General features: G+C 38.7%; 4 protein-coding genes and 2 long non-coding RNA genes across 8 annotated transcripts; 1 reads left to right on the top strand and 5 right to left on the bottom strand.

Annotated features, from left to right (window-relative positions):
• Positions 1 to 298: 298 nt before the first annotated feature.
• On the bottom strand, positions 299 to 57,542 carry RECK (reversion inducing cysteine rich protein with kazal motifs). 2 transcript variants are annotated; one of them, XM_038173681.2, is made up of 22 exons: positions 57,377 to 57,542; positions 54,489 to 54,547; positions 48,475 to 48,549; positions 45,542 to 45,578; positions 39,298 to 39,383; positions 34,686 to 34,733; positions 33,626 to 33,667; positions 26,352 to 26,385; positions 25,236 to 25,433; positions 22,701 to 22,968; positions 21,975 to 22,154; positions 20,773 to 20,985; positions 19,881 to 20,017; positions 18,123 to 18,263; positions 17,055 to 17,243; positions 14,295 to 14,417; positions 13,611 to 13,782; positions 11,379 to 11,571; positions 9,044 to 9,254; positions 7,610 to 7,683; positions 3,790 to 3,945; positions 299 to 1,556 (listed from the first exon to the last, which is right to left on the bottom strand). In XM_038173681.2, exons 1-22 carry the CDS (start codon positions 57,462 to 57,464, stop codon positions 1,341 to 1,343), a joined length of 2,940 nt encoding a protein of 979 aa, XP_038029609.1. In that variant the 5' UTR covers positions 57,465 to 57,542; the 3' UTR covers positions 299 to 1,340. The 2 variants fall into 2 exon arrangements, with proteins under 2 accessions (XP_038029609.1, XP_071889456.1); XM_072033355.1 differs by lacking the exon at positions 33,626 to 33,667.
• A 17,808-nt stretch (positions 57,543 to 75,350) lies between these two features.
• On the bottom strand, positions 75,351 to 107,602 carry TGFBR1 (transforming growth factor beta receptor 1). Of its 2 annotated transcripts, none has more exons than XM_038174427.2 (9): positions 107,436 to 107,602; positions 101,569 to 101,820; positions 100,932 to 101,174; positions 95,497 to 95,727; positions 89,150 to 89,317; positions 88,004 to 88,160; positions 82,300 to 82,424; positions 81,577 to 81,707; positions 75,351 to 79,488 (listed from the first exon to the last, which is right to left on the bottom strand). In XM_038174427.2, exons 1-9 carry the CDS (start codon positions 107,512 to 107,514, stop codon positions 79,363 to 79,365), a joined length of 1,512 nt encoding a protein of 503 aa, XP_038030355.1. In that variant the 5' UTR covers positions 107,515 to 107,602; the 3' UTR covers positions 75,351 to 79,362. The 2 variants fall into 2 exon arrangements, with proteins under 2 accessions (XP_038030355.1, XP_071889457.1); XM_072033356.1 differs by lacking the exon at positions 107,436 to 107,602 and adding an exon at positions 106,887 to 107,157.
• A 9,011-nt stretch (positions 107,603 to 116,613) lies between these two features.
• COL15A1 (collagen type XV alpha 1 chain) lies at positions 116,614 to 227,059 on the bottom strand. The gene is made up of 37 exons (XM_072033357.1): positions 226,871 to 227,059; positions 226,640 to 226,722; positions 193,184 to 193,731; positions 191,394 to 191,468; positions 190,792 to 190,887; positions 188,513 to 188,639; positions 187,021 to 187,139; positions 185,867 to 185,980; positions 183,869 to 183,922; positions 180,945 to 180,980; positions 180,600 to 180,752; positions 175,490 to 175,558; positions 169,586 to 169,621; positions 165,749 to 165,811; positions 164,839 to 164,874; positions 164,664 to 164,747; positions 157,997 to 158,062; positions 156,354 to 156,389; positions 154,666 to 154,728; positions 152,581 to 152,658; positions 152,428 to 152,463; positions 148,508 to 148,561; positions 148,351 to 148,410; positions 146,382 to 146,450; positions 143,012 to 143,053; positions 138,775 to 138,820; positions 137,223 to 137,321; positions 131,259 to 131,308; positions 129,126 to 129,236; positions 128,465 to 128,609; positions 124,750 to 124,814; positions 122,437 to 122,565; positions 122,201 to 122,260; positions 120,799 to 120,858; positions 119,595 to 119,780; positions 118,554 to 118,669; positions 116,614 to 118,210 (listed from the first exon to the last, which is right to left on the bottom strand). The coding sequence occupies exons 1-37, from the start codon at positions 226,879 to 226,881 to the stop codon at positions 117,994 to 117,996; spliced, it is 3,492 nt and encodes a 1,163-aa protein (XP_071889458.1). The 5' UTR covers positions 226,882 to 227,059; the 3' UTR covers positions 116,614 to 117,993.
• LOC110352284 (uncharacterized) lies at positions 200,964 to 203,097 on the top strand. The gene is made up of 3 exons (XR_002401000.4): positions 200,964 to 201,012; positions 202,445 to 202,575; positions 202,804 to 203,097. It is a non-coding gene; the product is annotated as an uncharacterized lncRNA (long non-coding RNA).
• Positions 224,863 to 226,461, bottom strand: LOC140001562 (uncharacterized). The gene is made up of 2 exons (XR_011806897.1): positions 226,326 to 226,461; positions 224,863 to 225,080 (listed from the first exon to the last, which is right to left on the bottom strand). It is a non-coding gene; the product is annotated as an uncharacterized lncRNA (long non-coding RNA).
• Positions 227,060 to 245,875: 18,816 nt separating the features above from the next.
• On the bottom strand, positions 245,876 to 252,606 carry LRRC14B (leucine rich repeat containing 14B). Its single transcript, XM_005017360.6, has 2 exons — positions 251,635 to 252,606; positions 245,876 to 247,231 (listed from the first exon to the last, which is right to left on the bottom strand). The coding sequence occupies exons 1-2, from the start codon at positions 252,537 to 252,539 to the stop codon at positions 246,586 to 246,588; spliced, it is 1,551 nt and encodes a 516-aa protein (XP_005017417.2). The 5' UTR covers positions 252,540 to 252,606; the 3' UTR covers positions 245,876 to 246,585.
• Positions 252,607 to 263,761: the final 11,155 nt, after the last annotated feature.

Raw genomic sequence — 263,761 nt, forward strand, 5'->3', positions numbered from 1 at the left:
CATATTGATAAATCTTCTGTCAAACAAGTCTGACACTCATTGCATTGGTTTGCATGTATGTGACATTACAAAGAAATTTGGTAAGAAAAAACACAAGAAACAAAGACTTGAAACTTACTTTCTTTGGAAAGATTAAGCTATATAAGACTACATAATATTATATAAGTATGTACATAACTACAGACTATATAGGTATGTAATTGCAGTTCTAAGTGTTGATTTGAGAAAGAAAAAAAGAAGCACTGTAATGCAGACTTCTATAAAATTACATATGTTCATATATAAGGACACACAACAGTTTTATTAAAATAAAAAAGCTTTAATACTTCTGTGTTTAAAAGATTTAGCAGAAAATAATTGCTACAGACATGCTACAGTAACATACATGTTTGAAAAGTTTTCAGTGCTTTCTTTCAACGTTCAGCATTTTGGCAAAAATAAGTTTTTCTGTATATACTTCAAAAGTTGGTTATCATAATACTGATATAAAATACTTCATGTAGACTAAGGTCATGTGCATAAAATAAAATAAGTAATAAAACATACTGTTTGTATAATCATTTAAACATATTTAAAGTATAAATTTCATTAGATAACATGCAAATACTGCAATATTTTAAATGGCACTTAAATATAGATACTGAGATTCTTTATAATTTTGCATCCAATATGAGATTCTGAAATGTACAAAATTATAAAAAGAACATACTTCTTCATTGAAGTCAGGTACTAGTATAGAGCTTGATTGTCATTTCACAAGCATTGAGCCCAATGTCCTGCAAATCTTCACAAGTCCAAGTAAAGATGTCTGCTGAAATAGGCCCAGGGCTAGTTTTCTTCATAATAAAATATGAAAGTGTATTTACATGAGAATAAACTCTCATATTTTTGGTAAGGTAATTAAGTAGCAGCATTTTTTTTCTTCCAAAAATGATGTTTAGAATAGGTGCATACTTTTTGTTGTCACTGATATTCATCTCAATAATATAAAATTAAATTTTTTCAATAAACTCAAAACACTATTTGTTCATTTCTGAAAAAAACAACAACTGTGAGATCCCTTCTTTCAAAAATCATAAATCTATAATGTCAGAACCTTCCAGAGTACTTTTATGATTGCAAGATCAGTGGAAAATGATCTAATTGTGCTGAAAAAAACATCTGACTAGTAATGAATAAAAGAATCACATTTCACATTATTCCAAATATTCTTCATTCTTCAGTGAAAAATAGTACACCAAGTGTTCTGGAATTTTTGTTTTCTGGTTCAGTGATCAACAATTCTCAATGTCCTTCACAATACAAAACACCCTCAATACTCATGCATATTTTCTAAGCAGCTATATATAACACATTAATGTTAACAAAGTAAATAAAAGGCTTATGAACAGGGAGTGCAGAACAGACAACACTTTAACAGAAGTAGAAGAAATGCTAAATGAAACTTGTACTTGGGATGCAATTAGAGCTGACAGCGGCACATGTGATGCTAATGTTGGACTGTCTGAATTTATCAGTGACTCTATCTTTTCTGCTTCTTTATTGCAGGCTTCAATCTAGGAAGAAAAGTATTATTATTTCTCTTCTTGTCACATAAAATGCCAATGCAAAACTATTTCTAGATTGCAAAATTTAGAAAGGAAAATCTGAATTATTCCAATCGACATGTAAAATTTACATAGATGATTTGGAGTAGTCATTAAACAACATACTGGAGCTCATAGACTTTGGCACTAGAAAAACTTCTGCAGAAGCCCTGAGTAGCAGCAACAGAGAAATAAAGGAAGCTTGATAGAATGGATGATGTTTCTGAATGTGGACTCCAAAAAGCTCACCATAAATTATTAGTTAATACCTCTAAATTGAGGAGTTCCTTTCTGATTGACCAAGATACAGTGCCTTGAAGTCTGCAACAGTGGAAAATTGGGATTTTCTAGTTACAGGGCTTTTTCTTCATAATCAGGGAAATCTGATTACTTTTATGGGAAAGGAATAGAAGAATGGAAATAATAGGAAAACCTGAGAAAATCAAGATAACGTCGTTCACTTTTCATTTTCCCACTGACATAATGATAAACATAAATTTATTTATAAAACCCATTTTTTCCACCTTTGCTTCTAATATACCCCAGGAATAAATTTAGTATTAAGCTTCTTTATCAGCTTCGGAAGCTGTTGCTGATAAAGTTTTAACTTGACAAACTAAACATCTGAGGTCCCAAAGCTTTGAAAGTTGAGTAACTTCTAGCTCAGTAACAGGTGTCAGCAGTGAGCTGAGCAGCTCTTCTCTGGTTTCAGACCGTCCTCCTCTCCCCCAGGGTCTCACAGCATCTGCTGCAGACTGGGTGAGAGCTGATCAGATTGGTTAAGGCTCAAGACCTTGTTTCCTAAGTTCTGGTAAAATTCTGAGCTATTCCTGTTCAAGGAATAATATTTCTGTTAAAAGTTGAGCAGACTTGGACATAACAGGTTTGCTCCAGTAGCAAAGTCACAACTGCCCTATTTGATACTGCAGCTTGCAAAATTTTTGGCAGCAAATCTGCCCACTCACACTATACCTGAACTTAGCCCATCCCAGAAGCAATACTGAAAATGCAAAATGAGACTGTAGAAATAAAAAGGAAAGGGAAGCAGTCATTGATATAAAACAAACAGCAAAGAAGTGAACTGTAAAAGATGAGATTGTTTTCTCCTCTTTTTTTGTTCTCAAAACTAAATCTTCCATTTTAAAGTAGTGCACATCAATATGTAAGATGAATGAACCAGTCAGAGCACCCCAAAAGGACTTCATTATAATGTGCTGTCAACAGGGCCAAGCAAGACTATGGGAAACAACTGTAAAATGGCAAGGCATTAAAATTGGTATTAAAACGTTGCTTTTAATAGGAAGAAGATATCCTCGCTGGTCTTGCACAGTTTAATGATCAGAAAGTAAAAATGAAACGAGAGCTCCAAAATAATCCAAATGCAATACACAGCCAAAGTCCTACTTCTACTGTTCTAAAGCGTTCCTAAGAAAATACTTTAAGAACATTGGCCTGCATTGTTGGTTTACATTTAGAGTTTAGTACTGTGAGCTTTTGGTGCTTATTTGCTAGCAGGAATTAGCTATGACATGGCGTGCTGGAGAACTTACTGGACTTGCATTTCCCTTTTAAGATCGTAACAGGATTTTGGGATCTCCCTGCGCTTTTCACCTTGAGTTGGAAAGGATCATCAAAACAAGGTTGATCTTAGAATATAGTATCAGCAGATTCCCTTTGGCATGAACTGCTGCTTAACATCAAGACAAGCACAATGCAGCAATATGTATGTGCTTCAGTCTAATATCTCATGTACTTCAACCTACTTTTAAGCCTAATACTAGAGACAGAAGAGCACCATTTCATACACAAGTATCCATTTATTTTCCAATTAATATAATTTAAGGTATTCAGTAATAAATATATTTTCATCAGTTTATATTTTCCGTTATTTTAGCCATAAAATGTTGGAGGTTCTGCACATATTCATTTTAAAACAAAAAAAATATGTAACTCCATCATTCACCTTGCCCCTTTAACTACCCATACTCAAAAACCTCTTACCAAGACAGCAGGATTCTCAAGACACATTTTACCATTAATAATACTATTCGGATTAAAGTAATTAGAAAAATCCCCATGCATTCAGCACACAAGAAAATGAACAACTTTAAAACTGCTATATTGAAAGTAATAAAGTGTATACATTAAAAAAAAAAAAAAAATAAAATCCATACTGGGTAAACAAAATAAGAATATAGCCTACCTGCAATGGTTTGGGGTTCTGATCCACAGGAATGATGAGAATCACAATTTCAGATTCTATGCTTAAATATCCAAACACATCACACTGTGGCACAGAGACATGCAAGCGGATTTTTTCAAGTATGTCAAGTACAGTTATAGGCTTTTTATTTGTTACCTGGGAGAAAACAAAGAACATCCTGGATGATGTGATATTATACAAAATTACATTTCTACTCCAGTTTTAAAAAACTTAGTATCATGCTAGAAAATCTTTTAGCCATTAAACTACTCAGCTAATCTATAACAAAAAGAAAAGGGTAAGATAAGGGGTTAGGAATAAATGACTTCTTAAATTAACCATGTTTTTTTGATATATGTTGTCTTCCACCTTCATAGCTGGTATGCCTGTGTATCACATCCCTCAAAATAACATAAACAGTCATCTGTCACAGTTGCTTGTACTCAAAACATCAGGCAGAGAAGACCTACCAACTGGCACTCCTTTACCCATCACAGAATCTAGGTGTTCCAAGAGCCACCAGGAATGAGGAGAATGATGATGGGAATTTCTCTGCAAGATGGAATAGATTGCTTTGGGAGATCTAAACAGACCAATACCAAGGTGTCGCAAGAGGGATGTGAACTGTTTGTCCAAGCTGCATTTGCAATCATCTGGAAATAAAAACTGACTTTGCTTCAGAAAGGTTGAGTGGGACTGGCAAGGATGAATAGAATCAGAATATCCCGAGTTGGAAGGGACCCATAAGGATCATCAAGTCCAACTCCTGGCACCACACAGGTCTACCCAAAAGTTTAGACCATGTGAGTAAGTGCACAGTCCAATGGCTTCTTAAACTCTGACAGGCTTGGTGCAGTGACTACATCCTGGGGAGCCTGTTCCAGTGTGCGACCACCCTCTCGGTGAAGAACCTCTTCCTGATAGCCTAAATCTCCTCTGCTGCAGCTTGACCCCATTCCTGTGGCTCCTATCACTGGTCACTAAAGAGAACAGATCGGCGCCTGCCCCTCCACTCCCCATGGTGAGGAAGCTGTAGGCTGTGATGAGGTCTCCCCTCAGCCTCCTCTTCTCCAGACTGAACAGGCCCAGTGCCCTCAGCCGCTCCTCATACGTCTTCCCCTCTAGGCCCTTCACCATCTTTGTAACCCTTCTCTGGACACTCTCCAACACTTTGATGTCCTTCTTGTACTGTGGTGCCCAGAACTGCACACAGTACTCGAGGTGAGGCCACACCAGTGCAGAGTAGAGCTGGACAATCACCTCATCTAGCGATGCCGTGTTTGATGCACCCCAGGGTACGGTTGGCCCTCCTGGCTGCCAGGGCACACTGCTGGCTCATATTCAACTTGCTGTCTACCACAACCCCCAGATCCCTCTGTGGGGCTGCTCTCCAGCATCTCATTGCCCAATGTACATATAGCCAGGGTTGCCCCATCCCAGGTGCAGGACCCAGCACTTGCCTTTGTTAAACTTCACGCAGTTGGTAATCACCCAGCTCTCCAATCTGTCCAGGTCTCTCTGCAAGGCCTTTCCACCCTCAGAGTCAACAACTCCTCCCAGTTTGGTGTCATCAGCAAATTTGTCAAAACACCTTCCAGTCCTACATCCACGTCATTTATAAAAACATTGAAGAGCACTGGCCCTAAAATGGAACCCTGGGGGACCCCACTGGTGATTGACTGTCAGCCTGAAGTAACCACATTTACCACAAGCCTTTGAGCCCTGCCCGTCAGCCCATTGCTCACCCACCGCATGATGTTTTTGTTTAGCTGTATGCTGGACATTTTGTCCAGTAGGATTTTATGGGAAACTGTGTCAAAAGCTTTACTGAAATCCAAAAAGATCACATCAGCTAGTTTCCCTTGATCCACTAGATGGGTGATCTTATGAAAGGAAATCAAATTTGTTAAACAGGACCTAAACCTCATGAACCCATTTTGTCTGGGACCAATGACTGCATTGTCCCCCGGGTGCACTTCAATAACTTTGAGGATAATCTTCTCCATAATTTTACCAGGCACTGATGTGAGACTGAAAGGCCTATAGTCAGAGTTTTCTTTCCTGCCCTTCTTGAAAACTGGCACAACATTTGCCAGCTTCCAGTCAATGGACCTCTCCAGATTCCCAAGACCGTTGAAAAATAATTGAGAGGTGCCCTGTGATGACATCAGCCAGCTCTCTGAGCGCCCTGGGATGAATCCCATCTGGACCCATGGACATATATGGATCCAGGTGGAGCAGCAAATCCCGCATGTGTTCAGGGTCATTTGGGAGTTTATCATTCCCACCATCACGGTCCTCCTGCACAGGGCACAGGGGGGTCCCAAAGCCCATCGTCAGCATTGAAGACAGAGGCAAAATAAGCATTAAACATCTCTGCTTTGCCTATGTCCTTGCTTGTGAGGTGACCATCCCCATACAGAAGCAGACCTATGTTTTCTCTGGTCCTCTATTCTCTATTCACATATTTAAAAAAGCCCTTTTTATTGTCTCCCACAGACCTGGCCAGCTTCAACTCTAATTGGGCTTTGGCCGCACGAATTCTCACCCTACAAAAGCAAACGGCATACCTGTACTCCTTCCATATTGCCTGACTCTGCTTCCAGCAGCCATACACTTCATTTTTATGCCTAAGCTGCATAAGAAGATCCCTGGTCAGCCCTACTCTGCCTGCCTGACTTCCAGTGTTTTGGAATTGCCTGTGCTTTTAGGAGGCAGTGCTTAAAGACTGACCAGCACTGATGGATGCCAATGCCTTCAAAAGCAGCTTCCCAGGGGACCTTGCTAACTAGTTCCCTGAGCAGCCTGAAGTCTGCTCTCCCCATATCCAGGGCTGAAGTTTTGGTGGCAGTTTTCCTCCTCTCACCAAAAATTTTATACTCAACCGCTTCATGGTCACTATGACCGAGACAGCCACCAATTGCCACGTCCCCCACAAGACCCTCTCTGTTCTCCAGCAACAGATCTAGGCGGGCATCTTTCCTTGTTGGCTCCCTTAGCACCTCCACCAAGAAGTTATCATCGAGGTGCTTTAGGAAACTCCTAAAAAAGAAAAAAGCAACTAATATATACCTTCAAGATGCACAGTTGTCATAAACTCTATTTTGTTGCAATGTAGTGCTGAAAATCAAGTGTTGTGCTCTGTTCCATTTACTGAAGCATGAAAGCAAGGACCAACAGAGAAGTGTAATCCTTTTATACACCCAACAGTGGGGTTGGTCCTAGAATGTTTTGTTTAGTGATGGACAATCAACATCATAAGATTCAGACTAAACTGGAGGTTTTCAAATAGCAGCAATGAAGAATGTGAGTATCTAACTTGCAGAGATGTTAAATTAAAAAACAACACTGTAGCTGAAGAACAGCAAAATCAGTGATAACTATCTAGATGATCCTGAAAAGTGTAAAAACAATCCAACATAAACATCAGACAATGTCAGAACTAAGTTACTTATATTAGTAAATAGTGAGCCAGCAGAATAATCTTAACGAAAAGGCCATAAATAACAAATATACACTGTATTGCTACCATGAAATAGATGCAGTTCCCTTAGCATGTCTTTACTGTAACAAGTCACTTATACTGCAAGGTTAAAAGACTTGTTTGTGTCTACACTGATTTTATTTCACTTTGCATTGTCATTCAATTTCTATATCTGACTGTTAAGAAATAAAAGGAAGTATAAACAGTGTGAAGAAAACAACAAATCATATACTATCTACTGAAAGGTAATTGCTTGTATAATGCATTATACAGAAAAGTATAAAGTAACTTGACTTTTCCATGTACCATTTAATATAAGGAATGATTGAACTTTACCCTTGCAAAATTGTCCAGCTTGTCTTTGTCATATAATATCCTCAGCATTCCAGCACACAGTGGACAGCAGGCTCCTATGTGACAAAAAACCAAATAAACCACAAAACAAAACAAAATCCCCACACCATAAAATCCCAGAAATAAAAGCAAACTGTCTTTTCACTTTACAGTGGGTAGAGCTCAAAAATTGAATACTGACAAAAATATCAAAACTACCAAAGTCTTTCAGCTTGATAGCAAAATTGCACACTTTTTTTTTTTAATGTTGAAAACATTTGCAATGCAAAACCAGCCACTTTTCAACACAGACACTTACTACTACTAAAGTGAAGCAGCAAGATTAACTTTTATTTGTTTAAATATGATATGTTATTGTAAGCTAAAAACACAGGTACATTAAATATTGCAAGGCAAGGTTCTGTATGGATACATGCATGCATATGCAACCATAGTAGCGATGAATTTCAAAAGCTGAAATAGCTAGGATATAACAGAAGCAAAACTGCACATTGCAAACATCAATTTATGTGGCTGTACCATATTAGAACTTGGAATCTTTATATAGGAAGGGGGGAAGAAAACCCAGCCTTTCTATCAGATCTGTGTTTAACATGCAAGCATGTCGTATTTCCCTTACTACTTTCCCTCACAATCTTGGAAACAAAAGGGCTAATATTTCAGCTTTCTGCCTACCCATAGTTTTATGTTTAATTCATACCCTCGACTACATAATTCACATTCCTAGAATGACTTTCACAATATTAGACATAATACTAAAAGCACATGGGCCCTTTTTCAAACAAGTGATTGAGAAAAAAACACATGGAACTTTTTGAAAACTGACCTTTCCTTGCTGTGTGATTAGTTACTGACCATTTTGTTGAGAAGTATTCGTAAAGACAATGAAAAAACATTTCAAAATACCAAAACTGCAAAAACTATTTCCACTGTCTTCCTTTTTCACATTACTGTAAATATATCTTACTCTGTCTTCTAATTAAATAAAAGTTTTGTTATTCTGGGAACTTGACTTTGAAGACAATTTGGCATTCCAATGTGGTATTTGCACTGCCAATTCCGAAAAATTACTCATCCAATTCCCACTGACACTCTACCCTAGACACCGCAGACCTCATTCATTTCTCCAAAACAGGTCCTATGAGGAAAGCTGCACACGTTTCTAAGGACTGAAGGAGAGTGATTCATAAAACCAAAAGCCTTTCCACTTTAGAATTACTCTGCTGTGTCCTGACACTGTCTTGTTCTAGCCTTAACTAAAGACCTCCACTTCATCCTTTCTCTTAGAGGTCTCAGAGACATAATGAAATACAGTATTTTACAGCGTAAGTTTAGTTCCAAATATACACATATTAATACATGTAGCCTGGAGACTCTCTCCTATCTGCAGTGAACTTCAACAATGAATCAACATACCTGGTGCAATGACTGGTTTGCAGGCAGTAGCAGAAAGCTGGGGACACTTAACAAAGGCACACTCTGTATGAAAGCTATAGTCTGAGAGCACACCTACAGCCTGACAATGTCCATGGTAGTCAACAGCCACACGGTCAGAATAGGCAGCGCAGACACTGCTGTAGGTTTCCCCATTATGCCCGCATACAGGTTCTACCGATTTGCAAAATGGCTGAAATACATAGAAATGTTTTAAAGATCAGTTTGTTTGTGCTACAAACAAAAATAAAGAGCATTTTATAACATCAAGAAGAACAACGTTCATGGCAAAGTTCACTTGCTGATAATACTGTTAGTAAATCTAGAGTAAATAAACAGCCAGTTTATGTACAGGTATTAAATGCAGAGAATAAATACTTAAAGAATAATCTAAGCTGTATCTGAGAAATGTATAGTAAGACATGTTTTGGGGAAGATAAATTGTAGGACCTGTTCTAATGCTTAAATAATACAACTAGTTTCATTTAACCTATTAAATTATTTATTCATCTCAATGTGTTCTTGGAATTTAGTGTGTGCGTGTGCTTTTCTTACACATTATTTGAGAAGCTACGTGTCTACATTTATTTCAGAAAAACAGGATCTATTACCAGATACCTCTGGCAAAAGTATTTATTGTTGAGACCTTTCTAACTATAAAAAACACATTTATTTATTATATCCACTTTCTTTCCCAAAACCGTATCTAATGTGTCATTTGATTCAAATACACATAAAAATCATAGAAAAATGTAATTTTCTTCCTATCTTGCCTATGCAGATATATTTGTCCAATACATTCAAGAAGTCAAATGCCAACAAACTTATGCTTCTGAACATAAGAAGCAAATGGAATTGATGATTCTTCACAGACAAGGTATGAATATATTTTTGTTCAATTCTTGTGAAATTACACAGTTCATTCCATAATTTGCTAATCTCTAAATATTTTATTAAACTAATATTTCAAGCAAGTCACCATACCTCTATCATCACTGTGCATCCTCTCAAGTAGCAAGACAATTAGTTTCTTTTACATGCTGAAGTTAATAACAGAAATAATAGAAGACAAGTAAATGTGAGCACCACATGCAGTTTCATGTCTTGCAGTCTTCTTCCCCATGAAAGGAAAATTGTAAAAGCAAAAACTTAAAGCTACCACTGTTAAAGGCTTTCTGAACATTGATGCAGCTAGATATATAAGTGCTGTAGGAAAAAACAGCTGTGCAATATCCTTTAACTCTTAATGTTCAAGAGCAGTATCTCGTGAGGTATCTGATATGCTATGAGAAGAATTATCTGTACTTAATGAGGTTGCTGAAAAAGGAAAAAAAATAGATGACAGAAAGACAAAGGCAGAAACTTGAAGTGGATGAAAAGTGTATTTATTACACAGAAAAACCCCGAACAAGGGTTCTGTACTTCTATGAACATTCATCAGTTGAGACCAAGAGAATGTCTCAAATTCGTCCTCATTATTTGAGAAAAAATCTGGAAAGGACCAGCCCATCAATGGTAAAGCCAGTGACTTTGAAAACAGTAGCTCCTAGCTTGTCTGTAGAGTGATAGAAACAGCCTGTCTACCAATACTGTAGGGAATGGTGGGATGGAAGAACTAACCTAATCCTAATCCTTCTGAGGGATTAGTATGAAGACCAATACAATCCAGACTATCTAAAGAAAATACTATAGTCTGCTTAGTCTCAAAAAATCTTAAGAGTATTGTGAACAATGAAATTGCTAAAGGAAGAATGCAATCAAACAAAATGCTAAAGACTTGCTAGAGAAAGCCTACTGCTGACAAGATAGCAGCGACTCCGAGCCTTTAACTCCACTATTTAAGCAGATAAAAGGGGAATTTAACATGCAAGTCAAATTGTCCTGACATTTTCTGAATAAATTCGATTTACTGTAATGGAGAAATAAACAAGCATTAATTTTCATTTACAGAAAGTTCAAATTGGTGAAAATTGGTGTTACTAGCCAAGGAACTGCTTTAATTAAAGCTTGCATTGAGGTATGCTTGCAGTAGTAGTGAAAAATATAGGAAGACTTAATACAAATATCAGAGTATTTCCTCCAAGAAGGCAGAAGCAAAGGTTTTGCTTGGTTTTGAGACATTTGCTAACTAAAGCAAAGAAACAGTTGACAAAATCCTGAATACCATTTTGTGCAGAGTATTTTTTATTCTAGTTGAAATTACAGTTCTAAAGGACTACAATCTACGAATATGTTTGGTAAACTATAAAAACAGAATATTGCAAAGTGGAACATTAAAAAACAAAGCAGATTTAATATTGCTAGAACCACTTCCTACCTGGCACGGTCCTCTATATGCTAAAGTTTTTCCTTTTTGGTACAAAGTACACAAGTTATTGTATTCCACATTGTCTGTGTCGCAAACAGGATCCCGTGTCTGGTCACAATTTAATTGCCTTGGCACACATTCATGCTGGCTACATTTGAACTTTCCAAAACTTGTCAAGCAAACTTGTTTCTTTGGTATGCACCTGCATAAAGTCATAATAATTTCATGTCATTGTAAAAAAAAACAACCAACCAACCAAAAAACCCTCTCAAAATAGTCAGAAAAAAACAACAGTGAAATCTTTTCCAGTGCTTTATAGAGCACTGGTTCAGCAGAACTGAAGGAAATGCATGTGACAAAACATTCTGATTAGACAATTTAGACAATTACAAGTTCATTACAAACCTGGAACTTGTTCACACCACATTTAGTCAAGGTATGTGCACACAGCTATATGTTCCATAAAAATTAATCTTTTACCAATTATTTTACTGAGTATGGATTTCTGAAAAAGTCTTGAATAAACTTCTTACCTACTCTCAAGCTTCACTTTTAAAACATGTATTTAAGGAAAACTAGATAAAACACCAAAACTTGCAATGAATTGCAAATGAAAATGATTACATTATAGAGGTATAGCCCAACCCTCTCTTGAGAGAGTAATAAAAACACAACTTAAAAGATTATTAGGATTCAATTACAAATATCTCATTGTATTTTAGCTTTATAGGTTCAGTGCATTATATCACATCTGATCTTGGGGATGACTTAAAAGAAACAGAAAAATCCAGTACTAATATAGTTTCCTTTTTGGCCTGTCACCCCTCTCAAGCATTCATAGAACTGAAGATCAAAAACCACCAGAAGTACTTTCCTTTTTATATTAAATGTGTACCTCCCATGGTCTTATCTCCAAAGCATTTGCCGTATGTCCTGCAAGACATCCCTCTACTAAAGAGATGACAGCCAACAGAATTTGAAGAATAGACTGATGAAAGGTCAAATGACTTTCTGACTATCTCCTTTTTCCTACAAATTACAATAATCATGTAAAATATGTCCTTAATCTGAGTGTTGCTGTATTATGCATTACACATTTTCATTTTACATGTATATGAGGAAAGACTCAAATTCTGAGATTTAAATGCTTTAAAAATAGAAGTGGAATGTAAGATTTTAAACATATTCTAAGCATTTCAGTTTTAAAATGAGCTTTTACACATTTAGTTTATGCTACAATGCCAAACTGACCCAGAATAATCTATCATGTACAGTCTTTAATGAAACAACAAGTTGAGGTTCTAAGCATAACGATTATTCTGTGAATCTGGAAAGTCTTTCAATACTTGCAAAATTAAAAATATAGAAGTCAAAGAATATATACCAACAATGCAGCTTAAAGATTGATAGTTTTCAATGCTTCAGCTACAATTACAGCTGCAAAACTATTTTGTTTTCTCTGAAGTTTTCTGCATCAAGGCATTTAAATGGGCAGGAAAAAAAAACTGTAATTAGTTTTCATGAAAGCACAGTATTACACAACTTCTTATGGTGGCTTTCTTTCCAAACAGAACATGTACAAATTCAAAGAGACTGAAGTATTACACAACACTAAGAAAACTGAAAACAAAGACCAACATTAAAAGCCGCAGACATTGATTTCCGTAAGAAAGGTCTGACTTTCTTGTGTTAGTAGTATAGACCAAAGTTTTGTTTTAATGTTTCACTGCACAGACGTGGCTTTAACAAGATATCAATATGACTACGTAAGAGAAACTTAAGTCTTCCAGAGTGCTAAATATTTTCCCGGTTCAGAATTAAAAAGCACAGATTACTGACGGAATAAGTAAGCTTGAATCCAAACATTCAGTTCAAGTGATTTTGTTTTTTGGTAAATTCTGGAAGAAAAGTATGAAACAAAGTAGTAAAATGCCCAATTATTTATTGCTTTTTCAACAAAATTTTATTCTCCCATTTTTGAAACTATACATCAGTTCTGTTTTTGTGCTAGAACTGAGATCTGCTAAATGAACTTAAATGATACAGTGCTACATAAACAGAACAAAAAATCAGCAGTTATTACAGTCCATTACTATGATAAATAAAAAGTAGCTACTTCAAATAGTTCTTATTGGAGTATTCTAAAGTACAATGGACTATACAATTCATTCACCAAGGAAAAAAGTATATTTGCTTTATGAGTAGATGTCAACGAAAAGCTTAAAAACATTCTGCTTTTACCTTTGATTTTTATTACAAGGATTAGGGTTACAAGGATCCTTGGAAATACATGATCCAAATTCAAACTGATTGTCTTGGAGACCAACGCATCGAGCTATACATGCACTTGGATAGGTGCGCCCATTTTGACCGCATACTGGTACAAACTGATCTACACAGTTACATGGTAAACCTGAAAAAGTAACACATAAAAGAGGAGTTTGGTGCACACTTATTTTCTTTGACAGAAGATAAACAAGAGGTCACTAAGCCACCTTAGTCATGCAGCAAATGTGAAGATACACCATATCTTGAAACTGGTACCTCCCTCCTGTAAATAAGCAATACTGTAGATACTGCAGCACATACACATTTATAGGTAGTAGGAAGGGAAGTCTGTGCCCTGCCTCCTTGCTGATTCTACTCAGTTTTCTGTGTTTCCTCCCCTCCCCCCCAAACTCCTTGTCTCTCATTCCCAGTGGCATTACCTTGTCTCTACTTATTTCCACAGACTACCTGAGGTTTAATTTTCCAGTACTGTTTTTTTTTTTTCAAAGGCATGCATTTTTTCTTACGTGCAGGATGAACATTGGAAAAGAACATCTTCATAACAAATTATCTCCATGAATACTGTAGAAAGAATTTAGAAGCTAAACTTCATTCTAAGAATAATAACCTTACAGTTTCTGTAGTTTGGAAAGCTACCTGTAAACTTGCGACGTTCGTCTTCTGAACTATGTTCAGTTAGGCACTGACGAGTAGAACATATCAAGTTTCCAGCAAAACATGAACAGACATTACAATCTATATTAAAGGATGTTCCATGACCTTAAAATAAATAAGTAAATGTGTACAATTAATACAAATATACCAGAAGAGTACATGGTCTTCTGCATAATACATACTCAGATGTATTATACAAATACTACCATTTTCATTATTTTTCCCTTAATTTCCCTTATTCAGTTTCTTTTACAACTGCAACTTCTATCTTTTGTGTATACCCCTATCCTTGGTGTGTGCTTTCTGTCAAGAAGTAGAAAGTGCTAATGCTTCATTATTTTTGTCATTCATTATGTCTTTGTTGTTTTGCAAAATTCCATTACAGCTGTAATTTCAGTCTCGGCAAACAGTTTAAGTTTTAGTTTAGTTTAAATTTAAGCTTTGTCCAGAGCAGGGAACAAGAAAGGTTCTAGCAAAGCCAAACAGAAACCCAGTAGAAGCATTAAGTACAGGAATACACAAATACAGTGGTGCGTGCTGACCCACTGGCTTTCAGAAAGGAGCCTTTAACAATGCAACTACTAACACCATCACAGCTGCTTTTTAAGGATAGCACTCTGCCTGATTTCTGCAGCTTTTAAATCACTAACTTTCTAATGTCTTAATCTGAGAATCAAACACTAAACTTAGGGATTTTTTCTTCAGTTTAGAGATTCCAGTTTGGTTTTGTAAACTGTTCGTATGACTGCCCTTCACTGTGTTGTATGCTGATATAAAATCTACTTATATTAATGACTGCCAGTTTATTCATAACTAGGTCAGTTATTAAAGACTACTAGCTGTAGTGGGTTTATGTGGCAAGGCTTTGGTAGCAGGGGGCCATAGGGGTGGTTTCTGTGAGAAAGATCTAGAAGCCGCCCCATGTTTGGGAAGGGCCCCACTGTTTTCCAGATCTGAGCCAATAAGCGATGTTGTTTTGCGCCTCTGTGAGAGCATATTTAAGACAGGGAAAAAAACGCTGCGGCACACAGCAGCCGGGAGAGTCAAGGGAGTGAGAAACAGCCTTGCAGGTGCCAAGGTCAGTGTAGAAGGAGGGGGAGAGGTGCTCCAGGCGCCGGAGCAGAAGTCCCCTGCGGCCTGTGGTGAGGACCATGGTGAAGCAGGATGTCCCCCTGCAGCCCATGGAGTACCACGGTGGAGCAGGGTTTCACGCTGCAGCCCGTGGAGGAGACCACGGTGGAGCAGGTGGCCCTGCACCGACGGAGGCTGCCGCCTGTGGAAGACCCCTGCCGGAGCAGATTCCGGGCCGGACCTGTAGCCCGTGGAGAGGAGCCCACGCAGGAGCAGGTGACCTGGCAGGAGCTGCTGCCCGTAGGGGAGCCAGGTTGGAGCAGTTTGCTCCTGAGGGATGGACCCCGTGGTACGGACCCATATCTGGAGCAGTTCTGGAAGAGCTGCTGCCTGTGGGAAGCCCACGCCGGATCAGTTCATCAAGGACTGCATCCCGTGGGTGGGACCCCACAGCACAGGGGACGAGAGTGACCGAGAAGGAGCGGCAGAGAAGAAGTGCTGTAGACTGACCATAACGCCCATTCCCCCGTTCCCCTGTGCCGCTCGGGGGGAGGAGGTGGAAGAGGGTGGATGGGGGGGGGAGGTGCTTTTGGTTTCTTTCCTTTGTTTCTCACTTCTCTAGCTTGTTAGTAATGAGCAATAAATCTTACTATCTGTCTTCTTATGCTGAGTCTGGTTTGCCCGTTACACTAATTATTGCGTGATTTTCTCGTCCTTATCTCAATCCTTGAGCCCCTTTCACATATTTTCTCCCCATTCCTCTTTGAGGAGGGGGAGTGAGAGAGCGGCTGTGGTGGAGCTCGGCTGCCCACTCAAGCGGAACCACGACACTAGCAGATACACAGCTCTTCAGGAAAGCATAAAAGTAACTGTGCCCTACAAAATAAGACATTTTGCTATAATCTCTACTCTGAAGGTTCAGTTGAATGATTAGAATTTTTGTAAAATACTAAAGGGGCACAAGTAAAATCCTCAGCATTGAGCAATCTGGAAGAGGTACTCCTAGACAAATGGCAGCTGACCAAACGAGGATGGAAGAGCAAAGCCTCTGTAGCACAAAAAGCTGTTTAAACCACAGAAACACCCAAGAAAGAAGGAATTTGTCAGCAGTTCGCAAAAAGTTTCCAAGATATTTTTCAGTTGATTTACACATAAAATATCACTGATTTTGCAACTGAGTGACTTACACGATGCTTAAATCTCAGAAATACAGCACATTTAGAACAAATACTGTTGTTTCACTGTTCTTGCTTCATCCCTGCTGCCTACTGCCTCCCCTCGAGCCTTCCTCAGTCCCTGTCTTCCTCAGTCCCCAGAGCTCTCCAAAGTTAACTTCTGCTCTCAGAAAAGAAGCTAGGTATTATCAAATACCATAAAACCAGAGCATGTGAGCCAAGTCAGCGACCTTTTCACTGAAAAATGGCATACTAAGAACAAGCTTTACACAGGACTTTCATTGGTTTAGACAGATGTTGTTAGGTATTGATTTAAATAATCCATCCGTCCAGCATATAAAAGAATTAAGCAAGTATTATAGGGATGCAGACATTAACTTTTGTATTTTCTGACAAACTCTGCATTCATGTTCTCTGGATCATCATATGCACCCCAGATTTCATTGCTTAAAGAACAGGAGCTGTATAAAGATACAATAATTGTTCTGAAACTTACTTTTTCTTTGTCCTCCAACAATGCATGATTTTTGGAGGTCAACACAATGCATTTCCATGCAGTTTTCTAGCAATCCACTGTGTCCACAGGTACAAATCTTGTAACAACCAGCATCACCAGCTGACGATGGAACCTGAATAAGTGTACCCTGACGGACAATAAAATCTGAGGCTTCTCCCAGCTTGCAGCCTAGGTACAAAGAGAACTTTAAGTTCATATTTAGTAAATACTTTGTCAAGTGCCACTTGAAAAAAGGAGAGGCAGATAAAAATTATATGCCATGTCACTTGCTTCTCAAGCCCTGAGACTCGGCATTCCGAATCCAGTGAAGTAAAAGGTTGTAGTAACAGTGAAGAGCTCATAATAGAAAGTTTGGGTGTTAATTTACTTAGTTACTGAACTGGTTACTTGTGAGCTACCAGACAGAGTTTGAGAAGTTGTTCTGGCCTATGAAAAGGGATTTGGAACAACTACACCTAAGAAGCTGTATCTTGAGCATTAATACAATACCAGAAGTGCTGTCAATGCAAACGTGCATCCTTGATCTCCTTGCATTTGATCACACTCTCAGAGCTCTCAGAATGTCCTCCCAAGACTGACATCCTAATTTTCATTAATTTCAAGGCAGGCAATTCAAGAACATTGTGTCCATTCATTTCACCAATAAGGAAAATTACGCAGATATGGCTAATAAGATGTGGAAATACAGGGCAACACATGCCATTGTGCCCTCAGGTGCAGCAAGCTGCACTGTGTTTTCAGTACTTCATGGTTGTAATTTTAAATAGCAGGCAGGATGCTTAGAGACCACGTCTGGACATTTATTTCTTCTGAAGTAAAATAAGTAATATACCTTCTAATAATACAGCACGTTTCAGTTAACAACAAAAATCAGAACATATGAATAAACGAAAAGAGCTACAAGGCAGGCTACAGGTTTTGAAAAGACAAGATAATGTTGATAATAGTTTTGGGGGAATATTAGCAATTTATTCTAAAGCTTTCATCAAAATTTCAGTAACATTTTTATTACCAAAATTCAGCCAAACAGAAATTCAAATCCCTTACCTGGTACACACAGATACGGAAGACACAATTCTCCAGACTGACATCCTTTTCTATTTACTTCACATAACTGATTAGCCGCACATGGATTTGGGTTACATGGATGTGTAACATCTTCTACAACGTTTCCTAAGGAACTTGGGCCTGAAAACAGAATATACAATATATATAATGATTTAAATGAGGTTTATTTCTCAGGAAAGCATGGCATTTCTTATGTTAAGTAAAATCCTATTTTTGAAAACTCAGTGAAATATTTTATATTTTTAATTATACTTTTAAAAACTTGACATGACAAGTTAGTTTGTAAACTTACTTAAAAAGTTTAGTACTCAGTCCTGGAAACACTGACCAAAGAGTTTTTTCATAAACAAAATTTATTTCCCCATCTTGTTTTCCCAAGAGTTTCTTATACATGACAAAAATACAATCTGACAATGATCAGTAGTCAAATCAAGAAAAGTGTTACAGTCAATAATCAAGAAACTGTAGGTCTGGAGTAGACTTGACGTTTAACCAACTTTGGTATCATTGATGGAGTTTGGTTCTGTTTTCCCTTTAACTCAGTAGCAATATTCTCCTGTTACAAGATTAAAGAAAGGAAAGACAACATGGAAATGAAGCAGCTAGATGGAAAGAACCACCCAAAGCTTTAATATGTTGTCTTTCTGGGAACAATATGCATATGCTGAGGCACACTTTCAGTTGAAGCTTTAAACAAAATTTTATTATTTTCAAAGTTCATGGGATTCTAAGAAGGAAATAACAAAATTCAATTTGGAAGGTCTAAAACTTAAAAATCCTGTAACAATAAAAAAGTTTAAGTCCTACAGATATAAGTATGTAATATGAACCAGTAAAAGGGAAGAGCAGATTTGGAAAAGAATGTAAAAGATGCATTTAATAAAATCTAGAACTAAGATAAAATTTTACTAATACATTTGTATGCCATGTTGAGGGCTAACATGCCTACTAAGCTCATGTTCTATTACCCCAGTAGCTAATGTATTTTTTGGTTATTCTAATTGCACAGTTAAAGAACATTAACACAGTTTATATATCAGAAAAAAAAGCATAACATTGTACATCTACAATTTATGTTCAAGATTATGCTATGGTTTAAGTGATATTTATTTGATATCAATCCTCCCAAGCATTGCCCACCTTTTCTTCTGTAAATAAATGGTGCTGGTGGTTTTATTATTGCTCAGTACCTTTTTGTCAGGTGAGATCATAGAATGGTTTGGGTTGGACAGGAACTTAAAGATCATCCAGTTCCAACTCCTTTGCCATAGGCAAAGTTGCCACCCACTAGACCAGGTTGCCCATGGCCCCATCCAACCTGGTCTTGAACACCTCCAGGGAAGGAGCAACTACAGCTTCTCTGGGCAACCTGTGCCTCACCACCCTCTGAGTGAAAAATTTCCTCCTAACATCTAACCTAAATTTCCCCTCTTTTAGTTTAAGGTTTGTTTTGTGCCAGCTGTGGCTGGCACAGAGCCGTCGGTAAGTTCCTCCCATGTAGCCCCTGCAGCCTCCACTGCTACTAAAAGCCTCGCCACATGAAGTATGAAGTACAAGAAGGAATAAATGCAATAAGCTACGGCAATTTGAATAACACAATTTTCTCTAATATACTAAATAATGTTTCATATTTAATACAATTTTATTTGAAAATAGTAACAAAAATATTAAAACTAACAATAAGTGTTCAACGTAACTTGGTTTCTAGTTTTGTTGCCTACATATGTTGATACTTACTCAGGTATGTATCCAAAGGGATACAGTTCTCCAAGTCATCTGTTGGAGATAAGAGCTCACAAATACTTTCAGCTGAGTGGCCTTCAGGGAACTTATTATGATCTCCACATTTCTTCAGTATTTCCACGCAATCTGATCTTCAGATAAATAAACAAACAAAACTTCATGAACATCACTTGAAAAAAAAAAAGGTCTTATATTAATATTCTTCCCTTTCTCAAATCCGCACCTTTCCTCTGGATATACATATATATATATATGCATGCACGTATATGTATGTATATAAAAATCATACACATATCCCTGCATGTAAAGAGTAGCAGAGGTAGGAAAAAAATTGCAATACAAAGACAGGAACTATTTATTACACTAAACTTTACTTACTTTGAGTTTGGTGATTTTTGTTTCTATGGCTTCTTATGCATGTATCTTTCAAGCATTTCCTTGATTTAACATTTTATACAGATTAAACGTTTACCTCTCTACCCGTACCTAATTAATTGGTCTCTTTTCTACCCAATCATTTATTTCAAAATTTATTTTTTCTTTAAAGAAAACTTTATAATTTTCAGAGCCTTCTGTCAGTTAAAAGCACCAATGGGTCCAAAAGCCGAAAAAGAAGAGAGAGTTTTATAGCCAACACAGAGTCAAAAAAAAAAATAAAAATCAACTTCACAATGGAAGCGCATATATCCATGTCATTAGCAGGCAAGCATCTTCCTTTTACAGTGATGGAAATTCAAGCAACAGCAATTATGCAAGCTCACGTTCTTCCCCAGCTTGCTTTGCCATGTCTGCCTAATGTAAGTCATACACAGTCCTACAGCAGCTTTTCAGTTCTCATTAAAATCCTTAGCAGAACCTCTCAACTGCTTTTTTCCATGGTACTTACTTGCAGATAATACTTCCTCTAGATTTGCTGTGGCAAGGTTTAATCTGAAGTGAGCAGGCAATTGCCTTCCACATTTCTGGTTGGCATTTTTTAATATCAAGAACAGGAATATTTATAAATGGCATCTTAATACTCCCTTTTTCCCAAAGCTTCATGTCATTCATGGCTCCCTGGTCTGACTGTGTATTGCAGCTCCTAAAAAGTTCTGTTGGTCTTAAAAGAAGAAGTTAAAATATAGCATGTATTTAAGAGGAAAACAAACAAACTCCACATATTTTAGCTTTCACCATATGAATTCTACAACCTTGATATGGCTTCCCTTTTCTGTCAAAAAAGACATGAATCCCTTCCACAGTTAAGCATGACCAAAATCAGTTTCAATTTTACCTTTAAGGAAAGTAAGTTCTTTAAGGCTCAAGGCTGAAATACCATTTTCAACTCTCTCTTAGATCAAATATCATTTAAGCTTTTCATACCTGAAGAAAGTTGACTTAAAAGCAAATATTTTGAACATTCTGAAAATTGGTATGAATGTTTCTTGGTGAATCAGTAATGCAAGTTGATTTATCATTTATTTTTGTCCAGGCAGCATCTATCACATATATACTTTACTATTGAGAATACAGTGGCATGTCTGTTAGGTATTTCAAAGAAATCCAGAGATCCCTAAAAGCTAGCTGATAAAATATTAAATGTACTTTTGAAACTCAAACACTGTTTAGCTCGTAACCTTGCAATTACAAATTCAGACAACACTTCTAAATTACGCATTTTCCTCCACAGAGTATAAGAAAAACAGAAACATCTCTAAAAGAAAAAAAAAAAAAAGGAAGACATATGAACCCTCTTAGGAAAATGTTAGCAAGTAACATGTAAATTCAACAAGCATTTTTACCTTATTTATAATATATAATATTGCAGCAACTATGACTTATTAATATGTGAAGACAGAGGAATATACTAGCAATATATGATGACATTTTACATGTTCATGAGTTAGCTTTTATTTTAATAAGTTCTGTAATGTTGGTTGTTAACTATAATTCCAGAAGTTTATTCTATAGGAAAATTATTTCTTTTTTAAATTGTCTGAAAAAAATATCAGAAAGACAGCTATATAAAATCTCAAAACAAGACTGAATTTTTTTTTTAAACAAAGCACAGAAATTCCTTTTATAAAATATTCAGTGTCTCTCTCTTACCTGTTATTAAAATTGGTGCAGTAGGTAAGGTTTCTACATCCCAGCTGGCAAGGTTCACGTACATCTGCTAAACAGGTGAGCATGGAAACTTCAACTGCATTATACTCACAAAAGCGATCAAATTCTTGCCAACTCTGTGAATTGCCCCAACTTGTGCTATAAAGTTTAGTGCAGAGCTCTCTGAAAAAAATATGTAAGAAAAAAAAATCAAACGAAAAAAGCAGCTGTTGCTCAGCTATAGCAGAGTCTCTTTCAGATCTCAACAGTCTACACTCACTGTAGAAATGTATTAGTGCCCACAAAGTCTGCAGGAGTTTCCAAATGCTGTGCTCAAAGTAAATAGCTACTCTCCACTGTTTTCTAAATTTTCCAGTTTTGCTTAAGAATGCTAGCAAATCTTTAAACTAGTAAGACTGAAAAACGTCTGAATATAAAACTGTAATATCCAACATAAATATGCTGCCAGAATTTAAAGAAATCCTGAACTAATGACATGTAATAAATCATGTTGACACAACAATGAACAACTAATCCCACCCTTCAACTTAGATCACATCTACTCCCACTACAGATACACCCATCGAATTACCTAAACCTGTTTCCTTTCTAAGAACTCACAGAACCCATTTCACACATACTCACACAGTAGGATTCGGGCAAAGGACTGACATGAAACAACTTCAGAAGCATTTTCACAATTGGAAAGAAAGGTAGAGAGATACTGACCTACATGTGGAAGAGTTTGCTTTAGAACAGCAATGGAGCTTAGCTCCATCAAGACCTGTTGAAGGTGGAGGGTGCACAGTGACTCCTGGGTGAACAGATCTTGAACTCTCAAGAAAACATTGCCAAAGTGGATCCTGAGGAAGAGGCATTGTTTTGCAGCCTTCTATAAGTCCATCAACAATTTCAAGCTCTGTTTTCATTGACATTAGAATTCTTTTACAAGCAGTCTGACAAGCATAGTCTTCTGCTCTATCACAGCAATACAAACCTGTTGAAGAATTAAAAACTGTTATTTCTCAAGCATATAACAACCACCAGGATACACTACATAATAAACTTCAGAGAAAAAACGTTACATTTACAGAGAAAAAAAGTTTTTTTTTTTAATAATAAAGTTTTTGGTGAAATGAGAAAAAATGGACAGCAGAGTTGTTAGCCCGGATTTTAAGAGAGCAAACTTCAAGCCACTCACAGAGTCAGTTAGCAGGGTCCCCTTGGAACCTGCTTTTGAAGGCTTAGGGGTCTATGAGAGCTGGTCGCTTTTTAAGAACCACCTTCTAAAAAGGCAGGAGCAGGCAATTCCAGCGCATTGCAAGTGAAGCAAGCGGGGCATTAGACAAGCTGAACAGGGAACTCACAGAACTTGAGCAGAAAAAGACTATGATCTTTCTAAGCAAGGCCAGGCAACACAGGAAGGTTACAAAGCTGCAGTTCACACTTGCAGGAAGAAAACACGAACAACCAAAGCTCAACTAGAGTTAAAATTGGCCAGTGTTATTTCAGATAACAAAAAAGGCTGTTTAAGTATGCTAATAGCAAGAAGAGGTTTACGGAAAACATTGGACCATTACTCAATGAAGATACTCACTTGACAAATACGGATGATGAAAAAGCAAAGGCATTTAATGCCTTCTTTGCTTCAGTCCTTAATATCAATGATAGGCCCTTGGGTTGCCCAGTCCTCTGAGTTGGAGGACTGTAACTGAAGGAGCATAAATTTTCCATTTGTGGACACCAAAATTGTAAGGAACCAGTTGTACCAGTTGAATATTTTTTAAGTCCACTGGGCCTAATGGGTTTCATCCTGTAGTACTAAGGAAGTTAGGAGATGTTATGGCTGGACCCCTGTCAACAATTTACCAAAGATCTTGGGATTCTGAGGAAGTCTCCGCTGTCTGGAAACTAGCCAACATCACCCCAGTTTACAAGAAGGGCTTGAGAAAAGATCCTGGAAATTATAGACCTGTTAGTTTAACTTCAGTACCTGGAAAAGTTATGGAGAAGATTATGCTGTGTGTCACTGAAAAGTACTTAAAGGATAATGGAATCAGCAGGCCCAGTCAACACGGTTCATGAACAGAAAGTTCTGCCTCACTAACTTGATATTCTTCCAGGATAAAATCATTCACACAGTAGACACAGGTAAGATAATATTTTTAGTAGGGCTTTTGGTACTGTCCCTCACAGTATCCTTCTGGAAGAATTGTCCAACTGTGAGAACAGGCTCATGCTACATGGGGTGATGAACTGGTAGAGCTCAGACTGAATGGGGCATTATCTGATTGGCAGCCAGTCACCAGTGGTGTTCCTCAAGGCTCAGTCTTGGGTCCAGTTCTGTTCAGTGCTTTCTATCAATCATATAGATGCAGGAGTTGAATTTTTGTTGGTGATGCTAAAATGGGAGGTGCTGTTGAAAACTTGCCAACAGCCAGCTGGTCAAAACAGGTGATCTGTATTTAGCATTGGTATAGCTTCACCCTGTATACTGTGTGCAGTTCTGAGCTCCACAATATCGAAGGATATCAAGATACTTTAAAGTGGCCAGAGAAGGGCAAAAAGCTGGTAAAAGAGCTGGAAGACATGTCCTATGAAGAGCGTCTGAGGACACCGGGTTTAAGCTTGGAGAAAAGTAGGTTGAAGGATGACCTGATTGCTCTCTACACCTTCCTGAGGAGGGGAAATAGAAAGGGAAGTGTTCATCTTTTCTCCCTGGGATCAAGTGACAAGATCTGTGGTAATGGCTCAAATCTGCAGCTTGAGAGGTTCAGACTACACAATAGGAAAAACTTATTTACAGTAGCCAGACACTGACACTGGAACAGGCTTCCTACAGAAATGTTTGATGTCCTGTGCCTGTCTGTGTTGAAGAAGCATTTAGAGAATGCTCATAATGATAGTCTTCAATTTTGGGTCAGCCCCACAGTAGTCTGATGATCTTTGTAGGTGCCTTTGAACTGAAACTATTTTATATTCTATTCTATTTCAAATAACATCACTTCTTTGAAATGCAAACAGAATCAACTCTGAATGAAACCGACATGTAGAATTAAAAAAAAAAACAAAAATGAAATTGAAAAACTAGTAATGTACCTACAAACAAAAGTTATTGCATAAATTCATATATTTACATTACATAGAATGTATCAATACAGTTTATATAATAAACATATAATATATAACGATTTATATAAAAAGATATACAATCCTCAAACTTTTAAAGAAAATTTTCAGAAAATAAAACATTTTTATACTTACTATCTGTAGGATTTCTCATTGGGTATGACTGGGTATAGTTGTTCACACAGTGTATTAGCTGAGGGCTAATAGTTGCACAATAATTTTCAACTGCTTTTATTTGTGAAGGACCAGGAGATGAGTCTGTCCGAAAAATTGCTTGACAATACTCCCGACAGTTTGTATGATGACCTGCATAACTGCAACAGACTGACCCCACTGGGGAAACAAACAAACAAACAAAAATCTATGGTTTCCTACACAGATGAATAAATTAGTGAGCATGTCTGTAACCCACACAATGAAGCTCAAGATATTACTGGAGGAGAAAACAACAAAACAAAACAAAACAAAAACATAGAACACCAATTTCTCCTAAACTCCATTAAAATAATCTGTTTACAGAATGAGTGGAAATATCTGTAACTAGCCAAAGCATCTTTTTCTGGTTTAGCTGGAGAAAAAAGTCCCTAAATACATCTCAGATTCAAGTTCAAGTCACAAACAAGCCAGCTGAATTTTATCTTCAGATGTTTTCTTCTTATTTAAAGTAACTAGTTTTGTCTTATAATTGAATTAGTAGACAAATACCAATGGTAAACAAATAAATATGAAAGCAGTATCCCAAAATCCGTTTCAAGAAAAAAAAAAAAAAGATTAAATCACTGTGATTCATACATTTTTGCCCTGTTATTAAATACAGTGTTCTTGAGAAATACTACTACTGAAATTAATTCTGAGGCACTGAATTCTTTATGCCCTGATATTTCATTTTCTATATACAGGCAACAGGACACTTGTATGGTGCAAGATTTCACCTATATCTAACTTGATTTTGTTACTTAACAATCATCAAGTGAATAAAGCAGAATAAAACAGTCATCAAGTGAATAAAGCAGAAGGAGAAATGATCTTCTAAGCAATCTTCAAAATGCAACAGAAAAAACAAATACAGATACATAAATTAAAAATTTACAGCAATTATATAAACAGTCCAATCCTCTTATCACTTGAGCAAAAATAATTATGTATGTGGCTAGCCGTTCTATGGAACTGAATCCACGTGATAGCTATATGTACACCTCCAGAACTTTTAAATATTTTAAAGAAAAAAGAAACTATTCATTACATACTTACTTTCATTTCTGTTAATACAACTAAAGAGAGCATTCTGAAATCAAAACAAAAATAGCATTACAAGCCTGAAAATTTCAAATAAACATTTAGGTGCCCAGTCATTTCTTATCAAGAACTAACATTTATTTTTTGTTCATCTAATACAATTTAATTGAAACAAATAACACTATATAGAAACACTAAATGAATGAAAAGATCAGGTGTCACCTAAGTTCTGTGTACACTCTTACTGAAATATATTCAAGTAATAGGAAGATTCTGCTAGATCACCTTAGAAAAACATGCTAGAAGTACCAAAATGTTTTTGTATGATAATTCTAAAGGATCTATGTGGAAAAAAAGAACTCTGCACATGCACACATTCAAACAGAAAATCTCAAAAAACTACACAGCAATTAAAATCTAATGCATGCTATCAACACGCAAACTACACCCAAACACAAACTACAGCACCCAAATGGTACAGTTGGGAGTTATACAAAATGTTAAAATACAGAAGGGGGAAGACATATACCCAGTCGCTTGGTTTCAGAGGACTGTGATGCACAGGACAATAAACCGAAAAACTACATATCGAACTCCTGCCCAGAACAACCATCATCTTCCCCATATTGAAAACAGATCTCTTCTTGAGAAAACAGGTAGCATTTAAACACTTTCTGGAACTCAGTGGAAAGATGAAGCCATGAGGCTGAAATTCTAAAATTTCAACTACCAGTTACGAAGTATTTTAAAATTACATGATTATAAAAAGAAATTTGAAGCACTCTCCACACTTGTACAAACATGAAATAAGATTATCAAATGATCAAACCCATTAACACAGTGGCAAAAAGCAATCCATATCTTCATAAAGTTCCCGATCACCTTCGTATCACCAATATTATATACATTTGTATTTTACACATCATCTAGACAATAAAACAAACACTGTAATATTGATCCTCACACCATGTGGGATTAAAATCTGATGTTTTGCTGTACTAAACCAAGATGTGCTACAACCTTTAAAGAAAAGACCTAAAATGCAGACCTAACATCAGCTTGGTAGCTCATCAGCTAGCAAAAACACACAACCTCGCTCAAGTCTGAAAACAAAATGGTTGTCTCAAGCTGAACAGCTTGTAGAACTTCATCTTACAGAAGTAGCAAATATTTTGCTTCACTTTGAAACAAGTTAGACACTTGAGTATAACATAATATTCAAAGAGTTCATCAGATTAATACTGAAAAAAGTCTAGGTCTAAAATAAGAAAGGAAAAGTGAACAGTATTTTTATTATGAGAAATCGGCATGAAAATTCTCAAGAATTTTAATCTCTGTTAGTTACTAATATTTACTACATTGCTGTGAAGTGGGTTATCCCCAATAATCTTTGTGATATTTTTGTGAAAATCTGTATTGCTCCAAACAGATGGAAACGTTAAAATTTTTAAAGTGAAGATGTATTGAGAATCATATTTTCTATTTTTTTTTTTTGTCTTGGATAGTTTAGAGTGCAGGACTTTATATTTGCCCCCCCCTCCCCCCCCCCAATTCAAATTCTTTATTTGCGTTGTTTTTGCAGATCATTTGGGTCAATCTGATTTGGCAGCATCCTTATTTTGTCCCCTGAAATTTAATCTAGGCAGGATTACTACGTAGGATTACAGAGCAAAGCAAAGTCAATATCAAAGTAACTAAATCTCCCCATGGCTAACTCATTTTTGTGAGTTAACCATAACCAGTAATTGCAACATCTGAATGCTGAGTTATTCCTTTGAAGCAGCTTGCTCGTATTTGGTTACACTGAGCTGGGAACTCATGTAAACACAACACGTTTCCTTTCACGGGGGGTTAGAACTAGGTTATCTTTATGGTTGCATTCCAATTCAAACCATTCTATGGTTATTTGTACACAAAATCATCACCCTACTTCTGTAAAGAACTGATTTATAATATTGCCTGCAGGGTCACGTCATTTTTATAGCACTGTTCTTTCTTCTTTGGGACCTTTGGTGTATTAAAGAAGAAAAAAAACTGTCAAGATAGGAACTGCTGCCACACACCACATCAGTCTGATCCACGACTGACTGTCCTCAGAAGCTTCTGAAATTAGATTCTGCACCCATCCTGTACCAAGCACTGGAACATGGTTAACAAAACAGTCTGGCAGAAAACAACACTAACTGTGTACGAATTAATGCACAGAGACGGTAGAGGCTGCTGAAGGGTATAACCATGACAGACGGACTTCAGCCTAAGTACTGAATATACTATCATTTAGCACTAACAATGTGTAGAATGATGATGTAAAGTTGCTATAAACTCAGGTAAAAATTGTCACATTATTAAAAGTAGAATATTATAAAATAAGTCATTAAAAAGCTGTTTGGAATAACAGGATCACTGACCCTTTTTTGCTCAGCTTATAACCACAGACAAAAATAGAGAAAAATGTTGAGATGATGGAGTACCAACATTTCTCTTATGAAAAAGGGCTCAAGTTGAGACAAAATTATCCTCTTCTACCTATTTTAAAAACCTTTCTGTTTCTGTAAGACAGACATGATCCCCATACCAGGTAATCAATCCTCCTTCTGTACTTGGAAACTGCCATTCCACTGACTGCTGAATCACTGTAATAATAATAATACTGCAATTAGAAGGAGGTTGTCTTACTTCCCTTTTCCATTTTGTTTTCAACTCCTCTCTCCATGCTTCTGGTTATATAATTTGTGCATGCCTTCACACCAGCTCTGACTCTACTCTTCGTTTCATGGCCTCATTTTTCTCAGTAACCCTATAGAAAGCATTTTTCTCTTGTGCTAGCAATTTAAATAATCTTTTAGAAGGACCTGCAAGATGCCAGATCCAGAATAAGGTACACAAAACTGTATTTGTGTGACTAGAAGAACTTCAGCTTGTTGAAGCAACTCACTGTATCACGAAACTGTAACCTGTAGCCACCACAAGTTACAGTGATAATTAAGATGCTGAATTTGCTCTTCTTGTAGCTCTGGACAACTGTTCAGTTTCCCAGAAAATACAGGTACATGTGCGAGAAGCATAGCTATACAGACATGAGAAAATCTTAGAAAAATTAATGTATAGTCCTCTGTTTGTAAATAAAGCTAATAACAGCTTTAGACCATCACAGTCTGTCTTGAGTTACTAACCATAACTTCATTACAGGATACAGGGTTAGTCCCCATCTCTTTTATAGATAAGCAATCATATTTAAGATATCAGCAACTTTTCTGCCCATTCAAGCTTCCTTTTGAATTGCCTACCAAAATCTCTTGAAACAGTGAACTGTGAGAAAAGACAGACACAGAAAATCAAGAGCAAAAGATAAAACAAATACATCTGTAAAGTCAAACAAACAAACAAAAAAGAAACAAAAAGAGCAGAAAAGGATATTTGTATTAAAGGGAAAACTACGTCACCAAGATCTGTGAAAATGAGGATAAAAAGCCAACAGTATAGTCCCCCTACACCCAAAACTCCATTTTCAATTCATGAATAAAACATCAAGCAAACAAAGATGGTAATATTGAAATTTAAAGAACGAATGCAGAATTATTTATTCTACTTTTAAAATGATTTCACCTGAGAAGTCTTAAAGATACTTCAGTTGGTTGTTAAAAAAACAAAAACAAAAACAAAACACACCACACAACTGCTGAAATTGGTCATCAAAGCAAATGAGACTACAAGCAGAAGGAATGAAAAGTTAACAGGCAGACTCAGCCAACACAAGTGTGTATGCCTTAAGAAAACAGTCACATTATGGAAATTGAAAAAGGCAATTTTAGTTTATCTAGCAGAGAACTCTTTCCAGTCTTCCTCACCATAGCCAGTACTGCAGGACCTAACTGGTTTCGCTCTTTTTGGAGCTCATCAGCTGCAGGTAACGGCTCAAAAACCAAAACACACAAATACAAATAGAGCAAAACATTTTGCTAAAAAGAGAGAAGTCTTTTGCATCATAAGGCTTCATAAGATCATAAGATAAGGCTTTGCATATCACATGTACATTTTTTCCAAATGGCTGCCTCTCGAATGAAAAATAACAGTGATGCTGTTCTTTTGCACAAGAAAATACAGAGAATTCCCCCGACAGTCCGCCCCCCAACAAATACTATTTTTCTTCCTGAAAATTATAATGGTATCTGTATTCTATTAACTCCGGTGGAAATATACATTTAGTACTGTTGTTTTGGGCAAACTAACCACATTAAGTATCTGAATACAGATTGTATTCAAATAAGGACATCTTAATTTAGAAATATTACTTTCAGTTACAAATATAGCAGGAAACTCATTGCTACTCTCACAGAGCAAAGCACTTTAAATTCTGTTAATCTTTTCTCAACTTCATTTAAACTTGGAATTTATCAAAACAAGTTAAAGTCAGAAGCTAACACACTAAGGTTTAGTGGACGCAGCTAAAGTTTCAGATGATGGTGGACATCTGTTTAGGTTTTTTTTTAAAACGTACAAAAATTAACAATTAAGGCTAAGATTTTCCTCAGTTATGTTAAACGGTAAAAAAAATGAAAACACTAGCACGGTAAGGTAGAACTTAATCACTGGAACTTCATTTTTGGCAAGATCATTTCTTTTTAATCAACTTCCTTTGAACTGTACTGAACAGAAACAAAATGCAATAGAAGATCACAATATTATTATACATAATGTGTGATATACAGAGTCAAAGTCTGCCCAGAATTCCTAGGCAGTACTTCCAGAAGCCACAAACAAGCTGTGTGCTTTAGGGGTTCATTAAAACCTTTTTGGAACCTTTCACCAAACTATGTTCTAAACAGAACCTTAGGTTATAATCTATTGTCTGTGAGTAATCCCTATAATTATATAAGGGTTAAAAACCTTGCAGCATATTTTCAGAAGGGCTAATCAGTAGCCAAAACTCACTAAAACCTCAGCATAAAGCAGGATCATATGATCCTGGAGAATTAAACCTGCAGTAGTGTAGCACAATTAATACATTTCTGAATACTTCCTGCAGCAACTGAAGCTGCAGGCTGTGCATTTGAAGTTTCTGTATTTAGAAATTGTTGGAAAACCACAAGCCAAATTAAACTAAACACTGCTCAAATCTGTGAGAGCAAAAATACCTTTTTACAGTCCAGGGACATCAAAACTGTTCACCACTGTGTCCAAAAAAAAAAAAAAAAAAAAAAAAAGGCTTGAAGAACAGAAGTGAAATAACATAGAACATTTGAATAATGCCTTATTTAAGACAAAAAGTAAGAACTGAAGTGCTTAATGCAGAGAGGGGAACTCAGTATGCAGTGTAAAGACCCCATATTTGTAACCTAATAAAAATTTTAGCTCTCCTGTTTCCATGCACAATAGAAATAAATGTGATTTTAAATTCAGTAATAAACTTATCACAGTTTATTTCAAGCATTATGAATTATTTTCAGTTACTCCTCCAAGTGTGTACTGTTTGTTATATTCAAAAATGAACCTTAACTTTACACAAAACTTTTAAAAAGTGAAAAAACAGAAAATCCTACATACAATCCATACAGCCTCCACTTCTTTCTTCTTCTCTCTTTGACTATTACCTACCTTCTTTTTAGAGCAAGATAGTAGAAAGCTGGAAGAAGTAGTGAAAGATAAAGGTGATGAGATGCACAGAACTAGAGAGAAAAGGAACATGACAAAAATGAGTATCCAAGAAGCAGAAGATGGGAAAAAGAATAACAGGATAACATCTTTCAAAGGAAGCTAAATAATGTCTAATAACATCTAAAAAATATTCAAGGACGTTGTGCTATTTAAAAAAAAAATCTGTATGCAGTGCTACTTGAAATTAAAAGACACTTAATAGGGCTTGCTTAAAATCCTCAATGCACTGATGAAAAATGAACATATCATTACACCATGATCCATTTCTAAAATGTGTAAAATTTCCAAATGACAAGAATCACAGGCTACATTAACATTTACAGTAAAATTAATCCAGAAAAATATGATCAGCAGAAAAAGCGTATTTAATTAATCTTGTGAAAAGCTGGCACATCGGTGTTCAAGTGATTCTGTTATTGCACAGACTGAGACACTGTTTAGCAACTTCTAACTTTGTGACAACAACTATCTGGAGGTTTGTGTTTTTTTCCCTCCACTGCTCTGAACATTGTGCCTTACCCTTGAAGACTTACCGCATTCTTTGTTCTCACTAACTTAGTGGGAAGCTGAAGCGTAACTCATAAAGTTGCTTCCCTAATCTCTAAAGACCGTGGAGAAGTACTATGGACAGTTCAGTCAACTACTGCAAGATTTTGTAAATTCTCTGTGAAATGCTTAAGTGAGTGTATAAGTTAGCAAGCTATGACAGTGTTTGCAAAAAGGGATTTACACCTTTATATTTCTTAATTCAGCTAGCTTTTACTTACAAGTTATATCTTTATTATATTCAATAACTCAATAATTAATTATTAATAAACTAATTCTCAAACTGGATGCTCATGTTAAGTGAGTCAAACATGGATTCTTAAGCAAAAGGCAACACAACATGTATAACACTGCATTTATATGATTCAGAAGCTGTTTCTGATCTTATTTGTCATGTAGTGTTTTAACTCGGCAATCCCTTCCCAGTTCTTAATTTTTTTTCCCCAACCAACCCAACTGAATACAAAGTATGGTACTAGTCACAGATATAGAAGCTAAGAAGCTACTCCTAAGACTACACAAGGAGCAGGCCACACTCACCAAGACATCAACTAAAAAAAAAAAGAAAAAAGGAGGAAAAATGAAAAATAGCTAGGATGAAAAAAAAAAAAAGAAAAAAAAAAGTGCAGGTTCCTTCCAGAAGCAGCTTTTCAGATCCCATACCTTTGGCAAAACTTCCCTGAATTTTATACTTGCAATAGGTATCTTCAGAGCATATCAAGTACTATTTTTCATGTGTACCTATAAGCCTAGATACATAGGAAGTTCTATTTTTGTACAAAATATGTAATAACTGAAGATCTACCACTGCACATACTTCATTTCTCTCCTTAACACAGTATTGGTACCTACTGCTCCTAGTGCTCATTTAAAAAGTTCTCTTCACCAATCATAAAACTTATATATACTTCCATAATTTTTCCTGCCTTTCCTTCTTTTAGTGTTGCACAGGTAGAAAGAACTAAGGTCTTCCGTGCAATAACAGCAAGATCCCACTTTCCAAAATTCCAGATAAAAAACTGGAAAAAGGCCTAGGAAAGTAAATAAGATGACTATCACCATTTTGTAGGTGTTCTTTAATCTCTTACCTTTCCTTTCCCGTTCTCCTTCAACACATATTGGCCAACCTCCTACAGCAATGCAGAAATCCAGAAAAAAAAGAAGGAAACAGACCAGCATAATAGAGGAGAAGTTTACAGATGTTGACAGTATAGCATATCACAGCATGAGAGAAGACAGAACTACTTTAAATCCATTTTAAAGAGAACAAACTATGCTAACTTCAACAGTGAAGAATCTAGGAAAATACTCTGTAGATTTAGATGAAATATGAGAGGGAAAAAAAAAACAACAGGGAATTTATTGTTTCTTGGAAAACAGGAAACCTGCTATATTTCTGCCCAAATCAAGAAAACAGAGAATTGTTTGATAACCTGGACTGTTTATTAAGAGCTGAATTTACATAGGACTAACTAATTCAGGGCAGTAGGCAGGAAGAAAGGAGATGGATGAATGTGCAGGAGGAGGAGGAATCTGGCTTTTAATAACAAGAAACAACTGGAAGTGAAAAAGTCCTAGCAAAATAACTTTTCTACAAAATGTGTTAAAAAGAATACAGATGAAGGCAGAATTCTGAAAATATCCTATTGTTTTACTCTTAAAATTAATTGTTAGAAATAACTGCTAGTATTCGTAGTTTCACTGATGTTAACAAAAATTATTCATTTTGAATTATATATATTGGGATAGACTACTTAAAGGATCCTGAGTTTAGTTCTTCAAGGTCATTTTAAAGCCAAATCTCCCATTATAGAACTCAAAATGTCCCTGACAATGAATGCCTACTTTCATCAGAACTCTTCTTTAACAAACTATTTTAGAATCCAGGTCTCCCTTTTGAAAGCTGCATCTTTATCAATCAAATTAAGATATATGAAAGTCTAAAAAAAAGGCAAGCCCCTTTTCACAGAAAGTGATTGTACTTTTACAAAAAATGCAGAGAGGCAATTTACATTTGAATGAAAGTGAGTATATACAGATATGTTACTACATGAGAAGACTAGAAATTCCCTCTTCTCAGGATACTTGTCACAGAAATTTATAAAACGGATGACTTATTAAGATATATGCACACACACACATACGTACCTCATATTCCTTTCTGCAGACTTTTAAAACATCATTCTTTGAAGAAGCCTGAAAAACAGAAAATTTCCCCATTTCAGGCAGAAAATAATAAAAACATGTTGTAAAATAAGAATTGTTCTACCCTTATGTTAACTGTGGTAATCATGGATCCGTGATCTATTTAAATGTTCCTTTCTAAGAACCCAAAGAATCCATATAAAGTTTTAAGAAAGCACAACTTTGCCAATACTACATATAAATAAAGACCCAAATTTCTTATTTCTGCACCAAGTTTGTTGGTACTGGATGCACACACAAAGCAAGTTAGTTTTCATCAAATGTTTACAGGATAAGGTGGAATACTGGAAACATTTGGGAAATGGAAGAGCTTGAGCACAAAGTTTCACCATTTTCCATGCTCAATAACATTTATCTGTCTTGTTCCCTTCTCCCTCTAGAACATGCAGTCCTACAGTTCCTGTTGTAAAACCAATATCCAGAAATTCTCCTTTCAAAGTGCACATCAATTTCTTCTGTAGAGTAACTCCTGCTCCTTTTTTTTTTTTTTTTTTGAGGTATTTCCCCCTCCAAAATACCAGGGTAAAAGCTGACCTCGGACCTATAATAGCACCATCTTCAAAATGCCTGTAAAACTCCCTCAAGTTTCAAGAATCAAAATTAGCATCCAAGCATTTCACCATTATCTTTACTGTTTTGCCAAAGTATGTATTTTTTTTTTTTAGTTTTAATCAAAACCATGTGAAACATATCAACCAGAGTCCACTCAAGTACAAAATACAGCCAATATTCCAACACAGCATAGTCTACAATCAACAATACAGCATTTATTTTTAAGAATAAAGAGAAATGATACACCAATCATAAGATTAAATTAACAGAATTTCACAGGACATGATAAATGGAAGTGTTTTTTTTTTTTTAAATCAGATCTGGAAAATACTTAAATGTTAGAATAAATTTAAAAAATTTACTAACAAACACATTTGAAGTGATATATGCATATTCTTTCCAGAAGAAAGAAAATATTTTTTGAACTACATTTATATTTCTGTCCCTATTTTTCCATTTATTTACTCCTCACCTTCTTTTCACACTACTGTTTGTGTACGCACTCTTGTCAAATAGGTTAAACTAACTAGATGCTCTTTGGTGGAGGTAGCCTTTTTTTTTTTTTGTATTTTGACAACAACTTGCAGTAGGCTGCTGGTTCAAGACTAAGATTACACAGGTAATGTGCAAGATACTATAGTGAATGCATCTTAGTACATCTGTGCTCCAGAACTGAGTTATAAGAATGACAACAAATAGCTGCACACTTTTTGTTTCTGAAAATGTATTTATAGTCATATATAGTCATATATGCATATGCATAAGCATATGCTAAAAAATATAAAATCAGAAAATGCTTCCCAGATTTTTGTTTAAAAGGTAATTGCTAATTTATGTGTTATGCTTAAAAGTGTCACCTGACCAAAACAGTGATATGGTAACACCAAAGACTGAAAAAACATACTTTATTCCACTTGATAAATGAAAATCTCTTTGAAGAAGCACAAAAATCTATTTGGGGCTGTGACTCCAATGTTGCATCACTAAACATAGCATTGCAAAAAAAAAAAAAGTGAACTTAGAAAAAGTTGCTTGTTGCCTTCCACTAGCATCATTCATCATTTTAGAATAAGAACTTTCATCCAGGTTGTAAATATAAATATATATATATATATAAAGAAATTACTTTTATCGTAACCAAAGCAAAGGTAGCTTAACTACTGTAGATGTAGTTAATAAATTACTACTACAAAGCAACAAAATAGAGCATAGCAGCAGCAATCACACACCAAATGTTTGCAAACCAAAACTAGAGTGGATTGGCTCCATTTGCCAGGTAACATGTTAGGACATGGCTGGAACAGTGTTACACCCAAAGTTCAGAACACATTTGAAGAAATGGCAGCCTCCATGGAGGGCCCTGGCAGCCAGGAGGGCCAACCATACCCTGAGGTGCATCAAACACAGTATCGCTAGTCGGTCGAGGGAAGGGATTGTCCCGCTCTACTCTGCGCTGGTCCGGCCTCACCTCAAGTACTGTGTGCAGCTCTGGGCACCACAGTACAGAAAGGACGTGAAACTGTTGGAGAGTGTCCAGAGGAGGGCAACAAAGATGGTGAAGGGCCTAGAGGGGAAGACGTATGAGGAGAGGCTGAGGTGACTTGGCCGGTTCAGCCTGGAAAAGAGGAGGCTAAGGGAAGACCTCATCGCATCCTACAACTTCCTCACAAGAGGGAGTAGAGGGGCAGGCACCAATCTATTCACTTTAGTGACCAGTGATAGGACCCGAGGGAATGGGGTCAAGCTGCAGCAGGGGAGATTTAGGCTAGGCATCAGGAAGAGGTTCTTCACTGAGAGGGTTGTTGCACACTGGAACAGGCTCCCCAGGGAAGAACTCATGGCACCAAGCCTGTCAGAGTTTAAGAAGCCATTGGACTGTGCACTTACTCACATGGTCTAAACTTTTGGGTATACCTATGTGGTGCCAGGAGTTGGACTTGATGATCCTTATGGGTCCCTTCCAATTTGGGATATTCTATGATTCTATGACTCAAGTACATAATTGGCACTGAGTCAGAAGGACATAGGGGTCTCTCCCTGGTAGAATAATAGAACCAAATCCGAAATGTTTTATGAACAGATGGGCCAAGCCTTCATTATGTTTAGTTACATAGACAGAAGTTTAGAAACTTTGTATCTCTGGTGCTACCTTACTCACTAATTAGTTAGCCTTATCTGTAAGACCAGAATTGTATCCCTGTACAGGGAAGAGGGGCAAGATAACCCAGGCTTGGAGGATGTTTCTGAAAAGAACAGGTGAGGAACTCATGGTATGCCCATGTCCTTGGACACGTAAGTGACTTTTCTATGTCTAAGTTGAAATAATAAGATAAGAAAGAACCAGATGGCCTGAGCATGTGCAAGAACTGAGTTCAACCAGCAAACAGCGAGGAAGGCGACCAACAATCACCAGAAACCCCCGACAGACCAGTGGAAACAAATGCACACACATCAGGGACCTTTATATACTTTAATGAGTTCCAGGAAATAGTATGAATATATTGATTATTTTGTTGGGTATCTAATAAATATGTATAATAAATATGTATGTTTTGATTGTATGTAACCCCTGTAGCTTGAATAATTCAGTGCACACACTACGTGAAGTGTGCGTCCACTGCCACAATTAAAGAAGCCCGCTTTCTGAAACTCCAAATTGAGTCTTAGAGAGTTTCTTTGACTGACTTTTATAGTAAAATACTAACACAGGGCAGGTCAGACAGAAGCTTCATTAAGTATCCTAATAGTGAGAGAGTGTTTGGGCAGCATCTTCCCCTCTGCTCCCTTGCTCTCTGCCAAGCGATTGCAGAGCACTGACTAAGAGGTAAGGAAAAAACACTCTAATGTTAACAAAGTCAGATGTCTACCCAAACAATCATTTATGTTTTCATAGAATATCTGAGCTGGAAGGGTCCCACAAGGATTGTCAAGTCCCCTGGGTCCACCAAAAAAAAAAATTAAAATCTGCCAGATCAGGTGTCTGAGAGCATCATCCAAATGCATCTTGAACTCAGGCAAGCTTGGTGCTGAGACCCCTGCCCTGGGGTGCTTGTCCCTGTGCCTGACCATCTTCTCAGTGAAGAACCTTTTCCTGATACCCAGCCTGAATCTTAGGTTTATAAGGTCAAGCACCCTTGGATGGTTGGACTCCAGACAACCATTTGAATGTCAACAAAGTCAAGTAACCATGCTGGCAAGAGACAGACTGACTCCTTCATTAGCTTGTTAACTGACACGTTTGGCACTAGAGAGATGGCTAGTGGTGGAGTCTAGGAACAGCACATACAGTATTATTTAAGCTCAGAAGCGGTGGTTCAAAACAATCACAGACTGTGCTTTTAGTCAAAAGGAATGTTCCTTTAGTTAGGATAAACTTCCTAGCCATACCTCCCAAATCTTAGATGTTAATTTTACCACCACACAGCACCATCACAGTTGGTAACGTTTACAAGGTTCTAATGTTTAGTATTTTATAGTAGTAGAGAGCCAGTCAGATCTGCTAATCCTGATGAAATCCCACTGGAGTAGAAAGACACCCAAGAATCTCACGTGCTTCTCACGCATCTGTAAAAACCAGGCAGACCCTATTTGACTTCAGTTCTCTTATGGAACAGGAATCACATTTAATTACATTAAGCTTTTCACCCTACTTTTATTGCTTTGTTCAGGCTTTTCTTTGTACCCTGGTTTGCCCATCCAGTAAAAGTTTTTCAGTATTTTCAGGATGGCCAAAGCCTCCTTTGTGGAGCTACAGTAGACTTCAGTTTTTACTTTTTTATTGCAAACTGACTCTAACCATGTAAATTCTCTTTTGGTTCTTGAAACTCTGTGGCTGACATTTATCATCAGTAGTGCTTCGTGGGAAGTTTCTTGTATTTTGCAGTTTTAAAAAATGTTTGTGTGATAATCTAATTTTGATGTTAAAAATGCCTGAAGATCACAATCAGGGTGAATTCAGAGTTATTTGACATTAACTATGGAAAAAACAATTAGAAAGCCTTACCTGTTTACATGCTTGCCGACATTCCACAGCAATAGCTAGCTCACAGCAACCTAAACCAACCCAACCATCAGACTTCTTCAGAACTCCTTTAAAAATAAAATTACAGTACATATTACAGTAGTAAAAGATCCTGTGCCATTATTTTGCCTTCCCTACCCATTAGTATGTTACTTTTCAAATATGATACTCAAGTTCTTCTTTAAAAAGCCAAGTTATATATTACATTTTATTCGAATTTATTGTCATTACAAACCAACTTCAAGCAAGAAAAGAAAAATAAGTCCATGCCTTAATAAATGTAGAACTTGACAATTAAGTACTTTCTATACAATGAATTTAAAAGGTGTTTTATCCAAATCATTTTATATGCTCACTGAAAATATCACAGTTTGGTAATTTTACTTAGTAATATGTAATTCTGTTGGCTTACACTAGCCAACAGAAACCAATAGGAAAAAAAAGTTAAAAAAAAACATTGTCTCAGACATATCCTTTTACTGGCTTCAACAGGACTTTAGTTTCCTATCAAGCTCCTTAACATAGAATATCTTTCTTGATTTTTCTTCCAGCTTCCTCTGTAGTTTCTCTACCCCAATAATACACTTTCATATCCAGAATTATCTTAAATAAATGTTTCTCATCTTCCTTTCTCTCTTTTTCTATTTTATTTTGCTACTTCCATTTTCCCCATTTCTTATCTTAAAGTTACACGGGAAAGTGATCTTCTGCAGTTGTTTCATCCCCCTAATCTATATTCACAAATGTGTTAAAGACATCACAAAAAAATAATAATAATAATAAAGAAAGTATTTCTGTACCAATTTTCCTCACATAACATTTATGACAGAAATAATTACATTGAAGGTTTAAGCTATGCAGCAACCTGAAACCTGTGGCAAATGTCACACTTCTTTAATAACTAAAAAAATCATTTAGCTCAAACAAATCACTCATTATTTTAATAATAAACATAACATGACACACATACATTGTATCCTTTAGATAGAAATAGGAAGTAGGAGGTAAGAAGTAGGAGGTAAAAGAATCAGTTGCTTAATTAAAAAAGAGTTCTTAAGCCCAGTAGAAATGCCTTCTTAGAAAAGTAAAATGGGATGCCCAGCTTTGAAAGAAGAGAAAGAGCTGGGTGGAATAAACCATTGAGCTTAAATTTAAATGCTAAGAAAGTATTGGGAAAAAGAGTCATCAAAAATCATTGCAAGCAATGGAAAACAATCACCAGTAGGTAAGTATTGTGAACAAAAAACACTTGGCTGGCTCTGCAAACACAGCTGGCGTAGAAATGGATTTGTCTTTTGCCTTACCAGTATCAGTCTCATGACATTCCAATAAATAAAGAAAATACATTATTATTAAATTTATAAAGAAGCAGAAAAATCTTTGGCTAAATGAATATATTTTCCAGCAAATTGAAATATTAGTTTTTTTTTAAATGCAAATTAACACATTAATGCTTGACATAGTAGGTGGAAGGTACAGAGAGGCAGAGGTGAAGAACAACTTTTGGATGAAGCCTGCTTGAAGTGCAGCGTGACTGCAGTCAGCCTGAAGTAGTGCTGTACCATCTGAATAGGCCAGACCTCCTGGAAGCACTGTAGACCAGTGACACAATGATCTTTTCGAAGATTGTCCAAATCCTCTTTACCTCTGCTCAGAGTCTTGGCTCACCTTTCCAATTCAACCTAGTTGAAAGCAGCAGCGAAGGCCATCAACAACCGCAAATTCAGCTCACCTTCCACTTCCACAAGCAGGGTAAGGAATTTGTTTTTCAGAGATCGAGCATCTTTCTGAAAGTGTTTAAAAACTGTTGTAGATACATCAACAGCTTGTAAACAAAGCTAAAAAATTCTGAGTTGATGAACTGTTTTAAACTAATTCCAAGTCACACAAATATATTTAACTACACATCTACAGGTAATTGCCAAAACAGGTACTTAACTATGTTCTATTTTAGGCCTAAAAGTTGCACTTGTTTTTGCACAACTTTTGTAAGTGGAGCTACACATAAACTCCTTTTGGTGAAAACTGTAATAGTCAGTAGCATATTTATTAGTAATATTGACTTTTTAAGTTTATTTTTTAAGTTTCTTTTAAGGTAAAAGAAAACTAAGAAACGTTAAATATGTGCAATCAAAATGAGAACAAGATTTCCAGAAACCTGTTCCAATAACTATCTATATCCAGGTGAAACACGATAAATCCATCTGTACAGTTTTATTGTAGCCTCCACAAGGGTATATTGAAGTCAGAAACAGTGGAAGAAAGCTGCACAAAAGTGACAAATTGGAATGCAATCTCTGATACACATTTTGTGATGAAATAATCAAGCTACACTCCAAAAATATGAGAAACAGGATCACAGTGGTCCCCAAGAAACAGAAAAGAACAAAAGAGCTGGAAAAAGAAGAAACTGAGGAACAAGCATGCTTATTTGCATGTGTCAAGAGGTGTACAAGAAAGCCCAAGTCAGAATTTTGATTTCTCTGATGAAGTCTTCTACAGTCTGCTTACAGAAAGTGATAAAACCAGAACATTGTTACCATCTAGAATTATAGTTGCTGGTCTCCCCCCAGCTTCTCAACTGGAGCCTCTCAATCACCCTTTGTAAGTAGCTTCTTCAATAATATAATGCGTGCATGGTGCCAAAGAACCTTACATTACCTAGACAAGTTCCCCAAAATAATTCACATATTGTAGGCCTACTAGTTTTAATAAACAAACATCAACAGACTTGTAGTTTTTAAAAAGAAATTCTCCATTAAATCACTGATTAGTATTTAGAGGACAATAAAACATGACTTAACAGTATTGTTTTGTGAGGATGAGCCATACAAGAAAGTTTATAAACCACTATTGCAATCAGTTTAAGGATGCAGAAAAAAATTGTGAAGAGGAATGGTAGCTGAAGTGGTAGCTGTAAGAATATTAACATTTTAAGGTAACTATCATGATGAAGTTTCTGATAAATAAAACTATTTCAAAGTGTTAACAGTAATATCAAGCAGGGAAGAAAGGGAAGAGGAGAAAAGACAATCTATGAGAATACACTACGGATATCTCAAGCAGCAAATTATAAGGCAGAATCCCAAATTATCTATAAACCATGGTATGACACAATGCCATTTAAACCCACATGTAAAACAGGTTTTCATCTACATTGTTAGCTAAACAGCTAAGCACTTCATATGGAAAGAAAATAACTATTGAAGTCATCTGTTTATCTGGTCAATTTTTCACAACTATGTGTGATAACAGCAACATTGAGATAGCTGTATCATCAGTGTGTGTGTGCATGCATCTGTGTGTAAAAACATATTGTGGATGCGGTATTATGAAATAATCAGAGATGATGATCCAGTCAAAACTCAGTTTGTGGCTGTGCTGGAAGCTCTATCATGAAATATTTTCTGCATTGAGAGTAGTCAAACAGGAGAACAAGCAGAGAGAAAGCCACAGAATTATTGAGGTTGGAAGGGATCTCTGAAGATTGCTTAGTCCAACTACCCTGCTAATAGCAAGCTGAGTAAGAGCAGACTGGCCATGACCATGTCCAATAAGGTTTTGAATACCTCCACAGCTGGAGACTCCACAATCCCTCTGGGCATCCTCTTCCACTGTTCCATCTTCCTTACAAGGTTTTTTCTTATGTTTAGATGGAAGTTACCATTGTTCAATCTATGCTCACTGACTTTTGTCCTGTCACTGGGAATCCTGATAACAGCGAGATGAGTAGATTTCCATCTTCTTTACATCCTAGATCAAGTAATTTTACATATTGATAAGACCTGCCCTCAACTTAGTCTTCTCAACAAGGATAAACAATCCCAGCTCTCAGCCTGTCCTCATATCACGTTCTAATCCCAGTAATGTTCCAGTCCTTTAATCATCTTATACGGACATCTTGAAGGAGCTTTTTAGTGGATTTATTCCCATCTTCCCAGTATATTCCCATCTTTCTTGTATGAAGATGCCCAGAAATGGACACAGAGTTCCCAGTGTGGTCTCATCAATACTGAAAAGGGGACAAGAAATCACCTTCTTTGATCTGCTTGCAATGCTCTTCCTAATGCAACCCAGGTGCTGTTGGTCTTCTTTGCCACAAGAGCAGATCACTGGTGTATGTTCTACTTGTTGTCCACCACGATCCCCAGGCACTTTTCTACAAAGCTGCTTTCTAGCTGGTCAGCTCCCAGTGTGCTGTGGAGCATGGGGTCTTCCCCAGCTGCAGGACTTCACATTTTTTTTCCCCATGATGTTCCTGTTTGCCAGCTTTCTCTAGTTTGTCAACATCTCCCTGAATGGCAGCACAAATATCTGGCTTATCAACTACTCCTCCCAGTTTTGTATCATCTGTAAACACATGGAGGGTGCATTCTGTCCCACCATTAGTGAAAACATTAATAACAGGACTAGCACCAGCACTGACCTCAAGGGTACTGGCCTCCAACTGGACTTTGTGCCACTGATCACAAATCTTTCAGCTCAGCAGTTCAGCCAGTTTTCAATCTACCTCCACTGTCTACTTATCTAGTATATGCCTCAATAGTTTGCCTATGAAGATGTTATAAAAAGATTTACATCACCACTGAAGTAGCTTTCTTTCATAAATCAGAAGATAATAAAATCCCACCACAAAGACAGTGAGAGGCCTCACACTAACTCAGAAAGCCCAGAAAGTCAATTTGGGAGTGGATCATTAACAAAGACTCCCAATGTTTTTTTTTGCTTGCTTACACAAACCTAAATTTCAAACCAAAATGTGCATTGCTCAGTTACAGTAAATCCATTACTACTCATTTGTATGTGGCTATTAAGCCTCAGGGAAGAATAGGTTTTATAGAAGCACAGAATCAGAGAATATTCTGAGCTGGAAGGACCCACGAGGATCACTGAGCCCAATTCCTGGCTCCACACAGGACCACCCAAAAATCAGACCATATGTCTGAAAGCATTGACCAAACACTTCTTGAACTGTGTCAGACTTGGTGCTGTGACCACTTCCCTGGGGAGCCTGTCCCAGTGCTTGACCATCCTCTCTCTCAGTGAAGAACCTTTTCTCAATAACCAGTCTGAGCTTCCCCGTCACAGCTTCACACTATTCTCTTGGGTCCTATTGCTGGTCACCAGAAAGCAGAGATCAGTGCCTGCCCCTCTACTCCCCTCATGAGGAGGATGTAGGCCGCAATGAGGTCTCCCCTCATGCTTCTCTAAGCTGAACAAACCAATTGATTTCAGCCACTCCTCATATATCTTTCCCTCTAGATCCTTTACCATTTTTGTTGCCCTTCTTTGGACACTCTGTAATAGTTTTATATCCTTCTTATATCGTGGTGTCCAAAACTGCACACACAGTACTCAAGGTGAGGCCACAGCAGCAGCAACTCAAAAATTATCTGATTTTAGGTGAGATAAAATTACTGCAACTCCAAATGATATTACAGATTTTACTAGTTTTACTTATACCTAAGAAAGCAAATGTCTGCATGGAGTAGAATCAAGTTTACCTCTGAAACAGCGGCAGAAAGCTGAGTAGATGTAAAATTGCTACATTTTCCTCTTTACTCACTGCCACTTCTTCAACCCATAGCATGCTAATTTCACTCAGTCTTCTAGAGATGACACATGATACAAGTATACTAGTTAAGACCAAGTTCAGCTGGTTTTGGTCTCTCCTTTTAACATAACAGTCCTGCCTCAAAACTTATGCTTTAACCTCATGAATCTGCCTACACCAAGCATTCTGGTTCTTGTTCTTTGCCTCCACATTTCTTAAATTATGTTTGTCTAGTTCTCACTTTTTCTCCATATTACTCGTTTTTTTTTCTTTTTCTTTTTTCTTTTTCTACATGATACTACAGCTAGAACAAAGTTGCAACAATCCGTGATTTTATAAATCAGGTTAAGGTACATTGAAACTAAAAATAATAAAAAGTCTTTAAAGGAAAGGAATTCTGATATTTCTTGGATGCATCACAGAAACACACACATTTAATCATACAAAACATATGCAATGCTTTCTAACTAGGAAAAGAAAAGACGTGTTAGAAGAAAAAGCTGCAGAGGTAACCCAGTGTAGATTAAAAGAAACTAGAATCAAAATACAGTTTATAATGGAAGCATAATGAAGGTTAGATTATCATGACATCTATGGGTGCAGGTGGTAGACACTGAAACACACATTTGGTGAAAAAACAACACAATCCAGTGGTAAACTCATATTTCTTACCTGGCAATGAAGAATTTATACAACCCCACACTTCTCCCTGAAAAGTGAAATGCAAATAAGCAAAAGTAAGTCTACAAAATAAAAGAGTTTCTAACAGACAAAAAAAGTAATGGTATTTTCAGTTTTAAGAGTTCGTCCAACCTATGTACCATTTACTTTGACAATAAGATTGCCATGTCTAGAACTTCAAATCAATAGGAGCATATTTGTAGGTGTAGACCATACTGTGCTTACCTCACCTATGCTAGGTAGTCAGCTTTTTCCACCAGTATTCTAGTATTTACAGAACCAAGAAGCAACAGTTTAGACAAAGAGAAAGATTTATCTTGGACCAAGACATGTTGAGAAGCTTGTTACCCTACCACTCCTTTCCACCATTTATTTTAAACAACAAAATCAAGCCGTATGCAAAATAAAACAAAGAAGTCCTAAGGTTCCCCAGAGACAGGCAGCTTCAGGGAAAGTTGGATCTGCTGGGTTTCCCCTCACTCCAAAACATTTCTGGTCCTGCTAAATGACCTAAGTGGCTGATGGTATCAAGCATAAGAATTATGTAAATATATATATATATATTTTTTTTTGGTGGGGTGGGGAAAGGGCAGAAAAAAAACAGATGGTGAAGAGCTTACCAAAGAGTTCTTGTGCCATCTCCCTCATTACTGGTATTACCAAGACTACTCAGCCAAAACAATGACTATGGGGAATTATTTTTATTTTTTATTTTTATTTTTTACAGTGGGGTTAGTATAAAGAACTCTCAGGTCAGATGCTGGTCTGCCACAGGTATTTCTGTTATCTCTCCAATAAATTTACAGATGTCCTGGAAGATGGAGGTTTAGGCAGCAGAGGAAGGATTCAATCTAAGGTAAGAATTTTAGTTCCGATGTCAGAAACAACTACATTTTACAGTGGGTGTGCTGTGTTAGAAAGCTGAAAGAACTAAAAGCTATGTTAGATGGTCAGTGTCCTATAACTGGAGTCTTACAACATGATTGTTAATATCGCAGTTAAAAAAGACATGAGTACAAACAACTCTTCAAGGATTACATGTATTTCAGTACAATCTAACTGAATTCAACTTTTTTGAGCAAGCACTTGGAGAACCTTAATTAGATGGAATTAGAGGAAAATTATTCGGTCTAAGAAGGCAAGTGACAGGTTTTAAGGGGCTTTAAATGAAATAACATTAAACATGTCCTTCAAGAGAAAAGGAAAAATTCAACTCAACCACACAAACAGCAAGTTGTCTCTGTTGTCATGTAATGACTGTAACCACAGGAATTACTGACTTTCTAAAGTTAAAATTAATCTGTACCTAATCATCTAGAACTGTCCTCTTCTGTATTTGTGGGAGTTTCCCACCTAAGAGTAGAGTCAAAGTCACCTCAAAAGAAAAAGGTAAAGATCTGCCACTTCTACTAGTTACACTCTGTTGGTTCAACTGATTTCCTTTATTTCATGAGAAGATGGTCTTCTCTTGTTGTGACAATCAGTGCACTACTTCATACCAGGCAAAACCCCTTCTATCGTATTAACTGAACGAACAACGTCAATGCTCTATAAAATAGGCCGATTAAATTCATAACATATCCACTCTTCCGTGGATTGTCACTGCAACACCCTTTCAAAAGAGTGGGGTGGAATCTGAAAACAGCAAACTGTTAACTTCATGCAATAGTTAACTATTTTACATCTGGATGTTTTTTAAAATGTTAAAAAATATCAGCGCAGCAATATTAAGATACACACTAAACAGCAAACTTGCCATTTATAGAGATGGTTATTGTGAGTTGAAAAAAATTGTATCAATTATTTTCCCCCTTTCAGATACTCTCCAGTGCTGTCTCCAAAAAATCAGTTGAACAGATAAATCCTACTCTTCCTATCAGGGGATAAACTATAAAGAGAAACAGTACCAAAACAAATTCTATACACTACTTTGATATGCTTTTCTGACACAGATTTTACTCATACCATCAGCTGCCTATAACTTACCAAGACCTTACAGCTGATGATCCACAGAAAGCAAATCTTTAAAAAAAATACTTTTGACACACAGGAGGAAAGGATCTATAAGCAAACGTTCTTGCAAAGTAGCCTGCAAAATGCTACATGCAGATTTACTACTACTACACATTGCCCATTTGGGATGGGTATATGCTAGATGGATTTTTCTCACAGTCAATAATCTATCCATCTATTCTTTTTTAGAAAGGTCTGATTTCTTTCTTGTCATTTTTGTTACTTCCAAACAAAAACAAACATGTTGAAATATTTTAAGTTACCAAGTGGGAAGAATTAAGAACAAACAATTCCAGTATTAAGAATATAAATGACAGTGTTTGTCTAATCCTCAAATCACCAATATAGGAAACAAATTACTTTCTTTTTTATTCCTTTTTTCGGAATATATTAGAGAACTTCTAGGAAACTGTAATCTTCCTTATTCAACAAAAGCATTACTTCAACTTGTCAGAAACACACATAAAACATTCAGAGCAGCTATAAGGGTATTCCATGAGTTAGTCCACCTGCCAGCTTTGTCTCCTACACAAGCTGGAACACATGATCCAATTTAAGCCACTGTTATCAATTTCCAAGTGACAGTCACCCAGCTCAAATTTTCACACTATAAATCAGATTTTCACTGGATTTCACAGCTTCCATGACCACCGAGTAGTGTAATATATGAGAGATTTATAAAGAAATACTACTTTGAGGATCTATCTGCAGTTTAAGAAAAATTCTAGCCCTTAAAACAAGGAAGAAAACATCTGAAGACACACATAGAGGCTATACCAGCTCAAAACTCGGAAAGTAATGAAAATTACTCTACAAGTTAATTTGAAATTTAGCTTTTGTAATCAAAACTTTGTTAATATAAAATTAACCTTTTGTTTGTTAGTTTTTAATTTAAAACTACCAAGCCTTACCATTGATTCTGGACAATACTCAGGTGCTCGCTGCAGTAAATGCTTCAAACGGGAATCACTCTTAGAAGATAATATCTGTTAGAAACAAGACATAGAAAGATGTAACCACATATTGAACACTTTTTTCAACTGACTTCTTCCTTTTTAGTTTCACTACTGTCTACTTGTTGACAACTTCTGCTAACAGTTAACATGTAAACAATGAAGTTAAGATTTTTTTTATATATTTGTAGTCTTCCAAATGTGTTGCACTTTTTATGAATGTTTTTTTTTTTTTTTTTAAGAATGACTTATATTTTTTGGGAGTAAATGAGAATTTTGTCCTCAAACTCTTCAATCCAGAAGTTTCTATTGAATAGACAGTGTGAAAAACAGAATTTCTGTCCCACGCATCAAAACATGATATATTTACTTAATCTTCTGCTAAATATTACATGACCTCAGGCAATTAAACTCCTTCCAGGAAAAAAAAAAAAGTTACAGAATACAAAAAGTAAAATTAACAGAAGGAATGAATAATTAAGCAAGATCAAGTTAAGCATCACTTAAGCAAATAGATCATCTAGAAGTTCATGGAACTGGATGGCGTGCAACTGAAGATGCTGAAAAGCTGGCCACTATAGTTGCAAAGCAGCCTGCTATCATTTTCGAACAATCGTGGTGATTGAACAAGGCTCACAATAATTTTTTCAATTATTGAAAAAAGGCAAACGATGTATCCATTAGAAAAGCAAGGACAATCCACGGAATTACAGACTGCTCAGCCTATCCCCACCTCTCAAGACGACTATGGAACAAATTCTCCTGAAAGCCATGCCAGAGCACCTGAAGAACAAGAGGGTGTCTGAGAATAGTCAGCACAGGCACACCAAGTGCAAATTTAGCCTGAGAGCTTCCTATAACAAAAAGATTGATTCAGTAGGAAAAAAAAAAAGTGGAGAACAATGTATGTTGTTTACCCTGACATTAACAAGGCTTTGGCGTAGTCTCCCATAGTATTTTTAGAGACAAATTAGTGAAACATGGATGAGATTGGTGAGCTATAAGGTGGGTGGCAAAATGCATGATAGGTCTCAAAGATTGGCAGTCTGCTGTCCAACACCTAAGTGAACTCTTTATACCACTTTCAAGTGGTAATAAAACAGGATTCACACCAATACTGTTTAATAGCTTTCCCAGTGTCAGAAAGAATCCTCAGCAAGTACACAGATAGTCCTAAACTGGGAATTGTCCACTGGCGGGTGGAGCTGCTACTGAGATGGGTTGATAAGAAACACAAGCATTTTTCCTTGCTGAGTTTCATGTAGTTCCTGCTGGTCAATTCCTTCCATCTGTCCAGGTCGCTCTGGATAGTAGGTAGTACTGCCTTTGAGATTATCAGTTCTTCTTCCCAGTTTGGTATCACCTGAAAACTCAACAAGAGTGAATCTGTTGCTTCCTCCAGGTCATTAATAAAGATGTTAAATAGGACAAGTCCTAGCATAGACCCCCTTTGGTCTTACTGGCCTTCTTATTGGCCTGCAGGTAAAATATGACCCATTTTAACTTCTATCATCCGAGCCCAATCATCTAAACAATTTTTTTACTCAACTACCTTCTCATAATCAAAGCCATCATATCCTAAAATGGATGGAAATATACTGAGGGAGAAAGTGTTGAAAGCCTGAAAGTCATTGTAAATGACATCCACTTCTTTCCTCTCATCCAGAAATCCAGCTATTTTATTATTAATAGCAAGCAAGTTTTACAGGCATGACTTACCCTTCACATGCCCAAAAATGTGTTTCAGGAGGACTGTCTATGATCTTATGATTATGATCTCATGATTACTAGTTTCCTGGATTGCAAACAGTCCTTTGGCTTTTTCTTTTTCCTTTTTTTCCTTCCATATATATATATATATTTTTTTTCCTTCTGAAGTGAGGGCAGTGGAGAAGATGGGCACATTGTTTGCCTTTCTCCAGTCACCAGGGTCATCTCCTGTTCTGCAACCTTTCAGATATGATATAGCGTATACAACCTCGCTGTGACACCAGCCAACTCTCATGACACTCTCAGATGTAATCCAGCTTGTCCCACGGACTTGTATGGGCCAAATTTTCCCTCAAGCAATTCCTGACTCAACCCTTACTCAATCCTGGCAGTTCTCCACCTTGAATCCCCTCTGTATGCATAGGGGACTCAGATCTTATTGACAAACTAAGAAAAGACGACATTCAGTACTTCTGCCTTACCTGTGTTTGCTGACACTAAATTGCCCTAAATAAACTGCATTCAATAAGTCACATTTTACTTTGTTCAGCCTTTAACTACTGCCATAGCAGGTAGGACTTTTTCTATCACTTGGTATCTTTTGCAAATCTCAATTCCAACTGAGCTTTATCTTTCCTAATATAGCCCTTACGTGCCTGGACAAAGTTTCTCAGTTCTTCCTTTATAACCTTTCCCTGCTTCCACATTACTTCTACATTTTGTATACTACCTTTCTGTATATTGCACCTCTGTCTTGACTTTACTGTTTAGCCAAGCCAGCCTCCAGAAACATTTATTTGTTTTCCTGAGGACTGAGATGGACTGCTCTTATGCCTGAAGGAAGATAAAACCTCTGGACTGGTACATAGATGAATGCTGCCAGGGACTGTATCATCACGAAACTTCCCAGAAATAAGCTTAGGAAAAAAAAAAGTTAATTAAATAAAGACAGGCCCACTCATTCCTTGACACAGCATCCAACAGACTGAATCAAATAATCACCAAACAAAGGGATACTAAAACTAAGTTTTTAATTATATTTTTAAAGAATTTTTAATAAAAAAATTGCTGCAGACACCTGGCTGACTCCAAACTCAGTGACACAGATCATTTCCAAACCAAAACGTGTCCGTTTTCAATTGACTCCACTTTTGGGATTGATCTGACAGATGCTTGGTACAGGTAACAGAATACAAAATAGTATACATAACAGCATATACCATATATATACATACTTACATGCGTATTTGCTACTTTACTAGCGATAAGTTTGCAGCAGCTTGTAATATTAAGATGTATTTGCTGCTATTAACAATTACTGCTACTACTGAATATAAAACACACATGCTTTCTGGTAACAAGTTTGTAATAACTTGATATATACTTGCTTTATTAATCATAAGGATACTTCCTATTGGTGATTTGTAGTAATCTGTAATGAAGTAATGAAATTTAGGAAATAAAGTAGTCTCCATGTCCTTGTGTATTACGGAATCCTGTGACCCCACTATTACCTCTAAAATGCCCACAGGCAAGGTAACCTTTCAGGCTGTGACACTCAGAGCAGTTGAGCTAGTAGTACTTAGCAGGATTCCTTAGTCCTACTCAAGTCTTTTTCTCTTAGCAGGCAGGAAAGTGTCTGTAGTTGCCCTTTATCCACGTGAGGCCTCTCTCAATAATATCACTGGTGTCCATGCAAACAAACATCCAATGACCAAACAAATCTGGAAGTTTTTTCCCTTAAAACAAACCTCCTGTGACTTCTTCCTGTCAGTAGTCACGAACTTTCAGTATCCAATAAGCATCCTTCTGGCCATCTTTCTTTCCATGCAATGCATGATTCAGGCTATTGCTCTTGCAGGGTCTCTATGAAGAGCTTGTTTCATTCACATTTGTACACTTCGAGGCAATGCTTTTATCCTCAGCTCCTTCACCTGACAGTTCAGGAAGCAGACCAGAGCATAACTTTGACAGTTTTACGTGCTGTAGACTCAAAGCAAGCCACTGGACTTTCCCTGTAGTCCAAGGCTTGCACGGCCACATTCCTCCTCAAGAGTTCCACCTGTGTCAAGGCCTCCAACATATCCTGAGTATTTGGTCCATGCAGTACCAGAGATTGCACTGCTGGATGTAACCAATACGCAGTCTCAAGCATTACAACCGAACCTCCAGCTGGACCTCTCTGCAAGAAATGTATTAACTCCCAGACTCCTGTCACTGCACCTATAGTTGCTGGCATTTCCTAAGCATTAGTTAAAAATAAAAATACTGAATATAGGCCTGCCCTACCCTGTCTGGCAGCAACTGAAATACTGAAGCAACTTCAGTATTTTATGGCTCAAACTAGCATGTCCAAGAGGAAAGCTTTTTTTTTTTTTATATACATTATCATGTCATGGTGGTACAATGCAGTGGCGCACAAAATGCAACAACTCCATAAAAATATTTTAGAAAAGGGGTTTGGATGGATGGAAGTAAGGCAAATCACTCAGCCAACTCTTTACCTTTAGAGTCACCACCCCATGTACATAAACCTTCATCCCACAAATTTTATGTTTAAGACAAGGAAGTAAGTATCAAACCGCAGAATGGTTTGGGTTGGAAGGGACCTTAAAGATCATCTAGTTCCAACGCCCCAGACGTGGGCAGGGACACTTCCCACTAGAACAGGTTGCTCAAAGTCCCATCCAACCTGTCCCTGAACACTTCCAGGGATGGGGCATCCGCAAATTCTCTGGGCAACCTGTTCAAATAACACATTCCAAGATCGATTCAACAAAGACAAAATAGTTAAAAGAACACGAAAAACATTAGAAAAATAGTAGACTGCCCCTTCAGCTAGTTTGTTAGCCTATATCAAAAGGTCGTTCACAGCAAGTATACCACCAACATGATCTAAGACACCTCTTTATGGAACGAGGGGATGACCCTGCCTTAGACTTGTTATAAGCATCTAACTACAAAGGCTCTGAACATGGTGATCATCTGCATAGACAGATATCATCTGGATAAGCCAAGATCAGAATAACTCAACAATAAAACAAAAAAAACAATACAAAAAAACCCAAAAACAATAAAACAAAACAAACAACCACAAAGAAAACCCTACATACTAATTAGAACTGTTATAGCATAATTAGGATGAAATTTGTCAGTGAAAAGCTCAAGGCTTTGAAGAGCTAACAGGAATTCATGTGATAAACAGGGAACTTCAAGTCAGTGGAACAAAAGAAAGAATTGGACAGATTATTCCAAATGCTTTCTCAATGCAGCTGCTAAATCTGCCAAATGGAAACAGCTGTAAGAAGAGTGTTAAACATGTGATAGGCTTTTGCTTATGATACCATCTACAGTTTTGTTTACCAGTATTCAAGGAAAGAAATTTATTCCGGAAGGGCTGCAAGAATAATTACAGGACTTGAGAGTAAATTTTATGCAAAGAGACACAAGACCCCCTTGTTTGGCCTAGATGGTTTTACTCTATAAATATATCAGGAAGGAAGAAGAGCAATGTAACCTAGAAGTTTTGTTAATATAATCACAAATAAATAGCATCTTAACCATAATTAGGTTCAGGGCTTGAATAGCCTCAAAACATGCAATCGAGAAAGAGGGGCAGCTATAATGCAAGGGCACAATTTTAATATAAAACCTGTGTATATGTATGCTTTATTTATATAAAATGTCTGTGTATGTAAATATATACACATATGCACACAAAGCTGTACAACATATATTTATACTTTTGGATATTAAGTTGAGGAAAAATATTTCCCAAGTTTGGATTTAACATAAATGGCTCTTTGTTATTACCATATGAACTGAGTACAAATAGATTTCTGTGGATTCACAAAGCCATATATCATAATGAATATCTTAGTTAGCTAAAAAACAAGGTAAAAGAAAGAACAGTGACAACATTTTGTTCTTCGTTTTCAGTTCTCCAAAACTTGATCCAGAAATTTAGTACCTACACCCCCCTCATTTCATAACATGCTTATCCATTCTCGACAAAAACCTGACTTTGTTCTTTGTTTGAATTTGTATCTGTCTCCTCAACTTCAACAGAACCTGCTGAAGAACACACGACAAAAAGGAAGAGGACTTAAACTTATTAAACATTAATGTTCTCATTTAAATAACAATAATGTTACATTTCATGATTCACACATAGATGATCATTTACTTAAAATACTGATCTTGCTACGTAATTGTCTAAAGGCATGACTTTAATTCTGAGATAAATTTTAAAACAAGCTTACCTGTTCACAAACATCACGGCACATTAGGTTGTCCTTTGCATGGTAACAGCAAGACAAGCCTATGGAAAAGTAGGGAAGGGAATAAGACATTTAAAAGATTTGAAACACTTAACTATCACTTCTGAACAGAATTACCCAGCTGATGGCCTATCGGGTCACTGTATCTGATCCACAGATAATATGAGGAATTCTCCTTCAAAAAACAAACAAACCAACAAAAACAAACCAAGCAAACAAACAAACAAAAATACAACCATGAGAAATTTTTGTTACCAAGTTAACATTGATGAGCAGGTTCCACCATGTTTAAACTTCACTTACTGTTTCACTGAAGTGAAAAGCTTTGGTTTACACTTTCATGTTCCTGTTACAAAGTCTCGGTGTTAGAAACATACAACAACTGGATTGCAAGCACATTAAGAAAGTGATGGAGAAAACATGTTAGGCTCATAATTAAAAAAATATCCAGCAAATGGATAAAAAACAACCACAAAACAGACCACCTAACCAGATGTACCTTATTGAAAGCTGTACTTAAAAACAGAAATAATGGTTACTCAATCCAGTTTGTGTTGCCTTGTTTCACTATACATCTCAAAAAAATTTCATCACGTAAATTCACCTTGAAAGTAAATGCTACATTAAAGAACTAAGAATTCAGTTTCCAATCTATGAAGAAAATTCACATTGGCTTAGGTGCCAATGAATATATTCAACTGTACGTGCCACTGTAATTTGAGTTCATGAGTATCCTGGACAACATTCGATTATTTAGTATTTTCTGACCTTTTGTCTATTAGCTTGTAGTGGCTGGTAACCCTCCCATTATGAATTAACAGACATTAAGGCTAGTCCTTCTGAATCACTTCCACTGCTGAGTTTCAAGTCTTATCAATTATACCACAGAGCATCACAATGAAATATTAGTATACTAAACCTTATGATCATTTAATTCCTTTTATACAAATCCTAATCATGTATACACAGAATCATAGAATGGCTTGGGTTAGAAGGGACCTTAAAGATCATCCAGTTCCAACCCCCCTGCCATGGGCAGGGACACCTCCCACCATACCAGGCTGCCTGGGGCCTCATCCAACCTGGCCTTGAACACTTCCAGGGATGGGGCACCCACAATTTCTCTAGGCAACCTGTGCCAGTGCCTCACTACTGTCTGAGTGAAGAATTTCCTCCTAACCTCTAACCTAAATCTCCCCCCTTAGTTTAAAGCCACTCCCCCTTTTCCTGTCATTATCTGACTGAGCAAAAAGATGCTCTCCACCTCTTTTATAACCCCCCTTTAAGTATGCAAAAGCTGCAATGTCCACAGTCTTGTCTTCCTTAGGCTGAACATCCCCAGCTTTCTCAGCCTTTCTTCATGGAGGAGGTACACCAGCCCTCTGGTCATCTTTGTGGCCCTCGTCTGGACCCTCTCTAACAGATCCACATCCTTCTTGTGCTGGGGCACCCAGACCTGGACGCAGCACTCCAGGTGGGGCTTCACAAGGGCAGAGCAGAGAGGGACAATCACCTCCCTCCCTTGCTGGCCACCCCTGTGTTGATGCAGCCCAGGATGCAGTTGGCCTTCAGGGCTGCAAGCATGCACGGCTGGCTCGTGTCGAGTTTTTGATCCTCCAGAACCCCCAAGTCCTTTTCTGCAGGGCTGCTCTCAGTGAGCTCTTCACCCAGTTTGTACTCCTGTTTGGCATTGCTCCAACCCAGATGCAGCACCTTGTGCTTAGACCTGATCAACCTCATTAGGCTCACAAGGCCCCACTTTTCTAGCTTGTCCAGGTCCCTTTGGATGCCATCCCTTCCTTCTGTTGTATCAACCGCATCACTCAGCTTGGCGTCATCTGCAAATCTGAAGGGAGTGCCCTCCATCTCACTGTCTATGTTGTTGATAAAGATACTAAGCCGTATAGATCCCAGGACAGACCCTTGAGGGATGCCATTCATCACAGGCCTTCATCTGGATGTAGAGCCATTGAGCACCACTCTCTGCAACCTTCAAGCCCATTTCTTATCCACTGAACGGTCTACCCATCAAATCCATATCCCTCCAATCTGGAGACCAGGACGTCATGTTGGACTGTGTCAAAGGCCTTACAGAAGTCCAGACAGGTGACATTGGTCGGTCTTCCCTTGTCAACTGATGCAGTCACTCCATCACAGAAGGCCACCAGAGTGGCCTGGCATGATTTGCCCTTGGTGAAGCCATGCTGGCTGTCTTGGATCACCTAATCAAACTATAGTATCTTAAATAAGTAGCAAATTTAACTGGCTAGAAGCGATGTCCTTAAGCCAGAAATTCAAGGTACGAGCCATATTCATTCCAAACACAATTCCTGAGCTCTGCCTTTCTGCCTCTAGTTAATCTCTTCTGAAGTATCTTAAAACTTCTCTCTCTCAGTCAGTCTTTTTCTGTCTCATTCCAAGTTTTCCCAATTTTACTAAAAAATCTCCAGGTTTAAATTCAAAATGTTATTCACATCCAGCTACCGTGCACATGAATACCCTTCCTTCTCCGATAAGCTCTGCTACCTCCGCCATGTGAGCAGGTCCACCAAGGAAGAGCTTTCCTTTCCCCTACAAGCGGAGATCAAACCTATGGCGCAGCGATAGGGTGCACCCACAAACACCTCCACAATTGCGGTTTTCAGCATTCCGCTATTACATTTTTCACACTTTCCACTCGCGTGACAGCCCTGCCAGCGCGACCTATTTACTAAAATAGATTTATACACCACTATACATGCGTGTGCTCCCAACCCCGGGGGCGACCCCGCCGCGCCCGCCCCGCCGCCAGCCTCGCCCCTGCGCCATGTTGTGGAGCGGGGTCCCCGCGGAGCCGCCTCCCCGCCCGCCCCCCGCGCCTCGCCACTCACCGGCCGCCCCGGGGGCGAGCAGCGGCGCCGCCGCCAGGCACAGCAAGGCCCAGGGCCACGGGGCAGCAGCAGCGGCCGCCGCCTCCATGGCCCGGCCGCCAACGCGCCCCGCAGCGCCGCAGCCCCGCCGAGCCCCCGCCCGGCTCTGACGCCGCCGGCTCCCCCTTCCCCCCGCAGCCGCTGCCGGCCGCCATTGGCTGCGGCTCCCCCGGCCCGCCCCGCTCCGCCCGGCCGCCGCGGACATTCCAGCGGGCGGCGCCTCAGGGCGCCTCACGCCACGGCTGCCTGGTGCCCCGTGGAGTTATCAATGCGTTTATTGATATTCGAGTTATCAATGCGTGTATTAATATTCGAGTTATTAATTGCGTTTCTACACGTTATTTTAAAATCGGTGGTTGTAAGCCGGCCGTGTAGCGCCACACGCCTGTGCCATGTAGCCAGATGGACTTGAAGTTACCACAGGTATCCAGTGACCTGGTGGGAGACGTGAAATGAACAGCGCAAAACAGAGATCACCCAACACGGGAAGAAATAAACTTGAGAGGACATCCCGCTCACAGCCCACCACAAACTGGCAGCTTAGTCGTTGCTTGAACTAGTTGACCCAAAAGCACTCAGGCCGGTGTTTGCACAGCTATAGGTTTCACAAAACAACCTGAAACGCTCGGTTGGACTGCATTTTTTCCCTCCTCTTCTTTTTATCCTTTCCTTCAGGCTGTGTCGTTCATCAGTAAGTGCTGCAGCCTGAAGTCCGGTGTACCTCAGCTGTGAGAAGCTCCCATTCCTGGCAGCAGGAAGGCAGCGTAACCCACTGAGATTCAGTCCGAAGTGGAGACAAGTTGGAGGCATAACTTTTTTTTTTTTTTTTTTAGAATTCAAGAGAAATTAAATCTCTTACGCAACGAATTGAAAGCAGATTTAAACTACTGCTCATTTCATAGCTGGAAACTATTTTTGCCTCAGAGAAAACTGACCATTTCAAAGCAAATGGGCCGACTTCTGACAGTTCAGGCTTTTTGGCTAAGTACCTTATCCATCCCATTATCAGATTCTCTGCCAGTAGTAGTACAGGAAAAAATTAAAAACACAGAAAAATACAGCATCTCACAAACTGCTTTTATCCTTTTTCTTGCCTATCATCCCAATTAACTCCTTCTTCTGAAGACAGTCTGAACAGTCACCAACCTATTAATGGCTCCCTGTTTTTTACAGCCTGGAGAATCTGTAGTAACTGAGTGCTCTTTAGTTCCAGTATCAAATTCATAAAAGGTTCAGAAAAAGAAAAAAAAAGAAAGAAAGAAAAAAAAAGAAGAAAAAAGACAAAAAAAAAAAAGAAAAAATGTAATAGGGGAGAACACTACAATGAAGTGAAAAAGTTTCGTATCTTATCCATCTGCTTATACACTAGTATAGAATAATTAAATCATACTACATTATGGAACAAAGCCATAAGAAATAAAACCACACTTAATTGTATTTTAATTTGAAGTTAAATTAAAGTTGTTGCTGTAGATGTTAATTCAAGAAACTGAAAAGCGGCCAATATAATCTGACTATAAAAAAATAATACTCTTTTTCTAACGTTTATGTGTAAGTGGGCCTACATGTATGTTAAACAGGTAGGTTTTTCCCCGTAAATCCGTATGCCAAACCTAAGGCATATTTTGCTAGTTTTTAGCTGCGTATTTCAGCATTTGTAATTCACTATGGGGCCACTAGATGGCAGCAGATCCAAAACCAGAAAAAAAGAAAAAAACAAAAACAAACACAAAAACAAAAACAAACAAACAAACAAACAAAAAAAAACCAACACCAAACAACCAAACCAACCAAAAAATCTGACCATTGCACGCTGGTTTAGTTTCACTGAATTACAAGAGGGTCTGAGTTAGATGATTTTTTCCCAGTTATGCTAAATGGTTTTATTGGGTTCAGTTTCAGATGTGGCTGAATATGGATTGCTGTGCATTCTGTTTCCTCTGAATGCTATTTAAGTGCAAAATTATCATCAACAATAATAATTAACTATTCCACAATCAAACAGGCAGAGGAGAGACAATTTAAAGTAAACTGGTAATGTAAAGGCTCTGGATTTTCACATCAAGACACATCTGCAGGTCCAGAAGACTGAGTAACTGAGACCACTGAAAGTATTACTTCACTTTAAAGAAGCATACTGAACTTTGAAATAATACAAGATTAAAAAATTTGGATTTCAGTTATGGCAGCACAACTTCGTAAAACGGGCTATTGTTTAACCCAGTTATTCCAGAAGGCAAGGACTTTTGTTCCTTGGAGCTTGGATATTAATCTGCAGAATACTGTTTTTCAGTTAAACGATGCATATGGACCTTATTAAAACAGAACGCATTTCAGAATAATTCCTACCGAATGCCTAACAGTGAGAAGTGGAATCTTGGGGCTTGAAATAAACGCCTTGGTGTAAAACAGCTTGTTAGAATTATACTGACAGCATACTTGCATACTTTCTAAGTCTAGTGATAAGACAAACCCTACTCATTCAGCTATTTTTTTCTGTAGTATCTTGGTTAGATCATTATATTTTGTTCTGTGCAGTGTTTAATCATGCTTTGTTATCTTAAAAAAATTGCTGAAAAATTTAAAACTTTGAATGTCACAATTTTATGTTGAAGCCTCCATCAGCACTAAGTGAAGATTCTGATGTGGTCATGATCTTAATTACTGGCGAAAACATACATTTTTATTGTAAAATATTTGACCTGAGATCAAGATCATCCCAAAAAGTAAAACGATGCCACATTTTTCTTATATCCCGAGAGAGATAATATTGTTAATAAGGCATATCATATATCAATACGTTTCAGCAAAGCACTCTCTGTACTGGAAATATACTGTTCTATATTTTAATTTAACATATCTACTTTGGGAAGATACATAAATTGGCTTCACAACCTTTTAAGAACTTCAGAGCCATCCCTCTCAAGACAGTACTTTACCAGTTGAAGGGTCATTTTCACCTTGAATTCCTTCTGTTTCTCTTTTTAATCTCATTACTAGAAGATAGTAGCATTTTTACTCTTGATAATTTTTAGAACCATTGTATTTTAGCTATGAATATATATATATATATATATATATATATTATATATATATATATATATATATATATAAAGCTTTGCTGTAACTCTTAGGATACATGCACCTTAAAATTGGAATTGGTGTTTATTTTTGTAGACTTATCCTAATTAGCATTAATTTGCCTAATCTCTGTATCCACAACTAGATACCTGCACAATAGTGCAGAGCCAGAGTTTTAGCACTTGTTAAATGCCTTTCCTATACTAAAGCTTGTTCTGTGCCATCTCTCTGTTGGAACTAGGTAGGACTTTAGAGCTACCTCAGATGTATCCATGCACAAATTGCCATTGTTACCAGTTGTGGGACCAGCATAACCAAAACAATCCATAACAATGCACTAGCTGGTAAAGGAGGATGTTGTCTGTTCTTTTTTTTTTTTTTTTCAGGCTAGGGACAAACTGCAATAACAAAGACTCTTTCAGAGAGATTTTGTTCTCCTAAACCTTTTTGTTCAGGCAAACCTTAGCTACTTTTTTTTTTCTTTTTTTTTTTCTTTTTTTTTTCCAATTCTCAGTCAACATTTAATAGTTTGCTTTTCCAAATAATGGATAAGAATGTTAAATTTATTTTCAAGTTACTTTTTTTTTTTTTTAATTCCCTTTCATAGTAATTATATTAAAATGTAAAACACAAATACAAATCAAAGTTTGGTGACTGTTATCAGCACATGAAGTGCTGTTACACTGAGAAAGTTGCGTATTTGAAATTAAACCCCAAAAAGATGTACATTAATGCTAAATAAAATGTCTGCAATTATTCTTAAGCAAGTTAAGCATGTGGTGCATGTCAGAGTTCACAAAGTCTTGCTATAGACAAATAATGTTGAATAATACATCAAGCATATCCTTGAAAGGACAGACAATTTAAAGTTATAAAATACGTGTGGAGTATATAATTAATTACAATTTACTCTGATGGTAATAAAGAAGTAAATAAGATTATCTCAATCAGTGTGTATAAGGAAATAAACTACTCTAAAATTTTGAAAAGGAAATAGATCTCATGTTTATTAAAGAAGGCGGTTTTGATGTTCATAGAAGGTTCCATCAAAAATCTGTCTGCTTTATATTGTGAAGTTTTCTCAACAGAGAAAGTGATCTGAAACTAAAGTCATCTGACAGTTTGTATTTTAAAACCTTGAAATCAGTTATAGAGTTAGAGACATATCTGTTTTTCTACAAATAAGAATGCTGAGGGAAGAAAAATGCACTTCTTGATAACAGAGTTTATGAAATGGATAATTTAAAAAACAGATTGTGGACTGATGAAGGCATCAAAAGTATTCATTCTCTTTGACACAGAAAAACTGCATCATTAAAGCCTGATTACCATGTTAAAGAAGGTGATACAAAAAATAATACCTAAAAAATGTCACCAAGATACATTTACATTCATGTTATGTGGTCAGATGTTTTTTATTCTCTGTACCACTTTGTACACTCCATAAAGGGTATAATGGAGTAATGTATTAATGTAACTATATCAATTTGGTACCTTCAGGACTACTGCATGTAGGTCAGGGTTGCTAGCAATGGTTTATATGTAGGTACCTACACATAAATGACTTCTCGAATGGGATGGAATGTTAATTTGATTTTTTTCAAATAACATTATGGCATTGATTAAAAAAATAAAATCGAGAGACTGGAAATTAGGGAAACTATACTGGACGACTAAAGTTTAGGGAGTAGAAAATTGACCCCTTCAAAATGTCAAAAAAATATTTTAAATGGAATTCTTTTCAGTCCAACCTAATCCTTCAACCACTCTAATTGTCTAAATCTGAATCTAAACTCAAGTCTCTAAATATAAAGTCTGGTACAGTAGTGAGGCCCATACTCATGTCAACAGAAATCTATCTTTATGGTCATGACTTACTGTGCAAGAGGACAAATGACCGATGTGTTACCACTTGCTAAATGATATGTCCTTGAATATAAATAAAATGAATATTCATTTTTCTTTTGGACTCAGTCTTCAGGATCAGCAGTGCATATGCCAGCATATTATAATCATGGGTTGGAGACAGAAAAGGATGTTGAAGAACATTTTGGATGCCATATGGAAATTCTTCTGTGGATCATACTACTGAGTCATCTATTCATATACAGGATTAGTTACTTCTCCATATGGTGTTTGAGGACCAAATTGTTGCTGGAATATTTTCCAAGAGCTATTTTTATGTTTTGTTGTACTATGCAACTGTGGTATAATCACATCAGAACCTGCATCTACACTGTGTTATTTTAATGCACCCATAGAGCATTATACAATTTCCTCCATATTTTAGCAACTGCAGTACTCTCATTTAGTCATCTCTGAAGAACCATATGTAATCCATTCACTGCTATACAATTCAGTGCTATACATACATTTCTGTATTAACACAGTCTGTAAGGCTGTAAAAATGGGTATAGGTGGTATGAAATCACTTATGCTGCTAGTTGACAATTATCCAGTTGCAAGCAGAAAAATTCAGCGCAGAGTGGCAGATTAAAATAAAATAAAGGGGAAGGCATAAACTTATAATTTTTTTCAGCCTGTTTGCATAATGCTATTTTAAATCAGTTTTAGTTGAACTAGTTAAAATATTAGGTTACAAGAAGATTATTTTATTCTTTCTGTTCCATACATTAGCTAGCAAACTCTGTCAAGATGGCATAATTGTAAGAATTACAGACCAATGCCTATTCCCATTTGTAACAACACTTGAGTAAGCTAGGGTAGAAATTTTCTGTATGCATTAATCTCCAATATTTCTCAAAATACCTTTATAAAATAACAAAACAAAACAAAGCTTTATTCTGATTCTGTAACTTTTGTAATAAAATTACAGATGCATAGTTTACATAATAAGCTTAGGAGTGAATGAGATTACTAGAGAACTCTGATTTCTATACTAGGAAAGGAAAATATACGTCTGAGAAATGGAGAGGGAGTCTCAGATCACATCCGCTATGGGAATGAGTTCAGATATGACAACACCAACACGTATTAAGTTATCAATACTCCCATTTCACAGCTGTACTCTTAGTGTACTCTTACTTTCCACAGTAGCATAGTAATTATAAAGCAGTGATGCAGAAAATACGTATCTTGGTTCAAGTACTTCCTCAGCCCTGCAGCTCTCAAGCTTTCAGGGTAAAAGTGAATTAACCAACATGTTGTAGGCTACCGAAGAGGCACAAAGCCAGGGGGTACTTTTCCACCCATGCTGCAAAACCGAGTTAATGCATTCTGTGGATGACAGGAATGGACAGAGGGAAGATGGAAAACCAGTGCTGAAGTATAGGGGTTTAGTCCCTTTCCAGGGGGAAAGGGAGTCCTATTTTGAGTCATTCTTCTCAAAGTTTCTTATATCTTTCACTGTCCTAGGCTTCACTGTCCTCAGCACCCAAGGGTGCTGAGGGAGTTAGTGGATGTGATTGATGGGCCAGTTTCCATCATCTATCAGCAGTCATGGTCAATTGGAGAGGTCCTAGATGACTGGAGACTTGTTAATGTGATGCCCATCTATAAGAAGGGTCATAAAGAGGATGTGGAGAACTACAGGCCTGTCAGCCTGACCTCGGTGCCAGGAAAGGTGATGGAACAAGTCTAAACTGAAAACAAAAACCCTACACAACAAATGGAAAAAATACCAGGTGAAAAGAGACTGTGTTTAGAGCTACTACAGTATTGCAGAAATTTTACATTCCTTGCCCTTCCTCTTACATTCCCTGAATTTTTCCTGGAGGATCATATTATCATCAGTCACGTATCCAAGTAAGTCATGCTGCAGCTTCTGAATACCTTACACATTGGCAAAGTATGTCATTTGAAACAACTTGCAATTCTAAAAGTACCTTTTCTACAAAATACCTAATGGCTCCATCTTGCTCCTAAAAAGATGGTATGCAGCTAAGAGCAAACTCATTTTTTTTCTCTGTAGAAAACGTTGAGGGCATGTTTCCAAATGCAATGCAGGCAACTGAAAAGAGCATTCTGGCATATTGATTTTCTAGCTGGCTAAGTTAATTTGTGTGTGTGCATGTTTATTGTTGCTACAGAACAGATTTTATGCTAGTAATACAGTTCTAATATTAACTAGCCCCTAAAAAAACAAAAACAAATTAATTGACACGAGATACCTAATTCTATTTACAGAACTAGAAAAAATCCATGTAAAAGTTTTCTTTTTCTTTTGTTTCTTTTAGGATTTAACATTTTGAATGTTCTTTTTGTTATCATCCATAAAACAAGATCAAATGCCCACATGCCGATATGCTTATAGACAAAGTCAACAACAAAAATTGAGTCATCAAGAAGTTCTAGTGGCAGGTACTGTTTTGTGCCAACTCCAGAACTGTTTCCAATATCTGATGAGTTGTTTGTCAGGGAATGTGTTACTGCAAGGCCTAAATTTAGCATAAAATGTACTTCAAAATGGAAGTTTAATTCATACAGATTTGAAGTTAACATTATCACATGTAATTAATATTATCTTTTTAATATCAAATCAACTATGTAGAAAGGCTGAAGTGCTACAGCAAATCAAAAATGCTCTAACAAGAAGCATCATATTATTTCATCTATGCTAATTAAACACTGAGATTATCGAAAGCTAGCTGATTCTACCCTTCAGTGATAGAAAGTGAGAACAGGTCAGATTACTGTTAGATTGCCTTCAGATTAGTTCAAGGTGATTTGCTCATTACAGGATTTTTAACAGCTGAAGCAATGTCAGGACTTGCTATTACTTTGACAGGTTGTAAAGGTTTGGGAATGTACCAAAAGGTTGGGGTAGGAAAAATTCAATGATTCATTTTTAAGGACAAAGGAAAGAGACAAGAAATTATGTATTGGTCAACTTTGTTTTGATTCTTTAAAAAAGAACTAGAATGAGTCATTCGACATATTATTTTTGACTACCACCAAGGCACCAGGCAAGAGTCAACATGCATTTTCTCACAAGCTTTGGCAAAATATCTTTTACTTTTCACAACAACTGAAACAAGGAAAACTCAGCTTGGACATCAAAAAATCTTTCTAAAGATAAGGGTGGTGAAATAATGAAATGTATTGCGTAGGAAAGTTGTGGCATACCCACCAATGGAGACTTTCAGAAGCAGTCTAGGCAAATATTTGCCAAGAACATGGTTGATGTTACTTTGGATGAGTGTGAGAGGTTTGATGATTTATGGAATCTTGCAGATCAGGTCAAATTCTTAATAAGCAGCACACAATACAATAGTCAAACCTAGACTCAGACTAAATGGACATGGAATCACTCAACCTCATGTGAAGCTGTCATGGTTGTAATAGAGTTAATTTTCTTTGTAGAGCTCATATGAGGCCGTGTTTTGGATTTTTAATGCAAATAGTGGTGATAACACTCCAGTGTTTTTAATTGTTGCAGACCAGTGCTTACACAAGAGCCAAGGACTTTTCTACTTCTCATGCTGCCCTGCCAGTGCGGAGACTGGGGGTGCACAAGAAGCTTTGAGGGGACACAGCCAGGACAGAGGATAGCAGTCACAAACTGACCAGTTATATAAGACCCATACTTATTAGAATTTTGTGGTAAAAATGGCAGTGTTGAGTCACTTCCTGAGATGCAAGAATAATCAAGAAAATCCTGAATATGCAAGAGATTGTTTAGTTTTGTTTAAAAAAAAAAAAAAAAAAAGAATAAGTGAAATAAGCATTATCAAGCAAGTATATTCAGGATTTCCCCAAAATTCAGGAATTAGAAGCAGTAGAAAATTGAAAGAATCCAGACACTCTCCTCTTATAGTGAAACACCATAGTTAAGTATTGAAGATAGCTTCAGTCACAAACCTGAATACATTAAGAAGGCAAGGGCAAAAATGTGCAAGAAGTATGAGGCATGCCTGCAGCTGAACCTAGGTGACTGAGTAGAACAAAACAGTTTCTGAAAAATAAACAAACTTCCATATTTCTCAATGTGTCATCATTCCTGGACTCTTTGAAAAATATGAGAGTACTGTGCTGTAAACCTAGTGCAAATAGTAGTAGCCATGGAACTTTTGGTGGTAAAAGGTCCTGTTCCCAAGAGATCCAAGGGTAGCTTTGTGGATGGCTGCAGTGTGACATGAACGCACATGCACAGAGACACGCGCAACTGGAAAACCTACATTTTCCAATGAGAAATGTACAACCACTGGAGATTAGAAGCTCCTCGCCCCAGACAGTATCTACGAAAAGCAAACTGCTTTGAGGTAAGACGGTCAACAGTGGGCTCTAGCATGGTAAAGATGGCATTAGGAAATGTTATTATACATTATAAGGCTGTTGATCAGACACCTACACCTTCTCAGTCAATAAAGACTGTAACTCCATTGTTTTGCAAACATGGGATTAGTTTAGACTATTATGAAACTGAGATTCCTTTTTTTGTACCTTCTAAGCCAAACTTGCAAGCTGATAGACCAGAGGAAGACTTGGTGACAAGCTTGTCTCTGACATTTGTGACAAGCATGCCACTGTTACTGTGGTGCAGTCTGGAAACATTATCAGTGCTGGAATTTTCCTGACTGTAATCTCTGTCCTGCTTTCGGATATGGTCTTCACATTTGCTGATGTGTTACTTGTCAATGGCTATGCAACACATGTATTAAAAATGGTCCTTCTCTGAGTAACTGCATGGTGAATCAGAGCATGCAGTGGGAAACTAAAACATGGATTGCAACCGTTAAGAGAAAGGTTAGGACTGCCATGTAGTACTTACTACAAGATAAAGCTATCAGTTACTTTTCTGTGAAAGTGAGGAAGCACCATCATCACAGCCTTGGAGGCCAAAGCTCACTGCTTCTTCTGGCTTCCTTAAGCCATCAACAACATGTCCTTTGCAGAATGGAATAATCCAGGAAAACTTGTCCCCTGCATTCACAATAGAAACATAATTTATTACATCAGTATTTTCCAGTTTGTCTTATGTTCTTTTACTATACTGGAGATGGCTGATATATAAAAAGACTCACGGTTTTTCTCCTACCTAGAAAGTGTGTTTTCTTTAGGTGGTTATAATTTCATGCCTCTTCTCTGTTCTGAGGAGCTGTGTTTTCTTACTGTCTTGGTGTTCTAGCTGCCTAGATTGCACAGTCCATGCCTTGGGGTCACTTTTTTTTTTACCCCAAAGTCCATTTGAAAACAAACTATTCCTGTATTGAACTTCTGTATAGAAGAACAAAAATAACAGTGCAGACAACGCTTGCATTATCTTGCATTATCTTCACCACCACCTTCAAAACAGGATGCATCAGCAAAATTCTGTCTAGCGCCTCATCGTATGCACAGATGGCACGAGAACTGCTAGCAAAACAGCTTGGTTTCTTTCTTTTTCACTTTCTTATCCTTGATTTAATTTATCATTTTCAAATCTTTTGAATTTTTATTGAATAAGATCATTTTTGTAGTCTTGCACAGACGTATCTTTACTGAGAGCTTAAAATATAGCTGCATTATGTTCCTTGCAATAATGCTTTTATAATTTTTATAATTATTTCTAGCTTGACAGATGATTCTGAAGCCTTGCTCAAGGAAGATGACTTCATTTCTCAGTGTGTGTGTCACTGCTGCAGTGCTGTTTTGAATACAGTACTGGAGATACTTGTCTGGGTAAAAAGCCAGCAATCTATACTAAGGTGTGCCTAAACAGCACCCAGCCCCCTCCTTTCTCACAACTGAGTGAAACACTTCTTCAAACAAAGCTTTGGTCAGCTGTTTTCAAGCTCATTCGTACGGATGAGCACATCCTTACACCCCATGTTGGTCCCTCCCAGCCCCAACGGGCTCCCAGTGAGCTCCACCAGGACCCTGCAAAGGGATTCTGCAGAGTGTACCCCTGCAAAATCTGCTTACACCTGTGAGATTTCAAACCATTAATACCAATTAAAACATCACAGCTCAATAGGTAAAAAAACTAGTAAGAATGTTGAATAAAACCTTTGTTTTTTTCATTTCCTGGTATCCATTTGTATGTTCTACCAGAACCACAGTTACTTTGTTATAATTTCCTGTTACATTACTGTATATCAGTTAATTATTAAATAAAACTTCATAAAAAGAAAATCACAATATGTATTTGGAACTACATGGTTCATTTATAAACTCTTTATTCATGCTGCACCTACATAAAATATTAATTACTTCAAGGCAGTGGTTATTAGAAATAAGCTATTTCAACTGCGCCATACTGTTAAAAAACAAACAAACAAACAACAACAAAAAAGCAGGAATGTATGTAAAGCACAAAACCAAAACCCAACCTGAAAATTCGCCACTTTTTAAGCTGACTTGTAACTTTTAAAGTATTTATCCATCTGGAATCTCATATGAAGTCACTCATAAATAGATAAGTGTGTTTTTATCTTCCAGATTTCTAATTTTAACATTTGCCAGTCAAAATGCATAAATGAACGCAGGCCTTTAGAGATGCATGACGTAGCACATGCTCCCCCTTCCTGGTGTTCCTTAATATCACATAGGGAAAGAATTTATACAAGCAGATCATCAAGCCTGTAGTTGGATGAGACTGTTGAATAAAAGTTTCCTTGCTATTGTAAATAGAGCTGCAAAATAGTGCCTGTCAAGTGCCTCTACTGCGGTTTTTATACCTGGCTGAGTTAAAGACATTCAGTAGCATTATTTTCTTACTCAGGAGTAGGGCACTGGCTCCCAGTGAGGCCTGTGTACAGCAATATGTAATGTACTGTGTGTGAAAGAAGACTCCACCCTGTTTTCCTCTTCCAAGCCTTTTCATTCTGGTTTAACCCAGTGACCACTCTTCACTGCTCGCATATGAACAGGAATACTGTGCAAGCGGCTTGTGTTGGCCAACATCATACTTTCACTCCCTGCCTCAATATTAACTTTTTAATTGCTCTAGCAACAATTAAGACCAACAGCATCAACAATCAATGCCATAGCAGCTTGCTTTTTGTAAGACCTATGTGAGAGGAGCCTTTACAAAAGGCGTTTAGAGCGGAGCAGAATGATGGTCAAGATCTCATATTTGCCTTTGTGGGTGGGAAAGTAAGCTCGTATTTATTTAGACTATTGCATTTGTTTAGATTAAAATACTGAATCATAACTGTAAGGATAAAACCTAAGTGTAAGGTTCCTCTGCTTTCAGAAGGGAGATTTTTTTATTTTATTTTTTATTTTCCAAGAGAAGATCTTAACTGGCAACAAACACAAAGGAGATGATTCCCTGAGACATAAATTGTTAAAACAAGTACTTACTGATATATAACAAAAGCTCTTGCACCAGTCCTTGGCTGGTGTTTGGAAAGGTTAGTCACAAAAGCTACATCTAGCAGTGACCTTGCATCTGGTATCCATTATGGTCCATTTAAAGCCATGGTAAACCCCACGTAAATGGGGGTTTATATGGCAAGGTTTTGGTAGTGGGGGGCTGCAGGGGTGGCCTCTGTGAGTAGAGTCCATAAGCTGTCCATGTCAGATAAGGGCCAATTTCAGCTGGCTCTAAAGGGACCGACTGCTGGCCAGAACCAAGACAATGAGCAGTATTGTTTGTGTCTCTGTAGGAGCAGATTTAAGAAAGGGAAACAAACTGCTATGTTCTCCCAGCAGCAGCTAGGAGAGTGAGGAGTGAGCACCAGCCCTGCAGCCCCCCAGGTGAGTGCAGCAGGAGGGCAGGAGGTGCTCCAGGCAGGCAGCAGCAGTTCCCCTGCAGCCTGTGCAGGGAGAGGCCCCTGGTGGAGCAGGCTGTCCCCCTGCAGCCCATGGGTCCCACATGGAGCAGATCTCCACGCTGCAGCCCCCCCACGGGTGGAGGAGCCCCCGGTGGAGCAGGTGGATGTGGCCTGGAGGAGGCTGTGGCCCATGGAGAGCCCCTGCAGGAGCAGGCCCTGGGCCGGAGCTGCAGCCCGTGGAGAGGAGCCCACTCAGCAGCAGGGGTCTGGGGGGAGCTGCCACCCACCCATGGGCGACCCGTGCTGGAGCAGTTTGCTCCTGGGGGATGGATGGGCCCCGTGGGACAAAGCCGTTTGGGAGCAGTGTTTGAAGAGCTGCTGCCTGTGGGCAGCCCCTGCAGGCTCAGTTTGGGAAGGACGGCATCCCGTGGGAGGGACCCAACGGGGAGTAGAGGCAGAGTGACCATGAGGGAACAGCAGAGACAAAGCATCAGGGACTAATGGCAGCCCCCATTCCCTGTTCCTCTGAGCTGCTTGGAGGAGGAGGAAGGAGAGGGTGGATGGGGGGAGAAGGAGTTTTTAGTTTCTCACTGCTCTAACTTATTGGTAATAGGCAATAAATTACATTAATTTCCCTGTGCTGAGTCTGTTTTGCCCATGGTGATGATTATTAAGTGATGTCCCTGTCTTATCTCAACCCTTGCACCATTTTCATTATTTTTTCCTTTGAGGAGGGGGTGGGGAGTGAGACCAGTTGTAGAGGAACTCAGCTGCCCAGCTGAGTAAAACTACAACCCTGTGCAGGCATTACTATGTTACACATACCATGGTGTATATAGCCTGCTGTGGGCAGACATGTTATGGTGGCTGCCTTCTATTCCTAGCTGATGTCTGGTAACGCACTCAAACATCTCCTTCATGAAGTCATACATCAAGCAGATGTTCCTGATGAGATATTCCTTAATGTGATAAAAAGCTAGTTTTTAGATAACCGTATTACGTAGTTCTTGCAGCTAGCAATTTAGCAATTCAAGAATGAAATTCTGGACTGAGTTCAAGAAAGTAATGTGCTTAGAACAACTCAAAGAGTCTGTTATGCCTGCACCATTTTCTTTTCATGCTTTTTATACATAAGAGGACTGGTAGACATCCAAGCTCTTCTCTTTCCTAACATAACATTGTTTATTATGAGATTCACAACACTTGTTTGGTTTTTAAGTTACATTTCCTCTGCCTTCGACTCTTGCACTTTTTCATTAATGTAGATTGTCCATGTAACATGACAGCATTTTGAGAGATTTATGGTATTTGGCTTCTTTAGGCAAATATCTTAGAGATTTCTCCTAAAGAAATTTAAATCCATGACATCCCTTTCTGATTTCATCAATTTTTTAGTTTTCAAAATAGCTGTTCAAGCTCTGCAGCTAGTGCCCAAGTAACGTGAATAGAAACACAGAGTAACAAGAAGCTTTCACCATATCTGTGCCTTCAAATCTTTCACTATCCTAAATTGAACAAATTTCTGGAAGGATTGACAATTTTTTTTTTTTTTTTTTTTTTTTAACTGTTTTTTGACTAAGCTAGTCCTTTGAGGGGGAACTGTCTACACATCTTAAACAGCCACAAACCACCAAAGTCATTAAAAGCTAACAGTATCCTGAGAAATATGTTAATACTTCAACTGAAGAAGCTGAGGTCTGCTGGGCAAGCTAGAATAAAAATGAAAAGGTTTGAAATCTCTGCCCTCACCCAGCATATTTTTTGAAGCTTTCTGAGCTGTGCTGGGTCTGGCTGGGTTGGAGTTAACTTTCCCTGCAGCAGCCCATACAGAGCTGTGCTCTGCACATGTACCTAGAACAGCAGTGGTATCACACCAGTGTTGTGTCTACTGCAGAGCCCTGCTGGCACAGCAGCATCAGGACTCCCTCCAGACCCAGCAGGCTGGGGGTGGGCAAGAAGTGAGGAAGGAACATCACCGTGCCAGCTGACCTAAACCAACCAAAGGGATATTCCATACCATGCGGTGCCACACTCAGCAATAAAAGTGGAAAAAGGAAGGAGAGGGGAGGGGTGGGCTCTTGTTATGAAAACGCCTGTCCTCCTAAACAACGGGGCTAAGTGTATTGAGGCCCTGCTTCAAGGATGTGGTCAAGCATAGCTAGTTGGTGGGAGGTAACTTTCCTCTCTCTCTGTGCTTTAACACAGCCGTTGCTCTTTACCCCCCCACCCCCTTTCCTCTTCCCCTTTAAATTATTCAATTTTCCCTTAACATTTTTTCCCTTAATAATTATTTTTCCTTTAATTAAATTATCCTTATCTCAACCTGTGAGGTGTTTTTTTCTTCTCTTCCTTTTCTGGGGAGGGGGAGCGATAGAGCACTTGTGATGTTCAGCTGCCTAGCAAGGTAAAACCACTGCATGAACTTGTAACAAACTCCATACAAGTCCTTTTTTTTTTTTTTCTTCCTATCACCTCTGCCTCCCTCCAGCAGGCTCCCCTATTTTGCAGGCCCTGACAATGTTTGCCCTTTTCTGCCTACTCCCCTTCGCGCTCCAGAACCTTCCCAGACAAGCATCAGTGCCAGCTTACTTCTTTTTTGGTGGTTTGGACCTGGCAGGACTGGATTGACAGCCACAACTCCTTTAAACAAAATGCAACGTACATTAGCAAGCAATGATCCACAATTACCACCTGTCAACATTTTATCTGGCCACATAATGCATCCCACAGCATAGAAAATAATAATAATAATAATAATAATAATAATAATAAAATTTTTTTTTTTTTCAGTTAAGAAAAAGTTGTCTGTAACTTGGCTTGGTCTTTATGGATTTTCAAAGCCTTCACTTTTCTTAGCTATTAGTTGGCATTTATCTTAGGTTCTACACGTTTTGCTACTTACGGAAGTTTCTTTGCAGTAAGTATTCTAAGACCATACATAAGATTTTTGAGGGAGGTAAGTTTATTGACTCTTCCAAAGAAGTCTGAAAAATGACAGTAAAAATCTTTAAAACAAAGGATGAGGTTTTTTTTTTTTTTTTTTTTTTCTTTTTAACTTTCAGGATCTTTACCATAGTGATTAAAATGACACCCTGCACCTAGCCTGCATTAACTCTCTCTGCTGGGCTCATCAGTTTGATTCATTTTGAAATGTTGGGAACTTCATTTGTTTAGGATAAAATGACCATAAAGAGGTAGAAATGTCTGATTTGCAGCATTCCTAATAGTGTAATTTCACATTTTTTGGGCCTCTCAGTGAATAAATCTTGTAACAAAACAGTAAAGGAACTAAAGTTCAAAAGTTCATTATACTACCTTGCTGCAGAAGGGTGCATTTTGATTGGTTTTGATTTTTAAAGCAGAAAATACACCTCAGTTTCCCTGAGACATTTTCTCCTTGAACACTTTGAATTTTGATAGCAAACACCAACTATGCTGAACGAGCAGCGTAAAGTAGCATGCAAACCTTGAATTCAGCAGTTCTTCTAAAATGATCTATGATTCTAAAACTGCAAAAGAGCCTCACTTAGAAGTAACTTGGTTAAGTGTTTGATATTTACAGATTTTCATTTTTTTTTTTTTAATTAGGCACACCTCAGAGCAAGTCCCATGAAAGATGACCACATACACTTTGTCAACTCCTTGTAGCAATGTAAAAATATCATGCAAGACTATATTGCACCCAGATCAAAAACCACCTGACAAGAACATCTAATTGCCATCAGATGTATTTTAGTAACCTAACTTCAACCTAAATCTTATCCTGAAAGCATCAAACATAGAAATCCACATTCAATGAAAATTAAGCTTGATAGATGTCAACACTATTATGCTATTTTGAGGCCATACATTTTCTCTGACAGATTTACGAGAGGAACATAGGATTTTATTTTACTGATTTTTTTTTGTTGTTTTTAGTGTTGGGGAAGGCTTTCCTCTAGTCATTCATTGGAGAAGCACAAGCATGTTTTCAACCAAATAATCATACCTTCTGTGAAAGATGAACACATTTTGATACTGCTTTTGTTTTTCTCTGGATACCTTAAGGATTCCCAATACAGTTCAGAGAGAGTTTACTAGAAGCTATGCTGGTGATTTCGGAATGCCCTAACAGCTAAGAGGGCAAACCGTATTCTGGGGTACATTAAACACAAAACAGCCATCTGGTCAAAAGAGGTGATTAGAGGTGCCATTGTAATTAGTGCATGGGAATAGCATAAAGCTGAGGCAGGGGAGGTTTACATTAGATATCTGGAAAGATTCCTTCATTGCAACAGGCATCCTCGCAAGGTGGTTGATGCCCCATGCCTGTCAGTGTTCGAGAAGCATCCTGGACAATGCCCTTAGTAACATGCTCTAACTTTTGCTTAGCCCTGAAGTGGTCAGGCAGTTGGACTTGATGATCTTTGTAGGTGCATCCCAACTAGCTATTCTAATTTCAATTAAAATGGCTGCACATAAGGCCAAGACATCTTACTTTTGTTGCTGTGTCTGCATCTTAATTCCTTCAGAAATATAACATCAGTTTATAACTGAGTTTTGAACAGGAGCAATCCAATTCAACACAAGCAGACTTGCTGTTCTGCAACACACTGAAGTCAGCTGCTGAAGTCTTTTGAAATTCTCACCAGCTCTTATATGTAAATGGTAGCTCTTACTTCTATATAAATGCATATAAATGTAAAACAGAAAGAAGCAGGACTGTCTAGCCTGTCATTAATTATCTTCAGCACACTATCTACACCAGCAATGTACCTATCCTATTCAAACATTTTAGGACACAAGGAAGATCAGGCACATTATCATTATTTGTATTGGATACATGAGATGGATTGCCTCAGCATCAGCAAACCCCTTTATCATTTTTATGGCAGCAGAAATTCCTTCAGAGGAAAGAAATTCACACGTACCTCACTGTAAATCCACGTTTTGCCAGTTAAGAACATCACGTCCAGAACGTACCTGTAACTTCTTCCTCTGAAGGATAACTCATGGATTTTGGAGAGAAAAAAAAAGTAATTTATTTTCACTGCTTTAATCTCTCTACTGTAGTGTTACCACTTATGCATAAGCATTCACTCTTCTATTGTCCTATTTACAATCCACTGAAGTGTATACTCTACAAATACAATACATTTTCAGAAATGTTGGGAAATGCACAATTTTGTGAGGTTTAAAAAAGTGACACTCATCTGTACAGGATCCTCATATTTATCATCTAAAAAGTAAAATTTACAAGGCAATATACACACAGCTATATAAAGGGCAGGTGTTACATTGACAAAGCAGCAAACTTGCTAACACAATACAGAAAATGAAAGTGTTTGGGGGAATGAGACAACACATTTAGTACCGCTGAATTTACTGTTGTAAATTTAGTAATACCCATATTTCTAGAAATATGTAACTGCAAATCTGGAGAATATTTTGAAAAATATTAAGCATTATATACACGAGGTAAATGTACCTTGATCGTTTAAGAGGTATTTTGAGTTTAAAGCAACTGATATAGTGATATATATATTTTTTTAATGTAAAATGATTAACACCTTGCAATCATTTCAATGGAACGATACAAACAAGGAACCAACTAAACAGTGAATTTCATGGCAGTCACACTCAGAACCATTACTGAAAACTATAATATAGCCTCTTAATCATTTGACACCTTCATGTCCCGATACAGTCAAACCCAATGTCTTTACCCTATATACAGAAGTCTTTCTTAGGATTACAAGTGAAACCATAGGAGGGTGACATGTTTGGAAAGTCAGCTTGAGAAACAACCCAGAAATCCAGCTTTTAAAGTTGGAAGGTCCCTGAAGAATTCCAGCATTCCAAAAGCAACTTTTCAGGCTTTTCAGCATCAGACCATTTCCAATGCTCCTTATTCTCCATGTCCTTATGCGTCCACTTAGCCATTGAGGCTTCAATGCTACTAATATATTGACTGAAATTGACTGAAGTGATTAAACTTAAGTGAATGTTTAATGTACAATAAACATTTGTATCAATATTCATCAAAATGTTTTGGCATATACTTGAAATTATACAAAATTAGTATTTTGAATGCTAAAATATTTTGGTCCCCCTGGATTTCCAAGAGCAGATCTAGTGATATTACAATCTTAATTTAAAAAATACTTATGTGTACCTGTGTCCATATATATAAGATATGACCTTACACAGGTAACATTTAAAGTTACATAATATATACAGACACAGCCTTTGTAAAAGGTGTTCAGTTTATATAACGTAAAAAAAAACCAACAAAACAAAACAAAAACACAGCTTGAAGTTGTGGTATCAGAACTGAGCACACACAACTCTTATTCAGAGTTTTCCTGTTCTGCATTCCAATGTGAATAACATGGTTGGTTGTTCAAAATGATGTTCATAAGGTCACATACTGCATCAAGTGTCCTTCCTGTGCTTTGTTTTTGCAAGCTTCTATTACAAAGTTAAAAATTAGAACACAGGAATTGCTAAGCAATTCAGGAGAATGAAGAATAGTAGGTGGTTAGATGAGTACAACTGACTGAATAATCTGCATGCCATTATGCTCTTTAGGTGCCACATATTCTAAGTGCTATAGAACTGCTCCTTACATTTTTGGAAAGTAAACGTTATGGTGACAAGATTTTGTATGTGGTAATTACCACCTCTCTCCTCCCCAAATTAAGTTATCTGATGAATTAGACTGGAAACTCTCACACAATACCATTAAGATTATTACACAGATCAGAAGCATGGTGGTAGCTTGATGCTTCCGAAGTATGAACTATACCATTTGTATCTAAATGTATTTAGTAAAGAACCAGGTAAAGAAAGGTATTGCAAACTCAAATTTTAAGAAAATTAGTGTTTAAATAGGAAGCCTTTGAAATTAGTACAGAGCTAATAGTAAGTCCTCCTTCAATGCTGACCTGCTTTCTTTAAATATTTGTTTAGATATATAAAACTTGTTAGGGAAGCATACCAAGTAGGTAGAATGGGGAGTTTAGTTATTATAAAGTCATAATTGGAAAACTCTGTGGTGTACAGCTGACTATTTGCATAGAAGCAGAGTTTATTTAAAATCCTCAGGTGAAGTCACTTTTGATTCAACTTTGCTTGATATAGGCCAGAAAGCATGACTGGGAGGTTAATGCCAAAAGACCTAAGTGTAGCAGTTGTACATACATTTAAACAATTTTTTTCTGCTAAGAACTTCCCTTTTATTTTTCTCCTGTTCTCCCAGATGAGTAAACTCATCCATAATGGTGGCTGAAGAAAGTATTTCACTGTTTGCAGTTCAACCTCTGTCGATTTGTAATTCCCACATCAATTCAGCTAGCTCCTCTCCATGCAAGAATTTGGAAATGCAAGAGTTAGTGAAATGCTAACGCTAAGCCTTGGCAAAATCTTTTGCTACCTACATAGCCTCTTTTTACTGCTGTAACTACTACGTGTAACAGACAAAGGAATACAATCTCAACTGTGCTCCTTTTCGCAACCACCTTGCCGAATAAAAAGGGAGCAGAATTAAGGTTTCCCTGTATGTGCTGCATACTGAGAAGGGTATTGATGTACTCTAGAGAGTAAGAACTTAACTGTTAGGTTGCATATTAATTACCAGGCACATTTACATACAGAAATCCTACCAGACATTAATGATACCAAAGGTCAGCCAGATTCTTCCTAATATTGCTATTAAAATGATATCCTGGAGACAATAGTTTTAAAGGTTTCCACATGGATTCCCCCATTCCCCTTCAGAAGTTATAAATTCAGAGAAAACAATTCAATTTTTAAAAATTGAATTTTGTAAAAATCTTGTGATATCCTTACAATTTCAGGCAAAACTTGACTAAAGCCATGCATACTATTCTGTCTTCTTATGACGACACAAGCCATCATAAGCATTATTTCTGTAACTATGAAGATGACAGATGGAGCCCCCTGGTATTTGTATCCAGAGACCTTCAGCTCATCCCTTTCTGTGTATGTGGCACACACAAAAAATATGTAAATAGGATGTGTAAGCAACTTCTAACTTTCTTGTTCAAAAGCCCAAATAAGTTCTCCCCAGTTAAAGGTGCACTTAATCCTCATTTAATTGAATTAAAAGTTTGTTTTTTTTTTCAGCCTAAAGACTGTAGAACTGCACAGCAAGCAGACTGTTCTTATTTAAAGGAGGAAAATCTCCCTTAAAAACATCTTAGTCCTCTTCCTACTTTTCTTAAGTAGATGGGTACTTCAAGCATTTTAAAAGTACCACTTGATAGAAAAAAAAATCTTACATGTAATTATGACTTATGACTTGATAATTACAAAATATGACAAGTGAATTATTAGCTTAAACAGTGACTAGCTTACATGGTTTGAAACTCCTACAGTGGTTTAAAGAGTCAGGTTTTGGTAAAATTAAAGATATTCCACAAAACATATACTCACTGTAACAGGTGTGAATTAAGTCTTAGGGAAAGGAACAGTTGAGTTTTTAACTTGTATTTTTGAAACCAAAAGTACCATAGGCTTTGTACACTCCTACTGTTTTGCATTAAAAGACTCAAAAGTAGCACTTACTGGTATAATACAATCTATTTTGAAGGCAATGTAGTGTTCTGAAAAAATGGAAAAAGTAACAGCAATCATGTATACAGTTGCATAAATTATGTTCCTCACAACCAAATGAGGTCAATTTGCAAGTCTAAGTAAAAGTCCAAAAGACATACAACCTTAATAGCTAGCAAAGTATACTCCAACGGTACATTCAAAATCTGAATCTAAGAACCATCATGGTGGTTCAGAATAGTCAATGTACCAGCCAGGAATAATGTTGCTTAAAAAGCCATCAATGCACTCTAGAACAATATAGTGAACCAGTTCCATTTTAAAAGTGATCTCATATTTTTAGCACAGTTAACTAGAAGTTAAGACCAGCTATGAACTTTCCAAATAAAAAAAATAGAGGTTAATAAAAATAAAACTAGACTACATGATGTTTTGTAAGTAACCTTGAGAAGAGGTTCATAGTGCACAGACAGGACCCAAAACAACTGTTTAGCATGTCCACAAAAATCCTAGTAAGTGACGTTCCTATGAAGTATTAAAAGGCAGCAATATCCTTCTGTTCCCCCAATGAGGTAGAACAATTAATGTTCTTAACATGCCACTCCGGTGCAGATATGGATTTTTACAGTATTTTCGGTAGCAAATCCAGGATTACATCTTTATCCCCTCCTGTTGACTAAGCTGTGATAATGTTTTCTTAATTCGCAAAGCTGTTAGCCTAGCAGCTCCGTTGGCATACCAGCATTCCCGCATGATTTTCGCCATTACTCGTAATGCCTGCAAAGGAAAGACAAGTAATTACATGCAGTTCTGTTCCTATGTAATCTCTATTCTGCCTTAGTCTTTTACTGTACATACTTCTGAAGTCTATTGTATTACTAATACTAAAGCTGCATATTGTACGTGTAGAAGAAAACTCAAATTCTTAAAGTTTTTTTTCTGTAAATAAATCAATATAAGGAGAACGCTAGTATGCTCCAGTGCAATTTTGGCTCACACAAAAATATTTTAATGAAGAATTGGTAGCTTTTCTGTGACAATTTTCTAAATCTTTGCATTAGACAAAATATACTCATTCTTAAATTCAGTTGAAAAGCAGTAGCAAAATAATATAAAGCACTCGTTATTAGCACAGAAGTGGCATGTAGCTGGGAATATACTCAATGATTAAGTGTTTTTCAAAGAGTTAATTGAATGTATAGCTATTCAGCACTTGTTATCACATATTCCTTAAATTGAAGCTCTAAAATACTCTGAAAACTTCTGGAGCCTTTTTATCCTTCTGATAGCCATTCTTTGAAATCCTTGAATGCTACTATCAAGTAATAATGCAAATAACAAAAAATAATGATGAAATAAATTAATAGGTACACATTCCAGATTACATACTGTATGACAAGGAACTGCTAAGTAAACTTATAGGGTTGGAACAACAGCATTTGAAGTGATTCTGTAAGTCTGTGGGTGTACATTGGTTCTCTCTCTCACTGTGACAAAAGTTGGCTGGAAAGGCAAGAGCTCACAGTTGTGCATACTACTGCCTGCGCCCTGGTAAGCAGTGACTACCAGTGCAATAAACTCACTCTAGAATCAGGCACAAGCACATCTAGAGAGGCATGATCAGGAGCAGTTGCTATATGCATACCTCAGTTCTATGTCTCTGGTTTATGTTAGACTCAGCTTCCTAATAACTGTGCTTGTATTTCAGTAAGTACATAAGTACAAATTCTGAGACAGATGAACTGTTAAGGCCACTACAGTCTTGGATGAAAATTCTTAAGGGCACTTACTATTTTGGTCAGTCTAAATTCTGCAGGATATACCTCTACCACAACATGATAGGGAAAAGGTCCCTGAGTTAATTCTAAAGGGACTTGAGCATTCACGTGAGAATGGACAACACTGTTGAAGATACCATTTGTATTCCAACAAGCAGTACTACTACTGGGCTGGCAGAGCCAACCTGAAACCAGCAAGCTTTTAAAAAAGTTAACTAGCCAGCCTAGTTATAAATGAATGGGCACAGACCTATTAAGAAGCTACACATTTTTTCCTGATTCATGTCTTCCTTACTCTGGCTGTGAGTTTACCCTTATAGGCAGCTAACTCCCATATAGCTGCTTGTTCACTCCCCCCACAGTGGGATGAGGAAAGAAAATGAGAAGGGCAAAATCAAGAAAACTTGTCAGTTGAGATAAACACAGTTCAATACAGGGAAAAAAAAGTGATACAAAAGCAACTGCTCACCACCAGCTGACCAATCCCTAACTAGTCCCTGAGCAATAGCAGCCCCTGAAAAACTGTCCCCCTGCTCAGAGTTTCATTGTTGAGAATGACATAAAGTGTCATGGATGTATTCCCTCCTGATCTCGTGTCCACCCCCAACCTATGTGCTGCAGGGACAGGGTGAGAAATGGAGAAGGCTTTGATGCTGTGTAAGCACTATTCAGCAACAGCTGAAGCATCAGTGTGCTATCAACAGTTTTGGTCAAAAAAACACAGCACTATACAGGCTGCTATGAATAAAATTAACTCTGTCCCAGCCAGATACAGTACGACCCACTGTTACACGATTTATTTACAATGACGCTTCCTGGATAATATAACTCATACTGGCTTTAATTTATATTAGCTTCAGAAGAAGGGATCCTAGAACATAAACTATATTTGTAATTGTGGGACTTTATTAAATATTTATATATAACCAAAGTTCAACAACATTTGATAAAGCCACAACCGTTAGAAAGAAATTATGTTTACAGAGGCAACCCTTCTCCCTTTAACAACAAGCACAATTTTTAAGCCACTAAAATCAATAAAAGCTCCAGCGACCACTAAAACAGCTTTAGAAAGGTTAGCCAATACCTCGCAGCTCTGCCATCTGTTTGGAATATTGGGCCTTAACTTCTGCTCACAAACAACTTTCCTCATTTCTTCAACAGAAGGATCTGAAGGAACTAGGTCATAGTATGGCAACTGGTAATCTTCATGGATTCCTGTAAAAGGTTGAAAAAAAAGTTATTTTAGTTAACGCTAAATTACATATTTTTTACTTCTAACTTAGGTGCTCCTTATCAGTACCCACCATTTTCTTTTTCTGCTTTTATTTTTAAAAGTTAATTACAATGACTGACAAAATTAAAAAAAGAATCCATAAACATTTCTCTTTAATTTGTAAGCTTATATATTTGGAAAAGATGAAAGCTATGTCACATGATATGCTTTCAAGAAGTGTCTTTAGTATACGATTAATAACGGTGTTTTATTTAAAATAAGCTATGTACATTATCTGAACGCATTACGTCTTATGTGTTTGTCCCTTGCTCTCAAGGGCATTTAACTTAACCCCTTTCTCCTCCTTATGTGAAAGTTTTCAGAGAAAAAAATAATACAGACAGGAATATTTCCTGTTTTCTTTGGTATTTTTCATTATTTTACACAAGGGTGGAATAACCAGTCATCATTTACAAGATTAATGATCATAAAATCTGAGAGGCACTGCACTGTTTTTAGAGAAAATTTTCTCAAACTTATGCAGGTTCTGTAAGTTACTTATAATTCTGTCCAATTTTATAGATTGCAACATACCACCGATTGAACATCGCCGAGCTATTTCCCAAAACACTAATCCCATTGCATAGATGTCTGCTCGTTTGAATGATTCAAAATGTTTCATATTTATGGAATCATCTAAAACTTCAGGTGCCATGTACCTGTTTGCAATAAAAGAATAGAAAACATTTAATTTCATGAATACTTACTACAGAAGTTCAGTATTACTGTTCAACTCATAAACATTTATGTGGAAAAGGAGACAAACTCAGAGAAATAATGCACTTTACAAAGACTAGGATATTCAAAGCTTTTCTGCTCTTGGCCTACACATTTCCAAAAATCAATGAAGTGTTCAGATAAACATCCGTAAGATGTAATGTAGTCTTCAACAGGACTTGGAGAATAGTTATGTCTGATTATTAACAATACATGCTTCACTATTTAGAACACAGTATGTAAAGAAAAATGAGTGTCAATTTAAGAGCAAGGGAATGGAGCATAGAGGACTTGGAAAATTCTGAGCTTTCAAAAAAGATGGACAAAAAAAAAGAAAGTAGCAATAGAATTCCCACATAAAAAATACATGGGCTGCAGTTCACAGGAAAGATAGATGTTCTTTGTATAGAAGAGAGCAGATCAGCATGAAAATGGATTTTTGGATATAAACACTTCTGAGGCACAGGGGAAAGGACCTGCAGGAGATAATACTAACTTGTAGTTGTAAGGGTATGTGGAATATGAGAACATCTGCCTCATTAAGGTTATCCAACCAGAGACCTTTCAGAACAAAGGACATAAATAAACAGAAGGCAATATGCAAAGAAATAATGGAGAATAAGTAAAAGGTGAAATGATAAACAAAAAGAAACAAATTTGGTAGACATAGGGTAACAAAGACAAAAGCAAGACCAAAAGTCTCCAGTCACTAATTGATGGGCTATTAAGAAAGTCCAGGCATAGCTCTGGAGAAGGCCAGTCTAGACTCTGTAGCTGGGAAACAAGAGGAACATGAGGATTGTGGATATTCAAGGTGTAACGTGGGATTATGCAAAATTTATCAAGGAATGTTTAAGAGAATGGAATCCAGGAGGAACAAAACTGGGTGAAAAAAAGCCTAACAAAGGGGGCAGGCGCATATAAACAGTTGTTAGTCTGCTTTTCTGTAACTGCTCATTAGTGTATTCTATCTTCTTATTAACGCCCCCTTTTTTTAAAAACTATTATTCTATGTAATATCTCACTCACCATGCCACCTGCATATGTGCTCTAAAGACTACATGCCACCAGTTAGAGATGGGCATGATTCAGGGCCAGCAACTGGAACCAGACCAGGAATGAAGCTGCCACTGGGCCTAGGGAACCATCAACAGTACTGTCTCAGCAGCAGCAGCAGCTGGAGGAGGAACTAACGATCCTAGGAGTGCATATCCAAAGGTCTTAGGAGCAGATCTAGAGTGTCATCTACTATGGGAGGACCACTGTGAATGAATTATGAGCCAGAAACTCAACTGCATTTAGACAGTGGGTGAAGGCATCTTTGGGACTGTGTTGCCAGCAGCATAGCAAGTGGTAGTTGTCTTACTGCCAGTGCCAGTCACTGGAACAAATGAAGATCTCTGCTTCAGCCACTGGAGTAGGACCACAGGTCACAGGGCCCACAGTCACATGCTCACAGGAACCAGCTACTGGGGGACTGGAGTGAGAGCCACTTAAAACATCCCCCTAACAAGTCAAAGCCCTGAACACATACGGCATCTAGTTAAAAAAGGCAGCACTGTTAAGTGTTCCTTGGAAACAAAGGCTTCCCTACCTTGCGGTAACTGATTCTTCATAATACAATCAGTATGTCCTGTCATCAACCAACACACATTTCTTGAACATGTCAGGCTTTTTTTTTTTTTTCTCCTTGAATAGTAAATCCAATTCAGGTTACATGCTCTAACAACTGTGCTGAGTTGACCTTCAACATTCCCTACAACAGAAAATCTATTGTAGCCTTTCGATTGAGAGAGACTGAAAACTAGTCATGATATCCAAACAAATTAAGTACTATGTCACTGCAGAACTCACTGAGTTAGTGACAGCAGCACGTCCACAGGCTGCTAGAAAGAATGTGAATAGTATTTATCAGTCAGAAGTTGCAATATCGCTTTCTCAATCTTGTATAACTCTTGCAGCTAAATCCAATATGTAACATCTAGCAGACTCTAGTGTGTTTTTCCACATCATTGCCTTGTCAATCTCAACCTGGTGTATTACTGAAGAAGGTAAGCAAATGACACCAGGGCTCTGGAAAACACCACCATTAATTGGCAAAAAAGCAACAAGCATAGATTACTGTAGTGGAATACAGTATCAGCCAACAGATCAATCTCTGAGACTATCATAGAAGCTTGTGCACAATTTTATCCAATCAATGTAGTACAACAAAGTCCTAAATACTACTGAAAAGTCTTACTAGATCTGTTTTTAACTCCTTCTAGCTCCAGGCAGCAGACAAGACTGACTGCTTAGAATAAACATCATGATATCTTCAGGAATAAAGAGTCAGCTTATTGTCTCAGCATTACTGTACCCTATGAAAGTGACATACAAAGAAGCAAGGGCTATCAACTAGAGAGCAAATACTTGTTAGAGTAGTCCAGAATTTCAGTAAGGATTGCTGATGAGAGAATTCTCCTAAGCACTGTATAGGCATATGAATTGCTCACATGTGATAACACAAGCTGAGGAGGACAATTGCCTGAAGAAGTACATATGGTTTACCTTGACAGTATTTACTGAAAGAAAGGCAGTCTTAATGTGTCAGTCCTTGACATGGACAAGACTGAAACTATTCTAGGCCACCTGTATCAAAAACTTTTTAATCAAGAAGCACGCAAGACAGTTGTGTGTGCTTTCCTTATCTCTGCAAGGACTTTGCACACATATATTGGAATTTGTTCTTATGCTACTTCATGTACTTGACAATATAGTGATCAGCTTTAGGTCTAGAAGAAAAAAATCTCTCATCCATCTCAAGATCACACAGGGACAAGAAGAGTGATGGAGCCAGAAGCAGAAGGGAAAAAGCATAAGCCAAAAACCCCAACCATGCTGCAAGTCTGTAAGTCGTAATTGCTTATATAAACAGTAAAAGGAGACTGTCTACATTTCTGTAAGTCATCTTAAGCACAACGGTTTTATCAGAAAAAAATAAAAGAGGTCTGACTGTAGTAATGAAGCTGAATTCAAACCCTCAAAGGAGAGGGAGAAAAAAAAACACAAATGAACAAACAAAACAACAGCAACCAACCATCCAAAAAAAACGCCAACCACCTCCCTCCCCAAAATGTGCCTTCCACTGAATTTATAGGCAAACTGACTTTGTATGACCTTCCACCAATGCAATTAAGATTGGTTTTGGCTTCACTAGCAACTCAAAATGGTGACTGACTAAGATTATTGCTGGAGGCAAAACACAAGTAGATCACCTATTTCTATTGTTTCATGGGTATTAGACAAAACAGAAAAATGCATTTCCTTGTCAACTTTCATATTGTAAACACACTTTTCACTGACACAGTATTTCAGGTTCTGAAGAGAACTATTCTACACGGACTAATTTTGACCTTCTGAACAAGGTCTGCAGGTCAATATCCTCCAAGAATGGAATGATCGGTCTACAAAGGAGTTTACAAACAATGCTGAGCATAGCCTCGTCAAGCTTTGGGAGCCTGCTGGTTTTCCTCTTGTCACACTCAGTCCGACAGCTCTCTATTCATTTCCACAAATTCTGTGAAAGCTTACAGGGAGTGGAATAGGACCCCAAAACATGTTAAACGTGACATTTCTCTTCACCACACCTGTTCTCAAGCACAGCTAGAATTCCACTCATGCTGAGGTTAGGTAAACTGCAGAAGATCGCCCATGCTAAGGTATAATTTACAACTGAACTGCTTCTCCAGATTAAACACAGCCAGTTTCAACTACCAGAAGTAACAGCTGGGTTACACTTGTTTAAAAGGGAGGGTGGGATTTTATTTCCTCCTCAGTTTAAAGCTCACATTCCCTGCTTTATGCTATACTGCAAAAAGCACGCATTTCACATCCCCTGATGAAGCTAAGTCTCTGAGCAGAAATAAAGATTCGTTCAGCCAGAGAGAAGAATCAGTCCAATCAGTAGCTAGAGCACTCACCTGAAAATGAGTCTTGCTTGCTCCCTAGACCATGTTTTACTGTAGACAATCACTGGAAAAACATGAGCTTAGTCAAGCCTCTCTGAACTTGCATACAGAGCTTCCACGCGCAGAAGAGATACCAACAGTGGTACCCATCAATGGGAACAAAATTGTCATTGAACAGATAAAAGCTGAGCTTCATTATGGAAAAATAAGCAAAGATGCAGAGTTACTTACCTAAGAATACACAAGAGGGAGGAAGAAGGGACCAGCCTTTTATGAGAATGAACAATTTTCAGAGAAGTAAAAGTGACTAATGTCTGAAGTGGGCAGTGGACTTAGTCCTGCTGCTGCCCACTGCAGTAAGAGAGTTGGTACACCTTCACCCTTGTGAAGAAGCATGAGGCAATGATTAGTGGAGACTTGAGAAGGAATAATGCCCAGTATTTTCTCATCTAGTAAAAATTCGTAAGTCTCATCTGTTTGTGTAGTTTTTAAAAAAGTGGGTAACAGAAGAAGAATAGCAGAACTTTAGAACAAAGTAATCTCAGCAATATAATTGTCAGTGAAAACAATTTTCAATACAAATGCAAAAAGCCTTGTTCACTAAACCCCATTTTTCTCCCCCAAAAGCCACAACTAAAGCTATACCCTAGTTCACTGTAACATCCCATTCACACATACACATGTGCAGTATCACTCACTAAAGAGATGTCAAAAGAAAGAAAAACATTTTTGAATGTGAGGATTGGGAAACAGGCAACATCAACACAGGATTTTCTCCACTGCAGTTAGGGCATATGCAAAAGTTAATCTTGCACAACCCTGGACCACGGGACTTCCACACATTTCTCAGCAACAGAAATTTTAGTACAAGTAGGATCACTGACTAAACACAGAAGCTATAAAGAAGTGCTATGAACCAGCTCTCAGGAGTTCTTCTGAGAATGAGAAAAATTCTTATTTCCAAATTCAAAGGTAGGCCTTTAAAATAAAAGGGAGCATCCTCACTCACCCATTGATAACTATTTATGCAGTAGATGACAGACAACTACCTTTTTAAGCTCTTGTACTTCTCTAAAGAATATATTTCCACAAAAGCCCACATTTGCAACTCTGCACTTTGTTCTATCACATAGGCTTCAAACTAAACAAACAAAAAACCCAGCTTTTTACTTTCACTGTCAATATCCTGTCTTATGTCACGAGACTGTGCTGCAGGCAATAATTCCATGCAACAAAGCAGAAAGAATAAGATATAGCAAACGAAGTCTCTACAATCACTATTCATGAAGTCTCCTAGTTGTTTTTAACATACACTTCTGCCCTACTACAATTTGCACATTTTTGACATTTTTCAAATTCCACTATAATAAAACCCAATGTTCAGCATGCGCTTTCAGTACAGTCTAACCAAATCACTAGCTGGAAGAAAGGGCCACAGAACTGTACCTGCCATTATTGACATTTTTTGCTAATTATATTTGTAGCTAGAAAAATCCTCTAAATGAAAAAAAAAAGAAAGCAAAGCATTTCATTCTAAAAATCACCTAATACATCATACTAATGATTTTTACCTTTTTGTTCCTACTCTGTGGTTGGGGGCAATATCAATTGTGTCTGTAGCTGAATCATGCCTAACTGCCAATCCTAGGTCTGCAATGCAGCACGTTCCATTCTTTTTTACCAATATGTTTTTTGATTTCAAATCTCTGTGGGCAATTGCTGGTTTGCCTGTGAAGGAAAAAAAAATAGTAATGACACATCTGTAAAAAGACAATAGCTGGTATTGCGAATCTGATGCAGACTGAGATTAAGGAATCCCTTCCCATTCCACCACTTTGGGCTCATCAAGGTAACTCTTGAAATCATTCATTGTGGAATAGCTGGTTACCCAGAAAAGTGTCTTGTTCCGTGTATGTACACAAATACTACTTGCTGGCAAAATGCTTTTACTATCTCTGGAAATAGACCCACAATGTTGTCACAAATCAAAGTTAGGGAGATATGACAGGCACTATAGATGTTTTGTATGAATGATTATTACATCATTGTGACCTGGATACACCACAGAAAGGAAGATAAAAAACCCAAACCCCCAGAATCCCTCAGCAGATCATCAGTTAAGCAGATACAAAATGTGTCAAGACTACTAGAAACTTCACATAATTTTTAACTGTAGGGGACTTTATGACTGTTTTGTTTTCAAGCTTTGGAAGAAAAGCAAAAAGTGTTCTGCTTTAATAACAGAAGAGCAACTATTTTAGCATGTAAAAGAATGGGGCTGGGGGTGAGGGTTGAGGGAAAGGGCATGGCAATTGAGAAGAAAGGGAAAAGCCTAATAGTATAAATCATATATTTTTGGAAGTTTACCATGTATTTGTTTAGTAGTGGGAGAAAACTTATTTTCATATTGTCCTCAGTAGAAACTGATACTGAAACAGTATCAGTCTATATTATATTAAGAACTTATATTAGTTCAGAAATTATCACAGACTGACATTTTTCAATTCACTCAGCTCCTCAAAAGATTAACCTCACTATCAGTGCTGTGTTCAGATGCCTTCTCATCACAAAAACAAGCAGCTGTGTGCAAAGCAGCTACACCCTAAAAGAGTTTGATGTTCTAATTAAGAAGAGAATTACAATAGAAAAACATGTATGTGCTATTTAAAAAAAATCTAGTATTATCCACTGGACAAACTGAAGAACTGTAAGATTACCTTGTGTGCCCACAATTTCCATGTGAAGATGAGCAAGGCCACTGGCAGTGGATAAAGCTAGTTTTATCATTCCTTCCACAGTTACTGTATACCTGTTCAGGTAATCAAAGAGCGACCCATGTTCATGATAGTCTGACACCAACCACAGCTGAGTCCACGTACCGTTGTCTGCAAAATAACATTGGCATGAATACCGCATACCCCATACATACCAGTTTTATACAATGCTTACAAGTTACAAACTCTCTTGCAACCTCAGCCAATTGGACTTGAAGTCTTTACTTCTGTCTCTTTAACACTTAAATGCCACCTTAAGGGCTGGGCCTACCAATGTGCAATCTGAACAGCTTAGGGAATATTCTTTTCTTTAAACTAAAAGACAAACCGCGGAAAGCTAACGCCACTATTGTTCATAGGTGACATTATTGGTGAATAGTTATTCAGGTTATTTAGTCAGGCCCTGCCTTCCCCTAACTCTTCTGCTTGGGGAACAATGCTGAATACATGATGCAAAACTAACACCACCAGTATCTGAACTGTGAGCCAGACAGGTTGTAATACATTTACAAATATCTGAAGACATACAAGCGAGATGCAACAGCTAAATTGTTCAAATTATTAAAACAATGGACACAAAATATCTTGAAGTTGAGGCTACTGAAAGATACAACATAAAAATACAAACAAACAAAACAATCAGAAAACCTAATAAAAGCAACTCCAATGGTAGATCCAACAAGTGTTTTTACAGCTACTTTGTAGAAAAGCCTTTAATCTCTTTCTATGGGATAACTACTCTTTAACAATTTCTGTTGGACTTTCTATCCTGGTTTATACAGCCATTCTCTAATAACAAGTGAGAAAACAGCATAAGCTAAATATATGAAGAACTAAATCAGAAGAATAGGAAGAAGTGAATTCAGAAATTAGTTCCTATCATAAACATACTGATGAACAAACTGGAAAGTCTAGTTTCCAAATTGGAGGGTCTTATATTTCTTTTCCTTTTCCTTCAATCCCCTCACAAGTACATGTAGCTCAGAAACATCACATAGGCACACAACGATCTACAGATCAAGAAATGCTGTATTTACTCAAGCACCTGTGGCTGGCAGGGAAGACTTTAAAGAATCTCTTCTACTTGGACATCTGTATGGAGGCTAGAGTTACCATTAAAGAAAAAGGTAGTAAGTAGTAATAAGAATCAATAGAACACTTCAGAGTAGGAAAACAGAAGTCTAATCTACATTCAACCAATTCTTACAATAGAAAGAATACTGACTCTGTACATTCACAACTCAGTCTCAACTAGGTTTTGTTTAAACAGATGAAAGAAAGCAGACAAATGCCCTGACTGTAAAACACTGTTGGAAAGCTGCTACTGCAGTGGGAAGACCCTTAAAACATATCCGCAGAAGCAATTCTTCAATGCTTCATCAGTTATATCCCCACACTGCTAACTTCTCTATTTATTGTTGTCTAGTTTTAACACACAATGAGAAGTCCCATTCATATGAAACATGAGAAGTCAAATACAGGATCAAACAACAGGTATGTGTATAGTGTTAAAGCCCAGGCACTGTTTCAGGCAGAGATACCTAAACAATTTATTTTAAGCTGTGTACTGACCTATGGCATTTAAATAGATCTTTCAAAGACATTAGACAGTTTCTGAAGCATTATCATGGCTTTGAAACAAGATTATATTGTCTATGCATAAAATTTTTTACTTCTGAACTCTAAGTTTCTAAGAAGAGAACACACTACTAATTATAGATCACTCTATTTCCTTATGTACAACTTTATTATTTACCTTCAAATTTTAATATTTAGTTTGTTTTTATCTTTTTTCCAAAGAAGAAAAAATAAAGCTTGTATCACTATCCTTTCCGAAAAATGATGATTTTTTGTATTATGTATTGTTTGTGGATACCAAACAAGAATTTAAACAAGCCATGGTCTTACATCCAAGCTTACACAAATATTATTTACAGACAATCTGAAATGCAGCAATAATTACATCACTGTTCAGCTATTAGATGGAACCTACTACAATATCTCCACCTTATTAAATTTGACCAACTATACACGTATTTATTCAGTGGTATAAGCAGAACCCAAGCTATGAACTTAAAGTCTTCTTATACTGTTGATAATGTGGTTAATTACTAGTGACTTGAATATTTTGGTTTTGCAGTAAACAGCATCTGCTGTGAAGTTTTCAACCACTGCATTTGCATCATCAGGTATGAAAAAGTAATTATACACAGTTATAATTATATGCAGTAGAACAACTTTCCAAGACAAGGTAATCTAATTTAGCAAACACAGTTTAATCAAGAGTCTCATGCAATTTCAAAATGTTCAAAAATATTACAAGAAACTAGGTATCTTCAAAAAAACCCAACCAATTTAAAAGTGCTTAATTATAGTTATTTAATCCATCTATGATAAACAATATTTTCAGACCATCAAAATAACTCTAAAGCAATAAGTTTATTTCTCTCTTCAGAATTTTCTTATTTTGTTAGACTTGTGAAACATTCAGATTTATCGTTAGAGCACTGGTTACAGGATGTGAAAAAACATTAGTGAATTCCAAGCAACGTTCATTTTAGACAAGCTCCCTCTGGAGAGCAGAATTCATTACAATTACCTTAGCAAATCTATGTAATGAAGTTTCAACTAAAATTGAATTCACTGATTGAATTCACTAAAGCATTTTTCACATCATTACTAAATTATTTTTCAAGTTGTTACTCTTACAACAAAAATTTGGACACATGTATGCTTGTCTTAAAGCTAAACCCTAACTAGGTTTTGAAGTCCGACAGTATTGTCTGGTAACTTTGAACCCAAGATTTATGCTCCAAGTTGAATATTTAAATGAAGCTTAAAGTTTAAGAACTGCCTAATTGCATATTTCTCTAGTATCACATAGTAAAATGTATCCTACTCTGTACTTTGAAACTAACCTTTCTTGGCATGCAGATAATTTAAGGAAAAAAAATGAGGAAAATGAATAGTGGTAAGATCAGTTACAGTGGAATCCTTAACTGTAAGACTCCTAGAAATGAGATATTCAGGCAGTTGCTGGGATAAGACCATTGGAGCTGGAAGAGAACTTCAGCTTTTTCTTTTTTTAAAACGTGTAAAAGCTTGATTATCATATAGATAATCATCTGATTAAATTAATGTAAAACACTTGAGTTGTGTAGATTAGCAAGACCTTCCTGTCGAATGCCTTCTTCTCAGGCTAGTATCACAGCTCAAACAGAATAAACACAAACATTACTTCTCTCAAGAGGAAGCAATTTCTCTGCAATATATTGCCTAACATTCTTAGGGATCTACTTAACATATAAGGTAGTCTGACTGAACAAAGGGGAAGGAACAGAAAAGTCATATTATTTTAACGCATAATTTTACATAAAAGTATACAGTATAAGATTTCACCTTACTCAAAATGTGACTATAGAGTTATGGTTACAGACAGTTGAACCCAGGGAAGTAATTAGTACTGTGAACAGAGGTTGCTGCCGTTGCTTGTAAAATACTGTAGGTACTTAACACACTTTAGCATTGGGTATCAAGCAAAAAATACCCAAGCCCCAAACTACCTGCTTAGGTAGTTCAAAAGAAGACAACACATGGCCCAGAAAGCAATTTCTCTGACCTGGCAGTGTTTGAAAGTTAGCACGTAACTCCTGGCTAGGTAAAGAGCTAACCAGAACATAAATGTTCTAGCCAGGCAGAACGAGACTGCAGACAAAAACATTTATTGCTTTTCAGCCTTCAAGTTGGCTTAACAGCAGCACATATTTCCCAGTAAATCTTCAGACGGGAAAGCAGATAATAGGACCAGGTCCTGCAGCCTTCTGAACAAATGTAGGCAAACAGGGAGAGGAACATTATGGCACATGGAATGCCTAAATAGTGTAAAATGAGGAGTGATGGTTGATGAGTTGATGGTCAAACTGACTCAACTGTCTGAGCTGAATTTCACTGATTTAGCTGATCTGTGCTTGTATAGATTACAGTTTTACAGATACAATTGTCAGCCAAAGAGTTCCCCAAAGTTGTGAAAAATACATTTGGTGTTAAGAAGAGAGACCTTATTAATGCTTTTAAAAGCAGAGAAAATTGCAGCATCAAACTGGCCAACTTTTACACCACTACATGCAACGAAAGAGAAACAAGTCTTCAGCACTCAATGGACACAGGAAAACCTACTCCTGAGAAATTAATCTCTATGCATTACTGAAACTTTTAGCAAGCTATGAACTGGTATTGCACAAGGAATTCCCTGTACTGCTGTATCTTTTTAGTTACCTTTGCAAGGTAACTAACACATCATCAGGTTCCTGGTGAATGACTTCATGTGTTCCAGCTAGGCTGTAGCAACTCCCAAATGCATTCAACATTTCTCCTGCCCTATGGGGAAACGGATGCAAATCCTTCACAGCTATTACCACTGCAAAGTAGTATTTCATCTTGCTTCTGGCACCTAGTAAGCACTTAGCAGGAAACACTAGCATCTATAACGAAAGACCATTAATGGGCATTTTTAAGCCTACTGTCTCTCTAAAGCTGTAACGTGATACACTCGTTCCTTCTAAAGTATGATGATAGCATACCTGGGAAAGTGAAAGAACTACCTCCTTAATGGTCCCTATGTGCTACCCCATTTAATGGTACACAGGGGGCTCCAACTATTCTAAAGTACAGTTGACATATTAACCTCCTTTTGATATTCAGGACTTCTGAATCCTTAATCTAGGGGGATAATGGTGTGTACGGGTTTCCTTGCTATGAGGATGCAGAAGGCTATCCTGAGAATTCTGCATTGGTAGGTGAAATAAACCAGCAGTAAGCTCCTGTGAAAAAAGCTTTTCCCACCTGATTAGATAGTAACACCATTGGAGAAATAGACAGAATAAAAAGTTACAGCATTTTCAAAACATGTCTTCATCCTTTTCTTGTAAACTGATTACAAACTAGTTCTCAAGAGAACAAGAGAGCCTCAAATAACAACATGAACTTTTAACAAAGGATTTCTTCCCCAATTTAAGTCCAGCATATTAACAACAGAAACAAACAAAAAACCACTGTTTTTTACATCACATTATAGTGTACTGCAGGGAACCAAGAGATGTTCAAGTTAAATGCAAATCCACTGTACTGCATCTCGAACCTGAGCCAGCAATTATAGAATTATTTTAGGAGCCCACTAGTTTAGGGTAACTTCCTCATACCCCCTGTGCACAGCAGTCAAGTGTAGTTTTGGGACAAACTATGGGTTTGAGGCAAAATGGGAGACTGCTATGCTTAACCACAGGCTGATTTTCTTGAAAGTTACAGCTAAGATAGTGTGATATATCCATGGCACTTCTAACTGAAATAGTGCTTGTAACTTCTGCAGAGGGGCGTTTTCATTAGCATCTTTAATACAATGAATGTATTCATTTAAGGTGCAGATTCCAGATATTCCAGTAGGTCCATCACAACAAACTCATGCTTTCACACCTGTTCTTACTGTCACATCTAAAGTTGTATTGGATATTAAGACTAAGTTTCTCATGGTAAGCATACTACATGGCTGGAACAAGTTGCTTAGTATGCTGTGGATATCCAAGCTCTTGGAGACAAACATGTTAAACATGTTAGGAACAATTTAACTGTAGCTAACTGTTCCTTAGAGAAGGGGAGTGTTTCACACAAACTTTTGGGTTCTGTTCCAATTCAACATGTTCATAGAGAAATAGACACTTGAAATTGGTCTACTGATAATTAAAGAGAATTCTACTTGTATACTCCAACAACAGGAGATAGGTACAGGTTTTTAATACTAGGAACAAACTATTAATAGCTTTTTTACAGCTTCTTTTCTAATTGAACTGCTAAATGTAAAACTTCTCATATCTCAGACTGAAAAATGAATTCTCTACCTCCTTCATTATATTAGGATTACCAGATTAGACGTTATTTCTCTTGGTCCCACACGTCTATCTTGTTAGGCTATTAGGAAAGTAAAGGTATTCAGCAAACTTGCAGGCTGATTGGATAATGCAGCTACTTTTTGATATCGAGTTCAGTTAACATTTTAACTTGTTTGTGGAAATTACACCTCATTAAATACATAATCTTTTTGAATTATAGCTATTTAAAAGATTTAAACATGTTTTCCAGAAAAAAAGTACTTTTTTAATTAAACTTGACGAAACACCAGATGTTCAAATATTATTTTCTTCCTGTTCTTAACTGGATGTTTGCAAAACAGATTTTAAAATTACCATCTTTTCTGATGCAGAATACAAAAAGCAAAATTAATTCACAGTATTACCAACCTTTATTGTCTGCAGCTATAAATCCGAGAATGTTTTCATGTCGTAGCATAACTGTTTGATAAATTTCTGCCTCTCGAAACCATGAACGTTCTTCTCTTGAAGAGAAGATCTTCACTGCAACTTCTTCTCCTCTCCATTTCCCTCGCCATACTTCTCCAAAGCGACCCTTACCAATGCTTTCTTGAAGTACTATAGTTCTTGCAATTGTTCTTTGCACAAGTAAAGGTAAACCTGAAAAGAAGATTTAATATTAACCTTAAACAAAGTAAGTACTTCGGATCTATTTTCCATTAAGATGTTTCTCTTAGAATGCAGACTCATAAGAGTTTGACAACTTGTTGGAGACTGGTAATGAGTATATTGATAAGATGCCGTCTGCAGTTTTAAATGCCAACAATACAAATATTGAAATATATTATGCTGCAAACTGCCTCTACAGCTTTTAAAAGTAACATACGAATTTCCTTTCTATTTAAACTTGCGGGGGGGGGAGGGAGGGGGGGAGGGGAGGAGGGAGGGGACAACACCACGAATATTAACCAAACATAAGAAACAAACCATGGAACAATCAGATTAATTTTTTTTGTTGTTGTTGTTAAAGATCATAACTCTCTTGACAAAGCAGCTCAAGAGCACCTTTTCTACTAATCCATTTACTTGACTTCTTGCTAGGTGAGACTTGGTCCATTTCTAAGACAAAGTTAAACCATGCTTATCAGCAACACTGTCATTCATGCTGATACCAAGTACATGAGCAGCCTGTTAGTACTCCCAAGCCCCTGTAACATAGAAAAACATTCTTTTAACACTATCTTCCTGTTTCACAGGCCACACTTGTGCACTTCACTAGCATTATACATGAGAAAACTGCTCACATTCATGCAGGTTTTACAGCTCCAGAATATCTACAAGCATTCAAATCACAGCACCTCATAACATGCTTCCATAAACTTACACAACAAACAAGAAGCACTGGTATCCCCCAAGGGTAGGTTTTTGTTGTAACTAAAAGGCTTGTTGAATTCTGCAGTGATACTGCATTACAGGGTGAATGTATCAGCCAAGTCATCTGCTCACAATGAGGTCTTTTGATATTGTATTATTTCACTTAAACACTTGAAAATCTATTGCTCTGTAACTGCTGTTCCAACAGCTGATAGAACATCTGCATTTCCTTAAGCTGCAGAAAATGTATCACAACTAAAAGCTTAAATAACTATTTCCTGTCCATCTCTGGACATTCTTTGCAAATAACAGCACTAGAAAGACATCTGATCTGCTCAACAGCATTGAGTCTTTGAGCAATGTAAATTAAAACACTGCTGTGTTCAGAGGAGCTCATTGGGAGTTTCAGATTTAGAGGAATTTTCTGCATGTTCTGCGCTGAAAATATGCGTAATTCTACATGAAGAAATGATGGGGAAAATTGATATACTAAAGATTTAAATATTTTCAGGACTTGCAATGATTATTTGCTAAGAAAAAAAACCACAAAACTTCTGTTGCAATAGCTGACCTCAGGTCAACTGTGTTGTCTGCTCAAACTGTACATGCTTATCTGTGAAGCCTAATTTGCATTCTTTATGGACAAATTTTTGAAATGCAGAAAAACCAACCTAGAATAACCACAGGACCAAACTAATTTCTAAAAATGTGAAATTTGACTCTGTCAACCAGAAGAGGTTTCTTTCTTAGCACTTCAGTGCTACTGCAAAATCCTTACACAAACTTCTATTTGAAGTTGATCTTCTATACTTGAAAGTTGTGATGTACCTACTATTTTTTCTATAGCTGCTTCCAAAAATTGTTTATCTACAGTTTGAGGTGCGCTGCTTTCAACATGGTGAGCCATTTATGGATGACACTTCTTGTATAAAAAAGATGTCCAAGGATATCAGCTAACCTCAAAACAGATACAAAGCTTAATCCACCTTGCTTCTATACTTGTTTTTACAATTTTTACATAATTCATTTGTCTCTCTCTTTTTTTTTTTTTTTTTTTTTTCCAATTGTGCTTTCTTTTACTACTGCTGCTGTCAGAAACAATATTGGAAGGCTGGAATCCATAATTATCTTAAGTCAGTAAGAATTATTTACCTCACAGACACTGTTTCAACTGAGCACTCTCCACTTTTTGCTACAGATGAAATGCAGCCATGTATCACCAGGAATTTGGGCAACTCTATTACTGTAAACCAGAATGCCTGAAAAGTAACTTGCTACAGATGGCTATAATGTTAGCCTTTGTGACATACACCCTGGACACAAGTGTACTTCAAGATCTTTTTTTTTTTTTTTTTTTTAAGCTCAAGTACAGCTCCTTTTCAACTGTGCATGAAGATCAGAATCAGTTAGCTAATCAGCAGTATGAGAAAAATTCAAGCTCACGTTGAATTCAACAACAGGTCATCTTATATTCAAGCATGGTCATCCAATTTATCCATGAAGCATCCATCATCTTCATACTTCATATCCAAGTATCCTCAAGCCTTCTTAGAGTTCAAGAGAAGAGCTTTTTTCCTTTCCACATCTTAACTGTGCTCTGATTAATTAGGACCAATGACTTTATAATGTATAAGAAGTTTTTGCCTGATTTGGATTAGAAAATTCTGCATTCAGGAATTAAGTTTTAAGGCACTAAAGGCAGCCAACAAAATCAGCTGCTGTAACTTTGGTTCTGAATCACAGAACAGTTTGAGCTGAAAGGAATCTTAAAGATCACCCAGTCCCAACACCCTAGCCATGGGCAGGGACACCTCCCACCAGCCCAGGTTGCTCAAAGCCCCATCCAACTTGGCCTTGAACACCTCCAGGGATGGGACATCCACAGCTTCTCTAGGCAACCTCTTCTAGTGCCTGACCACATGCACAGCAAAGAACTTTTTCCTTGTATCTAGTCTAAATCCACCCTCAGTTTTAAGAAATTATCTACTGCTGTACTCCCTGATAAAGTCTCTCCCCATCTCTCCTGTAGGCCCACATTACGTACTGGAAGGCTGCTATAAAATCTTGCTAGAACCGTCACGCCCCTAGGCTAAACAATCCCAACTCTCTCAGCCTGTCTTTGTAGGAGAGCTTTGTTAGAGCAACTCCTCTGGACTTGCTCTATCAGTTTTTTGTTCATATTCTCAAACATTTGGTCTACAGTGCAGAATGTACCTGGATAAGTCTCTCCCCAAAAGACCTTCCCTGAAAGGCAACCCAAAAACCTACGAACTGGGAGAACTTAATTCTCTTCAAACCTCTATGAATTGCGGATAAGTTTTAGTAGTTTTACATCTAGTTGAACTGACTCAGATCAACATTGATTTTATGATCCTCTGGTTTTCAAACTCATTTAAGTACGTGCTTGAACTCATCTATCAATGACAGAAATTTCTCTCCCATTTCATATGACCCCTTCCTGTTTCTTGCAGGAAAGTTGCTTTGTCACTTGCAAGTTATAGCATTACAGTGGGGCATCCCAATCCATCTATACAATCTGTAGTTATTTCCAAGATTTGCATGATGATCTGAAAATTGTTCTCAGCTCCAAAAGACTCTGAAATCTTTCTCTTAGAGCCCTCTGCTAAAGTTTCAGCTTCTACTTTGAAAGTTTTATGAATTCCTTTCATCAAGCCTGTAATTGTTTCAGGTCTTGCTTTATTTTCTTTTGCTCCTCGTGGAACAATAAGGAAATACTAACAGAAGTCAAATAATTAACAGCAATTTAGTATTTATCACCACAGAAAATGAATCCTAATTCCCTTCTGATCTCAGCAGTAAGCTCATTTTTAGAATTCTGTACACTTCATTTGATACGCTGCTCTTCAAACAATACCATACCATAGAAACAGGTGAATCCATTTTTTACTTGACAAGCTCAAGTTTTTTGGTCCCTCTGCATGAACATTCACTCTAGGTCAACAGCCCAAACATTTTCTTAGCTGTGACTCTTACGTAAGTGCTTTGTGCTGAGTAACTATGGCTCTTACAACTAAATTTGGATTGTTGTCTATTCTGTACATTTCCTGTTTCTTGCATCCTCTTTCCCCAGCAGCATACCATTCATACAGCTCAGTGCTTAACCATGTCAGAAACTTTTGTCACCAGCAGCTCTGTTCCTATCACTGTTCCTACTCTCAGTTTATTCCATAACTGAGGAGTCCTCTCATTTTTAAATGTGCCGTACCAAAATCAGGATGCTGAAATTATCATTCAAGTACTAAGGCACGGAAGAATTAGAACTTTTAGTAAGCAATTGACTAATTTTGAGACAAAATGACACAAGTCACAGCAAATATAAACACTACCAACAGCACTGACAGTAAGTACTTGAAACACTTCCTGTTCCACTCCCATGATAATCACATCACCCCCACAACAACAACAAAAAGCAACAAAACTACCCATCCAACCTCCAAACACCCCACTTCACCCCCCAACCCTAAAATACCCCATCCAACAACAAACACCACCACCACCAAAAGAACAACCAACCAAAACCACCCAACATTTGCAAATAGAGAAGGATGTAAATGGTTCAATAACTTTGAACCACTCTGGAATAAGTTTCTTCTGTGATTCCCAGCTTATCAAGAACTTATTTTGAAGGCATACTTCCAGAGAGTATCTTCAAACATGAAAGTTCTCAGAAGTACCAGACGGAGGAAGGCCAGAATGCAAATGAAGGGATATTCCCAGTAACAACTGGAAAGGTCAATCAACAACTAATCCTAAATTTACATATTCATAGACCTGACTTCTGATCTAAAGTAGTGGGGGAAAGGAGCCACGTAAAGGTTTGTAAAAGCGCTGTGATTATCTACAGAAGTTAGAAGGGAACTACTTCTGTACACAACCTGGTGCCTCACTCCCGTAGAACATATGTAACTTAACATGGACCATAGATTGATTAATTTCTGCAATGTTTTGTGTGATGCATCATCCCCTATCAATGCCTGTTAAACTGTATCTCTATGATAGACCACCACAATCCTATAAGCAACTCTGTTAGGATTACAATAGCAAAGACTATAAGCAGTAAACAGACTATAACCTCTTCATCCCAGAGGAATACCTGTTGAAGCCGGAATTAATAAATACAAATTATGAAATCAAGGGATAGAAATTCTTCAGACATGGTCTGCAGCAATTTACAATTGACACACCATCTTCTCTAAGGAGAGAATTGGCTAAAATATTAACTTATACTTAAAATATTCTTTATACACCAATAGCTACGGGTGTGCATGAATTTAGAGCTAAAAATCACTTATTTTCATATACTACAATCTTTCTCAATATCAAATAAATCCACACAAAAGCAGCATCTTCTCTACTTCCTATTCTAATCATTTACAAGTTTAAGTAGATCTGACAATATTAAAAAAAAAACAAACAATGTTTTACAAAGCTCTTTAACAGTTTAACCGCTACTACAAGTATGACGTTACCTGACCCAGAGCCTGAAGTTGTCATATCATAAATTAAATCCTTTAAAGTAGTTCCTTCTGATATAAAGGGACGATCTAGCGAGGGATCTTCTTCACTGGGCACACGATGATGAATCACAGTACGGTTATGACAAAGGTATAGAATCAACATTAGTGAAATGCAGACAAAGCAGACGGGTCCGGCAATAACAGCTGCCAGTTCCACAGGTCCTAGATTAGAAGCTGGTTTTCCTGGAGTAGGACCTGAAGGTAAAAAGAAACGGAAATGGTAAAACTTCTTCTCTTTTTGTAACTCTATGAAATACATTACATGTAGTTATTCTGTGATGTGCAATTTACTTTAACACGTTCATTAATAACTTTTGCACCGTAAATTTTTGAAGACTAAGTATTACAGTGAACAAAAGCAACTATATGCTTACTCAGTTTTTATTTGACTTGCACAGAAGTCTTCAAAACTGACTCTACCGTTCCTACACAGGATATTAATGTCTTATGCCAAGGCTCTTGAAATTTTATTTGCAAAATCTAAGGTGTACTTTAGGCCTTCAAGTTCACCTGCAACTTCAAAATTGGAATGCTTGCAGAATTTGTGAAGTTTAAAAAAAAAATAATCCAACATGCCAAAAACTCTTACCTGGTGTTGGAATTGGAAGTTCTATTTTATTGCAGTGGTCTTTGTCACAGCAATGAGGCACAGTAATAACTCCATCTCTGGAGGACGGTGCACAAACAAATGGCCTGTCTCGGGGAATCAGATCAATTTCTGCTATACACATGCTATTGTGTATGACTTTGTCTGCAGTCCGTGTTACTGAGGTAAAACAAAGCCCATCTGTCACACATGTAAAGTTGTCTTTTGTACATAGATGGCAATAACATTGTAATGCTGTATGGAGAAAAAAAATAATGTTAGTCTTGGCACACATTCTGAATTGTAAAACAACGTAAACTACTGAAAAAATGAAAGTTTAAGAAACTGAGCCCTATATAATCTTTCTGGCTACATAAACACAGGACTGTAACACTAAAGAACACCACTACAATGTTTTTTATTGTGACAACAGAATTAGGAGATCTGCATATTTAAGACAGTAAAGTAGAGTTGAAGTCATCTTCCTTATACAGTTACATATTAAAAGAGAAGGGCTACTATCTTAGATATTTCTCCAGGTAGAGAAGTTCTGTTACTGTCTTCCACCCTAAAAAATTACATACTTTATAACACTATCCTCTAGAGCACTTATCATGCAGTTATCTTATTTTCAAAAAAAATACAAGTAATGTCATTTTAAAGCCATTACTTGATGGTTTTACAATTATATATATATTTATTTATTTTTGCTGAGGAAGGGGCATATAAAGGCTTAATCCTCATTTAAAACAAACAGAATCCAAACCCTGAACAGAGCCCAAATAACCAGAGAACATACCTCCTTCCACACAAGCAGAATAGCGTTTGGACTTATTTTGAAGATACAGGAAAACATCTCTTTAAAACACTCAGGTTCCTGATTTACTAAAGCTATCAACTGAACTAGTAATTTGAGGGCGGGGAATATAGCAGACTAATCACATGTAAGATCACGTTTCATTCTTTAAATTGCAGAATTTTCTGGAGAAGGAAATCTGTTATTACAAACATTTATTCTTCAAGTTAACTCTTGCAGGCCTTTATCTGACTTGCTTCATCTAAGACTTTTTTTTTCCTATTTAAGTCATCTCCTTGGCTCACCGTAACTGCACATGCATCTGAATGCCTACAGTAAGAGACATAATATTTTTTTAATGTACATTAAGTCGTGGTACAGAGAATAAGTTACCTGAACTGAAAAAATGACATTCAAGTAGATCTTGTTAAGCTTATTCATCACCCTGGTCATACAGAATTGCAAAGATACACAAATGTCACTCATACTAAATAAGGCATTTGGTGTCTTCCTTGTTTTGTTCCCCCCATTCCTTTGCTACAGAGTTCTCAATGAGTGCAATTTTATAGAACAATTTATACTTTTGTCCCAGTTTGATGCAATTATCTTCTAGCCTCCTATCAAGACAGTATGCTGTCCACACTCGACTGAATGTTTTTCTCCACAAATACACCCCTACTTCCTTCTGAAGCTACACTCCCCCATCCCTTTATTTGAAAGTGGAAAATAATGCCTAATCAGCCAAACAGACAAGCTTCTAGGAATATAGTTTTTTGCTGCTCTCTAGTGGACACACTCTCATAAAAAAAAAAAAAAAGACTTCAAAAAATGTCAGCCGCCTTTCTACTTTTGCCATTTACAATTTTTCATACCTTACAACTACAGTGTGTAATGGTAAAATGCCTGTACTTTACTAACAGGAAAACTGAATCAGGCATCATTAACAACTGCTAGCAGGAGGACAAGAAAGAGACTTGGAATATTCTTGCCTATATCTCACTTCCCAGTTACCTATGCATAAAAGAACAAAGACTATGAATATATGAATATGTTACAGATGAGATTTAACACTAGTGGGATGAGGAGGAGAAGCCAATTACTAACATGCAATTAAATCATTTTGATAAGCAAGTGTTTTCACTTACAACTTCAACCTCAAGGAAAAAAACAATCACACTGCTATTGTCTCGGAGGAAGTTTTTGCTTCATCTCCATTTTTTCTTCAGGGAAGCATTGTATTTAAGAACAGACACAGAACCCAGTCAGTTCTCCAAGCCCACTTAAATATTCATGTATTTTCAACTACTGTTGGTTGATAAGATCATGCTGTAAAATACAGCAGTCATTCTCTAATCTTCCAGAGCTAGTAATATCTTTCAGGTATAATACATTCCCATACATTTTGAACCCTCATCTCCCTGCTACCTCTCTCTCCCCAGTAAAGTTTGTAACACAAAAAGCTCCTTCAAAACTACTAAACCTCAGGAGGAGCAAAAAGAAAAAAAAAAGTTTAAATTCAAGTTTTAGTCCATATTTTAACTAGCACAGAACACTTTCTTTTTCTTTTAAAAAAATTACAACAGTGTGTGGATGCAACCACTGGCATTAAACGAGGGTGTAACAAGCTGGCAATGTAAATGAGATGCAGCTTGACAAGAAGTTGGTTCTCCAGAGCTCAGTTATAAATACTATATACAAAAAGTGAACAGAACAGAATTAAGTACAGCCTATTCACTTAGCTTTTAACAGTCTATACTCTTAGGTTATCTACAGAAACAATATTTTAAATATATTTCTTGTGTTCCCAAATTAACAAAAGTACAGAAAGACTTTTTTTTTAAATAACATAAAAACCTATGAATTACTATATACTATTTGTTCACATCCTGCAACACTATTTCATCCAGACAGTTTTAGTATAGAACACTACCTTTGATGAAAGAATTTTTGGCTGTAAATCATATGCTGAAAAAGATCTTTCAAGGGATGCTAACAAAGGGTATTGAAGCAGTTAAAACATCCTGGGGGTGTTTCTCAAAAGCAAAACCACATCTCAATATGAATATAATTTTATATTTTTAATTCTTCTATCAAAACCTTTGTTGTAAACATTTTAAAGTAAATCCAATCAAAAGTCAAACGATTCCAGGCCTCAAAAGCAGTATTATGCTGAACAAGAAGCTCCAGGTCTTTCTCTTGTGATATACATTAAAACTCTTCTTCCATGGGAAATACTTGTGACAGCTGGGGGAAAAGCACCACCACAGGAACAGTCAGGACTTTGGTTCCACAAGACATAATGCTTGAGGTGAGAAAGAAGCAAGGCTGTGATATATAGAAGAGACACTGAGAGATCCTGGGGAGATGACCAACAGGGCTCTAGTGTTTATTGTCTGTTTCTTCCTTGTCCAATTTTTTTTTTCACAAGCAAAAATGTAATACATAGAGGTGCTGTCAGCTTCCTGCGTTATTTGTACATTCCCCTCAAACAACACACCTGACTCACCACTGAACTCTTCTGGCTCAAGATGCAGAAGTGTTTAAGTACGGTATTCCAGATACTCTATGACATTTTTAACCATGATATTTCAGGACATTCACTAAGTGATTCTTTGCACAAAGGCACTAATTAAGTACTGTAAGGTAACAGTGTCCAGGGCAGCATTCACATACATTTAATACTTTTTTGTTTTGCACAACTTTAAAGGAAAACAGCAATTTTGGAAGCCAAAATGATGCACCCAAGACAGCGGACAAAATACTTTGAGGCCCTATCTACATCTTGCAGGTAACGATAAAGCCTTGTGAAAAATCTCAGCTTCCAAGAAGCAATGCTATGTCCTCTGTAGTGCAGGTGGCAAATGGTGCTACATACATGTATTTTTTTGCAACTCATCCATAAAGCTACTCACAGGTGTGTTCTTGTCTCTTATAAGAAAAAAAATAAAAATTGGTTTGGGTAACTTTCACAGAAAAGTATACTTAAAAAAAAATAATTAAAAGCCTTGGTCTTTATCTTTGTTTTAGCCTTGCTACCTTCATGAAAAAAAGAAGTCTTTAATTTATATGTTTAAATACACTTCAGCATACAAAACAGATTTCTATCCTTATTTGTGATAAGGACTAGTTGTGTGAATGCAATTGTTTCCACGAGGTAATGCCCCTGAATTCTTAAAATATTAAAGACTATTTGTGGCTTACACAGTTACAAAATAAAAAATAAATAAATCACGACTGCTTTCAAATTAGGGCTAGTAGTAGGCTTAAAAAGTAGAGCTTGACAGGAAGTCAGCTAGCCACTGTGATTCATGACATGTCTGATTTTCATACAAAACATATCACAAGAGGATTCATTCACACATTAAACTAGCATGCTGCTTCTGATGTTGTTTTGCAATCAGAAAATGTCTAACTTTTGCAAAGAATGCTAAGTAACTGTATACAAATCATATGTCACGCGTCTTTGTCAACTTACAGCACAGTATTCAGACAATTTAATCCCTTTACCAGTAAGAGAGGACTTGTCTACGAGCTATGGATCATGAGCCCTAGATCCCCACCCATTACTCTGGACAAGGCGGACTTCTTTCCCCTCCTGCCCCACTTAAAACAAACAAACAGAAAGAGATACACACACAAAAGAACACTTCTACTTCCAACCTTAAGCTTTTGCATAGAAATCTATTACCTTGTTTTCACATAAAGCTTTCAGACCTTTCTTTCCTGAAAGAGATTGAATGGGAATTCTTGACAGACTAGAAGCATTAAAAGGGAAAAGAAAGCTTCAAAGCTGAAATCAAGTTAAAGTTTCCCTCAACATCTAGATTGGATACGGTATGTAAGAAAGCTTCAAATTATTAAAGCCTGCTACACCTTTTCACGAACACAAGAAAAATCAATGGTTAACTTAGGCTTACTTCACTGTTTCCACAACAAAAGATTCTCCACCTCCTTTAGTAAGAAGACTGACAAGCAATAGAGTATTTTAGTTTAGCAAGTTGGTTTGCTTTAAGCAGTATTTTCTTTACAGTGTAAGTACCACCTTAAAGTGAACTGCGAACAGCACGGTGAAACCCCAGATGTCTTATAGCTGGAATAAGTTGTGGTGCTTCTCCGTTTCCTCTTTAAAACCCAAAGCAGTATACAACCCACCTGCAGAATAATTTAGGAACTGGAATTCATTATAAATCAGATTTTGTGCATCTGTCATTAACCTCTCACTAGAGATGCAGCTGGAACCTACAGCAATTAGAACCAGGCATCTGTAAGACTTGTATAACAAACATCTCTCTCTCACAAGACGCCACAGGTACAGAGAAGCCAGCAGAACAAAGCCACTTCACTGTGCGACGCTCACTGCAGCCTTCACTTCCTCGTGGTGCGGTCCTGGCAAGGCAAACACGGCTGTCTGGCTGCGAGGGAAAGCTCGCCCACCTCCCTCGTCACAGCTTCCCCGCAGACACTGTAAACACGCTACAACGTGGCGTGTTAAAGCGCCCGACATGGCAGCCGGGGGATCTCTTACCCTCACTCCGGGGAGGCTCCGAGCACCGCCTCACGCCTCCTCTCTCCGCTGCGCTGCCTGCAAGCGCCCTTTGACACGCTGCGAGGAGACATAGCGGGATTTCCCCGGGACGACGCCAGCGCTCCCAGGGAGCAGCCACAAGTTTCCCCAAGAAGAAAGGAGGCTCAGCCCCACCGCCTGCGTACCTACAGCCGCGTACCCACCTGGCGGGGCTGGAGAGGGTTCAGGCAGCACACACCAGCGGGGCGGCAGGGGGCTGCTGAGGCACCCCGGGCACCTCGCCCGCCCCTCACCGCACCCGCCCGGCCAACAAAGGGACGAGCCGGCCGCGGGCCCTGCCGGGCTCGGACACCAGGGGGGTGGCGCCTCCGCCCCAGCCAGCCCCTCCGCCATGTTGTTGAAAGGAACCGCCGCGGACCCGCAGCCGCCCGCCGCCGCTCCCCTACCCCCCGCCTCCAGCACCGCGCACTGACCCCGCTCGCTCTCAACCCCCTCACCCCAATTCCTTTCCACCCTTATCTCCCCCTATCTTGCCCCTCAGACGCTCACCGGCCGCCGCGGGGAAGAGCAGCGCGGCCGCCGCCAGGCGCAGCGGGGCCCAGCCCGGCCGAGTGGCCGGTAGCGCCATGCTCCGGTCTCGAACCCGCAACGCCAGCCCCAGCGAGCGCGCGCGCGCGCGGCCCCGCAGCGCCTCAGCCCGCCCCGCCCCGCTCCTCGCCTCCCTCCTGCCGCTGCTGCCGCGGCCGCGGAGGCGCCGCCTGATTGGCCGCTCCCCCCCCCCTCCGTCCCCGTCCCCGTCCCACCCCCGCGGCGGGGCTGAGGGGCGGGCTGGGGGCTGGCGGCAGCCTCGCCGCTGAGCATCCGCTTTCGTCTGTCCGCCCGAGAGGGCTTCCGGCAGGAGGCTCGTTGAGAGAGGGGAAGCAGCCCCAGGAGCTGAGGAATTCGTCTGTAGAAGCTGCCTGGGTGTGGGTGTGGGTTAGGGGAGGCAGGCAGAGCCCGTCCCGGTGCTGCCTCTGATGCGTTTCTCTCACACACGGGTGTAGGTGTAACGCACGGGCGCTGTGACAGCTTGCTCACAGACCCGCTGGCAGCCGTATAGAGGAAGCTCAGCCTTCGTGATGCTAGCCCCGCAGCCCGCCTGCAGCTCAGGAGCAAAGGATTTGTCTTCCTGTAGCCTAAAAGGTCATAGGGTAGAGCCTACCTGCATCAGGATGAGATAGGGTAGAGCCTACCTGCATTAGTATAAGGCTAGAACCTTTCTAGACCCCGTTTGCAGCTCCCACGTTATTTCACACATTCATTAAAGCAGGTTATTACACCAGGATTATCCGCGGTTTAAACATGGGTTTGTTCCATACCTCTACTAGAACACGGTGGCCTTTAGATACATTGCATAAAATATGCAGGACCCAGAGAGTGGAACATTTGATCTATACTTAGTCTTATTTCTTGCAAGAATTTATTATTTCTTGCAAGAATTATGGACAGGTTTTGAATAGTCTTTTACTTTCCACCTTCCAGAAAGAAAGCAAATACTTGAGCATGTATGGGAGGTTCAAACAGCACTCTGTAATGCAAGAAAAACACGTGCTGAGGAGCTACATAAAGCATTAAAATGTAACCAGTTTTGAAAAGGGACAAGTGATGACAGGAAATTACACAGAACAAATTGTTCTATGGATTAGCTTTTGACTAAGATCAAATATACGAATACTCATAAGTAGATTTACTTAAACAAATGGGCACTAATAAAAATCGTTCAGTTTTTGAAGCAAAAGTGTATGGAAATGTGGTACTAACAGCGACCGCAATGTGGTCGAACAGCCGTGGTTATACTGCTATATGGTCTAACAGAAACGTGGTACTAACAGCTCTGTCAGTCTTTTAGGATAAGAAGTACTGTATCAGGCTAACAAAAATTTCTAGTTAATCTGTGTTTCAACAAGAAAATATGTATGGTTAGTGGTAGTGCAAGAGGAAATAAGATGTTGCAAAACTTCATTTGCAGTTTTTATAGTTTTCTCTTCATTTAATTAGCTGAATTTTATGTTTTTTAAACTGTTTGGTGCATTGTGACATTTACAAGTTACGGTCAGTAAGAGGAAAAATACTGAACGTGTAATATTTTCCAAGTCAACAGAATAAGCTGTTTTCCATCAAAAAAGCCAAAAAAAGCCCCCAACACAACAAAGAAAACCAGATCCTTTATTTTCTCAAGCAATTTTACTCAAATTAGCACAGAAAGAATGAAAGTACTTATTTGCTTCCCTTTTCTGTAAGCTCACAAATCAGAAACTTTAGCAGAAGACTGTGATGCTGCTAAATCAGAGGCAAGCAGCAGATTATCATTATTATTATTATTTTGTCACTGCTTTATAGAATACCCAGAGTTTTTACACATCTAACTTTTATAGATATTGCCAGGTTTACCTCATCTGTCCCTCCAAAACTAAATACAGTGAGATCTTAAGTAAGCAAACCCAGTTCATTATCCCCATTATCAGGAGGTCAGTTAAAAGGTGTCATATGTCTTAAAATTTTCCTTTTAATTCACTGTCTGTGAAACATGACAGATCCGTATCTCAGAATTATGAATCAGGTAGCACTGCTTCATACTGCTTCAGTATACAGTTGCTTGGGCCTTACAGCTTACACTAGTTATCCTACAGCTAGTAGGTTTGCAAGTATATTGCAGCGTTGTAAGTTCTTAGTTTGCACTTAAGCAGATTGCAGTGATGGCAGTTTTAATGGTGCTGCTATTAAACCCCTCAAACTTTGTTTCCTACAGTTACAATGTCCAGCTTAATTTGAAATCAGGTATGGTATATTCACAAAGGGCAGTGTTGACTGTAAGTCTCATAGAATCATTAAGGCTGGAAAAGACCTCAAAGATCATCTGGCCCAACCATCACCCTATTACCAATATCACCCGCTAAACCATGTACCTATGCACCAGGTTGAGCCTTTCCTTGAACATCCCCAGGGACGGGGACTACACCACCCCCCTGGACAACATATTCCAATGCCTGACTACTCTTTCTGAGAAGAAATGTCTCCTCATTTCCAACCTAAACCTCCCCTGGCACAACTTGAGGCCATTCCCTCTAGTCCTATCACTAGTCACCTGCAAGAAGAGGCCAACATGCAGCTCCCCACACCTTCCTTTCAGGTAGTTGCAGAGAGCAATGAGGTCTTCCCTGAGCCTCCTCTTCTCCAGACTAAACAACCCCAGTTCCCTCAGCTGCTCCTCACAGGACTTGTGTTACAGGAAGATGCCTTGGAGCCCTTGGGCCATGATCCCGGCGAGGGCCTCTCTGTGAGGGCAGCTTCTTGGAGACAGGACACCATGGGGCCGCCTGCTGTGTCCAGGCCCAGCATCATGAGGACCAGGTCCATCACTGTGGGGGCCAGCACCGCCACCAGGCCCACTGCGGCCACTGTGGCTAAGCCACAGCCCGCAGTACCTGCCCTGGGGCTGCACTCACAAAAGAGCGGTCTAATTTATGCTAAAAGCAGTGAGGAAATATGTAGTCTGAGGCATGTTACTAAACACAGAAGTGACTAAGAAGACTGGTTAGGCTGGGGGTGGGTAGCCAGAAGTAAAGAGGCTGACATGAGGTCTGGAAATGGCTTTGGACTGTATGTCATGATCTATCCAAAGGCTTTATGTTGCTGTAGCAACCCTGAAATTATATGATTATCTCACCAGTGACTCTACAGTGAAGGATAGATACATTATAGTAGCTTGCCTTTAATTAAGAAAGGATACTTTTTTTTTTTTTTGTTCTGTTTTTTTTTGTTTTGTAAAAGCACAGCTTTTACCTGCTTGAGCTCTACTTCTTGTATGGAGTTGATAGTAATATTAAGGGAATAATGTATGTCATTTTTGCTACAGCACATCGCGTCTTGCTATTTACTCCCCATCCACTCTCATTCTTCAGAGCTCGTAACTGCTTGTGACCTGGAGTGATGGTGTCCTTCATATCTTTTCTCTGGCAGTGACAACCTCAATTGGTTGTCCTCAGGTAATGTTCTGAGGTAAAGATCCTCAGGTAATGCTCACAACAAATATCCTTGAAAGTAGGTGGCTTTTACACCTAACAATTAAATAAATAAGCTCAAGCCAGGGAGAAAAAGGTCTTTTTGATGAGAAGTCCTCATAGAGTACTGCTGGTATTCATTTCTTGTCATTTTTTTATTTCTGCTGGTATTTAACCTCAGAGGAATATTGTCTAAAAACTTTACAGAATTTCTTAGTGCGTAAGGATAACAGTTGACTCACACCTCTAATTTTGTCTCCTAATAAAGCTCCAATTTTTTCTTGTAGTCATGATCCATTTCTGTTTTCACTTTAAAAATTCAGCACTGCAACAGCACAGCACAGTCACAGAGTAGTAAGCATCATAAAGGTCACCTGGCACTCAGCTATTTGTTTGCTTACATCTGGTAAAACATTTCTGATACATTTGAAGGGAAAGGGCTTTTTCATATATCTTTTAAAGCAGGAACCAAGAGATATGAGATTCCAGTCTTACCCTCTGGTGCTTGTTTCTGTTGATATTTCTGTACAGTTCACAGATCCCTTTTGGTATTCCACGGGATTGTGAAATTGTGTTATGCCACTTTAAGCATGGCTGTGAGTAGAACCCTGAGCCTGGGTGCTTACTACTGAACTAGTGATGACAAATCAATGTACTCAGCAGTCTTTGCTGTAAAGAACTCTTTTTGCTACTAGTGTAGATGCCAGAATCTGGACATCAAACATTCTCCATTCACAAATAACTCTGCATTCCTCCAGCAAAGTTAACAATGTGCTATTTTGGTGGCACAGTATACAAATCACCAGCCTTTTTCATGCCAGTTACTTCCACTCAATCTCTGAATAGGTTAGGTTCAAATGTTTGTGATTACAAGAAGGAAGATGTAAAAAAACAATCAATCCCATTCCATTAAGCACAATTTCTCAGTACAGTTGTGAGGAACCTATTTCTGCCAAATTGGAGTTCTGTATAAGACTGGTGTCTTGGCTTATTAATACTGAAAGGAAAGGCAAATAATGTGAGCAGAAAATAACAAAGAGTATAAAAAACAAATGTATATCCTGAAGCAGAAAATAGATTTCTTGTGAACGTTAATGGGCAAATGTGTATTCTATTACCACAAATGTGAGACCATCCTTTCTCTTTGGACACACCATGCCTTAGCCACTGCAGCATTTGTAACAGAGGAAGCTAGGGTTCTCCAGGCAGTCTTAGCCTTAATAAATAATCTTAGTTTGTGCTCTGGACATTGCTTTCCTGTTTACAAAATAAGGAAGATGAAGAGTTGTGAAAATAAAACAACCATAAACTACTTTGGTCTTAAGTGCAGTGTACATTTGAACATTGCAACCAAAACCTTTAGAGGCATATTTTAATTTCTGCAGATTTCTGTCCTGGTCTGTGCTATTACAGCTTTGTCCTATGCGTACAAAGTCTGCATAAGTATGTCTGCTCTTGTATTTTTCTTGTATTCTGTGTTTTACTTGGGGCTAAAACAGATTTAGTCTTCTCTTGCATATGAGCTAGGACTAACTGTTCCAGAGGGTTGTGATTTTTGATATCAGTAAGTTGCTGCTCTACTTCTTATCTTTACCTCCCTTTGATTAAAATAGGCTTCACTAGTTCAGAAGTAACTTTTTTTTTTTTTTTTTTTTTTTTTTTTTTTTTTTACTGTTGGGTGCTTACAGCTGCACACTGTACAGAGACATCAACCTAAAAATAAACTGAACAGAAAGTTGTGGTCAGGGCACCAAGGGTTGCCTAAACTTTTTCACTTTCTTCACATAGTTTAGTTCCTATGTAGAACCAAAGCTTTTATGCAAAAGTATACCTTAAAGCTGGTACCTTTTGGACTCATTTTACTAGTGGTTAATATTGGAAATGTACTTTCAATGCCCAAGGGATTTGTGCTTACAGATCTTACTTGCAAGACTATGGATGTTTTGCTTGATACTTTCAGTCCTTCCTATTGCAGTTATTTCCATGTCTGTGGATTCTTCCTACCACAGAAAAAGATTTTTGCTCTTTAAATGCCCAAAGTGTCAGTGGAAGTATAGTTGCCTATGGATATTTACCATTGGCTGAGGGGGCAATAGAGGATCATTACGTTTGGATGTGGCTACATTAAATCCTTTTCATCACTGTGTTTAACCTCTGTTAGATTTAAATGGGTTGCTTTTCACTAACATCTCATCTGAGTTCAGTGTCCATTCTGTAGCTCCAACCTGTAGACTAGCCCGTTTACTACCTACAGAGTTTCTGTAATGGATCCTACACAGGATTTTCTTCTAAATTCTCATTTACAGAGTTCACCACAACTTCAGTGCTTTGTTCTTCCTCTTCTCCAATATTTTTGACTCGCCTTACCCTTCTTCCTTCCCACCATATGTCCTAGTGATTGTACCTGTAAAAGAAGATACAGCTAGCTCTAAGTGACTATTTTGATCTGTTCTCTAGGCTGCTCATCAGTATTCCCTACCCTTTCTTCTGGTGGTGAGCAATCAGTTTTTTGTAAGAGAGATCCCGTGACTCAGTGCCTTTGACAGAATGAATAGCATATCTGTTGTTATTTTGCACTCAATTGAGAGCAGGAGTTTGAAATGCTGATATGTACCTAAGCTTTGAAGTGTCTTCTGTTATATCATCAATAGTTAGGTTGACTTCACTTCCTACCCTCCCTCTCACCCCAGGAAAAAACGTGGATATTAGAAAGTAACTGAGTTTGGTGCAACTAATTTCTCTAGCTTCTCTCCCCCAACCTTTTGTTTGTAAGAGCAGAGGCCTTTCTGCAGGAGACACATTTTGAGAGGCCTCATCTACAAATCCGTTCAATTGTCACTTTGGTGACAATTACCTCTGTACATTATCCAGGTACTTTCCTGCCCAAATGGAAAAGTATCATGGCACATGCAGAGATACCTGCTTCTTGCCTTCTGAAAATGGAGGCATAGACATCTAAACACACTGCTGCATGTTCTATTCATTCATGTGCAACTTGAGCAGATCTAAGTTGCTGTGAGTGAACCAGGTTCTTACTATCTAGGCAGAACTAATGGCAATGAAAGACAAATGAAAATGTGCTGAAGGCCGTGTTTCCAAAGCAGCCTGTTGGCAGATGAACCACAGAGACTTCACAAGCCCTAGGAACTCATGAAGGATCTGAGCCCACAGGGCAATACCTTCTTGGATGGAAATAATTTTAAAATAATATGATCAACAAATTGGAAATTATTGCTGAGTTTTGATGGAGTTGATGAACAATTACCAATTCATCTGTAACAAAAAATCTAATACAGCTTTTGGTAATTGCAAAAGGGGCTTGGCTGTCGTCAGCATCACAATAAGAACTTGAAACAATGAAAACTCATGAGTTCACACACACCGCTCATCCCACCCTAATATGGTATAGGATCCAGGGATGCATTCTCATATCTCAAGGTATCAGGAAGGTTGAAAGGGTGGTGGGATGATTCTGGGAACTAGACTCATAAAATGTCACGCAGAAGATCTGCTGACTAGAATCTGAAGCTGTTCCACTACACTGAGGTGGTTTTACCCTGCTGCGCAGCTGAACTCCAACACAAATGCTGTCCCACTCCATCTCCTCAAAGAAAAAAGGGGAGAAAATCCAATGGAAATGGCTCAAGGGTTGCCATGGGCAAAATAGACTCAGCATTGGGAATACATAATACATAAGAATATAATTTATTACCTGTTGCTAATAAGCTAGAGCAGTGAGAAACTAAAAACAAACTAAAACCACCTTTCTCCTCCCCCCCTCCTCCCCCCTCATTTACGTCCTATCCATGAGTGGCACAGGGGAATGGGGAATGGGGGCTGCAGTCAGTCTGTAATACCGCCTCTGCCACTCCCTCACGGTCACTCTGCCCCTACTCCCCGTGGCATCCCTCCCACAGGATGCTGTCCTTCCTGAACTGAGCCTGCGGGGGCTGCCCACAGGCAGCAGCTCTTCAAGCACTGCTCCCACAAGGCTCCGTCCCACGGCGCCCATCCCCCAGGAGCAAACTGCTCCAGCACGGGTCCCCCACGGGTGGGCGGCAGCTCCCCTCAGACCCCCTGCTCCTGCGGGGGCTCTCCATGGGCCGCAGCCTCCTCCAGGCCACATCCACCTGCTCCACCGGGGGCTCCTCCACCCATGGGGGGGCTGCAGCGTGGAGATCTGCTCCATGTGGGACCCATGGGCTGCAGGGGGACAGCCTGCTACACCAGGGGCCTCTCGCTGCACAGGCTGCAGGGGAATTGCTGCTGCCTGCCTGGAGCACCTCCTGCCCTCCTGCTGCTCTGACCTTGGGGGCTGCAGAGCTGCTTCTCACTCCTCACTCTCCCAGCAACAGCAGTTGCACAGCAGTTTTTTTTTTCCTTTCTTAAATCCCAGAGGCACGACCGATGTCGCTTATTGGCTCAGCTCTGGCCAGTGGTGGGTCCCTTTGGAGCAGGCTGAAATAGGCTTTGATCTGCCATGGGGCAGCTTCTGGACTCTTCTCACAGAGTATAGTTACTCTTTTCAATTGTGCTGCAGTGTTACTCTTTGTGATTGATTCATTTGTTTTAAATACAGTTACTTACTGGAATTAACAAATCTTCTTCCTGAAGTGCACCTGATTTTTGTGTTGAACTTCAAAAGTATTCAGCTTTGATAGGGAGAGCTAATTTATTTTTAAGTACTGGGCCAAACTTGTCTCTGTCATATCCTTGATAAACATTACTGTTTCTCTGCAGTTATACCTGGGAATATAAAGAGCGTCTTTGGCTCTGGTTATAATGACGGTGTTTTCTGTTTTTGTTTTTGTTTTCTCCAAGGGAAACCTCGGTTTTCTAACAGGTCTCTCCTGTTGGTCTCAGCTCAGCTAGTTCCCTGGCAGGTGTACGAGCACAGTGAGTGTACTCAGCAGTGGAACAGCCAAGATGATGCATTGTTTATGCTCTGTATTAAGATGAAGGGTGTACAATAAATTCCTGTAGCATGCAAATTAATGTTAAAGTTGGGAAGCAAATGTTAAGATTTCTCTAATGTATCATTGATAATGTTTAACTATTTCAGTTTCCTTCTAAGCTCTAACAGCTATCCAGAATACAAAGAGAAGTTAGTCCTGTGAAATGATTGGCACAAATGGAATTCTGCACACATTACTGCTGGGCCTGACCTAATATTTGTGCACTATCTCCTGAAAACTATGTTTTTCTGACTTCTTCCCTCCCCCTTTGAGCACTTGGTTTTGATCCCATCTCTTATCCCCAACTTGTCATTGCAGTTCTAGGCAAGGAAATACCCAACTCCCTGTGACTGATGGCTCTAGCTCAGGAGTGGAAGAGTAAGAATTGACTGTAATTACTGGCTGCAAGCATAAACATAGGTTTAAAGCTAGGTGGCTCCTGCTGGAAGTACATAAAAAAAATAAAAAATAAAAAATTTCCCCCTTGAAGCTTCAGTGTCTCAGAGTGAAACCCCAGCATACATATACAACTCTTCCAGCTGTGCAAATTAAAGGAATACAGCATTTCACAAGTGCTCAACATTTTAGGGAAATGGATGTACTAAAAATGAGTGCAGTGAATTGTTATACATACATTTAAAATGCAATACAGAGGCTGTTTTTGCCTCATTAACATGTTGTAATGATGGAGTTGTGGCTTTTCCGAGAAAAAAAAAGAAGATACGATTCAGCTGACCCTAGGAAATATGCTTTTATAATAATTGAAAAAATAAAGTTGGATTTCACATTATTATGTAATAATTAAATCGGTTTAGTATAATAAATGTGATTTGGCTTGCTTTTGTCTTTTGAAAGTAGTTATCTAGTAATTTATTAATTTGCTGACAAATAAGAGTATTATGTACTTAAAACACAGACTTTAGATTAGATTTTTTTAAAATGATAACATGGCTCTTGAATTCCATAGTTACCACCAGAAAAAATACAACAAAATATCTTTTTTAAAGTATGCAGTAGACAAATATGTAGGCAAAAGACTTAAGATATTGTGGTGATACTGTTTGTCAAGAACATTAGCATTTACAGGTCATTTCCATCATTGCTGCTGTGATTATATATTAACGATTCCTTCATTACGTGAATGCCAGAAGGGAAAATTCACAAAAAGGAAAATCACTTTTACATGTAACTTAGTGAGATAACAATATCTAGAACCTATTGTAAAGAAACGATGACAGACATTTTTCATTCAGCAATGCTTGCCACAACAGGAAATGACTTCCTCTAACATGCAATAAAATAAATAACGGTCAGATGGCTTGTTTATCTGCATATACTTTGCAAAGTTCTGCCAGTTAAAACAGGATGTTTTCTATTAATATTGTTCCAGATTTCCTGATAATGATAGCACCAAAATAAGGACCAGATTTTGTCTAGGTGAGATTCAGTTCTCCTGCATAAAGCCCTATGCCTAGAATCTGCAAATAGTGGAAGTAAGCAGTCAGGCTGCTAAATTCATGTATAAGAACCAGGGTGAAATCTATAAAAGCTTATGGGAGGTAGGTACTTAGCTTCCACGGAGACTGAAAGGTGAGCACCTTTGTTCTTAAAAATTTTTGTCAATTCCATCCCTGTAAGTTTTAACAGCATCCCCTTATTTACTCAGGGACAGCATGTATATAGACATATATTTAAATAGTGCCTTGAGTGTTCAAAAACCTATGCAAGTAAAAAGAACATGCAGCTTCTCAACTATGAAGAAGCATCAGCCTTGCTGAGCCTTATTGCTTCTAAGATAAGCTACTGAATCTTTCCTGTAGACCACACTAGACTTTCACTGATCTTCAGACAGAAAGAAAAGGGGTGGTGAGTTAAGTGTTGGCAGACCTTGAACCATGCGGGGTTCAAGTGGAAAGAAGCGTTTAAGTCAGCCTCATGTGACATGGGATATTTCACCCAACTGGAATATGGCTTATGTTGAGGTACATTTTCTTTGGCTATTTTTTCCTGAAAGGTGCAATTGCAAAAAATAAAATATTTACATCAGTACAAATAAAATTTCAGTGTCAGCTTTTTCTGTCATAAGATGGAATACTATGTGCAACAGGTGAATTATTTTCCTTGGGGATCAGATACAAAACTGTTTTCAATACAGAGAACAATAAACTGATTGCTACAGCTATATGCTTTCTGATCGAGAAGTTTTCCCTTCTTCAGTGGTGATGCTTGTCCCATAGCTGCCAAATCACTTGTGTGCCAGGCTTCACAGTAGTTGCTAACCATTCGGATCCCATTCGCAGTTGAACCATGCCATATTACTTTTTGAGGCCTGAAAAGCAATGCTAACAGGTTATTTGCTGAAAAAGTCTATTTTTCATTCAGCTGCATGCCTATATGATGACTTTGCTCTGTTCATACCATATGACCATTTTTTGTTGCTTTCTTTCCTTGAAGCAAACAGCATGTGGGAAAAGATGAAGATAGAAAGCAAAGGAAGAAAAGGAAAACAGAGCCTGATATCTCAGTTGTAGGCTATCTGAAATGGAAAAGAAGACAGCATAAGAAAATAGAGAAATTTTTATCATATTTCTAATAGCCCAAGATATTGCCACTTGTACTATCTGGCAAAAATAAATGCCATGTAAAACTAAAAAATGATAATGTAAACTCACCAGGATGGGTCTGTCATGACATTTCTCCCGTCAAAGGAGTATATCGGAACATTAATGTTGAATTCTCCACCATTTCCTTTAAATATAGATTCCCAGTTGTGGAAAAGCATTTCTCCCTGTTAAAATTTCAAAGCCATTTTTACAAACAAAATAATATGTCATAACTGACTTTTATAAACTTCTCAGTAAATCTAAAATCTTATCTTGATTTAAGAAAACTTGTGATTCCAGCTTTCACATCTTAGATTCTGCATGATGCTCCTGAATGAATCCAGCTATCATCTCTCTGCAAATAGCTCTCTCACCTTTGCCTCATAGTTGCATCTCTGCTCTATTGTCACTCCAAATATTCAACTTGATCATAGAACTATATTGTCATAGTATGGTTTGGGTTCGAAGAGACTGATAAAGATGATCTAGTTCCAACAGTTCTGAGATGGGCAGAGACACCTTCCACTAGATCAGGTTTTTCAAGGGCCCACTGAACCTGGCCTTGAATGCTTCAAGGGATAGAGCATTCATAATTGCTCTCAGCACCCTGTTCCTTTGCCTCACCACCCTCATAACAAAGAATTTCTTCCTTATATCAAATCTAAACCTCTTTTACAGAATCACAGAATCACAGAATTGTCTAGGTTGGAAGAGACCTCAAGATCATCGAGTCCAACCTCTGACCTAACACTAACAAGTCCTCCACTAAACCATATCGCTAAGTTAAACATCTAAACGTCTTTTAAAGACCTCCAGGGATGGTGACTCCACCACTTCCCTGGGCAGCCTATTCCAATGCCTAATTGGAATACTGAATGCCCAATTGGATACTGAAAGAAGTAACACTTTAAAAAGGAAAGGAAATGTGAGTCTTTAACTTTCTGCTTTATCACTACCTTTTTCCTCCTGTAACCTGATTCCAAAATATGAAGGAAAACTTCTTTATAAAATGTACTTTGTGTTGAAACTTTTAAGCTTTTGGTATTCTCTAAGGTTTTGGGGCACCTACAGCTTATCCTAATATAACAAATTCTAAGCACTCACTCTTACCTTAAGATTGACTATTGGTAAGTTGTATCGGTCTGTTTTTCTGACAACTGTGGCCAGATCTTGCAAATGTGATGAGAGAAAGGCTCTATAAGTAGCTGTCAAACCTGCTAGCTGGGCCTGTTGAAAACACTGAAAATCTGCTCTCATGTCACCAGAAAATGGCAAGTTTAAAGCCACCAGATGCAGCTGGAGAAAAGAAAGAAGAAAAGCCATTTTTTTAAAAGTATATAACACGAGGAAGACATATTTGAAAACAACTACCACCTATCCCCTGCCAGCACAAGACCTAGTACCTTCCATTCTTGGTATTAAGTTTATTTGCCATAATAATATTACATTCCTTAAATCTATGCAACCCTGTAATATATTTCTTCAACAGTCAGGAAAACATGAATTATATACTCTTTAAAAACTTTTTAAAGTAGCTAGTATCTTAAAACAACAGTCTCAAAAAGTTAACAAACATAATCTGAAATCTTACAGACATGGAAACAAGTAGTAAGAGGTGACATATACCATTTGAAAATTCAATGTTACCAAATACAAGAACAAGCATACTTGAGTCAAACAGTACGCAAGAACTATTCCACTTCTTTATTTTTTCATGTAACTCCATGATTTTGCTTTCTTTGTCTAAACATTAATTTTAATATATCTTAACAAATACTTTAATTTTATTTTAATGTATTTTAATATATTTAATAATAATTACAATAAATGTGATAATAAATAAATAAATAAATAAAATTAAATAAATATTTTAATAAATATTTTAAAGTACTTCAAATGAAGGCTTATATTCTAAAGTGTCTGTTTAAAAACAAGCAGCATCATGAAGATAGAAAAGGTTCTAACTAATATTTTAGTGATTTAATTGTAACACAATTATTAGCTTAAAAATTACTGTGTTGCACATTTTTGGGCACAATCCCTAAGTTAAGAGGTATTCCTAACACAGAATCAGTTTTTGTTTGTTTGTTTATTTCTTTTCTGAGATATTAAAGGGGCTAGGGAGACTAAAATAGTCCTGGAGGAAACCATTATATATTTTCTCTGTGATGTCTAAACTAGTTAAAAAAATATTTGTAAATTTCTATAGCAAAAACTGTTAATTTGAAGAGAAAATAATACACATCTCCCTCAACACGCAAATTGGAGTATTTCAAAATGCAGCTATGAATTGCAATACAGATCTCATACTTACTACTGGCTTTCCATTGTTCATATTTGATATTGGACTTGGTGCCGGAAGAGACTGAAATCCCTGTTATTTATAAACATGCAGATATGTATGTTAAATATGTTAGTTAGACCAGAATTTTAGACGTTCCATAATATTGTACATAAAGTAGACATTGAATGTTGGAGAATCTGAAACTATATTGTATCAGAAAAATAAACCCAAACCATGTAGCCACAATACTTTACCTACATGTATGTACCTTCAATTTAGTTTGTCACATAAATATGTGTTTGAATACTGTCCTGGCCAAGTTGCTTTGCTAGACCCAAGTGTTACCATTCTGCAGTACCCTACCTGGTGTCAGCACCAGTATGCACCTGGAGTCCCATATGGAAGTGGCCTGCTCTTGGTAGGAGCAGAAGACCACTTCAGGAAAAACAACATTGAAAGGACAGGAAGAATGTGGAAACAGAAAGTTTAGTGGTTGGGGAGATTTCTTAAGGTCTTAGTAATTCCCTCTCCTAAACAAGTGAAATGTAGAGACCAAAAGGTTGATGAGCTTCAATAGCTCTCTCATGAACAGCTAAATTTTCTTCTATGGTCATGGAAAATATGAGTAATGAGCCAGTGAATGTAGCAATTGGGAAAATGATGTGGTGTCAGCTGGAGGTTGCAGAAAATTTCTTATAAAACGAGATCTAGAGATCTTCCTAGTGTGCTAAGTGCATTTCTGTCTGGCCTATTCCAACTACTTTTATTTTCCCAGCCACCTTCCTTCTCATGAGCCTTCATAGCACTCCCTTGCCCTTTCATTATCAGTAAGATCAATTGACCAGTCATCAACAAGACTTCTCTATCCCCTTTGCCATTTCCTGGGTTTCATCCTCATATGATTTTTTGGGACAGGCAGCATGTTCACATGCAAATTTAGACAATAATCTGCAAAATGAAGTCAGGTATAAATTAACATGTGATATTTTAGAAGAGACCTCAGTAACCCACTTATCCCAATGTGGGATAAGCTATATGCAGGTGATGATGATATAGCATAAATAAAGCGCTATAAACTTTTAAAGAAAACCCGCTTTTCAGAGACACTTTTACAAGTTTTCTTGACAGAAGTGTTATGAAACAGAATACTGATTTCTTTTTAGTGGGCAGTCTGCTTTGTCCTGCATTTTGTGGAGATTGTTTCGTCTTTGTCATGTTTGAAATCTCAGAATATAATGGAAAAAGACTAATGGCTGGCCAGCATGAACAACTTTGCAAGGTTATGCAGTGGCAGGGCAAGGTTCTGCTGAGACTGACAAGTCTCAGCAGAAAATCATGTTGTGCAGGGACCTGCCTGTAACTTCTGCCAAGTGTATCTTCTCTTTTTGCACATTTAGACTCATTTTTTCACAGTCTAGTATTTTTTACTTACATGGCTTGATATGGCTGGAGGAGGAAGGCTGTCATCAGGGATGGGAATTAGCTCACCAAGCTGAAAGAACACAAAAAGAGAAGCAAACAAAGTCATATCAGTAGGAGTTTATGAGCTAAAAAAAGAAAAGAAAAAAAAAAAGTATTTTTGCACCCATACTTCTCAATGATTCTCATCACAATGATTCCATTTTGAGTAAGAGAGCTCGAAGGTATTAGGATGTAGTGCAATCATACCTGCAATTTTCTCCATCCATTCCGAACACGGATAAAAACCTCACTGGTTTCACTCAGGTAGATTAGCGTACCTTCTGCTACGAAATGAACCTTTTCCAACATACCCGCAATGTTTTGGAATGTTGTAATCTGTCAAGTAGCAAAACAAATCATGCTTCATCAAACACACAAAACACTTTGCAAGTTAAATTTAAGTTTAATTTAAACACATAAATGTCAAGACTTCTTGCTTGGGAAATGCTCATAAAATCAGTTTTATGTCATTCCATACAAAAAAAAATCAATAAAAAAGATATATTTCGGCATTACAGAATCATTACTCTGTTGGTTTTAATAGAACTACACCAATTGTTAATTTTTCACAGAGTGAGATGATTGTGTCTCTAACGTTTACAATACAGGATTGAAATGGCAGAATACAGAAGAGACTTGATAAGGTTGGCTATGCCTTAGAAATACCACACACAATTCTAGATACATTTGTGTCTCTATTTTATTTTATTTTATTTTATTTTATTTTATTTTATTTTATTTTATTTTATTTTATTTTATTTTATTTTATTTTATTTTATTTTATTTTATTTTATTTTATTTTATTTCATTTCATTTTATTTCATTTATTTTATTTTTTGTGGTCTTGTTAATGTGATGTATTCAGATACTTATTCTATGGGTTTCATGGATTTTCACTTCAAATCAGGCATCTGAGTGAGAAACGGCACTAACTATATATTGAATTCAGATGTGGTAATAATACATTTTAGCTGAGCTGAAACCTTGTAACAGGATTAGTAGACAGTATCTTAGAATGGAACTATTTTCATAACCTTTTAAAAATTAAGAGATAAAAATCAAAATACTTAATTTTCAAAAATGTCAGCTGTTGAAGAAAGACTGAATAAATCTTATGGAATCATTTGGGCTTGGTGAACTGCACATCATGCTTGTGCAGTGCTCAATAAAATGTAAAAGTTGTTTTTACAAGATATTTTTTTTGGAAGACTCTGAAATGTGAGCCTCTAGATTTGGTAATCAATTGAGAGACAAATCCGTATAAGACTGAAGATATGTTCGCTGCTGGAAGAAGTGACATTGATGGAAAGGATAATTTTTGCTTTTTTCTTTGAGGGTGTTTTCTTCTAACTAATGTGTTTTGTTTGCAGACCCTCTAGTTTACACAGCATATAATTTTCAATTTCTCTTTTATAGATCATCAGGAACCTGAGACTGACATCTATCAGATAAGGACATTACCTCTGTCTTTGCCACCTGATGATAATAACACAGTTATCTCTAAAGACACAATTTGCTTGATAATTGCAGTTGGTGCAAGAGTGTCAGAAGGCATCCAAAAGTTTTATGGATCATGCAGACCCTACTATAAATTTGTATATTGATTTTTTTTAAATGTTGGTTTTGACCTAACCAGGCTTAGGTCAAATAAAGTAGCTCCTAGACTGTAACCATGGTTCTCTACCTTGAGGGACCAGTCTTTGAACACCTGTTTCTCCCCTCATCTGTAATCATTGACAGGTCCTGAATTTCTAAATTTCTATGAAAAAATGCAGTTAGCAGAGATATGATACTGTGCTGGGAAGGCATTTACGTTCTTGTTAGTTCATTTGATAAGGAAAAGGTTAAAAAATGGTAAAAACACCTCTGCTATCTTGATTTTTTTTTTTTTTTTTTTCATAAATTAAGAATATTTAATTTAGAAGTTAACAAGACTGAAGTTTTAGGTGCCATTTTTCCTGGATGGATACCTGGGATACAATTCTCATTTGATTTATCCAGTAAGAAAAGGAAACAATTCAGTTTAAATGTATTATTTAGCAGAATAAATTTTAGATTTGTTACAGTTTTCATCTTAGAATCAAGTGACCTGAATGAGTATGTTTTAGTCTAGTGTTTTTTTTTTTTGTTTTTTTTTTGTTTTTTTTTTGTTTTTTTTTTTAATGGAAACTGGTCATTCAGAGGTTATTCCAGTATCTTTGCAAGTTAAGTTGCAGTTCTTTCAAAACTGTTGCTTTGGGTATGGAATATGTACACCTTTCCTTGTCTTTAACATCCCATCAATACTTGCATTTGCTTGAATGGACTGTTACTAACAAGGAAATGGACAGACTTCTCTCATCACTTTTCCCAGCTGCATGGATTCTGTTCTAAAACATGATGAGGTTTAGTAAACAAGAAAAGATTCTGATAATTAAAAAGGCAGGACTAAGCCTTCTGTCTTCTGTTACTACTACCTGTGACCATGAAAAGATTTGAAACAAGGTTGCTATGGCAAAATTCCATCTTTTGTTGTCTTACCAGATTCCTGCTTACAGGTGGCCCTGGCTCTCCAGGAGGACCTGGTGGCCCAGGCATTGCGGCTGCTAAAACAAAACAAGCATACAACACATGTTGAAGGTCATCTTTTTTGAGAGAGAAAGTGAGTGACATAAATAAAGGACTTGATGGTGGTGTCTAGGAATAGTGAGAGCTTTAAATGGCCATGGTCCTTATGTAGCCAGCTCTGAATAACTGTGTTCAAGCCAACTATAGCAAATGTATTCTGAGGATTTATTTATTTATTAAGCAATGGTGAAACAATCTTTTCTCTGTTATTTGGAAATTTAAAAGCAACAGCTTAGAATTTGTTGTGGGTATTCTGCAAATGAAGAATCAGATTGACTTAAATTGACCGGAATATTTCTTCTGCTAGCTGCTGTTGATCTGTACTTGGAAGAATTTTTAGCTCCCACCCATATAGGCTTTGAGGGAGTAAATTTATCCTTTGTTCTTAAAGTAAACTAGAATTAACTTTTACTTAGATAAAAATTCACAAGTGTAAGGTCAGCTATTGTTTCAAAGCAACAACGAATTCTCTGGTGGTATGAATCTGAACCTCTAAGACTGTAGTCCACAACATATATTACCTATCTAGTACCTCTCTCTACTCTGGAACTGAATTTTTTCACCTTGGGCTGAAAATCATTGTTTTTTGGAGTAAAAACTACAGGAAAGAAAAAAATATTTGGAAGACTGAAAGCAAAAATATTGTGTGAATTCATATGATAATGGCACATTAAAGCTTCTTAGAAGAAAGACCGTGCAGACCCTAGTGAGCATCATGATGCATCCCAGAGAGGCTCTGTAGCTAAAATCTGGGCAGACCTTTTATAAATCACAAGTAGAGATATTTCTGTGTATAAAAACAGAGACACAAAGTAGGGGCAACAAAATAGGTCCAGAGGTATCAACCAGAGTACACTAGTATACTGCTGGGAGTGTATATAAAAGGCTCAGCAAGAAATACAATTATGAACAGAAAGGCATGATGTGAGCTGGTATGACATGGAAGAAAGAGAAAAAATAGTTGGTGGATACCTGTCAAACTATCTGAAGCATGGGGGAGTCTAACATGTTCCAGCACACTGATGAGTCTGTGGCATAAAATATGCACAAGTACCTGCAAGGTTCACCTCCTTGCCAATTCCCAATTCCTATGTTGCTGGGCACTTGAGAATAGTATCCAGTTGATCCTAGCCATGCAAATAGTCCCATGATCCTAAATGTGGACCAAATTGCTCTTCAAAGTTGAAGGAGAATTATAATAATGTAGGAATATTCCCTGAAACCACCCTTTGGAGAAATTTAGTTGAGTACTTCTGGATAACCTCCCCACAATAATCTAAACTCTACTTATTCAGAGCTTACTGGAGAGTTTGGAATGAGATGGACTGAAGGAGAGTAAAAGAAGATAAGCTATAGGACTGTTTCCTCTGCCTTCATAATTTTAAAGTGAATAAGGATCAATGACCTTCAGTGAAAATAGAGCTATAGATTCCCCCCCACTTTCAAATACTATCAGTGGAGCAAAAGTATTGAATATCTTCTGTTTCACTGTATCTCTCCACTTTGAAGTAGTCTGATAATCTGAATAAAGCATTGTAAGATAAAACTTTAAAATATAGAATGGACCATTGAAGAGTCAGTAAAGCCTAATCCTGAAAGCAGTGCTGCATTCCAGAACTTGATTTTTACCAATTTATAACTTCTGAATTGAGAGGCTGCAATTACATACCAATAAAGCAAAATCTACTATTCAAAACTATTTATTTTTGTGAAGCCATGAGAACCCTCAAAATGGCCTTTTACAAATTAAAGAATTTATGCTCTGAGGATTCTCCAGAGAGAATCTCTTTCATACCAATAGCAGGGAAAACGGGCTTATTTCTCACAAGAATTCAAAGCTATTTATCTGCAGATAAGCCATTCTTCTTTCCTCATATTACAGTATGTGAACTCCATATTGCAGTAAGAGCTTTAACAGAGATAACTAGGTGAAGATACTAAATAAAGAAACAAACACCTGTCACCATAATATTTAGTAAAATGGACATCCATCAGTGTGCTGCCTAAAGAAGCTACTTACAAATCAAAGAGGAAAATGTGTGGAAGGATAAGGGCAGAGTAGATAAGTGAAAGTATAGGGATGGAGTATTAATATATATATGTGTGTGTATATATATATATATATATTCATCTGACTAGGTCTCTTAGCTAATATTCAGAAGTACTTGATGTGAATTACATGGGAAAAGACCTGACAGCCTTTATGGATGCCATGGATCTGTCAATTTTATTGTGATCAGGGGCTAATCCATGTCCAGGCCTATGTTCCAATGTTGAATATAGTAAGGATTACTCATTTGTTCAAATATTCATCAGGGCATGAACACTTCTGGTAAACACTCCATTAATAATATTTGCCGGATGACAGCTTGGAAGTATCACCTTGTCTCTGGGCAGCTGTTTAAACCAGTCTGACTAGGTTCAAGAAATACCTGCAGACTACAAACTGGAGGTGGAGGGGTCTTTTCCCCGATGCAGCATGCTGAAAGCACAAGGGTTACAGGAAGAAGTCAGATCAATAGGTCTCAGAAACTGAGCTCTGTATTAGCTAGGCCAACCTAAAGTTTAGGCAGAACAGTCGTGCATTATAACCTCTCTGTATGGTTAACAATGCCCTTGCTGTTAGCATGTTGCTTTCCTTCAGATGAGATTAGGGAATGCTTCGTGTTGGAGGGCTGGTTTTACCTTACCAGATTCTTATTCTGGGCACAGTTTCCTGATGGAGGAATCAGTCTCTCAGTCAGGTATCACTGACAAGTTATCCTCTGACATCACACTCAGCAGTGATGTCAAGTGGAGCCCAGGACCATTTCCATCAGAACCTAGTCTAAGGGCTGGACATTAACAATAAGAGTCTTGCCACTAACAGACCTGCAAGCCAGAAGGAGTCAAAACTGCAACTGACTTGAACTCTGACATTTGGTTTAAAGCAATGCAATGTTGCAATAAGTCATCTGAACCTCTAGCACCACCTCGTTAACAAAGCGTCTCCCTTGGATGTTACTACCTGTGACAATTTTTACACCTTTTTCTAATCCAGTAAATTGAAAATGATTAAAGTAACCAAAAGATACAGTAACCAATCCCAAAACAGATTTGCTCATATTCAGAGCGTGCAATAACAACTAGTTTTTAGAAGCAGTTCTCCACCAGTTTCATTTTAGACCTAAAATCTACTGTGAGTACTGCCCTTATATCACAGAAGAGCTTCCTGGCCCACATTAACAGCTTCCCAAATTTAGCCAGTCTGATAAACTTCACAAATATTTCAAGGCAACCTTCCTGTGTTATTCCTCCCCTCCTCTGTTACTTTCTCCTAATCACAGTTAAAATAAAATTTTCACGCATTAGTGCTCCCATGGCACTAGTCAATGAAAACTGACTGCAGAGAAATTGTCCCTTTTGTGCTCTCATTTCCAATACACACCCCTCAGGGAAATAACATCAGTGTGCAGGAAAGAAGGGAGAAACCTGATTCAAGCAGTAAGAATGGATGGGTGGCTAGAAGAGCAGATCCGTAAAGGAAATGGTGAGGAGAGAGTGGCATGTAAGTATGTATATATACATACTTATTAGTATACTTAGTATGCTCATATACATAGTGAAAAGCAGAATGACACCCTCTCACCTGAGCCATATATTGCAGGGGGTCCTGGTGGTCCTGGTGGGCCAGGCGGGCCAGGAGGTCCAGTTTTTCCATAACCTGGTAATCCAGGTAAACCAGGTAGCCCTGGAGGTCCTCTGGGTCCAACAACTGAGTCCCCTTTTGGTCCCTATGAATGATAAAAAATACTACTTTGAATGTATCAATTTCACGGCTGCAGGTCCTTCATCTCTGGTAACAACATTTTCTGAAGGCAGGCCACTACACCACTGTTCAGACATGAGTCATAACCATTTTTGAAAACCATGGGAAATGAAAAAAAAACAACTATATATTAAACTAAATTAAAGAATTGGAGTTTCAGAAAGCTTTCTGATAGGTCTTACATAGTTAATATATATTGCCTTGACTTGTAATGCTGTTGACAGCATGAATCTACATACTGATTTACTTGTATTAGCCAGCTGAGCACAACACTATACCAGTTCTTCAGAGAAAATTAATTCCAATAGTGAAGTGTCTGTGTTTATGCCTAATGCAAGTCTGTCTCATTAACCTAATGGTTAGCATAGGAGTGTATATATTGTTCTTAACACCATCATGATGATTATTTCTTTTTACAGCCTTCTAAGTTAGAACAATGGGTACCCACAAGTATTCCTGTTATACCATTTATATGACTTACAATTAATCCTGGTCTTCCAGGTGGTCCAGGAGGTCCTGTCAGGTAAAATCCTCTGTTTGGTTCTCCTTTTTCTCCTTTTACACCAGTGTTTCCATTGTCTCCTTTTTCACCCTTTAAACATAACATATTTGAAAGCATTCAGTTGAAGCAAGATCTGAACCTCAGTTGAAGCAAGATCAGAACCCCATGCACTGGTCTTTTAAAGTTGCCTGAAATTTCTGAGATTAATAAAGAAAAGGATCCACTTAAAATCTTTTTGGCATCACTTCCTTCTACAGTGATATGGAATAAAAAAGAATGCCTCCTCTATTGAAGTTGCAAGGACTTCACAGGGAGGAGAGGATTTTCACAAGGATTTTCACAGAAGGATTTCACAGGCTGGGAGAGACAGAGACTGAGTGGAGACAGAGGGAAGTGCCTCTGTTGCTGTTTCCTAGTTCACCCAGAAAAAAACACCTGATCTGTGTTGTAGCTGGAGGCAAAGAGAAAGTTGGAGGAAGCATAAAAGCTTGTTGCTTTTCTCCCACATCAAGGAAAAAGCAAAGCAAGATTGACATGAAATGGACAGATATTTAAAGATATGTTACAAAGTGATGATTACCGCACATAGGTAATTACCACACAAAAGGATGGGTATGTGTACCAGGATAACAGAAGAGACACCACACAAAATTGCAGGCACTTTGAACTGTATCTCTTCTGATTAGCAGCTAGCTGGGGAACAGTGGCAGGTAAGAAGAAGCATTTAAATGCTAGGTCATTATCTTTTGTACGAAGTAAGTCACCTCCATTGTAGGTTCTGACCTCACATTATTTTCTCTTTGTCTGCTGGTTTCTCCTTCCTTCCTTCCTTCCTTCCTTCCTTCCTTCCTTCCTTCCTTCCTTCCTTCCTTCCTTCCTTCCTTCCTTCCTTCCTTCCTTCCTTCCTTCCTTCCTTCCTTCCTTCCTTCCTTCCTTCCAACCTTAATTTTTTTGGTCTATTTTGGTTCCCATTTTGAGAAATAAAGCTATGTATAGAGGCAGCAAAGGACAATGCAAGAGTGGCAGGTAGCTGGGGAAAGAAAATAAAAATGGCTATGTATAGCTCCTCCTCTGAGTCTTCTTCTTTTCTTTTCTCTTTTTTTTTTTTTTCTTTCCCTGTAAACAAAAGTATGAAGCTTTATATATGATATGCCATTTTGTAGAGCTGAAGGACTAGATGAAATTGTAGCTAAAGTTGTAAAGCTGCAAACACTGCTTTATTGCATCAGGGAAGCCACAATGGCCCTGCCATGCATGCACTGGACACTTCATGTTATAGAAATAACTTCAGTGCTCTCAGCCAAGCAGGAATAAAATCTGAAAAAAAGACAGCAGTAGGAGTCCTTCAAGGAAACTGACAGTACCCCCACAAGCCCAGTTTTCTATGGCATCATTAAATGATAACTTGATTCTACTTTTTTCAGATCTTGTTTTGATAAAGAGCAATAACAGCCTTGTTTACATAAAAGCATTTAAAATAGTATTGTGTAGGTATTCATTTTTTCACTTAAAGCAGTCAGGAGAATAGTGGAACAGAGAGAGACCAAGCACATCATGGTATGGATATGCTTTCTTTTATGAGATCTCAGTAAACGAGCATGGGGAAGCAGAAACATGCTTTCCATCACTTTAATTTATTTTATTGATTGTGTTTAAAAGATAAATAGTATTCAACAGAAGTGAATTTCTTGTCATGCATTGATTGTTGGTAATATTTTTTCTAGTCACCCTTTAGGAAATGGATGTCTCTTATCTGAGCTGGCATGGAACAAAAGGCATTAATTTACAGCAAATAGTTTATACCAACCTATGTTAGGTAACAGTGAATAATGACTCACTTTAATACCACTGGGAAGGCAAAAAGCCTCACTAACGTTTTTTTTTTTTCTTTTTTTTTCTTTTTTCTATAGTCTTTCTGTAGTACTAACAGCTATCTCTGTATTTGTAACAAACTTTTATATTCATCTGGAGTTTAAGGAATTAATATAATTTGTAATTGCTGATCCAATTATCTGTTTCATATATTTCACTATTCTGTACTGTAGTATGCTTAATATATAGTATGCTTTAAAAAAAGCTTAAAGAACTCAAACACAAATGAGATATAATTACCTTTATGCTATTAATAAAGTGGCTGAAATATGATGGAGGTAGAGGTGGACCTGAAAAATGAAGAAAATACAGTAAAGTACAGTAATTATCTGTAATTTCCTTTTTAAAAGCACTGCTTTAGGTATTTTTGGCTTAGAAGTTTAAAGGAAAATGATTTACAATGGTAATATTAACCTTTAAATCTAACATTTTTAGTTCAGTTTCCTAATGAAACCATGCTTACATGCTCTGTCTCACTTCTTCACCTTAATAATTTCTGAACCTTACTGTGGATTTCAGTGACATTTGAAAGCAAAGAAGTCTCAAAGATGGTAAGTACTCAGTTTTCTGAAAAATGCTCACTATAATCTCATTATAATGCCAAAATACACCTCCATCCCAAAGGCTACCCATCTCAAAGGTGTGACCACTCCTCATTGAGCATGCACTCTGAATTTCTCTGAGCCTATAACCTTTAAACAAAAGCAAGAAAAATTTGTACCAATCACAAGGAAGGCATGTATGACTAGAGTCACTATACTTTTAGTGACTAGAGTCACTTACTTTTAGGTGGAGCTTGTATGACAAGCTCCACCTAAAAGTAAGAAAATAGTTAAAAAAAATAGCTCAAGAGAGGAAAATGTCAGGGGAAGACACCATCATAGACAAGTTGGAAGGACATTGATGACTTCTGGGATCAGTTGATGGGCTGAACGTCTCTTACCCTCCTGCAGGAACGCCTATTGGGTGAGATTCGAACTCTTGGTTGTACTGAGTGCTTCCCCAGGCAACCTAGCATTCTCTACAGAGTTGTTTCATAAGTTAGCATGTGTAGTTGATTGTGTTTCTTATATTCTTGGTATTTGCACGTTTTGCAGACAGTGTATTTATCACCAGCAATCCAAAATAACCTATACTCTTGTTGCTTCAAAAAACTACACCTGTCATTTACTAGACTGAAGATGTATTGTACTATTTGTGAAGCCGTGATTGTAATTAATGTGGCCAAACCTTATAGTGCTGATTGTGCTATTTGTGCAACTGTGATCATGGTATATTGAATGCAACTGGACTTATAGTGCCACTTGGGCATCACTCAGAATCTAAGACCAGCCCCTCAGATATCTGAGGACAAGCTGGAACACAAGGGGGTTTAGGTCCTGCCAAACTTCCTTACCCTTTAACAAAAGAGCATTCCATATGTTTTGCAAGCAATGGGGTAGCAGTCAGTACCAGCCCACTTCTGAATGAATTACAGTTGTACTATCTTTTGTGCAAGGACACTTTCACAGAATCACAGAACCATCTAGGTTGGAAAAGACCTCCATGATCACCGAGTCCAACCTCTGACCTAACACTAACAAGTCCTCCACTAAACCACATCACTGAGCTCTACATCTAAACGTCTTTTAAAGACCTCCAGGGATGGTGACTCAACCACTTCCCTGGGCAGCCTGTTCCAATGCCTAACAACCATTTGGTGAAGAAGTTCTTCCTAATATCCAACCTGAACCTCCCCTGGAGCAACTTTAGCCCATTCCCCCTCATCCTATCACCAGGCATGTGGGAGAACAGACCAACGCCCACCTTGCTACAGCCTCCTTTAAGGTACCTGTAGAGTGTGATAAGGTCACCCCTGAGCCTCCTCTTCTTCAGGCTAAACAAGCCCAGCCCCCTGAGCCGCTCCTTGTAAGACTTGTTCTCCAGACCCTTCAACAGCTTCATTGCTCTTCTCTGGACTCGCTCGAGTACTTCAATGTCCTTCTTGTAGTGAGGGGCCCAAAACTGAACACAGTACTCGAGGTGTGGCCTCACTAGAGCTGAGTACAGAGGGACAATCACTTCCCTAGTCCTGCTGGCCACACATAACCAACAAGAAAAAGAACCAAGTTTACTGCCATTTTGCTGATCACAGAACAACTGTTCTTTGACATTTTTCTGCAAGAAAAACCAGTACCAGTACCAATGGTTGTAACAGCTGTGCTGTGTTGTCTGCCAATGGTGGTCAGCCAAAGCAGTCAAGCCAGCACAAGTCTAAGAAGTCTTCAAATATTCTTTGTTTGGGATACACTTGGAAAATGAATGTTTTACAGCTGCCAGTAACAGCTGGGGACATTTTCATAGAATCATAAAATATCCCGAGTTGGAAGGGACCCATAAGGATCATTGAGCCCAACTCCTGGCAGCACATGGGTCTATCCAAAAATTCAGACCACATGACTAAGAGCACAGTCCAAATGCTTCTTAAACTCCAACAGGCTTGGTGCAGTGACTACTTCCCTGGGGAGTCTGCTCCAGTGTGTTACAACCCTCTCATTGAAGAACCTCTTCCTGATATCCAGCCTGAAGCTCTTCTGTCACAGTTTGATGCCATTTCCTATCACTGGTCAGTAAAGAGAACAGGTCAGCACCTGCCCCTCCACTCCCCCTCGTGAGGAAGCTGTAGACCATGATGAGATTCCCCCTCAGCCTCCTCTTTTCCAGGCTGAACAGGCCTAGTCACCTCAGCTGCTCCTCGTATGTCTTCCCCTCTAGGCCCTTCACCATCTTAGTACTTTGTCCGTCTGGACACTCTCCAACAGTTTAATGTCCTTTCTGTACTGTGGTGCCCAGAGCTGCACACAGTACTCGAGGTGAGGCTGCACCAGCACAGAGTAGAGCGAGACAATCACTTCCCTCAACTGACTAGCAATGCCGTGCTTGATGAACCCCAGGATACGGTTGGCCCTCCTGGTTGCCATGGCCCTCCTGGCAGCCATGGAGGCTGCCATTTCTTCAAATGTGTTCTGAACTTTGGGTGCAACACTGTTCCAGCCATAGGTCTCAGATCTCAGTATATTATCTCAGATAACGTAGATATGTAGATAGTGTATACATCTGTACTCTGGGACAGAAATGTATTGCCAGTGTGGTAGCTATTTTGATTTTATTTGAATCCTGACAGCTATTGCTCAATCTATGAGAGGGGATGGAGAATAGACAGGTATATTGGTAGGTGTCCTTCTCAGATGTTGCTTAGTATTAATTTCTGTGTTGGGTAATATTTTAGGATTTTTCCTAGGAGATCTTTCAAGCAGACTAGGTCTATGCAAAGTATGTGAGGAATAGGGAGGGCATCACTCTAAAATAGAACCCAAAAACTCGTGGTAGGGAACCAGTGGAAAAACAGGAGTGGCTTCAGAAAGGATAGAGGAACTGTGATCCGGGAGCTTAAGGCTAGCTCTACCTATACTGGTACTCCTACCTCTTTAGCCCCATGATCAAATAGCATAGCTTTTATCCATACAGCTAAACTGTCTTCCACACTCCCAAAACAGGAGAAAGTTATCCATACAGCCTATTGTACCAATCCTTCAGTTAAGCTGTCTCCCATGGTCTTGGAAAGTGTTATTTATTTTAGGCCAAATGTTGGCCAGGAAACATGCTAACATTTAAACTGCAGGACAACGATCTCATGTCCTGGCCCTGTTTGGTTTACACAGCCAGAGAAGTTTGCCTGACATGACTTCTCAAGGGTTCACCTAGTCCAGTCCTCTTCTCTAGATATTCAGTGGAGGGCTGATAGGCAATTTTTTGTAGGACCTTTGGGGATCTTAACACCAACCAGAGGGAAACATGCTAATTGCATAGCCTGTGCTGGCAGACCAGACATTTTCATTTTGCTTTGTTTTCTGATGTTGCTGAAACGGACTAATAGCACTTTGCATGGGCATTATCAATAGCAAAATCACACCTCACAATGATCATAAAGTTACAGAACTTTGGTGCCCTTTCTTTTAGAGAAAGCCGTGATGCTTTCTGATCTGGGATCTGATTTATAAATGAACTCAGTCCCTGGAGCAACAAAATTCATTACAGGAATTAGTGCTTGCCCAGTGAGATGCTGTCTTGTTCCCCATCTGCTTTTCCTTTAATTCCATTCCTTTCAGTATTCATGAGAAGGAGGGTGAAACTTCTTCATAAAGAAAAGAAAGTCTCAGGACAAACAAGAAAAAGGGTGGATTTGGATGAGTATTGAAACTTGTCCAGAATGCCAGGTATGAATGTGGCCTGGCAGGAAGGAAGGATCAAATGCCAGTGTACTGCAATAAACACTGCATTTTAGATGAGCAGATCTTCAACTTTAGGCAACTGGGTCTGAGATTATGATACCATGAATTCTTCTCCTCTGTCTCTAAATGGGTTTCCTTACATGGCCTCAGACAGTATTCCTTCAGCCAGAAATAATGATGTTGTGTTGGAATGTTGCATATATGATTGGAACACTGTGCCTATGTTCTGGATACTCACTATACCTGCCTTTATACAGAGTAGTTATATAAATTGCGGCCTGCCAAATATCCATGCTTTCTATGCTGGCTTCATGTTTTTGCAAGCTATCAATTAATGGAGTCTGTCTGTAAGGTTAGAGGGATGACATTTGGGGTAGAGGAAAAATAAATCCACTGGATGAATAAATGGCAGAGTTCAGAAAGCTTTTCAGATTGCTGTGACTCAACAGATAGTGAACTGGAAGGACCTTCAATTGTCTGTCCCCAAAGAAGGTTTTGAAAATTTCCTATACTATCATGTTCTACTATCCTGCAATTTCTGAATTGCGAATTTCCATTGTCAAAGGTTGTGTAGGTATCTATAAGACCTACAGAATGGATTTGTATAAAAGAACATTTTAGCAGTTACATCAGCTGACATTCTTTTAGGAGGAAGATTTAAACAAGAGAGTTTAACCAGAATTATTGTATAATTTTCTCCATCCTCTCTAGTTGCAGTTTTATAACAAAATCATAAGCATAATCCTCTGCTTCAGAAGTACCCCTGAAATCATCAGGTACAGACAAAAGTAACTGTAGGACATTGAACTACATTAAATACAAAGTCTGGGAATTAACAGACATTGACAGTGGATAAACCAGCACAGAAGAACAGAATCTTAACCTCTGTATAGAAATCTTTCTTGCTCCTTTTTTTTTTTTTTTTTTATAAGTCTATTGATGATGAGGAAGCACTAACTGCTACGTCAGAGCACTGGACATTGATCAGAATGAAGATTAATAAGGACAAGACAAGAAAGCAGATTTGATTACAACAAACAGATGTCCTCATAAAAATAACCAAATATCTTAAGTCAACAGAACTGTGGCTTTGGAACAAAGACAAAATATCCATGTATATACAATTTTGTATTAATTATGAACACATTAGAGGACAAATATTATAAATATGGTATAGGAACATTAATTTGATGTACAGCTTCTTCTATTTTGAATGATTGCTGGCACTGACCAAAGCCTTATCTCAGTATATGAGATTTCAAAAAATATAGTAAAAAGGAAGAATTTGTAATAGCAATCTTTTCAAATAGATGCTTGTTTCTATAACTATTTTTGAATGTGTAAGAATTAGCAATATGTATCAACTTTTGATATAGAAAAGTAAATCTTTGGTAAGCAACATCTGTTGTGATGCTCCTAGCACAAGTGAATTGATAATTTAGCTCTCATACTTTTCATGATTATGGCAAATAAAGCATAGAATATTAAAAAGTTGGTTGAAATGGAGGTGGTCGAGTTCTGGAATTGGGACTATCACCAACAAATGGCTGCCTTGAAATCAGAATGCAGAGGTATGTTGTCCTGGAAGGGATAACACTGCATTTTAGTCCAGTTGGCTCAAAACAAAACTCTGACAACAAAATAATGTCTCAGGAAGTGGGTGTGATGTTCTTCTAAGATGTCAGAAAATCTCTAACCAGCAAGATACATTTCAATATCTGTTCATGTACTGAACACACTCATAATAGGTTCACAAATGTGCAGTACAGATAGTTCTTTTCAGAGGATACATTACAGGCTTTGTTGTTCTGCACCTCAGTTCAGCAAGAAAATAAGTGTGTCTTTAGGCAGGTAAAGGTACTTTGCTGTACTGCTTTTAAGTTAAACACATGATCCTTTAGAGGGTATCAGTGACATATCTGATTTAGTATACCTGGTGGTCCTGGATCACCTCTGTCTCCCTTTTCTCCTTTTAAGTCTGGTGAACCCCCAGTGGACTGCAGTCCCCAGCAATCTCTGTTTCCTTTAGCACCTGTCATAAAAGCATCACAATGAAACAAAATTCACGAGAACTTTCAAGCAACAGAGACTGCAGAAGTAACAACCAAACCACTGATAGTAAGAGCAGATTTTTCATACGTGCAGGGCTTTTAATTCCACTCCCTATATGCTTGTCTCACTGTTCTCATTAATATTGAATGGCTGGCTGGCTCATTGTCCTCTCTTGTTTATCAATCCCAACATGTACAAAATAATCTTTCTTTTACAGATCAGTCTTTCACTCTCCTTTCCTTAATCACCTAGCCTTTGACCCTCTGAACCAACCTGTTCTCATTGCATTTGTGAATTTCATGGGGCAAGAGCAGAAATGGTTCTTACATTATGATTTTGATACCAAAACTGCTATCTCTAGATTTTGAAAAAAAATAGTATCTGTAATGTTCAGCTGCTCCTCATAAGACTTGTGTTCCAGACACTTCACCCTTCATTGCCCTTCTCTGGACACTCTCCAGGGCCTCAATGTCCTTGTAGTGAGAGGCCCAAAATTAAACACAGTACTCGAGGTGCAGCCTCACTAGAGCAGAGTACAGGGGGACGATCACCTCCCTAATCCTTCTGGCCACACTTTTTCTGATAGCAAGCCAGGGTATCTTTGGCCTTCTTGGCCACCTGAGCACACTGCCAGCTCATATTCAGGCAAGCACCAACCAACAGCCCCAGTTCCTTTTCCTCTGCATAGCTTTCCAACCACTCTTCTCCCAGCCTGTAGCATTGCTTGGGGTTGTTGTGCCCCAAATGCAGGACCCAGCACTTAGCCTTGTAGAACCTCATACAGTTGGCCTCGACCCATCAGTCAAGCCTATCCAAATCCCTCTGTGTAGCCTTCCTACCCTCGAGCAGATCAGCACTTGTGCCCAACTTGGTGTTGTCTGCAAACTAACTGAGGGTGCACTCGATCTTCTCATCCAGATCACTGATAAAGATATTAAAGAGAATGGGCCCCAGTATTGATCCCTGGGGGATTCCACTTGTGACTGGCCTCTGGATGGATATTTCTCCAATCACCATGACTCTTTGGACCCAGCCACCAGAACAGTTTTTAATGCAATGAAGCGTACACCTGTCCAGGCCTTGAGCAGCCAGTTTTTACAGGAGAATGCTGTGGGAAATGGTGTCATAAGTCATACTGAAGTCTATGTAGACCTAATCCACAACCTTTCCCTCATCCACTGCTCAATTTATAAGCTAGCCTTTGAAGTGTATCCCTATACTCATTTATTCTTTGGCCTGCATGTTGAGAATGGACCAAGATATCAAGATATGATATTATGGATTCAGCAGAACAAGTGAGACTATCATTCTTTTTTTTTTTTTCTCATGAAACCAGTTACGCAACACCCCCCCCCCCCCCAAAAAAAAAAAAAAGGTGTTTTTTGTTCATAATAAGAACAGTTTATTTAAACCATGCTGCAAGAATTACTCACCTTGGACATTAAGAGCTTCTTCATTCCCAGGGTAAGTAGCGCTCACCTACATACAAAAAGAAATCTATTAGAACTTATCTATACACATTAATTGATGGAAGTGCATCACTTAGTGTGACTGGAAAGGCTGGAATATTTGCATGCTATCACAGTAAGTGTTATAACAGCACTCTGTGCTCATCTCCAGTTTGGCAGGTTTCGAGTATTAACTAATCAAGCCTTTTTCAGGATTGTGCTATCTTAAGCATGCAACATGCTTTCAGTAAGAGCATAACAGCATGCACTTTGGAGGCACTAGCAAATCCCAGTCTCAGTCATGCTAGAGAAACATCAGAAGACTTAATCTCCAAGAACAATTCTAAATTTACATCACTGCATTTGAAAGCAGGATTTGATATTTGATTGTATGATAACAGAATATAGTTGTAATTTTTTCATCAGACCATGGCTAGGCCTACTCTCTGATGTTGACCTATACTCCAGATGCATTGAAATCACAATGGGGAGAAACTTATTTTAGTGTATCCTATTCTGAGTCAATTCCCCTGTAACAATACTTCTACCACCTGTCTTCAAAACAAGGACAGTGCAGGAATTAAAATGTGGCACACTGCTTGGAAATAGACAGACCTTAGTACTAACTAGTACTATTTATATGAATTTAAACAAGCATACAAAGAAAATCAAACATATGTGTGCTGCATATGGCTAATACTGCAGTATTAGCTCTTAGGAGTCTTCAGTCACATGGATAGCTCCTTTAAATTCAGAAATTCACTTCACATGAAGAACACTTATGAGATTTAGTCTGTAGTTCTTTATGGATATACATTTATATAGGCATGTGCAGCAGACTTATCTATATACTTGGAAAGGTTTAGATTATCCACAAATGTATGTCAAAGCTATCTAGTGTATTCAGATGCATGAAGAGGTATTTATAACTACTGGCTTTATTACTTTTACATGTAAAATTCACTTTTATTATTCAGTGATTATAACCTTATTGAAAAGTGACTTTTTATTATTATCTGAAACTCAGCTAAAATAGGTTTGCATTGTTTGAATCATTCCATAGAGAGGCATCCAAAACTTGAGTTTGGACGGGATTTCTGGAAGTTATCTAGCCCAGAGCAGGATCAACTACAGCAGGTTGCTCGGTGCAGTCCAGTCAGGTTTCAGAGATGAGGCTGACTAACCCAGAACTTTTGTGTGAATGTGAGAAAAACATACCAGAATGTTATACAGTAGGAATAGGAAGATTTAAGGGAGGAATTCAATGAGGTAAAATGATGTCTACAATAGTGGGCCAAACCCATAGGAATGTGAAATTACCATGGAGTAATGACTATTTATCATTAATTAACAGAAAGATCAGAAAGATACATTACCTGGGATAAATCTTTCTTGAACAGTAAATGGTGTGATGAGTGTCAATGCATCTAGTATAGTCTAAGTCAAGAGCTGCTTTTCTAATATGAGTAAAAAAGGACTATAATGGAAACTGGAAGAGAAGAGCACAGTACTATTTTGAACTATACTGTCTAACAGAAAACTAGAGCAGCCATACCATGCATCAGACTATTCAGGGGAAGACCGTGGTGTTCAAAGACAGAATCCTTTCCAAGTATGTAGCCCACAGGTTAGCAGTATAATATTGTCCTAGGAAGAGTAATCCCAGGATTAAACTGTGTCCACAGTTCATTGTAGGATGTGATTTCCATGACATGTTAAGCAAAAATTGCATCAAAGTGTTCTGAAAACATGAAAACTCTTTCCTTTCTTTTGGCACTGAGTATGAAATAACAGTTCCTTTGAAGACAATGAAGGGTGTTGTCATTTACTTTGGAAAAGTGTGGCAGAGCTTCACCTGGTGGCTTTCTTGTGATAATTTTTTATCATAGAATGATTTGGGTTGTAAGAGACCCTAAAGATTATCTAGTTGAAACCCCCTCCCATAGGCAGGGATATCCTCCACTAGATTGGGTCGTATCAAATATGATCTTTAACACTTCTTTTAGTTTAAAACCATTACCCCTTCTCCTTTCAGTATAGTCCCTGAAAGAGAGTCCCTCTCCAGCTTTCTAAGACACACAGACTTGCTGAGGGGCACTCTATCCCTTTGTCCATGTCACCAACAAGTGACATGGACAAATCCATATCTGTAAATAATACTGGTCCCAATACAGACCCCAAGGGCATCAGTCACTATTGTTCTCCACCTGGGTATTGAGCCATTGACTGCAACTCTTTTAGTATGACCATTGAGCTAATTCCTTACCCACCACGTGGTCCATCCATTAAATCCATGTCTCAACATTTTAGAGACAAGACTGTTGTGTGGGACGGTACCAAATGCTTTGCACAAGTCCAGGTAGTTGCCATCAGTTGCTCTTCCCTTATCCACTAGTGCTGTAACCCTGTCTTAGAAGGCCACCAAATTTTTCAGGAATGATTTGCTATTAGTGAAGCCATGTTGGCTGTCATCAATCACCTCTTTGTTTTCCAAGTGCCTTAGAACATTTTCCAGGAGAATCTGCTTTGTGATTTTATTGGAGACAGAGGTGAGACTGAGTGGCTTGTATTTTTCTGTGTCTTTCTTTTTCCCTTTTTAAAAATGAGGGTTGTCTTTCCTCTTTTCCAGTCACTGGGAACTTCATCAGACTGCTATGACTTTTCAAATACGATAGATAGTGGATTAGCAACTTAATCTTGCTAGTTCCCTCAGGACCCTCAGACGCATCTCATCAACTCATGCACATTCAGGTACCTTAGAAGGTCTTAAACCTAATCTTCTCCTACAGTGGGAAACATTTAATTCTCCCAGCCCCTGCCTTTGGATTCTGTGAATTTGGTGATGTGGCTAGAGCACTTGCTGGTGAAGACTGAAGCAAAAATGTCATTGAGTACCTCAGCCTTCTCCATATCCTGGGTAACCAGGTCTCCATTTCCTTCAGCAGAAGGCTCATATCTTTCCTATTCTTCTTGTTATCACCGATGTACTTGTAGAAGCCCTTCATGTTGCACTTATTGTCCCTGGCCAGATTCAATTCTGTCTGGGCTTTGGCTTTCCTAACTTGACCCCTGGCTACTTGGACAATGTCTCTGTATTCCTTCCAAGCTACTTGTCCTTGCTTCTATCCTTTGTAGGCTTCCTTTTTGTGTTTACCTTTTCCAGGAGCTCCTTGTTTATCCATGCAGGCCTCCTGGCATTTTTGCCTGACTTCCTCCTTGTTGGGATGCATTGCTCCTGAGCTTGGAGGAGGTGATCCTTGAGTATTAACTAGCTTTCTTGGGCCTCTCTTCTCTCTAGGGCTTCATCCCACAGTACTCTACAAAGCAGATCCCTGAAGAGTTCCAAGTCTGCTCTCCCAAAGTCCAGGGTTGTGAGTTTGCTGTGCACTGACCTAAGAATCTTGAACTCCACCATTTCATGGTCACTGCAGCTATGGCTTTCTTTTACCTTCATATTTCCCCAAAGCCTCTCCCTATGGGTGAGAACGAGGTCCAGCATATCACTTCTGTTCATTGGCTCCTCTATGACTCGGAGAAGGAAATTATCATCAATACCTTCTGGGAACCTTTTGGATTGCTTATGGCTTGCTGTGTTGTCTATCCAACAGATATCAAGGTGGTTGGTATCTGTTGATATCCCCTCCTCATCTCCCCTGTCTGTCCTTCCTAAATAGCCTGTATGCTTCCATTACAACACTCCAGTCATGAATTATATGTGAATAGTCTGCAATTGAGGGTCAAATAAGGACTGTGATTTTTCTTTTCTGACACACTTTTTATGCCAGACTGAAATATATAAGGTGTCTTATTTTGGACGGAGAAATTGAAAACAGCAAAAGACATAACAATGTGGAGACATTATTTATATGTACGTCTGAAAGATGCATGTACATGTATGTATAAATATTCACTCCCCAAAGCAACTCTCAATCTATGGAAACATGGAGCTCTGAAAGCCATTAAAAGAGTTCAGACAACCAAGTAATCAAAGTGCTTTAAGCAAAAGGTTCCAGTTAGTTCTGTTATACATGTGGCTAACTTTGAATATTTAAACATTTGAAAATCTGTTATCTTGAAGACTAGGTAAAACATCTCCCTGGTGTACAGCAGAAGGCAGGGGGAGTAAAGCTGCAGAGATACTGTAGTTATGCATGTAGCTGTTTTGGTTATGTATTGTCATGGGCATGCATCTTGCTACGAGCAAATTCTGTGTGTGACTTACTGTCATCTTGCAATGAGGTCTGCGAGATACTGGGAAAACTGTCTATTGAAAATAAGAAGGGAAATAAGTTTAATGAATGTAGGCAATAATATTCCAGAAAACACACCAAACAGTTAGATCTAATAGACATGACAAGACAAAACTTGAAAGTAAAAAACAGCACCTCACAGAGTCCTGTTTTCTTCCTGGGAGCTCTCATGGTTCTGTCAGCATAGAATCATAGAAACATTAAGGTTGGAAAAGACCTCCAAGATCATCTGGTCCAACTGTCCCCCTACCACCAATGTCACTCACTAAACCATGTCCCTATGCACCAGGTTGAGCCTTTCCTTGAACATCCCCAGGGATGGTGACACCACCACCCCTCTGGGCAACATATTTCAATGACTGACTACTCTTTCTGAGAAGAAATGTCTCCTAATTTCTAACCTAAACCTCCCCTGGCACAACTTGAGGTGATTCCCTCCTGTCCTATGACTAGCTATCTGTGAGAAGAGGCTGACTCCCAGCTCCCCACAAATTCCTTTCAGATAGTTGTAGGGAGCAATAAGGTCACCCCTAAGCTTCCTTTTCTCCAGGCTAAACAACCCCAGCTATGTCAGCCTCTCCTCATAAGACTCATGTTCTAGACCCCTCAACAGTTTCATTGCCCTTTTCTGGACACGCTTGAACACCTTGATGTCCTTCCTATAGAGAGGGGCCCAAAACTAAACACTCAACGTGCACTCAACGTGCTGCCTCACCAGATCAGAGTACAAGGGGACAATCACTTCCCTAGTCCTGCTGGCTATGCTGTTTCTGATACAAGCCAGGATGCTGTTGGCCTTCTTGGCCACCTGAGCACACTGCTGGCTCATGTTCAGCCAACTATCAACCAATACTCCTAGGACCTTCTCTGCCTGGCAGTTTTCCGGCTACTCATCTCCCAGCCTGTAGCACTGCTTGGGGTTGTTGTGCCCCAGGTGCAGGACCCGGCACTTGGCCTTGTTGAACCTCATACAGTTGGCCTCAGCCTATCGGTTCAGCCTATCCAGATCCTTTTGCAGAGCCTTCCTACCCTTGAGCAGATCAACACATGCACCTAACTTGGCATCGTCTCCAAACGTACTGAGGGTGTACTCAATCCCCTCATCTAGATCATTTATAAAGATACTGAAGAGAAAATATTGAAGAGAGGATAGCTAAGAAAAACAGGACAAGCAGTGTGAAATCAGTAAAAACAAAAATCACGGGCCCTCTGGTCACAACAGAAGAAAGAAAAAAAAAAAAAAGGAAAAGGAGAAATTAACATTTGGTCAAATAAAATTGTACATGTGTGGTATAGAAAGGCATTGAGTAGTTTGTGAACCTGTAGTACTCAGCCGATGAAGAAACAGGGGAGGAATCAAGTGTCGGGTAATAGGGAATATAATGTTATGGTGTATATAGACCTTTACTAGGTGCTCCTGCTTGCAGGATGCCCACCATTGCACTTGAAAATAAAATAGCTTCACAGAAGACCCTGTCTGAAAAAATTATTGAGATTTTTCTCAGACCACTAAGATATTAAAGAGGATAGGCCCCAACACTGACCGCTGAGGAACATGACTTGTGACTGTTCGGTCACCAACTGGATTTCATTCCATTTACCACTACTCTCTAGGCCCAGCCATCCAGCCAGTTTTTAACCCAGCAGAGTGTACCTGTCCAAGTCATGGGCTGCCAGCATCTCCAGGAGAATACTGTGGGAGACTGTGTCAAAGGATTTGCTGAAGTCTAGGCAGAATACATCCTTTCCCTCATCCACCAGGTGGGTCACCTGGTCATAGAAGGAGATGAGGTTGGTCAGGCAGGACTTGCCTTTCATGAACCCATGCTGGCTGGGCCTGGTTGTCCTGTGTATGCTGTGTGATTGCATTCAAGATGACCTGCTCCATCACCTTTCCTGGCACCGAGGTCAGGCTGACAGGCCTGTAGTTCCCTGGGTCCTCCTTATGGCCCTTATAGATGGACATCACGTTTTCAAATCTCCAGTCATCCGAGATCTCTCAGTACTTATTATTGTGTCTATCTTCATGTCTGTCATGAGACCAGTTGAATGAATTCTGTTCATAAGAACAGAGTTGCAGCATGTCCCAGTCTATATGTGTGGGGCAAAGTTCTTACATCACAGTGGCTCTTTGTAGCGTTAAAGCCTAAAGTAGTTCACAGTGATGCCCAATTAGTCATTATGTCTGTCACATTCAGGGTACTGAACTATCACTATTATGGATGCACAAATAACGTAATACACCCTCGGTCTTGTTGCGTTCCATGAACTACAACAGCCACACTTAAAGAGTTTGGTCATGTTCAATCAGAACTACCACAGCTAGATTAATGAGTTGTACAATTTATTGAAGGAACAGGTACACATCTTTGGATTGCTGGTGATAAATTCACCATCTGCAAAGTATGTGCAAATACCAAAAATATGAGTAACACAGTCTGGCTACAAACACATTAAAAAATATAAAGCAACTCTATAAAGATTTCTAAGTTTCCTAGGGAGGCACTTGACATAACCAAGTGTTCAGATCTTACCCAGTCAGTTGACTGATCCCAGAAGTCAGAAGGTATCTTTCCTTACATGATGGTATCATCCCTAACATCCTGTCTTCCTTAAGCTAATTTATATTATTTTCTACATTTTAGGTGGGGTTTGAGTGACTCTAGCCATGCGTACCTTTGTTATGAATGGTTCAAAATTTTCTCTCTTTGCTTTTAAAGGTATAGACTAGAAAAAAATTTTAGCACAAGCTCAGTGAGGCATGGTTACACCTTGGAGGTGGGTAGCCTTTGGAATGGAGGTGTGTTTTGGTATTATAATGATATTATAATTAGTAAAGTTCATGAAAAGGACAGCATTTTGTCAAAAATATGACAGACTATTGGCCCAGGATACCAAATGTGCAGCTTATCGGTTTCAGTGTGCTCAAGAACAATCAAGTTCGCATCTTATCACAGATCCTGGCTATGGTGTCTCCACTCTGCCCCACCCACCACACAGTTCCTCTTAGAGTCAGCACACAAAGTTCCCCTGGTGTGATCAACATCTAAGGTTGGAAGCTTAAGGAACTTCTGTGTGGTGCAGCTACATTCCACCCTGGAAGCTTCTTCGATGCCGTACCTTTTCTTTAAAACGGGAATATAAGTTTTAATTTCTGAGTCACCTCAGGCAATTACTCCATACTCTTGTTATGAAATTTCTTCCTACGCATGCAAGCAAGGTGGCCCACAGTAAATGCTGTTGCCTGAAACAAGTTTTGAGGTTTCACTTTGCAAACCATTTTAAGAACAGTACATTGCTGCTACAGAGACAGAACAGAAACTGTTTGTTCAGTGTACTTACTCCTTTGATGTAAACTATACGTCCTGGACGTCCAGGGGGCCCTGGGGGTCCAGGCAAGCCAGGCATGCCCTGGTAAAAGAAAGTGAAGTACGGAAGACATTATACAGATCTTTTCATATGCAGTACAACTGGGCCTAGGGAAGGAAGGACAAGGGGCTTAGAAGGCTCTGTTTAACCAAGAAGTTATATGTGAAATGGCTTGAAGGAAGGCTGAGCATTCAGTTAGAGCGACCAACCTAAGCTGGAAGGTGAATTTTAATATTTAGCCTAAAGTACTCTATGGAGAACAAAGCAGCCTAAAATTGCTATTTCCAGGGAAAAATAAGCAAGCAAACAAACATCCAACTCCCAAGCCCAAAAGCACTATAAGTTGAAACTAAATTAAAGTCAGTGGTTCTACCATCTAAGGATAATTAGGTCTTCAAGACTGGCCTGGAACTCTCAGGACTGATGAGATTCATATATTTCAAAGTGTCTGTCAGATAAGTATACACTAATTAGCATCTTCAAGGAATCCTGCTACACTGGAGGCATGACTGCCCTTTACAAAAACTATGCCAAGTCTTTACTGTGTCATTTAAAAATTTGGCACCATGACATGTCCATGTTTCACTCTACATTGATGCACACTTCAGTAAGGTGTCATATGTCACCACATAAATAACTATTCTATTGGATCTATTGGATTTTATCTTCCCCAAGCACTGAAGGAAAAACTATTAGAACGTGCAACCTGTTTTGCTTGCCTGTTTGCTTTAATGGCCCATCCTGATAAACTTCATCTGATAACAATTGCTTTAATGGATTTTGTTTGGCTAGGGGAGACATTCCAGAAAATTAACCTTGACACTGTTTAAAGATATGGAGAAATTGAAAATCTATTTTTTGTTTTCTGCCAGAGGCTAGTCATCTTTTCTGTCTTTTTTGTCTAGTTAGAATTTGTCTAATCTGCCAGGCTTCATCTTCCAGCAACTAAATTTCTATTGACTAGATCATCTCTTCTAATACCTTGCTGATCCCAACCTTCCTATGATTTCTATGGTAATGCAGTAAGGTTCCCTTGTCTATTTTTTTTTCCTGCATATCTTAGATATAGATGAAATATTATTATTACCTGCTGTTGTGGTTAGAGTACATTTTTCTTTTTCAGCACTGATCAGCCCATGATGTCAGAACAACTACAAGAAGTACTCTGCCAAGTAAATAAATACTCTAGTCTGAAACGTGCTGCTTATGCTCAGCAGTACTTATTGATATGTGTTTTACAATTCTTCATGTCTGTCATGAGACCAGTTGATTTAATTCTATTCATAAGAACAGAGTTGCTGTTCATAAGAAGAGAGTTGCAGCATTCATTACTTGTCATTCCATAATTACAGGATACAGGTGGGCATGTTTGTGCAATCATCTTGCAAACACTGTATGGTGGTCATTATCCTGGATACATGTACATGAATATCAAAGCAGGTAATAGGTATCAGCAACCATCTCCTTGTTAGTCGGATAGATCATAGAATCATAGAATCATAGAATATCCTGAGTTGGAAGGGACCCTTAAGGATCATCTTAAGATGACACTTAATTATGATATGCTTGAATGCTGTTTGCACATATTCAAGACATCTAAAAGCCTATGGAAGTATCTTCACACCATGAAGATCCTATGTATTTGTAGAAAGAATTTGGCAATCCCAGATCATTTTCTATTTGAACAACCTATGCTAACAGTGAATTGCATGCAACTTTTACACCTGGGATCTGATACAAAGATCTATATCTGTAAGAACTGTCCAGGTGGCCTCAGAAGTTGACTTTGTGATGACTCTTATCACATAGGAATAATAGCAGAAGCATATAATCATTTCAAGCTAATTTCAGCTTTTTCATCCCATCATCATTTCAAAGAAATTCATAGAAACCAGACTTCAACAAGATTTATTTCAATTAATTGTAATACATAAAAACTTACATTTAATGCTTCACCTCGTTCACCTTTCACACCTCTTAGTCCATTGAGTCCTGGGCGGCCCTGAAATAAGTACACATAACAATAGAGTAGAAATAGTGCAGTAGGTGCCTGAACCAAGCTGCCCTACTTTTATTCCATTTGAGAGCTTAATACATACTGGTCGTCCTGGGAAGCCAAGTTCTCCTTTAGGTCCAGCAGGTCCTATTGGTCCCTGGACAGAAAAGAAAATATGATTGTGGAGAAAAAGAATAAAATTGAACAAATAATGTATGGAAGAAATCTTTGGCACAGATTTGGTTATTTAGAAATAGAGGCATAGTGTTACATTTGTGTTAAGTCAGTCTGTGATTATTTGCCCACAATGCACAGAATGTCCTGTCTATTTCCTCAGAATGTCCTCTCTATTTGCTCTTCTAAGTGAAGAAGCTGGAGAGGTCTACATATAACAGAGAAGTCTGTTTTGGAAAAGACTGGCTATCTGAAATGAAGCCTGAGTTTTCTGCCATTTGTAATGTGTGTAGTTCAACACGAAGTTGCCATGTATCAAAGCAAAATTAAGCATATCAGTCAATAGAAAAAAGGCAGTTAAAGGTGTATACTTTGTGCACCTGCTTTTTTTTTTATTTTTAATTTTTTTGAATCAGACACTATGGGGAAATCTCTGTGGATTAGACTGAGGCTTCCTATAGTGCCAGACTTCTTGCCAGCCTGGATACATGGACTTAAGTGGATGGTAATTGAAACAGATCCTTCTTAACACAAGAGTTACCCGTCAGACCACAAAGACTGATAAAAGAGACTTCAGAACTAAAAGGCAAGCAGGTCACTCAGGAAAAGTAGTCCAGGACCATGGATTATCTGTGATTTGGTATTTGCAAGCACATGACTTCTAGGCAGCCAGGGGTAACAGATTAACAAAAAACAGTAAACTGGTGAACACCACAAGCTTTAACCTGCAGTCAACTTCCTAAAACTCAACAAAACCACAAGAGTCTAGACAGTCTCTTTACTTATGAGTCAGCTTTTCTAGTTACATTTCCTTTTTTTTTCAGCCTGGTGAAATACTAAAGAATTTGCCTTCTTGAATTATTGCACTTGTATTTTAACTACACTCATTGTTCCACATGTACATGGAGAAGATGAAGGCTACATATGAATTGGATGCATAAAATCTGAAAGTAAATCTTCTAATACCTTGTACTGGGTCTGGCAGAGTCCCCATTCCTGGGGGTGTTTAAGGAAAGGCTGGACATCGTGCTTAGGGACATGGTTTAGTGGGTGATGATGCTGATGGTAGGGGGACGGTTGGATCAGATGATCTTGGAGGTCTTTTCCAACCTTAATGTTTCAATGATTCTATGACCTCATTGCAATCACGGAGACATAGTGGGATACTTCACATGACTGGAATGCTGTCATGGAAGGCCACGTGCTTTTTAGAAAAGACTGGCCAGGAAGGCAAGGTGGTGGGATTGCTCTTTATGTGAGAGAGCAACTGGAATGCATGGAGCTCTGCCTAGAGGTGGATGAAGCAACTACAAGCCAGTCAGACACCTCCATCTCTGGAAAGAAGATGAAGCAGCTCTTTCTTGAGGTGCATCTCCAGGCATGTGGAAGATAAGAAGGTGATCAGGAATAGTCATCAAGGGGAAATCATGCTTAACCTATGTGATAGCCTTCTATGATGAGATAACTAGCTGGGTAGATGAGGGGAGAGCGGTGGATGTGGTCTATCTTGACTGCAGCAAGACTTTTGACATTGTCTCCCATAACATCCTCATAGAGAAGCTCAGGAAGTGTGGCCTAGATGAGTAGACAGTGAGGAGGATTGGTAACTGGATGGATAGCAGAGCTCAGAGGGTTCTGAGAGATTCTGTGAGAGCTTCTGACAGAACTTAAGTGCATACCAAGTGGAACAGAGCTATTGACACCAATGCTTTGATAAATTATGCCACAGAAGGTGTGGCTAAGCACTCTGAAATTTCTATATTAATGCTGCACAGGACTCCCACTGACTACAAAAGATTTTTTTTTAATCTATTGGACCACACTAAAAGGAATCATGCCTATTAGCAGTGATGATCAAACCAGAGTTCTGCACTAAGAATCTCTAGGCACTAAGAATACACTAAGAAGAGGAAATGGCTGGGAAAAATCTTGAAACAGGCTCTGTGTGTCAAATTATCCTGCTGAGTTCACACCAGTGCTAGCAAGAACATTTTCTGAATGCTCTTGCCTTCATGATAAACTGTATGAAACATCTCATGGCAGTACAAAAGAGAATATAAATTCAGAGTTTGGGGCTGATAGTAAAAGGGCATGTCCTGAAGAGTGCCTGGCAAAAAGATGAAAGGCAAGAGACACAAGCCAGAACATGAGAATTTTCAAATAAATATATGGAAAAAAGTATTAAAACTAAAGATTATCATATACTGGAACATGTTGGCCATAGGGGCTGTGGAATCTCCACTGTAAGAGGTGTTGAAGACTTGACTGGGCAAACCCCTGAGCTAACTAGACCTGATTTGGCCAGCAAGTGCGTACTAGATGACCTCTGAAGTTCACTTCCATTCTAAATTATCCTATGATTCTATATCAAAGTTAAAGGATAAACTCATCTTGCAGTCATACAAGGAGAAGAAAAGGAACTCCCCTTCTCTTAAGTTAGGATAGCTCCCTCAAGGCATTTTAATGTATAGTATTTAAGAAAGCAGTTTTTCAGCACACCCGGTTATCTCCTTCTAAAGACCACAGCAACCGATGGGAAAAATCTCCTGTTCACCTTAATGCACAGAAACTACAAAAGCTACTAACAATCACTTAGGTACAACAGGGACTAGGCTACATCAAAAGCAGAAGCAAAGAAATCATAGAAACATAAAATCGTAGAATGGTTTGGGTTGGAAGAGACCTTAAAGGTCATATAACTCTAACTCCTCTGCCATAGAGAGGGATACCACCCACTACATCAGGTTGGCCAAGGCCCCATCCAGCCTGATCTTGAACACCTCCAGAGATGGGGCATCAACAGCTTCTCTTGGCAACCTGAAAATCTCAATATCCTTGGTCTTTGTGGAATATTAGACTTCAGGAAATGAATTCCTGCTCTAACACTACTGAGTCTGGAAAAGTGTTCATATATTACAACTAATTTCTTGTTATGCTTTCATACATTTTGTGTAGAGTCAAAAATATTAGGCCAAGTATGTGAAATAAGGCTTCTAAACCCTGTTTTCAGTAAATGGTCCGATGCTACTGCCTGATTTACTTCTTGCTCTGAATCCAAGGGAGTTGCAAATCCTTGGCTCCTACAGAAATTGGGGCTGATGTAGTCAGTTGTTTAAATGTAAATCATAGAAATCATAGAATTGGAGAATAATTTAGATTGAAAGGGACCTCCAGAGGTCATCTAGTCCAACCCTTAAAGCAAGGCAAATTTCCAAGTTAGATCATGGTGTTCAGCACCTTGTTTCGCAATCCACCATTTCTCCGAGCATCTATTTCTGTTTAATCACTTTTTTTTTTTTTTTGGCATGGTGGTGCTTTTGTGATTTTTTTTTTCCTTATATCTTTTCAGAATTTCCCTTGCTGCAACCTGTGATCATTGGCGCGTCTTTTTCCTGCACATCTCTGAGAAGGCCTGACTGTGTTTTTTCTAGTTCCCTTTCAGGCAGTGACAGGGAACAATTAGAGCCTCTCTCTCAGTCTTTTTTTTTTTTTTTTTTTTTTTTTTTTTGTGGCTAAATAAATGCTGTGTACTCAAACACTTCTCATAAGTCTGGAAAGTTACAAGCTCAGAAAAAAGACTTCTCACTCTCTGTTTAGTAAATAATGGATACCTTTTTTTTTTTTTTTTACTATAACTTATATTCTATATCAAGTCAGTAACTTACAGCACCATGTATGTAAAAAACATTATTTTCTAGAGAACATTGATCATCCTGAAGCATTAATATACCTTACAATTCCTACTCAGAAGGAATGGAAAGTTAAAACAAACTACCTTTACAATTATTAGTCTCTCTAATGCCAAAACAAAATCAAAAAAGAATTCACTGAATTTTGGAAAGGTCTTACCCTTGGTCCCACTGGTCCCACCACTCCAGCTTCACCCTGTTGAGGATGAACATACACAGCAATGACAATGAGAACTTTTACAGTATCTAATAGAGGTGGATGGTAACAAGGCCACCAAATATTCTGGAAGAACAAAAAGCAGTATGAACTCACCTTCTGCCCTTTTCTTCCTAATAATTCAGTTAAAGATCCATCAGCAGTAATGATAGCTCCTGGTTCTCCCTTTTCACCCTGCAATTAACATCAAAGCTATTTTACAGTGTTTACAAAGCAGGTCTCAATGAGTAAGCAAAAGTAAAAGCAGCATTACTGCTGCTTGAAACATGACATTCTGAGAGAAAAACTACAGTATGATTGATTCCGGGGGGGAGTAGGGCTGATCTTTCCTAAAACACCATACGGTAAACTGAAAATATCCTACTACGGTAAATATCCATACTACAGTAAATATCCATAAGATGTATAAATACTTGGTTTTGTTTTTGTGTTAAAAAAAAAAAAAAAAAAAGACTTTCAGTTGCTCTCAAATAATTGTCTCTGTGAAACGTGCTGTGTTCATAAGAGATCTCTGCCAAAGGCAGACAGGCTATTGGAGTCTTCCTGTGTACCAACAGCTTAGATATTTGTCAGCAAATACTGCTGGAATTGTAAATTCTTGAAAACACTAAGTGGAAAGAGTGACTATCAGGAAAGCGTGAATCTTTTTTTCTATGTCCTTGAGGTATGATGCAGTCTGATTATCTTTCAGGAAGGCCAATTGGCAGCATTTAAATTACAAACCTCTGAGTTTCTCTTCTTCAATGGGTTTCATTGAATAATGGCACCACCACCAGGAATTCTCGTTCTCCAGTGCAGACACGTGGTTGCCACTAGATCTAGATCATTCAGCTGTAACTTTCCTCCTCCTAGCTCAGGTAATCTGAGCTTTTTAACTTTCCCAAGACCTTTAATGGAAGAAATTTGACTCGAAACTAACAATTGCATTGCTGATTAAAGTGATAGCTCAGGTTAGAACACTTACATTGAGCTTCATTTCCTGCAGATTTAAGGCATATTTTGGAGTCTCCCTGAGCCCTTGTTTTATTGACTTTATTTTTTGTGAGATTTCATGGATGAGAGGCTGCAACAGAATAATCTCATGATCCTTACAGGGAAATGTTCCCTGGTGTCTGTTGAGCTTCGTCTGTGGTTGCTGAGATCATCACAGTCTTGAGCATAACTTGGTATTCACGCCTCAGAAACAGCATCAAAAACATCATTATGTCATTCGTGGGTGTAAAATATAATGACTTCAAAACTTGGAGTTCCTTCCAGTGTGAATAGTAGAAGAAAAACAAACAAACAAACAAACAAAAAACTCCAAAACCCAAAAAAAGCAAACAGACAACGCCAAGCCAAAAAACACACAACTGTTTTTAAGTCTGAGCTCCATCATTTTATGCACTGGGTAAAACCAGAACCCATGTATCAAAAGGGGATTATTCTCAAACCATTCCCACTTGTGAGAAAGTGCGGGTCGGTTATTTTATAAATACAAGCAGGAAGTGTTTTTGCTTTTGTTATCCCCAAGACTGTAATAACTTAGATGTTCCTCATCCATGCTTCCAGCAAATGGATGAGAAGAGGAATAAGAAAATGCAACAGCAGCAGCAATACTTGAAAAGGGGAAGAAAAAAACAGAACAGGCCTCGGTCACCTCTCAGCAATGTCACAAAATAAACACTATTGTGTAAAATAAGAGAAAGGACCCTAAGGAAAGAGGTTTCCAGGTCTTACTCTTGTTTCTGGGGAATGGAAAACTGCAGTCTTCATTGTGTAGGTAAAACTTTCTGTACCAAGGAAGGAAAAAGAAAGTTTTGTGTTTTTTTTTTTCCTCTTTTTTTTTTTTTTTGGTCTCCTTGGTTAGAATACCAGGCTGTCGGCACAGATCACCAGCTTGCAAGAAGAGGTCACCTCATGCTGGATGTTTATGCAAACATATTTTGATAAAGCATACTACACTGCTGAATTTCAGTTCTTGGGCAGAAATATTAGTTCTCAGTAATATTATATCAGGTATTTTGTTTATCAGTTTTTCAAATCACACTTAGTACATTTTTCACATAAACTTATTAACACCCCAATCCCTAGTAAAATTAGAATCATAAAACTAGAACCATAAAACATTATGATGCCACTAAGGATTTGTTATCTAACACATTTTGTAACATGTAGTTTTCCCTTTGCATTTTCTCTTACCTGTTGGCCTTTGGGTCCTTTTGGTCCAGGCAAACCAATATCACCTTTTGGTCCTTGAGGGCCCTAAGCAAAATCAAGTACATAAATAAATTGGTGGAGAGCTCTGCTGAGAAAATGGAGCTGGACCGTTTTACTAAATGTAGTTTTAAGTAACTGGAAAACTTGAACCTGAATCACTCCGGTTGCAGTCTAAGACTTGATTTACAAGTATTACAAATCTTAGACTTACAAGACTAAATTGCTGTCTGAATCAACAAATTTTTAAAAACAAATATCATATAGGGATAATCTGTTAAAAATAGAAAAAGAAAAAAAGTTGTTTATCAGAGTGTAGATGATACACACTTTCACAAAGAGAAATATGCATACGTTAATAAGAGTGGAAAATCAGCCTAAAATTCTCTTTCTTCCTTACTCTATTCTCTCTCCTTCCATGGTCATTCAGTGACACTGATTTCCAAAAGATTTTCTGAAGTTGTATTTTTAAGAAACAGTACAATAAAAATTATGTTTTTATATAGAGAGATTATATATTTAAAAATAAGATCGTTTCTGTGAAAGTATTCTTCTCAGATCATATTTTGTTTTAGTCTTCCATTATAAACACGTGTAGAAGCACTTTAGTTTTTACCCATCAAGAGCTAAATTCAAATTTACATGATTTCTGCATTAGTGAAGAGTTAAAGTAAAGACCTGATTTAAGGATGAGAATGGTATTTTTTATGAAGAAATTCTGTTAATAACAGAAAGACTAACAATTCATTATATCACTTTCTAAATGTTGTCAGCTCTTTTTCAACTGAAAAGTATTTTAAAGATTTTTAATTTTTTAATTTTTATTTGTTTTCTTATGCAGTCCACCATGCCCAGGACTCAGCAAACAACCTTTGTAGAACTTTGGGCTAGTTGCCAACGTTTTGTTAACATCATTTTTCAGCTTTCCCAGTTTTCTCCTTATTCTTAGGCAATAGACAAAGGGCCCTGAGAACATCTGCATACATCTGAACTGTAAAACAACCATAACAGGGGGAAATAATGCTACTAAATTAGATATAACATAAATATAATAGTATAAATAATACTGTTAGAAGTTACAAGCCAGGTAGTGTTTCATGGAACAGCAGTATGAGCACAATAGGTAGCATAATATAATGTACCTTTTGAAACTATGGCTGTGTAATGCACTGGAATGCTGAAATACTATTTTAAAAAAATTACTAAAATTAATAAAAAATAAGCTTTGTATTACTCTAAAGGATTAAGAAATCATAAACCTGATAAGGTTTTACAGAGCTCTCTAGTATTGACCAAAAAAAATGCAGCAACAGCACAAAAATACGTAACAAATAATATTATTCCATATGCTATTTGAATATAATTTTTAGAAGCCCATTCATTCCATTTGTTTCTCCTAAACTGCACAGGAATTTTCTTTAGGTAACAATTTTTCATTAGACTCAATTACATGTAAACTGCAGATCTGATTCTCAGATAAGCAGAAATGAGTTATGTATATCATAGTATACTTCATTTCCAGCAGAGTTAATTTCTACCATAACTGTTGGTTCCATAAAAACTACAGTCTCATACAGAAATGTATCAGACTTTGTATAAACTCTGTACAATATAAATGTTAAAATATTAAAGCATATTGAGAAATACTTAGATCCCAGGAACATAATACTTACAGGAAATCCTGGTAGACCTGGCCTGCCATCTGGACCCTGCAAAATGCAAAAAACCCTACTCCCTTACAAACACATATTACAGACTTGCAAAACAGAGTATGCACTTTCAGTGTATAGCCTAATTTATGAATATTAATTGATCTGAAACTGGACTAAGAATTTCATTCAGCCAGTGGTAAACCTGCTATCACTCCACAACACTCTATGTTTCTAACTTTTTCTGGGACACTAGGATTTACTTTCCAAAATGGAAGGGACAAATATCCAGGAGAGGCTTCTGAAAGGTGACATTTTCCACATATTAAAGGCATGCAACCATAAGTCAGACTTCTTTGTATTTTATTTTTTTTCACACAACCCATCACAGAGATCACAGGACCCCTTCCACCTTTGCCACTGCACTCTGAGTTGTCTGTGGATAGGAAACAGGATGTCCACTATACTGTGAATATAAACATGGATTTGAATTTGTACTGAGCATATTTAAGATTGCCCCACTGTGATATTTGCAGAAACACAATTTATTTCTAGTTTAAGTCACCTGAACGTGCATTACCCAGGTCACCATGATACCCCAACCTCCCTCCTGACTATGGTGAACTGAGGTTCTGATGCCCTTCCAGTTAAAACTACATTTCAGGCTGGACCTACAGGACCTACTTCTTACCATAACAACTACTGAAAACCAATGAATTTCTGCTGGGTTTATGAGACTACTCATCTATGTTTTGAGAACCCGTTGTCTAAGGCTTGAATGCCAACTACCTGCAATACCAGAACTCACACAAGGGACCATTCTATTAATCCCTGGCATCCTATAATGTGCAGGGGTTAGGCTTATCTTCCTTGTTTCATCGGGGACTGAATGTGAGGGAGACAACTGCGTTCGCAAAGAAGAAATAGACAATAAATAAATAAAATAAACACCAGTCAGCAACTGAAACACTGTGAAGCAAGACACTGTGGGATTTAAACATTGTGAAGTGCAATATATTGTAGATTTTCAGGCAAGTTCTGCCTAACTTTGAATAGACTCTACAGGCTGGAGAACGTAGGCTTTTCTGTGGATTTAGTCCTAGAAATTTGGAATCCGTACAAAGAAGCATCCAGCACTTCAAATATTTGACCAAACTTTTTTGCAGCTAGACTGCTATAAAACAGAAATTGAAATTTCCAATCTGTTGTTCTTTTGTGAGATTTACAATTTACCATCCACAGCTATAATTTCTGTGAGATAAAATTCAAACATGTGAGCCTACTATTCTTAGTTGCAATCACAAGCAGAACAGAGGGAAATACATTACCCCAACATTTCATGACTTGAAAAACAAGAATACAAAAAGGTGGAGGAAATGCTATGTACATCCCTATTTTTGCATCAGTTCCACATTTCTGTCATTCTGAGCATATTGTTCAGATTTAGAGCTAAACCAACCCCTTCAATTCATTTCTTTCAGATAAACATATAAGAACTAATTCATCCACACAGAATTCATTTCTGCCCTGAAGTACTCCCACACAGCTTGTTGCAGGAGTTATAAACACATTTCTGAAGCACAGGAAACTCAGCTCTAGATGATACTTAAAAGGAGACATTAAAGATAGAGCAATTCTGAGGATTCAATAAAGCAACATATACTCACAGGAGGCCCGACCAGTTCTTCAACTGAAGAAAAATTAAAAACTCCATCTGTATCATTGAGTAGCAGCTAAAAAAGTGGTTAAGGAACAGGTTATTTCAAATATCACACTGGTTATCTGCAGTACTCATACGTTTTTTAGAAATTTGCACACAGTTTAAACTGTGTATCCCATTATAAACGTGGGCAGAAAACTACAAGTAAGGCCAAAGATATGTATAAGCTATTTTTAACTTTTGTTATACACCTGGAATAACAAAATAGAGCACTTTCATTTCATTCCTTATGTAAGGACTTCAGAATGCTTTAAAAGCTTTTACTACCTGACCACCATATATTTTTAATTTGAAAACTTTTACAGCATATATTGTAGTCTGAGGTCATTTCTCCACAATAAAGATCAAAATAAAAGTATTATACCCCAATACGTCACTGGCATTCCGAGATGGTGAATTTATCTGGCCACAATCTATCTTGTAGATTTGAGGTTTTTATTCTGGATATGTCTGCATCATACAATATAGTGACTCCTAAATTAGATCTGATCATGCTGCTGTGTCTACTTGGTGCAATATAGAGCAATCAATGAAACTAGCTTGGATCCCCAAAAAAGTGTAGTCACATGCATGTGGAGCAGCACCTAAGCTAATGCGCTCTGAGTCTCCAGAAACCTGAACAGAGCAGAATGATAACAATGTTGTTACACTTCTTCCTGTCCTGGAATTAGTGAGGTCTGCAGTAGCTCAGACATCTGCAGATTTTGATTGTAGAATGAGAATAAAGAAGGTCAACCTGGACCTTTGGAAGTAATTTGGTCCAACCTCCTGCTCAAAGCTGATCAAATTAGGTCAAGTCCAGTTGAGGCTTGAACAACTACAAGGATGTAAATGCCATGTAAATGCCACAGATATCCTGAACAACCAGATTCAGTATTTGAGCATCCTCAGGGTAAAAAGTCTTTGCTTTTATCTAATCAGAATTTCCCATTTTCCAACGTGTGTTGATTAAAGTCTCATGATAACTCTATGTACCTCTAAGAAGTGGGTGGCTCCATCTCTGTATTCTCTAATTAGGTAGTTGTAGAGAGCAACAAATTTTCTCCTTAACCTTCTTTACTCCAGGCTGAACAAACACAGTTGTTTCCACTTCTTCTTGTGTACCATGTCCTCTGGTCTCCTGACCATCTTGGTGTCTCTTCATGGGGCTTGCTTCACTATGTCAATACCTTTCTTGTACTAGGAAGCCCACAGTTGTACTTGATATTCCTGATACAGTCTTGTGAATGTCAGTCACATCTCTCTGAGTTCATCAACTGAGACGAGCCAATTTTCCACCTATTTTTAATCATCCTCTTATCCAATTCATAGGTTACCAGTTTGGTGATCATAAGGCTATGGGAGACTGCATCAAAAAAGTTAGGGGATGGTGTCCATCCCTTGGCCACAGGCAGGTGATCATGCTGGTCAGAAATGACTCGTCCTTAGTAAATCCAACTTGGCTGCTCTCAGTCACCTTATCCTAATGTTTTGATAAGGCTTTCATTCTGTTTTCAAGACAGCCAACTTTCTGGTTTAAATAAATGTTCCCAATACTATATCATGTGGTCATACATTAAGTAAGGGCAGTATGAAACTGCTTGCTCCACATAAATGCTGTAGATGAAAGAGATTTTTTTCATTTCTTTCACTCCAACAGTCCAACAGGGTGACTTCTAACCTTGTTTTGAATTCAGAAATATGTAGCGAATACTGTTACAGTCTTGAACTAGTACACTGGTTTAGCAGCAAGACACACCATCCATTTCAAGATCATGCTCTGTGTGCAGCCGTGTATTCCTATTCAATGTAATGAAAATATTCTGAATTTCACAAGGCCAGGGCAGGACATGTCTTCAAAGAGCAGGATTTACTTGGCACATGAATAAGCATGTTTTCAACAAGGCATTGTGAAATCTGAATACCTTTTCTTCATGTAACTATGTCTGGATGATAACTACCAGATTACAGTCCTTTTCATAATTTGTTATGAATATAGTATACAGGATCTAACTATGAAATTAGTTTGAAAAAATCTTGTGTTAAATTCCTGGTTTGAATAGACGGTTTGACCACATGGTCATTAGAGGTCCCTTCCAATTATCATGTGAGTCTCTGAATACTATTTTTTCTAATCTAGGATGTGAGGAAGGGCACAAGAGAGGACAGACCTACTTGGTCTTATCACATGTCATATTCTATCATATCCTATCATATCCATCTGAGCATGGCAACGCATGGTCAGCTTTCTGTATTTTGAGGTCCTGTTGGAATCATGATTCATGTAGCTAAAGCCTGTTACTTCTACTGGGTGCTGCTCCCTTCTCCCTGTCCTCAGGTTCTACAGAAAACTCTGGAAAGTTGTCACTGAAGCAAGTAAAAAGACTGTTTTAAGTCCTACAGGCAGCAGTCCTTCTCCTGGCCTGCATAAGCTCTCTGCTGGTTGCTCCAGGGGTAGCAAGATGCTGTTGGTTGCACTGCATTCCTTGTCCTACTTTGCCCAGAGAGGGAGCAGGACAGGGTCTATACTTTAATGACAGTAATAAGAGTTCTGCTGCTGAAATTGTTCTGCTTTGTCTACAGCTGGTGGCAGAAGTCCAGGAGCCCTGGGTTTACTCCGTCTTTTCAGTACAGAATTACTGAGGTTTTTTTTTTTTTTCATTTATTTATTTATTTTTGAATTACTGAGTATTCATTCCAAAGGCCTTGCTGAGCTTGGGAGCAGGCATTTTGTATGTTTTAGAAATAGAGTTTAGCTGCAAATGGAAAGTATGGTTGGAAATAAGTGAAGTCTAAAAAGTGCTGAAGATATGAAAATACAGGGTGCAAAAATGATGATTAGAGAAAAAGATTGCACCAGGCACATAGTTATTTAACTTTCTTTTCAGATTTGCAAGCAGCTTTATTAGCCTCAATTTAGCAACATAAATTTTCAGCACATCAAATGAATTTAGAAAGTGTTGTCTAAAAAGTAAGGACAGTGTTGTTTTTTAGTTTTTCTTCACTGTTATAAAGAGGTAGAAACAATAGTTTTTAGCATGACAAATGGAGTGAATAAGCCGTTAATACAATTACAGAAAAAAGGGGTAACACAAAATCTTCTGACATTTGCTTTACACCCCCCAGACATGAACCTTTCTCCAGGAACTGAGCTTTCATTCAGTTTGTGTACATAAACTATGTATGAAGAATGGCAGCAAAGCATAATTAATTGCTTAAACATTTTATATTTAAATCCAATGAAATTTCTCAATTCAATGTTACTTCAGTATAGTTTCCAACTAAATTAGTTAGTATCTTAGTTCCAACTAAGATAGTTCAGAGTGATTAAATCCTAGCAAAAATTAATGTTTTACTAGTTATCATTTACCGGTTATGATGCAAGAAAATGCATAGAATATCACAGATTACTCTCCAAAAGAACAAAATAACCAATACAGGATAAGAATTTTTAGTATTTTATATATTACTTTATATATTTTATATATACACTGTATGTATGTGTAGTGTTAGCTGTATATTGGCTGACGTAGTAGCCAAGCCTCTCTCCATCGCATTTGTAAAGTCCTTGCAGTCAGATGAAGTCTCTGGTTACTGGAAAAAAGGGAACATCACTCCCATTTTAAAAAAGGGTAGAAAGAAGGACAGAGGGAACAACAGACTGGTGAGCCTCACCTCTGTACCTGGGAAGATCATGGAACAGATCCTCCTGGAGGCAATGTCAAGGCACATATGAGACAAAGGGGTGATCTGAGACAACCAGCATGGCTTCACCAAGGGCAAATCATGCTTGGCCAATCTGGTGGCCTTCTATGATTGAGTGACTGTGTTAGCTGACAATAGAAGACTGACCAATGTCATCTATCTGGACTTCTAAAGGCCTTTGACATAGTCCAACATGACATCCTGGTCTCCAAATTGAAGAGAGATGGACTTGATAGGTGGACTGGACCGTTCAGTGGATAAGGAATTGGCTTGAGGGTTGCACCCAGGGAGTGGTGGTCAATGGCTGTATGCCCAGGTGGAGGATGATGATGAGTGGTGTCCCTCAGGGGTCAGTCCTGGGACTCATACTGTTTAATAACTTTAAATCAACTGTTTAATATCTTTTAAACTGTTCAATATATTTTAAATTTTAATATCTTTATCAACGACATAGTGGGATCAAGTGCAGCCTCAGCAGGTTTGCAGATGACACCAAGCTGAGTGGTGCAGTTAATACAACAGAAGGAAGGGCTGCCATCCAAAGGGACCTGGAGAAGCCTGAGAAGTGTACCCATGTGAACCTATTGAAGTTCAACAAAATTAAGCACAAGGTGATGCACCTGGGTCAGGACAATCCCAGACGTCAGTACAGACTGGATGAAGAACTCACTGAGAGCAGCCTTGTGGAGAAGACTGGCAGGTTCTGGTGGACAAAAAGCTTGACATGAGCAAGCAGTGTGCACTTGCAGCCCAGAAGGCCAACTGCATCCTGGGCTGCATCAACAGAGGGGTGGCCAACAGGCTGAGGCATGTGATTGTCGCCCTCTGCTCTGCCCTCCCAATTGGAGTACTGTGCCCAGGTCTGGGGCCCCCAGCACAAGAAGGATGTGGATCTGTTAGAGCAGGTCCAGAGGAGGGCCACAAAGATGCTCACAGGGCTGGAGCACCTCTCCTGTGAAGAAAGGCCAAGAGAGCTGAGGATATTCAGCCCGAGGAAGATAAAGGCTCCAGCGAGCCCTCACTGCAGCTTTTCAACCGCTTAAAGGGGGCTCATAAAAATATGGAGAACATTTTTTTTCTCAGTCAGATAATGACAGGACAAGGGGAATTGCTTTAAACTAAAAGGGGGGAGATTTAGGTTAGAGGTTAGGAGAAAATTCTTCACTCAGAGGGTGGTGAGGCACTGACACAGGTTGCCCAGATAAGCTGTGGATGCCCCATCTCTGGAAGTCTGGAAGTGTTCAAGACCAGGTTGGATAAGACCCTGGGCAACCTGATCTAGTGGGTGGCAAGCTGTTCTATGGTTCTATGATAAAAAATTAGTATTTTTGAATACCAAATTAGCAGCAAACTGAGTTTTTTTGTTTTGTTTTTGTTTTTTAGTATATATACAGGATAGTTCAGAGCAGACTTCCTAACTGATTAAAGGAGTGAATAGAGGAGGGAGAGAAGATTGCAAGTTTCTGAGACCCACAGATGTCAAAAGGGAATGCAGAAGCCAGACCTCAGTTTTATTTTATCATATCTTTTCACAGTGTTAGAATTGGCTCCCGAAGGAATCAAATCCCCTCAGTTCACATGGAGAACATCAAATGAGGAGGAAAACAAGATCAAATGAGGACGAAGCCAATGCCTACTTTACTATTTGACAACTAATGGTGAAGGTTGGCCAAGAGTCACAACCATCCAGATCAGATCTTAATATTACAGCAATACTGAGGCTTCATCAACTCTTTAATTTATTTAGCTATTGTCAAGCGGTATAAAACTGCTTTAGTTGTAGCCACTAAGACATTAAAAAGAAGACTTCCTTCCTACTCTGATGGTTCAGTCCATTTGATTTCTATATCCAATGAAGTATTATTGTCTTTCTTTAAACAATAGTTGAGTGAGTGAACTAATACATCCTGACCTGGGCAATGATTTCCCGGGATGTGCTATGGATCACTTAGATCACTTAACTGATGTCTGCTACTCTACCAAGGTCAAAACAATATCCACATTGCAACAGATGGTATTGGTATTTATTTTAGTTCTGTAATTCTAACTGCAATTGTTAGGTCTGCTTGCAGTAGTTCTTTACATTTCTGAAGTTAATTACATATGAGGTCTGATGTTTTTCTGAAAAACTCTGTCAACAGAATTTGGATAATTTAATCTTCTATCTCAGCAAATATATATTAAGCAAAGATCCTGTTCTTATACAAACTGTGCGGTAAGTAGAACTCATTGTCATATATACCCACATATACTTACACATACACACAAGTTTAATCAACCGTTTCAAATCCAGCTTGTCAAGTCCTCAGAGAAATCATCTGATTAACAGCAAGTAGATTTTGAAGCATACGAGGATGTCTCAAAAATAGCTCTTGCTGTACCTCCACAGAATACCTGTTTGCTACAAATGTGTGTAAAGCCTGTTTGCTACAAATGTATGTCAAGTACACAAAGTGTATGCACCCTACTTTGTATGGGAGCTTACTTCTTAACCTCCAATATATTTAGAGAAGGAAATGTGTTTCTGTACAGATTTGTAATATACCTGATGCAATACAGCTTCTACTAGGCTCTACACACTTCTGTAACACATGATGAAGGCAATTCATACACAGATTGTGGAGAATTCAGAGGATGGTTTCTTCAGGCCTATCTACACATTAGATAGACGTGGTGGACTCTGCCTACCACAACACACAGGGAGTCATGCAACCTCCAGCAAACTAGTCATTAGTTTGCTATGTTGGCTTCAATAATATTTTTATATTTCTTATCTATGCTGTCCTCCCATACTGAGATTTTTTGTTTGTTTTGAGGAGCAGACTTAAAACCTGAACATCAACACTAGAATTGACAGGTAGGTAACCGCTTGTGCCCTCTTCATGTTAAGTGGGGTTACAAAGACTTTGAACCTTGACAAATGCACTTACCTCAGGTATTGCTATGATTGGTCCTGGTGGTCCTGGTGGTCCAGGTGGACCCACAATACTGTTCCCATCCTGTCCTCGTTCACCCTATTTTAAAAGCATTACATGTGGAAAACCCATTTACTAAGCACTACAATTCACAAATTTCTCAGAAAGAATGAAATCCACCCAATCTCACCTGAGGTCCTGGGTCACCCTTCTCCCCTTTTGGCCCCTGCACATGATAATAAAAACAAGCAGAAATTATTTTAAAAGGAAAATGGCGAAAATGAGAATTCTTTATCCTCAGAAAATGCACAAGAGTAAAACACAGGTACAGAATGATCACCAGCCTCTCAAACCACAGATGGGACAAGCTTATTTCCACTCAGATCCACTGAGGGCATGATGTTTAAAATTATTTGTCAGCACATTTGACACTTCACAAACAAGAAACAAATGAGCACACACCATTTCATTAGCTGGGAATTAATTACAGAAGCCTTTCTTTCAGTGTAGTGAAATCAGCCATGCCTGGCTGCTTTTTCCTTTTTCAGCACTGACTGCCTCAGTTGTGTCCTGGATTGCCCAGTGAACTGGGCAGGGAAATACAGGTGAGCTAAACAGTCATTTTTCAGATAAGTTATTTCTAAGCTTGATCAGCCCTTCAATATGACTCACTAGACATGTAGACAGCTCGTTTGGCATGAGTGAAAGGAAAGTGGCAGGGAATGAGCTGTAGGACTTCCCAGCTGAAGAATTTTTGAAGTCCCTGGGGCTCTTAAGCAGGAGAAATACATTAAAGCCATCTAATTTTTTTTTTTTTATTATTTTTTGGTTTCCATCTAATTAAAAGCAGAGATAAATTCTGAATAATTAAAAACAAAAGGAGAATTGAAGAATGAGAACTGGCCCCTGGAGAGGCCTGTATCACTTTTGAGTGGTGTGTGGTGTCTAAACCGTATGCTTCAGGTTAGGTAGGACAAACCCAGACCCAGCTCTCCATATACTGCTACCAAGTCCTGCAGAGGGATCCTGATGAACCTCAAGACACAAGTTTAGGAGCCAGTGTGTGTTAGGTGATCACGGGATATGATATCCCTACTCACCATATTTCCAGGATGTCCATCAATGCCAGGAAAGCCTGGTTTTCCTTTTGTACCTGGCAGTCCCTACCACAGAAAACATATTGTTATTCAAGATAAACTACATGATCTAATACAAAGACTACAAGAAAAAAACTACAAGATCTCATAAAAACATACTGCTCCTAAAGGGACATACTATCTGAGTGGACTAGATAGTAGGTTGGGGGGTTCCATGGAGTTAGGATCAGTAGCTCTCAGTAGTCATCAGCCCTCTGCACTGCTCCTGCTATTTCCTCCTCTCCAGATATATATTTTTTTTAAATGCAGTTTCAATTATTCATCATCATTGTTTGCAACTCTGCTTAGCAAAAGGGTGAATTCTGCTACTTTCCCTCAAGCTTTATTGTGGGTTATTCCCACCCTTTCGATTAAGTGACTCTCAAACTGGATGAAGAGGCAGCAGAGATACTGAACGTAGATGGGAGGGAGGGAGAGAGGGGGAGGGATTGGGATGTGGGGAAAAAAGTTTGGTAGCTCCTGCTCTAGTTTAGTGGAGGACTGAACTTTACTGCTATGAATCTGATCAGTTACTCTATATTCTATGGGGAAAAAAAAAAGAAATTATTCCATAGTAATGATAATGAACTTTGCCTAGAAAAAATTGATAAAAGAAGACTGTGAATTCTTAAAGGAACAACTAAACAGTGAACTCTCTTTTTATTTGTATCTGTTTTTCTCTGTCATATGAAAAAGCAAAAGAAATTACACAGAATAGCTTAATGATTCACCCAAGTGCTAGATTAGTCCTGTGCTGTTTCAGTAGTGTTTTGCGTTTTCTTTTCATTTGATTTTTTTTTTTTTTTGGAAAAGGTTGTTTTGTTCTTACATTTTGTTTTGCTTCAGAAAAACTACTTCTGGGCTTTTACAGTAGATAGTACCATGACAATCTAAAAGACATAGACAATTCCATGTAAAAGCTTGGTAGCTGTCAAAAAGGTAAACTGAATAATAAAGATTATTATAAAAGGCACAGGGAAAGAAAAAAAAAAAAAAAAAAAGAAAGAAAGAAAGAAAGAAAGAAAGAAAGAAAGAAGAACCCAGAGCATTACTATTCCACTGCATATGCTTATTGTATGCCCATAACTTGAATACTGTGGATCGTTTCAGTTCTTTCATCTTAAAAGAGTTCTAGTGGAAATAGAAAAACTTCAGAAAGAGCAATGGGAATAATGAAAGGTACAGAATGACGTCTATATGAGATGTTATGGTGTAAGCTAGGGCCATCTAGTTGGAAAAGAGACAAATGAGGAGATGGATGAAGAATATTGTATTATATTCTAAAAGGAGAGAGGAATTAAGGATTCACTCGTCTAATAGAAGAAATAGTGAGCATCAAATGAAAAAAGCTGGAAGAGGTTCGTGCAATGTGTAGCTAAGTTGACAGAGCCCCTTGACACAAGATATCATATATTATAAAAGTTTGTGTAAGTTCCAGGGAAGGTATCAAGTTCTTGCAGAAGAGAATTTCAGTGTACTACTTGTCCTTTTCTAAACTCAAACAGCATCTAAGCATCTGCTCAAACTGTATCTACTTTTGACTATTTCTGGAGGCAGGGTACTAGGATGCATAGATATGATCCAGTAAAACCACCAAGAATTATGTAATATTTTGCTGGAGTCTCTAAAAGAACAATAGATCCATAAAGCATCTAAAGTCAAATAGCCTTCTGTGTTGCATTTTTGGTGTGATAGAAGAAGTTCAAATTAACAATTTATAGGGCTCAAAATCCTCTCTCTACTTGTGCCTTATTATAGAACTACCATCATAAAAGATTTAATATGCCATCCTTTCAGGCATGCTGGTACGTGTAGATCAACTTCCTATTATTACAAATCCTGAATAATTTCATCATTTGATTTTCCTAATGATTTTTAGTTTGGAAGAATAATACAGTATAGGTATGATGCTTTAATTAAATAAGTTATTCAGAGACATCCTCATTTCCAACTCCCCCCCGTATTTTAAGATTGTAGAGCTGCTCTTTGCTCAAATATAAGAGAACTAAAATACATTCCTCTTTTTCTTTTGTTTTCTTTTGTTTTTAACCTGAGGATTGGAGAGATTGACTATTCTTAAATAACTTTGTAGCCATTCCACTTACAATATATGCATGTGTTTGAAATGTATCTGTCGTAGCATCAATACTAATTACTAGAACAAACACCATAAGACAAAACACCTGTATGAATAATAATTAAGGAAGTAATTTATAGCCTCAAGCAGATAAAAAAGAAGATTTTAAAACTACAGTCCTATGCATTAATGTATCAGCTTTAGTTACTTCACTAACAAATATCTCTGCCATGGCAATGCTTAAAATACACAGAGCAGATGGAATTTATGTCAAACAGTCCTACTACATTGTTGTTTTTTAAAAAATAAATAAGCAAATGCTGTTAGAAGACTGTGGCAATACTTCTGCAAATACTCAGCAAATGGGTAGATTCATAATGATTTTTTTCTTGTTTCATACAGCAACTATTAATTTTAGAGCTGTGCCAAATGCAAAAGAGTTTTATTTTATTTTATTTTATTTTATTTTATTTTATTTTATTTTATTTTATTTTATTTTATTTTATTTTATTTTATTTTATTTTATTTCATTTCATTTCATTTCATTTCATTTCATTTCATTTCATTTCTACGTGTCCCAGTGCTGCCATCTGCTGTGATACATCTGCAAAACGCACCCAAGTCAGCCATAGTCAGTCATGCAGAAAGCAGCGGGGACATGAGCAGAAACTTTGGGGTGGGCTCCAAGGAGGGTTCAAAGCAGAAAAGACAGGGATGGTGAGGGGGAAGATTGGACAGGAAATATGGACTCTTGCACCATTAACTTCTGCACTAACATGGTGGAAACCAGTGTCAACTGGCTGCTTTTGATGCCATGTTGCATGGCTAGAGCTTGAACTGATCCAGAGGAGCAGGTCTAGCTTGCACACTGGTTCATGGGGTGAATTAGACAGCTAGGACAAATTCCAGATTGGAGGCGCCTGCTGCATATTAGGAAAACCGTCTTTCCTAGATGGATAATGAAGCACCAGGACAGGATACCCAAAGACTTTTTGCATTCTCCTTGGAGTTATTTAAGACTCAGCCAAACAAATTCATTGCTGATATGATCTGGTGTTGGTGATAATCCCACATTAAGTGTGATATTGGACTAGATGACCTCTGGGGTTCTTCCAGCCAACATTTCTACATTCCTGTACCTTCTGAATGGTCCATTTGGATTAGGAGTAACCTGGCTGCAGGAAAATGGCAAGCTCTAGCACAGAAATAGGGAACTATAGTGGCCTCTGTGTGGAACACTGGATTAGGGTTGTAGATGGATCCTGAGACCTCTGCACAACACAAATGAATCTACTGTTGTACTACAGATACGTACTGTAGTGGTGGAGTGCTTTAGTATGGTGTGCTAGCTATGAACCCTGTTATTAAGAATGGGACAACAGGTAGAACTCAGTTTTCACATAAACTTTGCTTATTTTCATTTTTGTTCTGCCAAAAACGAAAGTGGCTTCACAATACACCATGACATCACACACTTAAATAACTGGATTTTAAATATAATTTTAACCATATTTTAAACAGAAGTCTTAAGCAACAGGTTACCTGGCTCCTGACATTCACAACTCAACAGAGAAAGGTTCTGTTTTTCCAGAAAAACTTTCCCGAGCTTTAATAAATTGACAGAGCAACAAGAAATGTTCATTGCCCCCTTATTATTCCCATATAAAGGAAACTAAGAGGAGGAAATGAGTGAGGTTTTAGATCAAGCTATATGAATTTCTCACCTTTGAACCTGGTGGACCAATATTTCCTCTTTCTCCCTGAAACAGAGACACAGTAAGTGGAGCTCAAAGATCAAAGTGAATGGTGATTACAAGGATTTTTAAAATGTATGTTACTTTCCTTAGGGGGGGAAAAAAAAAGACTGGATGGAGTAGAAAGATTAATAAAAACAGAGCACATTTTTGGTAAAGTGATGCTCAATATACATTTGTGAACCAGTTCTGGGGGTTTAACCTTCCAGTTGCAACCTACATCATAAGTGCTTCTGGTTAGCACACATTACTTTTGCTGTGCATGCACCAATCTGCATGCCTGAACCTTCCTTTCGGTGTCTGGAAAGTGAATATAGTAACATTCCCCAGATATACCAGTGCCACAGTGATCTTGTGCATCCACAAATGACCCACATTCTTGCTTCAATACAGTTAAATTAGCCTCCTCCGTACTACTGCTCTCCCCATCTACCCAGACACTGTGTCATACCACAAGTAATGTAATGAGTACTGTCCTGTTCCACCTTCAGGGCTTACTCTGCAGCACTCTGGCTATGAGTAGACATGATTTCTTGACTTCACTAGACAAAGAATATGCAATGTAGTTCATTTTAATTGAGATGGATAATATGAAAAGGAATAAAACATCAAGAAGCTATTGCCATTGCCTGGAATGTCATGTTTATGCTTACAGTCTTTCAGGAGTGTTTATATTCTTAAGTTAATGAAGACTGTAGACTCTTTTTTAAAGGAAAGTAGTTTTTCATAATAATAACTGTAAAAGCAGAATTTGGTCTTTATTTGTTGGGAAAGACATTAAACTTTGGTCACAACAGGCCTTCACTGTTGGGTGTTTGAAGGATTAAGGAGATATGAAACACAACTTTATCAGCCTTTGTTTTCTGGAAGTGGGTAGCTGTTGTATTTTGCCACTGTTGCCTAGTGAGGTCTTTTATAACCATGAAAAGTGGGTGTAAATTTCATCCCCATGAGAATTATAGTGTATTACAGCCACTTTATATTGATTTTCTGTAGTGTATCTGATTTTGTAAGAAATTAAGCAACACATAATCTGTTCCTTTCTGTGTCTCCATGATCTTGGGGATGAATGACTCAAGTTTAAACAACCATAAACTTAGTGTAGTTGGTGGTGAACTCTCTCGGTCAAAATTTATGACTATCTTTTCAGTCCTAGTCATGTTCATAAATGCATCATCATGCTATCCCCATACTCATAAGTAATGCTGTCTTCCAACATTAACAGGAGGACTTGTTACCCAGTGGAGGGACTTTTTGCAGCTGTGTAAACTGAGCACTACACTAGACCCTACATATAGCAGACTGGACAGATCTTAGATTGGCATTGTTCTATGAAAGAGATGCATGCAGCTGTTGCTGACAATGTCCTTTCTGAGTAATCAGTGACCTGTGCTGTGTATAAATTTAAGGAAGAGAGGGTGGAGTCCACAACCTATTATTTTACATTTCATGCTATCTCAGTGTTCCTGTCATTTCCCAGGGCAATGAAGACATGGAACATCTTTAACTTCATACAACAGATTGAAGGTGCTGAAAAGGTTTTGCCATGCTGTACTATTAAATTGAGCGGTACTAAATCTTCATATAGGATTAGAAGCAAACTCTTCCTGGCTAAGGCTCCATTTTGGGAATATGCCCTTTTATCTTTTTTTCACATTTCTCTGTTTTTTCCACATGGCTTATTTAACCAACAGTAGCATCAAGATGGAAAAATTCTGTCACAGCTGAGCTCAAAGAAAAAAAGAAGGCAAAGCACAACTCTCTCTTTTCCCCCAACATTTTCAGAATCTTTTCTCATCACTTTCTTATCACTTATCACAAATGACACCAGAAGGTCTTCCTACAGTTTCCTCTTATAACAAAACACATGCAAACTCCTGGAAACCAGAATGAAGTATCAATGAGCAACAAAGAGGAACTGCCAAACTTCCTAAAAAATTAAACAAAAGTACCATGTTACAGCAGGTGTCTTGGGGTCTAAGTGCCCCATTGGTATTTATGCACCATTCTGATATGGATAAGAAATAATTTATAGAAAAGAAATAAATAAGAAATAAAATAAATTCTATTAATACACATTCTGTGTTATCCAGTCAGTGTAAAAGGAAACACAATTAATCTAGTACTTACCCCATATATAAATGTTAACCATAAAGTTGTTTTTTTAAAAGCAAATACTGGGAATATAGAAATCAAAAATATACTCTGAAGCAAAATAGGCTAGCTTTGATATGTTCTTGTTCATACAGTACTTTTGGTCCAAATGTTGTCCATGTCGTTCTGCAGAACCCTATTAAATCTCACTGCATTTACAGGCAAATCCAGGCAACATTTCATAACAAATTTTCTCAGAAAAATAAAAAATCATAATAGCAGCTGTTACAAAAAGAGGATCCGAGATCAGAAATATAAACAAAGTAGTAAGATACAAGCACTGTTTTATATTCATTGTTCTAGTAAATAGTGCCTTGATTTATATCATGAAAAGAGCTAAAGGTATTTTTTTTCTTAGAATGACTTTATTTCTAATACTTTCAAAAAAAAAAAAAAGTACTAGTATGCAGTAGCAAGTATTAAATTCTTGAAGTACATTTGTTGCAAGGGATTACTTTCAATTGTTTACTTTTTTTTTTTTTTTAAATTTGCCTCCTTGTATAAGATTACATTGTATTAACAGAGTACAGGCAATATGGTAATGTCTTGCCAGGCTAAAAATAGCTTGAAACATACTTTTTGGAATGCAAATTCTACTTGTCAGTTGTAAAGGTCAATTATGATCCTTTAAAGGCAAAATTAACTGTCCCAATATGGATCATTTGAGGGGGTAGAATGGAAAAAAGAAATCCAACAAATGATTGAGTCATCTCCATCTGGAATATGAAGAGAAGACACTGTCAAATAAACCGCCAACAAAAATTTACACTGATCTGTGGTAGAAAAAGAATAGAAACCTTGGAAATTTTAGCTACTCTACCAGACGAAATTTTATTTTGAGCAACAAAGAGGAACTGCCAAACTTCCTAAGAAATTAAACAAAAGTACCATGTTACAGCAGGTGTCTTGGGGTCTAAGTGCCCCATTGGTATTTATGCACCATTCTGACATGGATAAGAAATAATTCTATTAATACACATTTTTATTACAAAAAGTTTTAACAAAAAAAAAAATATATATTTTGTCTGTTAGACAAAACATAACCACTACATTCTTAAAAATGTGTGAGGCCCCACATGGCATGCTACATCCAGGTCTGGGGCTCCCAGCACAAGAAAGACATGGAACTGTTAGAGTGGATCCAGAGGAGGGCCACAAAGATGATCAGAGGGCTGGAGCACCTCTCCTGTGAAGAAAGGCTGAGAGACCTAGAGATGTTCAGCCTGGAGAAGAGAAGGCTCCAGGGACACATCTTTGCAGCTTTCACTGCTTAAAGGGAGCTCATAAAAAGTATGGAGAACAACTTTTTGCTCAGTCAGATAATGACAGGACAAGGGGAATGGCTTTAAACTAAAAGGGGGGAGATTTAGGTTAGAGGTTAGGAGGAAATTCTTCACTTAGAGGGTGGTGAGGCATTGGAACAGGTTGCCCAGATAAGCTGTGGATGTCCCATCTCTGGAAGCGTTCAAGACCAGGTTGGATGAGGTCCTGGGCAACCTGATCTAGTGGGAGGCATCCCTGCCCATCACAGGGGGGTTGGAACTGGATGATCTTTAAGGTCCCTTCCAACCCAAGCCATTCTATAGTTCCATGTTTCTATGATAAAGGATGAATAAAAAAATCATTGGATAGCTATATAGTGGGGATAATTGTAATTTACTTCTTAGCAGCTGCTTTGAGTTACAGCTCTCTTAGAAGCAGATACTTTGTTTTCTCTCAAACACAGTCTGGAACCTCTGGAGTTATCACTGGATGTGACTCATAATGCTTTTATTCAGTACCAACAAGTATATAAAACCTGTTCCTGATTAAAAGGAAATTCCAGAATTTTGTTCAGCTGCAATAAGATGTTTTTCAGTATTTATAGCAGAGTGACTTGGAAACCATGTCTATTACAAAATCAAAAGCAAGAATAAGTCTATCAATTAGGGAAGTCAGAATGGGCAATTTCAGAACCAGATTTGGACATCTAATTTTGGACACTAACTTGTTTTGGCTAATGAATTCTATTATTGTAAATATAGTTTTCTGGACACTTTTTTAGTAGCTAGGAAAAGATATTAGAATGGGAAAGGTCTCTAAGATTGTAATTGTAACTGAGACAGCTACAATTTCAGTGATTCAGAATTACTAAACCAGCACAATAAAGAGCTGGCTACTTGTTACTGGCTCCAGTTCGTTTCTGAAGATTCATGGAATCACAGAAAAAGTACAGGACCTCCGTAGGCCATCTAATCCAGTGTCCCCCTTGAACTGGAAACATCACCACCTATACATCAGGTCCATGATGACTTTGTCCATCCTGGTCTTGAAAATCTCCAACAATGGAGAGCTTCTGCATCCTCTCTGGGCAACCTGCCACAATTCTGTACCAATCTCTTAGTGGACCAGTTTCTCCTAAGGTTTAGCCTGAACCTCTCAAGATGCAGTTTTTAGACCACTGTCACTTGATGCACCCTCTGGTGCTATGAGGAACAGTTTGGCTTCATCAGCTTTACAACTGCCCTTCAGAGAATTGTAGGCAGCTCTTAGATCACAGCTTTGTCTTCTTTATACCAGAATAACCAGTTTGAGCTCCTTCATCTTTTCCTCACCAGTCACATGCTTGAAGCCTCTGACCCTGCAGGTCTCTGCTGGACTGCGTCTGTCTTCTCCACATCCTTCTTGATGTGGGGTGACAAACAACAACAACAAAACAAACTAAAAAAAAAAAAAGAAAAAAAAAAAGAAGAAAAAGAAGAAAAAAAAAGGAAAAAAAAGAAAAAAAAGCCCCACACCTCTTATTCCACCGCAATTGCAACTTCACTAACCCTGGGTACAAGAGAATAATAATAACATAATAACATCTTTATAAGTTTTAGCCATGCTCTTCTTGGTGCATTGCAGCACAAGGTTTCCCTTATTTGCAGTGACAGTGCACTGTTGCTGAATATTCAGTCTGGCATCTACCTTATCCCAAAGTCTTTCTCAGCAGTACTTTCTCCAGACTTGGGCAACAAGACTCATTCCTTCAAAGCTGTATTTTGAGTGTTCAAATGTTTCTTTCAGAGTGAGCATGGGGGCAGGGCCAAATCAGAACAATGCAGAGAGTTCTAGGAGGAGGAATACTAGATAATTGCCTGCTTTGGGCAAGTCACAATAGATTGTAGTTTTGGTGTTACTTGTTAAGAATTAAGATAAAATGTGGTAAGTACTCAGTGTTTTAGAATGGCTCACACTGACAAAAATATCCTGAGACAAGTTTGATGGAGGAAAAAACATTCCTTGTTCTTGGTAATGATTTCCATACTACTGGGAACAATGTTTTAGTTTAAGTGGTATTTTCAGACTATTCACATCTTATTGTCAAATGATAACATTTCAGTTTCATTATCTTCATATGCAAGAAGGGCATCTATTAAGGGATAAGAGGAAACAGAGAACAAGATAGTAGAAACTCTATCTCATCATTTAATCTCTTAAACAGATACCACTCAATTCTCTAAAAATCATCAGCTAACCAGGTATCAGAGAAATATATTTCAGATTCTTTAGGACACAGTTAATTTGATATCATTCTAGAGCAACTGAAGCCAGTGCAGTGCAGTTAGTCTATAGCTGATTGGGTCTATGCATTTCCAAAAAGCGGAGAGATGACAGTTTTGCTTTTGGAAAACAAAGAAACAGACAAACAGACAAAAAAAATAATCAATGCTTCCCTCTCTCAGAATATCCACTTACCTTTGGCACTCTTGATCCTGTAATTCTGGATTCACTTAGCAAGCCAATAATCCCTGATCCCTCCATGTCCTAATGGAAGAGAAGAACACTACAGAACTTAAGAATTAATCTTTTTTTTTTCTTTTTTTTTTTTTTTTTCTTTTTCAGCTGCTAATATTTCTGGAGTCCTGTAAAAAAGTAGGCAGATGTTGAACATATATATAGAAAGATAGATAAATAGATAACGTTTTCTCATTAGCCTTTTATTTTAAATCAGCATATGGTGTTCTAGAGACAGGCTCTTTTCAAATGAGATAAGAGCATGTTGATCTTTCATACAGAAACTCTGGTCTTTACAAACTTGTCACTTTGACTTTATATCTCTGGCACTTGAGTCTGGGCAGCAACAGGCACCTGTGAGAGGATCTCTGCTTTATGTGCTACATTTAAACATGTAGTACTATTTTTCTGTTTAGCACTTCTTGTCACCTTGCTGCTGAAATACTGTAATGACTAATAAGGGTTACATAACTGATTTAAGGCAGGGAGGGCTTGCAGGCTGGTTTTTAAGAGCAACAGTCATTATTCAAAAATAAAGGTCCTTCATGACTTTCACAGTTTAATTGTGAATTGCTGTCTAAAGTGCAGCTGACTGAAATGGAGAGGGAAGAACTGTTCTGCCAAAGATTGTGGAATTAATTAAGATGGGAGAGACCTCAGAGGCTACCCAGTCCAACTTCCTGTTGATATTACGGTCAACTTTGAATTCGAATCAAGTTGGTCAGGGCTTTGTCCCCTCAGGTCTTGGAACCCATCAGAGATTGAGGTTTTACAACCTCTCCAAGCACCTGTTCCAACGCTTGTCAGTCCTTGGGGTGAAAAATATTTTACTTCTGTCAAATTTGAACCTCCCATTTCAGTTTATGATTATTGTTGCTTATCCCTCTGTGCACCACTGTAAAGACCCTAGCTACATGTCTTCTCAGTAACCTCCTTTCAGGTACTTAAAGGGACCCTAAATCTTCTCTAGACTAAGCAACCTTAGTCCCTTGAGTCTTTCCTCACAGGCCATGTGTTTCAGTCTACTGACCATTGTCCTGGCTCTCTGCTGACTTCAGAAAGATCTCAGAGAAATGTAAGACCTTTTGGGAAACACCCATATTTCCTGTGGATATGTACTAGTGACTTTAAAGGAGACTGCACAGAAAGTAACAACCACCATTTGGCTCCCATTATTTTGAGTGTGACATTCCAAATTCAGGGCAGAACCAGGAGGTGCCAGTTCTGAAGCAGACAAAGAAGTACAATTGCAGGTTGGCATAGTTCTCTATCTTAGCTCCAGAACCATTTCAGCCACATATTCCAATTACTAGCTTTAAGCCTATTCCAGAACTTGTCAGACTGTGTTGCAAAGTGTCTGGATGAACTATGCCAGCAGGAAACCATTGTGACTCAATTTCTTCTGAAAAAGAAATGTGACTTCTGTGACTTCTTTCTTCTGAAAATGGAAAATACTGATATTTCATTGTTCCTCTTCCTTGTTCACAGCCATACAGCCTTCATTTTCAACATCTGTGCCACATATTGAATCCTCTGGCTTTTCTGTGAGTCATTTAAGCTCACTAATATGGCAGAAAATTAGTTTTTTGTTTGTTTGTTTGTTTTTTGTGGGGTGTGCGTGTGTGTGGATAGTTCTCTAAAATTTTAGTACATTAAATTTACTTCTGGAAGGATTGATAGAACACTGGATGTTAGTGTATGTGAAGGGTAAGCATGTGCCTGGAACAGCTGCAGACAGGAGGAGGAGCAGAAAGAAAATAAAATCTTCACCTCTTAGTAACAATGAGCATTTTTATCAGTTATTATGTTTAGAGGACCATACTAGGAGTAGGCACTCCTTAGCTTTCTGCGTAGTTGTTGACTAGAAATTGTTCAGATTGCCATGGATCTTATGTACTCTGATGACAGTGTAAGGAAAAGGGTAGGAAAACCAATTACATCAGCTTAAGCTGCTATGGAATGACAGTTTGGTGCTGAAATTATGGAAAATGTCAACTGATCTGACTCCAGTGAAAAGGAGAGATCTTGTTATTTTATCCTTTTCCACCAACTCCATGAGGGCAAGTACAAGAGAAGCAGAAAGAGTGCACAGCTGGAATTAAGACCTTCTGTTTAAGGACAAAGTGGGGAATAATGAGTCATTATGTTCATTCAAGTCCTTCCATGTAACTTCACCTGAGAATGAATATTACTTAGACTTCATTTTGCTCCTCCATCAGATAACAGAATGACAAATATCATCAGAAAATCTGCTGAGATTCTGCTTGGCCTGTTTAACCAAACACTAACTACTTAGAGTAAACCGTAAAATGTGTTTCTGGGCCCTTCCTTCCTTTGCCTCCACTCCACTTTAAATACTCCATCTGTGCCAGTATGCTTTCGTTTTAAGAGAGTGCTTGATGCCTGCTTTATATAACATACCATCGATTTTGACATCTGCATATTTTAATAGGTTTACCAGGTACCTTCTGTGGCTCAAACTGTTCTTTTGGCAAACACAAGTGCCAGCAAACCCCATGCCATTTGTTTTTTGCATATAGCTGAACACAGATGCTAACAAGCACTAACAGGAATGTTTTGCATAGACAGCCTTACAGCAGTAAACAGACTGCCAACCAAAAGGTAGTGTTGCCCTAACAAATTGGCATACCACGTTGCTGCTTTAACAGATGGCAGGGGTGAGCCTCTAAAAGATCAGCAAGAATTAGCAAGCCTGTCTCAGAGGAATTACAATCACAGCAATTCTATTTGGACTGGATGAAGTTTAAAATGAAGCTAGTCACGATATTATTGATGCAGTTAGAGCTGATATTTGTCTCTATCTGTGTCCATAAAAGTAGCAACTGTCAGTTTTCACAATGTCATGCTTTCCTGCTAAGTATTACAGACTTTGCTTCTCTTTGAATTAAGCATCAGAAGTGGCAATTTCTGGTCCTAAGTAGGCCCCCTTCAGGAGCTCTCTTTGGTGGCACAACAAGGCAAAGGTTGTTTCTACTCAAATAGAGTGAATGGGGTAGAGTGGAGCATCCCTTAACATCTGTGATCCTGAAGGGTCACAGGAAGTGACTATCAGTCAGACAAGCCATCCTGGGATCAAACAAAGACCAGGCCTAGGAAGAAGATGTGGCTTATTACCAGTCCTTCCCTCATTCTGAGGCAAGCATATATTAATTCAGGGAAGACCCTGTACCAGCCTTCATAGTATGTTAAAATTAATGCAATAGAGTGTTTGTATACTTAGAATTTATGCTATTATTTACTAACAATTGCAGTGGTGGCAATTAAGAACTTGTTAGCTGCTGGAGAGTTTTTTTTTGCCCATTGAAATCCATGGATGTCAGTGACATTACTACTCAGTAGTGTACATAGTATAATACTGTTTAGTTAGATATCAGATGTTAGAATATACCTCTAAACAAGCATTAATGGTCACCTCTGTACTTGGAGTACTCAAAGTGTCTCTACAGTAAAAAAGAGAGAAAGAAAAAAGAAGCACTGTAGATACTGGCAGAAACATGTATTTATCTGGCATCTTTTAAACACCATCACCTTACGAATGCAATTCTATAGATGGCCAGCAGTTTTGTTCAATAATAATAATACTAATACTACTACTAACTATAATATTGAATAGACAACTCTGGAAAGACTTTTCTGAGTCACTGCTAGATTAGAAGTGAAAAGCACATAAAAAGAGAAGGCAAAAACTCATATGTGACTGTTGATGCAGGCAATCTGTCAATGTTGCTTCACAAACATATTAATAGGGCAGCTCTTGAACCTGAGTGTGCTCCCTTTGCCTTTCTGTACTGCACAGCTACTTTTTGTTCCAAAAGAATAATCTCAATGAGTAGTTCTAAAATCACATGTAAAGCTCAGATTGAGCTGACCAGATACCGTATTTTAAAGTGATGAAGGTATTATTTTCAGAAGTATAAAGTAGGATTTGCAATTTCTTTTTATTTTTTTTTTTAAAGAAAATTTTTCTTCTGAGTAGAACAGACCATGAAACCACAAATGTCAATAATTTTTCTCTGTATTTCCATCTTACTGAAGAAGCTAAACTCACGGCCTCAAAAATGACAGCATGGGAAAAGTAGAAGCTTAAGTGGAACCTGCAGTTTGATTTTAATGAATACTGACAGGTCTGTAGATATATAGAGATCTTTACTCTAAATTATTTACATGGTAAAAATGGTGCCAAAGAAGCTTTTCCATGTAATGCAGTAGTAGCTTTGAGTATCTGATATTAGCAATTATATTTTTATATAATACACAACATTAATATTTAATTACTGAATAATTTAATTAAAAGTGCCTAAATAAAAACAGAATATAATAATAGTTCAGTTGGAAGGGACCTACAAGGATCATCAAGTCCAACTGCCTGACCTCTTCAGGGTTAAGTTTAACCAAAATTTAAAGCATATTAATGAGGGCACTGGCCAAACATCTCTTGAATACTGATAGGGATGAGGCATCAACAACCTCTTTCGGTGTAGAGAGATTTTACCTAATATCCAGTCTGAACCTCCCCTGGTAGGACTTCATGCCATTCCCATGTGTCCTATCACTGGTTAGAAGGGAGAAGAGATCGGCACCTCTATCACACTTGTCTTGCTGAGGTGATCAGCTCTGGGGTAGATGTGTTCTCCAGCAGCATTATGGCCTGCAGGGTATTTTCTGCATAGAGGCCCCTAGAGGCATCTGAGGGAACCACTAGGACCCTACAGCCCTCTCGAGGGCAGCTGACGAGCCTTGGGAAGAGCCAGGAGTGCTCCTCCTCAGTCATACAAAGCATGCAGCCCAGGAATGCAGCGAACAGGGCATGTCATGTCAGTCAGGGTGTGGCACAGGTCCTTCATTTTGTATTCTGGGAGTAGCAGAAGAAAGGCCTTCTACTGTTACAGAGATGTTGTCTACCCGCCAAGCCTACTGGTCTGAGGCGGTAGCAAACGACTCCGTATGTCATCAATTCATTCATAGTCATGAAATATACAGATGATTACATTGCCCCTTCTCTGAAGGAAGTATATGCATAGCTACAACAAACCCCATAACAGCAAAATACCTCAAATCCGGAACTGTAGCTTAGACCTGTGGATCCAGGAGGTCCAGGCGGTCCAGGAGGCCCTGGGGGTCCTGGGGGTCCTTGTTTCCCAGGAGAGCCATGAGGACCAGCTTCACCTTTGGGGCCTATTAATCCAGTGTCTCCAGTACTACCCTAAAATAAAAGGTCAGTCAATTCTTACACTGAACATGAAAAAGTTGATGTAGGTAAGTGCTTAGGATTCACAATAATAATCTGTTAGACTTAGTCCTTTTCAGGGGTACATTCTAAGTAACATGCTGTGTTGGAATGATGCTGCTTTCCCATAATCTGTAAAGTCACTGTCTGTTTTATTTTTATCTTTACCTTTGGACCAATGGAGCCAGGAAGACCTCTATCACCCTGTAAAAGAAAACCATCCTTATTATGTACAGTAAGAGCATTAATCGGGAAAACAAAACAAAACAAAACAAAACAAACAGATGAATGTGATTGCTTAATTAAAATGCTAACAAATTTCTTTGTTGTTTATCTTGATGTCATAATGTCCTTTATATGAACCATTAGGCCCATTATTTAAAAGGAAAACAATTTCCTTAGTTAAAAGGAAAACAAAGAGGAAAACAATTCAGGAGTTATATTACCAAATGACCAACTCTGGTCTAAGATGCATACAAGAAGCAAACCTGTATTTCAATTATTGCTGCAGATTTTCAGATCTCTAGACTACACAGAATTACACTTTGGGTCACATCCTTATGCTTCTAAACTTAAATGACAAAACCCTCATGGACTATATGAGAAGCAGAAACTGATCTGGTGTGGAAACAAGCAACCTGTCTATGATACCAGTCCAAACAAGGGATTTGATTATGAGTATGGTTTTCAGGCTCTTTTGCAGCAATCAGATTATTTGATTTGCTTTTATATAGTTTACCTAAATGCCATTTCCCCACATCTAACGTATGGAAGAGACAGAAACTCACTGCATATAAATATTCATTTTCTAAATTGCACTGAATCTAATGGACTTAATTGTTATATTGGCAAGCTCCTGTGCTTACACATTCAGTTGAAACTTTTTTTAAGTAAGTTCTGAAAAAATGAGTAAGCATCAGCAGTGTAACGATAACAATGATTTCTTCAAAAAGTAGTGGCAAAACTAGATGACTTAACTTTCCACTCTTCTATGCATCCTGCAGTTTCACCCTGTAGTATTATATGTAGTAAATAGGAATAATTATTATAACTTGATATTGCACTATAGAGTAAAACAAGGTTTTCAGGTAAAAATGCATAGTAGAAATGGAAAAATCATATTATCCCATGGTGTTGGGGATTGTATTGAGCAGGAACAAATATGTAGTGCTTCACTTCTAATTAACATTTGTCAATGTATGTACACAATGTAGAAAACAGTCTCAGTGAGGCAAAATAGTTGAATTTTTTGCCATTTTTTTGAGTATTATACCCTGTTTGAAAATTATTTTTCTCTTTCAGTTAATTCTCTTTCCTATAATCTGAGAGTCAGGTCCTGTTTGCTTCATGTAGAATTTATTCTGTTCTTAAAATCTTATACGTAAAACTCAAGCCACTGTTCACAATAGAGACAAGGTGTGGCTGCCTGCTTTATAAGATGCATTCTTTATTTTCTGGATAGTTGCTAGATCCCAGGTGTTCTGTAGTTCTACCAACATCATTTTTTTTTTTTTGAAATTACAAGTCAGACCCTACATTCTCAGATTGATATTAAAAAATCTTTCAATTTAAAAAATAAATATGTCAATATTCTGTCTGTTTTTAATTTTTTGCGGTTTTTAATTTTGCTTGTAGTATGTGAAATTTCAAGGCTCACTTAGGAGTCTACTTTCAAGTTCTTGTGCTGAAACCTAAGTGTAGATAGCCACTGAAGGATGAAATTTTCCCTTAGCCACTAAAAAAAAAGTGAGACTTAGAATCACAGAAAAAGGGTTGTACAGGACCTCCAGAGGCCATTTAATCCAGTGTCCCCCTTGAACTGGAAACATCACCACCTATACATCAGGTTCATGATGGCTCTGTCCATTCTGGTCTTGAAAACCTCCAACAATGGAGAGCTTCTGCATCCTCTCTGGGCAACCTGCCACAATTCTGCACCAACCTCCTAGTGAACCAGTTTCTCCTAAGGTTTAGCCTGAACCTCTCATGATGCAGTTTTTAGGCCATTGTCACTTGTTGTACCCTCTGGTGCTATGAGGAACCATTTGGCTTCATCAGCTTTACAACTGCCCTTCAAAAAATTGTAGTCAGCTCTTAGATCACAGCTTTGTCTTCTTTATACCAGAATAATCAGTTTGAACTCCTTCATCTTCTCCTCACCAGTCACATGCTCGAAGCCCCTGATCATCTCTGCAGATCTCTGCTGCACTGTCTCTGTCAGAGTCACAAATTGCTGAGGTTGGAAGGGGCCTCTGAAGATCATGTAGTCCACCCACTGCTCTGCTGCAGAACTTGGCTGCCCTGGAGCTGATGTTCTGCACATCCTTCTTGAAGTGGTTATGCAGTAAATAGGGGAAACATATTGAGAGTGGCATTTTTTTGCAGTATGTGGTTTTTGGTTCAATAGTAGAATAAGCAAATCTCTCTGCTGGATGCTATCATCCTTTGCTTCCATTCATGTTTCCCACTTTGTATTGGCTGTAGAACTCATTTGATCCTCAATTGTGCCATTCACTGCAGCAAGTCAATGGAAAACTAAGTAACCCTCTGCTGCACATTAGCATGCTGAAACATCTCACCAAAGACTGAGTGAAGGCTGAAGCTGACGCAAGTGTGGGGTTGGGAAATCATAGCTTGAAATGGCAAAACTGCAGCAGTCAACAGTTCAGGCAGACATAGGATGCTGCAGAAGTGTAAAAACATTGCTGTGCTAGCGGTCAGAAGACCTGTGCTTGTGTGACTTAGGATAAGGCACATGGAGCAGATCACAGAATTCAAACTTAAGTCATTCCAGTGGCCCTAGTATACACACACAAACCATGGAGAGAAGTTTCTGCAGTCTGGACTAGGAGCTGCAATTCTTTCTTTCCCCCTAGAGACTTCCTAGCTTTTTATCTGTGAATTGCAATAGAGTAACTCATGTTGCATTTTGAACATTGCATGCTGCAGAAAATGAGACTGCATCCACCTGGATTTCTCAGTATGTCTTTTCCAATATGTTCTAATAAGTCATTAACATCTGGATTCAGTAAAAAAATTGTTGAAGTCAGCCAACACTGTGTTGCAAGGGGCAACACAGATGTTTAACTTACCTTTTCTCCCTTCTGTCCTGGTGGGCCAACCACTCCATCAAGCCCAGGAAGACCCTGTGGATGATAGTAAACCTAAAGCAGGTGGTGTTTGATAGTCCTCTTCCTAGCACATACAGGCAAGTATTTTGGACCTACTTCATGAAACAAAAGTGTGAAATACTATGTGGCACCAAGTACCAGCTAACACCACTAAGTTCTAGCATTTGTATTTCTTGTCGACTGAGAATTTGGTTTAGTATAAAAAAAATATTTAAATACATATTAATAGAAAACTATATCAAATCATTGCATAGTGAAATAAAAAATAATTTTAAACAATATAATATAGATACAACATTTTCATGTAAAATAATGGTGTTATGCAAGCAGGTTTTGACAATGCTACTACAGTTGTGTTGGGACTGAACTCCACACACGTCAGCCGTCTATCCAGTAATAGTCTGATTAGTGCTCAGACCACACATGGGCTCGTCAACTCCTTTCTCTACCGTTGAGAGTTCTGGCATACTGTAGAAGATTTTGACGAAGACTAGCTGACTGGGGCAATATTTCTTCTTTGCAATCAAAGCAGAAAACATCCTGGAAGGGCTGACAGGCTTTGTGTGTGGCAGGATGAGCAAAGCCTGAAAAGAACATTCTAGGAATACGACCACTGTGCAGCATATTGGAGAACTGTCACTTAGCCCATCCTCCTGGAGCTCTTTTGTGTTAAACCATGGGGTTTTCAGGCATGAATTCCTTAATTAAGTGTAAGAAAGAAAGAAAAATATTTTCCTGACATCATAGTCCTTAGTTTCTTATTGGGAGGATTCCTAACTGGTGGAACAGGTGTACTGTCACTACAAGGAAGATGGTGGTGGAAAGACGATTGCAGACAACTGGGCTTTATATACTCCTTATCCTTATACTTTTACTTATACTTATCCTTTTATACTATCAGGATATCTAAACCCAGCTCAGCAATCTAAACCCATGCCCTAATGCTTAGACATGTTAAGTGAGACAGGATCACTAGAGCTTCAGGCATGCTTAAAGCTAATCCTTACAGGTTATGTCAAGAGTACATTACATTAGCCTGTGCAGGTTGTCACTGTCATCACAGCAGCTTCAAGTTCTGTGCAGGCTAGCCTTGTTATTGAAGGTTTTTAGGCTGGCGGTCTCTGAGCTCCATGCTGCTGCTCAAGCACTGTTGACTACTTTGAAGATTACCCAGAATCTACAAGAACTGTCCAATACTAATGTAACTGAGGGACAGTCGACTGGGACCACCCCCGATAGCCAGGACTGCTGATAAATGATGGTAAGTGGCTTGGCCAGCTCCTCTGCCAGTTCTCTCAGTATCCTCAGGTGGATCCCATCTGGCCCCATCGACTTGCGTACATCCAAGTGCCGTAGCAGGTCGCCAACCATTTCCTCATGGGTAGTGAGGGCCACATTCCCCATGTTTACTAATTTTATTGCTGAGTGAAGCCCCCTCAGTCCATTAGTAGAGTTGCACAGACATACGCAAGGCTGGAACACACTGCACGTGGACAAAAGACTAACTATAAAAAATACAGGGTAATGTTTCATTTCACAACATATAACAAAATATCTATGATAGGAAATAAGACAGTTTATTTTCTAAGTAACTATAGTAACAAAACAAATGTAAGCACTAGTTACTTTGAAGTCCCACTGTTGCACTCCATTTTTTTCCCTAGCAGGAAAAAATAAATAAATAGATTTGTCCTGAAAATGCTTGTATATTTGGAGAATGTGTTGGCACCTCAGTTGTTTGCCTTGTGCTTTCTGATGATTCCTTCTATTAGGCCCTTGTATAGCCATTAACACATGTGCAAAGCAGATACTCCTGAGCTGATTTCATGGGGCTAAAAACACATCTTCTAGAAGTATAACTGATGACAGTGTGTGAGGCTATGGAGTTTCAGGCCTTTACACATGAGTAACTATTACCATTCCTAAAGCACATGCATTCTTTCAACAGACGATACTCACAGGTGGACCATGTTTTGCTGAAGGTCCAGGAGATCCTGGGTCTTTTCTCTGCACATCTTCTATTCCTGGCCTTCCTGGAGGTCCTGTGGGCCCATCTTCTCCATTCTGACCTTTCTGTCCCCGAGTAAGTAAAAAATTAAATATACTAAATATCTTGCATTATCCTGTGGTTTAACTGAGAAAATAATAAACACCATCATCTATTGGCTGTCTCAGGAGAAAATCAGAAAGCAACAGCATCTACTGACTGCTTGAAGTGGTGCCGTCCTGCATTCTTTTGTCTTTATGGTATGAAAAAGGCCTGATTTTCACCCCAAATGGAGCTCTCTGAAAATTTCTCATGCTGCACATATTCTTCTCTTTCTATTATTGTAAATAGGTTGAAGCTTCCCTGGAACACTGGGCTGACTTCTAACTCCATGTTGCTATGTCAGGCTGACTCCTAAACCTGTGATCTTCCAAACCACATGATGTGAATCAACTTTGAAGTGAGACTTTGGCCATTATCTTATTGGTCCTCCTTCTGTGTCCATTTCTGGGGTTGTTCCAATGAATTGGACCATTTTTGAGGTCAGTTGGATCACTGTTCCGGGATTGGTTTCATATATTTGGTACTGGTAGTGGTCTTATGAATATATATATTTTACATGTATATTTGCTGCCATAGTATTGGTGAGTGTCATCTCTCATAAGCTTATTTGCTGCTTAGTATTGACAATTTTTTGAATCTATAATACTAATATGTATATATATATATATAATATATTTTTTTTTACTGCCTCTAATTGCATATCTACTACCTCTAGCTGCTCCTACTGTTTATTATTGCTATACCTTTAAAATCTGCTATATATTTACTTCTTGGTAATAACTTCATTATTATTATTATTATTATTTTTTTTTTTCAATCAAGAATCTCAAGTCCATCTCAATGTGAGAGATCCTTATAGATCCAAACTTCTGTATAGTGAGAGTGCTTTTCAGTCTGTTGTCATGAGAGGACATTCAAGAACATGAGAAGTAACTTCTGGTTTGCTATGCTGCTAAATGTAATAGACAAAGAAAACAACTCAACAAAACACTTAACATTCAAATATGTTTACCTGCCCTTGGGCCAAAAAAGATAAAGCAGATAGCAAATCCTTTGTACAGACCTTCTCTCCGCTCTCTGTTGGCAAAACACTAAAACCAGAGGCATCTTCTTCTCCTAAGATTTTCTGTGTAACAGTGGTAGACTGACTGTTGCCTTGTCCAGTTTCCATGACAGCAGAATCTAAATAAAATAATCACTTAATAGTGAGAAATAGAGCAAAATTACACTGATTCAGAGGTTATCTATCATAGCACATGTTGCAATTAGTTTGAACAAAGAAAATATTTAGATTATGACCAAAATACAGAGTATTCCAAGAATTAATATGTCACTTTATAACTCTGAAATATTTAAAAAGAAACAAAAAAAAAAAAAAGGAAAAAAAAAAAAAGAAAAGAGAGAAGAGAGAATAAAATTATAAAATGAAAGTTTATTTAAGGACAAAGACTGTATTGCATTTTCTTTGCCTCAAACTCATGTCTAATGATTGCCTATTTTTCACGTATGTAATGTAAAAAAAGGAGGGGTAAGTACAACAGGCACTATCTGGAGTATATGTAAAATTTAAAAAGGTACAATTTCTTTGACTTTATTTAGATAAATAGCTTCTTGTTCTCTGGGCATGCACCAAAATTACCTTGCTAGTGGAGGATTAGATTTCTAAGAAGTTTATAAGCTGATGTTTTCATGACATTGCTAATACTTGCATCCAAAATACCCCATTTATGCACTAAATATATTCACATTCTTTGCAGTGAAGATAAGTGGAATATAGTCATTTATTCAGTGGTGGTACTCAGTTTTAGATGAAAGGCTGTGCAGAAGGTCATTGAATTAAGCAGTTATCTTAAATTTCTTTCAAAAGACTCACTTGATTTTAGAGCCAGTGACACTATTTGCAGATATATGTCTTAATAAATGTCATGTTTCTCAATGACCTGAGCAAAATGGAGAGCATTTTTCTCCTTTCCTTCCCTTTGCCTAACACCTGTAATGCCTGTACATTACTGTAGTGTTGTAGAGTATCACATCTGTAGCTCCACAGGTCAGGTTTTTTCTTTTTTTTCTTTTTAATTGTTTTTATTTTATTTATTAATTTTTTATTTTTAACATTTTTGTTCTTCTTCTTTTAAATTTTATAATTATTAATATTATTTGTTTTAAAATATAAAACTTTCTGGAAAAAAAGTGACTGAAACTTTCACACTATGGATGGGTAAACCTACTCGGCATGTTTAACAATGACTGGTGTAAGCATCTATATGGAGTGAAGTGAGAGATGCATTGAGTGTTCTCTGTATTTGCTACCACTTACCTTTGCTGTTGTTAAGAAACTGTGGTCTAACAGACTGCAGTTTCAATGTTTGACATGCTGATCCTTTGAACACACAGGATCCCCCAAATCATATAATTTTCAACTCCTGGCAGCACCCAAAATATGTCTGTGGTTTTTCATACAAAAAAACCCTACCAACTCTGACCTAGATAACAAAAATGACAACCCCCCATTACCTGCCTCCAAACAAGCAAACAAACAAAAAAAGAGATCATGCCTTGTTCTCTAATTTTAGCTGTTTCAGAGGTTTCTTCTGTTCTGTGATGTCCCGAGAAATTGCTTTCTTCCAAAAAAGACAATATGGTTGGTGGTGCTTCCACTGGCTCGGCCAGTGTATCTTCAAGCTAAAATACATAAAATCCCAACAAACTGTTTAGAAAAAAAAGGCTTAGTATATGTTTTAAAGCAGAAATCAATTAAAAAATTTCAAGGGTCTTCTTTTTATTAAGAAGTATTGAGAAGTATTGGCTTAGGGCTAATTTTGAGAGGAAAATAAGATCTTTTCCACTGGGGGCCAGATCTGATTCCCACTATAACTGACAAAAGTACTTTCTTTTGATTTCAGTTTTATTTACTCAATTTGAGAAAACAAGCAAACAAACAAACAAAAAACCACATGAATGTTTCTTCTTCTCTTATTTCTCTTACACCTAGATCTTGCTATTGACAATCTGTTTAGGAATATTGCAATTACTTTTTAGGGATGAATAAACCTTTTATTACAATTTTTCTGAACTACAGGAAACTTATAGTGTTAGCCTTGTAATGTATCACAGAGTTTTGTGTTTAAAAATCCCTTAAATCAGGCTGGGTCTTGGCTACTTTGAGAAATGAGGAACAACATTTTTCTTTAAATACAAAGTCCTTTTAGAGCTTAGGTGGGAAAAGAAATGTATGGCCACTGGAAGTGAGGTTATGTGACATGGGAGGACCACAGAGATTTTTTTTTTCCCTTGTAGGGAGGTGATTCATAGGGTTCGATTATAATTGAAGCTGGCCACTACTGTAGGGGACAATAAAAAGAGTTTCTTAAAATGTGTTAAGAGCAAAAGGAAGACCAGCAACAACATTGATCTGTTTCTTGATGAAGGTGGTCCCTCACAAATAGGAATGTAGACAAAGCAGAGCCATTTAAATGCCTTCTTCACCTTTGCCTTTAACATTAATGATGGGCTGTGGGATCCCTGGCACCCTGAACTGGAGGACCGTGACAGCAGGAATGATAAACTCCCAGCCAACACTGAACTTCTGTGAGATTTGCTGCTTCAGCTGGATGCACATAAGTCTATGGGGTCTGACAGGATTCACCCAAGGCTACTCAAAGAGCTGACTGATGTCATTGTGAGACCTCTCTCTATTATTTTTCAATAGTCTTGAGAATCTAGAGAGATTCCAGTTGACTGGAAGCTAGCAAATGTCCTTGCTTTCAAGAAGGGCAAGAAAGAAAACCCTGGTAATTACAGATCTGTCAGTCTTACTTCAGGGTATAGTAAAATCATGGAGAAGATTGTTCTGGGAGTTACTGAAAAACACAATCCAGTGGAAAATCTTGTTTAACAAACTTAATTCCTTACTTAACTAAAACCTTTTATGACAAGGTTACCCATCTAGTTGACAAAGTGAAGTCAGTTGATGTAATCTTTTTGGATTTCAGAAAAGCTTTTGGTATTGTTTATCATGCTAATATCTAGGATCCTGGTGGGCAGTTGGAAGCACAGCCAGCAATGTGTCCTTCTGGCAAAGAAGGCCAGCAGCATCCTGGGCTGCAGTAGGATCAGTGATGTCAGCAGGTCAAGGGAGGTGATTCTTCTCTATTCAGCACTGGTAACACCCCATCCTGAAAACTGTGTGTGGATCTTGTATCCCAAATATATGGACAGATTAGATCAAGTCCAGGAAAGGGCCATGAAGATCATTAGGGAACTAGAGCATTTGACTTATGAAGGGAAGATAAGAGAGTGAGAACCGTTTAGCCTCAAGAAGAGAAGGCTCAGAGTGGTCATATCAATACATATAAAATCCTGATAGAAGGGAGTAGAGACAGACCCTTATCAGTCAGTAGCCAGTGGAAGGGCAAGAGGCAACGGAAACAAACTGAAATGCAAGAAATTCCATTTCTACATCAGAACATTTTTTTTCTACTGGTACCAATCAACTTGCTGTCATTGACTATTTTAAGATGAGATTTGGACAGAATAATCTTCATAGGTCTCTTTCAGCCTTAGCTGTTCTGAGTGTCTGAGAAGCATAAGACAGGTGAAAAAGTTTGAGTTATTTGCAAAATGCATAAAAAATAATCTTTTTTTTCAAACGTATCAGAAGCAGGAAGCCAGGTCAACACACGATTAAGTTGTAAAACAAGTTCTCAGAGAAGTTTAAACTAAAGCAGAGAAAAATAAATGAAATTTTAAAAAGTAGTAATAGAATCTAGGACTTGCTATCTGAAAAAATAATATTAAACCAGAAATGTAGGGTGTGTAAATCAAATAAATTTACCCTTATGGGAAGATGAGAAGGTGAAAGGGCTTCTTGTGTCTCAGGAATGTTTTCATGTTCTTGAATGCTGCCATTGCCACTCATGTCCCCCGAGGCCTGTGCAAAACCCAATCATAATAACATGTTCATAAAAGTAAGAGGAAAAAAGTATGTTCTCCAAGGAATCAGCTACTTCAAAGTAGAAAAGACTGATCATTATTTTTCCAAATTGGTGAAGCCTCATTCTCATTATGATGTTAGCTTATTTTGCAATACTTAGGGTATTTCATGAATATGACCCTTTAGAAAATTGTAAAACAGTTCACTTTCTTAAGCATGTTATAGAAAGAAGAGAAAAACAAAATAAGAGATTCTTACACAAAGAGCTTTTAAAATGGCAGTATGTTGCCATGAAGAAATACTGTATTTAGTTTCATAAAAAAAAAAATAAAAAATTAATAGTTTTAAATTTAAATTTATTTTATAATATTATTTAAAATTTAATAATATTATAAATTTACTTTTTTTTATATATATATAAAAAAAAAAAACTTGTGGCAACCGACCTTGAAATCTGTTATATGAGCACTGAGGATAGATGAAGTGTTTGTAAGAATACTCACATAAGGATCATCATCTTCACAATGGTCTTCAGTAGCTCTTGGGTCAGATCTGATAGTCAGATGTTGAATTGAACCCTACATGAAAGAATAAAAACAGTACAAGGAAGTAATATTTAATGTAGGAAGGTGAATAATAACAATAATAATAATAATAATAATAATAATAAAAAAACAACAATAATAACAATAACAATAATAATAACAGAAAAAAAAACTTTGATATGATTTGATTGCGAAATTATCTAAGGCCTGAAATATTATGATAACAAATTCATTTTTAAAATGTGAATAAATTTTAATGTTTTGATGTTCTGTTTTTCCATTATTTGGTTTATGTTTGTTTTGTACTTCTATTTAGAAGCACCAGTCATAGAATTTCCTTTTCTTTCCATAAAATCTGATTATAGTTATGTCCTTTTGTGTCTGGTAAACAGAGCCTTGGACACATGAATTCTTGAGAGTCAGAGCAAAACAGCAAATTGCATAGAGTCATTTGCTTAATTTGTGTGAATTTTTCTATTTGGGACAAAGAGTTCTTGCTTGAGGGTTTATCAAAAATTTATTTGTTCTGCCCCTAACTCATTGTGACATATGATGCATGAAGTATAAAAACAAAAGAGCGTACATGTGACCTACAGAACACATCACAAATTATAGTACTGAAGCAATCAGCTGAATGGCTGAAATTTATATATACAGAGTATACAGAACAGTCTGTTTCAGTGGAAGATGCCTTAAAGCGTAATCTGCTATGCACTCCTTTCTCCATATTTACAGAATTATTGGTGGGAATCTTGGAAACTAATCATCACACATATATTTTCCAGGTGGGCTACCAAAGTCATCTGATTTTCTTGAATGTTTCTCGTTCCTACTTGCTAATCAGGCAGCCTCAATAGCCCAGTCAATCCAACAGTCTACAGAAAGGTAACACCAGCAGGCAGATTTCCTGCATATCCTTTTCTGCCACTTATTCGCTGCTGTTCAATACATCCCTGTAATTTCTAAATACTTAGTCTAGTCAGATAAATGATACAAGCATATTATCCTTGCTGTTTACCTGTTGGAGCTCACAATCTGCCAATACAGTTGAACTTTGGAAAGAACTTCCTGTTTTTCTGAAGCAAAGGATCTATTCAGTTTTGTGCTGCTACTCTGCTAATTTATGGGAAGAGATATTATTCTTACAAACTACTGTACAAGTTTTGAAGTACTGGAGAAGTACAAGATAGGAAAGGTGTGACATTTCCGTTTTAGTCTGGTAATGAGTTAATCTCTTGCATACTGGTCTTGTGGTAGTGTGTTGGGTCCTTTCCATTTTTCTAGAGCACCTGATAAGCTTCAAGTAATATATAAATTGTAGAAACAGCTTTATTTTCCAGCTATACTTTGATAAGATCACTCTCTTCTTGATGTTTAGTGTGGAATGAACATACCAAGATAAAAATAATTTAAAATGCTGAATTGTACTAAGGTATTATTCTCATAAATTAAACAAATGGATACTCTGAAATCTGACTTCCAGAAAAAAAAGGCTATATAAATGTAAATTATACACTTACTGTGAAATTCCTGGTACAAAAACTTAGCATTGAGCTCAATATCTGGATCATTTATAAATTTCTGACATTCTATGAGCATTTTAAGTCAGAGTTTATATATCTGCATTAGCTGGGTATAGAAAAAATAAGCTCTATACATTGTAACCATGATATAACCATTGTAAACAGAACCTCTTGGTTGAAGTGTACATGTACACAATACTGAGATGTGTATCACATTGTACTCACTGTGAATTTATCCAGTCCCGTGGCTCCTGCATTACCAACAAATATCCCAGAGTCAGAATCAAATACCAAGGCTTCAGCTGACCTCTGAAATGGAACTCTCTGATATTCTTCACAGTCCATGAACAAAGCAATATAATTTCCCTGAACAGTCACTGTAAACCTATTCCACTTGTTAGTCATCACTGGCACTTTAAATGAAGCAGCCTCTTGGGAGATACGGGAACCAGGCTCTGTGTAGTACATAATTATTCGTTGGGTGCTGTCATCAACTGGTGAAATTCTCATTCCCAAGTAAATTGTTTTCTGGAAGGCATCTGTTATGGCAAATAGCACTCCTCCACGATCGCTGTTTGGTTTCACTGTAACTACGATAGCAAAGTCTCTATAGAAAGACAATGGTATTATAGCACTTGTCAATCGACCAATGTTGGCATCTATACCAAAGCTGTATGCCGGAAACCCTCCGTAGCCGGTGACAAAGTAGACAGAAGGAGGGAGTGGAACTCCTATTAACTCTGTGAGATCAAGACTTCCTTTTGAGCCTCGTTCTATAAAGTATGAGAGAAACAAACAAACAAACGTTATTATTCTTGAAGTGCACAGCCCATTTAATTCAAAACATTTAATAAAAACCTTAAAACCTGAAATGCTGTTTTAAAATACCAATAACATACTGCTACTACTTTAGGCCCCAGTTCAGCTAGTTCTGAAACACACTTAGCCTTAGTTATGTGTATGCACCTTTGTCCTTTGACTATTAGAGGTTACTCATATGCAAAATGCTCATGTGCTTCTGACAAAAAACTACTTCCTACAAAAGACATATCACTTTTGCTGGCTATAAACTGCAAAGAAAACTTCTGCAAGTGCTTGCTTCCGTGAAGAATAAACAACCTCTGTTTTCACAAATTAGCTGAGGTGTTATTTTCTATAAACAACACAATACAGTTACACAAAAACATGCTAAAAGTTGCAGTGAGTTTACGTCAGTCCTTGCAATTAGCTCTGCTTGTAAAACAGACCTCAGTTTTTATGTCCTTTTTCTCAAATTTATTTCCTTAGTTTCACTGTGTATATAAGAAAAGTCAAAACCCATCATCAGTCAAAATTCAGTTTTGAAATGAATTTCTGCTCCAGCAAGCACACAGAAGTAAATGTGTAAAAATAAATAAATAAAAAATTAAAAAGAGTAAAAAATCTCTGTCAACATGCCCAGAAAGAAAATTCCTGGCAATGTAGTAGTAATGACAAGAGCGAATTACCTACACACAATTCTAACTAAAACTTTGCAAAGGTATCCTTCCTTCCTTCCTTCCTTCCTTCCTTCCTTCCTTCCTTCCTTCCTTCCTTCCTTCCTTCCTTCCTTCCTTCCTTCCTTCCTTCCTTCCTTCCTTCCTTCCTTCCTTCCTTCCTTCCTTCCTTCCTTCCTTTTTCTCTCTTGTCTTGCCTTACCTTGCCTTGCCTTGCCTTGCCTCACCTTTAATACCAACTTAAAGGTTGCTATTAAAAGCTGTTTGGACTAGAGTCTAGATCTATACTAAGACTAGTAATTGTAAACCTGAAACATTCTGACACCTGGAGAAGAATATTTGTATTTCTTTTTGTATAATAGAGCTTGTATAAAACATGGTCCCTGTTTCCAACTAATGCTAATACACTGCATTTTCACAGAACCCAACTTCTAAGGTGGTTAAAGTATATTAGCATACAGGGTTTAGGAAACCTACAACAGAGTCAATGACAACAGGATTACAGATAAGGAGGCTGTTTTTCTGTGTCCTTTCACCCTCAATTTCAGTATATCAGAAGCAGAGTTCAAAAAGCAGGGCTGTTAGGCCTTACACAGACAGAATTCTATCTTATCCCTGGTTTAAAACATACAATTCCAAAGGCTCACATTCGGAAAAAAAAAAAAAAAAAAAAAAAAAAAAAAAAAAAAAAAGAGGGAAAAGTCCAGGTTTGAGTAACTTGACAATTTCTTTAGAAACATAGAAATTCAGCACCGAAACTGGTTTTCTACTGTCTCTGCACTCAGAACAATGCAAAGTTGCCATTTTATCCAGCCTTTTTCAAATATAGGATGTGTGTATGAGAGAGAAAATATGAGCTGGCATTCTGGGACATCCACCATCTTAAAGGTAACTGGACAAAACTAAACTGTAAAAGGATTACAGAATGTGCATTGAATATTGCAGCTGTCCAAAAGTATGCATCTGTGGCAAGCTTGGTCACTGATTTTATGGAATGAAAATTGTGTGTGATGTAAATATGTAAATTACATAAACTGATATGCTGTTACCATTGCCAGCTTGAGGTACACTCTTTAATTATTGCAAAGGAGCAGAAATTTTATATTTCACCACTAGGCAGCGATACAGCACTTCATAAATCAGATTAGAGCTTTAGTTTAGGAAAGGAGAGCTTTACTTATGAATAACCAATGCCAGTGTCTGCTGTATGTACTTTTTCACAACATCAAAGCTAGTTTATACTTAATTTCCATTATGTTCAAAATGGATGTGAATTATTACCCTGTTGTTTTTGTTTCGCAGTAACCTTGGAAATCAGACAAAATATAATTAACTAAGTCTGCTGTGTATTTTCATGGGTAAAAATGGCATTGCTTTTCTCATTTTCTCTTTCTATTTTTATCTCCTGAATTTTAAGGGAGCAAATCATTGCAAGGCCATGACCAATGCCTTCATTACCAAAATGTAATATTTTTCTAAGATAATGAGGACAATTCTCTTTTAAGGTACAGGGAGAGACATCTGACGCTTTTGCAGACTTAGTTGTATGTGTCAGCAGAGACTCTCTGCACAAATGAGGAAAAACAGACACCTATTTAAAGATACTGAACGTAGTCTGGCACACTGGCCTGGATCTAAATTCTCAACCCATATAAAGGGATTTAATGGGAAGCCAGGACAGAGAACACTTACTTAGAATCTCCTATTGTTCCTGCTCTTCTTTGCTAGCTCCCTATTGCACTACAAAATTCTGTCCTTGGATCCATGGTGTGAGCAGGACCATATGAGCACTGTATGAAAATTATAAAACTTCACCCAGAAATGGTACTTCCATTCTCATACCTACCACACTACACCTCTCAGCTCAGTCAAAGCCAACACTCAAGGGCAAATATTACCCCAAATGTATGGAAAAACTGCCTGCAGGCAGTCTCTGAATGGGAGGTAAGAGAAACAAATAGCTGACATATTTGTATTTTCTACATTCTGATACAATCTCTGTGTGATGGAGGCTGATACATGCATAGTAAATCATCTCAGGTTTAGGTGAAACTTGAGAATGGAAAATCTGCTTAATCCCAGGTCAGGGTAGATCAGAACATCATAACAGAAAAATAAAAATATTGCACAACATTTTGTTATTATTGTTATTGTTATTTAAATCAAGGGCTATGGACCCAGTCACGTAATGAAAACAGTATTTTTTACGCATCATCAACAGTTAGATTTTACTTTGAGACCTGGTGGACTGTATTCCTCTCTCAGATGACTAAACTATCCATTCTTTCATGTTAAGCAACAGAAAGCAATGCTTTGTTACTAAAGTCTTTTCAAAGCCTAAGTAGGGAGCTTTAATTTTTTATTTCCTGTAATCTAGGAGCATCTCTTCCATAAACGTTCTTCAGTTATGTGCCTGGTATTTATTACTGATTTTTATTCTTTTATGTAGTCATCCTTTCATCATTTTTTCTTTGTACTTCTCATATATTCTCCACGCCATGGGATTAAATACTTAATATATTAGATATTAAAAAGGCTGGGATTCAGAAAAATGGAAAATTAATTGTGAGGTAGAAGTTATGGGAACAGTAAAATCTAAAATTATGTTTTATTTTGGACATTAATATTTCTTACAGCTAAATCATTTCATAACTTAAGTACACTTAAAAATGTAGAGCAACAACAACAAAAATTCAGCCAGTGTAATCCTATTTCTTCCATCTTCCTTTTCCCAGGAATTTCATTTCCCAAGAGCTACCTTACACTACATTTATTTCCTGGTGTAAATCACATATACTTTTATTATGGGTACACTTTCATATTTCTCCAGGGTATGCATTGAGTGGGTTAAACAAAGTATCTTAAAAATGTAATTTTTGTTATAAAAAATTCTGGGTTAAAATCCTGGCTGAAGTCCTAACTGAAAGAACATGTTTTAAACTGACTTGTTAGAAGAAATGATCCTGCAGCCTGCTGCTAGTGGTAGCCCTATGGCCACAGCTTTCACAGTCAGAAACTGTACACTCAAGTACAGTTTGCAGCTGTGCACTCTACTGCTGTGGCAAATTTAGTCAGGGAGCAGTAGGACCAAACCTACTAAAAGTTGTTTGAGATACACTTCTGTCAAAAAGCTTGCACCTCCTCATCCATTTGTATTTTTCTCTATTTATATATTGTATATTTCTCTATTATATCAGTTCTCTAAATGTTGACCAGCTTCACCTGTCATAGGTTTCACATTGCTACTTAGAAGACCAAGAAGGCTGGAAAGGAAATAAATGCGCAGGTCAAGGGCCACTTTTCATGTCAGGACAGATTTCTTTCTGTAATGCTCCCTTAACAACAGATCACAATTACTGAAGGAAAAATATTTTTATCTTCCTTACAATGTCATCTAGTTTTGTTAATTTAGTTAAAACTTCTCCTGACACTTTAGACTAAACTAAACAGAAAAACATCTCTGTGCAGGAGTCTGTCAGCTCTGTAGGAGGGGAATCTTCTATAAACTGCTGGGTGTGGAAAACAATCTGACCTCTTTTATTTTCACTCCAGTGGAAGGAAAAATTCAGTAGCCACCTAAATAAGAAACTGCTGTGAGCAGTAGTGTTGCTGAAGCCACGTTTTGACTAGCTTTTTGTCTTGTCATTGGATTCTGTTGTGAAAAGGTAAGCACTCACTGAAGCTTTTTCAGGGCTTTAAGCATCTTATGCAAATTTACTGCTTCTCCAAACAGTCCCTCTCAGTGCGGACATGAATAGGGTTTTGCACACTTACTCTGTTTCTGTTCCTTAAGACTTTGAGCTAAATGGCCATCAGGCCTCAGTATCATTGTCAGTTTTTGATGTATACAAGCTCAGACTCAAAGAAGTCTCAGAAATCATTGCACAGACACATGCTACAATTACATATGCTTCATTTCCTTGTGAAAACAGTTCGAACTCAATGCATCACTGTAGTACATGCCTACAGCTCTTCTCTTGAATGCAAATACAGTTGGTTCTTTCTTAAATTTAGTGGATTAACTGGTTTTGCTACTTACAAACGACACTGCTGACCTTGCACATAATCCTATTCAATGGGATGTGGACTAAGTGACTCTGATTTTAGCTATGTGACTTCATAAACAAGTATAAGAAATATTTTACAAAACAGATACTGGGATGATTGTTATCTTCATTAATGAGAGCTCAAGAATTTTCTTTAGAAGAAAAATGAAATAAAAAAGAAGTCTATTTGAACTTAGCATAAAACATATTAATGGGATGTTGGATACAGGTATTTCAGACTTTGCAGTCATAGAGAGGAGGAAAAATAGTGTAGTGCCTTTACATTCAGTTGGTTTCAGATTTTCACAGGCTCATACATTACATTATTAATGTCTGGGGGACTTTATTTGCAACCAGAAAAACTACAAGTTTAGAATAAATCTTCACGTGTAGACCTGTACCGGCCTCAATGCTAGCTCTGTCAGATAACTCTGAAGAGGCCAATACATTCATGGGAAGTTCTACAAACAGAGTTTATCATAATTTCTGATCTTCTCCCCACACTTTTCACTGAAAAAATGCCATGGGACGCTAAAGCCTTCAGATTTTTTTCCTGTGAACTTTATCAAGGATAGCTTAAATGCTGCTTTGCCAGTGAAGTATTGTTTTGTGCTGATCCATACCAGTTCAGTTCCTTAAAACACAAAAAGTAGATATTTATGATGCTTTTTATCTGTGACTAATCAATATATAATCTGTTAAATACATACTTATTCCATTTTTGTTCATTTACTTAACACAAGAAGAAAAAAAAATATTATGCTGGGAACAGGAAAAAAGCCCTATAACTAAATGGCTAATGTGTGCCTTGTGATCCCAAAAGGTTCCATGCAGGAAAGGACCATATTATGAGATGTATTTTTCTATGCAGCTGAAGGACAGAAACCTTTCTTCGTAATATAGCTACATGCAGGCATGTATCCTTGCTTCTGGCTCCATGCATTACTTATCTGCCCTCATCAAATGACCAAATATGCAGTCTCAAACAGCAGTTTGAGTGATCCAAAACATTTTTCTCTTCCCTTCCCTTCCCTTCCCTTCCCTTCCCTTCCCTTCCCTTCCCTTCCCTTCCCTTCCCTTCCCTTCCCTTCCCTTCCCTTCCCTTCCCTTCCCTTCCCTTCCCTTCCCTTCCCTTCCCTTCCCTTCCCTTCCCTTCCCTTCCCTTCCCTTCCCTTCCCTTCCCTTCCCTTCCCTTCCCTTCCCTTCCCTTCCCTTCCCTTCCCTTCCCTTTTCTCTCTGATTCACAGCTACATCTCCTTTGCATTATTTCCAAGGAAATATGACAGGAACAGTATGACAACATTATAAATGCCATACAAATCAGATACTTCATTACTGCAGTTCATTATTTTAATCAGACCATAGTACATAAATGAGATTTTATGGCTACCAAAGCTAGAGTTATCAATCTATGACATTTTTGATCACTGCCTGTTAACTAAATTGCTTAGGTATATAAGGTATATAAGGTAGTTAATAATTATGGTAATTGACTGAAAATGAAATAGTAGATGATACTTTTCCCAGCTTGCTAACATTTACTTTAACAGTTCTACTATTGTTGATTACTGAACTAATACTTTTGTCTCTGCAATGTATTGCCACTCTAGAGCAGATCTGCATGGCTTGTGCACAACATGGAATAATCATTAGGTCACATCTAGAAAAGCCAACTTGTCTCTTATATTTTATTCAAGATTTGAAGTTGTATGACCAAAACAAAATGAAAAAAAAAAAAACAAAAACAAAAAACAAACAAACCACAAAACAACAACAACAACAAAAAAACAACACAAAGAATATGTTATGTTTTGTACATGTATGGCCAAAAATAACTTAATTTCTTCAAGAACACATATTGAATAGCAGAAATCTCATATTTGGTGAATGTTATATTTTTAGTTCACTCAAATATTGTTTGATCCAAGAGCTGAAAAAGACAGAAAGGTAAAAGTAGCATACAGTAGTTATTCTGAACTCCGTATGCTTGACATACAGTTGTGTTTCAGAGTTTTCTCAACGGCACGCCAAACCAAACTTGAAGGACATACTTGATTTGTCTCTGTTTCCAATATTTATAAATCCATATAACGTTATGCTTGCTTCCTTCTTCTAGAAAAATAGTTCACAAAACCTAACATTTTTGCCCTTCTGGATTGAATTTCATAAGTTACTTTCTCAAGGCTTTTGTCTTTGTGCCAACATGAAGAAAAAGTAACATCTTCAGAATTTATTGCATTTTTCTTAATTCTTATTTCAACTGAATATTTATGAAATAAAAAAGAAGGAAAACATAATAAAAAGAAAAATAAATAATTGGTTTGGCTTTGATTGTAGGCTTTACTCTTTTTTCTCTCTGAACCATCAGTCTTATTGTAAGACAATAGTGATTTCTGGTATTACCAGTTTCATTGGTGATAACCACAGGTGTGTGTTATGAAGGCCTGATAGCTACAGATGGGTCCCACCTCTCTCAAATGGGGAAACAGATCCTAGACCAGGAGCCAGCAGGGCTCATTGGGCTTTAAACTAGGTATGAAGTGGGAATGGGATGAAATGGGGCTCAATAGAGATAAACCTTGGGGAGTAATGCCAAGGACATGTTGTACATGTATATGGTACTTTGGGACATGGTTTAGTGGGTAATATTGATGGTATGGGGTTGGTTGGACCAGATGATCTTGGAGATCTTTTCCAACCTTAATGATTCTATGATTCTATGTTCAGGTTCATTCCCTGAAAGCCAAGTAAGACTTATGATGGCCCTCAGTGAACTACTCTGTACACAAAAGGCAGCAGTAACAAAGAATATTCAAGTAATAACAGCACTGTCTTGTGATAAGTTAAACCTGAAATAGTTCTGAAAATTGAGGATGAAAGATTGGTTTTAAATTGTTTTCTTGAGTCTCAAAATCTCTGTAGTTTTTTGAAAAACAAAGTAAGGTAACATTTTCAGATGCGGTGAATTATGGTAGTTCTGCTGCTTTTGGTACTGCTGTGATAATTTTATACATTATAGTAGCTACCCCCAATACCCAAACTGAGACTTTGCAAATGTAGTTTGCAAATACGGTTAATGATTTAGCCAAATTTGTTTTCATCAGTTATTTCATCGCTCTGTTGCTTAAATGCTAAGTATTTTTCATAAATATATAAATTACAATTCTACTAATCATTGTAGCTAAAAGTAGAAGATATAGCCTTTGAAACAAATAACATGGACATAAAAAGTATCAATTCCCTTATACCCTCTCTAAGAATGTCACTTGTTCATAAAAATTAACTTCTTTGTGGGCCTGTTTAATTCCCAGTGGTCTACTTGGCAATTGCATTGCTTGATTTGGAACAACACTAAGGAACTTGTTGATACAGCCTGTGGTGTTCTGTGTAGGGTTTTTAATGTTATTTTAAAGTAAGGAAAATAATCACAAAATGAGTTTGGCTTATAGAATGTAACTGCAGAACTTCAGACTCAACAGGACAAGACATTTATCTTGGATCTGACAGTATGTCTCTTTCAATAACTGGAATTTTGTGGTTTTGTTACATGACCACATAAAACCTGAGTCACATAGATGTTAATGTACGCCCTCATTTCTGGAAGGCGGACATCTACAGTGACCTGAAGTGAACTGGAGTATTCTGTTAAGTACAGAATAAAGACAGATTTTTAAAACAGAGTGCATATATATCTAGAGTTGTGTCCAAGGCAAGTGGTCTGTGCCTTCTCAAAGGGAACCAGCAGAAAGATACACATTCTGACCTGCAGAAAAAACAAACAGCATTCACCAGAAAAATCATCTGCCACTAATTTTATCCTCCCATGTTGCTTTATAACTTTTAGTAATTAATAGTAGCTGCTACTAATTAGTAGAAGTAATAGGTACTTAGTAATACTGTTCAAGGCAGCTGTCAATAACAATCTTCTAATGAAGCAGTGTTATGTATATTATATATTTGCCCAGGAAATGTGACTGGAATAAGAAGAGTTTGGGTCATTTGAAGCCTGGTATATTTCTACGTATTAGATGCAATATTCTCAACCAAACTTCAAGGACCTGACACACAGGACCAAGCGACAGGATTACAACAGATGGTAAAGTCTACCTTTACAGTTCCTCCACCCTTTACCTCCACCCAGAAATGATTCTAACAGTACAACTGTACAACAGAGGAGTTGTAAAATCAACAATTTTAGATTAAAAGGGATCCAAATAGGCCACATATCAATATATATTAAAAATAATCTCATATATATTAAGTATCAATGAATAGGTTCTAAACTCTTTCTTTTTCCTATTTTTTCATATCCCTTCATTTCAAGATGTCTTTCACAGTGAAGAGAACCACTGATTGGCTTCCAACTTGGCCATTTTCTTTTCCACAAAATATGCCACTAAGGAGTCTGAGTCAAAAAAACAAGGACTGGATAATACATGCTGTGCTAACTGCTAGAGAGCTTAAGTAGTTAACTATGAGAGCAGGGTGATGCACCAAAAGCCTATAACCCTGTATTTTGTTCTCAACTAGTGCTGTTGAAATAAATATATATGTGTATACTTTGTTTTTTAATTGAACTTACCCAGTTGTGACTACAATATTATTTTTTTTTCTGAGACTACACGATCCAAAATGCCCAGGTATGTAGAATTCATTCGAATTATGCAACCACCATGGAATCTCTATAAACATTAATACAATATGTGATAATTTTATTCCTTTCCTTTCTTCCCTCTCCCCTTCCCCCTTTTCCCTTTTCTTCCTGGACAAGAGCTGCTTCTATGCTTCAATGCTCAGTCTAGTTTTGAAGCAGCTGAAGTGGTTGCTAATAGCAGAACTTCTACTATTTGATCCAGCTTTGTTTTTCTATATAACTGTGGTGGTTTTACTCAGCTGAGCATATGAACTACATCTGCTCTCTTACTTCCTCACCTCAAAGGGAAAAGGGGAGAAAATATGATGAAAAGGGTTCAAGGGTTGAGGTAAGGACAGGGAAATCACTCAACACATCACAGGCAAAACAGACTCAGTGTAGGTAGATTAATGTAACATCCTAACAGACTAGAGTGGGGAGAACTAAAAACAGAATAAGAACACCTTTCCCTCATCCACTCTTTTCTACCTCCTCACCCTGAGCAGCACAGGGGAATGGGGAATACGTGCTGCATTCAGTCCCTAACGCTTCATCTCCACCATTCCTTCACAGTCACACTCTTCCCCTGCTCCAGTGTGGGGTCCCTCCCACAGCATGCCATCCTTCCCAAACTGATCCTGTGTGGCCTTCCCACAGGCAGCAGCTCTTCAAGCACTGCTTTGACACAGCTCCATACCATGGGGTCCATCCATCCCCCAGGAGCAAACTGCTCCAGCACGGGTCCCCCACCGGTGGGCGGCAGCTCCCCCCAGACCCCTGCTCCTCTCCACGGGCTGCAGCTCCAGCCCGGGGCCTGCTCCTGTGGGGGCTCTCCATGGGCCACAGCCTCCTCCAGGCCACATCCATCTGCTCCACCAGGGACTCCTCCACGGACTGCAGCATGGAGATCTGCTCTACCATGGTACACTGTGGGCTGCTCCACAGCCTGCTCCGCCACAGTCCTCTCCACAGGCTGCAGGGTGGCTATAGCACCTGGGTCACTTCCTTCACTGACTTTAGTGTCTGCAAGGCTGTTTCTCACTCCTCACTCTCTCAGCTGCTGTTGCACAGCAGTATTTTTCCCTTTTTTGAATCTGCTAAAGGGATTAAATTCTATAAACAATGCCAGTGTTTTCTATGTAGGGACAAGTTAAGAAAAATGCCACATATGTATATTTATTTCCAAACCGTATTTTGATATTACTTTGAAAGCTGTTTAATATCAAAAGATTATCATTAGTTTACACAGCCCGACTTTTTAGTGGAATTATAAGTCCTTCATCCTGATCTGAGGATTGTGTCCTGAATTCTGAAATTAATCAATTTTACTGAAAGACTTTCAGCCCTTTCTTTCAGTTTATTTTCTGTTGAAAGCTGTCATATCTATTCAAGTCCACAGAAGACTTAGACATGATACAGACAATCCCATAATTCCCCATCATTTATATATTCATATAGCAAGAATACTTCTAGAGCTCACTCTCTTTAATGAACTAAACATTCTCTATTACAGAAAAGAAACAGAATGTGTCATTTCAGCTTTTGTCAATTTAGAGCTAGGGAAAGCTAAATTGAAACTATATTTGAATACTTCTGTCATATTTCTACATAATTTCCAAGAGGATCCCAAGGTGAGAAAAGAAGCAGGTTTAGAATGCCTAAACATGATTCTTCTCCACTTTTGATTTCATCTCTTTATGTTTTCATTATAAAGACAGTTGTGCTCTTGATGAGTGCTGTTAAAATTTCTTTCTAAATTTTCATTTTAAAGGTTAATGGAATGAATGAAAATACATTGCTTAGTTTTGGAATCGTATTCACTCCTGACAAAATATGTTGTAACTCTCCAAATGAAGCCCAGCAAGATATCATCTACTAAATATATCATCTAAATGCTAAATACCTCAGACAGCTTCATTTCTAAAATATAGCTACAAAATAAATTATTTTTTTCCAAGTGCACACTGCTAGACTGTTTTCTTTATATACACTGATCTAGTGGCTACCTTTCTTTTTCTAGCTTCCTACATTCCATAGGAATTTCTTTCATTCCATAAGTTTATCAATGGAGTTACTGTTTGAATTACAGTGGTGTGGATTCACAGTTTGTGAAAGACGTTTTTCTAAGTGCAGGCCTGTAAAAAAAAAAAACAACTACCAGTGCCATGTTTTAATATATATATTTTTTGCACAGCTCCACTTCATTTATCCCCAGCATGCTAAAGGTTATGAGAGGCCATAAAGAGTGAAACTATTTTAGATTCACATTTTAATAACTCTCATATTTTTATGCACAGATTTTGCAAACCATATTTAGAACCGAGAGCAGTCAGAATTCTGTGCTTATTTATCATAAATAAATATGCACATATGCATTGGACAACAAATTGTTTTCTAACACCGCTGGAGTTAGTACATAATAAAGGATTATCTGATTAAAATATAATATTATATAAAAATAATCCCTTAAAATAACTACTTCATTTATGTATCTGAAATATGAGCGTCCTGGTTGTGGCTGGGATAGAGTTAATATTCTTCATAGTGGCTGGTATGTGCCATGTTTTGGATTTAGGAGAGAGATAATGTTGGTAACACACTCATGTTCTAGTTGTTACAGAGCAGTGCTTACATTAAGCTAGAGACTTTTCAGCTTCTTGTGCTGCCCTGTCAGTGAGGAGGCTGGGGGTACACAAGAATCTGGGAGGGGACAGAGACAAGACAGCTGGCTCAAAATGGCCAAAGGGATATTTCATACCATAAGACATCATGTGTGACAATAAAAACTGGGAGTATTGGCCAGAGGGGGACAGCTGCTCAGGGACTGGCTGGGCATCAGTCAGAGAAGTAAGTCAGAGGAGGAGCAATTGTGTTGTGAAACATTTGTTTTATATATATTTATATAATTATTATTGTCATTATTGTTATTTTCCCTTCCTGTTTCTATCCTATTAAACTCTCTCTATCTCAACCCATGAATTTTTACTTGTTGTTGTTGTTACAATTCTGTCCCCTAACCCACTTGGAGTTGGTGGTGGTGGTGAGCAAACAGCTGTGTGATGCTTAGCTACCTGCCGGCTTAAATCACAACAATTAGCAAGTTTAATTTTCATTCCTTTCTCTTCAGTGCATGCAGAAGAGAAAGGAATGGTTGAGGTTGGAAGGGATCTCTGGAGGTCATCTGTTCCAACCCCGTTGCTCAAGCAGGGACACCTAAAGCAGGTTGCCATGGTTGTCCAGGAACATGTCTAAATGGCCTTTGAATATGTCAAATGAGAAAGGTTCTATAACCATTCTGTACAACCTGTGCCAGTGCTCAGTCAACCACACAGTAAAGAATTGCTTTGTGATGTTTAGACAGAACCTCTTGTGTTCCAGTCTGTGCCCATTGTCTCTTGTCCAGTCACTGGGCACCACTGAAAATAGCCTGCCTGCATCCTCTCTTTAGGTATTTATACACATTGATAAGATCTCTCCTGACCCTTGTTTTCTCCAGGCTGAACAGTCCCAGCTCTATGAGCTTCTGTAAAATCTTGCTGAAAAATCTGCAAAGTATTATTCCACACAAGTCATGATATTATGATATTTGGGCTATTTTTGCATTTAAAGCATATGCTGTTGTTTTTAAAAAACAAACAGTGAGCCTAGCAACTGTACTGCATAACTACCTGACAACAGGAAGACTGCGGAAAATGTCAGCCCACTGCTGAAAGGGGAAAGGTGCCCTGGTGACAAAAGATACAGAGAAGACAGGGTTACTGAATGCCTTTTTTGTTTCAGTCTTTACTGCTAAGACCAGCCCTCAGGAATCTCAGACCCTGGAGACAAGAAAGGAAGTCTGGAGAAAGGAGGACTTTCCCTGGGTTGAGGAGGATCGGGTCAGAGATCATCTAAGCAAACATGACATCCACAAATCCATGGGCCCAGATGGAATGCACGCACGGGTGCTGAGGAAGCTGGCTGATGTTATTGCTAGACCACTCTCCATCATCTTTGAAAGGTCATGGAGGACAGGAGAGGTGTCTGAGGACTGGAAGAAAGCTAGTGTCACACCAGTCTTCAAAAAGGGCAAGGAGGACCCAGGCAACTACAGGCCAGTCAGCTTCACATCACATCACAAATATGATGGAACAACTCATCCTGGAGGTCGTCTCCAAGCATGTGGAGGATAAGAAGGTGATCAGAAATAGTCAGAATGGATTCATCAAGGGGAAATTATGCTTAACCAATCCGATAGTCTTCTATTATGAGATGGCTAGCTGGGTAGATGAGGGGAGAGTGGTGGATATGGTCTACCTTGACTTCAGCAAGGCTTTTGACACTGTCTCCCATAACATCCTCATAGAGAAGCTCAGGAAGTGTGGCCTATATGAGTGGACAGTGAGGGGGATTGATAACTGGCTGGATGGCAGAGCTCAGAGGGTTGTGCTTAGTGATGAAGAGTCTAGTTGGAGGCCCATAGCTAGTGGTGTCCCCCAGGGGTCCAGTGTTGTTCTATTTATTTATCAATGACATGGACAATGGAATGGAGTCCACCCTCATCGGTTTTGCTGATGACACAAAGTTCAGAGGAGTGGCTGATACCAGAGGGCTGTGCAGCCATTCAGAGGGGTCTCAACAGGCTGGAGGGTTGGGCTAAGAGGAACCTCATGTGGTTCAACAAGGGCAAGTGCAGGATCCTGCAGCTCAGTAGGAATAACTCATAACATTAGCTCTCAGTTCTGCATTTCACATTTCCAATATAAATCACCTAAGAGAGACGGAGAGAAGTAAACTTACATACTTCTGGTTGTCTTCATGCTTAGTTTTACCTAGCCACAAGGAATCATTTAGATGGCAAGCTTAATGAGTTAAAGTTTTATTACAGATAATAGAAATAGAAAAAAACTTGAGACTGATCAAATGTAGGTCACTTCTGATGTTTATAAAGTTCATAATTTAAGACTTTTTTTTTCCTACTTTCTTACATAAAAACTAAACTTTCATCAGGACTTCTGAAAAGAGAATTTTGCACCAAAATTTTGCTTTACAGCTGTTTTATTCAATACTAGCAGTTCTCACAAGGATCCTAGTCATTTCAAGAATCTGTGTTTACCAACTAGGAAATCTGTATTTATCTATGAAACTCATAGCAACTTTTAAATGGCATTGAAAGTCAAGCCAAAAAACATCTTTCGAACAGCGACTTGATCCCAGTGTCTACTAAATATTGGCAACCTTTGAATTTGGGTAGAAACAGAAAATATATGATTGCTGGATGCAAGGTCAGTTTTCGCAGGCAGACTAAAGAGCTGCAGTTTACATTTGTAAGAGGAAAACAAGAAAAAACAAAGCTCACCCTGAGTTGACACCAAACAGTGTATGTCAGCCAACAAAAAAAGGCTTTTTAAAGTATGTCAACAGCAAGAGGAAGTCTAAGTAAAATATTGGACTAGTACTTGATAGATGGTCACCTAACAAGTAGGGGTGAGGAAAAGGCAGAGACATTTGATGCCTTTTTTAACCTCAGTTTTTAATATTAACAGTAGATCTTGGGCTGCCCAGACTTCTTTGTGGTAGAACCATGACTGGGGGAGCAGCAACTTTTCCCTTGTGGTCAACAAAATTGTAAGATACCAGTTCTATCAGTTGAATCTATCAGACCCAGGGAACTACAGACCGGTGAGCCTCACCTCTGTGCCTGGCAAGATCATGGAATGAATCCTGCTGGAGGCAATGTTAAGGCACATGCAGGAAAAGGAGGTGATATGGGACGGCCAGCATGGCTTCACCAAGGGCAAATTGTGCCTGACCAATCTTAGGCTTTCTGTGATGGAGTGACTCCATCAGTCAACAAGGGAACTTGGATTTCTGTAAGGCTTTTGACACGGTCCCTCACAACATCCTAATCTTTAAATTGGAAAGACACGGATTTGAAGGGTGGGCCATTGAGTGGATAAAGTATTGGCTCGATGGCTGCACCCAGAGAGTAGTGGTCAATGGTTCTATGTCCAGGTGGAGGCCTGTGATGAGCAGAGTTCCTCAGGGTTCTGTCTTGGGATCAGTGCTTTTCAATATTTTCATCAATGATGTAGACAATGGGATTGAGTGCACCCTCAGTAAGTTTGTAGATGACACCAAGCTGAGTGGTGCAGCTGATACCAAAGAATGAAGAGATGCCATTCAAAGAGACCTGGACAGGCTGGAGAAGTGAGCCCATGTGAACCACATGAGGTTCAGCAAGTCCAAGTCCAAGGTTCTGCACCTGGGTTGGGGCAATCCCAGAGAGGAGTACAGACTGGGAAAAGAATTCATTGAAAGCAGCCCTGTGGAGATGGACTTGAGAGTTATGGTGGATGAAAGGTTTGACATGAGCCAGCAGCATGTGCTTGAAGCCCAGAAGGCCAGCTGTAGCCTGGTCTGCATCAAAAGAGGTGTGACCAGCAGGTCAAGGGAGATTATTGTCCCACTCTACTCTGCCCTTGTGAGGCCTCACCTGGAGTACTGCATCTAGGTCTGAGGCCCCCAGCACACGAAGGATGTGGACCTGTTAGAGTGAGTCCAGAAGAGGGCCCCCAGCACACGAAGGATGTGGACCTGTTAGAGTGAGTCCAGAAGAGGGCTACAAAGATGATCAGAGCACCTCTCCTATGAAGGAAGGCTGAGAGAGCTGTTCAGCCTGGAGAATAGAAGGCTCCAGGGAGATCTCTTTGAGGTCTTTCAATACTTAGAGGGGTCTTATAAAAAGGATGCAGAGAGACTCTTTACTTGGGTAGATAATGATAGAACAAGGGGTAATAGTCTTAAACTAAAAGAGGATAGATTTAAATTAGAGATTAGGAGGAAATTCTTCACTGTAAGGGTGGTGAGACACTGGAACAGGTTGCCCAGAGAAGTTGTGGATGCCCCATATAAGCAATCTACAAGAAGGGCACAAGAAAAGACCTAAGAAACCACAGACCTGTTAGTTTAACCACAGTACCTGAAAAGTTATGAAGAAGAGTATCCTGGCTATATTAAAAGGCATTTAAAGAACAAAGCTTTCATCGGGCATAGTAAACATGGGTTCTTCAAGTGCTGACTTACAAATTTGATCACATGTTAACGTCATTTGCTCAGTGAATGAAAGGAAGGCAGCAGACATAATCTTTCTGGAATTCAGTAAGGCCTTTTGATACCATCCTTCACAGTTTCCTTCTGGACAAATGTCCAACTGTGAGATGAACAGATTCACACTACACCGGGTGATGAACTGTTTCAATGTCAGAGCTCAAAGTGTTGTAGTGAATGGGGTGGTGGGATACTACTAGTTAATCTGGCTGGTGGCCAGTCACTAGTAGTATTCTCTAGCACTCAATTCCAGTTCAACATTTCTGTTTCTGTTTAACATTTTTATCAATGATCTGAATGTGGCAGTTGAATGCATCCTTAGCAAGTTTGATGATGATACTAATCTGGGGGGTGCTGTTGATGCTCTGGAAGGATGATCCCTTGCCTTGCAGAGGGATCTACATGGACTGGATCATTGGACAATTAGCAATAGCAACATTAAATAGCAATAAATAGCAATGAAATTCAACAGAGGTAAATGCCAGGTTCTGCACCTGGGATGGAGAAATGCTGGTCACAGGTACAGACAGGAAGGTGAGTGGCTAGAGCAGCTCAGCAGAAAGGGATCATGGGGTACTAGCTGACAATAGGCTCAACATGAGTCAGAAGTGTGCCCTAAAAGTCAAGAGGGCAAACTTCATTTTTGGGTGCATTAAACACAGCATAGCCAGCCAGTCAGAAGAGGTGATTATCCCACTATATTTAGTTTTGGTGTAGTCTCACCCTGAATACTGTGCAGTTCTGGGCTCCAAAATACTAAAGTACTTGCAGTTGTCCAGGGAAGGGCAACAAAGCTGATGAAAGGGCTGGAAGGCATGTCCCATCAGGGACACTGATGGCACTTTGTCTAGTTTGGAGGAAAGGAGGCTAAGAGACAAACTCATCACTCTCAGCAACTTCCTGAGGAGGGGAAATGGGGAGAGAAAGGCTTATCTCTTCTCCCTAGTAAGTACTGATAGGATGTCTCTCAGTGTTCAAGAGGCATTTGGATAATGCCCTTAATAATATGCTTTAAATTTTTGATAGTGCTGAAGTGGTCAGGCAGTTGGACTTGATGATCTGTGTAGTTCCCTTCCAATTGAACTGTTCTATTCTATTTAGAATAGATTTCCAACTCAATCCCAATGTGACTGGACCACTCATTAAAGTGTAAGGGTATGTAGAAGGAGAGTGTCTGCTCCTTTAAGGGTGTCCGGTCAAGGACTTTTTCCCAAGGCAACAAAGGGTAGTAAGAAAGGGATGGTCTGTCACACTAAGTTATGAGAGCATGTGAGACTGTAGGAATGTTTATTATCTGACGGGGGACTTCCAAGGTGTAAGACAATAACAAGAAACAGACCTCCCGGTCACATTAATTGCTAGACTAACAAGCTACAGATGCCACTTCCTGGAAGGATGAACTGATATGATTGTGAACCAGGGGGCCCCAGACTAAGAAGGTGCAGAAACTGCAGAGCTCTGAAAACCCACTGAGTGTGTGCAGCGGTAGGAGGAAGCAGGAGGAACAAAGAAGAGGATAGATAGAAACGGGTATAAAAAGGCCAGTTACGTGTAAAATGGCACTGGTCAGTACACTTGTCTGGTTGCCCCCTGTGGCTGAACACTGCAGTCTGTCCTGTCTTCTCCTTTTTATCATTAAATCTCCTCTTAACTCTTTCTCTGCACTCTCTCTCTCCTGTTTGCATGTTCTGCAAGGCAGGCCAAGTATCTTAGCAAGGTTGCTGAATGGACAGAGGGGCTGTACTGGTACTCTGAGGGATTTGGGCAGGGATACTGGATGGACAGAGGGGCTGTGCCAATACTTGAGGGGTCTGTGTAGTGGTGCTGGGTGGATAGAGGGGTTATTCTAGTACTCGAAGGATCCATGAATGTACATGTAATTTTGAACCCGTAGAGTGCTCTGGTACTTCAATCTCTACCAGCCAAAGAGGAGAAATGGATCTCAGCTGTCTGTGTCTGTTTCACATGAGTACTGTGTGCAAGTGCTGTTGAAGGCAGCTCTTGACCGGGGCAGCCTTTGTGGCCAGTGTTCATGTTAGTGTTCTATCTCTGTCTGTGTGTGTCTATGTATTTCAGGGATACATACTCAGCTTTGTTACCAGCTAAACCTGCAAGGGATATGTTTTCAGCTTTGCTACCAGTTTACCCTCCAAAGGGGTAAGTGGCAGCTGCATCCCCAAATCTGGGCAGAGATCCCAGGTCCCCAGCCACCAAACTGGGCACCAATGGCTGGATATGAGCAATCCTGGGCCTGAGTGGCTGGAGGAGGCAGCTGTGTTCTTATCACTCTTTACCTCCCTTAACATAACGTGATCAGGTCGGGAAATACTTGAGCAAATTGGACACACCTAAATCCACATGCACTGATGAGAGTCCATGAGTGTTGAGGGAATTGGAAAATGCCATTTTAATGCCACTCTCAGTCTTTGATTGAGCATTGTAACTGAGAGAAATGTCTTAAAGCTGGAGGAAAGCAAATATCACTTCTGTCTTCAAGAAGGGCAAGAAGCAGGACACAGGCAACTACATGATGGTCAGCCTCACTTCATTCCCCAGGAAGGTGATGGAGCAGCTAATCCTGGAAACCATTTCCAGGCACAGGAAAAACAGGAAGATGATCAGTAGTGAGCATGCATTTACCCAAGGGGAAGGCATTCTTGACTAACTTCATAAACTTTTGTGATGACATGACCAGTCCAATGGATGAGCAGAGTGAATGTGATTTAACATTCATTCTGAAATATTCAGAGGTGTCTGCATTAACTCTTAGTTCAACCAGCATTTATTTTCCCACCAATTATGTATTTTTTTAGAAATAAATGCAACATTGATCATCACACACACACACACACACACACACACAGATCAGTCATTTCAAGGGCAATATTTCAGTAGAAATGATGAAAACCTCCTTGCTGGACAATTCAGATCTGAAATGGGTAAAGCAGTTACAGAGTTGCCACAGTCCTATCTTTTCAAATTCCATTTAAAAAGTGTAAAAAGCTGCTGCAGTACTTTAGACCATCAGTGATTTATTTTTCCTCTGAGAATTGGGTTTCAAATTTTAAGCATGTTCAGATTAATAATGAAACAAACAAACAAACAAACAAACAAAAACATTGCTTTGCTCTTGTCATATCTGAGCCAGGAAATTGCCATGCAGGACTTATTTTTAAGATTCTGCGGTTAAACCACAACAGATTCATATGTCATGATAGGTATGTGTTTTACTAAAAGTACATCTGGAAAAAAAAGAAAGCAAAAACCATAATGCACAATCAAAGGTCTGATTTTAAGAGGAGGTCTCAATAACAGTGTTTTGAGTTCAGCCAGCCATTGTCTGTTAAAAATAAATGTCGTTCTATGCAGTGATATATCGCATACTATAGCACTCTAGTAAAAATTCAAAAATTTTTCAAATAAATGTTTTTATTTTACTACCATTGCACTGCAATAATTGATACCTTGTTTCAGTTTCAATCAAACCAGATTTTTTTTTTTCAGCTGAGAAAATGTGTATGTGTAGTATACCTTTCCTGAAATTGTGTATGGATGAAGAGTAAAGACCAAACAACAACAACAACAACAACAACAATAATCAATCCATGTGTATTTAACCACATTCATGGCTAATCTGAGAAAGATGAAATAATATTTACTTTTTGAATGAGTAGCAGGCAAGGGGCGGATTCATGCATGCACACACACATACAAACACTCAGAATGGCACTAGTACTGTGAAGCATTCATAGTAGATGAATTGCAGATGTAGTTGCTCCTTGTATCAAATCAAGATCTATGTTGTTTTGACAGAATGTTAAAAAAAAAAAAAAAAAAAAAAAAAGGAATTGCTTGTGGAAAACAGAAGACTGAACATCTTTGTCCCTCCCAGAAAAAAAAAAAAAAAAAGCAAAAAAAAAAACCACATCATATTCACAGAAGTGATGCAGTGTATCAAGTCAGTACACAGCTAACCAAAGTGGGATGGCAGAAATAAAGATCCATGCTGCAAAGAGACACTGTTCCCTCACACCTCATTCTATGATGCAGGCATTGGGCTGACAAGGAGTATTGCTGTGCCTCATCAATGGATACTTTGATGTTAGGAATTCCAAATATGAAAGAACTTCTAGAAAGGCTTTCAATTTTGCATATTTTTCCCTCATTTTCTTCACCAGTAGATACTTTGCACCATATACATTGCTGCATAATAATTTAACAAGCTACTAGACATTAGTTTTGGTTGTTCATAACAGCCCTTTGACTCTTGAAGACAGGCTTTCCAATGAAATTTTCTGTGGGAGAGAAAGAAATACAGGGACAAATGAGTTTAAATTAATGTTGCCAAGAAACAATGTCCACTGCAATGCATAGTTAACTATGACGGTGTTTGTCAAATTGTGACAAAAAACATATTATGATGCAATATATACCTATAATTGTGGGAAAAAAGGACTTGCATACTATCCTCTATTTAGCTTCTTGAGACCATCAAGAAAGAGACAATAATATGTCTAGAAAAGTTATGTAGCTCCTTTCCACCCTGACAAACAGATCTTCTCTTTCTACATGCCTGTTTTTCCCATAAGCTTGGCTCATGGTTCAACAACTCAAAATTTTTGTGGGGTCACTATTAATTATGGGGTCACATTCTACCTAAGTCATCCAACCTGGCCTTATACACCACATCTCCAGGGAGGGGACATCCCACAACAGGGCAACCTATTCCAATGCCTCACCACGCCTTGACTGAAGAAGGTGGTAAGCAATTTATCCCTCCTAACACCTAATCTAATCCTTTCTTATTGATCCTTGCATTGATCCTTGTCCTGTCATTGTCTGCCCGAGAAAAAAGTAGTTCTCCACCTCTTTTTTTAAGCCCCCTTTAAATACTGAAAAGCTTCAATGCGGTCTCCCCAGAGCCTTCTCTTCTTCAGGTTGAACATCTCCAGCCTCAGCCTTTCTTTCAACCTTTCTTTTTAAGAGGGGTGTTCCAGCACTCTGATCAACTTTGCGTCCCCTTGTGGCCTTTTGTGGCTCTTCTTTTACTCTTTGAGTTTAGTCAGAGGAAATAGCACCTTAGATGTATCAGTGGTTGGATACCACATTGGCTTATGTTCTGAAAACATTTTTTACTAAAACACAGTTAGCTATTCAAAATATCTGTTAAACATAGATAGTGCTTGTAGGAAACTTTGAAGCATATCTTGAAACAATATCCTTTTCTCACAAGAGACATTAACTTACTCATCAGCAGGCAGTAAAAATTGAAATTATTTCTAGGTGGGTTCTTTACTCATGAGCTAGGTAATGTATATCTCTTGTTAAAAAGAGAATTGGATATAAAATGCTATGAGAAATGACCATATAATATGCCCTTCTAGTCACTGACCACCAAAAAAGTACATAGAAATTCAGAAGCTATATTTAGCTTTCCAAAGAAGTAGAGTCAGGCATCTTGACTATGTATGGAACATAATGATTTCAGAGTTCAGAGAAAGATATGTCATGAATAGGACTGGAAGCTAATATTAACTGAGCAGTTTTAAGTTACTGTATTAGGAACTAAACACAACAAAAAGTGGATTCAGTGGCAGTAGGGGAGACAGAACAGGAGTCATAAGATCCTGGAGATTCCCAGGCATAGAATGAATTGGCTGGAATCCCTTCTTATTGATATTCTACCTTATATACTGAAGATTAAGCCAAAGACAATAACTAATGGTACAGCTTCAAATCTCATCACTGAATCACCATTTCACAGAATCGTAGGATCACAGAATCACAGAAATAAAGGGGTTGGAAGGGTCCTCAGGAGATCATTGGGTCCAACCCCCCTGCCAAAGCAGGTTCCCTACAGCAGGTTGCCCAGGTAGTCGTCCAGATGGGCCTTGAATATCTCCAGAGAAGGAGACTTCAGAACCTCCCTGGGCAGCCTGTTCCAGTGCTCCATCACCCTCACCAAGAAGAAGCTATTTTGCATATTGGTACGGAACTTCCTGTGCTCTATCCTGTGGCCATTGCCCCTTTTGCAGCCCTGTCCCCACAAACCACTGAAAAGAGGTTGGCCAAATCCCTCTGTCTCCCACACTTAAGATATTTGTAAACATTAATAAGATCCCCTCTCAGTCTTCTTTTCTCCAGGCTGAACAGACCCAGGCCTCTCAGCCGTTCCTCATAGGGAAGATGCTCCAGGGAAGATGCTCCAGGGAAGATGCTCCAGGAAGATGCAAAGATGCTATCATCTTTGTTGCCCTCCTCTGGACTCTTTCCAGGAGCTCCCTGTCTTTTTTGTACTGGGGAGCCCAGAACTGGACACAGTACTCCAGGTAAGGCCTGACCAGGGCAGAGTAGAGGGGGAGGATCACCTCCCTTGACCTGCTGGCCACACTCCTTTTAATGCACGCCAGGATCCCCTTGACCTTCTTGGCCACCAGGGCACACTGCTGGCTCATGGTCAATCTGTCATCCACCAGGACCGCCAGGTCCTTCTCCACAGAGCTCTTCTCCAACGGGTAATCCCTTAGCCTGTACTGATACATGTGGTTGTTCCTTCATAGGTGCAGGACTCTATGCTTGCTCTTGCTAAACTTTATTTGGTTACTTCCTGCCCCCATTTCCAGCTTGAGACTTCTGGCCATTGACTGTTTGGAACTGAACATGCTTGAGTGTCTCCAGAAAATACAGATTCTTCTCAGAACCCCTAAAAAACTTGATTCAGACCTTTGTTCTTCTCTATTTGGACCGTAAGATAGGTATTTGTTTAAAACTCTAGTTCTTTGCATATTCAGCCCTGCCTGTTGCTTTTTCCTAGGCTTTCTTCCAGATGCTAACATGAATAATACACCTGTTGTTTCACATTCCTCATCCACAAATTAAAACACACTCATTAAAACACATACATTAAAATTAGAGTACCTATTTTACTCGTTCTTTGGAAGAATCCTACCTGCACTCTCGTTTACTTTCTGCAGTGTCTGTGACTTTCTGCATTTGAGAAAAAGACCAACTAGAGATTACATTTTTCAAGTATCTCTAGACAAAATGAATGCTTTTTTTTTTTTTTTTTTTTTTTTTTCAAGTAGTTAACTTCATATAGAAAATCACTTCATATTGCACTGACAGGAGCACTGCATCCACTTGCCTGAAGCCCAGTCACTTCGTGGCCCTCATGGAAAAAGAAACAAGATTTTTCTGTTCAAAGAATACTTCTCCATTAAACAGTCAAAGTTGAGACCATCATGCATATGACCAGCTGTGGCGGGTTGATCTTGGCTGGGTGATAGGTGTTCACCAACCTGCTCTCTCAACCCTCTCATCAGGACAACATGGGGGAGAATACATGTATATGCTGAAAAACTTGTGGTTTGAGGTAAATACAGGAAGATCACTCACAAATTATCATTACAGGCAAAACAGATTAATCTTAATTAAGACATTCTCTTTCATGGATGCAGCTCTTCATGAACTACAACAATGTGGGCCCTTCCTCTGGGCTGCAGTTCTTCAAAAACTGCTCTGGCATAGGTCTTTTCCATGGGATGCAGTTCTTCAGAAACAGACTGCTCCAGTGTGGGTCCCCCATGGGCCACAGATTCTGCCTGTCAGTTTCACAGACAACCTGCTCCAGCATGGGCTCCTCTCCACAGGCTTCAGCTTTCTTCAGGACATATCCACCTGTTGTGGCATGGTGTCCTCCATGGGTTGCAGTGTGAATATCTGCTCTGATGTGGTACACCATGGGCTGCAGGGAGACAACCATCATTGCCACAGTCCTCTGTATGGGTTGCAGAGGAACCTCTCCTCTGGGGCCTGGAGCACCTCCTCTTTCCTTACTGACCTTGATGTTTACAGAGTTGTTTCTCTCACAATTTTATTCTCTCTCACAGCTGCTGCATGGCATTTTCCAGTCTTTATTAAATACGTTATCTTTGAGGTGCAACAAGTGTTGCCCATTGTCTCAGCTTTGGCCCGTGGTGGGCCCCTTTTGGAGCCAGCAGAAACTGGCTCTATCCAATGAGACCATGGTGTCTTTTCACAGGGGCCACCCCTGCAGCATTTTCTCCCTGCTCCCCACTCCTAACCCACTACCAAAATCTTGCCATGAAATCCCAATATACCATCAGGCCACAGAGATCTCACATGAACTTGTATGTCCTGTAATACTCTCTGCATCATTCTGTAAGTGTTTCCAGAACAGACAGAAAAAATTAATAGGAAGCAAAAATACTTCAGGGCGAACACTACAGCTTTCACCTACTCAAATATAAAGTTCTGTGTATGTGTTGTTTTTTGATGAACAGAACTGCTCACATGCATTATTTTTCTCAACTTTTTCCTATAATAAAACATGAGTTATGACTTATGGAAATGGAATAAATATATGGCTATTTTCCTCAAGAATTAAAATCTACTTAAACCTCCATAGATCTCTGGAGTATGTTTTTTTAAACTTTTATATATTTATTTATTTTTAGCTAAGCATCTCTTTATGCACCTGTGGTACATACTAGGTCCATAGTAGCTCAGAAGATACTGATATAAGCAGAGCAAAACAGTATCTATATCCCATATAGAGCAGCTTTACGTGTGATGGAACATGCTCTGTATGACTGTAGTACAAATATGGGACAGCAAAATGCAAAACGCACTGCCTGCTGTATTAGTCATATGCCTAATCTGACCAATGAGACATACAAAGCACTAAAAAGAATAAGCTTATTTGTGTGGATAGAATCCACCACAGACAAAATCAATGACTAACTTTTGTTTCTAAACTGGTGGCAACTGTGTGTGTTGGCCAAATGAGACTAGATTGTTTGGTGAGCTAGAAATAGACACCCTCTCTTAAATAGATAACATTAATGACGTCTAAAACAAACCAGTCAGATTTTACCAAATAGTACAATTCAGTGTCTTTCTAGCAAAGGCACGCTGCTTGAACAGGCAATGCCACTGCATAATTTTGGTCAAATGTGAAAAACCACTTCAAAAACAAAAGCAAACAAAAAAATCAATCCACATCTCACAGAAAAGGAAAGAGGAAGAAACCACAGCCAAAGGGACAGGCAAACTTCAAAGCAAGCACTTGACTTGGAAAATACATGTTGCAATAAGAAGTAAGTTTTCTGGAACCCTTTGAATATCCCAGGCATGAATAGTGCAATAAGTAACTTATTATACAGAGGAAATAAAGGAATTGTCTCAAGGGGAGAAAAAAGAACTCATATTACCCTTTGAATTTATCTTAATTAAGTGAATCTTGGGAGCACATATATGGATACTAGTTAAAGGGAATACAGCTTTTAACTGTTGGCAAGTTAAGTCCTCGTGTCTATGCATCTTTTCAAGCTCGTGCTTGTGGTGCAATTGTCCAAAGTAACTAGGATCATTATAACACCAAAACACACTCCATCCCAAAAGCTACCTGCCTCCAAGGTGCGACCACCCCTCACTGAGCATGCGCTCTGAATTTCTCGGAGCCTATTACTTTAAACAGAGATGGGAAAACTTTTCACCAATCATAACTAAGATTTGCTTGACTAGAGTCACTCAAGCTCCACCTAAAAGATACAAAATAATATAAATTGGCCTAAGAGAGAGGGGATGTTAGGGAAGATACCATTGTTAGGACCATCCCCAGGGAATACACTATCCCGAGGACATCATGACTCCTGGGATCAGTTGACAGGCTGAGCCTCTCTTTCCCGCTATTGGGACGCCTTTGAGTGAGTTTTGAACGCTTGGTTATACGGTGTGTCTCTACGGAAACTTAGAAATCTCTATAGAGTGTTTGTGCCTTTTAACGCATTAATTTCCAGGATGTGCACCTGTGTCACCTGTGATTTCATGCATGCTAGCTTGCTTTTGCAGACAGTAACTATTGCCGGCAATCCAAAGAACCTGTGTGCCTGTTGCTGTAATAAATTGCACTTGATTGCATTGTTCCTAGCTGTGATAGTTCTCATTAAACACGACTAGAGTAAGTGTGGTTATACGTTACTGGTGAATCTGTGACCATGGTAATTCAGTGCTCTGAATCCAACCAGACCCCAACGGTTAATCCGTTATTGGTGAATCTGTGATTGTGATAGTTCAGTACCCTGAATCCGACCAGACCCATAACAGTTAATTGGCTACACCTTTTAACACGACAGTGCCAACTAACATTCTACGAGAGCAAAGATCCAAACACAAGCTTATCAGGCAGTCTGAATTCAGACACAATATACCTAACCCAAATCTCATGTACATCCAGGATCAAGACTTTTTTCTCCCCCTCATCCTTGATCCCACACATGACTGGGAAAGCTCACAAACTAGAGGTCCTCCTGTAAATTCTGCCAAGGACATTAAAATACTAGATATGAAATGTCTTATGATGCCTGAATACCAAAGTTAGAATGACAACATGAAAAGCAGAAGAGGGTCCCCAAAATTTTAACCTAAGGGCCTGTTATGCTTTTACCCAAACCAGCACTAACTCTACAGCTTTACATTCAGGCAGGAAACATGGTTACATGGCCTTTCTCCTGGCATTCCCAAATTGCTGATCCTTACTACCTCTTCATTTTTTAGAGTTTGATAATGGAATCCATTTATACTGCCATGATGCTTACTATGATAACTACTCTGGCCTCCTCATTAACCCTTCATGAAGCTCATGATGGTTAGACTTATCCATGTTTTCTCCTTTACTTCATGAAGATGATAGGATAATAGGCAAGACAGCATTCTAGGACACATAGAAGATAGAGGAAAAATGTAAGCCTGTGCAAACCTCTCTCTGGCTTTCCACCTCTTACCATCCAACTCAAATTTGTAAATTTTCTACATTCTTCCCTTCCCTTCCCTTCCCTTCCCTTCCCTTCCCTTCCCTTCCCTTCCCTTCCCTTCCCTTCCCTTCCCTTCCCTTCCCTTCCCTTCCCTTCCCTTCCCTTCCCTTCCCTTCCCTTCCCTTCCCTTCCCTTCCCTTCCCTTCCCTTCCCTTCCCTTCCCTTCCCTTCCCTTCCCTTCCCTTCCCTTTCTTTTTTTCCCTTACCAGGATGTTATAAGTTTACCTGTCAGGAAACAGCATTCCCCATTGGACTACAGCAACAGATATCTGGTAAACTAGCAACTTTTTTTGTCCTTTTCCTGACACTTTTCTGAGGATCCATCAAACAAAGAGGGATAAGATCTGGAGGAGTAGCATCAGGAATACATGCTATCTGCATACTGAAGTTTGCTTTTCATGCCCATACAGATGGAAGAACAAGTCTTGGATTTCACTGGTAGAACTTGCATCTATCATGACAGAGAGATCTAAGGTCTCCCCAACCACCTCAGAGATATTGAACAGGACCAAGCATTCAGAAGAGAGCTGTATCACAGGGATAAACTGAAATGAATTTTAGCCTACCTTAGTGGTTACCAGGAGGGGCAATGGGGCAGAAGACCACTATGGACACCGACAACTACCCTAGACTCATTTCTCAAACACCCCCTGATATGAAATGTGCATCTCCAGGAAAGGGCTGCATAGGACTCCCAGGCTTGCCCAAAGAGACAAGGACTAAGCTTTAAAAATCCCAATGCTAGAGCATCTGTGTGCACCCACCACCTGAGAACCTGAAGAGGACAAGTCAATGCAGGATCCACGGGTGATGATCTCTCTCTCTCTCTCTCTCTCTCTCTCCCCATCTCTATTTCTTTTTGTTTATTTGGAACATATGTGCTTTTTCCAAGCCTCTAATAACTCCTCTGCAAATTATCAGTAAAAATTTAACCTTGTTGAAACCCTGGAAAACTTGTATTGTCTTGCCCTCCAACCCAAAGATTTGAAACAAACCTATCTCCTCCGAAGTCGAGCAGGAAGAGACAAATACACAACACAAGACCATCAGGATTGGGCATTGTCCTTAGTGTATAAGAAACAAATTGCAGTTAAAAGATCTTTAATTGAAGTGATGCTTGTTAGCAAGTACTAGAAGCAGTACTTTCTCAGCAGAAGAAGTCTTTCAAACACCATTTATTGGCAAATGAAATGTTAGGTTCCATTTAGATCATGGAAACAACTGCTTACTGCAGGCTTCCTGTGTTACCAGGATGCCTCCAGAGAGTAAATGAAGATAGCCATTACAACGCTATATCCCCACCAGCTAGTTTTCCCTTCAGAGGCCTCAAGAAAGACCAAAATATCTTCTGCTGCCTGGTAGAATAGCTTCGCAAACATAGAGTTTATTGTCCTGGAGAATTAACATGTAGAAGGTATTGTACTGAGAACTAATCCATTTAGAAAAGTGACAAAACGGAACAAATTTACTAAATCAAATTTGCTCTACTGGTCATAGAGATGACCCAGATGAGCAAACTGATTTTCTACAGTATATTAGCTATGTTCTGCATGGAAAGGTTTTTTAATGACTATGAAATCAACTTCAGCTCTGCATTAAGAACATGCACAACAGATATTAACAGCCTGTAGATGTCTCTGAAAAATATTCAGTGTCTTCTTCAGTTTAAATTCAAGTGCAATGATGCCCAAATGCTTAGTCAGGAACAAGAGTGTAGTGTCAACTAAATTATCTTTACAAAACACTGTGCTCCATACAGAACAGAATTACAGTAACCGTGCTCCTTCTTAGAAAAGAATACACTGTCACTGCATAAGTCAGTGTGATTTTACACATGTAATGCAATGCAAAGCACATATAGTAATTACTTGATAGAAACCAAGCTTTTAAATATATACACATACTTTAACTATATACATACTAATTTACACTCATTGTGTCAGTTCATCCTGGAAACAAATTCAAGCCAGCTGCTTGTATGAATCATCCCAGTTGATTAACAGCCAATGGAAGTCAATAATTCAGTGTTCCTCCATTAAACTCAGCAGTTCAAAAGTGCAAAGTTTATGTCAACAGCTTAATGACAGCCATTCCATGTACAGAAAGCCAAGGAAAGAGACAAATATTTACTTTATGTAAACTATTGTTGAGCATATTATTTAAGGCAACGAAGTTCAGCTTGGCTAAAAATAAAACCAAAAGTTGTCAGTTAGAAATTTGTAAAGCTTCTTTTAGAGACAATAAATATAATACAAACTGTAGAAATGCATACATTTAAGCAATTTGTCTTATTTATTTTACAAAAAAAGGCTTGCACTGATTTGAATGAAAAGAACTGAGCAGCACTGATATCTTCACAGACAGCCTGGAAGAGTAAATATGAATACTGCAAGAGCCTAGAGCACGTCCTGGGGAGGACCCTATAATTCAAACTTCAGCAGGGTTAGAAGTCAGATTTTATAACTTTAGTTCTGTTCACAATCTAACATGTGAAGCACCACTACAGTCTGGGGGCTGACCTGCTGGAGAGCAGCTCTGCAGAGAGAGACCTGGGCATCCTGGTGGGCAGCAGGCTAACCACGAGTCTGCAATGTGCCTTTGTGGCCAAGGCCAATGGTATCCTGGGCTGCATTCAGGAGTGTGTTGCCAGCAGGTCAAGGGAGGTGATCCTTCCCCTCTACTCAGCCCTGGTGAGGCCACACCTGGAGTATTGTGTCCAGTTCTGGTCTCCCCAGTACAAGAGGGACATAGAACTGCTGGAGCAAGTTCAGATGAGGGCTATGAAGATGATGAGAGGACAGGAGCACCTGACAAGGTTCTCTCAGCCTGACAAGGACAGACTGAGAGAACTGGGCCTGTTTAGCTTGGAGAAGAGAAGACTGAGGGGAGACCTCATCAATGTGTATAGATACCTGAGGGGAGTGTGCTGAGAGGATGGAGCCAGTCTCTTTTCAGTTGTGCCCAGCAACAGGACAAGAGGCAATGGGCACAAACTGAACCACAGGAAGTTCCACCTGAATATGAGAGGGCATTTCTTTACTGTGAGGGTGACAGAGCACTGTAACAGTTTTCCCAGACAGGCTGTGGAGTCTCCTTCTCTGGAGATATTCAAAATCCATCTGGATATCATCCTGCACAATGTGCTCTACATGATCCTACTTGGCATGGAGGTTGGACTAGATGATCTTCAGAGGTCCCTTCCAACCCTAGCCGTTCTGTGATTCTATGTTCAGAACTGTATTCTGAGCACCTTCTATTCACTAGCTTAATTCATGTCTGAAGATCCAAAGCAATGTACAGAAAGCAGACATGGGTAATCAAGGTAAATCAAGATACATTGACAGGTATAATTAAAGGCTAAGTACTTGCACCACACAGTGATACCAGATAGATTAAGACAGACTACTTTTTTATGAACAGATAGATACATGCTTAATTGTCATTTTGAACAAAGGAGAAATGACGAGACTATTCATTGAGTCACCAACATATCTTTAAGCCTCATACACAAACAAAAGACGAATGGGGTACTACACTGGCACAGTTTTCATGAACACATGAGAAAAACTGCAAAACCTCTCTGTAGCTCAAATGACACTATACCTGGGTGAAAAAGAAGAAAAAGAGAGAGATATACAATGCTAGCTGCAAGTAAAGGGACTAAAATCTTCCAACAAAGTTAGTCAAAATTCAGAATGCTAACTCATGGGAACTAATGAGATTTCAGAACTCCTCTTTGTTTTCACTCAGCAAGATCCAAGTATTTTTTGAGAATTTCCATGAAATAATTACCAAGTTGCATTAATTTGCAGAACATACAACAGAATTTTAAAATTATGCATATTTATTTTATTTTTTTTTCATTCTGTCACAACACATAGCATTATCTACAAATTTCATGGAAGATATCTATCTTAATTTTAATAAGTTAAACAGCTGTCCTTTCAGCCATTGATTCATTAGAGAGAGAGATAGAAGAGGTCAGCCAACAAAAATGCAGCACAGCAATATTCAGTGGGCTGGAGAATCCTGGAAAGCAGCAACCTTAAAGGAGACAGTGACAAAAATTAATATTGGATAAAGCACAAGTTTAACAGCAAAAAGCTGGAAGACCAGAAGGTTGTTTTCTCTCCTTGTACCTCCAAACATTTAAATCTTTACTGAATTTATTTCTGTGCACTCTATCACTAAATGGAACTATGGGAAAATAAATAGATGTTATTTCTGCAGTGGTTAGAGTATAAGTTGTGAAGTATATACCTCTTGACTATTTGGTAGTGACAAGGAGTATTTATATCTTTCATATAGTTACAGCACCAGAAAGAAAGGTTTTATTTATATTTCTAGCACTCAACACCCGATTTCAGGAGATGAAAGCATTTAAACCAAGCATCAGGAAAAAAATAAGCATCAGTTCTCTCGAGTCCAGACTTCACGCATTGTACTATCATTCATCAGCTCAAGGAAAACATATCATGTGATGCAACATATTTATCTCCATAGTTTATGCAATATATTGTATTTCTGGCACTATTCAGTCATACATTAAGATTTTCCTCTTTCTAATAGCTTGTTACAGCTTCTTACCTTATCTGTAATACAAGAGTACATATTTCCCATATGCACTTGCAGCATTTATTTACTGAGATAACTAGCTGGAGCTTTGGCTCTTAAACATACCATCAATTCTGTGGCAATGTCAGATAAAACAAAAAACAAACAAACAAACAAACAACAACAACAACAAACACACAATCTGAGTGCTATTGAATTCTTCATGAACAATATCTATTTCCCTTCAACTAGTTCTAATGCTACAACCATATAGTTGTCTAGTGGTTATTTACATAACAAATTCACAGCCTATTTCTCTCTGAATGTAAGCAATAAAGTGTTTTTGATATGAGAATCACCTATAGTGGAAAAGTAATATATGAAGATTTTTCACCTTTGCAAAATTGCACACAGACTTTTAAACCAGTGATCTCTCTCTTAAACTGAAATTTAAGGCTATGTCTTCTAGAGTTGCTCTGTTACAAGAAAAAAATATGTGATCTGCAATTACAGAAAGACTGAAAGGCAACAATGGCTAGGCTGATAAAACCAAATATTTAACTCAAGAGATCTGAAAATCACAATTTGTGTAGACACTTATCAGGAGAAATCTCTGTGCACCTTAACAAGCATTACATTTGTGTCTTTGCACTCACACTGTGCCTGGCACATTCCCATTATCTCCAGAATGACATATACCTCGATCCTAGTTACTTTCTGCTATCTTTTCCTCACCTGATACATCCAAGAATATCCACTATTATCCACTTTGAAGTGCTTTCTGATGGTTATTACACTCTGAAGCAATATTGAGAGAGCTGTCATGAAAGGCTACCTTACAGCTGCAGACCCATGTATTTATTTTCTCTTTTCCAGAATGAATGGCAATTTAAGCTCTTAACTTGCAGCAGCTTCCCTATATGACATGAAGAACAAAAAGCAGCAGAGAAAATGAAAAGCTGAAATGTAGAGTCTTTCTATATTGAGAAAGCTTATCTTAAAATTAACCCTTACTCTCAATTCATAGATGTGATTTGGAGAAGTCTTACCTTCTATGATCTCAGCTGCTGAACCAGAATGGATTGACAAGCCTAAGAGAAGAAGAAGTAAGTTCCAGGTCCACCAGGCATGCCTGGAGCAGGTGTGCCAAAAAAAAAAAAAAAAAAAAAGAAAGAAAACATGTCAGGGGGAACAATAAGAAAAAAGAGTAAAATACAGAAGCACAAGGGTAATAATGGGTAATAATGATAATAATGATATTTAGAAGTGAGAGTTCTTACCATGACAGCATTTTTTGAAAGTCAGTTGGACGATGTAAAGTGGGGAAGAAGTTCAGTGAACATGAGTTTTATGCTTCTGAAAATAAGAAGTTAATGAAAACTGGAGCCTGCTGTTTCTCCTCCAACGTTCAGACACAAGTGGAACAAAGGCAGCTCTCAGGCTCTCTGTGTGACTCACTGCAATTCAGTGCTCCAGCTCTGAAATCTGACTCCACATAGATTTTCCTGTCAGTCCACAGCCTAAAAGTTCCTACTTTATTTATTGGTGGACAGCCCTTGATGCTGTACATCATCCCAATGGTGTAATTCTCTGGTCCTGCCTTAAACTACTGTTTACCCTGGCAGATAGCAGCATAGCTTTTTCTCTGATTTTAGAAAATGCATAGATAAAGGAAGTAACACCACTCCTTCTCCCACAGGTATGACACTGTTCATGCAGATGGTCTACATGAAATGCTGCTGAAAGTGCCGTTAATTTTGTCTGCATACTTTAATGTGGATGTGTGACCAATGCTGCATATTTTTAACACTGCTGGATAAAAGACAGCAAAGCAAAGCATGTTCTTGACCTCTGCATTCCATTAGTCTTAAATTTCTGAATATAAGTAGTTTATTAACCCACTCCTGTAGGACTTCGAGATTTCTCGACTTTCTAATGTTCATTTGTATTCTTAAGAATCACAGAATATTAACAGGTCTTCTATGTCTGCTAGCTATACCTTGCTCCCAACATGCACAGCAATGTTTGTATGTATCCATACCATTTTAATTTTGCTACTTGTCTCTTATTTTAAACACATCAGGAGCCATTTGAATGAGGACATAAGTGCTTTCCTTCTGTATTCTTTCCAGCTCTCTTCATCTAAGCTGGAGTTTTCCTGCTGATTAAAAATCTCTATTTTCCAGGCAGAAGTTTTGTTTACCTTCCTCAGTTCTGTCAACTGATTGCATTCCTTAACATTTGAAATGGATGCCTACAATTCTTCTGTTACAGTTCTTACTTGTTCATTAAGTTAGTCTGTCTGGGTGTTCTTATATTTCTGACCATCTCTGTGTTAAGCATATTATTTTTCCTCCTGACTCTGCAATACAAATTTATTAGCTGCACACTTTTAGCCTCTATATCACAACACTTAAGAATCAAAAGAATACTCTTGTGCAAGATTAGTACTAGAAAAGCAGTATGCTTCAAAGCCAGAGTGAGTTAAGAACCAAGCTAGAAGAGAACAAAATATTTCTGTTTGGGCCAGAACACAGGTAAGTGTTTGGTATTAATATGCTGCTGCAACGAGGTCCACCGGTCAGTTATGACTTTCATAAAGAAGTCCCTAGTGTTGTTTTTTTTTTGTTTGTTTGTTTACTTTGAACTTGGGTCCTGCTGATGTTCTTTGATGCCTTCAGTCTCTGTATTGAGTAAGGATTGCCTCTTCACCATCAGTTCTGTTTTTTCCATGCTTGTTGTGATTTCAGAAACTTCCTTCATATGCCTCTTTCACTTGTCTCTTTCTGTACTGAGGAGTATGAACTTACTTGGTCATTTCTTGTTCTACAATCATTCCATATCTCCAGTCATCTTTTTAATCTTAGAGGTTCTTTGGTTCTAGTACATCACTTTTGATCTTTGGTGAAGATGGAGCATAAATGCACAATACAAATAATCTCAAGATTTCTCTAGTGACATAACAATGTTTTTTTATATTTTTCCTGATAACTGCCATACTTCCTTGACTGCAGTTGAGACAGTGTTTTCATGGAACTCTCACAAGCCTAACAATTTACTCCTGAAAGGTAATTTTTGTGTGATTAAGATTTGTCTTCTCTCTTTCAATAAATTGATAACAAATAGTAGAAATGAATTTAATCTACCATTTTATATTCCCATGACTTACACTTAGAAGATCCTTTTGTAATTCTTTGCAATCTGCCCTTGTTCTTATTAAAACAACAAAACCAAAACTCATCATCAGCAAACCTAACTGCACAGCAAACAGTTACGTAACTGCTTGCCATTACTAGATTAAACAGGCAATGCATATATCTGTGGAATTGCATCGGTGATCATTCTGTAGTACAAGGGCTAGAGAACTTGTACAAGGACTGACTATATATTCCTCACCCTTTTGTCTCTCCTTTAACTGTTCATACATAAATCTCACTTCTTGTGCCCTGGCTTCCTGAAAAGATGCTGTCAATCCCCCTGACTACTTCCTTTAAATGATGTCACGCTAAATAGTAGCATGTAGCTGAGGTCTGCTGCTTTGAGGCCGGTGCAGCTGCAGCCGCTGTGCCCGACCACGAGTTACAGGGGGGATTTTGCACCCTTGTTTCGCCAGGGGAGGCCTGGGACAGGACACGGGAGCTCTGCACCAAGTATTGGCAGTCTGCAAGGTCACCCACATACCGTGGTGTCCACTAGGCAGAGAGCTCACTACAAAAAGGTTGTGGTGACCCAGACAGAGGACCTGCCCAGAGATGTGGCTGTTCAGGCCTCTGGCTGCAGGGAGCACCTGAGCCTGCCACTGCTGGGGGAGGGCAGCGGGGAGACTGCCTGTTCTCAGGTGGAATGTATGCTCACCACAGTGCCTGAGCTCAAGGAGGTGGAGAGACTAAGGAGCATCAGGGCTTGTGAGCAGGAGATTGCCTGCATAGACTAACTCCCTGGCATGCCAGGGCACCAAGGGGATGCCTCCCTGATGGTGGTGGAGCCCCTGCCCTTTCGCTGTCAGGCAGAGGGAGGGGACCAAAAAGACGAAAAGGGTTGGAAGCAAGTCCTACTTCAGCATCACAGGCAATCTTCTCCGTACCTACCTCCCTTCCCCAGGTGCCCCTCCATAACAGGTGTGAGGCCCTAGATCTTAAAGGAGAGGCAGGCGAGGATGTGGTGGAAGGTCCGCCTATGAGGTCACGTAGGAAGAGGCAGTCAACACCACGCCTCAAGACTGCCTCCAAAAAGAAAGAAAGAAGGATAATTGTAGTAGGAGATTCCCTTCAGAGAGGAACAGAGGGCCCGATATACAGAGTTGACCCTCATCATAGGGAAGTCTGCAGTCTACCTGGAGCCTCAAATCAAGGATATCACCAGGACACTCCCTTACCTGGTGCACTCGACAGACTACCCACTACTGATCTTCCAGGTAGGTGGGGAGCAAGCTGCATTCCATAGTTTGAGGGGAATGAAGAAAGACTTCAAGGCCTTGGGGATGTTGGTGAAAGAGTATGGGCGCAAGTTATTTTCCCTCCTTCCTTTCTGGGGTGATGATGTGGGATGGAGTAGAAGGATCTAGTCCATAAATGCTCGGCTACATGACTGATGCTACAGGCAGGGCTTTGCGTTCTTTGATAATGGCTGGTTTTGTAAGACACCAGGCCTAACAGTAATACATGGGAAAGGTTTATCTCACAGGAGCGAAGGGGTTCTGGGACAGGAATTAGCAGGGTTCATTTGGACAGCTTTAATCTAGATCTGACGGTAGATGGGGTTGTTTTCTTCTCTGAAAGAGTAGTTAGGCATTGGAACGGGTTGCTCAGGGGGGTGGTGGGGTCACCATCCCTGGAGGTGTTTAAGGAAATGTTGAATGTAATGCTTAGGGACATGGTTTAGTGGGTGATATTGGCAGTAGAGTGATGGTTGGACCAGATAATCTTGGAGGTCTTTTCCAACCTTTATAAGTCTATGATGATACTATGATTTATAAGCATAACAATTTGCTTCAATAGTTCACTCTTCTGCATTTTTCCTGTTTTAAACAAGACACCTTTGGGGAAAAAAAATAAAAAAGACTTTATGAATGCTGTTTTTAATATGGACATATGAAGTAATAAGAGATGACATTTATGTAATTTAAGTCTGTATTATACCCTGAAACGGGTTCAAACTAATGTTACAGAGCCAAAGAACTGTGGCATTTTCTAGTCCTTTAGCATTTCATTTCACATAATATGAATATTTTTGCTTCCTCTACCCCTCTCTCACAGTTTTATAAAAAGCGTTGAAAAAAAAAAAAAAAAGTAAAATCTTTCACACGGTGGGCGTTAGCTGGTAAAGAAATCAAAAACGATTCAGGGACCTGAAGCTTGCAGTAGAAACCCTAGGAAGAAAGGGATCTCCCATTAATACTTACATTAGAAAGTGATTTTCAGAAAGGATAAGACCAGGTCTGCTGGGCACATGGATGGGTTTGAGGGGAATCAGACTACTGTTGAGGATGGAGGACTATCACAAAGAAAAGGGTGAGAAAAGGAGAATAAGCCTGGGACAAGAAATTAGGAAAAAATGAGGGCAAAGCTAAGAGGAGCACTGAATGCTAGTTAGAAAATAAAAGGACAGGGAAGTCTGGAAATGTGATCTGTCATTAGGTGACCAGGGAAGCAAGAATAAATATTTAGACATCTATATTTCCCCTTTACAGACTCTGTCTCAGTCTTTCACTAGGCAGCGTGACTAGGAGGAAAACACCATGCTCAGAATGAGAAAGTTGTAAATAAAAATAGGCCAGGTAAGGGCAACTGGACAAGAGACACAGACAGAAAAAATATTTAAAAGGGATATGTTAAAAAAAAAATAATTACTCATGGTAGTAGAAGAGTATGCATCTATTAAAACATTCCTTTACTTCCTTCTGCCAAAGTTTCAAGTAGAATCCAAAATGCCTGCAACCTGTCACACTTCTGCTATAAGCAAGCACCCATGAAACCTACTAGCAAAGTGTGTCTCATTGATTGTGCAATACTCTAATAATTGCAGCAGTAGCATACACTACAAATCAAGATATTTCAACACTTCTGATGGCACACTCAAGTGTCAGTATGCCCCCATTAAATTTAAATTTTGTGTTCTAAAGCACAAAAACACTAGAGCTGTTAACTAATTCTGTGACAACTTATAAAATGGCCACAAAAACTACCATTTCCAGAAATGGTTGAACTCTTTCTGATGAAGTTCATGTTACTGGCATGAGACACAAACTCAAAATACAAAATGGTCAGTGTTCAGAAACTGAACAAGCAATTTAAATTATTCAACACTCGGGGGGGGGGGGGGGGGAAGATAATTGTAAAACTGAGCATAAGTAGATATTCTGCCTCACAAGTTTAACCTCACTTGCATGTTAACACTGATCTAATTTGTTATATTAAATTAATTTATCATTACCAGAAGGGTACATAATTTTAAAGCATACTCAGGAAGTAAGTCTTAGCTATATTAAGGACGTGTGGCACTGAAAGACTCTATTCAGACTAAATGTCATACATTCCTTTTCTGTGAATAAACCCAGAAAGAATTATATGCAGCACTTTCACTGTCTGTCTCCATGTTCAGCTGAGCTGAAGAAATATTTTCTCCTATACACACACACAGAGGATATAGAAAGTAAAACACTTCACGAGAACGCCTCTCCCCATTCTGTTCAAGCTAACTTGACCCAAATATTTTCCTTTTAAAAATATTTATAGAACCCAAACCAATGAATAACTTCTTCAACTACTTTTTACACTGCCTTGAGATAAACTCATAAAAAACATGTTCTACAATGGGAAAAATCTCTTGTCCCACTAGTTTATATGAAGCAGGGTTGTTCAGAAAAGTAAAACACTGCTTTATAAGCCAACCACTAGGTGATGTAAATGCCACCATTATTGCCTCAAATGTCTACTTCATAAATCATCCTTACAACATGGACAGGACCGATAATGCACCTTCACTGGCAAAAGGAATACAAATATTTAGCTTAGATATAGGTCAAAAACCTGGCCTTATTGAAAAAGGTTGTCTACAAAAGCTGCCTACAGTGCAAGGATTTTGCTCAATATACATTTCCTTAAATATATATTTAGATCCCTATAATGATCAGGATGAGACATAGTATTTGTACCATCTGTTTTTTAGATGAAGATATGGTAGCAAAGAACACAGCAACTTTTTTTTTTTTTTTTTCTAGATATAGTTGTGATACTCAGAATCTTCTCTAAGGGCAAAGAGACAGAACAATAAAATAAATAAATAAATAAAATATTTATTTTGTAAATAAAACCAAGAATTTTGTGAGAGGTGGAATCTGCCTCATGAACAGGGGCAAAGGCAACATTGCCAGCAGGGTGGCTGATTTGGACAGAAAGGCTTTAAACTAAGAATGACATAGGATGGATAGAGTTACAAAGAGTTGGAGATCTGTGTGCAATTGCAGAATTATGATCTTGTTGGGATCACAGAGATGTGGTGCGATGGTTTCCAGGTCATTCCTGTAGCCAGCAGGTTGAGGGAGGTGATCCTTCCTCTCTATTCAACACTGGGAAGGCTGTATCTGGAGTACTGCATCCAGATCTGGGCAAGAGAGATATGGACATTCTGGAAAGAGTCCACCAAAGGGCCAGAAAGATGATGAGGGGATGGGAGCATCTCTCCTATGAGGAGAGGTTGAGAGAGCTGGGACTGTTCAGCTTGGAGAAGAGAAGGCTAAGGAAGGGTGCAAAGAAAATTGACGGGCTAGTGGGTTTAACCTGAAACACAGGAGGTGCCATCAAGAAGCACATCTTTAGTCAATGGGTGTCAGAGTAGTAGTACAGGTAGCCCAGAAAAGTTGTGGAGTCTCCCTCCTTGACACTCAAAAGCTGTCTGAACATGGTCATGGACAAGTGGCTTTAGGTGTCACTGCCTGAGCAGGGAGGTTGGACCAGATGGTCTTCAGACATCCCCTCCCACCACAACCATTCTGTAGTTCAGTAATTGTTAGTATAAAGGAACATTTAGCAGTCTAATTCAAGGATTGTTAATATTACACAACTAGTTAACACAGATCATAATAATGACAGCAGCAACAATAATAATAATAAAGCAGCTAGCATATTTATATACAGGAAAAGTTGAAGTAATATCAATAATACAATCAAAAATTTAACACCCACACTTATGAACTTACACTCCTTTTCTACTGTTATGCTTCCCAAAATAACAGGTTCATGTCATCTAGCATTAAGGCTAATTGGACTTTTAAAGAATTAAAAGTATTGAAAAATTTGAAGTATTTGAAATAAAAAATTTGAAAGTATACTTTCAAAGAAGTCAGCACTTTAATAAAACATGACAGTTTTTCGTCTTAATTTGCACTTTTCAGTTTGATTTTTTTTCTTATTTTAATTCTGCCAACACCTTCTTTTAAGCAACATGCATGTTTACCAAAGCATGATGGTCATACGTTTGCTACCAGTGTAGTTCCAGTCATTTATTCCCTATATATCTTTTTTTTTTTTTTTTTTCCTAATGAATCCATAGATCTTCCCAGAATGGGTTTATTCACATTTTAAGTCTGACTTTTTCTTCTGTGTTTTTATTTTAGGAAGAGTTGTTCAGCACACAAACATACCCCAAAATGCTTTACAAAAATAAATAAATAAATAATCGAAACTAAAAAGAAACTCACTATATTCCTCCCTTCCCTTCACAACCCAAGCAAGTGCATGCCTTCTGACACACTAGCAAGGATGGTTCAACACTGCTAGAAGAATTTGCACAGATCAAGAAAGTGATCTCTTATTAAATGAACTAGTATTTCTAGAAAAAGTAAGTAGACAGGCCCCAGAGTCAGCACCAGTAACCACACCAATGCTCCTTAAGCCATCTTCAGTAGTGGCTTCATAGTCCAGAGTTCTCAGTCCACACTGGATGACCTCTGGTCACCTATCCTATATACCCCAATAGCATTAGGGCTAGTTCCCTCTAGCATTTGTTCAAGCCCATCTCATATGTACAAGATCTAAACATGTAACTCCCTTACATTGTTCTGTTCAAAAGGCCAGTTTGCTGCATTCTCTTTTGATGTTGATACAAAAGCAATGCATTGATATCCACAAATCTGGGAAGGACAGCAGAAAGAGAGCAGGAAGCAGAGAAGCCTAACTAGGTCCATGTACAGTACTTTCTACAATGCTGTGTGTATTACTACTAAAGGTTTAAATGTTTAGCAAAACAGACTGTAAATTGTCATCAGCAAACATAAAATTAAAAGTTCATCTTTTAATTTTCATAAAAATTCATCTCTAGCTCTTGAAACAACAGCATTTCATTGTACACATCATATTTTTCCTAAATTCCTACGTATTTACATTTGATATCCTCTAACTGAACAGCTCACATTCTGCAATTGCTGCTTCTCGCCACAACTTCTGCCTGTTCTGTTGTGCTGCAGCAGCTGTTCTGAGTACCACATGTACACTGATGGACTCACATACATTTAGAACACACACAGACTTCAGTTCTTCATGTCAGTAAGAGCACTAGCCTAGGGGGAGGGAGAATCTCACTCCTACCCAAGTCATGAGAACCACTGTAGGTACAGGACATTTCTATCTTTGACAGATCTACTGTGTCCGTTTTGGTTGATGCTAGCCAAAAGTATGTAAATGGTCTTGCCTGTCCATCAGATTCCCACTACAAATAACCTTGTTATTTGTTGTTAGCCAGTTGTTATTTGGCAGTTGTTACTAAATCAGCTTAAATTCTTTTTTTTTTTGTTTTGTTTTTTTAACCTTTGCTGCTGACATGCAATGAGCTTCAACTTGCTCTCTGGTTAGAAACAAACAAACAACACAAAACAAACAAACAACAACAACAAAAAACACACCACTAACCCATCAACTGTTAAAGTTTAGCTTAGAATTTCATGCTGCATCTTTGATTTAATACTGACTACATCTAGTAAAGTGTGACCAATATGCAGTCAACAGAAAGCCCATACAAATGTATGAAAATCTTCCACAGATGAAGACTGCAAGCTGATCACAAAGCTTCTGCTGTTACTCAGTAATTCTCTTTTCCTTATAAGTTCTACAAACAGCAAGTAAAAAGGCACCAAATAAATCAATTCCAGGCTATAGAAGCTGTTCTGGCAGAGCACAGGGATCGTTTCAGTTACGGTTTGTGTTTACAGAGGTGACTTCTCAAAAAAAAGAAAAAAAAAAAAAAAAAAAGAAAAAAAAAGCTTTGCAGCTTTGCATCCCTTTTTGCTGTTGTAATTAGCCTTGATATTAGAATATATAAAATGGCATTTTACAAGACCTTGTTTGTCCATCTGGACAGTCATGGTATTAATAAAGAAACTGGTGTTTCTTTGGCTCCAAAACGTATAAACAAAGGAGAAATGGAAAAAGCAAGTAAGATTAACAGAGGGTTCTTTTAGCACAGACTTGTTTTAGCTTTTCTGAAGCATTATAATCCAACACAGATGTTCAGTTGCCTCATTCTTGGCAGCTGTGTTATACGAGCTTCCTTTCCTCAGTAACATTTTCTCAGGGATTTTTTATTCCTTTGTTAATCTGGCCTCAATTTTCTCATTCCTTTCACGTGACAGCAAAAACCAAGAACGGTGTGGAATAAAGCTAAATACCTGAAAGAATTACAAGATAACTGTAACACTATGTAAAAGTAAATAAAATATTTATGTGATTAAAGCAAAGACAATGATCCATGCTTTTATTTTGTCATTTCTGATAGTGGTAATGGCTCATATTCATCCAGTGAAAACGAAATGGATAGTTAACATGAAAATAACTGGAGCAGTAGTAGTAAATTTAGTACTATGGTCAATGTTTACATTTACTAATAAATTTATACAAATGTGTGTTGTACCGGTCCCTGTTCGGGCGCCAATTTGTTGCCAACGGAAGGAAGACACAGACGCTCAATATGAGGGAACAGTGAACTTCCACTTTAATGGATAGCTCAGTCGCCTTTTATCCAGTTTGAACATAATCAACTCATACATATTGCAGAAACTAAGCTCAGGATTGGTTAACACTTCCCGGGCTTTTCAGTCTGGTCCTCCTTCTTTTGGCTACCTGTCCCGCCTTAGGGACTTTTCCCGATCGCCCAAGGGCATTGTGTCCTTGAGCCTGATTGGCTCTCAGCCAGCTGCATAGGTGCCCAGGCTCATGTGAGTTGAGTAAGGTGCTTCACTAGCCCATTGTCTCCCAACTGCTCAACATCCACATGTCCTGCCTCACTTAACCATTCCTCCACAAATGTGCTTTATCAGAATTTTAAAAAAAACAGACTTGCACAATAAGCTCTCAGATAAATGATTTTCACTCACAACATGAGTACATGGCAAAAAAGGACAATTACGGTCTTCTCAGCTCTAAATTCCCTTCATGGCATTGAAGCCTGAACTACAGCTAAGAAGGAAGCTCTGACACCATTAATATAGGGGAGACATTCTGTCAAGTTCTTTAACTTCTGTGTTGTTCTTTTCTTAATTGAAACAATTCCTTCAGTTTGATGAAAAAAAAAAAAAAGTAGCAAATTGTCAGTGCCTTGAGAACACCAATAGACATTAATTGCCCTAAGCAGCCTCATCAGGGACCTCCACACATGCTTTCTGCTAGCTGTGACAGGAAGTCTAAGGAAGATCAGGCCTGGTGTTTCACAGTCTCTGAAATACATGGTAGGTGTACATGTATGGGGTCTCGTCTCTGGTACTACCACCTGAATGGGCTTTGGGCCTACACAGCAGGTATCTTGTCTCCTGGATGGACCCTATGGCCATCTATAACTGTATCTCTGTGCCTGTTTTCTTCTGTTTCTGACTGCACCCTCTGAATCACAAAATCACAGAATGGTTTGGATTGGAAGGGAACTTAAAGATCATCTAGTCCTAACCCCCTGACATGGACAGGAACACCTCCCACCTGACCAGGTTGCTCAAAGCCCCATCCAAACTGGCCTAGCACACTTTCAGGGATGGAGCATCCATATAAGGATACTATGAGGTCTCCTCATAGCTTTCTCTTCAGGCTGAACAACCCCAACCTTCTCAGGCTTTCTTTATAGGAGAGCATTGGAATGGGTTGCCCAGAGAAGTTGTATATTCCTCATCCCTGGAAGTGTTTAAGGCCAGGTTGGATAGGTCTTTGAGCAACCTGGTCTAGCAGAAGAACACACCACTGGCAGAGGTGTTGGAATTAGATGACCTTTAAGGTCCCTTCCAATCCAAACCATTCTATGCTTCTATGATTCTATGATTCTGTGATTCTATGAAACACAGCAAACTGTGGCTCTGGCTCTCTCTTCATGAGCAGCAGTGAATGCCAGCTCTGGATGAATGGCAGCTGTAGACAAACAGCAGCAAATGGTGGTTCTGGACAAGCAGTGGCTCTGGACTTTTGACAACCCATGGCACTTGAATGGCAGTGAACAGCTGCTCTGGATGAATGGTGTCGAAGGGCAGCTCTGGAAGAATGGCCATGAAGGGTGTCTGTATCTTCCCTAACATCGTGTGGGTGTATTCACTAGCAAACTTTAAGCTGGTCTAGCCAACAAGTAGCTGAGGCCTTGGTTCCTGGCTGGGGCATCAGGCAGGCAGGAGGTCTGTGTTGGTACACCCAGGGGTATTTGTGAATGTGGTGTGACTAAGGGAGAAGTGTGTGACTGTTCTGTGTTTGCAGCGAACTTAAAGCCAGACTAGTCAGCAAGTAGGCTGCCTGTGAGAGAGGTAAGAGAGCCTGGGATCCAGGCGGGGTGCTGGGTGGACAGAGGGACAGTGCCAGTACTTGCGGGATCAGTGAAAACGTGCTTGCTTTGTAAACCTAGAGAGTGCTGTATGTATGCTTGCAGTAGTGAGCTTCAATCTCTACCAGCCAGAGAGGAGAAATGGGTCTCAGCTGTCTGTGTTTTACATAAGTCCTGTGTGTAAATGTTGTTGAAGGTAGTCCATGACCAAAGCTGCCAGCGTTCTGCTTGTCTGTGTCTCTGATACATGTTCAGCTTTGCTGTTTGAAGCCAGCAGGACCAGGGAGGTGATTGTCCCCCTGTACTCTGCTCTGGCGAGCAGTGCACCTCTAGCACTGTGTTCAGTTTTGGGCCGCTCACTACAAGAAAGACATCGAGGCCATGGAGCGTGTCCAGAGGACTACAAAGCTGGTGAAGGGCCTGGAACACAAGCCCTGTGAGAAGCAGCTGAGGGAACTGGGGTTGTTTAGTCTGGAGAAGAGGAGGCTCAGGGGAGACTTCATTGCTCTCTACAACTACCTGAAAAGAAGGTGTGGGTCAGCCTCTTCTCACAGATAACCAGTCACAGGACTAGAGGGAATGGCCTCAGGTTGCACCAGGGGAGGTTCAGGTTGGAAATTAGGAGACATTTCTTCTCAGAAAGAGTAGTCAGGTATTAGAATGGGTTGCCCAGGGAGGTGGTGGAGTCACCATCCCTGGGGGTGTTCAAGAAAAGGTTGGACCTGGCGCTTAGGGATGTGGTTTAGTGGGTGACATTGGTAGTAGGGGGATGGTTGGACCAGATGATCTTGGAGGTCTTTTCCAATGTTACTGATTCTATGATTCTGTGAACCTGGGTAAGGGAAGTGGCAGCTGCATTCCTTACTCTGGGCAGTGAGCCTGGGATTCTGCACACTGGTCTGGGCCCCAGTGACTGGGCAGATGCAGTTCTGGGCTGTAGTGGCTGGAGGAGGTGTCTGCCTCTTCACCTCCTTTAACACAGTACATGGAACAGACCAGCTCAGTACAATGGTGCAGACTGAAGACAACCAATATGGTTGGGGCACTGGAGCAGATCTTTGGAGAAAGGTTGAAGGAGTTAGACTTACTCAGCTCAGTGGAGGCTTATGGGGAATGTAAAAGCTAATATAGATAGCTACTAAAAATCCAGTCCCTAAAAGGAGATTATCCAGAACCTAGCCAAACTCCTTACAGCTGCAGACTGAAAGAAATAATTACATGAAAAGAAAAAAAAAAAAAAAGTAAAAAAAGTGATGGCCGGAATTAAGCATTGGAAAAACTTACTCAAAGTTATCAGCATATCTGTCCCTGGAGGTTTTCAAGATCCATCTGGACTGGAGCCTACACAATCTGGTGTACAATTCAATGTCCAGCTGCTTCAAGAAGCTGATTGCACTAGATGACCTCCAAAGGTCAATAATTTTGACTTAATAATTTTCTTAGTAAAACTATTATTTTAAGGTAGTATTTCAGTATGGTGGCTCATGTAGGTGTTCTGTACCTGAAGAGCTTATTGGTAATTGTGATTTTTTTTGTTTGATGGTTGAATGTTAGCAGTTGAATTAAGCATTTAATATGCATTTTATTACTTATTAACTTTATTTTTCCAATTCTTTCCTGCTTTTATATATATGTGTGTGTGAGTGTGTTCATATAGAATCTTTTTGGCAGACCTCAGCTTTTGGTCTTGTTCAATGTGGATTGTGAACAGTTGGTGAGGCATTCTACATTGGTTTCTTTCACCTCGCAGCTGAAGGCTGGTAAAGAGCTTACTTTATGAGGATTCTTTTCTTGGATACAGAAATTCAGAAAGCTGAAGAGATATGTAAAGACAGCTTATGAACTCCTTTAAATTCCATTAGCTTTTTAATATTGAATCTGATGTTTTGAATTAGAGTGTTGTAAAGTACTGAATGAAACATCGTTTTCGACTATTAGTATAATTTATGATTACAAATTTATATTGTATATATAATAGCTTGGTGTGATATGGCAAAATATTTTATTAAAGTTCCCAATGGAATGAGAAAATGGTTGTACTTCTTAGATTTTTCAGTGTTGAAGGCCCTGGGCTCACAATCAAACTACAGTCTTGAAAAAGCTGAGTGATAGATTTTTAACAAATTGCCTTGTAAAGAAACAGATTTATTCGCTTAACAAATTCAGATATTTGGCATAATTTCATCCTCTGGATGAATACTTGATATTTTTCTTTGTTGTCCTAGAAATACTTAGTAGAGCTAGGGCTAGGTTTTCTTTGTCAGAACTTTCTTGGTTGCTTAACTGTAAAATGAAATTCTTTACTTCGTGAAGTTCTTTACTTCATTCTTTTTCTCTTTCCTATTTACTTCAGATGTCCAAAGATTGTAAGATGAGGTGTAGAAAACAGTAAGTTGACAAGTAATTTATGATGACTCTACTTACAAACACAATGGATTTAATTAACATGATTCTTTTTCTGTCAAGTATTTCTGAGAGATGAAATGGGAATGAAATAGGGAGACATAATGCTTCTGGAGAAGCATTATAATGTTTTCTCGAAGTCAGATCTTCCACTGTCAATATCTTGCTTTTGAGCCACTGATGAAGACAAATTTTAAGAGACTGAGTGTTTGAAGGGCTCATTGGTTTTGGAAAATTTCATCTATAAAATGCTGTTTCTAAAAGATTTATGGAAAATCACAATTTCTCCTGTTTCTCTTCAAAAAGAAGAAAAATATCTAAACTTATATGCATTTTTGCCCTCTCTTCAACACCAGTGATGGGCTCTGGGACCCCAGCTGCCCTGAGTTGAAGGATCATGACTCTGGGAATGATAAGCTTGCAGTCAACCCCAAACTTGTGCAGGATTTGTTGCTCCACCTGGATGCATATAACTGCATGGGGCCTGATGGGATTCATCCCAGAGTACTCAGAGAGCAGGCTGATGTCATCGTGGGACCTCTCAATTATTTTTCAATGGTCTTGGGAATCTGGAGAGGTCCCGGTTGACTGGAATCTGGCAAATGTGGTCCCAGTTTTCAAGAACGGCAAGAAGGAAGATCTTGGCAATTATAGGCCTTGTCAATCTCACTTCAGTTCCTGGTAAAACTGTGGAGAAGATTATTCTGGGAGTTATTGAAAAACACCTGAAAGGCAATGCAGACATTGGTAACAGCCAAGATTGGTACACAAGGGGAAGGTCATGTTGAACAAATTTAATTTCCTTATACAACAAGATCACCCATCTGGTTGACCAAAGGAAGACAATGGATGAAATCTGTCTGGATTTCAGTAAAGCTTTTGATATTGTCTCTCACAGTATCCTTCTGGACAAATTACCAGAATACAGTTAGATAAAAGCATAATAAAATGGGTAAACAATCGGCTGACAGGTCAGGCCCAAACAGCTCTTGTAAATAGGATTACATCAGGATGGTTCCCTGACAGTAGTGGGGTTCCCCAGGAATCCAATTTATTACCAGTCCTATTCAATGTTTTCATAAATGATTTAGATGAAGGCTTTTTGAGCAAGTTCAGGGACCATACCAAATTGGGTGTAGCTGTTGACTCTGTTGAGGGTGATGAGGCTTTGCAGAGATCTCTGGACAAATTAGAGAGCTGAGCAATCACCAAAAAAATGAAGTTTAACAAGAGCAGTGCCAGATTCTGCACTTGGGAAGAGGCAACCCTGGTTATATGTGCAGACCGGGGGACAAGATGCTAGAGATCAACCTCACAGAAAGGGATCTTTAGGTTTTGGTCAACAAACTGAATATGAGCCAGCAGTGTGCCTTGGAGGCCAGGAGGGCCAACCATATCCTTGGGTGCATCAAGTACAGCATTGCCAGCTGGTCAACGTAAGTGATTGTCCTGCTCCACTCTGTGCTGGTCCAGCCTCACCTCCAAGTACTGTGTGCAGTTTGGGGCACCACAGTACAAGAAAGATACAAAAATTTTAGACAAGGTCCAAAGGAGGGCTACAAAGATGGTGAAGGGTCTGCAGGGCACTACATATGAGAAGCAGTTGAAGTCACTTTGTTTGTTCAGTCTAGAGAAGAGGAGACTGAGGGGAGACCTCACTGCAGTCTACAACTTCCTCTTGAGGGACAGTGGAGGGGCAGGCACTTTCTGGTGACCCACAATAGGACACAAGGATACAACCTGAAGCTCTGACAGGGGCAGTTCAGGGAAAGGTTTTTCACCAAGAGGGTGGTTGAGTACTGGAACAGGCTTCCCAGGGAAGTCGTCACAGCACCGAGCACACTGGAATTCAAGAAGCATTTAGACAATGCTATCAGATACATGGTCTGTTTTTTTCGGTTGGTCCTTTTGGGATGCAGGAGTTGGACTCAATGATCGGTGTGGGCCCCTTGTAACTCAGAATATTCTATGATTCTCTATCCCATTCCAATGGGGGAGGGGGTGAACAAGCAGCTATCTCTTGCTTAGCTGCCTACCTGAGGTTACCCCACAACATGGACTTGCTGCCTTTTTCCAGAGAGCTTCTTCTTCCACCTCTCAGACCAGTTTCTTCTCCTCTTTGAAATCCCAGAACAGAACCATGTTTTCTTCCACACACTATCCACAATATATGCCCATTCATCAGTACTCAGTAAGTATGTCACACCCTTGTAGACTATATGAGACTGAGGAAAGCTGTTTCTCTGCAAGGTTGCAGTCTGTCACTTCTCCAAGTTAGCCTGGCTGCGTCCTCTTATCTTACAGAATCCCCACTTTAGAAACCCCTTATAGTTTCCTTCACACTATGGAGAATTACCAGAGGGTAGACTTGTGGATCTCTGCTATGAAGAGGCAGAACTCACAGTTCTGAAGCAAACAAGGTATGGGCTGTTGAGCCTTGGCTCAGAAGTATTCTGTTTAGTTAGTAGGTTCAACACAAAAAATAAATAAATAAAAAATCACAGCTTTCTATCATTTATGGTGAAGTGTGTGGTCTCATCTGAAATGATCACTACCTGATTACCTGCACTGTCACACTATTACCCTCTTGTTAAAATCTATAACTTGCTCAGTCTTGCACAGTCATGCTACCTGCAGAGATGTTCTTTACCAAGGTTGAGAATATATAATATCAAAGGAATGCTTTCAGGAAAGCACCTTGCTGGGCTTTCAGGAAAGCACCTTGCTGAGCTTCCAAATTTTTCCACAGAATTGCAGGGTGGATATTTTTTTCCCATGCAGCAAGGCATTTCTGGAAGGGGTTGCACTGACCAGAAATGTGCACAGCTGGAACTATAAAGGCAGATAAAGAAGAAAAAAACAATAAAATATCATTGGGATTTCAGAAGGAAAGATGGCTGATCTTCAGAACTGGTGGCACCATAGTCTGTTAGATCTCCATCCACTGTTTCAGAGTTTGTCACCAGTTATTTTATACCTTGCTCTGCTAATTGCCATTGTTGCCTTGCTTTCCATCCTTCACTTTTTTTTTGTCTTTGATTCATCTAAGAAAGACAGTGATGCTGACAACATAACCTTTCAGAAAGAGGCAACAAAGACCTCAGAGGAAAAGACTGCCTTCAGTTTCATTGCTGAAGCAGTGATCTTTCAGAACAGTTGTCTATTCCAAAAGGCCAACATTTCTTCCAGTTGCCTGTCCTGCTCCTGCTGCTAAGTTTTCCATGCCACACATACTTTCACTACATACTTAGACTAGCTGTGTTTCTTAAAGTACCTGCACTGTGTCCGTGCCCCAACGTTACATTAATTCTTATGGGAAAAATTACTTTGTTACCAAGGAATTGATAACCATTTCACTTTTAACAGATTCCATTCTTCATAGGGTGTGCCTGTTTAGCTATGTAGAGTTTCTTATAAAAAAATCTGTACAAAGGGGAGGGATGTTTCTAACAACTTCCACTGCTTTTAAAATAAAAAAATGTATTTGTGTATCCCTTCTTAGTCTTTATTGTTTGCAAGTATTTGAAACTTATGGGTGACTGCCACTTTAGTGAACTTAGAGAAGGTATCATTGAGAATAATGCTACTGGAACATCAGTAACACAATATTGTCAAACAGTCCCCCTTTTTTTCTCCCTGTATTATATTATTTTGTTGCCTAAGATAACCCAGCGTTCTCAAACATGAGAATTTTAGCTTTTGCACAAGCAGCAAAAGGAATAGATCCTCTCTCTTTACTGAACCTTGTGTTTAATGATAATTCTCAAAAATGAGAATTTCCTGTAACATAAACCGATAAGAAACAGAATTGAAATAAAAGATAAATTTAATTTAAAATCTTAGGGCATTTTGAGTTCTGTTCCATGATTTTAAATGGCTATAGCTGGCAATATCAACTACAAGGCTCCAGGTTGGTACAAAGTAGAAAGATTGTCCTTTGGGAGGGGACTCAAGTATGGATTAAGTTGAAACCTGGCAGTACTTGCAATGTACAGGTTAACCTTAAATGCTTAGGTAGTTGTAGCATTAGTACATCTTCTTTTATAGCAGAATGCCAAGTCCTACACACACAGATAAAGGAAGAAAGAGCAGGCCCAAACCATAAACAGCACTGCTGGGACAGAAGCCATGCAGAGATCCTTCTGAGAGACAGCAGATGTTCTTGTTGCAATAAGCCTGGGCAATGCCAAAATGTTACAGCTCAGCCTGTATTTAAAACACTAGCAACCATAATTAAGAAAGCAACTCAAGAGAGAAAGTAGGATATCTGAGAGTTAAGGACAGTGTTTCTACAAAGAAGTGACTGTTACCACAGCAAAAGTAATTGCATGCAGCTGGTTTGTAGTACTTCAGAACTGCATGCAGTGATGTATGTGCACCACTTCTTTAAAGCAATGTACTCCAGCCTCAAAGAAAAGATTTGAAATAGGCATCACACTAAAACTAAACTAAACTAAAACCATTGTCTCTACATCCTTCTCCTGGCCCTGAAAGACATAAATTGACAGCATAGGGTGTGTGTCACTGAAAAATGGAAGATAGGCAGGAGTTTGTGGGAAGCAGACATCCAAAATTCATTTAAATGTATGCTGTGGAACTTGTAAGTTCTGCACAGTGCTCACTCTCTCTTTTTTTTTTTTTTTTTTTTTTTTTGTTTGTTTGTTTGTTTTGTTTTGTTTTTGTTTGTTTGTTTGTTTGTTTTGGAAGCTAGGTTAAAAGCTGCTTGCATATTCTTAATGTAGATAAATAGGAGGCTTCATAAGCCAGCACTGCCTACAAGAACATTTCTTCCTCACCCTCAGTTGATAAGATCCGGTAGTACTTCAAGTAGGCTGCCTTTATTATCCTAATAATGATCTTTAATATCATGATACTTAAACTCCTGCCAAACATTCTTTTTCTGTGCCAAGATTTCAAGAACTAATGAAGTATATAGTTCTCTATTTAATGGCAGACTGCTGGTCGTGGAACCAAGCATCTTCCCTTCCCCTTCCCCTTCCCCTTCCCCTTCCCCTTCCCCTTCCCCTTCCCCTTCCCCTTCCCCTTCCCCTTCCCCTTCCCCTTCCCCTTCCCCTTCCCCTTCCCCTTCCCCTTCCCCTTCCCCTTCCCCTTCCCCTTCCCATAAAATAGAAGATAACCAAGTCTCCAGTTTGGATTCTGATAGATTTGACTGGCTTTCAGCAGATGTAGAAGATTTGCTAGTATCTTTCTCTTTGGCCCATCTGCAGAGTTACAGGTGAGAAGTTGAGTAGACTATGACACTTGCCCAGAGTTTCCTCCTCTTTTATAGTATGTTCCCTAGATGTGTTTTTGTGGCCCTACTGCTGCATTCTGACACTCCATTAGCCACTTTATCCACATTCTAATACAGTTTGTTGAGGGGTCTGGGATGCTGTGTACAGTCACTCAAATACATTTCTTGCACAGGGGCTTGCCAAATAAATGTCACTCTTCTTTTCTGTTGGGCTGTAAGCCTCACTGCCAAATCAGAGAAAACTGTAAGAAGTCAGCCAAGCTTAGACACCTCTTGTTTTACTAAGAAACAAAGTGCTTAAGTGCTTTTGTGTAAAAAGATAAGCTATTAAGGATCTTCCCTTCTTTTGAGATGAAGCAGTATTTTATGTAAGTGGTATGAAATAGCATAATTAAAATAACTCAAATGAGAAGAAGATATTAAAACAGAAGTAAATTCAGTCCAGAAATTAAAGAAATTAAAGAAAGCTCAAAACTGATCAATGAAGGCCACATTTCCAGTAAAGACTAAACTTGCTTCTGATTCGGCAGAACATCTGATCACCACTGTGTTATAACTTTAACTCATTTTGCTAAGAGAAGCAGTGAACTTTTCTAAAGTCTCCTTAAAGGACATAATCAAATAGGCTCCCAATTCTTCATTTGTCTCCTGAACAGCTGCATCATAACTGCCAAAGAGTGGAGTTGAAGCCTTCACATCCTCACGATTTCCTTGGAGTAAAATGAGATTAAGCTCCTCTGCTATTTTTTCATATTTTTGGTGATCAAATCTGCAGAGACTGGCATCATCAATTGGATAGCTGATGCCAATAGGGTAACAGTCCATTGGAACTGGAAACTCCACATTTTTCAGCATTGGCAATTCACAGAGAAATGCGAAAAGGTGTTTAAGTGCTTCAGATGACAGTGGGTTTCCAAGAAATTTAAAGTCCTGTAGTTTATGACAAGGGCTTAAGCCTAAAATCAGCATGTTGACATGACTATCTTGGATATTACAGTCCTCCAAGATAAGACTCCTAAGCACTGAAGAGGAATGGCTAAGAAGTTTGAAGAATGTTGATGGGTAAAGGCCAGGTATATCATGCCCACTCAGGTCCAGGACTTCCAAGTGATAAGAATGTAAGCTATTGGCTAAATAGGCCATATCATCATGGTTCAATGAGCAGTTAGAAACATCCAGCATCTTCAGCGGAGTTTTTAGTGGGCTGCAGAATTAAAAAATAAAAATAAAAAAATATTCCATAAAACATTGAAAAGCTACATTCACAATTTTTCACATAACTATTCACATTATGAATGCAGCCATATGCCACATTCATTATTTTATTAGTCTCGTTTGAGAAACAGAAGCATGTTCCAACAATGACAAGTATATTTTGCTCCTGCAATCAGTTCTGTAAATTATCTCCTACCTTACAGGACTCGGAATGCCTTGGGTTGGAATGAGTGTTTAAAGATCATCTACCTCCATCCTCCCTGCCATGGGCAGTGTGCCAACCACTAGATCACAGTGCCCAGCTGTTTGACTCGAACTGTTTTGGTTTAGAGGGTATTAATTTGGTAACATACTATGTGTATATTATGTTATATTCTGTCAGCTTCCATTACTTGCTGAATTAATATCAGATCACTACTACCATGAAAGCATTGGTGGCTTCTTTTAGAAAGCTGTAACCATTCAGGAGGTTTTTATCATGTCCTTTAAGGAAGGATTCATTCCAAGATGAAAGCCAATCAGAATTCTAGCAAAACATCAGATTTTATTTCTGGTTTTGTCTCTGCTGTATGTGTTGAAATGCCCAAGAGGGTGTCACCGCCATTTTGCAGCCACTCGCCGAGGCGCTTGGCTCCGGGGCAGACACATTCTGCAGCGGAGCGGGGATCGGGACAGGCAGGGCTTGCTTCCTGGCATCGAGGTCACTCAAGGCAGCCAAGAGAGCTGCCAGGGCTCGGCAGCCCTCGCGAGGGAGGCTGATGAGGCGCAGGCGGAACCAGCAGCGCGCCGTCCCCGGCCGTTCAAACACAGCTCCTAGGGAGCGCGGCGGCCAGGACGGGCAAACAGGGTCTGGGTGCAGGGAGCGCCTGAGCCTGTTGCTGCCATCTGAGGGCAGCAGAGACACCGTGTGTGTGAGGCGTGAGCAGGTGGATGACCTGGTCAGCCTGGTGGCAGAGCTCAAGGAGGAGATGGAGAGGTTGAGCGCTATCAGGGAGTGTGAGAGGGAATTAGACTTGTGGAGCAACTCCCTGCTAGGCCTGAAGGAAAGGCACTGGGCTGAGAAACCCCGAACAGTGGTGGACCCTCTGCCCTGTCACTGTGGAGCAGAGGGAGGGGACCTAGGAGATGGAGAGGAATGGAAACAGGTCCCTGCTCAGTGTCACAGGGAACGCCCCTCCCTACCATCCTCACCTTCCGAGGTGCCCTTTCACAACAGGTTTAAGGTCCTGGAGCTTGAGAGACTGATAGGTGAGGATGAAGTGAAAAGTCTACCCAGGAGGATGCCCAGGGCGAGGAAGTCAACTCCACACCTCAGGACTGCCTCCACTAAGAAAGAAAGAAGGGTGATCATTGTAGGCGACTCCCTGCTCAGGGGAACAGAGGGCCCTATATGTCAGCCTGACCCTACCTGTAGGGAAGTCTGCTGCCTCCCTGGGGCCCGGGTCAGGGACCTGAAAGGTTGTAAAGTCAGGAGGGGTATCAGTAAAACTGCTTTCTTGGACTTCTGGAGGGCAGACTGAGCTGTTCAGGACACTGGTTGGCAGAGTCCCGTGGGAGGCAGTTCTGAAGGACAGAGGAGTCCAGGAAGGCTGGGTAGTCTTCAAGAAGGAAATCTTAAAGGCTTGGGAGTGGCCTGTCCCCACGTGCCCAAAGACAAGCTGGCGCAGTAGAAGACTGGCCTAGCTGAACAGAGAATTGTGGCTAGAGCTTAGGAAAAAAAAGAGGGTTTATGACCTTTGGAAAAGAGGGCGGGCCACTCGGGAGGACTATAAGGATGTTGTAAGGCTGTGCAGGGACAAAATTAGAAAGGCCAAAGCTCATCTGGAGCTTAATCTAGCTACTGCTGTTAAAGATAACAGAAAATGTTTATAAATACATAAACACGGAAAGGAGGACTAAGGAGAATCTCCATCCTTTACTGGATGCAGGGGGAAACTTAGTGACGAGAGATGAGGAGAAGGCTGAGGTGCTTAATGCCTTTTTTGCCTCAGTCTTTAGCAGCAAGACCAGTTGTTCTCTGGGTACCCAGTACCCTGAGCTGGTGGAAGGAGATGGGGATCAGAATGTGGCCCTCATAATCCATGAGGAAATGGCTGGTGACCTGATAGAGCACTTAGATGTATGCAAGTCGATGGGGCCAGATGGGATCCACCCAAGGGTACTGAGGAAACTGGTGGAAGAGCTGACTAAGCCACTTTCCATCATTTATCAGCAGTCCTGGCTATCAGGGGAGGTCCCAGTCAACTGGCGGCTAGGAAATGGGATGCCCATCTACAAGAAGGGACGGAGGGTAGACCCGAGAAACTCTAGGCCTGTTAGTTTGACTTCAGTACCAGGGAAGATTGTCTTGAGTGTCATCACATGGTTCTTGCAGGGCGACCAGACAACCAGGCCCAGTCAGCATGGGTTTATGAAAGCCAGGTCCTGCTTGACGAACCTGATCTCCTTCTGTGACAAAGACATGTGTTTAGTGGATGAGGGAAAGGCTGTGGATGTGGTCTACCTTGACTTCAGTAAGGCTTTTGAAACCATTTCCCACAGCACTCTCCTGAAGAAACTGGCTGCTCATGACTTGGACTAGTGTATGCTTTGTTGGGTTAAAAACTGGCTGGGTACCTGGGCAGCTATCAGGCCGGGTGCTAAGTAAACCTCCCCATGGTCAAAAAAAAAAAACCACAACAACAAACTAACAACAAAATTCCTGTGATGGCACCAGCCTCCCAGCCATGTATTTATCAGGTGGGCTTTCCAGGTCCTTTCAGTATCTCTCTCTGCCACTGAAGGGATAAAGGAAAACACCACTCATCCAGTAACCGCCTCAATCCCCTGAAGTCCCTTTTGATAGCCTTCAGGCTTGTTTCAGCGATTTCATTGCTGCCAGCCTGAATTATCAGTAAGGGATAATAATCAGAGGAGTGAACCAGGCTAGGAATGTCCTTGACCTGGGCCCCAGGGAGGCAGCAGACTTCCCTACAGGTAGAGTCTGGCTGACATATGGGGCCCTCTGTTCCCCTGAGAAGGGAGTCACCTACAACGAATACCCTTCTTTCCTTCTTGGTGGAGGAAGTCTTGAGGCATGGAATTGACTTCCATGTCGTAGAGAACCTCCTGGGTGGACTTTCCCCTACATCCTTACCTTAAGCTCCAGAGCCTCAAACCTTTTAAGGGAGGTGAGGCAGGTAGGGAGGAGGCTTGCTTGCAATGCCGAGCAGGGACCCATTTCTATTCCTCTTCATCTCTTAGGTACCCTCCCTCTGCCCGACAGCTACAGGGGGTCCACGACTGTTTGGGGTGTATCACCCCGGTGCCTTTCTTGCAGGCCTTGCAGGGAGTTGTTCCACCAGTCTAACTCCTGCACACACTCCCTGATGGTCCTTAATCTCTCCATCTCCTCCTTGAGCTCTGCCACCAGGCTGATCAGATCCTTCACCTGCACACGTAATGCAGGTGTTATCTCTGCCACCCTCAGAGGGCAGCAACAGGCTCAGGCACCCCCTGCAGCCGGAGACCTGAACAGCCACATTTTGGGGATGGCAGTTGGTCTGGGTTGCCGTAGTCTTTTTGTTGAGAGCTTTCTGCCTGGTGGAGACCATGGCTGGGTTTGCTGGGATGTCTGGGATACATGTCTGGGATACAGATGATAGGTGAGCCTGTCCCCTGAGTGGGGAGGGATACTCTGCCTGGCCTGCTTGTCCCGCCTGTATGAACTGCTGCACAAACCAACCCACCATGCCCTGACTGACTTGCCGAGCTCTGGTCTCTCGCCAAGGGCTGCCTTTGTACAACAGAGGGGTGCTCCTGGCTCCACCCAAGCCTCATCAGCCACTCTCATTAGGGCTACAGGGTCCTGGCAGTTCCCTCGGCTGCCTTGAGAGGCCTTGATGTAGGGAACTAACTGCATGCCACGATCCCCCGCTCCTCTGCCCATTTGAAATAGCCTCCTGCATATATGAATATAAAGTATCTATGGAAACTATATTTACAACCTACTTTTTAAAGGAAAAAAAAATCACTAGAGGACTCAAAAACACTTTGAATATGCTTTAAGTCTTGTACTGAAGGCCAGCCCAAGCTGAGATACAAGCTCAGGAATGGGGCAAACCAAAGATGTCCTGGTATACTCCTCTCTTATGTTGGCAGACAAGAAAATATTCTCATACTCATTAGATGGGTTGTGAAAGGCTAATAAGAAAGTCAGGTTTTCTACATGCATTAGACAATATACTGACTTCCACTTCTCACCCCAAGATACTCTTCCCTAGCTTCCTGCTGCTCTTTCTCACAAAAACCCTGAGATACACGCAATTCCCTTATTCTACAAGGTTCTCAAATTGCTGATGGCACTAATGACTGTTCTTTACATTTTGGCTGAAAGCAGGATGACCAAATTACCTGAGCAGTTTCTGTATTCTTCCTGTGAGTATAGAAAAAGCCAGACTCAGCTCAGTCAGTTGTGTCATTTCACCCATCTTTTCTCCAATTGTGGTAAGCATCAGTTCATCTGAAGCTGTGTGTCTCAGCACATTAAATGTTCGTGCTGGCAGGGTCAAGGACATCAGCAGAGGGAAGTGGATGCTGTTGAAGAGTATTTCCAAGTGTTCCATTTCCAGGCGAACATTGTGAACTACTTCCAGTTTGCGCAACAAAGAGGGGTCAGTGAGCTTTATGATATAGAAGAATTTCTGCAAAGCCAAGTTGTCAGCTCTGAATGCAACACAGCAGATCTTCAGTGGACAATAACATTTCTGCAACAGGGCCTGCACTACCAGCTCATAGTTGCGTTCCGTAACAAACAAGTCAACTAGCACATCAATACTGATTTTAAAGGTACATGGCTTGCATTGCATTTGTTGCAGGTGAACCAGCAGTTCTAAACAAAGCTTAGAGAGCAACTCTGTCCTGGCCCACCTCCCCATTGGCTTCTTACAGTCACAAAATTGAACTTCAACATCTTTTATACCTGTCAGGTCCACTAGTTTCAACCTTTTCACATAGGGAGAAGGATGATGCAGGACATAGTCTCTCAGCCCTGTAAGACAGCTTTCCAAGCACACTGAGCATGTTCTGTGGCTCAGGTCTTCCTGGTAGTCCATAGTAGTTCCCAGAAGTTTTCCCATGTTAAAGTCGACAAGCGGCCAGTTCTTTACCAAGTCATGAATCACTTCCCCTTGCTCTAATAAATAGCTTGCTTTAAAAAGAAGAGGAAAAAGATTATGGGCAACACTGCTGAGACTCTTCCTTGCAAAGTCTGCATTTGACACGAATGCTTCAGCGCTAAGGAATCGGAGAGACTTCATTGTTGCTTTCTTGCCGTTATGAAGGGTGACTTCTGTGTTTAACTAAAGTTGCTTATCACCTTCTATTTTTAACTGCAGCTGCTGCTTGCTACTTAGGGAAGCCTTGTTGGGAAGGTAAAATGAACAGTCACATGCTGATCCTCTACTTTCTATTTTGGACCTGTTACACTGATTCTGTAGCAGTTAACTTCTATGAGATCTTTATTCTGAGAGCATTAACCATCTGAAATCCACATATTTATAACAAAGCTAACTCAACTAAGCATAGACCACTGCCCAGCCATAACAGTAAATCAGGACAGCACACATATGTGAGAATAGTTTTATATCTTTCCTGACATACAAAAAAAGCATTCAGGGTTCCAACATACATACATAATGTGATCTTTGTTCCACTTTCTTTCATGAAAGATGCTATGCTAAGATGAATAAAACCACAGTATCCTGGGGATTCACATACCGACTTCAAGGTGGAAGATTTCTAAGAATTAGCATAGAGGTTCTTTTTCAAAACCATAGCCATAAGGAGAGACTGAGGTGCTAGTCACTGAGATACAAAACATCCCTCCCTTTTGCCCATCCTACTCAGCAACGAATAGTTAAATGTAGTGGCTCCAGTGGAAAATACAAGAGACTATAGAAGAGCTCAAAGCCTAGGTGACCAGGACACTTCCCTTTGATGAGAGACTGAGGGTTAAGTGCAAGACAAGAAGATAGAGCACAAATTTAAAACTTTCTCAGTTTCCAAGTAAACATTCTATTGCTGTTACTTTCTGCAACTGATACTCTTTTCTTTCCAGTTTTCTGAGAAATGATTTCATTGGAATACTGAATGGGAAAATATTTCAAATCTGTTATCTGTTGATAATAGCAGAGATGAGTTTTCTTTCTTTCAACCTTGGTATTATCATGTAAAAACAGAATTCAGAGGTTTAAGTTTGCAAAGATATTTCTGTGGCATAACAAAGGGAAAAGAACATACAGGACTGATTTATTACAAAATGAAAGTAGGAGAAGAAAGGAGTTTAAAACTGTGTAACAAACACAATGACCAAAGTTCATTCTAGACGCTGGAGTTGTCATTGCTGATCTCTGCAATCAGAAAGATAGAGACAATGCACCCCTTATTCTTTGAATGCTCCTAAGAAGGAACAGCTCTTATGAATCTTTCTCTAGGAAGCTGCTGATGGGCTTGGGAAGAGAGAGGCAACAGAGCAGTGGTATAGGTTTTATTTGCCCCCAGTGACAGACTAATTCCCCTGTGTACATCTCCTTCTTACATACACACAGAAAGTCTGTCAATCTTCCATATCTTGAACAGTTTGATCCAGTCCAAGACTATTAAATCAGAATTGCATTTGCACTTTTTTCCTCTTTGGTACAAATATCATTGTTTAAAATGAAGTACTTGAAACATTTGCCATGGACATATCTAACACAGATGAGTCATAGAACACAGGTAAAAAATGCATAGCTCTGCTTTATGTTAGATAATAGGTATAATCTATGATATCACATTGTTTCATATTTCTATAAGCATCTCCCAACGTGAGGTGCTGCATGAGAATGACAGTGATCCATGAAATTCTGAACATTCAAATGCAATAATAAGGTGGCTTACATGAATGTCTAGAGGTGAGCCATGAACATGATCAGAGAACTGGAGCAACTCCTATGAAGACAGGCTGAGAGAATTGGGGTTATTTAGCTTAGAAAAGAGAAGGCTCTGGGGAGATCTTATAGCAGCCTTTCTGTACATAAAGGGGACCTAGAGAAAAGATGGGGAGAGACCCTTCATAAGGTAGTGTAGTGATAGGAACAGGGGGTAATGTTGTTTATGTGTTGTTTGTTTGTTTTTTAAAAAAGAAAGATTCAAATTAGATATAAGGAAGAAATTGTTCACGATGAAAGTGGTGAGGCACTGGAACAGGTTATCCAAAGAAGCTGTGGATGCCCCCTTCCCTGGAAGTGTTCTAGGCCGGATTGGATGGGGCTTTGAGCAACCTAGTCTAGTGGAAGGTGTGCCTGCCCACAGCAGGGGGGTTGGAACTAGATGGGCTTTAAAGGCCCCTTCCAAAACCATTCTATGATTTTAACAAGTAGGTATGCATAAGCTTTCCACTGGACTACCCTTACAAATAGATGTTGCAGAGGTAAAGTTTACCAAAAAACTTCTTTTTGGCAAAGGAGTTAACCATATCACATTTTCTCTGCCCATGTATTGTACAGAAAAAGCATTTCTAAGCACTATCTTCCTTCTTAGACATAATATCAATGCTCTCTTGTGTTAAACAAGGCTTGTAATTTGTGCCTTAGAATAGAAAATTTCTTGAAGAGGAAATTTTCCCATTTCTAGAAAAGTGTTCCTTTTCAAGACAGCTCTGAACTAACCCAGACAATGTATGCCAAGCTTGACGTGGAACAACTTGGAGGCAGTGCTCTTGTTTTCATAGCTGGCTGGCTAGGAGTGTTAATATGGGTCATTGCTGATGACTGGAATAAAAAAAGAAATATTGTGTTGTCTGTGTATGTGCTGTGTAGTATTCAGTAGACTATGTCTGCTTTGGATCCATGTTGACTAGCATGCTATCCTTGGTCTAATACAAAATGAATAGCTCCAGTTCCTTTTCTGCCATGTATATGAATCAGATCTACTTATATTCCTAATAATAAAATAAAATAAAATAAAATAAAATAAAATAAAATAAAATAAAATAAAATAAAATAATAAAATAAAATAAAATAAAATAAAATAAAATAAAATAAAATAAAATAAAATAAAATAAAATAAAATAAAACAAAATAAAATAAAATAAATACTAACTCAGAATGTAGTTGCATGCAACCTACAGGCGTGGGGCAGAGTTGCTTGAAAGCTGTACAGAGGAAAGGGAACTGGTGGTGCTCACTTGAACCTGAGCCAGCAGTGTGCCCAGGTGGCCGAGAAGGCCAAGGGCATCCTGGCTTGTATCAGAAACAGTATAGCCAGAAGGACCAGGGAATTTATTGTCCCCCCTATACTCTGCTGTGATTAGGCCACACTTTAAGTACTGCGTTCAGTTTTGGGCTCCTCACTACAAGAAGGACATCGAAGCCCTGGAACGTGTCCAGAGAAGGACTACGAAGCTGGTGAAGGGCCTGGAACACAAGTCCTGTGAGGAGTGGCTGAGGGAACTGGGGTTGTTTAGTCTGGAGAAGAGTAAGATCAGGGAAGACCTTATTGCTCTCTAACTACCTGAAAGGAGGTTGTGTGGAGCTGGAGGTCAGCCTCTTCTCCCAGATAATTAGTGATAGGACTAGAGGGAATGGCCTCAAGTTTCACCAGGGGAGGTTTAGTTTGGAAATGAGGAGACATTTCTTCTCAGAAAAAGTAGTTATGCTTTGGAATGGGTTGCCCAGGAAGAAGGTGGTGTCACCGTCTCTGAGTGTTTAAAGAAATGTTGGACATGGTGCTTCGGGCTTAGTGTGCTTAGGGTTTAGTGGGTGATATTGGTGGCAGGGGGATGGTTGGACTCGATGGTCTTGGAGGTCTTTTCCAACCTTAACGATTCTATGATTATGAAAGCATTTGTCTTCTGAAGCAACTAATACACAGACTGAAGCTCTGCTTTCCTGGAAATGGTTGGATTTTGGCTGATGATGTATACTAGAGAATATGTTTTTCCTTTGCTTCCAACTGTGGCCTTTGCTTTTCTTTCATTAATTTGCTTTTATCTCAACCCACAAGTTTTTTTGTTTGTTTGTTTGTTTTTGGTTTGGTTTGGTTTTGGCTTTGGTTTTGTTTGTTTGTTTTTTGTTTGTTGACATTTCATGTTCTCCTGCTATTCTGCTGAAGACAGGGAGTGAGACAGTGGTAGGAAGGCTTGGCAGACATCTGGTGGCCAACCAGAGTTAACCTGCCACACTGCATACATATGTCATGTACATTAAATGAGGAGTTTTCTTTTAGTACCCTCAAAAAATCAGCAGTATCATTCGTAAATGTATCATCATACATTTGTATTAGAAAGTCTGGAGCAGAGTCTAAAAGAGCTAGCTGAGTACAAGAGAAACCTATCTAGGATAAGTAGATCTTACTTTCTATCCTTGACCTAGTGTGCAGACTTGTCCCATTTTTGCATAGGTTGGCTCTTTAAAATGATTGGCAGAGTCAAGCTTTATCTCATGTAAGCATTTCCAGTCTTTGACTGTCTCAGGCATTTTCTCTCCAATATCTGCCCTACCAGTTTTGTCTCTCCCTTAGGAGATGCTCCAATCTTCTTTAAAAACTTGGAAGAATTAATGAACAATATTTCATTTCAGCCAGCTATCTACAAGTTTTAAATATCAATTAAAAATATTTACTAAAACAAACAAACAAACAAACAAACAAAACAACAAAAAAAAAATACTATCCTGTTAATATCAAACATCAGAACAGCTGCAAGAGATAAAACTGAAACATGAAAATAAAATCAGGAGCTGGGAAGAAATAAATTAAGCTTTATACACACACACACACAAGCCACAAAAACGGATATTCTTGGATTTCCTTTTCTTACCTTCCTCAACCCACAGAATTCATGTGATCTGCAATGGAGCCTGCTCGAGAAAAAAGAAGACCTGCAGGCCTGCAGGCAATGTGGGCTTCTCAAGAAGTTTCCTTAAAAAACACCCCCTCCTGAAGAAAGCTGTGTCTTCCCAGTTACAAAATCAGGCAAATACATTTATAATTGTTTCATCCTAAAGACACCCATTAAGCAGAATGTAAGATCTTCATCTGGAAAACACAACACTTGTTTGTTTGCCGGTTTTCACCCATCCCCTTTCTCCACCCCCCCCCCCCCACCCCCCCCCCCCACCTATTATGCCCTGTGGAAAGTGTCTTAAAGGTTTGTGGGATTTCTATAGCATTTTCCTTCATATGATAATTAATTAACCCCCTTCTATTTCGGCATTTGTTTTACATCAGTGACTGCATTAGGGTGACTAAAGATAAAAATGGCATATTTAAAATGAAGTAAAAACAAAGCCATGTTTTCCTGAATGTGTTCAGGGTTTTACAGTGAACATTTTCTTTACATAGGTGCTAGTGATACCATAAATGTCAGTCAAAGAAATTTTCTAAGACTCAATTTGGAATTTTTGAAAGCAGACATTGCAATGCCAGCTGCACAGAGGATCACTCCACCTAGCGTCACAATGAATTGTTCAAGTTACAGGGGTTACATACGATCAAAACACACATATTCATTAAATTTCAAAGAAATAATTAACTTATTCATACTAGTTCTTGGAACTCATTAAAGTATGTAAATGTCCCTGATGCAGGCACATTTGTTTCTACTGGTGGTCTTTTGGGGTCTTCTGATGGTGGTAGTTTTCCACACTACGTTGGATGGTTGAACCCAGTTCTTACACTTGCTCAGGCCATCTCATTCATTCTTATCTTATTGTTTCAACTTAGGCATGCATACTAAGAAAAGTCGTTTACGTATCCAAGGACCTATGCATGCCATGAGTTCCTCACCTAATCCTTTCAGACACATCCTCCAGGCCTGGGTTATCTTGCCCTCCACCCCCCATCCTGGGATACAATTCTGTATGGTCCTACAGATAAGGCTGACTAATTAGTGAGTATGAGCAAAGTAGTACCAGAGATACAAAGTTTCTAGATTTCCTTCTATCTAACTAAACGTAGTAAATGTTTGGCCTATCTGTTAATAAAACATTTCAGATGGGAGGGTGGCTGCTGCTTGGGGATGAGAATCAGTCTGCAGGTAGTGAGCAATTCCACTGTGCATCACTTGTTTTGTGTATTCCTTTATCAACACTATTAATATCTTCTCTCCCTTTTCTGTCCTATTAAACTGTCGTTATCTCAACACACAAATTTTACCTTTTTTCCTGACTCATTTCTCCATCCCATTGTGGAGGAAGTGAGTGGAATGGCACACAACCAGGCTTAGCTTCCTGCTGGATTAAACCACAACATATCTTTTGGCACCCATCATGGGGCCTGAAGGGTTGAGATAATGACAGACCAACCAGAGCATGTTAAAACAAGATTTGTTATAAGCATTATATTAGTTTAATAGTTGCTGGTCATAATGTTGATTTATTTGTTCACAATGTTGTTTTATGTTTTCAGTTTTTTTATGTTTTATGTTTTCTTAATTCCTGTCTTGCTCTTTGTTACCTCTGGAGGATGGCCTAAATTAGTTTATGGTTTTGACAGTTATTCATGTGCGTTACACTGACCGTGAACTTAATCTGATATTTGTACAGAGTATTTTCATCATTTTTGCACTTCAGGGACCTTGTCCTGGAAACTGTTACATTCTTTACTCCAGGCAAGTTACAATAGTTTTACCAGTGTGATTCTATTGCTACGTCTGCTGAATGTGTTTCTGTTTGTCTAATGTTTGACAACTACTTAAAAATACCATCAGATAAATACCAGAGACCAGAGACCCACCCTGAGGCAGGATGGTTATGAGTGGCAAGGTGTGTGAGAGGATGTGGGCAGGTATCTATCATGATTGTCACCTCCAATGATTTTGAAATTCAACCGTGAACAAATGTGGAATCCTAAAAAAACGATAGAATGTTTTAAAAATGTATGCCCCAATCTTGGCAATGCAAGACGTTTACAGGTCACCACATTGTGCTGGGGTCTGGCCTGTGCCTGTCAAACACTATTCAACACTATTCAGCACCCTGAAGAGGAAAATACCTCTGGATCTCATCCAACCACTGTGATGGGCCCTGCAGCTGAACCAGAGAACCAACCCATGCCAGTATCAGTCACCTCTATATTTTAGAGGTGACAATGGATAAGAAGTCAGCTCATTTAGTAAGGGAAGAAACTTCTATTAAGAAGGGGAGGGAGGAAGAAGTGGATGAAGCAGTCTACTCTGAAGCAGGACCATCATGGGAACAGCAGAAATAGACAGAACTTGCAAATGAATCAATAACCACACAGTCACTATCCCTGAGTGAGCTATAAGGTATGTGAGATATGCCCTTCTCACTGATGGATCCTGTCATGTTGCAGCAAAACATTGGAGATGGAAGGCTGCTGTATGGAGTCCTGTATGACAAGTCGCAGAAATGCCAGCCTGTCTCTTTCTTTGGGATCAGGAGTTCTGCGAGCCTACATTATAACAAGCAAGTGGAACTCCTGAAGAACATTAGGTCATGCATGAGAGATGTCAGAGAACCCAATGTTTAACATTGGCCTGAGGGACTGTTTTGAGCACAGCCTTTGCTAGTTTCTAGACAGTAGGAAAGAGCGTTGGGCTTATATGGCTCAGGCATTCACACTCATTTATTTACCCTTGAGTGATGAAAAATCTACTTCAAAGGCCATGGGAAAATATATTTATATAGAAAACCCTGTGTGTGTAGTAATTATGGAAGTATGACAGCACAAGGCCTTCCGGAATACTGTTGAGGATCGTGTAAAGCAACAGTCCAGCAACAGGGTTATCCACACTGCCTATGACAGTGGTCCCTGGAGCAAATAATCCCCTAAACTGCACTCAGGTGTTGTCTCAGACAAAGCTAATTGGATTTCTCTTAACAGAATCTAATAATAAAATAAGAATTATGCAATGGTAATGATCATGGGTTCAGTGCTCCAGTTCATGCCCTAGCATGGCTTTATTTAGCAGAAAGACATACTTTTAGTTATACATAACTGCCTACCTTACATAACCAGAAAATTTTAACAGAGCCTTTATATAATCACTTTTGGTGTGAAAAATAGGAATAACCCAGAGTAGTGATGAAATTTCTGGGTCTTATTTTCTCCAATGATCCAATAAATAAAGCTTTAGTTCCCCAGAGCCTAGCATGATATTCCGTCTAGTCAGTCATTCTTTTATGAAAATTACTATGATAGCCTAGGCCATTGAGAGTAAATGCTCACTTTTTTGGAAGTAGATGGTTCAATTCTATATGTGCGTTTGGTTCTGTACTCAGATGCTGTCATTTCAGGTGCACTATATTTTATTGGACGACGGGATTTGGCCATTTATTCAATCATTTGATTTATCTAAGGATCTATTACTATCTAAGTAATTAAGTGGTAAATGCATGAAAATAAAGGGCTTTAGGTTTGCAAACAACAGAAGACAGTAGCTCTAAGAGCAACTTTGGATCACAGAATCACAGAATCACAGAATTTCTAGGTTGGAAGAGACCTCAAGATCATCGAGTCCAACCTCTGACATAACGCTAACAGCCCCCACTAAACCATATCCCTAAGCTCTACATCTAAACATCTTTTAAAGACCTCCAGGGATGGTGACTCCACCACTTCCCTGGGCAGCCTGTTCCAGTGCCTAACAACCCTTTCAGTAAAGAAGTTCTTCCTAAGATCCAACCTAAAACTCCCCTGGCGCAACTTAAGCCCATTCCCCCTCATCCTATCACCAGGCATGTGGGAGAACAGGCCAACCCCCACCTCTCTACAGCCTCCTTTAAGGTACCTGTAGAGAGCGATAAGGGCGCCCCTGAGCCTCCTTTTCTCCAGGCTGAACAAGCCCAGCTCCCTCAGCCGCTCCTCGTAGGACTTGTTCTCCAGGCCCCTCACCAGCTTCGTCGCCCTTCTTTGGACCCGCTCAAGCACCTCGATGTCCTTCTTGTAGCGAGGGGCCCAAAACTGAACACAGTACTCAAGGTGCGGCCTCACCAGAGCCGAGTACAGGGGGACGGTCACTTCCCTAGCCCTGCTGGCCACACTGTTTCTTATGCAAGCCAGGATGCCATTGGCCTTCTTGGCCACCTGAGCACACTGCTGGCTCATATTCAGCCGACTATCAACCATCACTTCCAGGTCCTTCTCTGCCTGGCAGCTTTCCAAGCACTCATCTCCCAGCCTGTAGCTCTGCTTGGGGTTATTGCGCCCCAGATGCAGGATCCGGCTCTTGGCCTTGTTGAACTTCATACAGTTGACCTCAGCCCATCAGTGCAGCCTATCCAGATCCTCCTGCAGAGCCTTCCTACCCTCGAGCAGATCAACACACACACCTAACTTGGTGTCATCTGCAAACTTACTGAGGGTGCACTCAATGCCCTCATCCAGATCATCGATGATTATGTGTTCCAGACTGTCCTTGACAGAGGTATTGCAGACCAACCAGCTCACCTGTAGTAGGTAGAAGTAAGTGTTTTGTTTGTCAGATCACCTAGCCAACCTGTGAGAAGAAACTGCTTTGTGAGGCAGAAGTGATATAACTAGGATTCATAAAAGTATCAAATGTAATTCACTGAAAGCCTGCTGTTTTCCAATCTTCCCTTTCCATACCTCGTGAGTGGGGTATATTGGTAAGGAAGCTTGAACCTCAGTTGTGGTTAGGACTTCAGAGTAAGAAAGAGTATTGTAAACTCCCTAGGCATGCATAGTTTTAACTCTAGATAGGCAAAAGGAGGCCATTGGTGACTGAGCTTCACTTTATGTCTTTTTTGACCCAATGTGTAGAAGCTCTGAAACAAAAACTTTTCCATCCTTTCACAAAGTAAAATGTTTGGGTGGAAAGTGGGGTTTCCAGTGTCATCTGCTAAAAGCATGACACACACAAATAGTGCTAGAAGACTATTTCTGGCATTGGCTTTAATGACATATGATGATATATGATGGCTGCAATAGAACAATAGAAATTATCTAGTGTCATAGCAGGAGCTGATATGAACTACACGTAGATTAAGAAACATCTTTTAAATATAAAACTCTAATGGTCCAAAAACATAAGCTGCAACAAATGGAATTACCATGAACAAATGCACTCCATTTTATATTTTTTAAAAAAGGCAAAGAAAATGACAAACAAAATGGTGCAACTTTGTTCCTGCTGTGTTCCCCAACACCAAGTTGCTCTGACTTTCTCATAGTGTGAATGATGTATTTTCCCAAAGTTATTCTCTTCTGTTCATGTTGAAAAGTGAATCATACCCAATGCAAGATGCCAGTGAACATTTCTGCCTTTTTTTTATTTTTTCTGAAATGATTAATAACTAGCATTGAGCCTTTCCCTACCTGCAGATTCACAGTGCTCTGAGATACAAAGCTTTGGGATGGCCCTCTGAGCATGAGGAGAGCCTTAAGCAGGAAAGTACTTTGGTGGTGCATTCAGTCCACCACCCCTGACAATAAATAAATAAATAAATAAATAAATAAATAAACAAACAAACAAACAAATAAATAAATAAATAAATAAAGCAGCTAGGATATGAAATTTAGTTGTAATCTCCTTGTTGTTATCAGGGGTTAGAGCTCATGAGGAGTGTTATTGAAAATCTCATGAACTTGCTTGGCTCTACTGTGCTGACCACAACTTTGCATTTGTGTTTCTAAGTAATGGACACTGAATTCTCTCTTCTACACTGCTGTCTCTTTGTGCATTATGTGTATCATTTTGCAAAAACCTTTGATCAGTTGAAGCGTGATGTACCTCTCAGTCCATTAAACTAAGAAGCCATCAAATCTGACCCTATGAGAATCCTTGCCAACAGGTTTGGGTGCTGATTTACAAGTTTATTGTTTCTAACTGAGGTGGCTGTTCCTGTGTTTTCTATGTTTTATGTGACAACAAAGGTGACAATGAAGGACACTTTTCCCCTTGCCCCCAACCATTGATTTGATGAGCTATCAGATAATTAGCTTTTGCATGGACACACAACAAAAACTGTTCTATTTTATTCTGCCCCTGCAGCATCCTGTTTACTAGCACATGGTTTGGTCATCTGTGCAATTCTTTTTAATAGAGATTAAAAAGATCCATACCTATGAAGCAATGTTTATTTAATTCCACTAAGTATTTATTTCCATTAGATTATACCTGATTTAGAAGAAGATATTTTTTTCACCCCTATACTGGTAGGATACTTATACAAAGTAATGTCAGGTATGGAAACATCCTAACAGCAGTAGATATTATAGAAATGGCCAGATGGCAGTAGAAATGGTAATTTTCACTGCATTCACAGAGCCTTCAGGGAAAATCACCTCATGCAATACAAAATAACTTAGATCAAGTTTCCTTAGTTTCTGTGTAGGAAATCAAGCTGGCTTGCTAATAGATGTTCAAAAAAACATTGCACAATAAAAGAGAACCCAAAAAGGTAGCTTGAATCTTTGCCTTGAAAGAATGTTATGAGATGCTATATATCCTTATATATATATATATATATATGAAATGTGTAGTTATAGTGTTGTTGTAATGGCAAAATTATTATAT

Source organism: Anas platyrhynchos, chromosome 2 (assembly GCF_047663525.1).
Source record: "Anas platyrhynchos isolate ZD024472 breed Pekin duck chromosome 2, IASCAAS_PekinDuck_T2T, whole genome shotgun sequence".
NCBI classification, from domain to species: Eukaryota; Metazoa; Chordata; class Aves; order Anseriformes; family Anatidae; genus Anas; species Anas platyrhynchos.

Excerpts from the sequence above, each read along its gene's own strand:
- RECK (XM_038173681.2), bottom strand. The coding sequence starts at position 57,464 with ATGGAGGCGGCGGCCGCTGCTGCTGCCCCGTGGCCCTGGGCCTTGCTG. Across the intron at positions 22,155-22,700 it reads GCAAACTCTTCCACATGTAG|AGAGCTCTGCACTAAACTTT; the intron begins GTCAGTATCTCT and ends TATTTTTTTCAG. Across the intron at positions 17,244-18,122 it reads TCCGTATCTGTGTGTACCAG|GCTGCAAGCTGGGAGAAGCC; the intron begins GTAAGGGATTTG and ends CTTTGTACCTAG.
- TGFBR1 (XM_038174427.2), bottom strand. The coding sequence starts at position 107,514 with ATGGCGCTACCGGCCACTCGGCCGGGCTGGGCCCCGCTGCGCCTGGCG. Across the intron at positions 101,175-101,568 it reads ACTTCCAATTCCAACACCAG|GTCCTACTCCAGGAAAACCA; the intron begins GTAAGAGTTTTT and ends TTTTACCTTCAG. Across the intron at positions 79,489-81,576 it reads ACAGATGGCAGAGCTGCGAG|GCATTACGAGTAATGGCGAA; the intron begins GTATTGGCTAAC and ends TTTCCTTTGCAG.
- COL15A1 (XM_072033357.1), bottom strand. Across the intron at positions 183,923-185,866 it reads CAGCAAAACATGGTCCACCT|GGTCTTCCTGGGCTTGATGG; the intron begins GTGAGTATCGTC and ends TATCATCCACAG. Across the intron at positions 137,322-138,774 it reads AGAAGCTCTTAATGTCCAAG|GTGCTAAAGGAAACAGAGAT; the intron begins GTGAGTAATTCT and ends CTTTTATGACAG.
- LRRC14B (XM_005017360.6), bottom strand. The coding sequence starts at position 252,539 with ATGAAGTCTCTCCGATTCCTTAGCGCTGAAGCATTCGTGTCAAATGCA. Across the intron at positions 247,232-251,634 it reads AGAATACAGAAACTGCTCAG|CCCACTAAAAACTCCGCTGA; the intron begins GTAATTTGGTCA and ends TTAATTCTGCAG.